A 284,327-nucleotide genomic window follows, 5' to 3' on the forward strand; every position below is an offset into this window, starting at 1 on the left:
ATCGAAATCATGTTGACATTGATGAACTGGTAGCAGAGTACTAAACAGTAATTTCTTCTTTTTATGCTGGAATAATAAGTATTGCTTGGTTCTTCATTTTTTAGCACCAAAATTTACAAAATATATTCATAAACAATACATTTTACAAAATCACTTATATAAGTTATTGGCTGGAAAACGTTTCTAACATGTACACAAGTTCTTTACATAAATGCACACAAAAAGCTAGTTTCACTTCTTTTAAAAAGTATTCCAGAACTACGAAATGAGGATTGTTTATTATTTATGTTTAAGTATTAATCAGTAGCAGTCAAACTAGAACAGAGATCTTTTCGCACACAATAAAATTTAAATGAAATTGAAGACAAAATATGAAGCAATATAATCTGTCGAGTTTTCAAATAACCACATAAATGAAATAATAATTTTACAAAATTTGTGTAAGTCTGTAAACATGGCAGCCTGGCTTGAGGTCTACACTTCATGTCATACTTATCTTAGCAATCATATATTTTACGTTACAACAACCACCCAGAGTACTGTAGATGAGAATTAGATAAGATACTCTGCTAAAATTAGACTTCAGTCAGTTGCCAGAAACACTGTACAAACAAATAATTCGCCACAAGTTACAATATAGCACAACACAAAGTTGATGACACAGTTCCATGAACATAAAGTGTAAATGTGAGTGTTTCAGATCAAATTATTGTGTAAAAACTGTGAGTACATGTGCAAAGCATAGCTTAGCAAAAAGATTCAAATTGGAAATCATCTAATTTTTTATGTCCATTTCCATATTATTTGAAAAAGAAATAATAAATTACATGAAATTATAAAATATATACTATCTTTAGTGCTAAACACTTGTCTCACTGCTTGAGAAGATCTCAGTCCATTTATGGTAACACCTCTTCTCAGTCTCTTCCTCTGGTACTCCCAGGCACACAGTCTGTACTCAATAATCTCTGCAAATACATACAATTGACTTTTAGTCACTTTCACCAGTCCAACATACACAAAATAGTGTACAAGGAACTAGAACCGGATTATAGACTGTTGATGCTCAAAGTGACACGGCAGAGTGTTTATTTTAATTATTCTCAAGTTCCATTATCATTGCACATCTGGTTTCACAGATGTCTAGCAAGACAAGCTTTTTCACTTCTACCAATATGGGTGCATAACTTTCCCCAAATGTCAGTTGTGGGTAACATGTACCTTCATACCACCTCCAGGACAGAGGACAAGCTAAAACATTGTTTAGATGGCATGAGAACTAATGTGTGTGTGTACACTGACAAAATATTTTCAGTTATTCATATGCCTGTCTATTCATTCTGATAAAAATTACACTTCCTCTCTCTGTAAAGTAGTGCACAAACTCATAAACTATCAAAATATTAAGTTATAAAAATTTTTTCTTCAGTGACAGGAATTACTGTGCATGCACATGCTCTTGTGCAAGTATCCCTCACACTTACGCATACTTTCAAATAATGACAAATCATTATGTTCAGTGTTCTAATTATACAATTAACAACCCAGCCAGATGTGATTCATCTCTACAAGTGATAATTTATATGCCAATTCTGTTGAACCAATTTACATTACAGATAGGCAACAAATATCATTCACCAATCTATCTCATCACTTACTGTCAGCAATTTCATAAATAACTTATCCAAAGTAAACCTCCTTTCAAATTCCTTCAAACATACTGTGTAAATAGCATCCAACGTGTCTGTCATACAATTAATCTTTTGGCATAACAATGCTGAAAGTGTACACATCATGGCTCAGTAGCAAACTTGCAATTCAACACCTCTGTGATCTACCATTAGTTATTTAGGTAAGTTTTACAATTACGCATCTATCAAAATAAAATAAAGTGAAATTGTGCATACAAATGCATCTCTCAATAAACAAATGAAGTTGACTATGAGTTTACTAGTGTGCCATTGAGGCTATGTGCCTTTACTGTAGTAAAATGTGAAATACAAGTGTAGTAAAAGGGCATAATAAAAAACAAAAGCTCTCCACTCATCCTGGTCCTTGATCATTGATCATTGATCTTACAAACATGAACAGTGAACAACTCATAAATACAAGAAAGTAGAAATGTGTTATCTGACAAGAGTATTGACTAAATGATTTCACAAATTGTTGCGACTTAAATCACTCAGACAATCTGTTCTGCATATTATTCAATATGCCTTTGCATAGGTTTTGTATTTGTACCACAAAACATAGATAATTTATGTCTTTTATTAAATAAGATATTTCCAGTAACGTAATAGGTTATGTACATACAGCTCAGTTAAAATCACTTTTAGTGTGTTTGTGAATTCATAAGGACCAAACTGCTGAGGTCATCGGTCCCTAGTCTTCACACTACTTAAATTAACTTATGCTAAGAACAATACACACACCCATGTCCAGCGAGAGGGGCCACGGAATCAGTGACATGGCGCCTGTAACCGCGTGGCTCACTGTTAATAATGTGTGTAACACAGACAATGTAGAGCTCATTCATGTAAGCATGTTTCACACATTATATTGATAAATCCCCCCAACGACTTCTTCCTAATCGTCTCCCAGACACTCAGCAGTTTTTTGGCAAAAAATAAGCTTTACACCTCGCCTGGGCCTGTCAGCACCGACATTGGACTGTTGATGACTGGAAACATGTTGCCTGGTCAGATTAGTCTTGTTTCAAATTGTATTGAGCAGACAGATGTGTACGGGCATGGAGACAACCTCACGAAACCATGGATCCTGCATACCAGTAGCAGACTGTTCAAGCTGATGGAGGCTCTGTAGTTGGAGTGATATGGGACTCCTGATACATCTAGATATGACTCTGAGAGGTTACACATATGTAAGCATCCTGACTGATCACCTGCATCCATTCATGCCCATTGTGCATTCCAACAGAGTTTGACAATTCCAGCCGGACAATGTGACACCCCACACAGCCAGAATAGCTATGGAGTGGCTCGAGGAACACTCTTCCGAGTTTAAACACTTCTGCTGGCCACCAAACTCCCCAGACATGGACATTATTGAGCATATCTGGGATGCCTTGCAACTTGATGTTCAGAAGAGATCTCCACCCCCTTTTACTCTTAAGGATTTATGGACAGCCCTGCAGGATTCATGGTGTCAATTCACTCCAGCACCTTAGTCAAGACCATGCCACATTGTGTTGTGGCACTTCTACGTGCTCAATGGGGCCCTACATGATATTAGGGAGGTGTACCAGTTTCTTTGGCTCTGTGGTGTAGTAGCTTCAAATGAAATATGTATGCATTGGTTCAAAACAGTATCCATCTCCTTTCTATTCATTACAACTGAACCACAAAATTATCCACAATATGTACATATAATATGTAACATGAATCCACAGCATGATGCAGTATATCTTAGTCTTAATAATGTAACTTCAGACTGCACCAAACCAGAATCTAAAACTGTGATTACTAGAGCAGTGAGCAGGGAGAGGATGGATAGGTTTAGACATGCCCTCACTTATTTCAGTTGGGACATATGTTTTATTAGGCTTCAACACTGTTCAGCTGATATTCTGTTCACAAAGTTTTTCTCCATCTTTTTAAATGTATTTGAAAATAGCATCCCTCTGAAAAAATGTACAGTGAATATTAGTAGTAATTACAAGAAAAGGAAAACGAAGGAATGGTATACTCCACAGTTAGGGCAACTGAAAAATACTGTTATGCTGTATTCTAGTCTGTACAAAACCAGTAAATCAGAACTGTATAAAGACCTGTATGCTAAAGCTAAATGCAAGTACAGGAAGGCAATAAATGAAGCAAAGAAACTGCATAACATTGAAAAATCTAACAATAAATGCAAGAAGGCCTGGAGTGTAATAAACTCCATTGCACACACTAAACACAAAGAGGAAATTGCCATTACCCCAGAAGAATTTAATAAATATTGCATTCAGTCCATTGAAGAAAACCACCTGAAAATGCACTTAGTATTATGGACAGCTGCTTTGAAAAGCTTCCCCCAAGCACCTTCACTTTCACAGAAGTGAGCCCAAATAATATCCTAAAAATAGTGAAAAATTTCAAACCTTCAGTTAGTGTTGATTACTATAATATGTCATGTAATTTGTTGAAAGATGTTATTGATTGTGTGATTTATCCTTTAACCTTTTGTGTTAACAAATGCCTAGTTGAAAGTAAGTTCCCCAACATACTAAAAATTTCTAGAGTTGTGCCCATATACAAAAAAGGGGAAAAGAACTGTCCCGCTAGCTACAGACCTATATCCATGACCCCAGTTTTTTCAAAAATTTTAGAAACGATTATGTATGAGCAAGTTAGTGCCTACTTGGGTAAACTAAATATAATTAGTGATAAACAGTTTGGATTTAGGAAAGGTAAATCCACAACAGATGCAATGGACTCCCTCGTAAAATTAGTCCTAGATGTGTTCGAGGCTAGGGACTATGCCCAGGCTACATTTTGTGACCTGAGCAGAGCCTTTGACTGTGTAGAGCATGACACTGTGCTGAATAAGCTAGTTTACTATGGTTTTGATGACAACAGTATAAATATGTTCAGGTCTTTTCTAGAGAACCGTCAACAAGTTGTGTGCATTGGTAGGGAGAAATCAAATTTGGTTAATGTTAGGTACAGAGTGCCTCAAGGGTCGGTGCTTGGACCTTTACTGTTTATACTAATGATTAATGACCTGCCCTTATTCATAAAATCTCATACAATATTGTATGCTGATGACACAACTTTTCTACATAAAAGCTCTGATCTAGGTACGCTGAAAACACTGACCGAAAATACCCTTGCTCAGTCCTCATTATGGTTCAAAGCTAATGGCTTCTTGCTAAATGAAAACAAAACCCAGACACTTTACTTTAGCCTCAGAGAGATTCCTAACTACCAGGAATTATAAACTGTTAAATTTTTAGGTGTTACTATTGACAATAAATTGACGTGGGAACCACACATTAAAAATATATTGGCTAGGCTTTCAAGAGTGATTTATCTAATTAGAAATTTAAAAAGACATGTTCCCAATGACTATGTGAGATCAGCATATTTTGCCTTCTTCCAAAGCATCATCTCTTATGGAATTTTACTGTGGGGTAGTAGCTGTCATGTAAATGACATTTTACTTTTACAGAAGAAAGTAATAAGAATAATAACGGATTCTGATAAAACAGAACATTGTAAACCTCTGTTTATTAAATTGCAGTGTCTTACAGTAGTAAACATATTCATCTACAATGTTTTAATGTACATTAGAAACAATGTGTCTAATTTTGTGTTGAGAAGTGATATTCATAGCCATAATACTAGAAACAGAACATCTGTAGACGTACCATATCATAGATTATCAAAATCGCATAACTCTTACCTAGTTCTTGGACTAAGGATGTTTAATAGACTAAGTGCTGACTTTAAAGAACTGCCTGTAAATATCTTTAAAGCTAAATTATACAAGCTACTAGTGAACAATCCGTTTTACTCCATTGATGAATTCTTTGAAGATGAAAATACTGTATTCTAACGTGTACCTATTTTATGTAAACCAATTCACTTCGATATAGTAGTTTATGTAGAAATATATGCTCTTGACTTTGTCTATTGCTGTAATCAGCTGAACGACAATAAAATTATTATTATTATTATTATTACAGCAATATTCTCATTATAATATGGTGTTCTGTATCAAAGTAATTCTCAGATAGTGATATTTAAACAAAGTATCTCCCTCTCAGCAACTCTTAATAACCTTAAGATTATAAACATTGCGTACAATCCACTTCTTCAACAAACTCTTCTAATACTAAGGAAAATGTGTCTTACATGTGTAACACTGCTTGTGACATAACTTTCAGTACATAGTTGTGTAGTTGTCAAACTCACAGAATACAATAAGATGACATAAATACAGAAAGAAATTGAAGTTGACTTAAAATGTTTTTTCCCAAATATGCAAAGCGACCATAACTCCACAGTATCAATTAAATGAAAATTGTCATTACATGTCAGACATCAGCAGCAAGGATAGAGCAAAAGAGTAGTCAGAGAATAACAGTGCCATCAGAAGAATAAATTACAGAAGTAAATGGTACAGGACTGGGGCCCTAGATGTTGCCACACTCTTAATGTGCAAATAAAATATGTTTCCCTGAGGGAATAATGACATTGCTGTATAATAAAAATCATATAGCACACTTTATATATGTAGGAAACAGATTTCTAACTTTTTCATTCCACATCACATAACAATTTACTTTCTCATTCCTTGCCTGTAAGCTTTTACGTTCAGGGTACTCTATTAGTTCATTGAAAATGAATGTTTTTGTTGTACCTAATTTCATAAGCAGAAAATCCTGTAGCAGAATGCTAACTATTTAAAATGTCTTCGAAATCCCTCACATAGTCTATCCACCCACATTGATTTTTACTGCAATATGTTCTAAACAACCTACCTATCTCTCTTACATACCTTTCTGTTGGATTACTAGCTGGAAAATATACATAAATTAAAATGTGTTTTTAGTTTTCATTGGTCAAAAAGTTTTTCAATGCTTTGGAAGTGAATTCTGCCTCATCACCTTACATTATGGCTTTGGATCTCCCTACATTCTGATAATAGTCTTTACATATTTTACCATAAAGCTCTTAATTCTAGCTTTCCTTAATAGGTAAAGTTTGATGAATGTTGAGAAACCAGCTTTAAATTTTGATAACTGCCCCAAAAAAATTCACCTCGACTAATTCCAATTCTGTTTTTGGCAGGAACATTTTGCATACAGCCTCATTACTAAATTTTATTTTCTGACATCTGTCACAAGTTTCTGAACGTTTTCTAACCCTTCTTGTCACATTATAAAAATATAAATTTTTCTGAATTTTCTGTAGGCTATACATTTCAGTGCTCCACAATGACCACATCTATTTGCTCTGGCATAGCTTAGATTTCCTGGTAAATGGCCTCTTTAAGTACCTCCAGTATGCATGGAGAAATTAGGCTAGCAATTCATCACAATGTTAGCTGTGTGAGCAGTTGCCTCATATTGCTGAAATTACATTTTGTGATCTGCGTTCTAACCCAAGAACACTGTAATTTATTGCTTGAACAGTATACACACATAGAAGACAAGGTACAATACAATTAGCAGTACACATGTGACTAGCAGAGCCTTATGCTCTGGCCTATGTAGACATTATGTCCTGCAGGGGGTGCAGTCATGCTATCATATTAGCATGCCAGGTGGCTTCTAGCACCCAAATCCAGCACAAACTTGACGTGTAAACTATGAAGTGGTCCACACAGGTCTGGTAGTTTTGTGTGTATTGCCTTACAAAGAAGTGAGCACTATGCTCACGTGCATTTTTTTTTGTGGCCGTCGTAGGTTGTTAAGTCACGCAATGCACTTCCACCGGTGCGTAGTATCAGAAGTGGGGCAAGTGCTGACAGGTGCAGCACCTAACTGTTGTGATAGACTATACAGTAGGGAAAGTGACGCTGGTGCAGCTTCCATTTCCATGCCTGAGTCCAACCCCAGGGAAGGAGATTGCCATGAAGTCAGTGGAACAGCCGGCACAGGTGGCGATGGAGGTGGAAGCAGCAGCAGAGGCATCGGCTGCAACAGCATAGGAGCTGGGGTCCCACCGTGACCCTTGGCATATGAGTGGGGCACCCACAGCAGAGGAAGCAGTTGTGAAAACATTGGCAGTGGCAGTGGAGAAAAAGAGAGCAGCAGCCACGATATAGGAGATGGCTGGTCAGACGTGGGGGTGTCGGAGGTGCACCCAGGGCACAGCCAACCAAGTGAGGTCACAGCTGGTCAATATGTCACGATGCCCTCCCCTCAGCCATGCAGCCAATGCAGATGCATCAGCCACGGTTACTCTTCACTACCACTGGCACCCATTTTGGCCAGCAGCCAAACCCAGGTGGTCAAACAGCTGTGCCAGGCTGGAAGTGTTGTGGCATCGTTGCTCGCAGATGGCCTGTCATAGGTCGAAGCAGATGTAGCAGAGTCCAGGGCTGACAATCATGCAGCAGCTTTGCCAACAGGGATGACCCTTTAAGAACTGAGGAACCTGTCAAGAACTATTTCCAATGACCTGTCTGAAACATTTTTTTCTGCATCTTAAATGTTGGTACTAACTGTTCTGCTGTTGGTACTAACTGTTCTGCTTCCCTGTTCAATTGAAGGTGGAAAGAAGGAGCCACTGACATGGCAAACAACACTCTTTTTTCTTTTTCTTTTAACAAACATCTTCAAATTCCTGAGGTATAAACTGGAAGCCATTGTCTGTATCCCAGAAGACACTCCATTGCAAAAATTTTTGACAAATCTGAAATTGTTGCCACCACAGAAGCAGACAGACAGTGCACTACATACGGAAACTTAGAATAAGCATGAATCACAACCAGCTAGTAGAAATTTGATAAATGTCCCACAAAATTTATACAAATTCATTCCCAAGGCTGCTTTGAATCTGGCCACGGTGACAAAAAAACATGGAGAGCTGACTGGTGGGTGGCACACTGTGTGCAGGCTGCAACAGCTCATGCTACTTCCCCATCAATGTCTGGCCAAAAAATGTCTCAGCATGCTAATGCTTTTGTATTTGACATACCCCAGTGGTTCACGTGTAATAAATGCATAACTTCATGTGAAAGAGCAGATGGAACTACGACTTGGTTCTGTAGCAGCAGTCAATCTCAAACAAACAGAAAGACTATTTTGTAAAGCAAAATAATTTCTCAAAGGATCAGAAGCACAGCCCAGAGGTCTGTCCAGCCAGATGTGTTGCACAAAAGAAACAACTTTACTTAAAACATGATCCCGCAATTTTAGTGCTCATAATAGGGAAACCATGAATAACATTTTGAGCTTCACATCTAAATGAAAACAAAGTAATATCTCTTTATCACACTCTGGATCTGGACCAATCAGCAAATGTGATAAGGTGTCAGCATTTTCATATTGCAGCATAGGTCAAAAATGTATTTCAGCATCCACATTTTTATGAGCAAGGACGGTGCTGCCTGAGACATGTCCGTCGCTAACAAAAGGTGCTGGCCAGGCTGGAAAGTGACCAAACAAGGGGATAATTGCTGGTTAGATTTCAACAACTTGAATGCCTGGTCACAAGCCATGAACCAGTAGAAAGGAACATCTTTACACAATAAAGCACGGAGCACTTGTGCTACAGCAGCAGCATACAATACAAATTTGTGGTATTACGCAATTTTGCCTAAAAATGCCTGTAATTCCTTGATGGATGTGGGGTGTGGTGATGTGGCAATAGCATCACTATGTTGTTGCAATGGTTTATTGCCAGCACACAACACTTCAAAACCCTAATAAATAACGGATGGCAGAAAAAGTGTGTGCTGTCCAAATTGCACTTTTGCACTTTTGTAAAACACAAAAAAAGAGCATATGACCCTGCAGATTGTAAAACAGAAAAAAGAGCACAAAGTTTCTGCAAATGTTCCTCTGTACGGGCACCAGACACTACTACGTTCTTTAAATAGGTGATGCAGCCTGGAACTGGTTCAATAATTTGCTTTTAGCTGCTGCACTTGCCACTCCAAAAGACAAACACTGGCATTTAAAAGCCGAAATATGATATTGATAACTAGAAGGTATTTGGATTCCTCTCGAGCAGCAGCTGTAAATATGCCTCAGCCAAGTCAATATTTGAAAAATAGTGCCCCCCCCCCCCCCCAATAATTTTTCCAAGATTTCATCAGGGCACGGCTCAGGATACGTATCAACGATTGACTGTATATTAAGAGATGCACCAGTCACGCTGACCATTCACTTGAAGAAAGAGGCCTACATCTACATCGATACTCTGCAATCCACATTACAGCAAGTGATGAAAGGTACCCCATACCACTACTAGTCATTTCCTTTTCTATTCCATTCCCAAACAGAACAATAGAAAAATGATTGTCTATATACCTCCGGATGAGCTCTAATTTCATGTGTCTTATCTTTGTGGTCCTTATGTGCATTTTATGGTGGACCCAACAGAATCATTCTGCACAGCTTCAAATGCCAGTTTTCTAAATTTTTTAACAGTGTTTCTTGAAAAGTATGTTGCCTTCCCACCAGATATCCCCTCTTGAGTTCCCGAAGCATCTCTGTTACACTTGCATCTTGTTCAAACCTACCAGTAACAAATCTAACAGCTCGCCTCTGAATTGCTTTGATGTCTTCCTTTAATCTGACTTGACACAGATCGCAAACACTCGAGCAGTACCTAAGAGTAGGTTGCACTAGCATCCTATATGTGGTCTCCTTTACAGATGAACCAATAAACCAAAGTCAATCTACCACAATCCCTCCATGCTCATTCCATTTCATATTGATTTGCAACATTATGCCTAGATATTTAAATGACGTAACTGTGTCAAGCAGATGCTACTAATGCTTTACCAGAACATTATGGGTTTGATTTTCTTACCCACCAGCATTAACTTACATTTTTATTCATTTACAGCTGTCATTCATCACACCAACTAAAAATTTTGTCAAGTCATCTTGTATCCCTCTACAGTCACTCAGCTTCACCACCTTACCGTACACCACAGCATGATCAGCAAACAACTGTAGATTGCTGTCAACCATATTCACCAAATGATTTATGTATATAGAGGATAATACTGATCCTACTACGCTTCCCTGGAGGGACTCCTGATGATACCTTTATTTCTGATGAACACACTGCATTGAGGGCAACGTATTCAGTATTCAGTATATTCACCATTGACCACTTACAGCGGAATAGGTCTGAACATTAAATATACAATTAACAATAACTTTACAGTAAAGTTTTTACAATTTAATTCCTTTTCTTTTAGGAATATTCTTATATACTGATGTCAATGATTATTTCAAAATATTCTGTTATCTTATAAAATGGGTGTTTGAGTAACCAGTCATAAACCTTACTCTTGAAAATATTACTGGTCAGTGACCGAGCAAATGCTGGAAGTTTATTGAAGAGTTTTAAATTCATTATTTTGTGTGAATTTGCAGTCTTTGTGAGCCTGTGTCTTGGTATGTCGAAGTCCAGTTTGCCTCTGGTGTTGTGGGGATGTATGTTCTCTCTGGTCTCAAACTCATTTAAGTTGCTTTCGACATAAAGCAGTGCTGTTTAGATGTATAGATTCACAACAGTTAATATCATGTGCTTGATAAAGAGGGGCCGGCAGTGTTCCTTGGGCTTAACTTTGCTCATTATTCTGATTACTTTTTTTTTTGAATTTTCAGAATTTCACTGACAAAGCAAGAATGTCCCCATAACAATATGCCGTAGGAAATGTGTGACTGAAAAGAGGCCAAATTATACCACCTTTAGATATTCATCAGTGACTACATCTGTCAGTCTCCAGAAGAGATAACACACTCTTGCTATTCTCTTGCAGATATGGCTAACGTGTTCCTCCCAGTTTAATTTTGAATCAATGTGGAATCCTAACAATTTTATTGATTTGCTTTCAACAGCTGTAGTTAAACCCAGAATTAGTTCTTGTGTTTTATCAGGATTACACAGGAGTTCATTAGAAGAAAGCCAATCCATTACTAGTTCTAGTTTTTCCTGTGTTTCCTGATGCAGTTCTGTTGTGTCATGGTGTGTATTGAGCAATGTTGTATCATCTGCATAACACACAATTGAATTTGCTCCTACATGGTAAGGTAACTCATTAATTGCAATGATGAACAGAAAAGGACCTAGGACCGAGCCCTGAGGCACTCCAGTCCGAACTTCCTTCAGTGAGGAGCAGCTATTTTTAATTGATACAAACTGTCTCCTGTTACTTAAGTATGATTCAATTACATTCAAAGATGGTTTGTGTATGCCATAAAATTCCAGTTTTGCAAGTAGGGTGTTAGATGGTATGCAGTCGAAGGCTTTGCTAGGATCACAAAGTACGACTGATGCTAGATCCTTATTTTCTAGTGCAGTTAACACCTGGTTAACAACTTCAGTGACAGCAGTAGTGGTATTTTTACCATGTTGATATGCAAACTGTCTGTTGGAGAGGAGATCATGCTTATCAAAATACTTATTTAGTTGACTATAAATTACATATTCAAAAACTTTAGAGAAAATTGCGACAATAGAAACTGGTCGATAGTTTTGGGGCAGATGCTTATCTCTCTTTTTAAAGACTGGTATCACTTTAGCAGTTTTGAGTGCATCTGGGAAAACTCCAGATTCTAAACACATATTAAAAATGAAAGAAAGAGGCTGACAGATAAGGTGTATTATTTTTTTCATTACATAGTTAGAAAACCAATAACAGTCCATACTTTTGGAGTTGGTGAACCTTGCCACAGCTTTTACAATATCCTCTGGGGTGACAACATTCCAGTGGAAAGTATACATCCTATGGGGCACAGCCCCAAGATGATCTAGTGCACAAGTGCCATTTTGCTTGATTTTGTTTTTCAGCTTGCTCACTGAGGTTAGGAAGTAATTATTTACCTCTTCTGGGACCAGCATTGCATCTTGTGTATGGGTTTGTGAATTATATTGGTTGATGATATCCCATGCTGCTTTACATTTGTTGGGAGCACTTTCAATGTAATGTTCACATGCTTGTTTTTTGACCAAGGACAGTTTGTCTTTGTAGATTTTTTTACATTTTAGATAAGCTCTATAAGAAGTATTATCTAGCTCAGGTCCTTGTTTACAAGAATTTTTATATATTCTGTACAGTCTGAGCATCTCCTCCCTAGTGAGAGCTAGCTCATCTGTATACCATTTTAGCTGTTTGTTTTTCTGTTTATGCTTAGGGCTACTTTTGATTAATGGTGAGCGGGAGTACCATAACTCTATGAGTATTTCCAGGAAGTTGTTAAACACCATTTCACCAGCACCCTTCTCAGGTTGTGTGTTGTATACAAAGTCCCAGTTAACATCAGGTATTCTGTCAATAAATAAATTAATATACTCATATTTCTGCCCTCTTACCCATGTGGCATTAGACTTGATTCTGACAGATTTGTTTGATTTAGGCAACTGATCACAGGAGAATGTTAAAATCAATGGTTCATGATCAGCTAGGGCTCCACTGGCAAGTCTGACATCATACATATCTCTAGAAAAATTTACTATAATATTATCTAAGCACGCCTTATCCCATGTTGGTCGGTGATTCGTACATTGTAAATTTAGTGATCTTAAGATATTAAAAAATGTTCTAGTAACAGGTTCATCACTATTGGCCATTTCAATGTTGAAATCGCCACAGATAATTAGTTTTATGTTAGATTTTAGTATTTTCCTCATAAGCAGCTCAAATCTTTCGAAAAATGTATTTACATCTCCTCCTGGTGATCTATATAAGCTAACAATTATAGTATTCAATATAACAGAAGGAAACATTCCACGTGGGAAAAATTATATATAAAAACAAAGATGAGGTGACTTACCGAACGAAAGCGCTGGCAGGTCGATAGACACACAAACAAACACAAACATACACACAAAATTCAAGCTTTCGCAACAAACTGTTGCCTCATCAGGAAAGAGGGATTTTTTGCGGAGGGAATGTAAATAAAACTTAATGGGGTCGTTGTGGGGGTGTTGTGAGGGTGACATGGTATTAGAAGGTGGAAAGTGTAACATGAGGTGAAATGAAAATGAAAATAAAAATATATGTGGAGAGATAAAGGTGAACCGGAAAGTAACTGGAGATCTGGAATGAAAAAAGGCGAAAAGGTGTTGGTTACAGCTGGGCTATGTTGGACTTAGGTTGGTAGACAACGATGTGCAAAAGGTTAGGTGGTTGTGTTGCCGCCAATACACGTTAAAGGACGGAGAAATTCAGGAAAATTTCGAAAAAACTGCGTGTAGTATATTAAAAGGAGTGGTATTGTGGTGTCAGATTATGAAAATGAGGCTAACAATTGTCTGACGAAGAAATAATGGCGTTAAAACCTGTGGGAAGCGGCTAAAAATGATCAGTGATGTGGGAAAAACGGAAATGGAAATAAGGCGAAAGTTATTAGAACTGGCCGAAATGGTTGTTTAAAAGGTGAAAGGAGCTGTTTGTGGACTAGAAACGGTGGAAATTATAGCGGCGGTAGTGCTGAAAGAGGCAAAAAAAAAAATTTTTGGTTATGGTTTGGAAGTGGGTTACGTGTTATTGAGTATATACATAGGCGGGATAAAATAGTATAGCAGATTACGGTAAAAAGGAGAAGGTGAATACAAAGTGAAACTACTGGCAACAACAGAAAGAGGAAAATAAGACGACAGAAAAGATTTCGAAATGCAACAGTGACAATAACAAACGTAATTGTTGGATTCAAATTAATGATATCAATATAATAGAAGGAAACATTCCACGTGGGAAAATTATATATAAAAACAAAGATGAGGTGACTTACCGAACGAAAGCGCTGGCAGGTCGATAGACACACACACAAACACAAACATACACACAAAATTCAAGCTTTCGCAACAAACTGTTGCCTCATCAGGAAAGAGTTTGTTGCGAAAGCTTGAATTTTGTGTGTATGTTTGTGTTTGTTTGTGTGTCTATCGACCTGCCAGCGCTTTTGGTTGGTAAGTCACCTCATCTTTGTTTTTATATACAATTATAGTATTCTCTACATTTAGTCTAATACAGCTAAATTCTCCATCTAGTTCTGCACAGTAAGAGGTAACATACTGGCTTCTGTTATCTAAGAAGTCTTCAAGCCACTCACATATTTGTGAACTTATTCCAAATGCTCATACCTTCTTTAACAGCCTGCATTACAGCACCATGTCAAATGATTTCTGGAAATCTAGAAATATGGAATCTGTCTGTTGCCCATCATCTGTAGTTTGCAGTATATCATGTGAGAAAAGGGGAGCTGAGTTTTGCACAAGTGACGCTTTCTAAAACCACCCTGATTTGTGGACATAAGCTTCTCAGTCTCAAGGTAATTTATTACATTCGAACTGAGAATATGTTCAAGGATTCTGTAGTAAACAAATTTTAGGGATATTGGCCTATAATTTTACAGGTCTGTTGGTCTGCACTTTTTATACACAGGAGTCACCCCCACTTTTTTCCAGTCACTTGGGACTATGTACTGGGGGAGAGAGTCATGATAAGTAAGGGGCCAATGCCATAAAGTACTATTTGAAAAACCAACCTGGGATTCCATCTGGACTAGATGACTTATCTGTCTTCAGCTCCATCAGCTCCTTCATTGTTTCTCTATGCCGGGGATGCTTATTACTATGTCATCCATATGGAAGTCTGTTTTATGGTCAAACAATGGTATGTTTGTACAATTCGTTACACACAAAATTTAAAACTTTGGCTTTCATTTTGATATTGTCAAGTGCCACACCTGACTGTTCAACAAGAGACTGTATGAGAAGTCTTAGACCCACTTAGCAATTTTAAATACGACCAGTATTTTCTCAGGTTCTCTGACAGATCTTTTGCTTATGTATGATTGTGGTAGTACTTTCATGCTTTGCACACAGATCTTTTCACAATGCACAAATGTCTACTATCCTTTGGTTGTCATCATCTGTGCATTCTCTTTTGAACCAAGCGTGCAACAGCCTCTGCTTCCTAAGCTTTCACATCTAGTTATTAAACCATGGTGGGTCTTTTTGATCCTTAATTCACTTATTAGGCACATAATTCTCCAGATCACGATTTACAATCTGCTTAAACTTTGCACATAATTCCCCTATGTCCATCTTAATGGAACTAAATGATGTCACTTCACTTTCCAAGTGAGATGCTTCAACTGCTTATCTGCTCTTTCTACCTAAAATACTCTCCTAACCTTCTTGACTGGATTATTAACTTTTGTAACCTGAGATGCTAATCCCCAGTCACTGATAAGATCCAGCGTATTTGTAGCTACAAGGTCTAAGATATTTTCATTCCATGTGGGTTGCTGAACTAGCTACTCAAGACAGTTTTCAGAAAGCATGTTCAAAAGTATTTTGCATGACTGTCTGTCTGTACCAGCTGCAACGAATCCATTGATATCCCATTCTATACTCTGTAGGTTAAAATCGCCTCTAACTAGCAATGCACGATCTGGGTATTTACGCGCTACTGACCATAGACATTCTTTGAATAACTCTTGAACTGTCACAGCAGAATCGGATGGCTGGTAAAAACACCCTACAATTAACTTGTTTTCACCTCAATCAGTTATATGTGACCAGACAACTTCACTTTGACACTCAACTTCGACCTCAATAGAAACAACATTTTAGTCAACTGCAATGAACACTCTTCCTGCTATCACCCCTAATCTGTCTTTCTGATATATGTTCCATGACTTGCTAAATATCTCACAGCTTTTCACTTTGGGTTTCAGCCAGCTCTCAGTCCCAAGAATAATCTGAGTGCGAAAACTTTCCTAGAGAGCAGTAAATTCTGGAATTTTATTATTAACACTTTAACAATTTACTAGTAAAATTTTTACAGTCAAAGTGTCTTTACTCTTAAAATGCTCTGACTTCTCTTGCTGTGTATCGATTGGCGAGTGTTCATCAGACTACCTGAAACTATCGCCTAATCTAAAAAACCCTCTTGCGCACTCCACAAGTACTCTGCTACCTGAGTAGCTGCTTCCTTTGTGCAGTGCACCACTGACCTATCAAAGGGAGTCTTACAGGTCCCCAATCAATAATACAAGTCTAGAAACCTACAGCCAAGACCATCACAGAGTTGACGAATCCTTTTGCTGAGACACTCCACTTGGCTCCAAACCAAAGGACCCCGATCAACTCTGGGAACAGTGTTGCCAATTGTGAGCTCTGCTTGTACCCCACGTGCGAGGCCAGCAACCGTCACTTCTTCCACCAGCTGCCTGTATGAACTGAGGATGGCCTAAGAGCCATATGACAGGCATCATCAATGCTGATGTGAGCAACAACTTGCAGATGACTGCACCTCGTATGCTCAACAGATGCAGGCAAAGCCACTTCCATATCTCAGATGGGGCCACCCAGGAGACGTGCCGAGTATACATTGGCTTTCTTTCCAGCCCTGAACACTATCTGCCTAAGGGGCTTAATAAAGTGCCTAACATTGGACCTCCCAATAACTAGGAAACCCTTTCCCATGTGTGCCTTCTCAGACCCTGCTGAAGCATCAGCCACCCGTCCACTCACAGGATGAATGGCTGAGGCCAGACGACCAATCTCCACATTGGTCTTCTGCCTTGAGTGATGCAAACGTTCTACCACCCGCCACTCACTCTGTTGTGAGGGTGGATCCACTGTGTCGGGTACACAAGGAGGTGCCTCAGTAGCAGAGCCCGTATGTGAAACAAGCGACACTTGAGGTGCCCCAAGCAATGAGCCTGATTCTCTGCAACCATTACACCTTGAAGCAGCAGCCTGAAAATGACTGACTGGAGCCAAAAGTGCATGCACCTGCCCACAGAAAGCAGCCTGTTCCTCCTGCATCCACATGCAGCATGGCCACATCCTACCCATCCTAGCAAGACCAACTGAAAAAGTAAACTATAAAAGCAGACAAATCCTAGATATGTTACGTGCTATCCACCTGATGCATCACCAATGGACGTTAGTAGCTCAATGAGCTATGTAGCTGGCTGTTCAGAAGAAATGAAAACTACCCTACAGATTGCCCAGATTTACAGTTACAGAATGCGAGCTTCCCCCTCTTAAATGGATATATGCATGAAATTTTAGAAATATAGTATCAGGAAAAGGAGGGAAAAGATAACACTTAACTTGCCGCTTTGTAAATGTGTATCAGCTGAGAGCTGGAACTTCACTCAAATAACATCAAGGGATTGAAGACGATCTAGTCCTGCTTTTAATTGATCCCAGAAAAAACAAGGATGGGTGGACTGTTTCATTGTAATATGAGTCTGAAATTTTGTTGCACGACAAAGTCTATTACAAAATAAGATGGGAAAATTGAACACAGAAAGCATCTAACTTTTGATATGGAATTTGATCAGAAAACAAATGCACTTCATCATTGATGGAGAATCCAAACAGTTTAAAAGTGTTCAAACCAAACAGATTTTCCGTATAAGCATTGTCCATAACTACGAATGTTAGTGTGTGAACCACAGTCTTGTAAGTCACAGGTGCAGAAAACTGCCCAAGAATCTATTGTTTGTTATAACTCACCAGCTTCCGTGATACTAGAGCCAGAGAGGGAGAACCCAAATCCATGCAAGTCTGAGAATTCACCACCACTGCTGCTCCTGCATCCTTGTTCACCTGCATTTCCAATGACTTGTTAAACAACCGAACTTCAACATATAACTTTCTTTGGGACACCATCACTGCTGTGACACACTGTTCACATCCATGTTCATTGCATCCTCACTCACATTTGGAAAGGAGTTACATACAAAACCAATGTGTTCTTTCTTATTGCACCTACTACACATTGCACAGTGCTTTGAACATGAGCAGTCTGTTCATGTTGAATGAAGCAGTAGGGGCACGAAAGCAGCAGAGCACTAGACTGTTGCTGTTGTGATGCGGACTGATGTTGCTCTGAATGCTGATTACCTATATGACACTGAGACATCTGCTGGACTGCTGCAATAGCATCTACATTCCATTGCACAGTGATTGATGGCTGGGAGGGGTGAGACAAACTGATTTCTGAAATTTCGGACCAGGCTACTATTTGACTACCTGCAATCCATGAAATTTCAAATGACCGAGCTATGTTCAATATTTTTGTAAGTGTAGGATTTTCAAACTATAGAGCTCGATCTTGAAGTTACCTATCAGGAGCAAAAAGTATGATTGCATCAAAAACCACCTGACTGGCATAGGATTCTTTATGAACTTTTGTCACAAAATGATGATGACGGCTAAGTCCATGTCGTTCTACAGCCCAGGCCCTGTATGACTGTTCTGTCCACTTTTGGAAACAGTAAAACTCCACATAAGCAGAAATAATGTATGTTTACAGCGATAGGTAGAAAGTAACCCACACATCTGACTGAAAGAATGACTTGAAAGTTCTTGTAAGGGGGTGAGCTGACACAATAACTGAGATCCACAAGAAAAATCCCATGACAAAAAAAGAGCCTTGCACAGGTTTATAACTGTTACCCCAGATGCCTGAAAATGTTGCCAAAGGTGGCATCCCGGGATTCTGCTGCATCGTTATACACAGCGACCAGCAGCAGATATGTTGTCGGGAGGGCAGCAGGTTGTGTCAGTGTCATCGTTACGCTGGAAATAGCAACTGCCAGCACCTGCTGTTGCTTGAGAAGAGATTTAAGCACTGCCTCCATGGAAATTAAACTCAAAGGATTAATGACTGAAGCGGAACATGTGGAGCAGAATACTGTACTCATTGATAAAAAGTGTTTTATCACAAGAAAGCTGTAGTTTATTGCTCCAACAGTACACACACATGTCAGTCAAGATACATTACAATTAGCAGTACATAAATAGCCAGCAGAGCCTTGTGCTCTGGCCTATATAGACATTAATTGCAACAGTGGGTACAGACGGCAGGCTGCGCACTCAACTGCTGTCATATTAGCAGACCCGGTGCTCTCTAATGGCCGAATCCAGCACAAACTTCATGCAAGAACTATGAAGCAGAGTGCACGCAAAATTGGTAGTTACAGCAATTTCAGTGTCTCCTTCTTAGTTTGAGTACCAATAAATTTTCAAATATTAACAAGTAAAGCTCTGCAGTCACTATCACTATTTTTCTGCCATTTCCCTTAAAAAAAGAGAACTATGGCCCAATTACATAATTCTTCACAAATCCACAATACACTGTCATTTTGTTGCTGTAAGGAGGATGTTCTTGCATATCTTTAGGGTTTTTGTCTGAACTACAATGGAAGGTCTGGCTGTTAACAGAATCAGAAAAATGAAATCAGTTTCATTGCTGACTGTGAGAACCAATTCATCGGTCATCTCTTCAAGCATTTATTCTGAAAAATGTTATGCATCTTGCATCATCTTCAGCTTTTGGTTGCAGAACGATGGCCATCTTGCAAGGGTGAAAACGTATGTTATAACGGATTCTGCACATACCTGTGATCAGAGAGCAGCATAGCAGAAGGATGTTTATGAGCCGGCCGCTAAGGATCAGTCTACACTGCTCGTATTATTCTCTCAATTTTTCCTGGTAATCTGGCAGGCAATTCAAAATCTATTGATTTTGGTTTTGGAACTGAATCTGGTTCTCTGAAGTTTTTCATCCATAAAAAATTGTGTTATTGGATGAAAGCACATTCTCTGTGACACAATCTGAAAGGGTAGAGCAAGGGTTTCCACAAACTGGCATCGTTTCATAAAAATAATAATTTGGTTTATTTACATTCTGAGTAAAGGAATAATGTGTGTACTAGTAGTGATGTCCACTGGGCAGGCAGGTAAGTATTTCTACTATAGCAGCATGATAGATGATAGGCGAATCGTACAATATTTTTAATATTAGTTTCGTCAAATGTAGACCATTTTTGTTTGTTTGTCTTCTATGATTTGTATTTATCCATTACAATTGACAAATTTTTAAATTAAACTACAAAATGGGATATTTCAAATGTTTTATGCTGTTCTAAAGACTTGTGTCTTAGAAGAAAGCACAGGAAGTGTTATGACAGTTATTTGAATTTCGCAATACTGGAAATGAAGAATGATCACAGTACATCATTTGTTTCAAAGTCCTAGCTACTTTCACTAAGGCTACAAAGTCTCTCCTTTCATCTTATAAAGATGCCTGCCAAGTAAACCTCACACCATAGAGGAAGAAATTTTACCAGCTGCTCTAGGTGTGGTATCTACTATGATAGGCGAGTCAGTTGCCAAGCAACTGGCAAGTGTGCCTTGGTCAAATATCACTATTAATTGCCAAATACGTGATATGGCAGATAACATTAATGATCAGTTGGTTGAAAAACTTAGAAATAATGACTATTTCACTATTAAGTGGGATGAAGCTTCAGAAAACCACAATGGTGCGGATCTAATTTGTTACGTACAGTTTATAAAGATCAACAAATTTCATCTTTTCTGCACTAAAATGGCTCTCAAAACAAAAGCAACAGTTCCCTTTGAAATACTATATCCTTTTATGAAAGAAACCAATATTAACTGCAGAAATCATATAGGCATGTATATAGACTGGGATCACAGTATAGCTGGCAGTTACACAGAATTCATAGCTCTGATCCATAAAGAGGTCCCTGATGCTCTTTGAACATACTGTTTTATTCACACTGAGCACTGGCATCAAAAAACATGAGCTCTATCCTTCATGAGGTTCTTCAATCAGTGGCGAAAGTGGTAAACTCCATAAAAAATCTGCCACTTAAGTTGAGATGTTTTCAATTAATATGCACTGATATGGCGGATGAGCACATTTCTCTAATTTATTATGGTAGCTCTCACTGGTTTTGATAAGGGAATGTCTTGAAAAGAATGTATGACTTCAGGAGTTGACCTTACTCTTACCTTGTTCAAGAGAAACATTTGAGTTCCACTAAGTTCGTAGACAGTGACTTTGCTTTGAAGCTGGCATATCCTTGTGACATTTCTGAAACATTTTGGAAGAATAAGTTGGACAGTAACAATATACATTATGTTTTTCCTGCTCTTCAAAGGGTTTTAGAAGACAATGACTTCGACTAAGTGAAGAATTGAAGTTTGCATTTCTGGATCATTTAACTGAATTCCGTGATAACTTTCTGAAGTACTTTCCACAAGAAATTGACCAACACAACTGCATCAAGGAGCCTTTCAGTGAAGAACTTCTATCAATACTGACCACTGAAATACAACAGCAATTTATTGGTATTTCTCCACATACCACACTGAAATCCATGTTCATTTCCTCATCACTGTGAGTTTTGGAGCTTGGCAAAGCAGGATTATCCACAAGCAGGTAACAAGACCCTGTGAGTTTTGATACCATTTGCAACATCCAGCTTATGCAAAGTAGGCTTTTCAGCATTGGCAGCAATCAATACAGAATATAGATTACAAGTGAATGTGGAAAAAGAGATGTGAGTTGCAATTTACAGTCTTCTGCCAGTATTTGAAGAGCTGATAATGTAGAAAAAAGTGCATCCTTCCCACTGGTTTTGTTGCAAGAACAAGATGTAATAACATTAAAAGTTGATTAAAATGTGGTTATGTCAGCAGTTAATAAAGAAATAACTATTCTTATTCATTTTTTTGAACTTAAGTTTATTAACCTCACACTTCGAGTTGAATGTTTCACAAAAGTTTGAAACCCACTGGGCTAAAGAAACTGAAACAGTGTTGCAATGCAAGAATCACCACTTCAAAAATAATATTTGCATCAGAAATGCATGGTGCTTGTGCAAGCACAGCTCCATAGATACTAAATTTGCAACACACAGGCAATGTAAAAATAAAAATGTTGTGTAATATGCAGTGCTATTAACTAAAAACTGACAGCTCTTCTTGTCGCACCCTGTAAAACAGAGGTAAAAGGTACTTTTCATGTCAAATACCATAGCATCCAGACTGAATTATACATACAAATGCTTTCTAGCATGCAATGATTCACAAACTAAGAAAATTTTGTGTGTGTCTATTCCAGCCAATAGAAGCAGTTTAATGCAATGCCAAATGTTAAAGAAAAGAAAAGAAACTTCCAAAAGTGATGAGGTGGTAGGAGAACAACTTCCCCCTTCCCCTGGACTGTAGAGTGGTTATGTGTAGACACTTTGGCTTGCTGATCTTGTTCAAGTCTGAATATTAATTAACCAAGCAGTTTGACCTCTGCAGATGTCTCCAGCAATTGGAAACGAAATGTTAAGTTCAGAAATATGTCTAATTCCCATCTTACAAAAATCACCAAGAATATAAAAAGATTGGAGTTTGTGAATTTTCTAAGGCTAAGCTGTTCATATATGTTATTTAGTTCTACTTTTTGAGACAACTTGTATAACCGACACAAGTGGAGTAAAATAAATGAAAACACTAGAGAAGAACAAGAAGGGAGTTGGCCAGTCACTGGGAAAGTTTGTAATATAACTGAATCAAATAAGGGCTTCAAACAATGGAAAATCCAGGATGGAATAACAACAATATGAAAACAGATTGCTACTCACCACATAGAGGAGGCATTGAGTGACACACAGGTATAAAGAAAAAAGGCCACTAGATATTATTAGCTATACGAGTGAGTCCTCCATCAGATATAAGCCAAACAACTCTTTCTCTCTCTCTTTATATGCTGAGTAGCATCTATCCTTTTCATACCATTGTTTATCAAATAAGCACATGATATACAACAGGTTTACTGTTATTGATCCCAATAAATACTTGAATCACAATTAGAAATCATCTTTAGACTGTTTTAACTGTAACATGTATTACATTTCTTCTGCGAGGTGGCGAGATGGTTTTCTTCTTTTTCACCAGCAAAATAAATTTTAAAAATATTGTGTCATACTGTCGAAGCAATGAGCAATGTTGAGGTGTTACTGATAAGCAAGGCTCCTCACATGATTTTCATCTGGGTGTTTTGACAGTCTGACTTCCAATAAAGAAGATGATACTTCAGAACAAACAGTCAGCTCACACTGTATCTGGAAATGAATAGAAAGAAAGACTAACACTATACATTAAAACAGTGTCATTGCAAATGAAACACATGAAAAACAAAGCAATAAATGTAAATATAGCACATTTTGCAATTTGTCAAATGTAAAATACTACTAATAGTCCCTCACTTAATACAATTTTGTCATATGATGACATGTTGGAGACCGTGGCTATTGTTTGAAGACAAATGTTGATGGCCTTAGTTGGGCATGTGTAGAGAAACACTTTGAAATTACTGGGATCATATGTGATATAATGAAACTTATCATAATATGTATCTACCTTTCCCCTGACTCAGATGATAAAACTTTTTTTAGATAATTTAGACAGTGTACTCTGCTACATAACGAAATGGAAACAGTATGTAACTGTAATTGGGGGAGACTTTAATTCAAGCTTTTATGTAACATGTAACAAACCCAGTGTAAATAAGTTACTGAATATGCTAAGGCAGCACAACTTCCATCATGTAAATTCAGAACCAACAAGACTACAAGCGTGCTTGGATAATGCTTTTGTCAACTTTGTTTGTGATATGTACTCCACCAAGGTAAAGGAATTTGTTTTCTCAGACCACTCCATGTTAACAGTAGAGCAAGGCTGCACAAAAGTTAACAAAATCTAATACCTTAATATTAACAAAACACACTCTCATAAAACTAGCACACCAGCTGAGCATAACAAACTGGGACAAATTATTTCAAAACTGTGATTCCAGTGCCCAAACAGTTTATGAAACATTCCACAATTACTTAACAGGTATTTTAAAAGCCCATCTTGTTCAAAAGAAATACCATAAAACAAGAAAGGGTAAATTTTGGTACACCAAAGAACTGGAGAATCTAAAAAATAAGCTACTGCTGCTGAAGTGCCTTGCCAAAGTAAACAATTCTAATGAAATTAAGGATCTCGAAAAAATCACTAAGAAACTGTATAAGAAAGAGTTGCAATTGGCGAAACAAAGATACAACACAAATTTCATAAAAAATAGTAAAAACCAATGCAAAACGGTCTGGACAGTAATTAATACTGTTAAAGGTGAAGTCAGAAACTTCAACAAGACAGTCCCAATACCAGCAGATACATTCAATAAATATTTTGTAAGCTGTGCTGATGATATCAAAAAGCTGATCAGTAAACCCAATGTAACATGTATAGATTATCTTAAGAGAGCAAACCTAAATCATAATAGGGCCAGATCATCATTGAAACACTTCAAAGAGGTACGCCAACATGAAGTTCTTAAAATAGTCAAAGAAATGAAAAATTCATACAGTACAGATATTTTTAATATGTCAAACAATCTATTGAAAGAAATCATACATTACATTGCAGCATCATTAACATATTCTATAAACTTGTGTCTCGTAGAAGGGTTTTTTCCTGATCCTCTCAAACTATCCAAGGTAACTCCAGTCTTTAAGAAGGGTTTCAAATCAGATCCTGCAAACTACAGACCAATTTCACTAATTCCAGTACTAGGAAAAGTCTTTGAAGGCATAATACGTAAGCAGATGTATGAGTACCTAGAACTAAATGGTATGTTAAGTGCATCACAATTTGGTTACAGAAAAGGAAGGTCAGCTATACATGCCATAGAGCTCTTAGCCAGAGACATTCTAGCAGCATTTGAGGACCATGCGCACACACAGGTAACCTTATGTGATCTGAGCAATGCTTTTGACTGTGCTGACCACTCATTTCTGCTCTGTAAACTTGAGTACTATGGAATATGGGATAAAAGTTTAAAACTCATCAAATCATACCTCAATAAAAGGAAATAGGTGGTGAGTTCAGGAGGCCATCTGTCAAACATACTCGAGGTTCAACACGGAGTGCCACAGGGGTCTAAATTGGGACCACTTCTTTTCCTTGTACACATAAATGACTTACCAGGAAATATAGATGTAAAGACATATATGTATGCAGATGACACAACTTTTCTATCTGTAAACCATGTACTTGATAAACTTGTAAGTGATATGAAATTGGCAAAAGAAAATGCAACATCATGGTTTAATGCCAATGGTCTGCTATTAAATGAGGAAAAGACCCAGAATATGTGGTTCAGTCTATCAAAAACTACAAAAATAGAAAAACAAAAGTCAAAGTTTTTAGGAATTGTACTTGACAACAGTCTAACATGGAACTCTCATGTTGATCACATAGTGGTTAGGTTGTCAAGAGTTATATATTTGTTGAAGAGACTTGTGTGTTGTGTGACATTTGAGTATGTAAGGACAGCGTACTTTGCCTTTTTTCAATCTGTTTTAAGGTAGGGGTTAATACTCTGGGGAAACAGCAGAAAAATAAATGAAATTATGGTGATCCAAAAGAAAGCAATCAGAGTAATGGCTAAGGTAGATAACAGAACACATTGTAAACCATTGTTCATTAAATATAGAATTTTAACAGTTATTAATTTATATATTCTTGACAGTGTTAACCACATACTTGCTGAACTACCTAATTTAAGTGTAACAAATGAAAGGCATGACTACTATACAAGAACGTGTACTTCTCTGCTGTTGCCACAAAATAGATTAGCTAAAACTAACAATAGTCATAAGCATATGGCAATTAAAATATATAACAAATTGTCTAAAAATGGGTCAATCAAGCCTGGCAAATTATTTAAAGACAATGTTCATAACTTCTTGTTAGCTAATCCATTCTATTCATTAGAAGAATTTTTAGAAATGCCCAATATCAACTTAAATATGTATACATTTATTTTGTAAAATTAATAGGTTAAGTGAACTGATTAAGTCTATTGCATGTAATAATGCTGAATGACCAGTAGAGAATCTGAATCTGAATCTGGTGTTAGGACAGCAACCAGCCACAAATTTACTTTGAGTTCCTTTATTCAAAGGAAACCGTTACCAGTTTCGAATCGTTGTGATTCGTCATCAGACTGTTTACACGCTTTCTTTCTGACATTTGGTGTGTTTTTATATCTATCTATTTATTTTATATCTATAAAAACACACCAAATGTCAGAAAGAAAGTGTGTAAACCGTCCGATGATGAATCACAACAATTCAAAACCGGTAACGGCTTCCTTTGAATAAAAGAACTCAAAGTAAATTTGTGGCTGGTTGCTGTCCTAACATCATCAACATTTGTCCTCACTTAATACTTTAAATTCCCTAAAACATTCCTCAGAACTCTCTATCATCTCATTACTTTTTGAGAGCATTACTTAAAACTGAAAAACACTTCCAAAAATATTTACTCAAATACTTATATCTGAATGGAAACATTAATATTACTTTATTTACTTTTAATTCTATAATATTATTCTAATCAAACAAAAATTTAAAAGCCTTAACACTGTTCTACCACTTCATTATAGCTACTATTACATCCAGTGAACAGTATTAGTAGATTACAGATTTAGCAGGATAACACATAGTCACCACATAAAATCAAAGCTATACCGCCATGAGTTCAGTGTGCAATGCCATCTGAAATGGAGAAATGGGAGGTTCTATGAAATGTGAGAAATATCAGACTTAAGAGCAGCAAGAGTTTCAGAATCAGCAGTAATGAACTGTTTAGTTTTGGCTAACAAATTGAGGTCACACAAAACTTCAAGTTGTAAGTGGCACTCACTCTTTTGTCACTATTTTCTTTTGCATCACTATACTCATTGTACGTTCTTCTTTCTCTTCTTTCCTATGTTTCTCTTGTCACTTTACAAACCGCATTGCACCCTCTACTTATGAGCCACACTGCATCAACCATCTCGGCCACGTACAACAGATGGCTAGAAGACCACGCTGATTGTTGATGCAGTATCTTACGTCCCACATTACTCCCGCCGATATACTTAATCCTTTACTTTCAAACTGATCACTCTTCCTGCGTCATTTCCCTTATTTTTGCATGTTAGCTCCTGCAACTTTCTGGTGCCGCACGATCTTGTATCTCATACTACGAACCTCTCCCCAAACCACCACACTTTCTCCATTCTATCCCAGTTCGCACCCACTAATTCCAGCATCCAGTCACATCTGCCATCCCCCTTCTTCACACTTATTCATCCTCAGACCTGATACCCATTGTAATATATACAATTTTACTAGTTATTCTTTACTTAGATCCTTGTGACTTCTTGCCACTTTTAGTGAGTTTTTGCCTTTGGCTATCATCGGCTCCCTCAGATTTCAACTTGTTTCCACCTTTTGCATCCATTCAATCCTTTTTGCGAATTTTCACATGTATTTGGGTGTATTTTTGTGAAATTTTTTGGACATAATTCTACATTATTTATGCAATTTTTCGCATCTTTCCACCACCATGGATCCTTGCTTCTTCCATCTGCATCAATACAGAAAAGTTTCCCTATCCTTAGCCAGATCCCAGTCCCACATACTGTCCCTGTGTTGTTGCTTGGCCCATGGAATCCCCCCCTAATGGCCTTACCATCATATTACCCAACTCTGGCTGTCACCTTCCTTCCACAATCACCTCCACCTGTTCAGACTCTGCCAATCCTTAGCACTCACCAACATAGTGCTGCAAAACCACATCAACCAAGCCCAAACCTCTTTGTAGTACCTTCTCTCCATCCCCAAAATTCTCCTGCTATGCCATCCCAAATTCCTGGAACCCATAACACACATTGAAACTCTTGCCCTGCAGGAACTTGAGCAACACGCACAATGCCACCTCAAAAAGCTCTCCATCCTGCTCACTTCCTACTCCCGCCTTGGAGTACCACTGTCCACCACCTCTACAACAACCTCCAAACCTCCCCCACATCCTCTCATAGCTGACAAACCCTGTCTTACAGACCTACTACACTTACCCCACCCTCAAAAACTCCTTCCCACCACCACACAGAATCCAGAACCTAAACAGGCCTACAAAAAACAGTCATGAACCTTTCCTCCAGAAGCCTTAGCCTCACAGAAATACCAGTCCTTTCCAAAGGTCTCACCTTTTGCTGCACTCCCAAATTCAATCATGCCGGACTTGTGGAAGACCTCTCCTTCTCCCGGTCCCTACAGTGTAAACACTTTTTCACCACCAACTCTACCAATCAGACTCAACCACAGACCAATACTGAACCTTGACTAACTCAGTTCACTCCTCCATCCAAACGTGACCCACACCCACTGCCCTCAAACCACACCATGTTAACTTTCCAGAATTTCTTAACCTCAAACCTTGCCTCACCACCATTCCCCAAAACCCTCAACATGCAAATTAACCTTAGATCTGCAGAAATAACTGCAGTTCACCATCTAAAAACTGATTCTGACCTTATAGTCCTACCTGCGGACAAAGGCTCAACCACTGTTGTTTTGAATCACAAGGATTACCTGGCGGAAGAACTCCACCAGCTGTCAGATACTTCCACCTACAAACCTGGCCACAGTCACTCCATTCAAGTAATCCAGCAGGATCTCCAGTCACTACTCAAATCCTTACGCCCATCCCAGAACCTCTCCCCACAGTCCATCTATCTGCTCACCCCTACCACCCGCATTCCTACTGTCTACATGCTTCCTAAAGTCCATAAACCTAATGATCCAGGACGCCTCATGGTGGCCAGTTACTGTGACCCCACTGATAGAATTTCTGCTCTCATAGAGGGCAGCGTGGAAAGTAAAAATCATAGAGGGAGACCAAGAGATGACTACACTAAGCAGATTCAGAAGGATGTAGGTTGCAGTAGGTACTGGGAGATGAAGAAGCTTGCACAGGATAGAGTAGCGTGGAGAGCTGCACCAAACCAGTCTCAGGACTGAAGACCACAACAACAGACCAACACCTTCAACCTATTACCCGGAACCTACGCCCCTATATAAAAGATACCAATCATTTCCTCCACCGACTCTCCACAGTTCCTGTCCCTTTACCACACTGTGCCCTGCTCATCACTATTAATGCCACCACCCTGTACACTAACATCCATAATGCCCATGGATTTACCACTATTGAACACTACCTTCCCCAATGCCTGACAGATTCCAAACCAACAACCTCCTTCCTAGTCGCCACGATCAACTATATCCTCACCCACAATTACTTTTCCTTTGAAGGCATTACCTACAAACAAATCCGCAGTATAGCTATGGGCACCTGCACTGTACCATCCTATGCCAACCTATTCATGGGGCACCTAGAGGAATCCTTCCTAAAAACTCAGAATTCTAAACCCCTCACCTGGTTCAGATTCATTGACGACATCTTTGTTATGTGGATCAAAGGTGAGGACACCCCACCCACATTCCTCCAGAACCTCAACAGCTTCACCCCCATTTGCTTCACCTGGTCACACTCAACCCAAAAAGCCACCTTCCTAGATGCTGACCTCCCTCTCAAAGATGGCTACATGAGTACCTCTGTTCATATCAAACCTACTAACCATCAGCAATACCTCACTTCAACAGCTGCCACCTGTTCCATACCAAGAAATCCCTTCCATACAGCCTAGCCACCCATGGCCGTCACATCTGCAGTGATGAGCAGTCCCTATAGAAATATACCAAGGGTCTCACTGAAGCCTACACTGGCCATAATTATCCTCCCAACTATGTACAAAAACAAATCTACTGTGCCTTATCTTTCCAGTCTCCCAAACTCCCACCATCTGGCCACAGAGGAGCATTCCTCCGTAAGTCAGTACCACCCATGACTGGAGCAACTGAATTACATTCTCCGCCAGGGTTTCGATTACCTCTCGCCATGCCCTGAAATGAGAAATGTCCTGTCCACTATCTTTCCGAACTCTCCCAAAGTGGTGTCCCACCATCCAACGAACCTACACAATATACTCACCCATCCTTACACAAACCCTGCTTCCAATCCCTTACCTCATGGCTCATACCACTGTAACAGACATAGACATAAGACCTGTCCCATACATCCTCCCACCACCACCTACTCCAGTCCAGTCACTAACATCACCTATCTTATCAAAGACAGAGCTACCTGTGAAAGTAGTCATATGGTCAACCAGCTAAGCTGCAACTACTGTGCTGCATTCTACGTAGGCATAACAACCAACAAGCTCTCTGTCTGCATGAATGGCCACCGACAAACTGTGGCCAAGAAACAAGTGGAACACACTGTTGCTGAACATGCTGCCAAATATGATATCCTTCATTTCAATGACTGCTTCACAGGCTGTGCCATATGGATCTTTCACACCAACACCTGCTTTTCTGAATTGCACAGGTGGGAACTTTCCCTGCAATAGATCCTATTTTTCCATAACCCTCCTGGCTTCAACCTTCATTAGTCATTGTCCTCACCCATCCAGCCCCTTCCCTGTCACCATTCCAGCACTACACACCCATCATTCCACTACCACACCCAGTGTTTTTATTTCTCTCCTTTTCCATTCTCCCCCCCCCCCCCCCCCCAATCTCTCCCCTACCATCAGTCTAACCTGCTGAACTTTACTGTCTGCCACCCCCACCCTACCATCCCTCCCCTCCCCGCTCCATTCTTCTCTTTACCCCCACCCAGTCACCACTCCCATCACGCATTGGTGCTGCTACTCGCAGTGTGGTTTCAGTTGCCTGAGACTGCAGTCATGTGTGTGAGTTGCATTTGCGTGCGTGCGTGCATGTGTGTGTGCGTGCATGTGTGTGTGTGTGTGTGTGTGTGTGTGTGTGTGTGTGTGTGTGTGTGTATTGGTCTATTGTTGACAAAGGCCTTAAGAGCTGAAAGCCATAATTGTGAGAGTCTTTATGTTGTGCCTATCTGTGACTCAGCATCTCTGCTATATGGTGAGTAGCAACTTTCCTTCTCATAATATTGTTACATTCCATCCTGGATTTTCCATTGTTTAGTTTTTCCCCAAGCACGATGAAGTTATCCTCTAGATATTTTGTCACTACATTTCATACAAAACAATTTCTTTTGATCTTATTTAAAGTAATTCATTTCTTATGAACACACCATCTTCAGAGCTGTATAATAACTTTCAATCTCTTTCTTGATCCGTGTCACTGTTTGGTGCCTTCAGTTCATTTCATTTGCCTGAAGATGCTCCAATTAACCTTGCTGCTCTTAAACAATACATCAATATTGCCACAAAGTATTCCAAAATGAGAAAACATAGCCACCCACCTGTAGACAAATGAAGGTCACACAAAGCACTCTTTGAGACTGTATTAGGTCACTAACATTTAAGTTCCTGTTCATCTTCTAATTTTAGTGCAGAAATTATCTAGTTCCACTACAAACATTGTCGAGGTGAGCATATAGGCACATCTGTATGTAATTCTGTACACCACACTAAAAGAAGTGTGATAGCTGTAAAGTTAATCAGCTTATACATTCTTCAAGTCTGTTGATCTGGAACCCACTGTTCTTTTGGAAGTCCTTGGTTGCCTACCCTAATTATTGCATAATGTATCCAACCTGGAATTTCACTTGTAATAATACTGGAATGAAGTATGTTCTGTACAGCGTGAGCTTGGAGGGTAAGGGAAATCATTTTTAACAGTGAATATGAATCTGATAATAGTGTGACAGATCCTGAAAGCCACTTCTATTATATGTATTCCATTCATGGTATGCACCAAATAAACAAAGCTTTCTAAATGAAGAATGAAGCTTTGTAAGAGAGGACCACAATAATGACATTACATCAGATGAAGCCAATGAAATAAATATGTGAAATAAATAAGTGAAATCTTATGAACTAACATTTTGTTGAGATATAAAGTGAATTTATTTTTAAGTACTGGAATCATCTACACTTAAACTATAGGTGGCTATAGAATTGTTTTGTGGCACAAAATTGAGGTCTTTAGTGTCCATAAGGAAGGTGGATGAGATGAATGTGGTTAAAGGTCTTACAGTGTTAGCATTTACAGAGCTAAAACAAGAAAGTATTAAAATTACAGTAGATGCATATGACTGGTTGATTGCTACACTAAAAATTGATGAATCTACCACTCTACAACACACTGAAACTATCAGTATAAGAGTTTGTAGTCTGGACAATTCACTAAATTTTGAAATGCATATCATACTCATCTCATCACCAGCTAAAATAGAGCATAGGTCACCACTTAAATTTATTGCTGCCCTTTCGTCAGAATACTAAATGCTCTCAGTTAGGAAGCGATGTATTGAAATACACACATAAAAAAAAGTTTTGCATCATCCCGGTTCCCAGAACTCCTGACTGTGGATATTTTATCACAGACACAGTCCCTCTGACTGTTCAGAGATGTTACTAGACCCACCTAAAGATGTAAACAACCATGCATGAGCAGCACCTATTAGATGGAGGGGGTCCGACAGTTGATCAGTTCCAATCATTCCAGCAGGAAGGACGGCTCGTGTTGTCCGTAGTGCGACCATGCCTAGACGGTCAATACCACAGTTCGACCACATCTGCATTGTTACTTTGTGCCAGGAAGGGTTCTCAACAAGGGAAGTATCCAGGCATCTTAGAGGGAACCAAAGCGATGTTGTTGGAAACGTAGGAGATACAGAGAGACAGAAACTGCCGATGACATGCCTCGCTCAGGCCGCGCAAGAGGCACTACTGCAGTGGATGACCACTACCTACGGATTATGGTAAAGAGGAACCCTAAAAGCAACGCCACCATGTTGAATAATGCTTTTTATGCAGCCACAGCACGTCATGTTATGACTCAAACTTTGTGCAACAGGCTGCATGATGTGCTACTTCACTCCCGACATCCATGGTGAGGTCGATCTTTGTAACCATGACACCATGTAGCGCGGTACAGATGGTCCCAAAAACATGCCAAATGGACCGCTCAGGATTGACATCATGTTCTCTTCACCGATGAGTGCCGCATATGCCTTCACAGACAATCGTCGGAGACGTGTTTGGAGGCAACCCGGTCAGGCTGAACGTCTTAGACACGCTGTCCAGCAATTGCAACAAGGTGGAGGTTCTCTGCTGTTTTGGGGTGGCATTATGTGGGGTCGACGTACGCCACTGGTGGTCATGGAAGGCATCATAACGGCTGTACGATATGTGAATGCCATCCTCCAACTGATAGTGCAACCATATTGGCAGCGTATTCGCAAGGCATTCATCTTCATGGGCGACAATTCGCGCCCCCATCATGCACATCTTGTGAATGACTTCCTTCGGGATAACAACCTTGCCCGACTAGAGTGGCTGGTATGTTCTCCAGACATGAACCCTATCGATGTGCCTGGGATAGATTGAAAAGGGCTGTTTATGGACGATGTTTCTCCCCAACCACTCTGAGGGATCTATGCTGAATTGCTGTTGAGGAGTGGAACAATCTGGACCAACAGTGCCTTGATGAACTTCTGGATAGTGTGCCATGACAAATACAGGCATGCATCAATGCAAGGGGACGTGCAACTAAGTATTAGAGGTACCGGTGTGTACAGTGACATGGGCCACCACCTCTGAAGGTCTCACTGTACAGTGGTACAACCTGCAATGTGTGGTTTTCATGAGTGATAAAAAGGGCAGAAATGATGTTTATGTTGCTCTCTATTCCAATTTTCTGTTCAGGTTTCAGAACTCTCGGAACCAAGGTGATGGAAAACTTTTTTTTTATGTGTACATGATCAGCAGAGTTCCACAAACTGATGCACCCTCTCACTATAATAGAAAGCTATGGGACAGAGGAAAACAGCTTTGAGGGTGATGGGTCAATGTCACTTTACCCTGTATTCGTGATCAGGCAGAGGAGCAACACAGCCGGACAGTAGGTTTCACAGAACACAGAACACTACTGGTCATTGCCTCACAATGGCTTCTGACTTTCTGGTTCAACAGCAAGGGAAGCATGCACAGAGATGTGGTGTTCCAGGTGTAGGTATTGCTTGAGATGGAGCACCACATGTTCATGTGAAGGACTGCAGCCAGTTGACCAAAGTGAAAGGGAGGCTTGAATTGATCAGACGAAAATCTCTGTGGTATATAGTCAGGATTGGAGGCTAATGGGGAAAATTTATAATCAACTGTGAAGATACAATTGGCTTCATTGTTTAATCTACAAGTTTCAACTACAGGAATGGTTGTCGTAACTGAGTTGTGTCCACAAGAGTGGCCAATAATTTATCCTGAAATTCCATTACAAATCCCAAGGCTAGCAGAAATACAGCAGCTAAACTGACTGTGACCTCATCAGAATAATGAGGCATCAATTCCAGATCTCTGTTGCAATGACTGGCTAGACTGAGCTGGATGACTGTCTGTCTAACTCATTCTCCTGGATGTACTATCGTCTAGCTTTGAGTTCTTTCCCATCTTTGACCCTTCTGCTACTACAGTGCGGTAATGTACACGGATGCTCTCTTCCTCATAGCTTTACATACAGTAATGCAACCTTCTCCAGTTTTAGCATGAGTTTTGTTAAGTTTGTAGGCCACTGAAGTCATACTAAAACTCAAGTTTTCACTGGCAATCCATGATGAGAGGGACTCCCTACCATGAGCCCTTCCGATCTCCCCCATCTGTCTCCCTCCCGCCCCTCAAAGCAAAGCATGCAATTGGACTTTGAAGGGAAGTGAAGTACTATAATAGTGAAGGTTCCAAATTGTGTATATACAATCACACAAATAGAGAAAATTTGCTATAGGCCTTCTGGGACATGAACTAGCCATAGTTGTTCAACAATATATGGCACCTGAGTTTTTTGTTTTATTTTTACACCTTAATATTATCAGAACAATTTCCTAACTAATTCTGTCTTTAAACTGCCCAAATGCAAATGTTCTTAAGAACATCTTTCTTTAACAAAAGTTTTATTGTTAGGGCTTGAATAAAATATGCAACTTGTCTGCAGAGGATTGTTTAGATATACTACCTTAACTTCTTAAGTCTGTGCCTTCTTCTGCCCTTGCTGTGCAGTAATTTCCTTATTGAGAGGCCACTATGTGATGTACAAATAAATCTACCAAAAACCTATTCTGAAAATACGTTTGTTAGTTTGGCACTTTTTTCCCCAGTATCTGCTTTTATTTCATAATTTGTGAAGCCCATGAAAATTTCTAAACACTCCTGTATTATCTCTATGCACCCCAGAAATTCTTCCCTTTGTGCTGTCAATGATCCTTCACACACTGTATCGGGACAATATATTACATGAACCATCATCTCCCAAAGTTAGTTTATATTTGTATATATAAAGGCATATTTACTTCTTAGTTTTAAAGCAACATATCTTGCTAAACAACAGCACCTTTTATTACCAATTTCATCTTAGATACTGTGCTGGCTTATTTCATCAAATTCAAGGGCTTCTTCAGAAGCTCAGATCCTGTGTATGCTCTTGTCTGCCTGTAATTTGTCCCATAACATTCCTGAATGTTTTGAAATATTTTTCAGTTGCTGCATGGAAATTACAACACCGACTTGAAAGAATAGTTTACACCTGGAATCATGTACATTCATTTTCATCATAAATTAAGTAATTTCATTAATATCTTGTCTTGATAATTGAAGTTCCACCCGAAAACATTCTTCTTGCTTTCTGACATACATGGTCTACTTGAACTAAAAACATGAACTTAATTATGGAGCCAACTGAATGAAACAAAAATCACTTCTTTCTGTGTTAGCATTTCTGCTGAGGTTTCACAACATGCTGCAATGAATGCTGTCATGACCTGGTTACATATTTCATATCACAGAGAATGCCAATATATACACCCACACTGCTAAATGGTAGTTTTAAATTTAATGGTTGGTAAAACTGAAGTCAACACTCTCTCTTAGAAGTCAATTGATATTGATGAAATGGTGGGAATGATAATGTGAGCAAAAGACTCACCATAGTCTGTACAATGTCTCATTTGGTGGTCTGTGCAATACCACTCTTCATTACAGCACTGACTGGGCACCTAGCATCTTTCTCGGAAGTACTCCTGATGATCTACCATACAATCAACAGCTTAACGGAACAGTTTATAGATTCAGGAATGCCTGCATCAGTGTCTTTTTGTTCTCTTTTACTGCACAATTGCATTTTGCTCTCACAACCTGAAATGATAGTTTTCACTTTAACCTCTATGAGGAATCACGCCTATGTCTGATTTTGGAACAGCATTCTTCACTCCACCAGGAATGGACTGTCTTCTCAGTTGTCCTGAAGACTTGGGAACAGATCATGCTGGTGACAGTCCACATGTTCCTTGCCATTCTTATTTTCAAATACAGCATCTAGTTTGCCTTGTGGCATACCCATCTTGACAGCTGTCTTTCAGGGTATGTTCTTCTGGAAGATGTACAAAAACTCGACATTGCACACAGAGCCAAATAACACATTATGCATTAAAACTGCCACAGAAGAGAAAACAATGAGTAAACTGTGCAAGGTAATAGAAAAGACATTAACTGTGGAAGCTCTGTGACAGCACAGAGCTACAGTTAAGAGAGTATGTGATGGTCCAACAATGTTAGAATGACTAGTGCGTTAGCTTCTTGGCAGGAGTAGTTGTCCATGTGCTGCGAATGTGTAGGCAATCATCATGTGCTATAGGTTGCCATCCAAGGTGCCCTTCCCCAAATGACCCACAATACTTGCAAAATTTTGACAAAAAGAAAAAGATGAGTCAAACTACAAAGTGAGGACTAGACTTTAATTTGCTGAAAGGGCAAATGAAGAAAGCAAAGGGAGCAATCTGATTCAGAAAGAATAGCTAGGTCTATAATTAACAATTTAACATTGTGTTGAACATAGTCTCAGATGAGAGTGGGCAGTGGGACACTACTTTGGGGGCTTTGAATAGGATCTTGGGTAGGATATCCCTCACCATGAGGAGAGGTAGTTGAAGTTCTATCGAAGGATATATCTGAGCTTTTCAATGCCAGGGTGATGCTGGGAAATCAGAGGAGTGCTAGTCAGTGGATGGTTAACAGTTTTGTTGATGTCAGAGGAGGAAATGGCACAAGAGATCTGTTTATGGATGGGCTGGATAAGATATTGTCTCTCAATAAAGGCTCTGGCAAACTTATCAGTATATTTTGACAATTTCTGCTTTCCATTGCAGATGTGGGATCCACAGGAGGTGAGCTTGCAAGGAAGAGACTTTTTAACATGGAATGGGTGACAGCTGTCAAAGTGGAGATGCTGCTGATGGCTGGTGCCCTTGATACAAACAGATATCTTTATGGAGCCATCTGAAAAGAGTAGATCAATATCTAGGAAGGTGGTTCACTGAATTGAGAAGGACCAGATGAAGTGGATTTGGATGTAGGTGTTATTATTATGGAAGAAAGAGCAAAGATTGTTCTTGCCATGAGTCCAGATCATGAAAATGTCATCAATGAAGGGTGTAGGGGTTTACGTGTTAACTGAACAGGAAGGCTTCCTCCACATGCCATGCAAGTAGCCATGGCAATACCACAGATCTGTTTACAGATTTGGTCTTCGAAAATGAAGTAATTGTGGATCAGGATGTGATTGGCTGAAATATTAGGACAGAGATGGTGGGTTTGGTGTCAAGAGGACATAGCCATGGTGACAAAGCCTTGGGCATGGGGGATGTTGGTGTGGACAGGAGCATAATGACCAACAATGTGATAATGGTATATGAACTGTGGAAAGGCAGTGAATGAAATGAGAGGTGTCTTGAATGTAGAATGGGATGTTATGAACAATAGTTTGATGAACAAAGGCAAAGATTCATTCCACGGGAGCATTGTACACAGCCACAATGGGATGATAAGTGGGGAGACTTGTGGGTTGGGTTTGTGGAGTAGGTGAAAGACAGGAGTGTGGGAGGGGCGGGTGGGGGGGGGGGATTCTAGCACGGGGAGGGAGATGGATTTAGGTGTCAGATTTTGGGATGGACCTAACCTTGGGGAGTTGCTGGAGATCACAGACTTGTGCAAGGGATCATGGTCATAAGGTTTGGATGCAAAGGTGTCAGGAAGTTGGCAGAGACCATCAGTCACATAGTTACTATGGTTTATGACCACTAGTGCAGCCTTTATCTGTGAGAAGGATGATAAGGTCTGGATTGGTTTTGAGGTTATGGATGGCTGTGTTTCATAGGAGCGATGTTGGACTCACTGGAGAGGGATTTAGGAAAGGAAGGTGAGGTCAGGTTAGAAGTATGGAATTTCTTAAAAGCCTTCCAGGGGATGCGTGGGTGGAAAGGGAGGAGGATCATGGTTGGAACTATTTTAAGCAAGGTTCCGTGTGTGGTTTCAGTTGGCTGTTGTCAGTTGGGTGCTTGGTAAAAAAATGTTTCCACTATAAAGAATAAGTAAAGGAAAGAAGGTCTTTTACATATCCAGCATGACTGAACTCAGGTTTTCAGCTAAAGATGAGGCCTTTATAAAGTACTGAGTCTTCAGCAGGGGTCAGTGTTTTGACAGGAAGGTTAGCAACAGTGTTATGGGATGGATGTTCAGGAGCAGTGCGTTTCATGGAGGGTGGAAGAAGTTTTGAGGGATGTGGAAGGCATAGTAAGTCAGCAGGGCATGGTCCGGGAGGTATGACGGGTTGCTCTATCCTCTGAATTCCTTTCTTTTTATTGTCCATCCACTGAGGCATCTGTTGACAGACTACCTCGCACTATACCACTACGCCCACCTCTCACCACCTCCATTTCCCCAAGAACTGCAATCAATAACCAATAATCAGTTTCACCACAGCTGTGGGAGTATGTGTTTGGTGTCTTCTGTGTGAGCTCCAGTACTTTTGCTAGAAAAAGAACAAGAGCCTGAAAGCTAGTGTGATTACCATTTTCTGTTACATGTGTCTGTGCACTGCCCATCAGTTCACTATAGGTCAGTGGTTGCCTTTCCCTTGTTTGATGAGCTGTGTGCTAATTTTGTGAAGAGGCTCATTCTATAGAGCGAACTGGTGTACAGGTGGAGAATACTTGAGAATGGTATTTGCCTTTGGCCCTCTACTCACATACTTGTCCTATAATTATCAAGAGCAGGGACATTATTATATTTAAGATGAATCTTCTGGAGACACATACATGGCTCTCACCTATGCCTCCAAATGAATTCTTAATCCACTAATATTCCACTGGAGTATGGGAGTCATTTACTGCTGAGGTTTGTCTTCTTCTATCCCTCTATCTTCCTGCCAAGGCTGTAAGTGTACAGTATTCACAGTATTTAAGGTCGGACTGGATGGTTCCCTCTGGCAGACATAATTCACTGCTTTTGCAGATGAGCCCCCCTCACATTTGCCTGACAGCCCTAGCAGAGTATGTTTAGAGGGTATGAGAGTCCCCTCCTTTATGTTTCTAGGTACTGGTTTGCCATTATTCTTTCTGTAGTGACAGTGGTGGCACAGAACACTTTGGTACACTAACTGTTAGAAGTTTCACAAGTTGTTATTGGATTGTTTAGGGTGCTGTCAGAGCTTGCCACAGCTAACCTGGTGGCCAATGGAGTAGAAACAATGACAATACAGTGCAAAGGTAAGAACATGCCTCTGTGTTTGTGATACTATCTCATGTATATGGCTGCAACAGCTTATGTTACAGCCACAAAGGCACAAACTTTCACCAGAGGGATTGCAAAGTTCACAGAGCATTAGGAAAATGCTCAATTGTTGATTGAAATTACAACAGTGCAAGCCTCATTGTCACTGAATAACAGATAGCCACCTCCTCCCCCCACTCCCACCCTTCCTTGACCACTCATATATATAAATTTTCAACAGCTCTTGTACTAAGGTAGTACAAGGGCTGTTAAAAATTTACATTTTATTAGCGTATTTTTAACGGGGCTCTTAGTTCAGAAAATCCTCTTCATATTGCAACAGTTTGGAACATTGCATCAGAAAAACTCTTCAAGGAGAACACTGCTCCTGTTCATTTTCTTGTATCTCAGAACAGCAGATGTTCTATGGATTTTACTTACGCGGTTGTCATCAGTGGTGAACCGTGTGAGACCTCTGCAGCTCTGCACCAGCTGAATGCCTGGCATGAGCCATCATGGATTCCACACGGTTGGCTGTTTCACGCAAAGCATCAGAAATTTCTGGCAGATCAGGCAGGTCAAGAGTAATGTGTGCCGATAAGCGTTTGTATACAGATGAGGGCTCTTTTTTGTTTCTGTTAAAAAGAAGTAAGACAGTGAATATAAATTCCTTTTCAATTAGAGAGAGAGAGATATCAGAGTGTAGTTGCCAATGTCTTGTTAGTCAAGATTAACAAAGTAACAACAACCAAATCAGACATTTCAACAATTTCACATGAACAAACAAATGGGTTGCAATGGCACAGAACATTAATACACTTCCACATATTTCACTTTACAAAGAATATATGTTAATATGAATGCATATTTTCAGCACACACACACACACACACACACACACACACACACTACTATCTCCTAAGAAATACAGGCATCATTTATATCATGGTGTGGCTTACTGAGAACACATTTTAAAACTGTTCACATGTTGGCACTTTTAATAACTCATTGTTATATGAGCAGTCAATTTCAATACTAACAAAGATCCTAAATGTGTCTGCAGAGCAGAGATGCAACTGGGTGGCACTTTGTCCATATACCTCACCAGCTTACCTGACTCCTTAATAGTGGACTGTATCCAGAGAATGCCATGCTGAACCATGCAGTCCAATAATGACTCATCTCTTCTGCAGTCCAACTGTCACACAGAAGACTTTACTTTGATCTCTGCAATTATCACACATTTTTTCTAGGCAGGAAGCCTTATGTGGAGTCCACAGGAACTGGAGATATAGTTTGAGGAGAATTAATGGCTATAGTGTTAAAATCTGATACTGACAGTTATAGCAAGGCTGTCCAAGGATGCAATGAAGCAACAGTTGGTTGACATATTGATATCCTGTTTCTGATTGTGGAATTAGTAGTCACCGTCATCATCTTCAGTCCAAAGACTTGTCTGACGCAGTTCTCCATGCTACTCTATCCTGTGCAAGCCTCTACATCTCTGAGTAACTACTGCAGGAATAGATTAGTACAAATAGTCTAATTACAATCAAATCTCCATTCCCTAAGATAGACGCTAACTATCCTGCAAATGCAGGTTTTAGCCTGTTTGTGAAAATATTTAATGAAGAATCAAAGATTGTACCACAGTCCATGAGTACCACTCCTGTATGGACTGCAAACCGAGGTAAGACTGATTAAAGTGCACATATAGAGATTCAAACATTCTACCTGCACAGGAACAGGAAGAAACTGTAGGACAGTGTGAGGTAGTCAAACAGGAAGATTTTAGGACTGGCTGGCACCCATGGTAGAGGATTATGGGAGTAAGGAACTTGACCCTGGGAGTGTAGACAGTTCGAAGTTTTAGCAGGCATGGAGCATCGGTAAAGTGTGCAACTTGTATTTGCTGTAAAGCCATATTACAAAATATCAGATGGTTTTTTTGGAGCTCAGCATGGTTTCTGTTGAGAATTTTGTTTACCCCCATGGGCTCCCATGCCATCTTCCAATGCTATCTGTTTTTAGTTGTGAAACTTTGAAGTCACGGGTAGTAGTACAAAAACAAGCCAGTCCTAGAGAATAATGATCATGTATACGAAGGTTTATGATGAAGTTCACAAAAATCAGCAAGACAGCACAACACAGAACTTGGTCTCAGCAACCTATCAGTGAGATGGATTACAAAGAATGCTCTTCACTACCATCCATGAAAGATGAAGGTTGTGCAAGTACTCCTATTTCAAGACTACAATAACAGCATACATTTTTGGCAAGTAATGTTAAATGTCGACAAAGAAAAGGAACAGAGAGTTCACAACTTATGGATGAGTGATGAAGCTCATTTCCACTTTAGTTGTTTTGACAACTAGCAGAACTTTCAAATACTGGTGTGAGGAAAACCTGCACCATTCTCTTGAAACCCCCCTCCAGTCATGAAAAGTAACAATAAGGAACAGTTTTGCATACAGCACCCTACTTTTTTTGAAGACGGACATGTTAATATGGTTACGTTGAACTCTACCCATTACGTTGACATGCTAGTTACATTTTCTCTGCCTAAACTCAGTGCTTACGATTCAGGTGAAGTTCCTTTCAACAGGATGGTGCACCAAGCTATACCACTGCAGTGTCAGTAGATTTTCTTAGACTCACATGTACTGGAATCTCATAAGCAGATGTGATGATGTTCCTGGGCCTCATCATTCACCAGATTTATAATCTATTTGGTGTTACCCCAATTCCAAAGTTTTTCCAGTTTTTCAGGAAAAACATCCAAGAATCAGAGAAGATTTGAAGGAGTGAATTCAAAATATACAACTGTCTGCTGGATGTGCTAGGCCAATGTCATACGTGGATTCACACTCAGATTCCGACAGTATGTGGGAAACCAAGGACATCATCTGAGTGATACCACATTCAAGATACAACTTTCTAGGTACACTATTAATTTACACTGTTGTACCAGCATACCAAATACATGTCAAACAAATAAAAGATTTAAATTTCCAGCTTGAGAGACTTTTTTTTAAAGTCTTCCCCCTTTGTTGCCACACCCTGTGCATGTGATACAATTTTAAGCTCTACTGCCACGCACTTCACAGTTGTGAATGTGGATGGCAGATGTAAATGAGGATAATATAATAGAAGCAGAAAAAAGTTATTGCCTAATGACATAATATTAAACATTACACATAAATGTTGACACTGTAGTCTTTTCTTGTAAGATTCAACAACTATTTATTGCATTTGATTGAAGTAATCACATTATGGAATCAGTAAAACTGTGTCCTTTGATAAGTTCTATCCTTTATTGCCTTTATGGGATCAGGAAACTTAATGTACAACCTAATACTCAACATGTTCACAACGTTCTTGTGTGATGGTCTTATTTACTCTTAGTACGTGTAAGGTACTGCATATTCTTGTGCAGTATGGGTACAAAATGTAAAGCGACAACCATTTTACAAATTAATGACCTCTGAATGGGATTGTGTGGTGACCGTTTCAGTGCACACACATCACTCTCTGAACACTGGGAGGTTATTTGATACTGTGGATTGCTTGTAGCTGGTTAGCACAGCTTGTTTTGGTGTGAAGCATTCCATATGTATTTGCTTAACACATTCATTTGTCAGGGTAGCAACTACATAGTTGATAGGCTTCTCAAAACAGATAAAGCAGATGTTAGCTGAGTAGGATAAACAACTGTAAAGATTGAGGAGAGGAAGGGGCAGGGGACAAAGAATGAACTATGGTACAGAAGAAGAAAAGACCTATTTCCATAGATTTCAAGGCAGAAACAAGAACATATAATGCAAAAAGAACGTGCTTTTCTGCTTTAATATAGAGGAGGAGCTGGCTAATGAAGCCAGCAGGAAGGTAAACAGTTTGAGGAAATCTTAGAATCGAAATTCAATATCTGGCACAATAAGGAGATCTGGACAGTCATTCAGTTGGCATTCACATCTCTGAAGAAAGAAAGCAAGACACACAGACTGAAGTGTATCTGGCACAATAAGGAGATCTGGACAGTCATTCAGTTGGCATTCACATCTCTGAAGAAAGAAAGCAAGACACACAGACTGAAGTGTTATAAATATTGCTGGTAGCACAGTTGTTACCCTTTCCACCTGAGCAACTACAGGAAAAAAATTGTATTTTAACATTTAAATATATTTATGATAATTACAATTCAATATATCCATTGGACACGTGAAGTAATGTGTCTTTCATTTGAGGCAAACCTCTGCAGTGTCACACAACTCCACCATTTAGCCAACAACTAGTGACTGTGAAAAGATGGCAGTTATATTATCAAGATTTTCTTAACTATTATGGTACAAATAATGTTTTTATAGTCATTAACTCTGCAATATGATATAAAGCAGAAAATTAGTATTTGCTTGCCTGTTGAAAGATGTAAGAAGATCCCTGTGTCAATTGTTGAAGAGCCATTTCAAATAATGCACATGACAGACAACCAAAAACAAGAAACCAAACTTTAGGCACGAAAATATTCCAAGTGACTTCATTAGTTGCTTATGTGAGCCCAAGCATGGCTGCAAAATTAGACCAAATAATACATCATGGATACAGAAGCTTGCAAGTGTCAGTCATAATACATGTGGAGGAGAAGGAGATTTGTGTTTAACGTCCTGTTGACAACAAGGTCATTAGAGACAGAGCACAAGCTCGGATTGGGGAAGGAAATCGGCCGTGCCCTTTCAAAGGATCCATCCTGGCATTTGTCTGAAACGATTTAGGGAAATTACAGAAAACCTAAATCAGGATGGCCGGAGATGGGTTTGAACTGTCATCCTCCCGAATGTGAGTCCAGTGAGCTAACCACTGCGGCACCTTGCTCGACAACATGTGTTAGAAACTTTCTCTAAAATATGCACTGCCACTGAACCAAATCTAAAATGTGTGAAAATTATTATTCGTATGTTTTGGTACTGTCCAACATTTCGTTTTGGTGCCAATGCATAAAATTATACAGCAGCTAATGATTTCAGTGACTCTCAGAAAATTCCCAGAAAACCAGCATTTAGTCAAACTGTAGCCTGTGATGACAGGAACCAATTAAAATTTTGCAATATTTAAGACATTTTCCACAATCATAGTATTATTGATCATCATTGTCATTGTCATCACCACCACCACCACCACCACCGCTACCACCACCAGAATTTTCTGTAGTTCATGCCAGAATATGACAATATCAAATAGGAAACATTTTCCTGGTGTTCCGTAAATTATCAATTCGATCATGGACCAGCTTTTCGTTTTGTAGGTCATCAGCAGGTGATAACATCACAATGGTAAATGGCATGTGACTCACATAGATATTATTGATACAGGTGATACATAAAATGAGATACAGAGCATTTACCAAGGAAAGTATTACATTTCACATTACACAGAAATTATTACATTTTACAAAGATGGAAAAACGAAGTTTTCTTTGGGACTTCTTAGATTTAACATCAGATGAAAACAAAGTTAAATTTACAGTTGTAATCTGACATTTGCTAAATGAAACCAAATTTAATGGGTGGAGGTGAAGATTCTGTTAGGTCCATTTAAAACTAAGCTGCCATTCTGTGTCAAATGTTTAACAACTTCAAGTATTTATGGTAGTGCCATCATTCTGTTTTTCTTAATAGTAGGTAAAATTTCACAACCCGCATCATATGGACCATTTTGTGTAAAAAGAGCTTCCACTGAAGTTGAATCCATTTTTTCCAAATTTTCTCTCTCTCTCATGTTCTGCTACCTTAACTGCTACAGCTCTGCCTAACTGACCGACATGTACTTTTGCGGTGTTTGCAAGTGATTTTACTCTATGCTAAAAGTATAATTATGTCTTTACTACTGAATAATAAAAACAAAGATGAGGTGACTTACCGAACAAAAACGCTGGCAGGTCGATAGACACACAAACAAACACAAACATACACACAAAATTCAAGCTTTCGCAACAAATTGTTGCCTCATCAGGAAAGAGGGAAGGAGAGGGGAAGACGAAAGGAAGTGGGTTTTAAAGGAGAGGGTAAGGAGTCATTCCAATCCCGGGAGCGGAAAGACTTACCTTAGGGGGAAAAAAGGACAGACATATGTCTGCTTGTGTCTGTATGTGTGGATGGATATGTGTGTGTGTGCGAGTGTATACCTGTCCTTTTTTCCCCCTAAGGTAAGTCTTTCCGCTCCCGGGATTGGAATGACTCCTTACCCTCTCCTTTAAAACCCACTTCCTTTCGTCTTCCCCTCTCCTTCCCTCTTTCCTGATGAGGCAACAATTTGTTGCGAAAGCTTGAATTTTGTGTGTATGTTTGTGTTTGTTTGTGTGTCTATCGACCTGCCAGCGTTTTTGTTCGGTAAGTCACCTCATCTTTGTTTTTATATATAATTTTTCCCACGTGGAATGTTTCCTTCCATTATATTCTACTGAATAATAATTTAGATATGCTGCTGCCATTATAAAATGCATGTATGCAATAGTGGGACTAACTCTTTAGGGCTGTTATCTAACATTTTGCCAACATACAGAATGGTGCACCAGGTCTTTTAACTACTGACTGGCTCCTGTTGGCCAGTATACAAAAGTAGTGTGCTCTTACATATTTTATTTTCCAGAATATTATCAATCACATCAGAGCTAGAATCATTAGTGAAAGTAATAAACTTGACAGTCTGTAATTCTGTTTGAAAGGAAGGTTTAGGTAATGTAACTGATATGCACCATACAATGGAAAACTGCTGCACGTTTATGGCAGGAGTGGTGGGAGCTTCCAGGAATTACAGTACATGTTTTTCTTTAAATGCTAAATAAGTGTTTCTTTGAGCTAACAACAACATGGAAAGGATAGATTTCTATTCGCCACATGGGAGAGGCACAATGAAAAGAATGCTAGCAATATTTAAGCTTTCGGACAAAGTTCTTCCACAGAAATTGAATCCTCACACATTCACACAACAAAAACTCACATACACAAAGATGCTGTCTGCAGCTGCTACACCCTGACTGTGACTGCTTCTAAGCTAATACCTATAGACACAGCCCATAATTTGGAGTAAAAGGTCACGAAGTAAAATTATCATTTGCACAATATTGAGACTCCTATGGGCTGTAATTGTGACTAGGATATCTACAAGTTTGTTACAAGACAGCAGCATCACTGACTGGGCAGAAGGTGACATTTTGATTTGTATAGATCTGCTTCTCATTTTATCTACTGAGGAGCCTCTGCTATAGTTGTCTTTGAATTGTCTTATGAAGAATAATGGTTTAATGTTAAGGAAGTGGTCTCTTCTGGTTCAGATCAAGTAATGTGGTTGGTACATATCTCCTTGTTTGTTCAACTGTTTTCCTCCCGTGATTTACCTAAGGCACCAAATACCTTGGTATTATACCTCTGAATTTTATCAAACTGATAAGTCAGGTGATACTGATGGGGTGTATGACCACCCATTTCAGGCAGTTTGAGTCTCTTCACTGGGCACGGTTCAGCTCAGTACCATGTATTACAACTGGAGTCAGCCCGTGGACACCACACTGCCACAGCAAAGGATGTCTCACAGGATAACCCTTGCAAGGAGTACCTATATTTAAAATATTATGAGCACATACTGCTATGAGTTATGTGTAGCTGACAGTTCTGATCATTGTTTGGTTTGGGGGATAAAGATGCAATTTACCTAAATCGCTCCAAACAAATTCTGGAATGGTCCGTTTGAAAGGGCATGGCTGATTTCCTTCCCAACCTTAACACAATCCGAGCTTATACTCTGTCTCTAATAACCTCAATGTGAACAGGACATTGCACCCAGTGTTCCTTCCTTCTTCCTTTTTACTACAGACGTAAAGGTCTTTGACAACTCTCCCCTCTTCCCAAAATTGGCCAACCGCTGTGTTCGGTTTTGGACATGTGAGCATATCTCACAAACAAAGGGAATAAGGAGATAGTGAGTAATTGGTGGCATGTGTGCCACAACAGGTGACCTTCCCCAAGCAGCCTACACTACTGACAACAAAAGTTTGGAAAGTGAAAGGTCAAATCTACTAACATGAGCAGATGTGATTAGTCAAAAGTGGTTATAAGCTGAGTGCTAAGGGAGTAGAAAAGTGTCAAAAATCTTAATTCTTGCATAGACTCAGTCCACATTAAAATACCCATTCTGGTATAAGAGATTGGAGATGAAAGTTATGAGAAAAGAGAGGATAAGGAGGGGACGGGGGAGAGAATTGCGGCACAAGGGAAGATAAAATTCCTCAATGACTCAGGGCCCATCCACACGCTCATGGAAGAAAAATGACCTTTCTGGCATGTTTATTCAAAAATTGCAGGTCCACAGTTGCTTACTGAAACAAAGCCACTTTATTGTATTTCTAATACCAAAGAAGAAGAACGGCCGTTCCTTTTACGAAAGGTATTTACTGAGTTTCTAAAAGCAAAATATCTTTTTCTTTTGCAAACATTTGTATCCATGCACAATTTACTTTCTGTCATTCAGATTTTTAAGATGCAATCACATACATAGTTTTCATATGATACATACTAAATTCAGTATAACTTGGTTGCATATAAATGAAAACCTGCCAATTTTAAATTTTCAATCATGTGTTTTAATTTCAGACAACCTATGGTCAATTCAACAGATGCTCCAAATCACCTCCTCTGGCTGCTGTACTCTGAAAACACAATAGTTCCTGCAATATTAGGATGCCACAAGCATTACTAGGTCATAATCAAATACATGTACCTAGAAAACCTACAACAATCACCATTTTATTTATACAGGGTGCATTCCCTAAAGCTTGCACTGCAAATATTATGGAAATGGAAAGTGCTATTGACATACGGTTTTCACATAATGGACTGGTAGTCAGAGGTTCATACTGTTAGCCAGTCAACAGAGTGTAATAATTCTTAGAAAGCGTATTTTTTGTGCAAACATACACTTTTTTTAAATGGAACAATGTCTGTTGACATTAACAAACTAAAAGCAGGTAAATCAGAATGTCAGTGGTGTTTGTTGCAGGAGTCTAGTGTGAGTCATTTACTAGATATTGTATTTTGAGAAGTTCCCACACCGACACTTGTACACTACCTGTAGTAGTGCACACTAAAGAACAATACAAGTGTATACACTAATTATATGTTCTGACCAGTAATAAGACAACTGACCATCGCAGGATGAGTTCAAAATTACCAATGGCAGTGGCAATACATGCTTCCACTGCTGCACACATTCTAGCATTTCAGCAGAGATGTCCAAGCAGGCTGCAGTAATACATCATTGCATATCATCAGGTGTAGTTGGTATGTCCTAGTAGACACATCTTTCAGCTTTCCCCACAGAAAAAAGGCTACAGGCGTCAAATCAGGGGAACAGGCCAGCCAACGTATAGTTCCTCTGCATCAAATCAAATGATTTGGAAACAATTTGTGAAGATATGCAATAGTACTTTGCGCACTATGGGCTGGACAGGCATCATGTTAGTACCACAGGTTCCTCCCAGTCTGGAGAGGAATGTCCTCTAGCATCTGTGCAAGATGGTCTGTTAGGAGACTGCAATACTTGTGCATGTTCAGTGTTCTTTCTATGAAAAATGGGCTTATGAGTGATGGTTGACTATCTCACACCACATTTTTACATTCCAGGGATGCTGACGTTCCACCTGATGAAGCCTTAAGAGACCGTCAACAGACCAACAGGGCATGTTTTGGCAGTTTACTTGGGCATGAGTGATAAATGTGGCTTTGTCTATAAACAAAATATATGATACATCTGGAGTATCCTGTCTTAATGCCCATGTACAGAAGTTAATATGATTCTCATAATCATTTCCATGCAGCTTTTGATGGAGAGGATGTGACAGGGATGGAACCTATGTTGATTGAATATGCTTTGGTCACTTGCCTTACGCGTGCCACTTCGTCGTTCAATTGTGTGAGAGCTAATGTGCGGATCAACTGCAACAGCAGCAAAAACACTTGTTTCCTTCTGTTACATTGTCTAGGTGTTACATTACCACTTTCACGTAACTGGTTGGAGAGGTTGATAAATAAGTGCTGAAATGGTCGATGTCTATTGGGGTATCTTGCCACAAACACCATATGAGAACGAACTGTATTCTTCCTACAGTCTCGATACACCATGTACACATCAGCTTTTTCTGCATTGGAAAATTCCATCGTCGACTCACAACATACTGTTTGGACTGTCACAAACTGACTGATTAGCAAGCTACAGTGCACTCAAGGAACACACAAGCACACTGTAAGCAAAAATAACAACACTGTACCTAGCAACTATGCAGACTGAATGGCACAAGAAAGCATCCACGCGGAAATTTCTCAAAATCCAATATCTTGTAAATGACTTGCGCTAGAATCCTGCAACCACCACCCCTGACATTCTAATTTACACTACTTTTTGTTTGTTGATGTGAAAAGGCACTGCTTCATCAATAGATGTATTGGGAAAATTCTTAAAATCTTTTGTCCAACTGTTATATCCAGTGAAGACATCAAGAATCAAACAATAGACAAAACTATCACCATGCAAAGACAGGATGTTTGCATAAAAAATACACTTCATGAGTATTATTACAGTCTGTTTATTGGCTAACAGCCTGACTAACAATCCGTTCTGTGAAAACCACATATCAATAGTACTTTCCACTTCCACAATATTTGTAGTGCAGGGTTAAGGTGCTTCACCCTGTATACACCACACACTATAGTCTACAAACTCTGCATTTCACTCACAGCTCAAGGTTTTCCAACACTGATGCATTCTGCTCCTAACTCCTCTATAAATAGCAATTCATAATTGATAACATTTGAAGGTAAAATTCTGTGCATTACTAAAAGCTGCTGTGGCATTGGCATCCTCAGAAGTCAAGAATATCTGCACTATTGGTATGTCTCATTAGATTCTGTGATAAGGCTGCTGTTAAATGGAGGTAAAAAACGAGCAAGCTGGTTCTATATGTAACCATTCTTGTACAGATAAAGTAAATATCCTTTGAGTCATTATTGATCAATCAAAAGAACTCATCACTAGTCTTTAGATTCTCTTTATAGACTTTGAAATGGCTTTTGACTACATTAAAGGAAGTCATATGTGGAAACATTTGAGAAAGTATGTGATATCAGAGAAACTTTTATAAGTTACCTTAGAGATTTACAACCATACATACTGAGTCATTCACAAGGGTAAAGTTACAGAACCCTTTCCAGTTAACCCTGAATTTCGCATAGGACGTGTTTTATTTCCAACTATATTTTTACCAGTGCTGGATGAAGTAAAAATGAAAAGTGGTGGAGAAGAAGAAAGGGATACAAGCGGAACTGGCTGAGCAGTTCAAAGATCTTGATTTTGCTGGCGACATCTGCATCTTCTCACAGAACCACGGTAACTAAAAGGAAAGCTGCAGGACCTTGAACACGAAGCCAAGGTTGTTGGTCTGAAAGTTAATGATGTCAAATGAAGATTATGAAAATCAGAACATGACATATGGGAAAGCTGAGACTGAACCAGGATGTTGGAAAGGTAAATGAGTTCCCATATCTTGTGAGCGTAGTTACTGAAGGTGGGCGGGGGGAGGGAGGGGGCCAGTTGCCGATGCCAGATCAAAAATCCAAAAGGCGAATGGGACTTCCATCCAGCTGTATCCACGCTGGAGGGCACTAGATGTTTCCATAACAACTAAATTCCTAATAATTAGAACAAACATGAAAGCAGTGCTTCTGTATGGATGTGAAACTTTGAAGATTACCCCTACAATCACCAAGAGTCTGCAAGTCTTCCTCAATAGATGTCTTGAGATAACTCTTAAAATCTTTTGGTCAAATGTGGTATCTGATGAAGACATTTGGAACTGAACAAGAGACAAATTTATCACCATCCAAAACCAGGATGTTCTGTAGAGACCAGCTCTCCGCTGGAACCTACAGGGTAAAAGGAAACAAGGAAGACCAAGGACATCATGGAAGAGGACACTGGAGGATGAGGCCAAAACGGAGAGGAAAGCTTTTACAGAGTCATTGAATCAATAGAAAATTCACTTGAGAAAATTATAAAATTAGGATACTTACCAGCTAGCTAGCACTCATCTTCAAGAAAAAAAATTGTAATTCAGCTGATAGACAATGCATATTAAAGGTCAGGGAAGTATTCTAATTTTCATAACTACTATTTCCTGCCTCTGAGAGGAAAGAGGAACCCACCTGTTGTGAGGATAAGATTGGACAAACCATCCACTCTCTTGATGCCTGGCCCTTCATCTTTGTGCCCAATCCTCACAACAGATGGTATCTTCTCATCCTGGTGTTTGAGAGATGTTCCTTTCTAAACTTCCCCAACCTATCCCCCTCTTTACTCTATTTATCATTAATATAAAGTGGAACAATCTTCATCAGTATTACAGTACAAGGAATGGCTTTGTTTACGATAAGTCTGCAATGAAACAAACAAGTGGTCAGATCATGTTGTTGAAGATGGTATATCAATGCCTGTATGCCCTACTTCTTCACACATGCTTATGTTCTTTGAACTGTCTCCAAAATCTGGATGCACTACAGCACACCACCCAAGTAGTCACGAAGCTAAGCGTGAAACAATGCAGATAAGGTCACATGCAACACTTTATTTTTACAACATTACAAAAATATAATCCACAATCAATTGTGTACCAATTCATATCTTTGTATTTAATAAGGGTATGTTAGACTGAGCAAATAATTTGAAGTGCACTTTTCTCATCCCGCAGGACAATTATGCAAAACTCAAGAGTTTTGTATGGTATTTTCTTCCGAATACTACTATATAAGTTAACTAATGACAATCTACATGCCAATAATTGCTATTTCTGCAGACTTCAGAAGTCAGACACACTGTGCGACAACCATCACAGATTGGTGATGCAGAGTGGCCAAGGGTTCCAAGGATGTCATCTGGTTTGTGAACTGTCCACAAGATTGGACCCTCTGATATCTAATTTTAACAGTTATATCTATTGTGGGATATTAACTGCACACTCTTAACTGAAGCATTCATGTGATGTTATACAATGAAAACTCCAGTAATCATAACAGACACCAAACTGTCAAAATCAACAGAATGGGTTCAGTGGGGAAAAGATTCTACTAATCAGCCTTAGGACAAACCTGCATGGAAAATGTAGACATTTAGCATAGAGCTGTATAGAACGCTAATGACAAATGATACATGAAGATAACCTTAAAGGAAGAATGCTTGAACTGAAGGCACTCATTCAGGCATATATTAATTCAGGTAACAACCTCACTAAATCTGTTTCTCAAGCAGTCATTTGTAAGTTTCATTTAATTCAGCTACTCGGGGTTTTTCATAATACCACAAAAAATTAGCATACAATGTGTATCTGATATTCAGTACAAACATTTGCAAATGTCTATTATAAACTACAAGGAAAATTAATCATCAGAAAATCTGTTCAAATGATGTTCCTACACAACGTGTGCCGTTTTTTGTAAAAGCACCAACTGTATCGTTTTGATACACTCTGCAGAACAAGTAGACAGCCTACTCATAGTTCTCAGAATGGCCGCTAGGTGTCAGGAGCAGTCAGTAACAAGCGTGTTTTGGAAGAGTAAGCATGGCTTCAAGAGAGAAAGGTTAGTATTTTTAATTCATCATTTATTTACTTCTAAAGCAGTACTAAAATATTGTTAACAGTTCCCTGACTAAACTTCTACCAAAGAAAGTGATGTGAAAGACAAATTTACTTCTGAAAAATCATATTTTAGTACATGTATCATGCCTGTGAGCAAATAGCGGTCAGCTACATTTTATATTGTTCATTCATTGTTTCAAGATTATTTTATTATTTTTAGTGCGCATTTCACAACCTTAGTAATGGGATAGGCATTTCCAACACTTTCTATACAAATGAAACTTTGCAAATGTGATTTAAAAATGAAAATCCAAATATTATTGACAGGTCTATCTATTCAGAAATAGCTCAGCTTCTGGATGAAATCTTTGACGCTAACTGTTCTGACATTGAAATTGATGACAATGGTGATGATAATGATGGTAATGATGCTGAAGTTCACATTCAGGGATCGCAACTGACAACATCTAAGAAAATGATGAAGTTTCAGACAGTGAAAGTTCAGTAGTGCCAACACAAGCTCATGAAACTCCATCACCTAAAGATACAACAAAATGCTGGTGCCACACAACAGAGTACACAATGATTTTAGTAGTTTTAATAGGTATGAAAGTTAATTATTGCAAAACAATCGTTTTTAAGCAGTACTTTTTTTTTTTTATTTTAGATTTTCACCCAGTATCTCAACAGCCACGATGTCAACATCATCAAGTTCTAATGTAGAATCTGTCAGTACAAGCATTAGGAAACCATCTGAATATTTTAATACGTATTTAAATGAAGATTTCTTCAGTAATATGGTAGAAAAAAACAAACATGAAGCATGTTTCATCACATGGAAAATCTCCCAACACCACCCTGGATGAGATCAAGAAATACTGGGCTGCAAGTATTGTGATTTCACTTCTTGGTTTTTCTAAGCTTAGGATGTGTTGGGAACAACATACTAGATATCCAATGGTTGCAGAAAATGTCAGCAGAGATTGTTTCTGCTGCCTTAGAGCATCTCTCTAGGTTGTTGATGACAAGGCTGTCAGAGACAGTGAAAAAACAACTGACAGACACTGGAAAGTAAGACCAATGTTGTCAATGATTAGAAAAGCATGTATGCGATATCCTCATCCAAAAATGGTTTTTTTTTTTTTACGAACAAATGGTGCCGTTCCATGGGCAAGTCCGCATGAAACAACATGTTAGAAGAAAACCTCAACCTGTGGACCTGAAAAATGTTGTAATGGATTCACCAAGTGGACTAACCTTAGATTTTTTTTTATGTATGAGGGTGGACAGAGACCAATTAATTCAGAGATGACACCTATGCCTGAAAAATTAGATACTGGAGGGAAAGTTGTATTGAAGTTGTTTGATAAATTGTCAGCAGGAACGACGGTCTTCATGGACTGATATTTCACTTCTTTGCCTCTTCTGAGTTCTCTCATCCATCACAGAGCAATTCGAGCATGTGGAACAATGATTACCTCAAGGATACCAAAAAGCATTGGCTGGAAAAAAGATGGGACTTCTCAAACGTGAGTGAAGAGAAAGTTTCGACCAAGTGGTGAGAGGTTATGATGCAATTGTAATTATAAAATGGCACGATAATCGTGCCATTCATTTCGCTTCCATCTACTGTGGGGTAAATCCTGTGGAAACCTGTTGAAGGTGGAACAATCAGCAAGGTCAGTACATACAGATACCTCACCCTTTTGCTGTAAAGATGTATGACTCTCACATGGGCAGTGTGGACCTTATGGACAGGGTCATTAGCAAATATGCCATGAGAGGTAGAACGAAGAAGTTGATAATGAGGGTACTGCACCATTTTTCTGATTTTGCTATTGCTGCATCATATATTGAATATAAGAATGCTGCACTTGAAGAGAAATGGCAAAGGAAACAAATATTATCGAATTTCTCCTTCAAGATGGTTATTGCTGAAAATCTTATGTTCAGCACCACCGAAGGAAACACAAACAACCTAGATAGATATGAAAAGTAAGGTGATGAAGAGGAAAGTGAAGAAAGAATGCTGCACTTGAAGAGAAATGGCAAAGAAAACAAATATTATCTTATTTCTCCTTCAAGATGATTATTGCTGAAAATCTTATGTTCAGCACCACTGAAAGAAACACAAACAACCTAGATAGATATGAAAAGTAAGGTGATGAAGAGGAAAGTGAAGAAAGGGGAGAGGACAATGAAATGAAGAGAAGATTAGTTCAGCCAATACCACCAATGGCCAAAAGATACAAATGTGCTTTGCACATGCCAGAAATGGGTACCAAAAAAAGAACACATCAAGATGCAGAGGAATTGGTTGTTCAAAGCTAATGAATGTGAGATGTTCTGAATGTATGGTGCTTTTGTGCTTTATTTCGGAAAGAAACTGTTTCAAAAAGTTTCATACTTCATAAGAATATCCTGGAACATTTTTAAAAATTTGTAAAAAGTTTTTGTATTTTTTTATTTATTATATTTTTAACAATTTATATTTCAACAAGAACAAATAATGAGACAATTGTAACAATTTTGTGCATTTTCTAGCATGAGGAGGACTGTATGTCATGCAAATAAGCAAAAATAAAGTAACATTTATTTCTTCACTGTGTGGCAGTTGTCTTGTTAGCAACCCAATGTATCGTATATGATACATGGCCTGCAACAATGTGTAAATATATAAAAAAAAGTTATTCATGAATATTTTACAATCAGTGGTGCCAACCAACACATTAAAGCTTGTTTTGTTCAGTTTAATGTATAACTCTGACTTCGGGTCTCTAAAGGTTAATTTAAGAGTACCGATACAAACAAAATTTCATTTTTGAAAATATTTTTTTTCATAATTTTGTTAAACACTGTTCACAATGGAGTCAAAGGAAATGGCCATTGCTAAAAACTCGTTACAAAATGCAATATACCAAGATGTCAGAAATCTGAGCTTGGCTACAGTTGAAAGTTGATGTGACAACTCATGACTGGCCGATGGCTACAAAAACAACCAGGTTGGTGTCCCACTATTAAAAAATAATTACACTGGTAATATAACTAATCATGATGTCACTTTTATGATGCTTGATAAGACAATTTCTCAGGTCTCACCAGGAAACATTTTTTCAAATAGTGAAACTAAAGGGTACAACAGCAAAAATTCCTTTGATTATTTGCTCACGACGTCGCAAACACAAGAACAGGAAAAAGTTCACAAAAGCAATGCAAATACTAGTGAGACACATACTTTGACACAGCTCATGCAACTAATAACACAACAGTTTGCACAGCAAAACCAGGCATTTAAAGATTTCGAGAATTGTATTAGTCAACAGTTCAATGAGGTGAGCAAAACTATACACACTGAATTATCTGGCGAATTATACAGTAAGTTAACAGAGCTCGGTAAACAACTAAAGCAAGAAATAATTACTGACATGTCCCAAAATATAAATACACTATCAGAAAAAGTAACATCTGTAGACTATAAACAAGAACAACTAGCAGGTGAGTTACAAAACATTAGTGAAGCATATTCTCAAATCCAGGAGACGCAATCCGAAGTGGATGTGTCGGTAAAAAATGTGACAAACGCAGTCAGTGAGATGCAAGACATATGCAAAAACCTATCTACAGAAATATACAAGTTGAGTCTAAGAGTAGATCAGTTAGGTTTAGAGTCAGAATTGACCAAAAAACAGAGAGATAAGTTATGTGCAGATGTAAAGGAAATAACTGAAAAATCTGAAGCCGGGATGCTGGATAAGGGCAGCATCCTTGCTGAAAAGGTAGTGTCAGAAAGCAATATTTATGTAGATACTGTAGAAGCAGCTCTAAAATAGAAAGAAAGTGAACTTCTAGCTAAAATTAATTCAGGTTTAAAGAAAGCAGAGGATAGGTTACTAGGCAGTGACGCTAAAACTACTGGCATTCCAAAACAACATAAGACAAAAAACAAACCTATGCTTTTAGAGAAGTTAGATACCTTCAATGGTTGCCCACAATATGGGGTTATCCCATTGAAGAAAAATAGCAATGGTTGCATAATGCAACAACACTTGCCAGCAATTGCACCTGTCGAGTAAGCGCAGTTGCCATGCGCTACGCCATGAGCGAGCATTAAAATGCCTGTCACTGACCGCGCGGCATGTTTGTCAACATTACTTGCAGATGAGGGATTATTTAGGCATCGACAATTTCCGATATTTACTTCTGAAGGGAAAAGAACACACCCTGTAGTCTTCATAGAGCAGTTCGAAATGTTTTACCTCGTACCTGGACCGAAGCCCAGAAAATTAGATTTGTTGTTGAATATACACAGGGTGACATTCTGCTATGGGCTATGGACATGGCAGAATGTTGCCACTATTATGAACAGTTTGAGACAGCATTTCTGGATAATTATTGGTCTGAGACCATACAAGAGAGGCTCAGATGCGAAGTATTCAACCTGGATCCTTTCAGTAGCAAGTATGGAAGCTTAAGGGGCTATTTTGAAAAATATTTGAATAAAACCAGATACTGGATGAACCCGGTAACTCAAGAAGTAATACTGAAAATTTAAAAGAGCTGTCTTCCTGCCCGCATTAAGGAAAAACTCATTACCATCCCGGAACATGACACTGAATACTTTCTATCTGTACTGGACTCAATAGATTTGATATACGAAGAGAGACTAGTACAACCCAAGCCTGTTAATATGCCGACAGCAACAGAGAGATTTTCAGCCTAACAAGTAAACAACAGATTCATAGTACAATGCAGATGGCAACCTTACCCCACACAGACCTATGGTAATGGTAATTGTAATCATAATGTCAATGGAGAAAACCCTAAATACAAAGGTGGATATAAAATAAATGGGCAAAGATTTAGCAAAAACAACTACAATGAGCGAGTAGTGTATGGCCAGCTTGTACAATATTTACAGACACAATCTACCGGCATTAATTAGCCGATCGCTTGGCAAATGCAAAACAATAACAGACTTTTGAATAACATATAGACATCATAATTAGGCCACCAAAGTAACACACATATGCCAAACAACATGCATAGGCAAAGAGAATTTCAGTCCAGTGCCTCTCCGGATACTAATTGGCGTAATCAAACACCAACAGTCCACATAGTGGAAGTTACGCCCAACCCAGAGATTGATGCCACCACGATGCCGGAAAACTTGAACCAGTCACGGTAGGCCCCCGTTCTGTGAACTTGGAGGGGAGTTGGGGCACGAGCTTGATCGTCACTGCTTTATCAGATACGATCATGGTAATGATGTGAGAGATGATCTGTATCAAAGTAATGACGGTACACAGAAAAACTTGACAGAGGGCAAGGTCAAATATTGTGCTTGACACAGGTGCTATAACTGATTTGATGTCACAGGGATTCTTTCAAGAATTGAAGACACGTGGATATATACCCACACTGTCAGTGCAAAATTGTGAAGTACAAACTATCACTGGTCAGAAATCGAAAGGAGTCAAAATACAAGCCTTAATTCCCACACAATTAGGTCAGTATTCTGTATGATGCAATTTTTTGATAGTAGAGAAATTAATAGTTGGTTGTTTAATTGGTATGGATACATTTAAGACATACCACGTACAAATTGATATAGGAAAAGGCCAATGTCATTTCACAGTAAATAACAAATTATTTTTAATACACCCAATCAGGGGAAGTACTACTAGATGTAAAACTGAAGTTATTCACACTTTGAAGTTGCATTGGTAAATCCCATAGTTATGTTTGTCAACACATACAATAATGAACAGTCATCAGTATAAGAAGTAAATGTCGATACAATAAGCACAAAGGTAAGTGAATCAAAGTGTTTGTCTCAAGAACAGAAAGTAGAACTTAGGGAAATGATACTTGCTTATATACATATATTTTAAAAAAACAGGTATTTTTAAGAATTTCGTGTACAAAATGGAAGTGTATCCTCATGAAACGTTTTGTTATACCTCATACCCTATACCATGGACAAAGAGGGAAGCAGTATGGAAAGAGATGAACAGGATGCTTGAATTGGATATAATACAACCATCATTTTCCCCTTATTGTAGTCCTATGTTGGCCATGAGTAAACCAGATGGCAAGGTGCACTTGGTCCTCTATGCACGTAACAGTGATGAGATTATTGTACCAGTCCGAACACGTCCAGACTATTTAGAGGAACAGCTTATGAAATTCCATAACACTAAATTTCTGACTATAATCAACCTCTGGTCTTCATATTGGCAAACAAAACTACACGAAGAAAGTCAGAAGTATACCGCCTTTGTATGTGGGGGCAGGAGCTTCGAATTTCAAGTATTACCATTTGGATTGAACATAAGTGCAGGTGTATTTATCTCTGCACTTGACAGGGTGCTAGGGCCTGAACTTCTGAGTAAGGTAACAATATATGTGGATGACCTTTTGGTCGCTACAACCACTTGGGTACAACACTTAAGATTAATTGAACAAGTACTGAGCCATTTTTCCGAATATGGAGTAACAGAACATCTCAAGAAATGTAATTTCGGACGAGGGAAGGTAAAATTTTTAGGACACACAATCTCTTTGATTGGCATACTGCCAGATCCTAAAATACTTGATGCCATCAGGAACTGCCCTGATCCTCAAAACAAGAGACAATTAAAGGCATACTTAGGCCTAGTGTAATTTTTCAGGAAATTCATCCCTAACCAACTTATGAACAGTGATGGTTTACTCAATCTTCTCTAGAAAAACAGACCTTGGTTATGGGACAAGCAATGTCAAACCAATTTTGAAAACATCAAAATACCGATAACAGAGTTATCACTGGATGATAAAATACAACAAACAGTAATCAACCTTGAAACCTGGGCTAAATATAGGAAAGGAATTTACGACAGAAAGCTGAAACGTACAACACAGTTTTACATAAGACAAAAGGTGTTACTTAGAATACATCCCAATCCACAAAAATTGGAAAACTGAACTGTAAGTGGCAATTACTATACACTGGACCATACATAATTACTAAAATCCCCTACCCGGTAGTATACAGATTGGCACACATGAACACAGGTAGAGACAGGGGCCTTTACCCACTCAAAGACTCGAAAACATTTATATATTGAAGAAGGGCTGTATACTCTCTAAGTTGTATATATGTATAATAAAATTACATTTAAGATGCTGGAAAATCACATTCCAGAATTTATGTTGTTAGTTGATAAGGGAAATTCTTGTTTGTATTTTTTCTTATATGTCAAATGTGTAAACGGTAAGGTGAGTGGATGTAACAAAGCAGAATTTTACTTTTATATGTCTAGATACGATGATACTTTAAAACATAAAGCTTCACCTTGTGCGTAGCCCAGTTGCAAATGATAAATGAACTTGTGAAACGCACGGTAGTGCACACTGCAATACACAACTCACCGCGACATTAGTGGTAACAGAGGAACGCAGCGCATGCACATTGGGGAGAAAGCTAGTCAACAAACCGCAAGCACATGCACGCCAGACAAACATAGCTTAAAGTGTTGGAGCACCCAAAACAATCAAACCCTATAAGCTACTGCCTGCACTAGCATCTTTAAAGCCTACTGCATAAATAGGGACATAGAAAATTAAGGGAGAGTTTATACTATAACTACGACTATCTACACAATACACATAAAGATAAGCTAAGGGATTATATACACAGAAAGGGATCCTAAACTATGAGATATTTACTGAAGCTACACTGCTATGTACATTATGGCTATATATTTCTAAGTATAGAAAGTATTATAATTGAGGGACCAGAAAACTCTTGCTGCAGGTAAACAAGTGAGTACAATGTAAGTGGCAAACTGAATAACAGGTCGCACCATGCTAATAATACACTTTATCTTTCAGATTTATAAGGTAAGTAGACACACACACACGACATTAAACGAGTTTGTGATAGCATGACTGCACACTAAAGTAAATGAATACGTGGTTAAATATATAAAAGAGGTATTATTCACCATCAAGCCACTGTACACGTATCTATGATAATTTCGTTTTAAGTTAGTATTAAGCTTTTTTTCTTCCGGGTAACGATGCATTGACACGTCCAAAAGTGAAGAAAGATTTGTCACATGTTAGGTACCATACAAACATAAGAAAGGACTGCACCGCAATTAAATATAGTTGTAAGTTTATGATATGTATGAATGTGATAGTGTGAAAATATGTGTAGAAGAATACAGTTGCAGTACGTCGCATATCACGATGCTGAACTAAGGTGGAGCACCTAACTATTGTGAGCATCAATTACCCATGAAAGTGTCAAACAGCTGATTTACATTGAAATTTTTATACACATTTGCTACTTATATAAACACTATTTTATGCTCATTGTACATAACACATAGTATTGATGATACAACTCTGTGTACCTCAGCATATGAAAAGGTTATCCTTTACACAATGAACATAACAATTAAATATTGAGCTACACTTTAAACACTGAATAAGTATTCGATATGATTGGTATTGTCAGGTTTACGTTGTGTCTATAAACAACAAACTATTTTGTTCTTGGGATCACAATTAAGACAAGTAATGAGACATAACTGAGCACATAAATGCCTTTCTGTGAAATTTCCTCAACCCTGTAGTGTGTAGATCCACCCTGGAGAATGCTACAGATGCGAGGCCACGCGTAGTTATTTGAGCAGTAAATAGAATCTGCTGTAGCAACTACTGTTTACTCCTTTAACTCTTTGAAACTGATAAATATGCTCCAACAAGAAGTCACTGTAAATTGAAATGAAATGTATGTCAGTTTATGCCATAAAAAAGAATATATTATTGTACGAACTGTTATGTAAAGAATGTGAAAACAAACAAGAGTAAAGAGTGTACTCATATAATTGGAACTGAACAATGTAATGAAATCATAATGTAACGAAATCATAATTTAACGAAATGTACTAAAACAAAATGACAATCATACCATGATCTATATAAGCAACAATAACAGCATGTCAGCAGATGAACAGGATATGCTTATTTTTGTAGTTTTATTTTTATTTTATTTTATTTATTTTTTGTTATGTGTGTAGTATGTGGAAAGGACACTACAGAAATTTTCTGTAATGTGCGGTATGTAAGACACTCAAAAACAAACCGCAAAAACATACAAAACCTGCCAACAAAGTGTTAAGTGTGAATGCGAGATATGTGGGTGTACGCGCGATGAACTAAAAATGATAATACTTCAAGTAACATGAATTTTCTGTGCTCAACAATCTCGTAAAAACATGAATTTTCTGTGCTCAACAATGTCATAAAAACATGAATTTTCTGTGCTCAATAATGTCGTAGAAGCGGCAAGAAACTTACCTTGTCGGCGGATGTCAGATGTACGGTTGGTGTCCCCACTGAATAAGTGCGAGTGAGGAGGTGAAATACATTCCTCGGGCTGCTGATATGGAAACCAGTTGCCACCACATCGAAGATTTCACAAAGGATCACGCCGCTGAACACAAGCTTCACAAATTTGTACAGTGAAAGGCTATGTGAATGCACGACACGGGCACTCTGACTTTATATTAAACATGTGAAAGTGAGATGGGATGGTAACGGATGTCAAGATGCACGCATGCTTCAGAAGCTAAACACTGGGCAGATACCGACTGACAATAATGGGACTATGCAGTTACAGCAAAGCACTTTGTTATGAAGGAAAACTTAAATATGTATGTGTTAATGGAGCTGACATGCTCATATAAATTGATAACCATATTCTGTAACTACAATGGCCGAAAAATAAAGGCTATGCCCATACTGACCAGTTGTCAACCCATAAAAACAGAAATAAGCTCAGACACTGTGCACCTCCATATGACGCCAGTGCACAGTGGGGGGGCAGTTGTAAAGATTCATATTATTTTTTCCCTCTCGTTCTTTTCTTTTTATACATATAAGGTAAATACATGTATAACATAACTATAACTTTGTACTATAGATTATATTGGCATACAAACAAAACAAGTAGTGATACATTCTTCAATTGATTAATCTTCACCTGTTTTGTCTCTATAAGTGGTAGTGGTCGGACACATGACGAGTTCTGCCTAGTTAATATTGTAAAGAAAAAAATGTGATTCCACCCGTACATTAAAGAAGTGTTATACAAAGTTATTAGGAAAGCAAAGTTTATTCGTACATTCATATTCTGTTCATGATTTGACCCACACCAAGAATCCTACATCAAGAGGAACGAAATAAACAAGAATTTGCGTGAGAAGAGGTGGTGTGATCTGGATCCAGTATTGTCATACCAATCGCTATGCACAATAGCAGTAACAGGAAAAGGATGTACGTAAATTTATGAAAGTTAATCTAATAACGTTTTGAATATTGAAGGTCTGTTGACCTTAATGCCAGCTAAAGTTCACTCAGGATATGAGTACTTTCAAATTTCTTTCAATTATTCTTTCAAAATTTCTTTTTTAATTATTTAAGCAGCAATTTTTAATCATTTTCCATTATATATTATATTTTATGCATGCCCCCTATATTCTCTCTCAGACACTATTCAAGTACTGTTTAAAAAAAATGAAATGCAATATAATGTCACTTGACAACACTATTTTCTTTTAAACTAGATTTTGAAACTACATCGGTGTTTGTTTGTTTATGTTTTTTTTTTCTGGATGGTGCTCCCACGTGAAGTCCCAGCTTCCCCTTGCATGTTTCACAGTGGGAAACTGTTTCTCTTCTTCCTCCTTTCTCCTTGCATTTGCTGCAAACCATGCAATCCTTCTCTATTTTTTTTTCGTTTTGCATTATAAAATGCATCTTCCCATTTAGTTTTCTTCATGTCAGATGGTGGTCTTCTTCTTTTCTTTGAATTTGCATTTCTCAACTGGTCAACTAGCTGTCTCATTAGATTTCTTCTCCAGGAAAGGTGAGGCTGCAATAGTTCTCCACATTTGTTTTTGTCTATTGAGTAAAAAATGTAACTTTTCACTAAATCAACTTCAATCAGTGAGCAGAATAATTTTTTCCACCACTTACACCACCTTGTAAAACCATAGCAACCACAGTACTGATCAACCCTTTCTACTCCTCCCATAAAATTCGTGTATTGCAAAATAACAGTGGGTTTCAGAAACTGGACAGGTTCCTTTTTCCTATAACCAATGATCAACTGGGTTTGAAGAGCAAAAATGTACTCCGTATAGTCACTATCCTCTTGTCACGAAATGAAAGGCATATAATTTTTATCTCACTTTGATAGGCACATAACTCATACACAGCAAGTTTTGTCTTGTTCAAATCACATGGAAAATCCCACCTAGAAGGCATGAATGTACTACCTGTTAGATGAAATTTCATTTTGCGCAATTGACAAGCGAGTTGAAAGCTTATGTAAAACCTGTCCATAAAGATATGATAGCCAGGACTGCCTGCATAGGCTAGCACTTTCTTTGAAAAATGAACCACTATTCAAGTTGTACAAGGTAGATCATGATAAATTAGACTTTCTGTAGTTTCTTTCTATAATATGGAATGTGAGAGAAACATAACCATTTTCTGAATCACACAGAAAGGAAACTCATGGGCATGTTTGGACTGTAACACTTGAATTCCTCCCTTGAAACATACTGTGTTCTTCTTCTACATTTCTTTTTGATACATAAAGTTCTTAGCATTTACTGTCAATGTACTAACTAATATTCTCCACCTTGCTCCCTCTCGTATGTTGACAACCCTGAGTGGTGACAGTTGGAACTAAATGCAGCATGCAAAATATTAGGGTGGGGTGGGGGGAGGGCAGAACCCAGAGGAAAAAAATTCCTTTAAAAATGGAGTTGTTCTAGCCAGTCTTCTGCAATACAGTCAACTAATTCTGTCTTCAAATTCAAGGCCATGCTCAAAACAATATTACACCAAGAAAAGCCTTCAATTCTTCTAATGAAACATTCCTCCATGAGTACCACATTGAGCATTTTGTAAGTGGAGTAACTTACTGTACCTTTTCTTTTGCATACATATTTGTAGCATTCCCAGTTTCACAAATAACATTGTCAGTGAAGAAGAGTTCGAAATATTCAAGCTCAGATTTTGGTCGAACACAGTAAGGAATTGTCAAACATTGTTGCACAACAGAAAAGGAAAATTTCATGAGATGACCACTGTCATTATGATTAACTTCCAGGTATTTGCTACAGGTTGTCTCTCTTCACCACTATCTGCTGCATCAGTACATTCTGATTCACTAGAACTTATATCACTGCACATAGCAGAAGTTTCTTCCCAATTACTTTCATCACTAAATTCACGTTCATCCTCAATGTCTTTGGGAAGCCATCTGGCAATGTCATCAACATCATCGGTATCATCTCAGTATTATCACTTACATGTTTTTTACTGGCCTTTATCATACTAGAAACATATGAATGCAACATGCTTCAAATTGTCTAGAGAATTCCAACAATGGAGCAGATAGTAAGAACAATAATGGAAACATGTTGGACATCGTCCGACTTTGGAGCTGTAGCAGAAAATTGTAATGATGGATGTAGTACGAATGTAGATTGGAAAGGTTTAAACCTGGCAATCGCGGTCCATGTGTGGTTGGACCAGAGCCTGGTAGATATGAAGGATAGTAGTGCATTTTGCACCACAAATGGTGTGGGGAAGGAAGCAGGTAGTGTCAAGCTTTTGTGAGCAGTCAGTCTGTAGCTGATGAATATGGGGCAGCCAAGTCACATTTTTATTACACAAGAGGCCCAATAAATTAGGACTGTGTGACAACATACAAGCACTGGGTACCCAAGCATAGTTCTTGGTTAAGAAGGACCACAGTAAGATGACAGAAATGCATGACCGACATTTCTGCACGAAAGAAATGGAAACCCTGGGAGGAGCTGTACCAAATGCAGAAGTCATCAACATGCAGTGCAGGAGTGACCTGTGGCCCAACAGAGGCCATTAGCCCATTAATGGTGATGAGGAACAGTGTGTGACAGCACAGAGCCCTGAGAGACGTCATTCTCTTGGACCCTTGGAGAGCTGAGTGAAGTACCAACTCTAATCTTGAACAATTGGTGGATAAAAACTGATGAGTAACAACTGGTAGGGAGCCTTGAAAGCCCCAGTCATAGAGGGTAAGTAAAATGTGATGACACCAGGTAGTGTTTTATGCCTTACGTGTGTCAAAAAGGACTGCAATCAGGCATTGCCATTCTGAAAAAGCTTGTCGGATTGCCATTTCCAACCTATCCAGATGGTTGGTTGTTGATCATCCCTCCTGGAAACAGGTAACTGTTGATCAATGCTGAGTGTTTGCCCAGTTTAAGGATTGGAATGATAATAATATCTCATTATTGTAAAGTAAAGACAATCAAGCCAAATATTGTTGAAGATCACAAGGAGATGGAGCCAATGAGTAACATTAAAATGTTGTATCATCTGAATGTAAATGAAGTCTGAGTCTGGGGCCATATCGTGAGATGAGGCAAGAGCCTCAAGCAATTTCCAGTCAATGGACTGTTAATTACATAATTTGGAATTCCACGAGGCAAAGGGAGAAGGATGTCTTCAATTTGTTGCTTACTTGTCCAGAAGGTAGCTGACACAAAGTGGGTCGCAAGGTGTTCAACAAGAGACAACATGTCAGTACAGAGACCATCCTGAAGAAAGACACCTCTTACTGTTACAGTTGTGGATATTTGGTGGCCCTGAAGATTACACAGCTTGGTCGACACTGGGGATGATGAGGCATAGCTCCCCGGGGAGCTGATGTAACACCCCCTGCATTTTTTCTTACTGCATTTAATTATATAGTGGTCCTTAGCACAACGCCACTTAAAACTGTCCCATGAGCAGCACTGAAGTGACGAGGAGTATCACCATTGTGGGAATACAGATCACAGTCAATTAGAAGACCGATACCAGATGAACTGGTACTCCCCACAGGGTTGGTCTGCAAAGGGTATCAACTGAAATGCTGCAGGGCTTTTCGGCAATCCTGAACAGCTACTGCAATGTCTTTGGTACAGCATGGCACTGGCCAGTGGTAGAGGGGAACTGCAGAAATGGGAACAGCAGTTCTAACGATATGGGTGCCACATCAGAAATATTTTGTACAGCCTCATCCATGCAATCTGATAGAGGGGTAAAGGCAACAGTAGAGGCATACAATTGGCACTTGCACTCAACATGGTAACTGGTTTGCATGGCAGCAACAAGGAAGAGACAAGGTCATCAGAAAGTGGTCACTGTCACATAGGTTGTCATGTGGTGACTAATGTAGCGAAGCCATGAGATCAGGAAATATGATCATTAGAGCAACAGCCAAAAAGGTGCTATGAGCAGCAGTCTGGGGAGTAGCACCATCAGTGTGGTTGGTATGAAGTTCGCCATGCCTGTGTGGTCAATTTGAGTGACAACCACCACCTCCAACTGTTCACTCTGCCATTGATGCATAAATCTTCTGTCAGATAATGACAGTATGCAAGAGGACAGCACATTAACATACAGCACCATCCCAATAAGGCTCAACTGCTTTGTCAGGTATGTGATTTCCCTTTATCCCAATGTGCCCATGTACCAAGCAAAAGACCACCACCTTGTCTCAGCATTGGAGCTGCTGTAAGGTGTCATGGATAGGATGAATCAACTGGTCTACTGAATACAATTGGGGGACCACTTCTAGCACATTGAGCAAGCCATAGCAGACAAGAAATCGTGTACTGTAATACCTTTAAAGCCATTCCAGGATCATCATAATGTTATATAATTCCACAACATAATTTGTAAATTGTTCTAGAAGGTGCACTTGGAAGAACCTGTCAGAGAAAACAGCTGGACAACTGAAAGCATTCCCTTGCTGGGACCCATCCTTATAAACAATGATAAAACTGTGATACATACTTAAAATTGTAGAAAGCAGAACTGCAAAATCTTAATTTGGAATACAAGTACAGGCATTAAACCACTTAGGGCCTGTGAAATGCACTCAAGCATCAACTTGAGCGACTTAACCACAGCCTCCAGCTATTTACTTTCCCATTGATGCATAAATCGTCCATCAGATAATGACAGCACATCAACACACGGCACAGATTTCTGATATATCCAGATCTTTGAGATAGTCAGCAGCATGTAACCTTAATGGCCTGGTGCATGGGGGTGATTATTGAACAGCTGCTCAAAGTTGGGTTGGACCACCACACTAAATGTCAATGAATAAGGTAATAACAAGATTTTCAGGACCTGTAGAGCCAGAAGGAGGCGTCACTGAATCCGGAGTGTTGGTTCACCTGCATCTGCACACAGGCTCTGAACTGAGCTGGTCTGAAAGGCTCCAGTTGATATCTGAATGCCCTCATGGTGGACAGCTTGTAACATCCTGAGGTAGGAAATATAAGCTGATTCATAAATCATGCAACCATAATCTGTGATCTGATAAATGTCCTATGAAAATTAAGGAGGTGGGACCTGTCAGCTCCCCATGCCTTCCACTGAGGCATTTCAAAATATTAAATGATTTGACACCCTTTGATCAGAAGGTCTTTCAGGTGCAGGCACCAGGTTAATTTTGAGTCAAACAGTGGGCTCAAAAAGCACACATGGTCCTCAAAATTTGGAATACTGGCCCTGGTGTAAGCTGTGGTGGGTGTAAACTGCATCAAGCACAGTTAAGGTTGACACCTAGTCTCCTCATGCAAGAACCCAAAACCAGTTTTTTTTTAGCCCAAGCTTCCAGCCTTGTTATGGTCAGCTGATTATGTCTCACTGTCATGGTAAATCGGAAGAAGAGGAGAAGATTGCAAAGTCATCCACTAACAAAGAACTTTTAACAAGGCTTCTGACTGCAGACGACATGCCATCCAAGCACTATGAACAGTTTGCCACTGACAACCACTGCCTTGGGGGGCCCCATTCTCCTGAATAAAATGGTCAGACAAGGAATCACCAACACAATAGCAAAAGTGCCTGCCCTCAAGGAAGGATTGCACAAGAAGCAGCAGACATCCACGTAGACCCCATTCACAAAATTGGTGAAGGATGTTATAGCTGCAGATGGTATCATATGATTTTTCAAGATTAAAAAAAAAAATGCATCAACTAAATGATTGTGGAGCAAGAAAGAATCCTGTCTTGCCATCTAAAGTAGAATTAAGTTGTCAAAGGCAGAACGGTAGCTCCTGAAGCTACATGAGGAGGCATAGCTGACTCCAGGATCTGAGGAGGCAGATGAGGCAGTGGTTGACCATGTGCTTGAGAATCTTATCCGTACAGCTCGTAAGGACTACACTCCAGTAACTATTAGGACTGACACAACATTTGTCTGATTCCCATAAGGGAATTAATATTGCTTCCTTCCAAGTGACAGGGTACTATCAGTCAAAGCAGGTCTGATTGAAACAAGAAAGGAGCTTGACTTTGGCTCCAGGGCACAGATGATGGAGCATGGCATAATGGATTTCTCTGATTCCAGAGCAGTGTCTCTAGCTGTAGAGAGACCTAATTCCAATTCTCAAATGGGCAATGGAAGATTTTAGACCTCCTCATATTATGAGAAAAAGCAGAGCCTCTTCATCTCCATAGGCCTATGCAACATCTGAAACTAAGGAGTTTGCCTGGATAATGCAGTAACAGTGAAAAAATGATTAGCTACAACCTAAGCCTAGGTTTTAGACCCCTCCAGCCACACTACATTTTTCAACAAGATTGTAAGGGTAGGTGTACTGCCTTTGTCTGAAATCCATCTTATTGAGTCCCAAACTCATGCAGTGAATGTAGACCGATTAACGGAAATCGCAAACTGCTTCCCTGAGTTCCTCTTCTTGTCACTTGCCTCACTTGTGCTCTCACGGACTTAAACGTGTGAAGATTTCCTGCAGTTGGATGGTTTTTGAACTGCTGAAAAGCTGCACATCTGGACATGAATGCTGAGTGACATTCTTTGTTTCACCAAGGAACAGGCTGTCATCTGAGGTGGTTACTAGACTGGGAAATGGAATTTGCGGCAGTTACTTGGATCACACAGGTGATATGGTCCACCGTCTCCTGGGCACATTTATTTTGCTTGAAGATGATCTGCTGGCTATTTCGCAACCAACTGCCCTTTGAAGCATCCCTCTTTGCGATCTCCTGTTGACCATTGTCCAAATCAGCAAGTGGATCCACAATGAAAAATGGTGACGAATGCAAATCTGTGGCCACTTCACACTGAACTGAGTCCACCAAGTACTAGGGATGAAAACTAAAAGTACTGAAGATGATTACATAGCTATCGAAGAGTGTATCATCTGACCTGAGTTCAAAAGGGAGATACTCTTTAAATGGATGAGCTGCTCGACAATTAGAATCCTGGGGCAAGTGGTAGCCAAAGTTGTTTAACACTTTTTCCAGCAATGTCCTCTAACACCTTGTGAAAATAGAAAGGGGAGACCTGCTCAAATGTTTCCTCTGCTCTCTCAATTACGATCAAAGTGTTATGGCAGACTACCGACATGTTACTATAACTTGGAGACATTGCCCATGGACCGAGCAACGAGCTCTCATTGTAGGGTGGGTGGGTGTTAGTACTTCCTGACAGTACAATAGGGATCTCATGAGCCACTAGGAAAACAAATGTTGAATCAGGCTGAGCCCCATGTGCCAAAGCAAGCCCTATACAACTAGGGGACAGCAGGTACCCTACAGATTGCCTGTCAGAGGTCAATGTACAGACCCTTCCAGATGCCCTCTCAGGGTTGTTCATGCTTGTTCCAGGTAAATTATTATCTACTGTACACAATATTATTACTGGTTACTTTTTCTAAACAAATACTTTATTTACTATAAGTTAATTACCCCAGAAAATTACTCCGTTAGACAACAAAGAGTGAAAATGTACAAAATAAGCCAATGACCTTGTCTTTAGGACAAAGCCGTTAGACACTTTTAAAGACAAAACATGCTGAACTGAGCTTCTTGATTTGCTTAGCTGTCTTGATGCCATTTTAATGTGTTATCCAGCTGGACCCCAAATAATTTTGCTTTATTCATGGAGAACCCATTACGAAAGCTAAACTGGGAGTCGGTTAACAAGCTGAGCTCAGATAAATGAGTAATTAGACTATTTTTAGGAAATGATTTATTAGTGTATTAAGTTGGTACACGTGCAATGACACACTTACCAATATGTTCTAGAATGATTCACATAAAAATGGGATTTGCCAGGGCTCACCTACCTCAAATGGAAAATTTTTTCCATGTTAAGTGACAATATACTTTTGCTTGGAGCTGTAAAACCCATCAATACTTTGAATGGTAAAGGTTTTATACACCAGTATAGAACTTCCCAGCACTTTACAAAACAAAATCCATAAAAAACACACTTTTGGGAAGATCTTTGATGTATGGTAACATGCACATTGCATATTTTCATATTATGAAAGACTATGGAAACTCCAGGTTGGAATATCAACAACATAAAGAGAAGACAGATTGCTACTCACTGTAAAGATGACATATTGAGTTGCATACAGGTACAATGAAAAGACACAAACATATTAGCTTTCAGCCAAAGCGTTCTTCAGAAAAGCAGAATTCACACAAGCAAGCACACATCACACAAACATGACTGTTATCTTCAGCAGCTGGAACTGTCTGAGCTGGTGAAGATGGTGGTCATCTGTGCCTGAAGTGAGCTTGCTTGTGCGAATGAATATGCCTGTGTGCTTCATTTCTGAAGAACGCTTTAGCCGAAAGATAGTGTGTCGTCGTCTTTTTGCTGTCCCAGTCTGCAACTCAATGTGGAATCTTTACAGTGAGTAGCAATCTATCTTTTCCTTATGTTGTTGGACACATAAATAGGAATTCCACCAAATACAGCATGGTAGCTTCTGAAGCACTGCAATCAAGATTGCACTGTGTGATGCACTTTTGTCAATCAACATAACTCATGTCATGTGATCCCACCAGCCAATGACCGCAGATATTCAGAGCATAGGACATATGATATGCTCAGCCAATAGCAAAATCACTTTTAAGCAGTGCAAACACACAAATTAGAAAAGTTAATGATTTAAATTAGTATGTGTACAGTTACAAGAAAAGCTAAGCTTTCATGTACAATATTGGTCATTAAAAATGTCTTGCTGTTTTTTCCAAGGGTGTTGTTAGGCAGGATCCTAAGAGCACAGCTTAAATTGCAGCAGATGGATATTTCTGACAAGCACAATTATAAATTTCAATGCTGTGCACCCATTTTGTGACTTACCTAGCTGAATACCTGTACTATTGAGGGCTCAACATTTCTACAGAAAAGACAATTGTGCGTGAAATTGCATATATCAAATATAAATGTGCCAGTGAAATTTTAAATAATGGCATAAATAGCTTGCCTTTTGGCCCTGAAATTGTTCTAAGTGGCTGTCCCTAAAAATGTCAAGTTTTGAATAAGAGTCAAATGCTCCATGATTTGAGAAATTCATCGCACTTTCTCACACATAGCATAATTCACCTTGCTTAAAAGGACATTTACTTTGAAAATAACACTTCTCAAATAAACATTCAAAATACTGTCTCAAAACTGTTACAAATGTTTAAACAGTTGTGATATCACACTCATCAAAAGCAGTTTCCTGTCATAGTCTTTGTCCTAAAGCCTTCGACACATTTTGCTGTCGGCAGATGCTTGTGAGTGCACCGTGTTTTGTTGAAAATGATGCTTTTTCTTTTCAACTAAAGTTTTATTCTGGTGACATTCACTTGTTTATATTTTACTGCTGATGTATTACTCTGCAGTACCAGGCTAAAGTCCTTACCACTCAAAATTACAAAATTTAACTGAAAATTAAAACACTAAAACATTTCTGGAATTTTAAAAAATTCCCAGGTTTTTCTCCGATGAAATTCATGCATTTTTTCCTGATTACCTAATTGTCTTGAGGCATATACACTCTGTTTACTGAGCCATAAAGTTCTTTTCAAAAGAGTGACATGCCATGCTCTAGCAGGGAAATGCAGGGAGTCACCTGAAAAATGCTCTTATCAGAGCACAAAAAGGGTGAACATTCTAACATATTTGCACTTTTTTATGCTGAGAGGGAAGAAGACAGTGGCAGTGACAAAGAGATGAAAAATAATAAATACTGGAACATGGTTGTTTGGTTGGTTGATTTGGTGGAGGAGACCAAACAGCAAGATCAGTTTGGATTCCGTAGAAATAATGGAATACGAGAGGCAATACTGACCCTACGGCTTATCTTAGAAGCTAGATTAAGGAAAGGCAAACCCACGTTTCTAGCATTTGTAGACTTAGAGAAAGCTTTTGAAAATTTTGACTGGAATACTCTCTTTCAAATTCAGAAAGTGGCAGGGGGAAAATACAAGGAGCAAAAGGATATTTACAATTTGTACAGAAACCAGATGGCAGTTATAAGAGTCGAGGGGGCATGAAAGGGAAGCAGTGGTTGGGAAGGGAGTGAGACAGGGTTGTAGCCTCTCCCCAATGTTATTCAATCTGTATATTGAGCAAGCAGTAAAGGAAACAAAAGAAAAATTCAGAGTAGGTATTAAAATCCATGGAGAAGAAATAAAAACTTTCAGGTTCGCCGATGACGTTGTAATTCTGTCAGAGACAGCAAAGGACTTGGAAGAGCAGTTGAACGGAATGGACAATGTCTTGAAAGGAGGGTATAAGATGAACATAAAAAAAAAGCAAAACGAGGATAATGGAATGTAGTCGAATTAAGTCGGGTGATGCTGAGGGAATTAGATTAGGAAATGAGACACTTAAAGTAGTAAAGGAGTTTTGCTATTTGGGGAGCAAAATAACTGATGATGGTCGAAGTAGAGAAGATATAAAATGTAGACTGGCAATGGGAAGGAAAGCATTTCTGAAGAAGAGAAATTTGTTAACATCGAGTATAGATTTAAGTGTCAGGAAGTCGTTTCTGAAAGTATTTGTATGGAGTGTAGCCATGTATGGAAGTGAAACATGGACGATAAATAGTTTGGACAAGAAGAGAATAGAAGCTTTCGAAATGTGGTGCTACAGAAGAATGCTGAAGGTTACATGGGTAGATCACATAACTAATGAGAAGGTGTTGAATAGAATTGGGGAGAAGAGAAGTTGGTGGCACAACTTGACTAGAAGAAGGGATCGGTTGGTAGGACATGTTCTGAGGCATCAAGGGATCACCAATTTAGTATTGGAGGGCAGTGTGGAGGGTAAAAATCATAGAGGGAGACCAAGAGATGAATACACCAAGCAGATTCAGAAGGATGTAGGTTGCAGTAGGTACTGGGAGATGAAGCAGCTTGCACAGGATAGAGTAGCATGGAGAGCTGCATCAAACCAGTCTCAGGACTGAAGACCACAACAACAACAACATCTGAATGATGCGAAAATTGGCAGTTGATCCTAAATAATGAAAAGTGTGAGGTCATTCACATGAGAACTAAAAGGAATCCATTAAACTTTGGTTTCACCACAAAACAATGAAATCTAAAGGCTGTAAATTCAACTAAATACCTAGGAATTACAATTATGAACAATTTAAATTGGAAATAACAAATACAAAATGTTGTGGGGAGGGAAGCCAAAGACTGTGTTTTATTGGCATAAAATCTAACAGATCTACTAAAGAAACTGCCTACACAACGCTTGTCCATCCTCTTTAGGAGTATTGCCGTGTGGTCTATGATCCTTACCAAATAGGCTTAATGGAGTAAATTCAAAGAAGAGCAGTATGTTTTGTATTATCCCAAAATGGGGGACACGGCATCACAGACATGATACAGGACATCATTAAAACAAAGGCATTTCTTGTTGCAGTGGGATTTTCTCATGAAATTTCAATCACCAAATTTCTCCCTCCCCAAATGCAAAAATATTTTGTTTATGCTGACCTACATAGGGAGAAACAATCACCATAGTAAAATAAGGGAAATCAGAGCACACACGGAAAGACACAGAGTTTGTTTTTCCCACGAACTGTTCAAGATTGGAATAATACAGAATTATTGTGAAAGTTGTTTGATGAACCCTCTGCCAGGCACATAAGTGTGATTTGCAGATTATCCATGTAGATGTAGATTTAGATTTCATGTTCCATGCACTTTGTTTTGTGAAAGGCACGGCTGGTAAGAAAAACATAAACTTCATCTTTAAGCTCATACAGTCTGGAAACATTCTACCTTGAGACCGCCACCTAACTTCAGTGAGAGACAATAAACACATTTCCTCACAAAGCAATGCAAAGATGGGGGAATTTGTAGGGCAAGTCTTAATTAATATTAATTATTTTCACTGCAGTGTCCATCACAGATTTCAAACCATCAGACAAGCACTTAGAAACAAGAGCATGTCTGTGAAAGCAACAATGAGTCTAAAAAGCATTCGGTGCTACCAATTTCACTTTGTCAGCACACACAGCACAGAACCCTGTCACAGATTTTGCACCACCGGAACAAATGCCAACACAGCAAGTCCAGTCTATTGAATTTTCATGGAAGTATGTGTCGATTAACTTAAATATATCTCCTCCTGTAGCTCTTTCTTTTAAGGGTCTGCAGAATCGTAGCTTCTCTTCTACAAACTCCCCATTAATATAAAAGACAAAAAGTAATAAAATGGCTAAACTGGCAACATCAGTGGTGAACTGAAAAGAAGGACTGGCACATGGTACCACACTGACCTTTTTTGTGAAAGATTCCCCAAGCGTGCACTGTACTAAATCATTTATACATGGCCCCACTAAATCTTCAGCTTCTGAATGAGGTTTTGCAGTTTTAGCAATTCTGTAGCTGATGTGACACAACACTTCAAGAGCTTTCTCATTGTCACTCTTTGCAGTGGATACAAAATTGGATAAATTATTTTTCCAAAAATGGTTCAAATGGCTCTGAGTACTATGGGACTTAACATCTAAGGTCATCAGTCCCCTAGAACTTCGAACTACTTAAACCTAACTAACCTAAGGACATCACACACATCCATGCCTGAGGCAGGATTCGAACCTGCGACTGTAGCAGTCGCGCGGTTCCAGACTGTAGTGTCTAGAACCGCTCAGCCACTCTGGCCGGCTCATTCTTCCACTCGTTAGCTTTCCATGTATAAAATCAGCAGATTTGTTTATGTGGGTGGGGTGTTAAGTTGTAAATGGCATTCAAGTAGATAAGGTATCAGACTACTGTTAGCAAGAATGTTGCCACAAACAACTCACTGTGGTCTTGACAGCCATTGTCACTTTATATGAAAATTCAAAACTATTGTAATTATGAACATACCCTCTTTGTGTTACACATGCTTCACTTTCATTGGATTGACACACATCACTAGAAGCTAAATGACCAGTTGACACAACACGTTCTTGTAATTTTGTTAAACCCTGTTTCCCTTCCAAACTTCCACTTTTCAACTAGTTATTCATTTTAATGCGAATAGAAATGATTCTGATACACAACAGACAACTTACTGCAATTGCCACGCGGAAAGAAGAAGCAGACTATTGTTGAAAGTTAAAGGCCTGACAGCCATGTAACCACTCCTTAGAGGGGTTGGGGTACTGTTGCTAGTATTGTTAGAACACAAAGAATCTGGCAGACTAAACTGCCACTGTAGTGACATCAAATGTATTTCCAGTGTTGTTACATAACTGTAAATCAAGCATTCGTGATAAATATTAATTTACTTTGAAAATAATGTAGACATATTTCACAAGGGGTATTATAGGTTTATTTAATTTTAAAATAATGATAATAATAACAATAATAGTAATAACTATTATTATTATAGCACCAAACACTTTTTAGACTCATTGTAGCTTTCACAGACATGACAATGCCGCACAAACTAAGGAAACAGTAATGGGCCTAACATCGAAACCCACAATCACGGAAAAAAGTTTTGGCGAACCCCTTGAAATGTTTTGCAAACCCTACGCTCTGCAGCGACTGTACATGGCAGAGGGTAGGTCCTATTTACCAGTTAGGGCTTCTTCCCATTGCATTGACATATGGAGCACAGAAAGTGTTGTAATTAGTCTAAATCTTATCTTTGTGGTCCCTATGGTGATATGTAGGGGGTTGTAACACATTCCTACACTCATCACTTAAAATTTGTTCTAGAAGATTTCTAAGTAGGTTTTCGCAGGATAGTTTGTGTCTAGCTTGAGACATCTGCCAGTTCAGTTCTTTCATTACCTTCATGACAATCTCCCAGGGGTCAAACAAACGCGTAACTATTTGCACCGATCTTCGTTGTATCTATACAGTCTCCTCTGTTAGTCCGATATGGTACAAGTCCCACATACTTCAGAAATATTGTAGGACGGGTCAGACAAGTGTTTTGTATGCAGTCTCCATGACAGACTGATCGCATTTCCCTAGTATTCTACCAATGAACCACTGTCTGCCATCTGTTTCACCCATGACTGAACCTATGTGATCATTCCATTCCAAATCCCTCGAAAGTAATTATATCCAGGTAACTGTATGAGTTGAATGATTCCTTCTGTGACTCTTTAATATTATAGTAATGGGATACTACTTTTTTTTATTTTGTGAGATGCACAGTTTTACATTTCAGAACATTTACAGCAATGCGCTAATCTTTGCACCACTTTGAAATCTTATCAACATCTGACTGAATATTTGTACAGCTGCTTTCAGACAGTATTTCATTATAGATAACTGCATCATCTGCAAAGAGTCTGAGGTTACTAGTAATATTGTCCACAAAGTCGTTAATATACAACACAAACAGCAAGGCCTCGTATACACTTCCCTGGGGCACACCTGAAGTTACTTCTATGTCTGTCGATGGGTCTCCATCCAAGATAATTTGCTGCCTTCTCCCTACCAAAAAAATTTCAATCCAGTCACAAATTTCACTTGATGCCCCTTTTGATTTTACTTTTGATAATAAGCATAGAGATTATACTGAGTAAAACTTTTCAGAAATCAAGAAATACTGCATCTATCTGTTTGCCTTGATGAATGGCTTTCAGTATGTCAAGTCAGAAAATAATGAGCTGGGTTTCCCCTGACTGATGTTTTTGGAGTCCATGCTGGCTGGCTTGGAGTAGGTCATTCTGTTTGAGATACCTCATTACGATTTGTTCTAAGATTCTATGACAAGTGGATGCCACGGATACTGGATGGTAGTTTTGTGAATCACTTCTGCCACCATTCTTGCAGATGAGTGTCACCTATTCTCTTTTCCAATTACTGGGCATAGGCTATTTTTTCTTTTTTGAGGAATCTAATAATTAAAAAGATATGGTTACTCAGCTGCAAATTCAGTACAGAATATGACAGGAATTCCATCGGGCCCTGGAGCTTTGCTCAATTTTAGTGATTTCATTCATTTCGCAATGCCACTGACACCAAAATCTATAAGTTCCTTTAATTTACTTCTATGGTCACAAACTTTTTGTTAACATATTACTGGGTTTGGTCTATAATGACCATCATCAGATTAGATTAATTATTCATTCCATAGACTCATAAAAGAGGGAACCCTCCTGGGTGTGGAACACGTCAGTTAAACACATTACAAAAATGTAATTAGAAAAACTTGAGTTTCATTCATTTTAATGATCCTCAGTCAATAAACAGTAAAATTATGTACATGAATTAAATTTAAACTTCTAATATTTACAGGTTTAATACTTACATCTGCTTTCATTAAATCCAGCATTCAGACATTTGCTAGTTTCTTGGCTATTACAACCAAATGTTGTCAAAAATTAAAGTAAATTATTCATTTCAGTGATCCTCAGTTAAGAACAGTCAGATTATGTACAAGATTTAAAATTAAACTTCCACTATTTACAGACTTGAGACTTACATCTGCTTTCCATACATCTGTCATTCACACATGAGGTAGTTACTTGGCAGTTACAACAATTAGATCTGTTTTATAAAAACAAAGTCCTAATGTACGAGGGTGTGTCAAATGAAAACCTTAAATATTTTTTAAAATATTACTTATTGTGCAGAAGTGGTACAAAGCTGTATCACTTTTCAACATAATCTCCCCCATGCTTAATGCAAGTCCTCCAGCACTTATAAAGTGCATAACTTCCTTTAGCAAAAAATTTTTGGTAGTCCGCGCAACCACTCATGCACCACGTGGCATACCTCTTCATCAGAATGGAACTTCTTTCCTCCCATTGCATCTTTGAGTGGTCCAAACATATGGAAATCACTTGGGGCAAGGTCTGGTGAGTATGGTGGATGAGGAAGACACTGAAAATGCAGGTCTGTGATTGTTGCAACTGTTTTACGGGCAGTGTGGGGCCTTGCATTGTCATGTTGCAAAAGGACACCTGCTGACAGCAATCCATGTTGCTTTGATTTGATTGCAGGCCGCAGACGATTTTTTAAGAGATCCGTGCATGATGCACTGGTGACAGTGGTCCCTCTAGGCAAGTAATGCTCCAAAATGATGCCTTCTTTGTCCCAAAAGAGAGTCAGCATAACCTTCCCTGCTGATGGTTCTGTTCAAAACTTCTTTGGTTTTGGTGATGAGGAATGGCACCATTCCTTGCTGGCTCTCTTCGTTTCCGGTTGGTGGAAGTGAACCCAGGTTTCGTCACCAGTAAAGATTCTTGCAAGGAAGCCATCACCTTCTCATTCAAAGTACCGAATAAGTTCTTCACAAGCACCAACAAGTCGTTCCCTCATTTCAGGAGTCAGCTACCATGGCACCCGTCTTGCAGACACTTTGTGAAACTGGAGCACATCATGCACAATGCAGTGTGCTGACCCATGACTAATTTGTAAACATGCTGCAATGTCATTCAGTGGCACTCGGCGGTTTTCCTTCACTATGGCTTCAACTGCTGCAATGTTCTGTGGAGTCACAACTTGTTGCGCCTGACCTGGACGAGGAGCATCTTCCACTGAAGTCACACCATTTGCGAACTTCCTACTCCATTTGTAGACTTGCTGCTGTGACAAACATGCATCACCATACTGAACCTCCATTCACTGATGAATTTCAATAGGTTTCACACCTTCACTACGCAAAAACCGAATAACAGTACGCTGTTCTTCCCTGGTGCAAGTCGCAAGTGGGGCGGCCATCTTTATACTGATACTGCGACGGTATGTGTGCATCTGCACTACGCTGCCACCTACAGGCCAGTCTCCACGCTGTTTGAAGCACACTTACCAACTTACAGGATAACGGTGCGAAATTTCGATTTGTTGTTATAAATTTAAGGTTTTCATTTGACTCACCCTCGTACTTTGTTTTTATAAAACAGATCTGATGATGGTCATTATACACCAAAACCGGTAATCTGTTAACAAAAAGTTTGTGACCATAAATGTAAATTAAATGAAACTTATTGTATATATGGGTCACTGTTTTATTCATGACAATGTCTCAGCTTGTGAAACCAATATCTATTTCAATCTTCTTTTCAGTGATACAATACTTAAAATTGCAGTAGTAATCCTGGGTTTTCCTTTGTAAAGGAACATCTGAAAATAAGAGTTGAGCATTATTGGTGATATTTGTTATAATTCTTAGCCTAATGTTTTGTCTTCCAATGCTGGAGATGTCATTTGAGGCTTTAATGACTCAGAAAGCAGTTAAAGACTCAAATTAAGCAACAGTTGGTTCATAACATCATCAGGCCATTGCCTAAGATCACAGAGTCATGCCAATGAATGCTACGGAGCTTGTAGTGGGGAAGAGTTTGTGCTGTTTGCTTTATTTAACACTGAAGCCCACACCTTGCCCAACTTCTACCTTACTACTTTACTATTAAATTGTTTTTGTGCTTCTGAATTTCTATGGCTTCACTGTACATCCTAAAAAAAGTAATGATTACACCCTGATAAAACTACAGTATCACAGAAACAAATCTGGCGTTCCCCATTCTCAGTGCATAATCTGCTACTGCTGATTTATCCACATTTCCCAGGTGGCAATTGCTCTTGAGTTCCTTAAGGTAAGTGATAATGCTTATTTTTGTTGTTCCTATGTACACTTGACCACAAGTGCAGGGTTTTTCTATACATCTGCTGTGGCAAGTGGCTGGCATAGGTCCTTTACATTGTTCCACAACTGCTCACCTTTCTTGTTGGTTTTGTACAGGTTGCCTACTCCAGGGCTGGAAACCATGTTTGTCAGGCTGAAGGCTGATAAACCTGTATTAAATATAATTTCTTTTATTTCTCTGAATACATCTTGTCACTGTATCTTTGGCACAGGCTGGTGGCTTAGCAAGCTGACAAAAAATGTGCTGAATACAGCAGCTGGGTCAGGCTGGCATAATTCACTGCATCAGCTCTGTGCCCATTCCAGTGATTTCTAGTAAGCAGGTTGCCACCAGTGGTGTGAAAGGCATGCCCCATCAGAAACTCTGCATTGTGATGGTGGTGGCCATGGCCATGTCTCTCGCGTGTCGTTCTGTTAATACTCTGCCCTCCTAGGTCGCTGTCCGTGTTGCTTCATCAGACGGACCATGATGTCAGATACCATGATGTCAGATGCCATGAGCTCATGCTAAATGCTGATCCTGACAACCGGTTTGGCAGGCTTTCTGTCCCAAGTGATGTGAAATGCTGGTACATTAATAACCAGCGTAATTGCCAGAATGTTGAATGCAAGCATGCATATGTGTATGCATTGTGTTGTACAGGTCTCGGATGTCAGTTTGTGGGATGAAGTTCCATGCCTGTTGCACTTGGGTCAGTCAGTAGAGGGACGGTTAATGCTGTTTGTGGATGATGCCAGAATTTTTGTCCCACATCCGCTCGACTGGAGACAGTTCTGGGATCTGGCAGGCCAAGGCAACATGTTGACACCCTGTAGAGCTTACTGGATTACAATAGTGGTACATGGGTTAGCATTATGCTGTTGGAAAACACTCACTGGAAGGCTGTTCATGAATGGCAGCACATGTTGAATCATCAAACTGAAATACAATTTAGCAATCAGAGTGCGTGGGATAACCATGAGAGTGCTTCTACTGTCATACTAAATAGCACTCCAGACCATAACTCCAGCTGTAGGCCCAGTGCGTCTAGCATGCAAACAGGTTGGTTGCAGGCCCTCAACTCAACACACACCATCAATGGCACCAAGGCAGAATGAGCTTCCATCAGGAAACACAACATACCTTCACCCTCCCCTCCAATAAGCTCTCGCTCAGCACCACTGAAGTCGCAAATGGTGGTGGTTTGGAGTCAGTGGAATACACACATCACGTCTCATTTGGCTTGTCATGTTTGTAAACACAGAGCAATAAGCGGTTGCGTAACGACCAAGGTCAGCGCTCACACAGTGTATCTCACATGTGGCTGATGGAATATTATAATTATAATCAAAATATCCACGGGTGTGCTGCCGGTCTATAGTGTCCAACGGGCACAATATTTCGGCGAACATACATGTCGCCATCATCAGGTGAACTGACGGGCTGAGCTCCTGTGAAAGTGCCGGCACGGAGATCCGTACGCTATGGCTGCTCAGAGGGAACTGGGATTGGTCGCGGCGGCGGCCGATTTAAGCACCCTCCACCCGCGGCGCGCTCCCTCCGTCGTCCGCACCCCGTGCCACAGTCGCGCGGTGGAACAGATTGCGACGGCATCTGAGATGACGTCAATGTGATGGCTCTGTCCGCCATGGTCGTCACAACTATATGTTTGCTCGATTTACTCTTGATTAACCCAATCGCTGGTTCCCAAGCCTTGCTAAGATTATAGCCACAGTCACGATTTATGAGGTCGTCATTGGTGCGAATATCGATGGCCTCTCTAACAACGCTGTCCCAGTATCTCGACGTCTGTACCAGAATCCTCGTGCGGTCATACGCCATGGCGTGATTTTCCGACAAACAATGTTCAGCGACCGCCGACTTGCTCGGATACATCAGTCGAGTGTGCCTCTGGTGTTCACGGCATCGATCCTCGATGGTACGCATCGTCTGACCAATATACGACTTGCCACATTGACACGGAATCTGGTACACGCCGGCCTTCCTCAAACCGAGGTCATCTTTGGCGCTCCCCACCAGTGCACGTGTTTTATTTGGAGGACAAAACAGTTCCGACCCGGTGTTTCTTCAGAATGCGGGCGATTTTCCCCGAGAGTGCACCTGTGTATGGAATAAATGCAGTGCCTACCTCCTCCCTCATGACTTCATCCACCTCAACAGGTTGTGCTGCAGTGGTTGGGCGGAGAGCACGTTGAATCTGCCACTCTGAGTACCAATTTTTTCGAAATACAGTTCTCAGATGTTCCAATTCCTGGGGTAGACTCTCTGCGTCAGAGATAGTGCGCGCCCTATGTACTAGAGTTTTAAGTACCCCATTCCTCTGTGAAGGGTGGTGGCAGCTGTCTGCGTGCACATACAGATCAGTGTGCGTTGTCTTCCGATACACCCCATGAGTTAGGGTGCCGTCAGCCCTTCTCTTGACCAAGACGTCAAGGAAAGGTAATTTACCCTCCATTTCAGTCTCCATAGTGAATTTGATGTTTGGGTGTATGGAGTTTAGATGTGTAAGGAAGTCAAGGAGTTTATCCATACCATGTGGCCAGATGACGAACGTGTCGTCCACGTAACGGAAAAAGCAAGTAGGTTTCCATACGGATGATGACAGGGCTTCCTCCTCGAAGTTCTCCATTTACAAATTCGCTACCACCGGTGAGAGTGGGCTACCCATGGCGACTCCCTCCTTTTGTTCGTAGTATTCTCCATTAAAAAGAAAATACGTGGAAGTCAAGACATGCCTAAAAAGGTCAGTGGTCTTCTTGTCAAACTTCTGACTAATCAATTCTAGTGACTCTCGCAGGGGTACCCTCGTAAACAAGGAAACGACGTCAAAACTCACCATGATATCTGACTCACCCAACCTGAAGCTATCAAGGCGTTTAACAAAATCCACGGAATTACGGATGTGATGAGGGCATTTACCCACATAAGGACTTAATATTCCCGTCAGGTATTTGGCCAACAAATATGTAGGTGCCCTGATGTTGCTGACAATGGGGCGTAATGGTACCCCCTCTTTGTGAACCTTCGGGAGTCCATATAGTCTAGGCGGTACCGGACCTTGGGGTAACAATTTCTTAGCGTCACCCTCGGGTAAATATGTGTCCTTGAGAAGCGCCCTCGTCTTGTTCTCCACCTTCTTTGTAGGGTCAACGCTGATCTTCCGGTAGGAATCGTCATTTAGCAGGCTCTGCATCTTATCAGTGTAGTCCTTATGGGAGACAACAACTGTAGCATTGCCTTTGTCAGCCGGTAAGACAACAATTTCAGAGCACTCCCTCAGATCACAAATGGCCGCCCTCTCTTTACTGCTGATATTTGACTTCATCGGCTTGGATTTCGTCAATGCACGACAAGTTTCACGACGTATTTCCCCGGCTGATTCTGGCGGAAGTTGAGCTGCAACCTGTTCAACAGCAGTAACAATTTCTGCGACCGGAGTGAACTTGGGGGTGGTAGCAAAGTTGAGACCTTTCTGCAAAACCGAGACCGCATCATCACTCAACACCATGCCACTCAAATTGATGACAGTCTTTCACGGAACCTGCAGAGATGGTTTGTCAAGGAGACGTGAGAACTTAGCTGTTTGACGTCCCGTAGCCTTCTTATGGGCGGAATCAGCTGACACCCGGGTGACACCATCAATCCAATCCCAGGAACAAGAAGTGAACTTACTAGCCAGTTGCAAATGAAGTTTGAGTACTTCCTGTGAGATAAACTCAAGGCTCTGGCGGGTGAATTGCACTCTCTCACGTACCAATGCGAGGCTGGCTCGTTTCTTGATTCTCTTAGCTGCTGCAGAATCAATGTGATGCATAACCTTAGCAAAATTTGGAACAACATTCTCGGAATGACATATCTTTAGAAAGGCAAGAGTACTTAGCAAACGACATCTACGGTGGCGCAACTTTTCAAATTTCTTCATGCTGCGATACATCTCTTCCCCGAAAAGGGGTATGATGTGATTCTTGAGTTTCTCCCGGCGTATTTGATAATCAAAATATCCACGGGTGTGCTGCTGGTCTATAGTGTCCAATGGGCACAATATTTCGGCGAACATACATGTCGCCATCATCAGGTGAACTGACGGACTGAGCTCCTGTGAACGTGCCGGCACGGAGATCCATACGCTATGGCTGCTCAGAGGGAACTGGGTTCGGTCGCGGAGACGGCCGATTTAAATACCCTCCACCCGCGGCGCGCTCCCTCTTCCCTCTGCCATCCACACCCTGCGCCACGGTCGCGCGGTGGAACAGATTGCCACGGCGTCTGAGATGACGTCAGTGTGATGGCTCTGTCCGCTGTGGTCGTCACAACTATACGTTTGCTTGATTTACTCTTGATTAATCCAATCGCTGGTTCCCAAGCCTTGCTAAGATTATAGCCACAGTCACGGTTTATGAGATCATCATTGGCGCGAATTTCGATGGCCTCTCTAACAACGCTGTCCCAGTATCTTGACGTCTGTACAAGAAACCTCGTGCGGTCATACTCCATGGCGTGATTTTCCGACAAACAATGTTCAGCGACAGCCCACTTGCTCGGATACATCAGTCGAGTGTGCCTCTGGTGTTCACGGCATTGATCCTCGATGGTACAAATCGTCTGACCAATATACGACTTGCCATATTGACACGGAATCTGGTACACGCCGGCCTTCCTCAAACCGAGGTCATCTCTGGCGCTCCCCACCAGTGCACGAGTTTTATTTGGAGGACAAAACACAGTGTTTCTTCAGAAAGCAGGCAATTTTCCCCGAGAGTGTGCCTGTGTATGGAATAAATGCAGTGCCTACCTCCTCCCTCGTGACTTCATCCATATCAACAGGTTGTGCTGCAGTGGTTGTGTGGAGAGCACGTTGAATCTGCCACTCTGAGTACCCATTTTTTCGAAATACAGTTCTCAGATGGCCACATGGTATGGATAAACTCCTTGACTTCCTTACACATCTAAACTCCATACACCCAAACATCAAATTCACTATGGAGACTGAAATGGAGGGTAAATTACCTTTCCTTGACGTCTTGGTCAAGAGAAGGGCTGACGGCACCCTAGGTCATGGGGTGTATTGGAAGACAACGCACACTGATCTGTATTTGCACACAGACAGCTGCCACCACCCTTCACAGAGGAATGGGGTACTTAAAACTCTAGTTCATTGGGCGCGCACTATCTCTGACGCAGAGAGTTTACCCCAGGAATTGGAACATCTGAGAACTGTATTTCGAAAAAATGGGTACTCAGAGTGGCAGATTCAACGTGCTCTCCGCCCAACCACTGCAGCACAACCTGTTGAGATGGATGAAGTCACGAGGGAGGAGGTAGGCACTGCATTTATTCCATACACAGGCGCACTCTCGGGGAAAATCACCCGCATTCTGAAGAAACACCGGGTCGGAACTGTGTTTTGTCCTCCAAATAAAACTCGTGCACTGGTGGGGAGCGCCAAAGATGACCTCGGTTTGAGGAAGGCCGGCGTGTACCAGATTCCGTGTCAATGTGGCAAGTCGTATATTGGTGAGACGATGCGTACCATCGAGGATCGATGCAGTGAACACCAGAGGCACACTCGACTGATGTATCCGAGCAAGTCGGTGGTCGCTGAACATTGTTTGTCGGAAAATCACGCCATGGAGTATGACCGCACGAGGATTCTGGTACAGACGTCGAGATACTGGGACAGCGTTGTTAGAGAGGCCATCGAAATTCGCACCAATGACGACCTCATAAATCGTGACTGTGGCTATAATCTTAGCAAGGCTTGGGAACCAGCAATTGGGTTAATCAAGAGTAAATCGAGCAAACGTATAGTTGTGATGACCACGGCGGACAGAGCCATCACACCGACGTCATCTCAGACGCCTTCACAATCTGTTCCACCGCGCGACCGTGGCGCGGGGCGCGGACGGTGGAGGGAGCGCGTCGGGGGCGGAGGGTATTTAAATCGGCCGCCGCCGCGACCGAACCCAGTTCCCTCTGAGCAGCCATAGCGTACGGATCTCCGTGCCGGCACGTTCACAGGAGCTCAGTCCGTCAGTTCACCTGATGATGGCGACATGTATGTTCGCCGAAATATTGTGCCCGTTGGACATTATAGACCGGCAGCACACCCGTGGATATTTTGATTATCAAATACGCCAGGAGAAACTCAAGAATCACAATATTATAATTAATAATTTTTTATGGTAAGGAATAGGGAAGAGAAAGATTTTATTTAATTTCTATAATAATGGGCAAGGTCACTGACGAGTTTAATTTTTTTACAATTGTCAGCACCTTTAACCCACACTGACACAGATTCGGATTCATTTATTTTACTATGATTCCTGGTCCTCAGAATGAACAGCCTTGATGGCAAGTAATATGATTTACCCATGTCTCTATTGTAGGCCTCTGCGACAAGAAATGTCCGGTATGCGATGACGTCACGGCTGTTAAGATTTTCAAGGCCTGCAACTTTGTCGACTTTAGGTCCACGGACGAGGGCCAAGGTTACCCATCCGTTACCTTGCTGCAGGGTATGATTATTGGTAATGGTAAAGTTAAGAACTCCACCGCAGAACACTGATGGACCATGCAGGGTGACTTGCGCACCTATGTAGTTAGAGGTATTAATAGCAATATTGTCTATTGCTTTATACACTGTCTCAATCAACAGAGTTGTCCTTGAAGTAACTAATTTATAACAGCTTGTTGTGTCACTGTAGTGTCAACTGTTGCTCAAATGGCTGCTGCTGACCCAGAACGATGTCCCAGAGCCATAAGCCAAACACAGTGGTTTCCCCTCTTAGCAGTGCCATGTGGCTACCTGGAGTCCAGTCTTCTTGTGATAGAACATTCTAGTAACCACCACTGCCAGTAATCATGTACAGCAGCTGCATTTCTGCCAAGTCTCTCTACAGTATCGCAGAAGGCACATCCACCTTCTCATATACCTATAACATGATCTCATTCAAACTCAATAAGTGTTGATAATATCATGTTTGTCACCTTAAGGGCATTCTTGACTAACATCAGCTCGCCACGTCCAGTCTCAAAGGTAACTAATGCTCAAGATGTTTATGGCATGTATTTAAAGCAAACCCGATTTGCATCCTTTTAGAGATGCTACTAACACCATGAATACACTAACACCGTGAATACCTGCTGGATTCATCATCCTTTTGTTCCATTCCTCTCTCATATGCACTTTAAATGGATTATTTATTGAGAGATCAAGAGGTTGCAATTGTGATGTAAGTCCTCCCAGAATAACAGCATGTATTTCTCTGTGTCAATTTCTCTCTCACGAAATTTTTCAAATTACTATTAAACTGATCTATGACAAGAAGAGAACTCTTCTTCAATAAAGCACCTTTCCTTCTCTTCCACAAAGAGTTAGTCTATAATTTCATACCAGGCTCGTCCATCCAGCCTTTGTCATGTACATGAACAACAACACCTGGTCGTATTTCAGAAGGTTCTGGCATTGTTTCACGCTTGAAGATGATCACTAAATTAAGTACAGTATCGTCAGCACAATATGAAAAGACAACAGTGTAGTAGCTTTTTCATGCCCACTAGTTTTTACATAATAGTTATAGAACATTTCACAGCAACAGTTCTGTTACCTGGCACATAAAATGTCAGAGGAATTTTGTCCACATGCGCTATTTGGTTTGGTTCCACATTGGTTTTCTTTCAATGTTGAAAAATAAAGTGGTGAAAAGATATTCTTTTCTCTCAATAGTCTTATGGCATTTTCTGAGATATTCTGCTTTCGGTTTGCATGCTAAGTCCATGACATTTCATAAACCTGTAACACCAACAAACTCCACCATTAAAGTCTGTTAAGTTCCACCATTAAAGTCTGTTAAGTTCCACTGTAGAACTAGCTTACAAGTGTGTAAATGAATCATTTTTGTATTAATTCCAATGGCATTTTGACAGTGTGCTCGAATCCATTTCAATACATCTTCTTCTAGTTTTTGGCCATTTTCCATTCAGTCCTCTATTTGCACATTTAGTCTTCCTCATGTTTTTCAGTTCTTCATTAGACTGCCAACCCCGAATATCTTTTTTTTTCTTAATCCCCCATACCCCCTTCTGTTGGTGGAGGGCCAAACGAAATGCCGCTCAGCTGCCCTGTTTCCATGTCTTCTTCCATACGTTATTACTTTCAATTTACAGCCTGCATCATGTGAATACTTTTCTTTCTTCAATATAAAACTAGCTACCAACAAAAATATTATATTCTTAGCAATAACACAAATCACTTTCAATTCAAGTTCACTGGCACCGTAGACTGCAATGATGCATCACAGGCTGGACAGCATTCTGGGTTCGTGATGGCGATGCGGGAAGGAGAAAGTGTTAGCAAGCTTACGAATCCCTACAAATCATGTCTGTCGATCAGTGCACTGCTGCTGCCAGTTTACACCAATGTTGCCAGATAGATACACGCTTCATGTGGCGTTTTTTTATTGGCCATTGTTAAGACTGGCGGGAATTTTAAAAACACTTGACATTTTCATATTAAAAATTCCAGTATAAAACACAGCTGAATTTTGGAGGCAATTTTTTGAAGAAAAAAGTATTTCTTATAGTCCATAAAATATGGTATATAACAATTTGGAAGGGAACATAATGTGATATGTATATCTTTACGTTTTCATTTGTAATATCAGTGATGTATTGGACCCACTTCCTAGGAATGTATATTCATGCACAGGGTTCATACTGTATTTACAAAATAAAAATTAAAGACTTTTAAGCACCTGTTCTTTACTGGCAATAGTTACACTTAATGCTGTAGTGAGGCCAAGAAGAAAATAACCATGCACAAATAGATGACAATTTCAATGTTGTGTCACAGCAATAACATTCAACAGTATCAACTTAATAGAAACAAATTCTTTAACAACGTATGAACAATATTCTTCACTGCACATCTGCTTGATCTTCATTAAATGTTTTCCTTATTAAAGCAGTTTAAGTAAGACTGTCACATTTTATAGCTGCTCTGCAGTTTCTATCACACAATAAGTAATTCCAAATTTGTGAATTTTAATGAAATTAAGAATGAATTGTCAATCAGAAAAATTTATAAGCACTAAAAAAAAAATTAATTAAAAAGCCACAGTATAGACAAAAAACAGTAAATCATAACATGATTTTAAATACAGCAGTTTTTTCCTTAATCTGGCTGCCTAATGCTTGAAGCTCTTCTTTCTTTTTGTGAGCCTTTTTCCTTAGTGCATCAGATTGTGAGCGGTAAGAAATGATCCTTGTCTTTTCCACAATCAGTGCATCAGATTATGAGCGGCAAGAAATGATCCCTGTCTTTTCCACAATCTCTGAAAGTTCATCAGCTGATTTGGGCAATCAAGAAATGTTAGAATCAAGGTGCATTCTTTTCTGTTTTAAACCTTCCAGTTCCTCTTGCAATTTGCACTTTCTCTCTGATAGAGTGTTGACCTTCTCCACTTGTTTTTGTTGCTCAAGAAAAGCCATGTATTTTTTTCTTGCAGAAAATGCAGATGCCAACATACCCTCAGTAATCTGTACATTTTGCACTACCTAGCAAAATTTAAGGTGGTCTTCAACTTGCCACATAGCAACTTTCTTTCAAATTCTCTACCTCTAGAGCCTTGTCAATTGAGAATTCACTATCTACTGTTGTCTGATGATGTGAACAGATTAAAATAATCCCAAAAGCTTTCCAGATTTCTTTGGAACTTCTTGAAAACATATTCTTAACTCATCCAATCTTGAAATTTTAATTTCAAAATCCCTACATTCTTGACATGGAATTTGCTGAATGAAATCGCCAAACTCCAATAGGAGAGAATCACAATATTCTGTGGAAATATGTCACTTTTAACCAGACTTTTCAGTATTAACTTGATCTTTTTGTTGCAACCACCTTTATTTGCAAGAATAGCTTTTGGATCAAGACAATCGGAATTATGTACAAAGGATTACTACAATAGAGATCTTTCAAAAATGCTTTTAATCATTTTCATAATAAATGACTGTGCTTCATGTTTTAAGGTTAAAACATCTTTCTTGGTAATCTCTTCATCCTTAACCACGCTAGATAAAATTTTGTCTTCAATGAACCCTAAACCTACTTTACTTAATTCATTGAGTGAAGGTGTCTCCACTTCAAAGTCATAAGCTTATCTGAGGAATCAATCTTCATGACATCATCTTTCTTCAGTATATGAATCATGTCACTAGGCCACAGCTATTTGCGATTGGTTTGAAGAAAATTCTGGACAATTTGAGCAATTGATTTGCTCACCCAGATCATTCAACTGGAATGTCAGCTCATGCACAAAATCCTGTGCCGATAACACTTGAGAAATAGACAAGCTAGAAGAAAACTGGATATAACTTGGAGGGGAATGCAGTTACATCATACATACATCCCTACATACCTCGGAGTAAAGCTTGACCGAACACTCACTTTCAAAAATCACTGCAAGAAAACAAAGCTCAAAGTCTGCAGCCAAAATAATATAATATGCAAGCTCACTAATTGCTCATAGGGAGGTCAACAAAATGTCCTACACACACCTGCTCTAGCTTTATGTTTCTCCACAGCTGAATATGCAGCACCAGTCTGATGGAACTCTGCACACACCAAGCATGTTGATACCGCTCTCAACAAGACAGGCCGCATCATAACAGATTGCCTACGACCAACTCCAGTCAACAAAATCTACCAGCTGGCAGGCATAGCACCCCCAGAGATAAGACAAAGATCAGCAGTAGAAGTTGAAAAGAAAAAAACAGGAAAACGATCCCCAGCACCCCATGTTTGGAAGTGAAGCACCGTGTTCAAGGCTGAAGTCCAGAAAGAGTTTCCTGCAATTACATCTTCACCTTCCACTCGTCAAATTGAGCTGTGGCAGGACAAAATAATTGGAAATATTAGCCAAAACCTAAAGGAAGAGCTTGCTACTGGTTTCAAACTACCCTATCAGATGTGGAAGACTCTGAACAGACTGCGGGCTGGAGTGAGGCGACACAAAAAAAAAAAAAAACTTGAAACTATGTGGTTACATTTCTGGAGATGCAGCCTGCGAATGCAAAGAATCTAAAGATAATGCACACCTCTTGGTCTGCCCAATGTTTCCTGAATCCTGCACACTTGATAACCTGGTCGCAGCAAATTTTTCAGCAATCAAGACTGCCAATTTCTGGGCCTCAAAACCTATTTGACTTGTATAAAATCCTGTGTATATGTTGCAGACATGTTTGATTTTGTAAATAACTTTATTGTACTGTCCTGGATATGAAAATCTTCCGCTACTATGGATGGCTATAGAGACACCGTGGTTCAATATCTCTGCAGGAGTCTTCCGGGACAGCAGGTCCAACACAATATTAGGTTTCCCATATCCATTTTTACATTTACATTGCATTTCACTTCATTTAGATTTAACACATGTATATCATAAGTAATACTTCTTGTGCTTATATGAATATAGTGCACGATCCCAAACTTTGAACTGTTAATTGTGGCTTTTGTCCCTTACCCACCACAAGCTGTGTCTTTGGTTGGTAATTATTTCACATGAGTGTGCCTATATGATCTCTCTTTTAAAAATGTTATTTCTTGCAGTCATCTATGTAACTGGGTCACAACAGCCATATAATCTTATTTCTGTGTGAACCAGCAGGAAATAAGAAACACTTAACACTTTGGCTGCCGGCCATGTAAACTGTGCCATTTCTTAGAATGCCAGCATTTTTTGCTAATATTGTACATTTGTTTTACAGAAAACATTTTGTTGTGGTACTAACTTTTTATGAAAGCCGGCATCATCTTCTTCCAGAAAATGTATATACAGCTCCTTTGAGCATTTAGTTTTTTTTCCTTATATTTTTAATGATTGTAAGCTTTTACAAAATATACAAAAGTTTACAGAAACGAAAAACATGTTTTACTGACATTTAATTCCTCATAATCTGCAGTTTTACATCAATTAATGGAAAACTGGTATCCTAAGTCCATAATTATTATAAATTGTTACATAAAAGATTCACAAAGTATAATGTTTTTTCGTGTAATATATTCTGAAACATGGTTCTTTGCACATTGTGATTCTGCACTCGCTGCACTGGTATGTCGTGTCTCTTCTTGTAGACTTTCCTGTTTCCTTTTTTCCTTTCACTGAGCATACTTTGCACATTCTCTGGATTCTTCCTTTACCTGGTGGAGGTGGTATTTTTTCCAGGAAATGCTTTCCTGTAGATAGTCTACTTAGGTGTCCACCAACAGATCGTCGTTTGGGAGTGTCTTCACATATTGTTAGTTCTGCATCTAATACCTTCACAAACTTAGACAAAGATATCTTCTTACTTTTTACCTTATTGTGGAGAATGCACGCATTCACCAAACACATAAGGAAACAATGAAATGCAAGTTTTCTCCACCATTTCACTGTTCTGTGTTCAAAACCCCCATACGACATCCTCTGATCAGATAGATCAACCCCAATCTTTTTGTTATTGTACTCCACAACACAGGTAGGTTTAATTTTTTCCTTGCCCCTTCTGTCTTCATAACATATCATTTCAGCTTGATGTCTGGTGTTTAGCATGTATACATTTCTTTTATCTTTCCAACATACAGCTAAAACATTCCCTTTCCTACAGAAAATCTGCTCACCTCTTTGTATGTTAGATGATTTCAGTGGCTGAGGCATTCCCCTCCTGTTCTTCAAACAGCTCCAACAAGGCCTGTCTTCTACTTTTCTAATTCTCTTGCACGAATAGGGCTTGTATAAAAACGATCAGTAAATAATGTATGCCCCTTACCCACTAGGGTGCCAAGTAGATTTTTCACAATGTCAACCACAACATTGCTTTGGCCACAGAAAATCTGTAAATTCCAAATATAACCAGAGTTAGACTCTGAGAGCATACATAATTTCATGCCATATTTGCTAGGTTTTTGTAGCAGATACTGCTTGAAATAAATTCTGCCTCTATATTTACACATGCCTTCATCAACCATTATGTCATGGTCAGGCAGGTACGCCTGCTGAAACTGTAAACAGATGGTTTCAACTAGAGGGTGGACCTCGTGTAATGGGTCGTACCCAGGTTCACCTCTCTTGATTTCCAATGAATTATCATTCAAATGGAAGTTTGACATAATCTGTAGGAATCTGTTTCTGGTCAACAGATTTGGGCAGTAGTTACAAGACAGACAAGGATCTTGGCTCCAATGATCTCCTATAAAGGGCTTTTGGCTGATGCTCATGTGGAAAATTATAGCCAGGAATTTTTTTACTTCCACTAAAGTGACGCCTGTCCAACCAAACATCCTGCATGCAGGAGTGAGCTGACCTCCACTTGTCAGTTGCCTTAGCTTCTGTCTAGCATAAAGATTTGTCTGCTCTTTGTAATGAGCAAGAAGGTCCCTGTCCACAAAATATGAAAAGAAATCCAGAACTGAAGAGTCGGCATCTAATCCACATAAATTTGTTACACCATGGTCCCCACTAAAAATGTCAATACTTGGAAAACAGTCTATATCAGCCCACTCCTCTGTAGACCCAGTATGATATCTTGCTGGGCTGCCCCTTTGTCTTGGCCTCCTTTCACTGTTGTCAGGACGGATATTTTGTGGTTCTACATCCATAATAGGATCACTTTCTTCATTCTCTGAACCTAAAAAGAAGAAAATCATTTTTCAGTGTTCAGAAAATGAAGAAAAAATGTAAACAATTGGTTCAGCAGTGGTATAACACAAAATCATAATTTGAAATACTCACTTGAAATTTGATGCAATTCTTCTTGGACAACGTCAGGATCATCATCTGAATTGTCGATGTTGTCATCCCCACTCTCATTATCAACAAATTCTTTCTCCAATTCACACAAAACTTCATCATCTGCAAGAGAGTGTGAAGCCATGTCCATTTACTTACGTACTCAACGAGCAGATGCCACTTTCCAACTGCGTGGGTTCATACAGCGAATGCGATCTATTGGCCATTTGAGGAACTAAATGTAGATGATCTGTCGGCTGTTTTAGACATTACATGTAGTAAGTACGGCAATGAAGGCCGATCGAGCCCGTCAATAAACGTGATTTCGTATTTAAAAGCAGGAAAAAGCAGATCACGTCAAATAACGTGATCAGCACTCTACAGAAATTCCCGCATCCCGTCAATTGACATGATTGGCACTCAAAGTGTCAAATAATTTTTATTCTATGTATTGGTTTTATCTAAGTATTTATCAGAATATATCTCTGTTTACTCACATCTGTACTAGACAAGCCTCTAAAACATAACCTAATTTTACCTAGCTATAGTATCTTTATCCTTTTAAGACCATATGTCATTTTACGTTTGTAATTGAACATTACATACGAAAGTGGGTGTCTATTCTTCTTCTCCATGTTGTATTATCCATTTCTTTTGCTTATGTTAAGTTTTGTCACAAATACTTCCACAAGTGACATGTTGTTCAAAGTGCACTGGTTTATGTTATTTACCACATTGTATTGGATACACTTCATGCTGTGTCCCCCCTCAGGAGACACCGCCTTAACAAAACACTGTCCGTGTGGGCGAGGGGGTTTGTGTGATCCAATGAAATGGAGGGCTATGCCGGCGGTTGTGTAACTACCAGCAGGGCCTCCCAAGCCGGACAGGCCTCCATAGAGGATCCAGACAAAGTGTGTCTCACAATGTCCTGTCTAGTGTCCTGTCCTGTCCTGTCCTGTCCTGTCGTATCCTATACACTCCCTTCCTTTCCTTTTCCTTCTTGTGATTGTGTGGCAGCAGACACAGTCCTCTAATGTGGACAGTGGAAGATCCTTGGAAACCAGGACAACATTGATGCACATAGACCTTACTGCGAAGGGATGGATAGCGTTCTGTAGTTGTGGTGAAGACAAGGGGTAAGGCCCTGAAATAAAACCTTGGTTGGTGTCCAGGCCATGAGGTGGCAGCCCCGCCAGGACACTCGGAGGCTGTGGGCTGATAACCTGCACCACCAAAAAAACACATATCACAGAAACTAAAAGGAGAAACAGCCGGATGGGTCTTAAGGATATGACCCTTGGCCTGAAAAGGAAAACCCATATTGGTTTTTGGAATGTAAAGACTTTGAGAGAGGCAGGGAGGCTAAGACAGGTCGAAAAAGAGATGGAGAACTATCGACTAGATATATTAGGACTAAGTGAAATAAGGTGGCCAGAATCTGGGGAATTCCAAACACAAAATGACGGAGTGTTGCTGTATGCGGGTCAGACAGGTGAAGACGTGATGCATAGGAATGGTGTAGGACTCTTACTAACCAAAAAGCAGCAAGAAGAGCTTACTGGAGTGGAAACCAGTCTCAGAACGGATAATAACCGCATGCTTTAAAACAAATGTGCGATATGTCACTGTAATTCAATGCTATGCACCTACTGAAATGGCTAAAGGAGAATTAAAACAAATTCTAGGGATATAAAAATTTTAATGGGTGACTTCAACACAAAAGTTGGTTCAGAAAATGAAGGGCTTGAACATATCATGGGCGTGCATGGCATGGGGATCAGGAATGTAAATGGTGAACTGTTGATAGACACGTGCGCTGAACATGACCTAGTCATTGGAGGCACGTTTCCACATTGTAACTGCCATGAGATAACACATTACTGAAAATCAAAGAGACCACATAGTCATAAGCTGCAAGTTCCGACACTCTCTGTTAGATGTCAGAAATAGAAGAGGAGCAGACTTTGGAAGTGACCACCACCTAGTTTTGGCGGAATTCAGACTGAAGATAGTGGCAAATAGAACCAAGCTCAATCACAGGGGCAAGATAATATATGTGGCAAGGTTAAAAGACCAACAGAACAAAGAAACATTTGCCCTTGAACTACAAAACTGATACCAGGTCCGCTCTGAAGAAAACTTTATGGAATAGGGAATTGAAACAGGTTGGCAAAAAATCAAAGACAGTTATTTAGACGTGGGAGAAAAAATCAAAGGAAGGAATGGATCTCCGATGCTACATGGAATGAAATCAGCCACAGAAAAGAACTAAAACTGAAGTTAAATTTTTGTAAGACAAGAGCGAAGAAGAGTGAAGCACAATAAAGACTACACAGAGGCAAACAAAAAAGTGAAAATATGGCTACATCGAGATAAAAGGAAATGGATAGATGAGCAAGCAAGATTAGCAGAAGAGGCAGCAAGAGAAGGAAATATGAAACAGCTCTACAATATTACCAAATGGTTGTCAATGAAGAACTTCAGACATGAAGGACCAGTTAAGAGCAAGGATGGGGTGATGCTTACAACCCAACAGGCACAGCTACAGAGATGGGAGGAGCACTTCAAGGAACTGTTAAATTGTGAAGACAACCAAGAGGAACAGGTAAGAGATGTTCCAGACAAAGTCGAAGAAGATCAAGATATAAATTTGCAGTGCCCCGCAATGGACAAAATTAGGATGGCCTTGAAAACACTAAAAAATGCAAAGGCTCCAAGCCTAGATAACATAGCACCGGAGCTCTTAAAAGCCGATACTGAAAGTACTGTTAAAATGCTACATCCTTTGCTGAAGCATATTTGGCTTGAAGAGAAATCTCCAAAGGAGTGGAAAAATGGTTTGGTGGTAAAGCTCCCAAAAAAGGGAAATCTGTCAGACTGTAACAACTGGTGTGGTATTACATTGTTGTCAGTGCCCAATAAGGTCCTCACCAGAATTATTTTAAACAGAATTAAAAAATCCCTTGAAAAGCAACTGCATAAAGAACAGGCAGGTTTTAGGGCACAACACAGTTGTGTTGATCTTATTAACACTCTTTATCATTTTAGAGCAAAGCAAAGAATTCCAAGCAACCATGTACCTGGCATTCATTGATTTTCAAAAGGCCTTCGATTCCATGAAACAAAGTGCTCTGGGAGGTGTTGCGGAAGTATGGCATACCACAGAAGATCTTAAACATCATAAAAGATGGCTACAAATGTTGCGTACTCCACAAGGGAAATATGACAGAGCCCATAAAAGTAACAACTGGAGTCCGGCAGGGTTGCATTTTTATCACCAACACTTTTTCTACTTGTTCTAGACTCTGTTATGAGAAGAGTCACAGTAGGCAGGAGACAAGGAATCCAGTGGGGGATCCATGAACGTCCGGAGGATTTGAATTTTGCAGACGACATAGTTTTATTAGCTCAAAGGCTGAGTGATATGCAAGCTAAATTAAACTTGCTGAAAGTAGAAGCAGAGACTGATGGCCTCAAGATAAATACAGGCAAAACAAAGGAAATGAGAGTAAATTCATGGAACATATGTAATGAGGAGCTCTGGCGAATAACAAACCAGATACCTATAAAAGACCATATACGAGAGAGAAAGTGGGGTTGGTTGGGGCACACCTTGAGAAAACCAGGTGGAGCCATCAAGAAAAAAGCATTGGAATGGAATCCCCAGGGAACAAGGAAGAGAGGAAGGCCAAGGGGCACATGGAAGAGGACAGTGGAAGGGGAAGCAAAAAGAGTTGGCAAGACCTGGGCAGAATTGAGGCAAATGGCCAAAGACAGAGACGGATGGCGGGTTCTCCTGGATGTCCTATGCCCCCAAAGGGGCCAAAGGAATTAAGTCAAGTCATGCTGTGTCCATTTCCTTGCCTTCTACGTTACCACACGGTTTACACTTGTGTTCGTGGTACTTTACTTCTTGATAACTTACTTGTGTGATTCTCATTTTAGCATGAAGTTAACCTTTATTTGTATTTCAGTTGAATAAGTACTTACCATAGCTTCCTACCGATAGATAAGTTTATATCCTTGTTGTCGTATTACTACACCTTTCCGACTTTGTTACAGCTATAAAAATTTTTTGTTCACATATATGTACATGAGCTGTGGCATCATGTTATATTATGCTCCACTACCTTGTGTTCTATAATATTGTTATATGTATTGTTATATTACAATTACCCCACATATTTCCCAGTGTAAAGATTTGCTGAGACATTTATCTTAATTGATTGCATTTTTACATTTTCAATTGTTGATACTTTTGTGCTCTTAAATGATAGCATTTGTATGTTGGACACCTATCAAAGTTTAGATCTGTCCAAGGAAATGGTAGAATTATGCTTGTCATGTTAATTGCACTTATTTTAGTTTCACCTGGGTCACTATATAATTTATTCATTTTATGCCATAGGGAATAATTATATCACAATGCTTTAATATTCTATAATGGATGATTTATACATACTTAGTTGTTTGATGGTATCTACTGAATCTACACACTGTACATTCCAGTTTGTCAGTGTCCATGGTACCTGCAGCCAACCCCTCCTCCCTCCCCTGCCATCCGTACTTCAATGTTCCATTATTTCTAAAACTGTATTGTGTGTAAATATTCTATAGCTACTGTAATTTGAACCTGCACCCTCAGCCCACCTCCCTTATCTTGCCTGCTGTGTCTATACAATATATTTTCCAGTTGCCTGTGCTCCTGTCATGTTTGCGCCATACCCAACTCCTTTTTTTTTTTTTTTTTTTAGATGCACGTCACATTTGGTGCTTTGCAAAGCAACATGTGTTAGGTATCGGGTATCTTGCATGGCATTTTTGCTGTTTTGGCATGCATACACCATGACAAAACAGAAATAAAGAGTACCAGAGTAAATACAAAAACTTACCTATCATACATATAGTAATAAGAATGTATGAAGGATACTGATAGAAAGCTTAATTCAGTTTTCAAATGTTCCTTTGCAAAAGAAAACCTAGGAGAATTGTCCCACTTCAGTCCTTATAGCACTGAAAAGATGAGTGAAATTAAAAAACAGCTGAAATCAGTATAATTCAACAAAGCTCCAGTGACCAATGGAATCCCTATCAGACTGTATACTGAATTTGTGGCTGAGTTAGACTCTCTTCTAAATATAATCTGTCATACAACAAACAATGTTATCTACAAAACTACCATCCAATATCCTTCACATTCATTTGTTGTAGAATATTAGAACATACTCTGAGCTCAAACATAATGAAGTATCTGGAACAGAATGACCACCTCCACGCCACCACGCATGGATTCCGAAAACACAATCATGTGCAACCCAACTCACACTTTTCTCACATGACATACTGAAAGCCTTGGATCAAGGCAGTCGGGTAGATGTGTCATTTCTTGATTTCTGAAAAGCATTTGACTCAGTAGCACACCTAAAAGTACAATGATATGGGGTGTCAAATGAAATTTGTGACTAGACTGAGGACTTTTTGGTGGGGAGGACACAGCACGTTATCTTAGACGGAGAGTCATGATCAGATGTGGAAGTAACTTTGAGTGTGCCTCAGGAAAATGTGTGGGGACACTTGCTGTTCACGTCATATATTAATGGCCTTGCAGGCAATATTAATAGTAACCTCAGACTTTTTGCAGATGATGCAATCATCTATAATGAATGTCTGAAAGAAGCTGCATAAATATTCAGTCATATCTCAAAAAGATTTCAAAGTGATGCAAAGATTGGCAAGTTTTCCTATGACTAATATACCAATGAGTCGTGTAACATTTTGTGGGATTATGAAATGGAATGACAACATAGGCTCAGTCATGGGTAAAGCAAGTGGCAGACTTCAGTTCATTGGTAGAATATTGGAGAAGTGCCATCAGTCTACAAAAGAGATTGCTTACAAATCACTCATGTGACCAGTTCTAGAATATTGCTCAAGTGTGTGGGACCTGTACCAAATAGGACTAACGGGGAATATTAAACAGATCTGCAAAAGTGGTTGTTTGATTGTAATGTGCTACATTTTATCCACCTAAAAGACAACTTGGTATGAGGTTCTAACTCACAATGAACAAATTTTGTAACAAAAATTTTTGAAGGAATGTAAAAGTACAGTTTCCATTTCTTGTAAAAAAAAAAAAAAAAATTAAAAAAATAAAAAACCACCCTCTGTTTTTTTCTCAAATATTACAATATGAACCATGACAGCAGATATTTTCCATGTACATGCACTATGTTACAGACCAGACGATCACAGTAAAGTCTGTTGAAACCAGTTGTCAACAATATAGAGGTATTTATGTGATCTTGGCTATAGAAAATTTGTTACCAGCAAACAAGTATTACAGGATACTTGGGTGGGGACTCAAATTGGAATCCCTGGAGAGAAGGTAATTTTCTTTTTGAGAAACACTACTGAAAAAATTTAGGGAACTGGCATTTGAAGCTGACTAAGAGAATGATTTACAGCCACCAATATACATTTCATGTAGGGACCACAAAGATAAAACACGAGGAATCAGGTTCATACAGAGATATAAGGACAGACATTTAGTCATTTTTCTGTCACTCTATTTGTGAGTCAAAGTAGGGATGAAAAAGACTAGTAGCAGTACACAATACCTTCCACCATGCACCTATGGTGGCCTGCTGAGTACATTACGTCATGCAGATATAGATGCAGTCTTGGTAACAATGTTTATGATTTGATGAGATCCTTCTTGTCAATGGGAGAAATCGAAGAAGCCTTTATTAGTTTAATTGTTGCCCTAAGAATAGAAGGCATTTAATCTCCCGCTATGCATCTTCCTGGTTCTAGTAAGTCCTGTTTTTTTTTTTCCCATTAACACTGTAGCATTTCCTTTATCTGTCAGAAGAATTAGAATGTCTTTATCACAATTTAAATCTCTGAGAGTTCTCATTTCGCCTTTTGTTAAGTTAGTGCTCGGTGTTTTCTCCTAAGCAAGCTGATGCTATACATATTTCACCTGTAGCTGATGCAGGAAAAAAACTGATTCCAGCTTCAATAGCAGCAACAATGTCTTCCATTGGTATTCTAGAAGGTGAAACTGCATAGTTTCCTCTTTGGGAAGCATGTCACATCTATTTCCATCTTAGACAGAAAGACAGAACACTGTCAATGTATTAATAACAGTATGACTTACATCTCAAGCTAGGGAAGCTACACTCTTTTCTGTAGTCTGTTGAAATTCCCCTCCTGTCCATTAACTGACACTATAGAATCTACTTCTTTGGTTCAGTACATTAAACAATTGACCTTGTCCTGAATTTCGCAACACAACTTATTACAGAGGAAAGTGTGTAGCTCCATTAACTTACAGTTCACAGGTCACATCGTGTGCGATGGATGCCCTCTGGCAGCAGTGATGACTGTATGCGATCACAGATCCAATGTGCAGCTGCTGAAATGAAGTTTCTCTTCACCCTCACAAAATGTGGTATTGTCAAGATGCACCTGCATTGCAGCAAAAAGATTATAGGACTAAGTAAATGAGATCTCTTCTTCCACATGCCTTCCAAAAGTTTAACTTCTCTTAATAGATCCTTCCCATAAAGGTGTTTGATCATGGAATGCAGGCTTTTGCTTCAGTTTTGATTCCTGTCTCATCCATCAGTGACTGGACATCAGTGACTGGACATCACTGACAGCCTTTACATGTCATTAACCTTTTGTTGGGTTATGTGAAAGATCCTTCAATAATATTCTGCTATGCTAGTCACTGAAGTCTTCACACATTGCTCTCTTGACAGTCAAACGCATTTCACTCAGCGTCTATCTATAGCTCTCTGCTTTGTTTTACACTGATTATGTGGTGGTCTTATTTCTTTACAAGTTTTTTACAATGACCGTTATACCATGGAGGGTTCTTCTCATCATGAACTGTTCTACTAGGTACATCAAGTGCTTGGTCAAGTATTCTTTTAAACTTGAGTCACAATTCTTCTACATGCTTCTCTCCAGAGCTAAATGTTTCAAATTCCATGTACATGTATTATGTTACATAGGTTGTTGAGCATATAAACCCTTCTACTTGTACCTTAGTAACCATTGTTGCTACAACTGCCTTATGGTCACTGTTACTAATTTCAATGTAGACATCCTCAAAGATGTCAGATCTGTTTTTTGCCATTACAGCAACTATATTTCCAACATCAGCGGTAGTTTGCATAGAAGGTATTTGGTAATGTTTCACAGGATGTCTTGTCCCTTCAACCACTAAAAAAACTGCAATTATCCCAATTTTCTGTTGTACGGCAAAAGACTTCTCTGATGATTAAATAATGAAGGAAAATTATTTGCTAGCAAACTGAGGTTTTCTCTAAAAATTTTGATTACATCAGAAGGTGAGTCTGATGGTGAATAGAAGGATCCAATTGCATTCTGTAACTTCAGTGATATATGCTTGGGAGGGGAAGAAAGGAGACAGGGGAGGGGACGGGGGACGGGGGGTCTGATCTGAATCCTAACCAAAAATAGATTCAGTTGTAAGTTTATGCCCACCACTGATACTGAATGTTTCCCCAAATAATCTTGCCTGCAGCTTCAATTTCTATCTCAAAGGGTTTGTGTTTCTTATCTACTGCAACAAATACACCACCTCCATTTCCCATTATAGCCTATGCTTCCAATACATGCTTAAAAATTTCCCGAAAGTTTTACTTCTGTCAACATCAAGTTTTAACCAGTTTTCTGTACCAAGTACTGTGTGAGCTTCACTGCTTTTTATGAGTGCTCCAAGCTCTGGCACTTTGTTGTGAATGCTTTAGCAGTTAACTCCTAGGATTTTAATGCTCTCATCAGTAAGGGATACTTTTTAAAATCCTACACTGATACTTCTGGGTCTCCTACAGTTATCATTAACTGGGCAGGATGGAGAGTCATCTAACTTTAAAAAAAATCTTTGTGTGCAACCCAGACACAGTCAGCTACCTGGTTAGCAAGCTCTGATGTGTAGTGCACACCCGACCCATCAAGGGGTACCTTACATTCGCAAACCTATGGTCTAAAGTCTAGGAAGTCACGACATAGCTTGTCACAACCAGGAACAATGCTGCCGATTGTGAGCATCATTGAAACTCCATGAGTAAGGCTGGTATTCTCAACTTCCCTGTCAGTCACAGGAATGATCCAAATATTATCTCACATCCCAGATGGCACGCACCATCGTCCCAACAGGTGCTACAATCTGCAGTTGGTTACACCCTGTTCCCTCAATGAGTTCTTCAGCACGTTGAATGCATATAAATTGAATACATATGGTGCTCCTTCCCAACCCTTGCTGCCGTTTCCCTATGGTGTACCATTATTCACCTTATGTTTGGACCACCTGTGATTAACAGACTCCAACCCTTTTGTGTTTGCCTCTCCTTGACACATGACTCAGCATGTTTCCCAATACATTAAGTGGGTCTCACTGGCTCAGTTTAAGTTTCGGTGAAAGACAGCATTTCAAACTTACTAGTTAGGGGGACGTTTGTAATATCAGGAATTGCCCCTAGTCCTTGCCTCACCTGTACAGGATACCTAGACCTACCACTGACATGCCACTCAGCCATTCATGTTCAAGAGGACATGTAGTGATAGACCCTGTATTTCCTGCAGAAGAGACAGTATCCACAAGAGAGGACAGTTGTTGAGACACCTTTGGTACCTCTGATACATGACTCTTTGGTGGCCTCCCAACACACCTATTCACAGCAGCTCTCAATCACTTGACAGTAGTCAGTGTAATTTCCAGGTGCTTATGAACTGAAACTAACTCATCCTGTGCCTGAGTTGGCCTGCATTATGCCTGGCACAATATTTTACAGAACAAGAAAAAAAACTATCTTTAAATTAAGCTTTCTGATCATCTTTTAATTAAAGAGTCCAATCTGCTGCAATTATTACCACTAGTCTATCAGAACTGAAGTCATTAACAGCCAAAATGAGACATCCATTACAACAGAAAAAATTGGTACAAAATTTACTATTACTCTGAAAGTCTTTTACAGCATAAACAAAAGAATGACAGAATATAAAATTTAAATCACACTTATCAGGCACATGCAGTCCACCACAATGGAAAACCCTGAAGTCAGTTTACATATGTAAAAGTATGTGCAAAACTGCATGGATTTCTTACTTTGCTGATTTTGACACACACCCTACACTTGCATGCCAAAGATAAACACGGCGGTGTCACTTTACCACAGTCAAAAATGCAAAAATTGTGGAGCAACAATGGGGCACATCTTCCACATGTGGCAGCTATCAAACCTTGATGAGATTTCAGAGTCATGCAAGGATTGGCAACTTGCTTTAATGCTCAGAAATTTAAAACTGTGTACATCACAAATTGAAAAAAAACATAGTATCCTATGATTCCAGTATCAATGATTCATACTGGAATCAATCAATTCACACAAGTATCTGGGTATAACGAATTATTGTGTACCCAGGACAGCAGCTGGTCAAATATTTATCATGGAAGATCACCAAACAGCTGTACATATTTGAGATGTTGTTTTATTTTATTTTGACTACCAGTTTCAGCGTTTCAGTATGCCATCTTCAAGCCCCATATGTATTTCATAGATAGACATTCAGATGTATCGATATTAGCATAGTGGAGCCATCAGTGTCTGGATATTGTGAATTCACTTTTTGAGTGTTTCCTTTGAAGACTTGACAACAACTAGAAGGGAGTACTCGAAAACAAAGTCATGATGTCCAGACACTGATGGCGCCGGCACGCCAATATCGATACATCTGGATGGGGCTTGAAGATGGCATACTGAAATGCTGAAACTGGTAGTCAAAATAAAATAACATCTCAAATATTTAGGGCTGTTTGGTGATCTTCCTTGATAAATAGAGCACATGGCAGCACTTGGTTCACTGGCTAAACATTGGTAAAATGCAATCAATCTACAAAGGAGACCATTTACGATACACTTTTGTGTCCCATCTTAAAATATTTCTCAAGTGTGTGGGAACCATACTGAATACAACTAACAGGGAGTACTGAACGCATGCAAAGAAGGGCAATGTGAATGGTCAGAGGATTGTTTCACCCATGAGAGAGTGTCACTGAGATGTTGAAAAACATGAACTGGCAGGCACTTTAAGATAGATGCCAATTATCCCACAAAAGCCTATTACAAAGTTTAAAGGTTCAGCACTAAGTGATGATTCCAGGAATAGATTAGTACATCCTATGTATCACTATCATAGGGACCACAAAGACAAGATTAGACTAATTACAGTACACACTGATTCATTTAACACACCATTTTCCCCATGGCACATATGCAAATGGAACACAAAAAAGCCCTAATAAGTAATAAAATAGGAAATATCCCCTGTCATGCATTCAACAAGATTTGCAGAGTGTATATGTAGCTGCAGATGCAGAAAGAGAATCATTGTAGAAGACCCAAAATTACTTCTCTACTTTGGTTATGATTGTTGGGCAGTGACTTAAACCTCCTCCAATTTATGAGCAATATGTGCAACTTAAGGAAAAGACAGATTACTACTTACCATAAAGATGACAAGTTAAGCTGCATATAGGCACAGTTAAAAAACATTTATGCATTGATTTTTGGCCACAAGCTTCATCAGAAAAAGAAAGAAAGACACACACACACACACACACACACACACACACACACACACACACACACACATTCATTCACACAAGCAAGCACACCTAACACAGAATTCTGGTCAAGCTGCCTGAGATGGTTGTCATGTGTGCATAACATATGTGTTTTTGTTTGGGGTTGTTTTGGGGGAGGAGACCGGACAGCGAGGTCATTGATCCCATCAGATTAGGGAAGGATGGGGAATGAAGTCGGCCATGCTCTTTAAAAGGAACCATCCCGGCATTTGCTTGGAGCGATTTGGGAAAATCATGGAAAACCTAAATCAGGATGACCAGACATGAGATTGAACCATCGTCCTCCCGAATGCGAGTCCAGTGTGCTAACTACTGTGTCAGTGTCACCTTGCTCAGTGTGTTTTTGTGAGAGAGGAAAATTGGACGGAGGGGGCGGGGGGGGGGGGGGGGGGGGGGGTGGCAGCGGCAGCTTATGAGACATCTTGATTACCATATGATTTTTGAAGACTGGAATGAAAAATGAAGCTGTTCTGTTTAACTTTACCAATGGCTTAAATTATGGCTCAAGATTGATTCAACCTGGACATCAAAGAATGGAATGCAGTATCTAAACATTTCAGAGTGCATTTCGGTTATCAGCATTCACACAGACTATCAAAAGAATGGACCACCACCACCACTGAGGAGTCTCGGCAAGAAAGTTGCAACACTGATGGTGTACTGGGTGGTTATCTGTTAACATCAGAAGTTTCTTGCTACACTCACTTGCATTATAGTAATGGACTTTGTGCTCAGTATTATTTCATGGCTTCCTTTATTATCTGATAACTGTGAGGGTTGGATGCAGACTTATTAATGTTGAATGCATACCTTCACTTCCCATTTACTTCAGCCATGGCCAATAATGAGTGATACATGTTTCACTGTGGGTCACAGGGTTGCAAAAAACAGTTCAGTTTGCTTGTTGAAGCCCACATTATGATATGTGTTAAATCCCATCTTGTGATTGCTGTTGTGTGACACATTTCAATAAAGTAAGCAAGTATAATGTTAGGAGTACACAAAAATTGTTAAGTTACTAAGGTAAAATGAAAGTGCTTGATAACATCCATTCTGGTGTTCCTGCCCACAGTGTTATGGCAGTAGTGCTAAATTGCAATAAAACTTTGTGTTTTTTTGCTAAAATCGGATGATTTACCTGGAAAACAGAGACAGATCACTACACTAAAACTGACCACCATTGAGATGGCACAATATGTGTAACAGAAAAGTGTGTGGTGAAAGCTTCAGTGCAGACATCTCAGTTTGTAAAGAAGACTGTTTTAGAAGAGGGAAATTTGTCATCAGACTTCTCAACTTTACTGACATTAAGCTGGATTATCAAAAGCATTGCTTTACACTAAATGAGATATGATGACAAGCAATGAAAGAATAATGTATGAGAGAGTCTCAAATACAAATATGTACTCCTTCCAAGCCATTATCAACAAATTTTGACAATGAAAATATTGGCTTGTCATCAACATCAGGTAGTAGCACCTCTCTTGCTGCTTTGGACCTTAACTTTGTAGATCAAGACAACAGCATAAAATAATGGGTAAAATAGGTTGTATCCTACAATAAATGTCACATTTAAATTTCCAGTACAGTGCAAACTTTTATTTTGAATAAGCGCATAAACATTTTTGTGCATTAGTGTATATATCAAGCTTTTGTTGTGTTAATCTTTGAACATGTACTGCAACTTTAGTATGGTTAATCCCATTGTTTACTACTGGCTTACTTTTAAATTACACTGTACATCATTTCGCATAATATTACAGTTTGTCTAGTTTTTCTCTAATCACTACATGCACTGTATGCTAATTCCTAATTACAGCATCAAATAACTATTTTAGAAATCATTACAACAAGAGTGACTTCCATTAATTCAGACTGGGATTTCCCAGTTAGTCACAATTAGTGAGTTCATTGTTTAAATTTCACGTGAGGGAGGAGGGGAGGGGGGGGGGGGGGGAGGTTAAATGAAAAATAACTGCAGCATGTATGAAAAAGCACACTTATAAATGAAAAAGTCATTGGAATGAAAAGTGCTTCATAACTGAAAAAGTCAGTTCTTTTGAGGGGAAAAATATACCTTTAAATTAGACAGCAGTTTAAAGTAGAAAAATGTACTGTGCTATACCTTTAAATTAGACAGCAGAATAAAGTAGAAAAATGTACTGTGCATGTTTGGCATTTATGGGTGCTCAATAGTGAGGTTGTCAGCATCCTGACACACACACACACACACACACACACACACACACACACATACATTTACTTTAAACGACACAATCACTCCATTTCACACACCATAAGACAACGGACAAAGGGTGAAATGTGCTATACCTGGGATTAAAACATAAAGAAAATGTCAGAGGAGCAAAATAACACCATAGGGAAATGTGATTAGCTGACTACTCACAAAAACATGTGTGAGCCTGTCACCTTGTTAATACTTTACAAACATCTCGCTACAATTTTAGGAAACATGTCAGACATATCATGAAAACCTTAAAACTCTAACCACATTTGTTTGAGTGTCACTTAAAACAGAGAGCAGATCTGTCAGTAATTCCACAACTGCCCTCTAATGTGAAAATAGAACACAGTCTGGTGAAATGTGTCGCAAACCACAAGCACCATACATAGGAGGGTCCTCTCACCAGAGCAAGAAGCCAGGCACCATAAGACCATAGCCTATTCAAAGACGAGTAAGGAAGACCTCTTTCTGTCTGTGTAACTGGAAGGAGGTAGACCACAGCTGAGTTATGGACTTTACTAGATGCAGCTTACTGTCTGTCACTTGCAGCCCATCGGCACATAACTGTGCACCTCAAAAGTGAGGTGATAGCATGCAGGTGGATGGAACACTAAACCAATGAGTGTAACATGTAACATGCCTCCTTGGCTGCTGCATCTGCCCTTTCATTCCCCGCAATACCCACATGCCCTGGCAACCAGCAGAATGGCACCTCATTCTCAAGCCTTTGTAGCTGGAGGAGGGCATCCTGTATAATGGACCACTTTATCTGCTGGGTCAAGCACCGTAGAGAGTGAAGGGCACTCATGGAATCAGAACAGATAAGAATTTAGCATTCATCTGCATCTGCTCCAGTGCCTACATGATCACATATAATTTCACGTCAAAGAAAGTAAAGACTTGAGGCAGTCAGATCTTGATAGCACAATCAAGGAAAACAACAACAGAGCAACCAATGGCATCTCCCTGTTTAGACCTATCCATAAACACAGCTACTCAGTTGGGGTGCACAGTTAACATATCATAAAACAAAATATTAAAAACATATGAAGGAGTGTAACATCTCCATTACTGCACTAAATCTAAAATTACTCTGGCCTCTGCAGGTGATTAAAACCCTTCGTTTGGGGTTTAACATGGCCCTCACCAAGTGACTCCAATACATGCTGCATGCAAATACCAAGCGGCCTTGTTGCTTGTGTATGACGGGAGAATAGGCATTCTGGAAATGGACAAGCAACAGTATTATACAAAGGTGAATTTGGAGCAATGAGGAACTTACATTCTTGATGTACCATCAAGAGCTGCCACCGGATGATGGGTCACAGTTCCCCAGACGAGCAGAGAGATTGGGTATGGGGCAAATACTTGTACAGAATGATAAAACCCACCGTCACGTATAAAACGTAAAACTAAATTAGCCGATGAGGTGTCAGCCAAAGAAGGACAGCTCACCAAGATATGGGCCACTGTCAGATGGGCGCCCCACCAACACTGAGGTGGGTCTTCACGGCGCAGGAGGTAGCCATATGTCACCTAAGCATGGCCAGTGTGGAGCCGGCACAGAACCACAGAGTCCCTGCGAGAGGCCCGCATGAAGGACTGCCACACATTCGTAGTCTCCTTAATAGCACGCAGTTTGTTGAGAGTGCTGAGGTTATTCCATTTCGTCTCCCAAAGCTGCAAAACCTTGCAGTGTAGTACTGAATGCAGGTCAGTTGCAGAGAAGCCGATCTCCATAAGCAGTTTCTGCGTAGCCTGTTTGACCAGCCTGTCGGCAAGTTCGTTGCCTGGGATTCTGACGTATCCTGGGGTCCAAACACCACTGAACAACCACACCATTCCAGGGCACAGACGGACTCCTGGATGGTCACTGTCAAAGGATGACAAGGGTGGCACTGGTCAATAGCTTGTAGGCTGCTCAAGGAGACAGCACACAGAAGAAATGACTTCCAGGGTATGAACATATGTGCTCAAGAGCACGAGAGATAGCCACCAGCTCAGCAGTGAAAACACTGCAGCCATAGGGCAAGGAATGGTGTTCAATATGTCCTCCATGGACATACGCGAAGCTGACGTAACCATCAGCCATCGAGCCATCAGTGTAAACCACTTCATGGCCTCGGTACATGTCAAGAATCGAGAGGAAGTGGCAGCAGAGAGCCGCGGGGTTAACTGAGTCCTTAGGGCCATGTGAAAGGTCCAGGCGAAGCCGCAGCTGAGGTGTGCACCATGGAGCTGTACGTGAATGGACCTCAAGTATAGGTGATAAAAACAAGGACTCCAGTTTGGCAAGAAGGGATTGGACACAAACTGCAATTGGAAGCCCTGACCTGGGTCGCCAATGTGGGAGATGAACAGCCATGAGTGGGAAAAGGAGACGGTGATTCGGATGCACAGGAGAACTACAAACTCCCTGGGAAGGGAGTGATCCAAGGGACCCCTTCCTAGCGAGAGGAACCAAAAACACTTACGTTACTCCGGCGCAGAAGTGGGGACTGATATCCCCGGTGGTTGGGGTGAGGCTAGAAATGTTGTAGCAGTGGCATAAGATGATGTCATTGGTACAGGATGTAGGCCTCAGTGTAGCCTACATCCTCAGCCTCAGTGTAGGTCAGTCAGTCCAGGGTCTTGTACTCCATCATTTTCCTTTCTTTCTGGAGAATTCGGCAGTCAGTTGAGCAAGGCGAATGGTGCTCTCCGCAGTTGACACAGGAGTATTGGGATGTGATAGGTGTCCGCAATCCTGACATGTGATGCTGGAAGAACAGTGAGAAGACATATGGCTGAGCTTCCAGCATTTAAAGCAGCGCCCTGGGGGAGGGATATAGGGCTCTACATCACAGTGGTAGACCACTGCCTTGACCTTCTTGGGTAATGTATCACCCTCAAAGGCCAAGATTAAGGCACTGGCACCTGATTATCCCTCGGACCCCGGTGGACACACCAAACGAAATGTACACCTCGCCGCTCTAAATTGGCGCGCAGTTCACTGTCAGACTGAAAAAGAAGGTCCCTTTGAAATATGACACCCTGGACCATATTTAAGCTCTTATGGGGCGTCACGGTTACAGAAACAACCCCCAACTTGTCACAGGCAAGTAATGCACGTGACTGGACAGAGGATGCTGTTTTGATCAAGACCGACCCAGATCTCATTTTGGACAAGCCCTCCATGTCCCCAAACTTGCTGTCTAAATGCTCAACAAAAAACTGAGGCTTCATCATCATGAAAGATTCCTCATCAGCTCTCGAACATACAAGGTACTAGGGAGAATAAGAGCTGCTGCCATCCTTGGCCTAACGTTCCTCCCATGATGTGGCCAGGGAGGGGATTGATTTGGGGTCAAACTGCTATTGAATTGAGCCTGTGAATGCTTAGAGACTGCTGGTGTTTGACCACCAGCAAGAGATGATGTACTATGCTTCATCACGTGTCATCCACCCCGATGCCACCCACTCTGACCAGGGGCCCTTCCCACAGACGCCATCCAGCTGCAGCAAAGACCACTTGGCAGGATGGCCATTGCCGGGGGTCCCGATGCATCTACTCCTCAGTATATGTGGGGAGTTAACGGTGCAGGCATTAGCAGAATGATCCCTGTGTCGTCAGGGGGCTACAACCAACAGGGTACATGACGGCCCTTCCAGAAGAGACTGGCTTCCATACTGGATTTCAGGTGCAACAAAGCAAACAAGTCTATTATCATCATCACCGTACAAAACGATACTGCACAGTTGGAAAAATATGTACCCAGGAGGGTGACCTTGTCCAACAGTTGGAGAATGAGCAGAAGTGCAGATCCACATCGACGAAGGATGCGATAGGTCTCAGTGCATGATGGACACGATGCACCATGTAAGGCGCCCTTACCCAATTGGCTCACCCTTTGGGAAAACTTTAAAAAATGGAGGTAAAACCCTACAGGGGACCATCACATGAAGGTCACAATGTGTGAGACTCCTTTTAGTCACCTCTTACGACAGGCAGGAATACCTTGGGCCTGTTCTAACCCCCGGACCCACAGGAGGCGTTGCAACACTGGAGGAGGAATATAAAACTGCAAAATCATCCACAAACAAGGAGCATTGTACAGCAAAGAGGCTAACACTTTAAACACTGTCCTGAGGAACACCAACCCCTTGCTAAAAACGATCCAACAGCACATCACCAACTTAGGATTATTTTCCTTTAAAAAAAAGGAAAGGAAGAAAGGGGACACTTCATACTGCCTTCTAAATATTATATTATATGTATATGTATGTATTTTCTTTAGTAAATAAATAATATTCTGAAATATCTGAATGACACTTTTCCTATTCTTTTCATTTGCAAACTTTACCATATGAACTTGTGATGTTACCTAATGGTTAATGTTAGAATAGTTGCTCTTCTAAACAGCATCCCATATGATCAAACCAGCTGCGCCTTTACTTGTGATTACTCATACTTTAGGCACCTGGATTATGCACGGCTTTATTTAAAAAAGGATAGCTCAATGTGGTAATAGGTTCGAACTGCACATGTCTGCTTTCATGCCACACAGCTAATTCACTGCAAATGTAGCTGTAGCTGTGATCCTGCAGTCACTGGCTAGAACTGTGAGTTAATAAAATACACAGAAATACAAAATAAAAGCTAAATGAATAATTTGATAACAAATTTTCCATTCTAATGTCTATAACTGATGTAGATGACAGAGAACTATGTTGAGTAATGTTTATTCAAGAAAGGACATCTCAAATACATGGGAAGTGGTACTACAATATTCAATTAAAATAGAGACAGAAAATATCATTATCAAATGCAGCAAAGTTACGTTGGGAGCATTATGAGAATGGTAGCAAAATCTCCAAAACTTTTGTAATCGAAGATACTTGAAAACTAAGTCCATTTTGTAATCACAATACATGAAATATACACCACCTCAAAACAGTTCAGGATTCAGCTTGATGATTTACAAACCATCACATGTGATACAAGAATGCTAACTCATAGTGTGTCCATCCTCAGTTCCATAATGCAGAGTCCTACTCTGGAGAACTTTCAGACCTCTCAAATCATAAAATCCCTTCAGAAGTTAAAATCTGGTGGCAGCCATTCACTGCACAGAACCCAACACGTCCGTGATAGAATACCACTTGTTACCACAAGCAGGTCCGCCTCTTACCAGAATTCACATAAAAGTGCCCAGAATCTCTCCCTTGAGCTCTTCACTCGAAAAGCCCCAGTCTCCACTTGACTCCCATAGCGTTCTGCTAATGTCTGCTTTTCCACTGGCTCAAGGCCATATCCACCAAATACATTGTTCTAAAGTTCTACAGACATCATGTGACTCAAGCTGACCACTTCCCAGTCTAAAGTATATATCACACCAGCATTCAAACAAAGAAATGTTATAAACATTTGGTCACACTCGGATCATTCACAATAAATATAAATAAAGGTTCGTCCATAAATAAATAATCCAATATTCTAGCACAATTACACTCACAATAAATGACAAAAGATTGTTGTTAATATTGTTTAAACAATTATTGAGGCCTGCTTGTTAGAAGCATATTTCGGCACTCTTTTATGAAGGTCTTAAATTATCATGATTTTATATTATCAGTTGTAATTAATATTTAAATAAAGTTACTGGCAAAGTAGTACACTGTTCAGAGGTACTCAAGCTGTATTCATTTGCTGTGTAATTGTGGAGGATATGATGTTCTGACAAACATTTGCATAATGAAAAGATGTAAAAAATGTAATAAATCAAGAACTAAAATAGATACAGATACGTAGCTTTCAGAGATGATTGCTATCTTGCCATACTGTCATCTGAGATATTGTATGTTGAAATCGCATGAAGCATTTAAACGTTGATGGTTCAGAAATTCATTGCGAAAATGTTTGTTTGCTGTGAAATATTAACTTCTGTAGTTTTAAAGATATTGGAATATTGGTGTGCCAGTGGATGCTACTAATTTTTCTGAGATTGCAAATGTATTCAGGTTTGTCCTCTTAAGCAATTTGTCCATCATCAGAATTCCCCATATTGGCTTTTATCCACATCCGACCCTTTGCTGATGCCCCTGCATCTGGCTTGCCTGCAGCAGCCACTGCAGCCCACCCGACCGTGACACACTCTTGGCCCTGGGGCCATATAGCTTCACAAACAAATTCACCTCACCTCATATCAAATCTAGGTGGCTGATCAGCAAGCTTGCTTATGCATAACATTACAAACTTTGTATATTCACACTTTTTGTAAGACGGGTGGTCCCTCGCAACTATACTTTCCTCATCTGATACTGGGTTGTGTGATGTAACTGTATGTTATTTTGAAATTCTGACTGATGTGCACACAGCACCACTTGGTGGTCCAGCCTATTTCATCCTTTACTTGTGGCACTTTAAATCATTGAAAGGCTGGAGTGTAACCATGTATGCAAGTGAAACAAGGATGACAAACAGTTTAGATACGAAGAGAGTAGAGGCTTTTGAATTATGATTTTATAGAAGAATGCTGAAGATTAAAATAACTAATGAGGAGGCACTGAACAGGATTGGGGAAATAAAAAAAGGGGTTGGTTGATAGGACGCATTCTAAGACATAAAGCTATCAACAGTTTAGTAATGGATGGAAGTGTGGGGATAAAAATTGTAGAGGGGGAGCAACAAGCAGATTCAGAACAATTTAGGCTGCAGTAGTTATTTGGAGATGAAGTCACTTCCACAGGATAGAGTAGAATGGACAGTAGCATCAAACCTGTCTTCGGACTGAAGACCACAACAACAACTACATTAACTTCTGCAACAAAGGCAATGTTTCTGAATATGTGCATACAACTGAAGGTTCAATTATTTTATTTATTCAAATACTACACTGTTCTATGCCCAACAAAACAACCAAAAGACTTCTGGTTAGCACAAGGTTACTAAAAATATTCATCTTTCTCTGGATAATTCTGATTTTTTTTTCAGTAACAAGCAAACACATTTTTAAAAAAATATGTTATCTCAAAACAGTCAATTAAGCACACAAAACATCATGCACAATTTTTAAAAAAATTGATAAATTAAATAAAAACTACTTCAAACCAAACAAGTGATTTAAGAACTAAGTGAAAGCTGCAGACTACATTAATGTTTGTAAAAATTGCAACATCTAGGATGAACAGTTAAAATTCTGAAAATGTGAGGGACAGTGGCTGCCTATAGCTGTGTCCCATCCTTTTCTTGAGAGACGAGGAATGTTTCTTACAGTTTTGTTCATATAGGACATGCTCATACAAGAGTGTCACTTGTGTGGAACTGGTGAACAAGAGTGGGTCATACTCAGTGAAAAGCACATATCATGTGACGCAATATCATTACAGAATGAGATGAAAGCCACATCATTTATGTGGCGATACCTGAGCATATCGCTCTGACCTGAGGGGTCAGCTCGGCACCATAGCATCACAACAAGTAATGACTCATCCACATCTACAGTTCAGTGCATATGCCATGAGCCGGACTCATGGTACACTTGTCATTCCTTTGTTCATAAATCAAAAATGCTTCAAACTCCAACTGGCACATGAATGCCACTGTGTGAACTGAGAGACAAAATGTAGTGTTTTAAACAAATCCTGGTTCAAACTCCCTATATTGATGACCAAGTCTTCCTTAACACTTCAAAATTGGGCAAAATATAGCAGTCCACACAACTGAACAATATCATTTACAAGCCCCACAGATGACAGGAGGCATAGAATACAATGTGTGTTGTCATATACTGTGTATCAGGTGCTGTCTGACAAAGTGATGTCTGGCCACCAGACCGACATCGAGGATGTTTAGAGGCCAAAATGGTCTTCCTCTACACACTGAATTTCAGCAGCACAGTGCCTGTCCACATGTAATGAGAAATGTGGAAGTTGCCTACTAAGAATAGCAGATACCACTGTCACCATTTACTACATGGATTGCTTATTAAATATGTCTGGGATACAGTTGGTCAGCAACTTTTTTTAAGCATTGCTATTGCTTTGGAGAAACATTCCCCAAGCCCTATGATTCTCTGCTATGATATCCTGAGTTGCAGTCACACCATTATACTATCTTTAGTGCAGCATAATGCTTATATCAATCATGTGTATCCTCTGTGTTGCAAATTTCACAAGCATTGGTGTATATAATAATTGGACAAGTGCAATTTTAAAGACATTAGTGATTTCAGTTACACATTACATGGTGTAAAAACAACAACACTTTTAATCACAGTGCTTAACACAAATCCCATGGCAATCATTACCTTATCAAGTACAGCTGTACGTGGTTCAAGGCTGGTAAAGAGGCATTAGTGAAGTGAAGGGAGCCTACAGAAACAAAACATGCAACAAAATATCAATAATATACAGAACAATCACTAAACATGCAATATTTTATGCACTAAGGAAAAAATTTTAAAGGAAAATATCACTCAGCAGTCTACTTAAACAGGACACAAACCACTATTAGCTGCAAACTTTTCAAATAAAACAAGAAGTAAAAAGTGTTTTAACTAACTTGACTTAAACCAACACGACAGACTTTTGAAATGGCACACACTTCACAGTCCAGATGTATACCTATGATACTGTAAAGTATAGTGCCACAGACTCAAAAATAATGTCTCCAGTGCTCAAACAGGTGGAATCATTGAAGCAACAAGTGTGGGAATGTACACAAAACCTAACAATTACAGACTTTTTTAGATCTGGATCACTTTTCATCATCTTGCTTGTTCACTCAATCCCCACTTGCCATTTCCTTGTTGTTTTTATATATATATATTTTCAAAGCAAACTGAATATGTATTTTACTTTTACATAATATCTTGCCAATGGGTACATAACAATCAGAAACCACACTATTTGTAGACAATCGCCAGAGTCTAATTGTTCTAGAAAACAGCTACTAAGGAGCATACAACACCTGTTTGAAGTAACATCCATAAAGACTAACAAACAGCAGTAACAAATTCAAATAAGTACAGCTTTACCTGTCATTTTTCATTTCTTTCTTTCAACAAAATTGGTAAAATGTATCAGACTACTGCTACAAATATGTTCTGGTATTTCAAACACTATATGCTGCATGCTATTAATCGCCATGCCCCCATCTATCATTAACGTGCTAAAAACTTTACAATAAGATTAAAAGCATTAAATGGAAAAAATGGAAAAATTACAGGGAACATATTTACTACCTTCCAAGTCTGGAGATGATACATGACCACTTTATAAATTTTCCATCTGTCATCTTTGAAGTTATTACACAAGATTTGCTTAAAAGTGTGACTACAATGAAGCATAATTATGTTCATAAAGATACTTGGATCTTTGCAGTATGGGATGTCAACAACCATTCAGCATTCATTGGAGATATTATGATTTACAATAGTCATATTTTTCAATGGCAATCAGGCCATACAAGAATGTCCGATCTATACTGGAATAATACAGACTGCACATACGATTAAGATTTGTGTTACTTAAAAGCAATAAGTTAACAAAAGAAAAACTACACCATCCCATGTGTGTATCAACTAAAATAAAATCTTACCTTCTGGCTTCTTCATATTTTATTTGCTGCTTGAGGAAAACTGCATTTTTTAACAATTCCTGTATGTTGTCAAAACTTTCCTCAGCACCTTCCATAGATTTTATAGCCCTACAAATAATCAGCACACTATTAGTGGGTTAACAAATGTGAATAACAAAAAACAATACATGGACCATTACAACCACAAAAAATGAAAGATGACAAAAACACCGTGAGGCTGACACTAATATACAAAAGCTAACACACTTATCACCTTCTGGAAAAGAGAGGGATATAGTATTGTGAAAGAACTTACAAAAGAAAAATAAGTTAATATAAGCAGGAGAAATCAATGGTGTCAGACAAGATTTACCATACATTCAAAGATATACAAGAGAGAGCAGTGTAACAAGACAAGCATCCAAATCAATACTGTAACAAAACCGAATTTTTCAAAAAGGCTGAAAAATGATTCCAATGATGGGGCTTAGAGTGATTAAATGACATGAGAGTTATTCAGTCATTACTAATGTTCATGAAGTGATGCCAGTCTCCCTTTCACAATATGAAATTATCATTCCTTTACAAATGTTCCAAGATTATATATTGTTTGCAAGAAGTTTATTATTTGTTTGCTTCCTGGTAGTTTCCATTCCATGATCTGTTATGGCAATCTTTCCTCTGACATCTTTTTCATATGCCCATATCATATGAACTGTTTTTCTTCCACAAAATCAAAACCCAAGCTTGTGACACTCATTTTCTTCCTAATGACTTCATTTCTGACCATTTCCCCATCTGTATATCTTTGCAGCTGTTCTCCAAAAGCCCATCACAGTTGCTATCAATCTTTTAATCGAACGGTATCTAACTGTCCGTACTCCTGAGCCGTATGCCACAATGCTTCTAACAACTGTTTTCACAATTTTTTGTTAGTTTCCTTTCAACTCTGTTGATTCCATAAAATACTGTTTAATGTTCCAATAGTGAAATTTCCATAATTTGTTCTTGAAATAATTTCCTTATCTTGTTTAACATCTTGTGTGATATTTCTCCCAGGTACAGGGGTTGGACAAAAATATGGAAACACCATGAGAAATGCATGCTTGAATATAAATGCGGATGCAATCCATACCTGCAGGTGGCACTGTTGTATATGACCACAAATGAGACCTATGCAATGTCTTCAATAGTTGATAAGTGTCAGCCATGGTCAGAACAGTGTTCTGTGTAGTTGTCAATGCATTATGAAGGAGCTAAGTGAATTCAAAGATGGGCAAATTATTGGTGCTTGTATGGTGGTTGCTTCTGTAACCAAAACTAGCCAAGGTGTTAGGTGTTTCAAAGAGCCACAGTATCAAAGACTTGTACTGCATACAGGGAAAGCAGAAAAAATATTATCCGTTAAGTCACAACATGGACAAAACTGTTGTTGAGTGATGGTGACAGCTGGTTATTGAAAAGGACTGTAATGAAAAATAAGAGGACAACTGCTACAAAGTAATTTCAGAACTGAAGTTGTACTTGTGAACCCTGTCAACATAAAAACAACACAAAAAAGAGGAGCTTCACAAGCAGGGACTTGCAGGGTGAGCAAGAATTCCTAAACCATTCATCATTTGCTGCCTGTAACACAAAAACGTAATGCTGATGCCTTTCAACACGGACTATGGAGCAATGCAATAATGTCATTTGGCCAGACGAATCTCATTTCACACGGCTTCCATTTTCTAGCTGAGTTTACATCCCAAGAGTGAGACATGGGGGAGGGGAAGAGGGTGGTTTGGTCATGATTTGGGCAGCTGTACCTTACTCTGCAAGGCCGTTTCACCGTCACAGATTATGTGACTATTTTGGCTGACCATGTCCATCCCATGGCATAAAGTTTGTTCCTAAATGGTGATGCTGTGCTTCAAGATGAGAGGGCCTTTGTCCACATGGCAGCTTTGTCCTGAACTAGTTTTGTGAGCAGAAAGATTCACCAGATTTCATTATTATTAAGCCTTCAAGGTCTACTTTGGAGAGAGGGGTACATAATGAGTATCTACCTTCACCATCATTACCTCAATTTGTTACTATTTTGCAGGAAGAATGGTATAAGATTCTCTTGAAAACTATGCAGGAGCTGTATTTATCCATTTTAAGATGACTGGAAGCTCTTTTGAATGCTTTCCTTCACAGCATTAGACATGGTAATTTGTTGTTTTTGTGGTGTTTCCACAATTTTGTTCACCCCTGTATTTGTACTCTTCCCATGTCAAACTGTGATATGCTCCTCCCATTACCATGTGTTTTGTTTCCTTCATGTCAACCTGAAGGCCCCATTTTTTAAATATTTTTGTATTTATTTCCTGGTAATATATTCAACGTCTTCATCATCTTGTGCCGAGATGAGCTGCTCATCAGCAAATCATCATGAATATATAGTACCACAATTTATTATTAGTCCCATGTTCTTACATGTTTACTTTTTTTTTCAAACAGATCCTGAATTGCTTTAAATTATGATAGGATTAATAACATACAAATCTAAAGCCTTCCACAAAATTGCAAGAAGTATAGTTTGAAAATGGTGTCACTAAAAATGATGGTAATTACAGAAAAATTAATTTTAGGCATAAATGAACGTATGACCTAGGACACCAGCACCAGCACTGAAGATGGCTCAGTTCTGAAAAGTTGAATTTTATAAACATATTTGACTGGTGAAGACACAATATGTTTTAGACATACTGTATAAGTACCAATTTGAAATACTGTCTGGGGAGCAGGAACTGAAAGTGAGAGACTGCTGTCAGTCATTAACATAAAAACAGAATAGGTGGTGTCCTAAGTCATTGACCTAGAGAACACCCACTGTAAGTGATTGTATGTTCAATGTGAATTTAATTCTCAGATTCTGATTGTTAGTCAGAGTTATGTCCACTGACTGATTCCTATTTTATAGTTAAGATTGTAAACAAAGATTTTTAACTATCTTTGTTATACTGTTATCTTCTGATTGTACCAATAAGATATTGTGTCGCATTGTAACTAATGACTTCATAAATCAGAATTTATCCCTCCCACAAATTTAACCATGGCTATTGTCGTAATACCACTTCCAAAGAAACCGTGCTGAAGTGTAGAGAGGAGGTTCGAATTTTCCAAGACAGCCTGAGAAGGCTGGCAGTAATGATATAGTCCTATAGTTACCCCACTTCTACAGTATCTCCTGTTTTGTATAGGGGTTTTATTTTGGTAACCTAATTTGTTTTGGAACACGTCTTCTAAAGATGATGTATTTATAATGTGTGATACACATCTGTAAATTACACTAGCACTACATATAGAAACTGATCCTAATCCAAGAAAAATTACATTATATTTTATTAATGTTAGAACTATTAGCATGGCTGTAAACTTCATCATCACTGATCTTCCTTCAAGTCAATTTGTTGACTTTTTGCATGCAATGTCTGCTTACATAATCAGCTAATTTCTGATCTCTAATTAAACTTCCTTGATTTTCCCTTCAGGTTATATCACATGGATTTTGGTATGTTTCATTGCTAATGATATTCCACATGGCTTTAGATTTGTTTTGTGCACTTTCATTTTGTCTTTGTGCATTTACTTAGCTTTCGGAGTTGCACTGTAACTGTTTATACATGTAGTGACTTGAGGGTCTCTCTTTATTTTTTTGTGCTAATTTAGACATTTCAGAGTTTGGCTCAAGACATATGCCCTGAGTTATCAACTATTTGTAGTCTCCTGTTAAAGTAATTTTCGTCAGTTATCTGTGGGGAAACCTTTCAGAAAGATATAGAAATGTCACTGAGTAACTGATGAATGCTTTATTGGTTGTTGAGTGTAAGTATATTGGTTTCCATGTCTATTTTAATTAGTAAGTCTAACATGTGTTCTTTTATATTCAGTGCTGTAATGTTTTTCATAGTGCCAACAGTTCCTAGTTGTCCGAGATAACAAAGAATATAGTCTCTCTCTCTCTCTCTCTCTCTCTCTCTCTCTCTCTCTCTCACACACACACACACACACACACACACACACACACACACACACACACACACACACACACACACACATATTAGGTTTCGTTTGCGAGTGTGGCATCGTGTGTGAATTTTGGTAAATTGCTTTTTTATGTCTTTGGTAGGTGTGGATATGACTGACAAAGGTCAACAGTTTTTAGTTGTCAGCTATAATGGGGGACAGTGCGTTGTCTCTAATAAAATTTCTTCAACTATTCAGATTTTTGGATGAAGTCGTGAAGTGTTCAGTATGTCGTGAAGAAATGTGGCTTCCTTAAAGTTCTGGTGTCTCGGACCAGGGACGGCTGTATGTGGAGATGTCGTAAGGATAACAAGTCAAGGGAAGTGTTCGATCCCAAAGTGTGGCTGTGAATGTTGGTATCGGTATCGGGAGATGTTTTTGAGCTATACAGGGTGTTACAAAAAGGTACGGCCAACTTTCAGGAAACATTCCTCACACACAAATAAAGAAAAGATGTTATGTGGACATGTGTTCGGAAACGCTTAATTTCCATGTCAGAGCTCATTTTAGTTTCGTCAGTATGTTCTTCCACCTACACTCAATGGAGCACATTATCATGATTTCATGCAGGATACTCTACCTGTGCTGCTAGAACATGTGCCTTTACAAGTACGACACAACATGTGGTTCATGCACGATGGAGCTCCTGCACATTTCAGTCGAACTGTTGCACATTTCAGTCGAAGTGTTCGTACGCTTCTCAACAACAGATTCGGTGACCGATGGATTGGTAGAGGTGGACCAATTCCGTGGCCTCCATGCTCTCCTGACCTCAACCCTCTTGACTTTCATTTATGGGGGCATTTGAAAGCTCTTGTCTACGCAACCCCGGTACCAAATGTAGAGACTCTTTGTGCTCGTATTGTGGATGGCTGTGATACAATAAGCCATTTTCCAGGGCTGCATCAGCGATTCCATGCGACAGAGGGTGGATGCATGTATCCTCGCTAACGGAGGACATTTTGAACATTTCCTGTAACAAAGTGTTTGAAGTCACGCTGGTACGTTCTGTTGCTGTGTGTTTTCATTCCATGATTAATGTGATTTGAAGAGAAGTAATAAATGAGCTCTACCATGGAAAGTAAGCGTTTCCGGACACATGTCCACATCACATATTTTCTTTCTTTGTGTGTGAGGAATGTTTCCTGAAAATTTGACCGTACCTTTTTGTAACACCCTGTATAGGTCAAGGGAACTGTTAGGTCCTAATTTATGGGATCGGGAGCTGCTGTTGAGCTATATAGGTCAAGGGAAGTGTCCGATTCCAGATGATATTGTGTTTGGTGGTATTTGGGGAGTTTTGTGATGTACGCTTTTTCGTCGTTTTGCGTGGTTTTGTATGGGGGTGGGAATGTCAATTTGTTTATACACTCCTGGAAATGGAAAAAAGAACACATCGACACCGGTGTGTCAGACCCACCATACTTGCTCCGGACACTGCGAGAGGGCTGTACAAGCAATGATCACACGCACGGCACAGCGGACACACCAGGAACCGCGGTGTTGGCCGTCGAATGGCGCTAGCTGCGCACCATTTGTGCACCGCCGCCGTCAGTGTCAGCCAGTTTGCCGTGGCATACGGAGCTCCATCGCAGTCTTTAACACTGGTAGCATGCCGCGACAGCGTGGACGTGAACCGTATGTGCAGTTGACGGACTTTGAGCGAGGGCGTATAGTGGGCATGCGGGAGGCCGGGTGGACGTACCGCCGAATTGCTCAACATGTGGGGCGTAAGGTCTCCACAGTACATCGATGTTGTCGCCAGTGGTCGGCGGAAGGTGCACGTGCCCGTCGACCTGGGACCGGACCGCAGTGACGCACGGATGCACGCCAAGACCGTAGGATCCTACGCAGTGCCGTAGGGGACCGCACCGCCACTGCCCAGCAAATTAGGGACACTGTTGCTCCTGGGGTATCGGCGAGGACCATTCGCAACCGTCTCCATGAAGCTGGGCTACGGTCCCGCACACCGTTAGGCCGTCTTCCGCTCACGCCCCAACATCGTGCAGCCCGCCTCCAGTGGTGTCGCGACAGACGTGAATGGAGGGACGAATGGAGACGTGTCATCTTCAGCGATGAGAGTCGCTTCTGCCTTGGTGCCAATGATGGTCGTATGCGTGTTTGGCGCCGTGCAGGTGAGCGCCACAATCAGGACTGCATACGACCGAGGCACACAGGGCCAACACCCGGCATCATGGTGTGGGGAGCGATCTCCTACACTGGCTGTACACCACTGGTGATCGTCGAGGGGACACTGAATAGTGCACGGTACATCCAAACCGTCATCGAACCCATCGTTCTACCATTCCTAGACCGGCAAGGGAACTTGCTGTTCCAGCAGGACAATGCACGTCCGCATGTATCCCGTGCCACCCAACGTGCTCTAGAAGGTGTAAGTCAACTACCCTGGCCATCAAGATCTCCAGATCTGTCCCCCATTGAGCATGTTTGGGACTGGATGAAGCGTCGTCTCACGCGGTCTGCACGTCCAGCACGAACGCTGGTCCAACTGAGGCGCCAGGTGGAAATGGCATGGCAAGTCGTTCCACAGGACTACATCCAGCATCTCTACGATCGTCTCCATGGGAGAATAGCAGCCTGCATTGCTGCGAAAGGTGGATATACACTGTACTAGTGCCGACATTGTGCATGCTCTGTTGCCTGTGTCTATGTGCCTGTGGTTCTGTCAGTGTGATCATGTGATGTATCTGACCCCAGGAATGTGTCAATAAAGTTTCCCCTTCCTGGGACAATGAATTCACGGTGTTCTTATTTCAATTTCCAGGAGTGTATTTAGTTTGTCCCCACCCAAAAACCCCGTATTTCCCGCACTTGTCCTGTTAGTGTCATTGGGATTTTTGCGGAATGTGTGTGTTTTTTTAAATGTATTTTCGTCCTCATAATGTGTACGTAGCAATTTTATATGCACCATATTGGAATCGTGGTTTATGGTCATTTCCGCCATATTTGTCACGTCATGGGTCAAAGCAGACAGGCAGGCAGGCAGGGAGGCAGACAGACAGACAGACACACACACGCACGCACACACGCGTGTGTGTGTGTGTGTGTGTGTGTGTGTGTGTGTGTGTGTGTGTGTGTGTGTGTGCACTGGTGTGGAGGGAATGGAGATATGGAGGGAGGGTTGAAGAATTGTGGCTGATGGTCCAGAGGGAGAGTCAGCGAGCACAGGGAATAGGTATGTGAAATCGGAAAACCTCATACTGGCACAGTCATGGTAGTTTTGCCTAGCATCCTATGACATGGAGAAGTAGATTATGAGGGGAGATACAATTAAGAAAGAGGGAGACTGCAGAGAGAACAGTGTGAGTGCAGAAAGAGTTAAGTGTGAATCATGGAGAAAGTTGGTAGTGATGGGTGTGGGATGGGGCTAGCAGAGATTAAAGCCAAGAAGGTTACAAGACTGAAGGAAGTGTTATAAGGATAGTTATCAAGAAGCAGGTGTTGGGTGGAAAGACGCAGATGGCCCAGGTTGTGAAGCACTTACTGAAGTCTAGAATGTTGTGCTTGGCAGTATATTCTGCCACTGGCTGGTTCACTCTGCTCTCAGGTGGACAGCTGGCTAGTGGTCTGGCTCACATAAAATGGTGAGCAGAAGTTATGGAAGAGTTGGTATATGGTATGGCTGCTTTTTCAGGTAGTCCTGCTTCTGGCAGGACAAGATATGCTTGTGGCAGGACTGGAGAGGCACGTGTGGGTGGATGTATCAGTGAGTTGTCACTTTTATTTCTTCCGTCATTTTCACTACATTAATATTAATTACGATATTAATTACACTCTTCTAATATAGATGAACCAGGGCAGCCTTCAGATTTTTAAGAAACATATTTTAAACTCATGAGGATGATCTATTTATTGCCAGTATTATTGCATCTTCCTAATATCAGTTCTTAGGTCTAAAGTAGATTACTCAAAATACTGTTAAACATTGAAATAAGAAAGTTATTTTTGTGATTTTATAATTTACATACAAATTACATCGTTTCAGAAGACTTTACAGAAACAGTAATAGGCTACATTAAAATAATTCATACATGTGTGTTCCGATTCATCACTGCGGCACCAGCTTTCAATAAAATATATGTGAAATCTTTCTAAAAGTCCTTAATGGAACTTCTCTCGCACTTTCCACCTAAGGCACTATTTTTTACTGAAAACATTTTGCCGATCAACAATTTTTGGCTCCACTTCTTTACTTTGTGTAATCATAACAACAAAAATCATTCCTGCTGACATACCAGTTTCCTTAACCCTGTTGAGGACCACAGTTGCTATTATTCCTGATTCCTCACTTGCTACTGCATGATCATTATGCAGCACTGGCTTCCCAATCCTCATAGATCCCTATCAGATTGTGACTTATGAAGTACAGACAGATAACGATGAAGGTGATGATGCTACTGCTAGTGATGCGTGGTCTTATGGTCGCATAAAAGTTCTCAGCATTCTTTATGAAGAGGCTGTAGCCACTTCAGAAGGTTTTCCTCTTCGTGTGCCTTGTCTGTGTCTGCTGTAGGCGCTTTCTTGTCTCCTGTCTTGCTGTAACAGCCTGCAATGCATTTCTTACATTCACTGATTTACTGTGCTGCATCTGCTAAGTGTTCTGGCGCTATCTTTTACTGTGGCTGCATTTCTATTACACATATTTCAGTCCATTGCATGGAGAAAATACGTTTGCAGCAGTATGTGATCTCTTGAGTCTTTTGTTTTAGTTTTTCTATTTAAATGTGGGCCGTGTCTCGTGTAGTCACCTCTGCTTACACAAATGTAATACCCAAAACTCATGTTTATGAATGATACAAAATTGTTTTTACATAGTTAATTAATTTTGCTAATTGATTCTCAGTTTACAAGGCCAGCATCACACTAAACATCAATTAAATTAAGATTGTCAGAAAGTACTATAATGCAATGAATGAAGTTGAGATGACTTACTTCTGACAGCAGCTCATCAACACCATTAGTAACCCCTACAACAACAACTCATTATTGCAACTTTTACCACCAATATTTTCTGTCACTTTATCCGGTTGAGCACTCAGAGCACTTGCTCATGTCTGTGGCATATTCATGTTGAACAGGGTAGTCAACTTCTGAATGCATCTGTTCAAGAAAAAAAATTGTTATCTTTCACTATTTCTGTTGCTGGTTCCTTGTTCTGATTTAATTATCATTTCTGTTTCTTTTGTGCATTCAGATTCCTCCTGATTCAGTACTTTGAAACTGTTCCTAATGACATCATTGAAGAATAATTTGGAATGCAATTTGGTCTATAGTTTATTGACCTTATAATTTATTTCTTACACTTTTGTTCATTTGATGGAGTGTCCGTTGCTATGATTTTCAACAGTTCTACCTCTAGAGTCATCCTCTATATAGCTGCATTTAGGCCAAAACACCCCATTGCATGTAATACCTAATTTACGAAATAGTATCTACAAATTGAGGCTAAAAATCCATAGACATGATAAATTTCATTATAATGTTGGATAGCTTCTGCTTAAAGAGCTTGAAGAAGACTCAATTAAAGCACAGTACAGCATCAGACTAAATGTCAGAGAAAGCAGGCGTTGAGATTAGTCGCATTAAAGTGTTCGTTAACGTAAGGTCAACTAATATAGAAGATTGAAATGTGAATCAATGTTTCACACGATTTTTTTCGCCAGAATTTATTTCGGCTTGCGAGTTCGAAAGTACTTTCGCGGTCTGAGAGACTACACCTCGGAGTTACGTGCTAAATTGAAGTCTGAATGTGCAACAACTTACCCAACGCCATATTCAACATCGTAGCATCGGCCTTGCAGTTCATGATGAAGTTTTGTGACTTCCACTCGTTTTTCGACCATTGGTGGTAACGCTTTCCTAACATGTTCTTGGAGGCGATAAAAGGCCAAGGAAGGCTCATTGGCAACAATGTGCATATTTTCTGATATTCTCTCCGTTGCTGCGTCAATAATGAAATATATTTCGCAAAATGTCAGATCTTAAAATAATTTTCTGTATTTATTAAAAAGCATATTGAAGTTTAATTATACTTATCGGTACATTAGCCTACACCTAGACATCGATACGCCACAATGTGCAAAAATTCTACACTGTAAAATCAACCACTTTACAATTCACACCTTTCTTGACTTTAATATCCAATTCAGGATCAGAAATATTGTGAGCAGACATTATTGTCTCAGCAGATTTCGAAGAATTACAGAGTACAAATACTCTATAAAGTCAACGGCCTGAGTGTAAACTTAAACCACCCTCTAAATAAAATCCGCAGAGGACGCAGAAACATAAACAAATCACCCCGAATTCCGTCTGCTCTCAATGACAGCAGACAACACATTGCTAATATCAAAGATTTTAATAATACAAATTACTACAGTGCTATTTTATTACTCTTACTTGATATCTTTGCCCAGTATTCAATGTATACATTTGCTGAGAAATGTTAACGGAGTAACAGTAAATGAATTTTAATGAGCATTATAGTTTTCACTTAAGATATGTGATTCAATTTGATTTATTTATTCATCTAGGGATCATCTCACAACGGTACAGGATTTGGCATCATAATACAATGAAAATAAATAGTTACAGATATAGGCGTACACACATATAAAATATAAAGGATGATTTTATGAAGATAAGAGGTAGATCTACTCTTAACTGCAGGCGTTTCACAAAACCTGAAGGTTGGTATCTGTTTCCAAGACATATACTAAGGAGCTTGCACCTCACAACTGATCAAGAATATGTAAAGGCTATATATTGTCAGCGTTTTCTTGACTCATAAACATCTACTTTTGTCATCGCTAGTCAGCATAGTCGGATGTGCAAGCCTTTGACTGTATTTGCTGTCACCAAGAATCTTCATTGCTCATTTGCTTTTTCTTTTTTTACATAGTAATAGTAAGCCAAGTTTGTATTCACTGCTCAGAGCACTGAGGTTATAAACTACGGCACTGCCGATACGAATTGTAGACTCGCCCACAAATTAATACACGACGTGAATTGAGAACCTAACGGATGCCGTGGATGAAGCGAAAGTCGTTGTAACAAACAAAAAAGGAAAACCTAAAAAATGCAGTAGAATAGGGTTAAAAGTAGTTGTGCAGATAGAGCCTGAGAAGATAATACAGATCAGAAGTTAGGTGAATAAAATGTGGGGCAAACTAATGACTTCATTTATATCAATACGCTGAAAATCACTGTGATGTACATGACAGAAGATACATCCCATTGTATCAATCGTTAGGCTTTCTTCCCGTTGCTTCGACGCATGAAGCGTGAGAGGAATGATTATTTTAATGCCCCTGTGCGTGCTGTAATTATTCTAATCATGTCCTTACTATCCGTACGTGAGCGATACATAGTACGTTGTAGTATATTCCTAGAGTTTGTTAGTAGTTTACGTCTATCTGTAAGAGTTTGACGGTTCAGTTTCTTTAGCATCTCTGTAACACACTCCCTCAATCAAACAAATCTGTGATCACTCATGCTGCGCTTCTCTGTATATGTTCAATATCCCTTGTTAGTTCTGTTTAATACTAGTCCCACACACTTGAGCAATATTCGTGAATGAGTCACATGCATGATTCGAAAGCAATTCCCTTTGTAGACCGATTGTATTTCTCCAGTATTCTACCAATGAACTGAAACCTACCACCTGCTTTACTAAGAACTGAGCCTACATGCTCATTCCATTTCATATCCCTATAAAGAGTTACACTCATTTATTTGCATGAGTTGGTGAATCCCGACTGTGACTCACTGATCTTATAGTCATAGGATACCACAAAACAGTGGAAACGTTAATAATAAATCTAACACTTCTTACAGTATCATTAATCTGGAACGCTGTGGAAGAAATGCCAACCATCTACTGCAACTCACTATTCGCTTGTGGCTCACTCAGATGTTTCCTGGCCTCTGGATTGGAAAACTATGCACAAGTTCTGACGACGTGACAGAATTTAAAGCATCGTATTGTTGCAGCATGTGCAACAATGTCGAAGGGATCTAGTCAGTCTGTCCAGAAATTCTTGCATCTGCGACTGTGCAGAGCTGGAACCTATCGTGCTGTTAGACACATCTATGCATATCAAGTGGTACTAACCCCAGGAGTGCTGGTAGCACTTCAGTACCCTTTACCCACTAAAGTTTCTTCAGTGAAGTAAGGACCTATTACATAGTCTTCAGTAATCCACATTACCACTGATTTTCAATGTACCCCAGCCAGTGCAGATTCTCAGCAGCCTAGTAATACTTATTTCTTACATTCAGGTTTCTATGGTCTGGAAAGGTAGCCTCATTGGTAAAGAAAATTGCATGAAGAAACGACCTATTGTCCTGAATTCACATCATGATTCCTTGCATTTTCACCAATCACATTGGTTAATCACTTGGAGAAGTGGCAGGAAGGCCATAACTACAGTAACAGGGACCCTAAGACAAGTATCCAATGTGAGTCACCCACCCCCTCTTCCATTGCATCCCCTACCCCTTCTTCTACTCCTAACCCTTCCCTCCTTCCCTCCATCATACCATACAATCTCTTAGGCTGCTCTCCTCTCATTTGCGCCAGAAAAACTTTTCCTACAAACGGACTAGTTTATGACCTTAGCAATATTTACCCTGATATATCAAGAAGTGAACCAGCTTCTCACAAACTAAGTTGTTCAAGCCACAGAGGGTGGTCAATGGTTGTTGACAAAGGGTTCTCATACAGAATTGTAGGAAATAGTGTAGGAGACGTAGGAGAAGATTCACCACAAGAACCTTTCAACTTGCCCTTCAAATGCACTCTTTGAAGAATACAAAAAGTTTCTAGAAATCTTTATTTAATTCGCACAAAGCCCTTCTTATTGCCAGGTAATATATTAAATCATTATTAATTACAGCACAGGACAATATCTGAGACAATGAAGTAATATCTAACACAATATTACAAGATAAAACAGAATGAAAAGTCTGTTTGGAAGAAGTGTGTAGAAAATAATATCCATCTTAAAATATAAACTGCTAATGAAAAAATTAATTTTGTCTTATTTAAATTATTTTTCCTCATTTTTGTCTCTTCGAAATGGTCAAGAATATTTTAAAAAAATAAATTTCGTGCTCTTTCATTTTCTGTCAATAGCAGGCCCTACTGCCTAACCAGTTAACGCTTCCTGACTCATTTCAGAACATAAGTAGTTTTTCCATCAGTCAAAGGTACTTCGGATAATAAGGACAGCTGACTTAATGACAGGATAGCTGGATGCCAACGAGCTATGTTTTACTAATAAAAGCTCTGCTAAGTCTTGCCCACCAGATAGTTTCAGTATTTGTATTCTGACTGAAATTCTTATCAATAATACCCGTTGTACCAGAAACAGGTGAAATGTCATCTTCAATTATAATTGTAAAGCTAGTGCTTCAATTTTTAAAAAAAATTACATCACAGCTGATCGCTGTTAACAAAGGTTGTATTATTCCGTATGTGTCCATAACTTCCTTCATTTTGTGGAACACTTATTTAGTTGGAATAACTTATGTCAATCACTGGGTAAAAATGTAGCATCAAGTCAAGTTATTAGCTCTGCCAGCTTCATGTCATTTCATAGCTCGCTGAAGCACTTCTTTATTCTTTTAATCCATTTGTTAAGAAATTTACACTTGATGCCTCATATTTCAAGGATATTGAAAGCATTTTTTCAAATACTCTTTGGTGTTTCTGATGCTTGATATTTCTGATAGTGTCGTTCCTAAGAGTTCTTATGCAGCAGCAACGTCCTATGTGCTATAATGAACTTTTTATTACTTTGCACTGAGTTAAAAAGAGGTTAACAAAGGTATGATATCCTGTTTTATTGTAGTGCCTAATACGCATTTCACTCTTCACATCTTATTCATAAGAATTTTGTTTTTCAGAGCCATAAGAGGAGGAGGAGGATATTGGTGTTTAACGTCCCGTCGACAAGGAGGTCATTAGAGACAGAGCACAAGCTCGGATTAGGGAAGGATGGGGAAGGAAGTCGGCCACGCCTTTTCAAAGGAACCATCCCGGCATTTGCCTGGAGTGATATAGGGAAATCACGGAAAACCTAAATCAGGATGGCCGGACGCGGGATTGAACCGTCGTCCTCCCGAATGCTCAGAGCCATAAGAATATCAAAGAATATCTCTTCAGATGGCATCATATCCCTAAGTCAAATGTGTGGGATTTGAAGTGAAGCATTAAGTGAAGTGTAGTGTTATGCACGTAAGTGATTACTCCACTCAGTGATAACCTTTGACACAACATTTCTTTGCTTTATATTTGATCTCTGTTTTGTAATTATTCTGTTGTCAGATTGCCTTCGTAAAAAACGCCTAATGAGTTAAACGATGTTTCAAAAGTTGCAATAAAGTGAAATTATTTAACCTACAACAGTTGTTGACACATGATATGCAACAGCCACTGATGCCTCACATCATGTCACATCACGCTAAGGGAGGAACATCCACATTAACCACTTTGTGCATCTTTCATGTTCTCGTCACCATAACACTGTGATATCGGAATCGCCACCAACTGCAGCGATTCCTGTAGCCATAGTAATCAATTGCGTGATGGTAAAACAGCCACTGTTTTGGCAAAAGAATTCTGTTCTGAAGTTCATGCAGTTATAAATCCAGTGTGCCTAACACACGTAACAGCAAATGGTATAAAGTATAGTTACATTGTCGCAGCACTCAACAAACATATCGCCACGGATGTGCAAGACATTCTGCCAAGTACTGATCGCTACACAACTATCAAAAACGTCCTGATTACCCACGTCTCGCAGTCAGAGGTGAAGAGCTTGGAGAAGCTACTAAGCACTGAAGAGCTCAGGGATCGAATCCATCAAGGCTACTGTGCCACTTGCACATGTTAGCGAGCAACACTGTTAACGAAGACATCCTGCAGAATATTTGGTTATCATACCTGCCACCTGATGCACGTAGGAGATTAACAGTGTGTGCTGGTGATCTTGATGCAAGGATGGCATAGTGGAGATGTATCAATCCATATGCGTTGCCACAATCTGCCCACAGTCCCAGGCAGATAACACTCTCAGCACATTACAAGCGCAGATCGCCGAACTCATTTCGAAATTTGCTACAAACTCAGAGTACCAATCACCAAATACGTCGCCACTACCCACCAGAAAAGCACAGCTGCTCACCTTCATCAGCAAGAGTCTACTGGCACCACTGATGGTTTGGCTCCAATGTTTGGAAGTGCAGTCCACCATGCAAGAAGGGAAATGCAACACAAAGTCAGTGATGACAGACACTGTTCATAACAGAGTATAATATAAAGCTACAGTAGCTGTAGACACAGGTGCTGACATGTCCGTTTTTTCATCCACCTGTTAGCCACGCCACAACTGTGATGACTGCCACTTTTCTGCCGCCAGTGGTTCCACAATCTCAACATATGGTCAAGTCACGTTAATGTTGGATTTAGGCCTGTGACGTATATTCGTGTGACAATTCGTCATAGTAGATATAATGCACCTCTTCCTATCATTCAATGGACCCCTGCCTGACCTCTGTCATTGGTGCCTCCTTGACACCACTCACTACAGCCTGGTAAGCCAAGGGTTGGTACGTCATGTGGATGAGACTGTGATGTGGATGGTAACTGGTGACTCTCCGTTCATAGAGCTCCTCAAGCAGTTCCCAGAGATCACACGCCAGGCACCCATACTAGCATCTGTGCAGCACTCGACGTTACACTATATATTAACCATAACAGAACCATCACTTCACACTCGACTGTACCACCTGATACTGGGGAAACGGAATGCAGCAAAGCATGAATTCTTGTTCGTGTTTGAGGGAATCTGCCGCCCATTGAGCAGTAGCTAATTATTTCATTTGCGTGTGGTCACAAAGAAGAGATGGCGCCCATACGGAGATTACAGATAGGGAAAGCGTACCACGTCATCTGTGCCATCTAGAATATATCAACAGTTCACCACCCAAATAGTGCATGTCAAGGGAAACATGAACGCACCAGCACATGCTCTCTCTTGGATCACTGACATGGTGGTTTTGAAGTTCTTACTGCAGCACAACAGACAGCGGGCTGCTAGACTTGTGATGCAACCATCAGGGCTACTGTTCCATCGTGTTACACTGCCAGCATCAAATACACCTGCTGTATTATTATGTTGCAGCTACCAAACTGCGACCATTTGTGACTGTTGACTTTTGGCAGAAGGCAATCACCTCCTGACATGACGTGTCGCACCCTGGAGTAAGGAGCATTACGAACATGATGATGTGAGCTATTGTGTCGCCAAACATGACAAATATTTCCAGAATGAGATTTCACTCTGCAGCGGAGTGTGCGCTGATATGAAACTTCCTGGCAGATTAAAACTGTGTGCCCGACCGAGAATCGAACTTGGGACCTTTGCCTTTCGCGGGCAAGTGCTCTACCATCTGGGCTACCGAAGCACGACTCACGCCCGGTACTCACAGCTTTACTTCTGCCAGTATCTTGTCTCCTACCTTCCAAACTTTACAGAAGTTCTCCTGCGAACCATGCAGAACTAGCACTCCTGAAATATGACAAATATTGCTAGAAACACATGTTCCAATGTGTAACCTTCCAACGGAACAAAGTTAGTCGGCATGTCAACGCATCTCTTGGTATGTTAATTCCACTGTACCAAAGGTTTGAGCATATCCATCTTTACATTGTCAGGCCACTTCCACCACTTTAAGGGTTTACCTATTGTCTTACTGCCACTGATTGTTTGACACGCTGGACAGAGGTGTTCCCTATGGTCGACATAGGCCGAGGAAACAATTGCGATCAAATGCTCCCAGTGATGGATCGCCCATTTCCGTGTATCACTACGAATTACAACAGACTAAGGAAGGCAATGTGAGTCATACCTGTTCAAATCACTCTCTGTCCTACTGAGTATGAAACGTATTAGAACCATAACTTACAACCCAGCAGCGAATGGCTTTGTGGAGTGAATGCACTGGCAATTGAAAGTGTCTCTTCAGGGTCATAAATCACAGAGTTGGACAGAGAAGTTCACCATCGCTCTCCCGGAACTCTGTGCATCAGTGAACGAAGATTTGTAAGCCACGACCACGGAACTTATATATATGGCCAGCCAATACAACTGTCCAGTGAGTTCTTTAGTAACATGTTAGATGACCACACTGAACAGTCAGACTTCATACACAAGCTACATGCACAAATGTGGCAGCTACATCCTGTAGCTCTGAGGGACCAAAAGACCGATCACCTCTTTGTTTTCTATTAGCTCTGGAGATGTGATAATGTTTTTGTATGGGATGACACAGTGTGCAAGCCACTGCAGCCACTTTACGACAGACCTTATCCATTATGAATGGACAGGCAAAGACGTTCAAGGTCGACGTGATAGGTACACAAACCACCATCACTGTCAACAAGCTCAAATCAGCTTCTAGCACCCCCTACTCTGATTCAGATTCAACCACAGATACACCCACCATGAACACAACAAATGCAATAGCTGCTCCGCCACACAACTCAGATAAGCAGCCAAGGGTTTGGAGGCTACTTCTGTTGACACAGCAGCAGCTTGTATAAGACCCATTGTGACACAGTCTGGGTGACATCCAGTTCAACACAAGATATCGTTGAGACCAAGAGAGAAGTGGTGAAGAGCAGCATTAATTGAAGTTTAGTGTTTCACAAGTAGATGATTACTCCATGCTGTGATTATCTCTTTGATTTATGTTAGCTCCCTATTTTGTAATTATTCTGTTCTAATGAGTTACACTATAGTTTCAAATGTTGCAATGAAATGAACTTATTAAACCCACAACAGATTTAGTGGGTTTCATGTTACCTTGTAAATACTCACAGAATATTTTTTTAAATCATACCATTGTAAGGTGGGGTTGGCCAGAAAATTTGGAGATATTCTCAACTGTTTTGACAAATGAAACTGGCATGATTAGCTTTTACAGAGTCTTTAAGTATGGCACTAAATTTAAACCATGGCTTTTACAGTGGTCATGTGCTAAAATTCTATTCTATATGGCACCTAGAACCATTCAAACGCAATATCTCAGATTCCTTTAGCATTAACTATTTAAAAGTCTACAAATATTACCAACAAACCCAGAAACAGACTTTATACTACGTTAAATCCATCGACAGCTTATACTAAAAATGCAACATTGAAAAACATCCCCAATACAGAGGACAATAACAAGATTGGAAAAAGGTATTGAAGGACTATACAAGATTATTTGAAAGTAGACTATTAACAGACATGAAAATAATTGTACAGTAAAGACAGGATGGTCAGATGAAAGGGAGAATGGAGGGAAAAGGAAACACATTTATTTATGCAGCCGGACACAAAGCAATGATAAAGAGACACAATCAAATTAAACTCCAGGGATAGGATGAAAATTACTGAAAACTGGGTGCAGACACATGCATAGTACGAATATAAACACTGTATTTTATAAAACTTGTGTTTAATGAATTAGATTGTCATCGCTGAAAGACATGTTCAGTGATACTGTGAATGTTTCCTCTTAAGGAACTCACAGATGAAGAAATTGAGTAAAAACTTTAATGTGGTGAAAAAAGAGGAAACCATATCATCTAATTAGTAAATATTAACGAACCAGCAATGCTTTGCAATTGTTAAATACGTATAGGAATTAGATAATGTTCTGACTTCCTTTTCCCCTTCTTTTTGTACATTTCCTCCTCTGTCCTCTCGTTGTTTGTCTCCTCCTCCTCCCCTCTATGCATCGCCTCCTTCCCCTTCTCTCTGTCCATCACCTTCTCCCCCCTATCTGTCTCCCTTCTCTCACTGTCCATCTCTTCCTTCCCCATCCCATTGTGGCGTGTGGCAGATGCTCATTTCATTGACAATATAATCGAAAAAAGTAATCTCAGGTTGTCAGAGTTGGCTTTTTTCATCATTAATTATGGTACCATTTGCAGTTAGTACATCAAAAGCTTCTTTGAAGTGAGAATCATGCATATCATTATCCTGGGAAAAGTGAGGAATCAACAAGGTAAGCATAATAGAAGCATACCTTCAACAGGCTACCATCTAAAAACTATTGCACGTTTGGGTTGCGTTTTTGAGGCCTTATGACATAAAGAAGGACTTGAACAGGCTGAAAGGTGTGACAATTGCTGTCTTTCACCTATCTTCAACGCTCACTGGTACCTGGTGATAAACTTGTTTTCAATCTAAGAAGCAGAAGACAGACACACCTGTACAGCAGTGAATAAAGTCCTGGATATTCAGCATTGGGTAACTGTCAATTATGGTACATGCACTAACCAGCCTGTAGTCACCACATAAATGTAATGTACCCTTTTTCTTTGATATTAGTTTAATGAGTCGAACCCATGAAACTATCCGAAGGTCTGACTATTTCAGTTTTCAAAAGTTGATTGACTGCTACCATGGCTGTGCAAAACCTGTCTGGCAGGAGCCAGCAATGTCTATGTCAGTCTGCTGAGCTGGCAATGGCTATGTCAGTCTGCAGAGCCAGCATGGTGGGGACCTTGCACACCATTCCATTTGATATGGTGCACTGAGTAAAAAAGACTCACAGACAATCTGTGGGGAGATAGGAGTGTGGGGAGACAGAGGAGATTAGTTGTGCAAGAGGTGTATAACCTCATTACTCTATGAGGTTTGTGTGGGCAGAAGCACTTCCTTGGAGGCCAGTGTAGATGCAGCAGAAGAGTTTTGCACTGGCACAATGGGTGAAGTCAGTCGAGAGTTCTGTAGGTGGTGTTGTGCTGTGATGAGCTCCTCAGACGTTTGCTGAGTTGCTAGTCATATTGTTTCCTTCTCCTGTTTCAGGCATAGAGATTCCAGTCAGGTCTCAAAGGTAAGAAACTGCTTTTGTTGGGTTTTAACGAGTGAGTTGATGCAGTCAAGTATATGATGATAATGGTCATCAGTTGGGATGTGCCGCTGATTCTCAGTTGGAGAAGATTTAGTACGCACAAACTCCAGGAGGGTGTGGTCAGTGACGCTGGTGACTTCACGACCCATGTTGCATTGAGTCACCGTGCCAATGGAAAGGTCCAGTAGAAACCGGGAATGGAGGAGGAAATAGGCACCAGGTACCAGTTTGCTGATATCTGAGAGCAGTAAGTTCTGTATAATCATTATTCTGAACCCCAGGTCCAATGTGTTAGGTTTGTAGTCATAAATGGTGACTGATAAATCGTTCGCTACACAGAGCTGTATAATATTGTTGCTGTGTACTGTGGCAAGAAAGGTCAGAGGTGCCGCACCTATGTCAGAGCTGGAATCAGTTAAATAGTCTTGACATCCGAGATGATCCAGGATATAGAGAATGCTGTTATTGGTGAAACGTGGGGCAGTCCTTTGCTACATGAGATGAAGCAGCTTGAATGATGATTGCAGTCTGTTGTGCCTACTGTGGTCTGCACATCACTTGTATAGTCGCAAGGAAAGTGGCAGTCAGGCGCAATGACACTGGTTTGTTTTGAAACCAACTGTCCGTTTAGTAAGACAATCAGACTCCAGCTCTCAGCTGATACACAACTACAGAGCGGCAAGTTAAATGTTTATCTTTTTCTGTGTTTCTCTAGTAGTATATTTATTAAATTTCATGAGTATTTTTCTGTTTGAGAAGTTTAATTCCGCGTTTTTGTAAGTGTAAGGTCATTCAGTCTGTAGCTCAGTAGTTGCTCACTGAGCAGCCAGCTATATAACTCATTAACACATCAGCGCCGTTGGTGACACATTACGAGGGTAGGAAGTTGCATATCTGGAATTCTGACTAATTTTATAGTTTATTTCATCAGTTAGTCTTGCTGGGATGGCTATGATGTGTCCATGCTGTGTGCAGACGCAGGAGTAACTGATCGCCGTTCACAAACAGCTGAATGTGCTTTTGGCTACAGTCAATTTCCTTCAGGCTGCTGCCTCAGAGTATAGCAGTGGCAGAGAATCTGGTGCATTCCATGGGTCACCTCAGACGTCACTTGTTTTGCCAGTGGGCTCTGCTTCTGAGGCACCTCCTAGTGTACCCACGTGATGGATTCGCCCTCGCTGCTGTGTGAGTGATGGGTGGTAATGCGTTCGCGTCACTCGAGACAGAGGGCCAATGTGGACGCTGGCCAACGTGGCCTCGCCCAACCTCCCTGAGAGTGAACAGGTAGCCATTCCTTCAGCAGGGTCTGAGCAGGCACACTGGGGGAGGGGTTTACTAGTTGTTGGGAGCTCCAATGTTACGCCCATTATGGAGCCCCTTAGGCAGATAGCATTCAGGGCTGGAAAGAAAGCCAATGTGCAATCGGTATGTCTGCAAAGGGACCTCATCCGATATGTGGAGGCGGCCTTGCCTGTGGCTATTGAGGGTACAGGGTGCAGTCTTCTGCAAGTTCTGGCTCATGTGGGTACCAATAACGCCAGTCACATGTGTTCCGAGGCGATCCTCATTTCGTACAGGTTGGCTGGCAGAGGCGGTTAAGATTGCTGACCTTGCGCATCAGATGCGAGCAGAGCTCGCCATTTGTAGCATTTTTCCCAGAGTTGACTGGAGTCCTTTGGTTTGGAACTGAATGGAGGGTCTCAACCAAACGCTTCATCGACTGTGTAATGGTCTTGGCCGCAGATTTCTAGACCTGCGATATTGTGTGGGGATATGTAGGACTCCTCTCGATAGGTCAGGGGTGCTCTACACAAAGGAAGCAGCTACTCAGGTAGCAGAGTACTTGTGGAGCGTACATGAGGATTTTTTAGGCTAGAGAGTAGTTTGAGGTGCTCTGATGACCACTAGTCAGTCGATATGCAGCGAGGGAAATAAAATGGCGTTCAGAATAAAGGCACATCGACTGTCATAATTTTATCAGTAAACTCCCGAATTATTTGTAATAAAGTTCCAGAATTTGCTGCCCTCCAGGAAAGTTCTTGTGTTCAGATTATTGTTGGGACCGAGAACTGGCTGAAACGTGAAATGGAAAGGTCCGAGATATTTAGTGATATTCTCGACAAACTTTGCGTCGAATAGCACATTCTGGCGTCTAATTCATGTGGATCTGGTACAAAACTTCAAAAACGTTTGGCTCGTGTCAATAAGGGCATCAACCTGCTTGACAAAGCATGTCTGGAACAGGATATTGCATGCACAAAACATAAAGATCTCACAGGACGTCATGCTGCAGATCGAATTTTAGCTGGTAAAGCCAAGGCAATACGTGCGAGAAAGTATACTGGTGTAGGATTTGTAGTTGATAAAACCATGTGTGGTAAAATTCACTCTCACTTGGGTGTGAATTTCAAGCAAATTATGAACGCTACACGTCATGCACTGAAGAAGAAGAAGAAGACAACGATGAAGAGGAAGAAGGGTTGTTTAAACAACAGCGATGTATGCTGCTAAAAGTGACCTGAAGCATAAAGGACTGCTTACAGCCCAGGGTTCTGCCGATACCCAAGACATCGGGTAGATTTATCCCCTTCCTCATCCCAGCCCTCGCAGGTCTCTCAGCGAAAGGTGCGCTAGCTGGCTATTGCCAGAACAGTCAAGAACGCTTATAATTCCCAGGAGCAGCTAGCAAGAAGACATAACCTGATGATGGGAGCAGCAGGCATCGGAAAAGGATTATACCCGGAGACATATGAGAAAGGACTAAACCTCTTCATAAATAAAAAAAAGCCTGTTAGCCATTCTACCTGAGGGACTGCTTACTAATACAGGTGTGCTCAAGTTTGTCAGGAAAATATTCAGTGTTCGAAGTTTCCGTGGTGTGTTTATGCGGGATACATTACAGAAGACTATGTGGAAATTCGGAGAATGTGGAATTGTCTATTTAAATGTTGCTGGGTGACCAGGAAACCACTGAGTGGAGCATATTAAGAAAAATACAAATTTAGTCTACTATTTCGGCGCATTTGGAGACTTACAGCCGCCAGAATAGTTACAACGATGCTTCACCGACAGAGGACGTATGTTCTACAATTTTCATTGCTATCAAGACTTTTGTACCTACTTATGTCGACACCTTTGATCATGTTCCACCTAACGTTTACGAAGAAACATATTTATAAGAAGGTGCATTGAGATGCGTTAGTTGAGGTTCAGATGCAATGTCGTAGACTCTGACTTTAAAAGAGCGATTGTCAGTGTTACGCGCGAATTACTTCCGACCGATTGATTCAAGCAACAGGCAGTGGAATATTGCGCTGATTGGACTGGAGACTGACGACAGCATTCCGAATATCACAGAGGCTAACAATGAACTTCATCTGGAAATTAATAGTGGAAAAGAAATTTTGGAAATAGAACTGGCGCATACAATATTGACGATTTAAAAGAAGTGTTAAAAAGGTCTGGAAAAGAGATTGCGTTATGTGCAAATATCGATACATTTAAATCTGAAATAAAGACAACGAGTGCAACGATTGACTTTAACCAAATCATTAGAATGGCTACTGGGTTTCACAAATGGGCATGTTCCGAAGAAGGGTTCTAATAAATTCTACAGATCCCACCAGTCAGTGGATATGCTTCCTGTCAGTACAATCCTTGTCGAGTGTAACACACCAACAAAACTTTATCTCATCAACAGATTGATTCATACAATTTACGGACTCTTCCTATTAGTGGGAACAGGTTATAAGGTCGTGGAGACCCCTGCCAATACTATTTACCTCAGAGTAATAGTTCAGGCTTTCGACTGTCAGGAGCTGCGTATTGTAAACCAGTATAATCAACTTTCGTGGAGAGAAAATCATTGTACGGCTACATCTAAAGCAGCACCAGCAGTGACATTGAACATGCAGAGACCCAGAAGCAATGTCAGCCTTCAACCAGCCGGGGCCTGTTGGAGGCGGCAGCAACGACCTTTAACTTGCCGGACAGGAAGCATCTGTGGCGAGCTTCAACAAGTCAGGGATCCCAACATATCTGTATTGTCAGCAAAGAGAGAATGGGCATAAGGTATAAAACTAAAATGCACAATGCACAGTGCAGTACTTCACAACAGAACAGCAATGCAGGCTGATAATGCAGGCTGACTATGAGTTTATTAAATCAGAAGGCCTGAAGCTGTATAATGACATTGTTCAATATAAGTAGCCTGGTGGAATATGACGAGTATGTTATATGCTAGGAATACTTCTCACATAAACATTTTGCATCAACCACATTTAACGAGAACGATGAAACTAAGATTGTCATCCAACACCTAGACGCTTTAACCCTCCCATGTAAGAGTTTCATAGATCTTTATGGATGATTTACGAAAAGGGATGGTACTGCTACAGTGGCATCAAACCTTACACATAATGCTTCAATGTTCCTGGTTCATGAGATACAATATGAGCTTAGCGGGATCGAGACTGACCATACACGCAATGCATGCATAACATCAACTCTTAAAATATATGTCTTTGCTTCTCCCTCGGATTTGAAAGATTTAGAAAATACCAGATGTTGATAGACGAGCCTGTGGATGGAACAGTGGAAGAGTACAGGACATTTACTGCATGTATACCTTTAAAATTTGTTCTGGGATACCTTGAGGACAGGTGGCGAATTATTCTGAATGCTAAACAGGAATTTATTCTGATATGGAGTGCAGGAGTGCAACGGATAACAACTCATACATTCAAGGAGCTCAAGAGGAGAACGAGATCACCATCAATAAAATAATATGTAAAATGCCATACATCACTGCACTTGGATGAGCAGTGTTTGAAGCTTTTAAAAGTTATGAATTCTATTGTATTTCCACCGTTATCTTTCCATTCATGCCGGCTGGTGTGGCCGAGCGGTTCTAGGCGCTTCAGCCTGGAACCGGGCGACCGCTACGGTCGCAGGTTCGAATCCTGCCTCGGACATGGATGTGTGTGATGTCCTTAGGTTAGTTAGGTTTAAGTAGTTCTAGGGGACTGATGACCTCAGATGTTAAGTTCCATAGTGCTCAGAGCCATTTTCCATTCATGGGAGGTTTTCGAGTACCCATTGCTACAGGCTGCAAGCAGATAAACGTGGTCTATTAAAACCTCTACTCAACTGGAGACGTCCAGGTTCATCACACTTGCAATTCAGACTAATAGAAGAGGGAATATAGCAAATGATTACACCAAATTTTATAATTGCAAGTTGACATATACCAGCGTCTACCTGAACTCCGAATTCTACTCATATGATAATTTACACCTGCAGTGGAATGAAAATGTATATAGTCTAGCGTATGACATGTATGCAAGGTTCCATGTTTCATACTGTGAAGAGGATGTCTTACTCAGTCCACAGAAATTCACATAGCTTGCGCCAGTCATTGTAATAGACTGCTCAAAACAGAACGAGATAGTTAAATCTGGACCTATAGATGTACGAACTGAATTTGAATCTTCAGCAGATTTCCTGGAATACACTATAATGCGTGCTCTAGTTCTACATGACTGCGTAAATAACTACTGCCTGCTCACTGATATTGTGCAACGAACTGTACAAATGAACAGGTGCTGCACAATACCCAGTGCATTCCACAACTGTATCTCAGGATGTGAACATCATTGCAGATGCTCAGGGGTTCTATGACGATGAGCGTAGTTACCAGAAAATAGAGATATTTTCAGAAAACATTACATCACCAAGGTGTTTCAAAGCCTTGAAATGTGCTAAAACATGGAGTGCAAAGTGGTTAACACATTTCTACCGTGGAATTTACTGGGATGATTTTGGCATAACCTATAAAGATATAGTGACGTCACTTCGCTTATTTGACCACACAGATTCCGTCATCTATGTGAAGGGGAAGGAGAAGATAACATGGATGTGACGAATCTTCAAGTTTGCTGCCATTAAAGACTTGGAATTCTATGGGTGTCCTGCTCTCCATTGACTCAGACAGATGTGTGAAAATAGTGTTGTGTCTGTTATGAAAAAGTAAAATTACTTTTAAGTTGGATGAGAAATAAATGAATATTTACCTCATAATATTTGTATACTTTTTTTACTGTTTTCAACCTGATCCCACTTTGATAGTTATATAGAATGCAATGTTCCCCAGATACTATGTCTGTGGTTTTCTTTAAGCACAGGGGATATAATCACAGACATGTTTGCTACATGTCTTTGGAAGCAGACATGGTCACGTGCCTCCTGCTCCCATAAGCCAATTTGTGCTATATAGTAGGCATAATCCCATGCAAACCATTCTATATACTTTGTTATCTTTCATGTTAAACTTCACCTTCATGTTCAAAATCAATGTCGTTTGTTTCCTGTACATCCTTCATATATACAATTGGGTAGGCTTTTTTTGTAAATAACAATGAAAATGTACAGTATCGAATTTTATCATTTCTTCAGTTCTTAAGAGACAATTCAATTCCTGAAATTACAATTTGAATCTTTTTCACATAATACTTTTTTAACAATAACAAACAAAAACTCACTGGTTGAAATATTTACAACTTTCATATATATAAAAATCTATTCTGTTTACAAATGTACTTAGCACACGATGTGCTAGGTACAATATTTGTATTTTTTGTCATCTTACGTGCACTTGTATAGATTTTTCTTTCGTTGGTGCAGATGGTGCACATCTATATATGTATACAGTTTTTTAGCATACATGGTATGCATATACATTTTCGAATGTGTACACAGTACACAAACTACCCAAACACATATTGTGTACATAAATAAATATTTACACCACACACACACACACACACACACACACACACACACACACACACACACACACACAATTACTTAAAATATGATGAAAGTGGCATACTATTTGGTCACATTCACACCCAGTCTCATTCCTTCCCTCTCAGTCCATGAGTCTTCCACCTGTCTCTCTCAACAAGTGAATAGTATGTGAATGAGAGAGTTACAAACCCGTCATCACAAATTACCCTTTTCTCATCATGATGGGAGAAGACGAATTTAGATTGCAGCATGGTGTGCACCTCGTGTCCTCTCGTCGAATATTAGTTTGCTGCACCATGTGCTGTGTCTGCAGCAGAGTTCTGAGAACACCATTGTACAGACACTGTGAATAGTCTTAGATAGAGACGGCTCTCAATGCCACACAACGCACACCCTTAGCCCACCTCTGGGTGGCACCTTCCAAAGTGTGATAGGCATACATTTTTAATCACAGATCTACAAACTCCACAACTGGCAATCCATTCGCCTCATCATTCATAAGCCTGATAACCTTCTTGTTCTGTAGAATAGTACTGTAAGGATTATCAGCCCTGTATGAGGACATGTCGAATTTATTACACTGGTACCTCATTTCATTATATGGATCTCAGTTCCTCATCGTCTGCAGCTCGTGGTCGTGTGGTAGCGTTCTCGCTTCCCGCGCCTGGGTTCCCGGGTTCGATTCCCGACGGGGTCAGAGATTTTCTCTGCCTCGTGATGACTGGGTGTTCTGTAATGTCCTTAGGTTAGTTAGGTTTCAGTAGTTCTAAGTTCTAGGGGACTGATGACCATAGATGTTAAGTCCCATAGTGCTCAGAGCCATTTTTTCAGTTCCTCATCGAATAGATGAAGCCACATCTATCCATATAAAGTAATTTAGGATCAACGAAATGGGATTTCGCAAACTCATAATGAAAGTGGTACATGTGGAGTTTGGATAGGTCTTGTATGCACATCACCGCACAGACAGGTTTCGTGAACTCTGCTGCAACCTTCGCCATCTGCTCAGCAACAATATTGTTACTGAATATTTTGACTCATTTCAAAGTAGGTCTGGTGCCACATTTTCTTACGCCAAAACATCCATCCCATTCGACACTAAATTCTTCGATGTTACCTCAAATTTCCCATTGATTTACCAAAAAATCAATTATTCATTAATTAAAAACAATATTTTGCCAAAGTCACATGTCATGGAACCTCTCATTGTCGTATTCAGAACAAAATACTCCTTCAGCTAGGGGGATTTGCAACGGTACTTTCGAGTTCTCGTCAGTGCGGTACCAGAAGGTTTAAGTTCTACCACTGTAAAGACGGAAGATCCGCTATTCGGAATGTCAGAACTGCGCAGTAAGTAGCGGAAGGAACACCACCACAAAACCATGCAGCACTAACACTCCAAACCATCGACTCTCGGAGAGAGAATTTAACCGTGTTCAACTCAATGGTAAAGTATCGACCGATTTTTCTCCGAATCACATAGTTTGGGGGAAAAGTAGTGAGAATAATTACTTTTGGAAACCTTATATCAGACAAAGCATGTTATAACAATGATCTATTTCGCTTAATAAAACGGCCGCCAGCCCAAATCGAGCACAGTGTCTACACAAAAAGGTGAACTCAATTTTCGACACTGAATAAATAACTACTTTCACTTACTACGGTCACTTAGCAGTAAGTACTATTAATCCCACTTTCTGTTACTTTTGGAATTTATCACTATACTTCAGTAATTATTTAAAGAAGACACACACATGTGTTTCAACAAGGATACAAAAAATATTAAACTTATAGTTATCATTCATATGACCAAAACTATTATTTAACATGACTATATTTCATTTCTTTAGGACTGTTATTTGTTAACGTTTTACTAACACCAATATTTGTCTGGCTTTCTTTGACATGGAGAAGCAACACGAATAATTACTGTTTAGATTGCAGCAGTTAAACAATTATGTTACTTTACTTTCAGAAATGCTATTGAAAACTTATTCTCATAGTCACGCAAAGTGGTGGCCCTTAAACTGATACGTGCAAACTTTAGTATTTAGTAATGATTTTCAAAATTTACTACCAAAACAATACTATTGCCAGTAATTTACTATTATTCAAGCTACAATAAACATCAGGATACTCGGAATAAATTCGTTAAGGTAAGGACCCTACTGAGGTAAATGACACAGGAAAATCACGGTTAAACACAAAGGTACATTTAGCATTTATATTCCACTGATTGAAGATGGATGGTTCATACTGTGATACACTTCTAAAGAAAGTACTTTGCCTGTTACTGATGTCGAAGGTGGCGTGAGGTGATCCTGTGTAGTAAGACTGCACAGGTACGGCTTTTGATGTACATTGCTGTGTCTTCCTCTTGGTGGCGACGATAAAATTGCAAATTTCTGAGCTATTAATTTATTGCCGTACTGCGCCAATCATGTAGAACACGACCAAGGCCGAAAACCAGTCTTGCAGGTAAATTCGGGGCCTCTAGTGCTTGACAAATGTAATGCGTGCTCACCACTTGCATTGCAGCTACCGACTGTGAGCCACTTGCGCGCCAATTCTCACTCGCGCGCGCCCACCACCTTTTCCGTTCCACCACAGAACGGAGTTCCATTCTACCTATGATCCCCCTCAATTTACACTTCTACTTACAAAAACCCTACGTATGAACCATCTACAGTTGCATGACAGCATATACATACAAAACTGACATAATTAATTACAGTTGTACTTGACATATTACCTAATTATTTAGAAAATATGTTTTAATACATTTATTCCACCTATGTCAAAGAGGTTATTTTAAACAGATGAACTACACTTAACAAAAGCTTACTCTCTTTATAGTATTTTCTTAATTTTTCAAAATTATTATGGAACAAAAAATTTTAAAATATACAGATTAATGGCAGTTTTATATTTACAATATCATTACGTATGCCCCTGTTTTGGTAATGATTTCTCTCAAGATAATCTTTGTAAAACATCCAAATGCTATTGACTATAAAGGGACCACTTCTTTAAAACTTATTACATAACATTTTATACATAAATATCTCAAAGCAATAGTGGAAAAAATTATTTTCCTTCAGTTGCAATAAACTTTTTTTACATTATAAATTTTGGTGTTCAACAGTAATGTTATAGAAAAATAATATTTACATGTTTACCAAGAAATCCTAAACCTGTACAAATTATTATACATACATTCCAATATAACAACTTCAAATGGAGTTTCAAAACATAACTTTACCATTATATACACAAATTTTTACCTACAGTAACTCATCAGGTAATAATTTTCCAAGAAATTTACTAACCTACTGTTTTTCTCGTAACTTTCAGTTATATGCCAGATCTTAATGTATACCTTTGTTTCAACTGTATTTCAGTAATCTTATTATATTTCATAAGAAAATTTGGCTGCAACATGAAAAAATTAAAGCAGTCCATTTACTAATCTCTTCATAAACAAATAACTACTTTATAAAATTTTCAACTTTATGCTGCACAGTGCAGTCCTTTTCAATTACACATACACAAGAAAAGCAAAACAATTTACTTCCAAATCCAATTACATTATACTGTGCAGTGCAGTCCACTTCCCATTACAAAGACACTTGGTAACACCTTTTTCGCCACTATGTGCAGTATTTGGTACTACACCATATGCATTTAACTGCATTTAGTTACTTTGTGCCTCTGGCAATCTTTGGCAGTCCATTCGTATTTTACAATTCTGTACTGTTTGTTTCACGTCATTAGGTCCAATTAGTAATGACTAATTCGTTTCATTTTTAGCATTCAACCTGAAACTTATATACATGTATCAGAAATTTTAACATAATTAATTTTCTACAATAATATTTACAAAATCTAGATTTCATATACTAGTCATAGTAAGGATTACAGTCACATTAGGTTCTAATCACATAGGGCTTAAGGTCTACAACGTTTCTTAACCCTAATTGTCTTTTAGTTTCTGGGTACACCAGATAATAAGCATTGTTATGGCAAACATTTTCCACCAGAAGGGGACCATGGTAAATGAATTTAAATTTAGCAATATCATGATTAATTTCGCTGGATTTTTCATGTGTTTTAACTAAGATCAGGTCGCCTTTGTCAAATTTCACCAATTTAGCTTTTGCATTGTCCCTTTTGTTTCTGGCGTCCGCTTTCTTCCTCATTCTTTCTCTCACTAATTCTTTCTTTTCGTCTATACTTAATTCATTACTGGGAGGGTATTCTAACATCTCTTCTACCACAGACATAATGACTAGCCCTGGTTGGTCTTTGATATATTCGAAAAATGATTTCGATATGGCACTTATTTGAGAACCAGTGTCTAGCAAAATCTGTACTTTACAGTTGTAAATATCGACAGGTATAACAGTTTGTTTAATGCTCTTGTTATCGGAGCCTTCCTGCTCCTCCCACAAAAAATCCTGTTCAACGATTAGGTCTTCCCAAGAAATGTTGCTTATTCATTTTTGGTCAATATCGGGTGGTTTCTTCTCTGTGGGATTCGCAATGATTTTTGCGACATGCCCCTGCACCTGTACTATATCAGGTGGTTCCTTGCTTTTACCGATCGTAAATTCCTTTGCAACCTGTTCATCATCTAATCTATCATCATTGAAATTGTCCTCCAATTCTTCTGTTTCGAAACCTGTTTCATTTTCAACATCTTTGTCTGACAATGTAGTATCTGATTTACTTGTTTCAGCCAGGCTAGTTTCTTTCAAAGCTGTTTCTCTTACGTCATCCTCTGAATTACACGACCTATGAACCTCTGGTTTCACTTCAAACTTTGCATAATCTTTCGCTATTTCGATGATCCGTATGTTCTCATTTTCTCCTGTTACATTATATGCATGAATTTCCCTTACTTTCCGATCGTGAGGATATTGGGTGGCTTCCATATAGAGTTTAGTCACACTTAGCAAATTGTCATCTTCATCAAAAACATATTCAATTATCTCGTTTACCTTTTCCTCCTTATTTCTTTCCCTATCATTTATGTCGTCTGCTCGCGATCTTTGCGCGGCGTCTATTATTTCCTCATTTATAACGTTAGCAAGTATCGTCTCCTTTTGGACGAACTGATTTTCGTCTTCCTTCTCTTCAACCTTCATTAACTCTTCCTTTGTCGCCTCTTCCCATCCATATTGCTATAAGCCTGTGTCTAAATTACTCATTTCTTCACGCCATTCCCGTACCTGCTGATCTTGGAAACTATTCTGCGTATCTTTTGTTTCATATTTATTTGCTGTGCTGATATGAGCACGATTTACTTGATTGCAATTCTGTGTTGTTTTCACGCGTACCGGATCATCCCTGCTGGTTACCACTTCGCCGAACTCTCCTGTGTCGCCACGTGCAGCTGTTACCTGCTCCGCCTCGTGACGCGGTATTGCGGTAGGTCGTTCTGCGACCAATCTCTGTACTGTTTCTCACCCGGTCCCTGTTGACAAGTGTCGGCTTGCTGTCTTGTGAGCGTTACATTGCATCGCTCTGCTCACCTGGCTACGCTCTCCATTACTTTGCGTACGCAGCCTACCTAGCGGCTGAAACTTTTCTCTATCGCGTCTATATTGTCTTTCGCGCGGCGACGACCCTCCACCCACGCGGTCCTTAGTTTTCTTGTTTATTGAATTCTTGTGTTCTAGGGCCATAATTTCTCCCGCGATCACTTTGTCCACCCCGACCGCGACCACTCCGCCCCCCCGCCCCCCCCCCCCCCCCCCCCCCGCAGTATGGCGTTGACGCTGTACCGACCGTCGTGATCGTCCTTGTTATCATCCTCTACATTCCGGTAATTCCTATTCGAATTATTCGGTCGATTGTCACGGTTATTTCTCCAGTGGTCTTCGTCTTCAATGCGCTCTAGGAAGACAGTGAAATTGCGATGGTTGCTTGTTACGCATCTATTCGGGTCTTCTGGAAGCTTCTTCCAAAGCTAAAAGATAATTTCGGAGTCGGATCTGCGACCCCTTAAATGCATCAATTTCTTGTATCTTTCATAGACATACTGCCCCTGTTGTCATACATATTAGCCATTATAAACTCATGCCACAAGTAATCCTGCTTCTGTGTGCTTCGTTGATGAATTGCTGTTTGAATTCATCAAAAGACATACGTTCAGTTTGTAGATTGAGACTCCATCTTTTGGCGTTTCCTGTCATAGCACTAATTACCAAATTTATTTTCTCCTGGTCACTCAGGTTTCTGGGTAAAACTCTTTCACAATTTTTCGGAAAGTCTAATGGATGCTTCTTGGAAGGATCGAATTTTTCCTCCCCTTCCAGTAACTTATGATACTCCAGTTACGATATGACTAGGTGTCACCTGTATTTTCTTTTCCAGCTCATTAATATGACCGAGAATATTGGAAGTGTTGCTATTACACTTCTTTTTACAATCGTCTACTTTCTCTGCTAACAGCTTTTCAGACTTCCAAACAGTTTCTCTCAAATTTGAGGCTTCTGTTTGGCATTTGATATGTACTTCAGATTTAATTTCTTCAAACAGCTAGGTTATAATCCCATTAATGAGGGGTTTGACATTCTCTTGAATCTGTTCAATTTCGGAGTCGAATCTTTGATTAATTCCCTTGACCTGACTTTCTACAGTTGTTACTCTATCCTTGCCACTTGCGCGCCAATTCTCGCTCGCGCGCCCCACCACCTTTTCCATTCCACCACAGAACAGAGTTCCGTTCTACCTATGATCCCTACACCTTTTCAATTTACACTTCTGCTTACAAAAACCCCAAGTATGAACCATCTACAATTGCATGACAGCATATAATACAAAATTGACATAATTAATTACAGTTGTACTTGACATATTACCTAATTATTTAGAAAATATGTTTTAATACATTTATTCCACCTATGTCAAAGAGGTTATTTTAAACAGATGAACTACACTTAACAAAAGCTTACTCTCTTTATAGTATTTTCTTAATTTTTCAAAATTATTATGGAACAAAAAATTTTAAAATATACACATTATTGGCAGTATTATATTTACAATAGCATTACAGATTGCTTGAAGGGGATACCTCAGGTGGTTGCAACCAACTCAATCCCTAACCTGAGACACTGCGTGAGATTATGATAGTGAATAACGCATCTTCACTTGTCCTCCAGCTTGTCCACAGTTTTGAGGTGTAGCCTCCTCACAGTACTAGTTGCTCCAGGCAGCAGCAAATCGCTGTACGCATCTAGCAAACTAATAGGGTATGTGACTTCTGCCTGAACTACATACTCTGCATCAGACTCAGCCGCCATATCCTCGTTTTTTCCACCTAACACCTTGCATTCATCTTTCGGCACCCATCCAAACTAGCATAGCGTGCCCATATAAGCTATTGACACCGAAGTACATGATGGAACTCGAATTATACGTGGGTCATTTGCCTTGGCGTGTCTATGGACACATTGGCAAAGTCGCCCACAGATCCCTCGCTCAAACAAAAGAAGCACGTCAGCAGCAGTCAATAGTTCGATGCTGTGCTGTGTTTTCTTGAGCATAGTGTTCCAAGACAACCTAGGTGCCATGTAATAAAATGCAGGTTCCAGAGAATATGTGGTCATGCATAGACTCCAAAATTTCTCGAAAACATCCACAAGCAAGAATACGTCTGTGTCCATTTAAAGCTGTATGTACTCGTCTAAGGTGGAGATGTTGAATTCCCTTCAGACATTCACAGCACGCTCATACTCTGCATGCGTTATGGCATCACTTGTAAGGTTGCTGGACCACACAGCTATGTTGGGTAGTCTGGTTTCGTTGAGTCTGGCATACTATCCACATACTTGTATGGAAAACCTCCTTTCCTCGTCAGGGACAGTAGCTAGAGTGATATGCATTCCTCCCTAGATAGAGTTTCAACCCTAGATAGAGTTTCAACGAGTTAAAGGAGTGCTGCCTGCATAAAAAGTAGCAAGTCGTGGAAGTGGAGGGTATTCTTGGCGTCATTCGTTTGGGGAATGAAAGATTTTTTAAATGCTATCATGCAGGACACTGACATGATTTTTCTCCCAGCCGAAACAGCCAAGTTCTCAACAAGACAGTTTGCGTCATACCCATTTAAATTATAGAAGGAAATAGGTACTTGCCTCGGTAACTGATACTTCAAGTTGCATGTATTCTGAGCTGCGCCACGGAAATTTCCTGTAAGACGACAGTGGTCTCTATGAGGAGATTTCGCTTTTCTGTCTAATGGCAACCCACAAATATGACAGTCAACCGCGTTATGGTACAAATCTTCATTCTCCGTCGATTTGTTCATGGGAACGTTGTTGCAGTAAGGCTTATCAACCTTCCATGAAAGTTTTTCAAGCTCAGTGAGAAGCCAAACCGCAGGATTATCCTCAACATAAGATTTATAGTGGTGAGGACTTGAAAACAATTTGGAATGCAGCCACATATGGTACACGCCTTTTTGTGAGGTTTTGGGGTCACCTTTTCAGCTGGTCACAGGATTGAGGAGGCAATCAATGTCTGCGTACACCAAAAATGGGCATCGCTCCCGATGGTGAGCATTCTTAAACTCTATAAACTGGTTTTCCTCAGCAGTCATAATAAGGCATACCGGATCCTTGGAAGCCCAATTTTCTCGATGCTTTGCTAAAAACTGGTTTGTCGAAAACACACTGAGGGACTTTAAGCAAAAATGCTTTTCATGTTCATGTTTACTCAGTTGAGAGAGTAGGAGTCAGGACATGTCTTTGATCCAAACATAATGATAATTGCCTTTCTCTTTATTTTTCTCATCTGAGAATGACAGCAAGTTTGTGTGCTTCTTAAGCTCACTGGCAAATTTTGAGAAATCGAGGGGTCTGACTGCTGTGAGCTCGTTCTGCTCATCTGAATTGCGTTTCTACAGTCCATAAACTTTAAACAATATTCCGCTATTCTGGGCATCAAATTTAGGTATGACCTGGATCTCTTGATGGGGGGAAACTCAACACCATCAAAGTTATAACATCCACGAATGTCAAGGTATCTAACGTATTGAGATGTACACTGCGGATTTTTCTCCGAATTTCTCTCGCAAACCAGGATTAACCATGCAAAACAAGCCTAATGCGTTTTATTTTCGACATTAATACATACCTTCTTGTCAGCTATATCCTTAGGAAGCCTGACCCTCCATTTATTGGATAACAGACATGCATATAAATGTTAAGGCTGTAGTATTCAGATGATGAGTGCTTTAGCTGACCCTGTAACTCCCACCTCAGAACACTGATCCAGTATAGCACGCAAGGTGGACTAGCAAAACCACGCAGTGTTTGATGTGCCCCACGTTATCACCTTATCCTCCCCCCAACCCAACCCCAAATATAGTTAAGGCTTGTCTCTTCAATGCCAGAGGCCTGTTTCGGGGGGGGGGGGGGGGGGGGGGAGGGTGCAAAACTTTGATGCGGAGCGCAGCGCTGTTTTTAATGGTTGGATGCCGAAAATCATTAACAACCTTGAACCTTGAGAAGCTCTGTTCACAGAACAGGAAAGCATGATGGCAGGGTAATGGTACCCTGGAATCTCGATTTTAATGAACGATATTCGCTCCTCAAAGGCGTCTGCAACCATCGAGTATTCCAGTTGCTGTATGGTGTTACTATTCTGATGTCCTTCACTAAAGGGACAGGAGAGGTAACTGCCACTAGCCACAAGATTACTACTACCATTACTATAACTACAGCTGGTTGATGGCGATGCTGCTGCTGATGACTGTTGTGCAGAGAAGCAATAATGTCTCTGTCTACAAAACTTTCAAGGCCACCAACAGACGGAACTCCACTACCACCTCGTACAATGGCTACAGTAAGCCAACCATTACCATGGGTAAAAGAATCGTTAATGTCAATACTAAAATTAAGTCTACAACCACAAAAAACACATGGTCCATCGACAAGTGCAGTGGCAGCAGTTTTCTTCACTGTATTTCTTGGAGAGATCCAACCCCTGTGAATTGAAATTTGCAAATAAAAAGTATGCCCTTTGCCATGTAAGAGTCATTGATTTGAATTTCCTGTTATGAGATCCTTTCTCTCCAGTGCAGACTGAGTCTTATTCCGGCCAATTTCCAGGTGGGGAGGGGATGAGGAATGAGGGAGAGGAGGTTACAGGAGGATTTCCCAGAGGGGTAGGGGATAATTAATTTGTCAATTTTATTAATTAGTCAATTAATTTTATATAAAAATGTGTTTTTATCGGCGAGGGGGAGGGTTTTGTACATCAGAGAGAGGTGAGGGAGGTAGAGGTGGAGGAGGGGATGTTGGGGGACTTCTCAGAAATATGAATTATCCCCAGGGGCCATACATCAATTAATATAACAACAGGTTAAGGGAAGGGGATCATAAATCAAACAAGTTTGCCCCTTAATGTGTGCAACCTGCATTAACAAATTGCACCAGAACCTCCATTGCCTTACTACTAAACATCAGTGCTAGGAAGTGCATCTGTGCAACAATTGGTGGTGGCATTCTCGATTAACTATCAGTTGAACTTCCTCTCCATGAATACAATTTCTGAGGACCTGGAACAAAAGAGAAAAAACATATAGTTTATGGTGATAAATGGGTTAATCCACCTGATGAGGTGTGCAAGGAGCATGAGTTAGTGTGTACTGCTAATCAAGGTCTGCCAGAATGTCAAGCTTTAAATCCATTTTTAGCAGATAAAGTGAAGCAAATAGGTCGAAAGAGTCTCTAGAATGAAATTTTCACTCTACAGCGGAGTGTGCACTGATATGAAACTTCCTGACAGATTAAAACTGTGACCGAGACTCGAACTCGGGATCTTTGCCTTTTGCGGGCAAGTGCTCTACCAACTGAGCTACCCAAGCATGATTCACGCCCCGTCCTCACACCTTTACTTCTGCCAGTACCTCGTCTCCTACTTTCCAAACTTTAAAGAAGCTCTCCTGTGGTGTAGAGTGAAAATTTAATTCTAGAAACATCCCCCAGGCTGTGGCTAAGCCATGTCTCCACAATATCCTTTCTTTCAGGAGTGCTAATTTTGCAAGGTTCGCAGGAGAGCTTCTGTAAAGTTTGGCAGGTAGGAGACGAGGTACAGGTAGAAGTAAAGGTGTGAGGACGGGGCGTTAGTCGTGCTTGGGTAGATCAGTTGGTAGAGTACTTTCCCACAAAAGGCAAAGGTCCCAAGTTCGAGTCTCGGTCCGGCACACAGTTTTAGTCTGCCAGGAAGTTTCAGATCGAAAGAGGGTTATAGGCATAGTACAAGGTACTGCGGCATTTGTCGTTGGTAAAGCAATGCCTACTAGACTTGAATTGAGTACTGGAATAAATTTTGAACACATAATGAACACGACCCTCACAAACTGAAGAAGAAGAAGGAGAGAGCTACTGGGTGTTTAGAAAATTGTATGCAATCAGCAGTGGTAGTGGCAAAGAGCATCATGAAAAAAACGAATAAGAAGATGTAAGGGGTTCACCACCCTGCTGGAGCAAATGTAGTCTCGATGTATTGCTCACTTGCTAGAACGACAGCTCACAGGCACTGCCTGAGACATAAAATATCTTTGGCCCTGTTAAAAGAGAGCTGCAGTAGAGCGGCAGGTCAGAGCAGTCTCTGCCGCATTTGCAGTCACTCGCTATTACATAGTAGTTGTAGTCTGTCACTGGTACAGTGCAGTTTATAGTTAGTAGTAGTTAATGTCACACTGCAGAAGAAATTGTAAAATTTTATTATATGGAACTGAATGATAATTGTGATCAGCCACAGAGCTAAATGATACCATGGAATGAGATGATGATGAACAAATGAATAAATTTTAATATAATGAAAAATCAACAGGTAATTAAGTCAACCATCTATTGTAAGGTAAATATTATTATTTTTATTGGCATGTGCTAGTTTACTCACTTGTCTGAGATGTTAATATGAATTTGTTTCGATCTTTTCTTTTGTGATTCATCAGCACCAGTTGACCCTGATTTGTAATATATTCAATTTTCCAATGTAATATATTGTAGATCTTCATTAATAATGTAAAAAATCTTTCAGAATATAATTGTTTTTATCAGTCAATTATTAAAGTAGCTATTAAGTTATTACCAGTCCCAATCCAGTCATTTATCTAAATTAAAATATTCTAGATTTTTTGTCAGATCATAGTGATGTGTTCTTTAGTAATTAGACGACCAGCTGTACAGCTGTGTCACTGAGTACAGTCAGCTTTTCTAGTAATTCAGATCTCAGACAAATGTTATCTAGTATTGATAGAACAACATTGCACTAAGCTGTGCCATTTACGAGCAGATATATAGACAGTGTTATCTGGCGACACCATCATGAGGTAAGAATTCTTTTTTAAGTTTTTTTCTCACAGACAGATTCAGATTGATTTCACAGGGCCATGGCGTAGCGCTGCTTACGTCAAAATTTATCATATTTCAGAATTTAACTATCCAAATTTCATTATTTTATTTTTATTTTCTGTTTGGGAAGGTTACACATCATTATTTTATAATTTTTTATGTATACAGTAACGTTACAAAGATGCTGTGTCAAAACAGCTAGGGTTCTGCCAATGCCTAAGATATCTGCCTGAGTTATAGCGCTTCTAATTACAGTATTAGCGGGGATATCGGCAACTGTGTCCTTAGTGGTGGCGCTGCTGCTGTAGCCCAAACAGCAAACAATATGAACACTGATCAGGTGCAGCTACAGGAATCTAAATGGCCTAAAAGGATGATAGAGGCCATCACTACGATGACTGTATCTGAAATCATAAAAGAAAGGTAATGAGTTGTTTATTAACTCAAAATGTACCCTAACTATACCACCTGACAGACCACTTACCAATACTGATCACCTAAGTTAATCAGGAAACTTAAAATCCCAAGAGTTCATGCCATGTTTATGTAGAATATTTTTCTGAAGACGATTTTGAAATACAAGGAATGTAAGATCGCAAATCTACAGGTTGCAGGAAGAATTGGAATGCACTAGGTTGTACATGTTAAGACAAAACAGAATAATGTACTGACTCATACAGGGATTTATGGCCGCCAACTGCTTATAATTTTCAGTGTCATGAAGACTTTGCTTCATACCTGGGTGGACATTTCTGTCTTATGTTTCTCCTGACAAGTGCATAAAAACAAGAAACATGCACACCACCACATCTATCAAACCTCATGTGTCATGTCATACACACTATCTTTTAAGGTGCACTCTTCTTTGTTAAGTACCTACTACTTCCCCCAAAAAGATCTAAGCAAGGATGTATGGAGTGTGTCACTGATTGTTCTGTAAACTTATAACAGGATTCCAACCATCATCATGGAAGTGGTAAGGTGGTGAAGATTCATTTTGGCTCATACAAAACTGACGATCTGTAAAAGTATTTTACTTATGCTCAAAAGTTAATTCATTTAAAACAGAGACAAAACGAAAAAACAGAAATACGCTTTAGCCAAGAACACTCAGTACAATCAGTACTCGGTTTTTCGGGGAGCCAAGTTTTGGCTGATAATACTGAGAAAATTTACGAGTCGGATCAACCAGTGGATAGATAGTCTTCCTGTTTGTACGATCTGTGTTGAGTGTAATATCACTATGATTCTATGATAGGTTTCGTTCCTGTTGATGGTATTGTTAGGTGGGACTTCACAATACATGGCCTGTATCTCAATAGAAAAAGGAAGGGTAAATGGCTGGGATTGTAGCAAAATCTATAGGGTGGGTGGGGGGGCACTCATGGGAGTACTTTTTACGCTAAGATGAGTGTCCAATCATTCTACATTGATTGAAATTATTCTTAATGAGAAGTCCAGACAGGTAGGCCCTAGAGAAGTTAAAATATCACAAGATTCTCATAACAGTACAGTGAAAAATAATGTTAGAATATTGCACCAGAATATCTGGGGATTATAAATCAAAGTAGATAAGCTTCTTGTTTGCTTAGAAGATTTAGAAACTGAGGGTGGAATACATGTACTATGCCTGTCTGAACATAATATAGTCACAGCTATGGAAATGGTAAATGTAGGTGTATATAAGCTTTCAGCACATCTAAGCAGAGACACTATGTAGAGAGGAGGAGTTGCTATATATGTTAAAATCTGTCATAGTGTGAAAAATTTGGAACTAAAAAATTTTGTGTAGAGCGACATATAGAAACATGTGCATGTGAGCTTAAACTAAATAATGGCACTTTTATAATTGTCGCTGTGTATAGGTGCCCATTGGGAAATTTACAACTATTTTTGAAAAACTTGGATTCTTTGTTGTGCTGTCAGACAGAGGAAACCAAATTATTGTTTGTGGGGATTTCAATGTAGATTTCCTGAAAGAGTCCGATAGAAAGCTTAACTTTGAAGTATTACTTGGTTCTTTAAATTTGACATCAGTTATTGATTTTCCTACTCAGGTGGTACCGGAAAGCAGCGTAGTGATAGAAAATGTTTTCATAGACCAAGATAAATTTAATCAGATCATAACTTTCCATGTTGGGAAAGGTCTGTCTGATCGTGATGCACAGCTAGTTACAGTATATGATATAGCTACATACAGTAATGCAAAACACTCCTCCAAAATAGTGCATTCAATTAACGATTTAACAAATCAAAATTTTAGGGAAAGCTTCCAAAAGTTAGACTGGGATGGGTTGCACAGGGAACATGATGCTAAATAAAAATTAAACCAATTTTGGGATACCTTTGTGAGTATATTTGAAAACAGTTTCCCTAAGAAAATAGGGAAAATAATTTTAAGAAATCATGTAAAAAGCCATGGCTTACCAAAGGGATAAAAATTTCTTGTAAACAGAAAAGGAAAATGTGTCTTATAGCCAGGAGAAGTAATGATCCCAAAACATTGACACATTATAAAAACTACTACACTGTATCAAGAAAAGTTACTAAAAAGACCAGACATATGTGCATTATATCTGAGATTAGTACATCTGATAATAAAATTAAAACAATTTGGAATATTGTGAAAAGGGAAACAGGGCAACCAAGAGCACAGGAAGACTGTATTTCTATCAAACACAATGATGCATTGATGAGAAATTGATATGGGAGAAACACATAGATGAACTGCTGAAACAGGTTCAGCTAGTTGTGCTATTAGGTTTATTGCAAATTTTGGTGATAAACATCTCAGTAAATTAACCTATTATGACTATTTTCATTCACTGCTTTCATATGGCATGATATTTTGGGGCAATTCGTCATTAAGAGAGAAAGTATTCATTGCACAAAAGCATGTAATCAGAATAATAGCTGAAGCCCACCCAAGATCACCTTGCAGACATTTATTTAAAGAACTCAGGATATTCACAGTCCCTTCGCAATACATATATTCACTTATGAAATTTGTTATTAATAACCCATCCCAATTCAAAAATAACAGTGAAGTGCATAGCTGCAACACTATAAGAGAGGATGATCTTCACTACTCTGGATTAAATCTCAGTTTGGCACAGGAAGGGGTAAATTATGATGCCACAAAAATCTTTGGTCATTTGCCAAGTAGTATTAAAAGTCTGACAGATAGCCAACCAACATTTAAAAGCAAATTAAGACATTTTCTGAATGCCAACTCCTCCTACTCATTAGATGAATCTTAGATATGAAGTAATAACTGTAAAAAAAAAAAATGAAGAAAAATTTGATTAATTATTTTGTCTAAAGGAAACTTCTGTTAAAGTGAGACATTCCACATCGATGCGAAATGTCGTATTCATGATCTATGGAACAAGGATTAATATATGTATGTATGTATGTACATCAACAACCGATATATACCATTTATGGGTCCTTACATACAGTGCGCCTGGGATACCTCTACATCCACAAGACTACACTGCAATGCACAGTTAAGTGCGTGGCATAGGGTCCATCGAACCACCTCGAAGCTATTCCTGTTCCATCACGAACAGTCTGCAAGAAAAACAAACACTTAAATCTTTCCGTGTGAGCTCTGATTTTTCTTATTTAGTTACGATGATCATTCCTCCCTCTATAAATTGGCGGGAACAAATTATTTTGACTCTCTGAGGACAAAGTTGATTGAAATTTCGTGAGAAGATCCTACTGCAACGAAAATAGCGTTCATGATTGCCACCTCAATTCGTGTATCATATCTGTGGCACTGTCTCCCCTAATTCGTTATAGGTCAACATAAGCTGTCCTTCTTTGGACTTTTTTGGTGTCCTCTGTCAATCCTATGTGATGTGGATCCCCTGCAACAAAGCAAGAGCCTAGAAGAAGGTAGACAAGCGTAGTGTAAGGAGTTTCATTAGTGGGTCTGTTCTGCCAATAAATCGCAGTCTTTGGTTTGCTTTCGCCACAATATTACCTATGAGATCATTCTAGTTTAAGTTATTTTTATTTGTAATCCCTCATTATTTAGTTGCATTTACAGCCTTCACTTTTGTGAGTTTTATCCTGTAACCGAAATTTAACGGATTCCTTTTAGTACTCATGTAGATGACTTCTCACTTCTCATTATTTAAAGTCATATAGATCTCGTTTCCAAATCGTTTTGCAATTTGCTTTGATCATCTGATGGCTTTATCGACGGAACTGACTGTATTATCTGCAAAAAATCTGAGATGACTGCTGAGATTGTCTCCTAAATCGTTTATGTAGATTAGGAGAGCAGAGGGCCTATTTACTTTTTTTTACTCGAATACTTTCCATCATTTACTACGAACTGTAACCTTTCCGACGGGAAATCGTAAGTCTAGTTGCACAACTGAGACCCTACTCCATAGGCACGCAATTTGATAGGAAACCAGTTGCTAGGAACGACGTCAAAAGTCTTCAAAAATGGTTCAAATGGCTCTGAGCAATATGGGACTTAACTTCTGAGGTCATCAGTCCCCTAGAACTTAGAACTACTTAAACCTAACTAGCCTAAGGACATCACACACATCCATGCCCGAGGCAGGATTCGAACCTGCGACCGAAGCGGTCGCGCGGTTCCAGACTTTAGCGCCTAGAACCGCTCGGTCACCCAAGCCATCGTCAAAAGTCTTCTGGAAATCTAAAAACATGGAATTAATTTGACATCCGCTGTTGATAACACTCATTATTTCGTGACAATAAAGTGCTAGCTGAGTTTCACAAGAACGATGTTTTCGGTATCTTTCTTGGCTGTTTCTCAATAAATCGTTTTATGCGAGGTAAATCATAATGTTCGAACTCAGTATATACACTCCTGGAAATTGAAATAAGAACACCGTGAATTCATTGTCCCAGGAAGGGGAAACTTTATTGACACATTCCTGGGGTCAGATACATCACATGATCACACTGACAGAACCACAGGCACATAGACACAGCCAACAGAGCATGCACAATGTCGGCACTAGTACAGTGTATATCCACCTTTCGCAGCAATGCAGGCTGCTATTCTCCCATGGAGACGATCGTAGAGATGCTGGATGTAGTCCTGTGGAACGGCTTGCCATGCCATTTCCACCTGGCGCCTCAGTTGGACCAGCGTTCGTGCTGGACGTGCAGACCGCGTGAGACGACGCTTCATCCAGTCCCAAACATGCTCAATGGGGGACAGATCCGGAGATCTTGCTGGCCAGGGTAGTTGACTTACACCTTCTAGAGCACGTTGGGTGGCACGGGATACATGCGGACGTGCATTGTCCTGTTGGAACAGCAAGTTCCCTTGCCGGTCTAGGAATGGTAGAACAATGGGTTCGATGACGGTTTGGATGTACCGTGCACTATTCAGTGTCCCCTCGACGATCACCAGTGGTGTACGGCCAGTGTAGGAGATCGCTCCCCACACCATGATGCCGGGTGTTGGCCCTGTGTGCCTCGGTCGTATGCAGTCCTGATTGTGGCGCTCACCTGCACGGCGCCAAACACGCATACGACCATCATTGGCACCAAGGCAGAAGCGACTCTCATCGCTGAAGACGACACGTCTCCATTCGTCCCTCCATTCACGCCTGTCGCGACACCACTGGAAGCGGGCTGCACGATGTTGGGGCGTGAGCGGAAGACGGCCTAACGGTGTGCGGGACCGTAGCCCGGCTTCATGGAGACGGTTGCGAATGGTCCTCGCCGATACCCCAGGAGCAACAGTGTCCCTAATTTGCTGGGAAGTGGCGGTGCGGTCCCCTACGGGACTGCGTAGGATCCTACGGTCTTGGCGTGCATCCGTGCGTCGCTGCGGTCCGGTCCCAGGTCGACGGGCACGTGCACCTTCCGCCGACCACTGGCGACAACATCGATGTACTGTGGAGACCTCACGCCCCACGTGTTGAGCAATTCGGCGGTACGTCCACCCGGCCTCCCGCATGCCCACTATACGCCCTCGCTCAAAGTCCGTCAACTGCACCTACGGTTCACGTCCACGCTGACGCGGCATGCTACCAGTGTTAAAGACTGCGATGGAGCTCCGTATGCCACGGCAAACTGGCTGACACTGACGGCGGCGGTGCACAAATGCTGCGCAGCTAGCGCCATTCGACGGCCAACACCGCGGTTCCTGGTGTGTCCGCTGTGCTGTGCGTGTGATCATTGCTTGTACAGCCCTCTCGCAGTGTCCGGAGCAAGTATGGTGGGTCTGACACACCGGTGTCAATGTGTTCTTTTTTCCATTTCCAGGAGTGTATTTCAAATCGACGTCAGCGCTACGCATCTGTAATTTGGTGGGTTACTCTTATTTCTTTTCTTGGGTGCTGGTGTGACTTCTGCAACTTTACAGTCTTTAGGTACGGATCTTGCAAAAAGAGAGTGCTTGTACAGTGATCAACTGAACATTATGACCGTCTACCTAACAGCCGGTGTGTCTGCCTTTGGCATGGATAACAGCGGCGATGCATCGTGGCATCGAAGCAACGACGCCTTGGTAGGTCGCTGGAGATAGTTGGCACAACATCTGCACACACAATTCTCCCAATTCCCGTGTATTCCGGGGGAGGGGGCTATGAGCTTTCAATCACACCCCAGATGTGTTTGATTGGGTTCAGATCTGGCGAGCTGGAGGGCCAGCACATCAACTGAAACTCGCCACCATGACGGGGTATACGTTGTCTGCAGCCACTGTACAGTACTCCTTGGTTGTCATCTGCCTACCACAAGCTTCACTGGACCCATGGATTCCCACGTGAATATATACCAGAGCATAACGGAGTCGACGCCAGCATGTCTCCATCCCGCAGTACTGGTGTCAAGGAGTTGCTCTCCTGCAAGACGATGGATTCGCGTCCTCCCATCGGGGTGATGAAGAAGGTATCGGGATTTATCAGACCATGCAATGCTCTACCACTGTGCCAATGTCCAGTGCCGATGGGCACATCCCCACCTCAGTCAAAGTTGCGTATGTCGTGATGTTAACATTGGTGTGTGCATGGGTCTTCAGCTACAGAGGCCCATCATTTGTAGCATTCCGTGCACTGTGTGTTCAGACACACTTGGACTCTACATTAAAGTCTGATATTAGTTCCACAACAGTTCGCTGCCTGTCACTTTTTACCAGTCTTCCCAGCCTACGACGTCCGACATCTGTGTAATGAGGGGTGGCCACCCAGCCCCACGACATCTGGACGTGGTTTCACCTTTGGTTTTCCCACGTCTTGAAGGCACTCATCACTGCACTCCTCGAACACCTGACAAGTTGTGCAGTTTTCGAAACGCTGAAGCCATACCTCCAGGCAAGCTGCCCTCGATCAAACTCAGATAGATCATGAACCTTTTCCATTCTGCACACAGACAGTAAGATAACTGATACTACATGCACCTTGCCTGTGTCTGACCAGCAGTCATTCATCGCCAGGTGACACTGCTGTCGCCTGGTTTGGTTTATATCGATAGTAGGTCAGTTGTCATAACGTTCTGGCTGATCAGTGTGTCGGGTTCAGCTAAACTGGTGGCTGTCCGACCTTTGCTTAACGTGATTCAGAAGAATGAAGACCTTCAGTTGAGAAACAATATCTTTATTGCGGGCGCGTACCTGACGACGCCCGGCATGCATGGACAGATCGGAGCTATAAAATTTGCTTCCGACCTATACAGAGGATCCTTAATCCTCGGAAACTTCCGTAGTTAGGAGAGGAAACAGTACTCGTCCACACAAGTCAGGAGGCACGGAACTACTCACTAACTCAAAAAACAAGGAATAATAACAATAAACAGAACGTATATAAAAGCTAGAAAACACAGCGCCTCTAGAGGCTGAGCGCGGAACTACACTGACGTCGTGTACAGTAATTACGACCGCACAGCACTGCACTGACACACGCGCACAGCACACAAACACACACACACACACCGGCGAGCTTGAATTAGGGCGCGGGAGCGTCGCTACATCAGCCCCCCGGGCGGAAGCGGAGCGTCGGCGTCGAGATACCGCGCCGGAAAGTGCACCCGACGTCCAGAACGGGTCGTCCTCGTCAGAGGAGCAGGAACAACGGCAGGAGGCGGATGTTGTGCTACGTTGGGCGGCGGATGTTGAAGAGCCGGCGCCGGAGATGTGGCGTCAGTGTCTGGAACAGCTGTAGGTGGACGCCTACGACGAGGTGCCGCTAGTGGGGTGTCAGGAAAAACATACGCAGGTTTAACCCGATTCAACGCGACAGTCGTGGTTTTGCCATTCACTAGGATATCCATGGTGTGGGCACTGCGCCGTAGCACTTCATATGGACCAGAATAAGGAGCTTGTAGAGGCGGTTTAACGCCCTCAGTGCGGAGCATGACGTGACGACATTGTTCCAGGTCCTGGTGCACGAAAGTGGGCGGCTTGCCATGACGTGTGGCTTTCGGAGGGCGAATCTTTGATACATGGTCCCTCAATCGTCGCAAGAAATCCGGCTGGCCAGTAGCAACTGTCTCTGTGGCATCAGCGTCTACAAAGTCACCAGGAAGGCGCAGTGTTTCTCCATAAACCAGTTCTGCCGCTGACGACCCCAGGTCTGGTTTGAAAGTCGTCCGTAAGCCTAACAAGACCACTGGTAGTGCGGTTGTCCAGGTTTCTTCGTGGCACATCAGCGCGGCCTTCAAACAACGGTGCCAGCGTTCGATCATTCCGTTGCTTGCTGGGTGATAACTTGTGGTCTTATGGTGGGTGTAACCACAAAACTTGGCCAGCTGTGAGAACAGGTCTGATTCAAATTGCCGTCCGCGGTCAGTGGTAATATGTAGTGGGCATCCAAATCTTGCCAACCAAGTCATTGCAAAAGCGGAAGCTAATGTGTCTGCTGTGATATTATCCACCGGCACTGCCTCCGGCCAACGCGTAAAACGGTCGATCATTGTAAACAGATATCTTTGCCCGTTCGAAGGTGGAAGTGGTCCGACTACATCTAAATGAACGTGGGCAAAGCGGGCGATGGTATCCGGAAAATCGCCGATCGGTGCGTGTACGTGGCGGTTAATCTTGCAGCGTTGGCACTGAAGATAAGATTGGACCCACTCGCGGCAGTCTTTTTGCATGCCTGGCCACACGAAACGTTGCCATACTAGGCGGAAAGTCGGGCGTACCCCGGGATGGCACAATCCATGTACTATATCAAAGGCTTGTCTTCTAAAAGCCGGCGTCAGAAAGGGACGAGGTCGGCCGCGAGAAACGTCACAATATAGCTGTGTATCTTCCCCCGGAACATCAACGAGTTTCAGTTGCAATGCGGAAGCCGTGTCTTTAACATAGGCAATGAGTTCTTCGTCGTCTCTCTGTGCCTGTGCCAGTGCACTTACGACTGCTAAGTAGGGAGCTATTGTATCAGGTTACTCTGAAACGAACCTGAGTGGCATACAATCTGGACCAGATTCCTTCCCTTTATTAAGTAATTGAAGCTGATTTGCTACACCGAGGATATCTACTTGTAAGTTTCGAATTTAAGAACATTTCTTTCGTACCCTATGGTGAAGGAATCTCGGAAAACTGTGTTTAGTAACTCTGCTTTAGTGGCACTGTCGCCCCTAACATCAACAGTCTTATCGCGCAGTGAGGGTATTTATTGTGTCATCCCACTGGTGTATTTTATATACGACCAGAATTGGATTTTCTACCAGATTTCCAGTCAGAGTTTCTTTGTGGAAACTATTAAAAGCATCTTGCATTGAAGTTCACACTAAGTTTCGAGTTCCTGTAAAACGTTGCCAGTCTCAGGTGTTTTGCGTTCTTTGAAAGTTGACTGCCTTTTTCGTTGATTCTGCAACAGTGTTCTGATCTGTTTTGAGCATCATGGTGGATCAGCAGCACCTCTTGTTAGTTTATTTGGCATATATCTCTCAATTGCCGCCTATTCTATTTTCTGAATTTAAACCATATCTGGTCTATACTTACAGCGACAGATTGGAAAGAGTGGGGACTGTCTCTTAGGAAGGTATCAGGCGAACTTAATATCTTCTTTTTTGAACTGATGTATCTTGCGTTTATTTCTTGTAGGTTTTGATGTTACAGCATTTAGTCTGGCTACAATGACCTTATGGTCACTAATCCCTTTATCAGCCTGATGCTCCCTATTTTCACAGGATTGTATGTTGGAAAGAGGTCAAGTATGTTTTCGCGACAAACTCACTGAGGTTCATAGCTGTCCAATATATCTTTCAGTGACTGTTCAGACATTAGAGAATCTTGAGCTGAGCATCGTTAACCAGGATGCGAAATTAGTTGCTTTTTGAGGAGATGATATAGCGGTTCATCTTCATTTGAAGCAGCAACACTATGGGAATAAAGTATAAAATAAACCACATCCCATTCAGTACACTACTCTGCAGCAACAGGACAAGGCGATAACACATCAGAATTACGAGTTAAGTCTATAGGATTCGAATCTCACAATGGCGTCACTCTAAATAACTCCAGTTCAATACGATGAACGAATCACTCATCGGGAATACATATCTCACAGACCTTTCGCTTTGACAACATTCAATAATATCGTCAAGATACGAATACTGATTCTGCACCAAGATAATTTAACAATTCCGAGCAACAGTTTCCTGTACTCGAAAGGCACATTCATGAAGATTGATGGAGGCGTTCCAGCAACAAACATCGCGTCTTAGTGTAATGCGTTCGCCTTCTGTTTCAAGTGTTACGACGGTATTTTTAAGGCAACAGAGGAGACTGGACAAGTAAAATCTGAAAAACATCAATACATCAAATGCGGACCTGAATATTCTACAAAACGCAGGATGGTCCATTGATGGATCGAAAAGTAATCATTTTAGTACCTGCATACCTCTCAAAATGCTTATGAGGTTGTTTGAGGACAATAAGTGGGCCATCATGGAAACTTTTACGTGTCTTAAACTCTGGAGCTCAACTACCATTAAGTTTCCATTCGTGGGAACTTTACAAGTATTCAGCTCTGCCGACGACTTCAAGAGATTAAGTCGTCGATTAAGATAGTGATTAAGATATCTGTTCAACTATAAATGCTTCGATTCATTATTCTGGGGTTTCAGACTGACAGGTGAGAGAATGTAACTAAGGATTCCAGCGTGTTAGACAAATGCAACATAACCAATGGAAAAGTGTTCCTGAATTCAGCATATTACCCATACAATAATCTACAAGTTGACTGGAACAGTGACAATATCAGCATACTGTATCATATTTACTCTATATTTCGGCCTTCTTACTATGAGGGCGATGAATTTGGATGCATGCTCAGTACACGTAAGCTTAAGGAATTTGCCCCAGCTGCTGTGACTGATTACTGGAAGTAAAACGGATGTATCAAGGCACGTCCTACAGGTATCCACCCTGAATTTGTATGAATGATCAGATAATTTCTCACTAAACACAGGTGTACACATCGTTGTTGCATGACCTTATGATTAGTCATTCACCTCTCACAGGAAATGTGGAGCGAACAGTTTAAGTGTGGTGGTATTGCTTAACACCAGAGGCATTCCAAGATGGCACCTCAACGTGTGAGCATCATCACAGATGTGCAAAGTTTTTACAACGAATGTGGACAATTAGTGTTCAAAGATGTTGCATTTCTTGCATTCGAAAACAGTTGATGAATATATGAAATGTTCTCAACAATCGTTGCTTCACGCAAGCCGCTTAAAGCAGTGCGGAGTGTCAAGGCTCACCTGTCAACAATCTGCTTAATGCACAAAGTGGTAGGACAATGATGGACTGCAGCATGAAGAGGTGAAGTCAACATTATTTACTCTGAAGGTCGTGAAAAAGTTGGGAAAGTGCTTCAATATGGAACCTTGAAGATTATAAATGTCCAGCTATTCAGACAATCAGGAAAAAATATGGACACATAAATGATTATATCTGTACTTCAGAAAATGTAGAAATACTTTTATGATGGGTTATCAGTAAATGATAGTGTCTTCTTTTGAAACTGTGTTTTATTCACTCACATCCTCCTCCTCCTCTACTTACTGTGTTCTAGTAAGTACTCACTATATGTTACCTGAGCAGTCCACTGAGTACCAGAAATATAATTCTTGGAGCCTCCTCAGTACGTTTCTGGAACTGACAGCTGTTCAAAACCATCTGCATCCAATAATACACACTAGGCTCTCTGTATATGGAAATTGTCCAAGCGTCTAATACATGAACTGAGGTATACATCTCTTCCAGAACATTTAATTCCTTCTAGCTATCACTGCGTCCGCTATGTCTAGTGTGATTGATCCAAAGTTGTCGAGGCTGTGGGAAGATCCAGGTCATTTACCAGCAGCATATCTGCAATGGTCACCAGTGTAGCTCGGTCGTATGGGTGGTAGTCAGCAATAATAGTCAGATCTCGGATGGGCAAGACTCAACAAACTGATGATATCACACTAGAATGGGCACAAGCCTATATGCAGCCAGCTCTCATCCTCTAGCCATTGTCTGCTCGAGCTGCTTGATGCTAGTACATTAGTGGGTGGCCATTAATAGGAAACTCCTATGTACCATTGGAAGAATATTTGCCACCAGGTGCGCTCCATGTCTTCAAAGTATTTTGCTGGGCTAGAGAAGTCAGACTGTTCAAAGTTCTGTAACATTATAATGTTTGGTTTTATCTGATCCTGTGTGGCCTGCAAATCAGTAGGTTGACAAAAATGCTTGGTAGAAATCATTTACGCTTTGGTGGCCTCTCACTGTTGAGGGCACTCTTGCTGCAGATTCATTTTCTAAGTGAACACAGATAAATTCTAATTCGTATTCAAATGTCCAATTTTGTGGTAAAGAATATAGGAACTGATCATTCCAAGCTTAGGAGTCAATTTAGTTACTGTAAGTGCTGAAAACTTTGAATTTACCGACAGTCAGAAAGTGTTTGTAAAAGAAATTTCCATTTTCGTGTGAACCAGATTATTCTCTACAGCATCACGTCAGTTATTCATTGTCATATCTGGATGTGTGGTACTATTCTGGTGGAAAATTATTTAAACGCCATAAATTTGTATTGTCACCAAAGTTTTCTGAATATGAATTGTAAACATTCAAATTCATCCGTTTGGTTTTCACAGTTAAGCTTTCTTTCAATACTTTCCACATTTTCATTCATAGCGTACCTGTAGTGCTAGTTTTCCCCATTGATTTTCTCCGTGTTATATTTAAAATTTATTAATGACTGATATTCTGCTGTGTCTATAAATGGTAATGGCGTCATGTCATTTGAATTTCTATCTGCACTGGTTGACAAATTTGCCATTTTCATTGTCAGGTCACCAACTTTTTCTTTAATTGTGCTTAACTGTTCTTTTGTTCTTTAGAATTTAATGTCACAGTTTCCACTTGTTCGCCAATTTCTATTACCATTGTGTTAAGCTGTCCACTCCCTACTTTTATCTGCTGCTATTGCACTTGGAACTAGTGTTCGTTTTTGCTACAATTCTCCTTGTTATTATGCTAGTTTGTTTTCGTGTTCTGTTTCAAGGTCACATACTCTAGTTGCTGAACTGTTGATTATGGGTTGAAGATCATTTTTAATTTCTTCCAAGAGTAATTTAGTATTTTCTTCCTGTGATTTTTTATTTCTTCCTTAAGTGATATTTTATTTTCTTCCTGTGATTTGCTGATATCTTCCAGTGATTTTTCGTTTTTCTTACTCATTTCATCTTACGTTTAACCATTTGTAGAATCGACTCTAGAAAATTTGTAGGATTCATGCAGTGTGGTTCCATATAATTGTTCAATGAAGGTGATGTGTGTTGTGTTGACACAAAACCTGATTCTCATATCACATCAAACACCTTCAGCCCATCTAATATCCAAACTGTTATTTTATTTGGCTACCATTTTGGCTACTTACTACGCCATGTGCAGGCCCCCTGACGGACGTGTAGGAAGATTCCAACCTCAGTTCCGTTCACAATAGGGATCAGCAGTCCAAGACTGGTATCTGTAGATTCCTGCTAGATATAGCAATCATTTCAATCATCCTCACGATCTGATATGGTTAAGTGACCTGAAGATGGCATAGTAAATCTCCGAAACTAGTATCTTAATAATACAACAGTTTGGAAGTTACACAGCTGAAAGATGTTTGATTTGACCTGAGCTTCTGTACTGAACAGCTGAGTCACGCAACGCTCTCTGGAAAGATGGACTTACAGAGACTTGATTCTTATGTGTCTGTTACCAGTTATAAAATTTCGCACGACTGAGGCTACTTTAATAAGCTTTCTCTGAACTGTGGCGACTTATAGCCGACGGATTCAGTTTCAGAATTTGCCGTCTCATAATTGTTCTCTAAATTGCTTAATAATTGTGGATCCACGCTATTTCGTGCAGTGACATGTAAACTATTGGTAGTTGCTAATTGCTCAGTGTGGTTTATTTCACTCTGTACCAAGTTACTATTCTGCAGCACCCGCTGTCGTCTTGCGCTATGGGAAAAAACGAAAGTGCTACAGTAACCAAACAAACAAAAGAAGACGTGCACTATAATGCAAGGAAATACTTAACAACGCACTAAATCCACATAGAATCATTACTATTATGCCAATTGTTTATGTAATAAAAAAACTATAATCATCACACAATACAAAATTTCACAAACTCAACACAAAATTTTAAATGAATTGCCTGAAAAAGAAGTACAACATTAGTAAAAGTAGCGAATCGGTATTTATTGCTTTCATGAAATCCAACCCTATCTCACTATATATTACCAAAATAAAAAACGAACTATCCTGGCAGAGAGGCCGACATATGGAAGCTTCCCATTATGTGTTTCTGTATAAAATTCTTCCCAGATTTACCTCTCACAAATTGCCCACAAATTTATATCCATCTTTGAGTAAACTAGAGTGATAACCTTTGACTAAACAGAACCTAATTTGAATCGAATTGTAACTGGTCAGCATACAACGTGTCTTTATAATAAATTCGCAACTGAAGTAAATCTATTATCTGAGTCTAATAAAAATTTTCGCTTTTTTGGGTCTTAACAACATTGTTGCAGATTTTCCGAAAGCACAACAGCAAAGAGCAAGCAGATTTCTATTTCTAAATGAATATTCGGAGTGTTGCGTAGGTACCATATGATGCAATATGGTAACGCATAATGGTAAACCTTCTTTAAACAGCGGCGATTTTAGAATCAATTGGTACAGCATTGACAGAGAATTTCTACACAAATCAAACAACTTAATCAGTTGAGATTTTAATACATGACTCAGGGAAATGTGGTGGTCTTTCACTCATCTCTGAGCAAGTTAACTAGCTGACAATAAGTATACTAACAGATTAGGTGCGCAGTGCTGCAGTCTTACCTCATACTTCTTTGCTTAAAAAATTGTATTTGCAATAAATGTCTTTCATCCAACAGATATGATCACTAGTCAACACAGCACTACTGAATGCGTCCATCACATACCACACCGAGCGAGGTGGCGCAGTGGTTAGCACACTGGACTCGCATTCGGTAGGACGACAGTTCAATCCCGTCTCCGGCCATCCTGATTTAGGTTTTCCGTGATTTCCCTAAATCGCTTCAGGCAAATGCCGGGATGGTTCCTTTGAAAGGGCACGGCCAATTTCCTTCCCCATCCTTCCCTCACCCGAGCTTGCGCTCCGTCTCTAATGACCTCGTTGTCGACGGGACGTTAAACACTAATATCCTCCTCCACATACCACACTTAAGACAAGAGTGTATCAGACTGCAGCGAGAACAGAAACGACACAGGTTTTGAACTATCCCCACCACGTCGTCCCAGCTGTAACCAAGCGACCAATGAAAAATCAGAACTGGAAGGCCAATCGAAAAGCGCTACGTTTTTATTGAAGAGAAGAAGTTTGAGGTAAGACTGCAGTACTGTGCACCTGATCTGTTAGAATACTTATTGTCAGCTAGTTAACTTGCTCAGAGGAGAGAGAAAGACCACCACACTTCCCTGAGTCACACATTGAGATATCAATTGACTAAGCTGTTTCGTTAAGCATAGTATTTTTCATACCAATGTTGGGTCTGAAGATCACATGAAATTTTACTATGTCTTTTTGAATACATACTTCATTCTGAAATCGTTCTCTTGGATTATCATTTCGTAGGAATAGTTACTCTCCCAATCCCAATGTTTAAAGAAGGTTTACAATTATGCGCACCACACTGCACCATATGGTATGCAACAGTTTGACTGTTTATTTAGAAATAGAAATCTAGTTTAGCCGCACCTTGCTTGCTGTTTGCTGTTGTACTTTCGAGAAATCTGCAACAATGTTACCAAGAAAATTTGGTGGGGCCCAGATAACTGTTTTACTTCAGTTGCGTTGTGTGCAGGCCAGTTACAGTTCGATTCAAATTAGGTTCTGTTTGTTGAAAGGTTATCATAACAGTTTACTCAGATGATGGAAAAATGTTTTTGGGTACATAGTTTTGGTAATACTCTGATTTTGTATAGAGTGAGAGGTAAATTTGGGCTAAATTTAATACACAGACAAATAGTGGAGGGATTACATATGTCGACCTTTTCTGCAGGATACTCAGTGAGCTGCCAGCGCTCACTGGGCAATCCAGTGCAGTCACAGGACTTACTTGGTAATCTGAAACAGCGTGATCGCTGCTGCTCCTATACCCAGCCTGATGTTGTGGTGTGCTTCGACGACGCTTGCATGATGACTCAGGGCACAGAGCGTTGCCACACCATAGGAAAAGAGATGTATTCATACTGCCATGCCACAGATGGGCCTGCGACGTCGACGGCCTGGACAGCACTGGAGATATCGATGGACCTGGCTGCTGCTGCGGCTTCTTCACAGCTGCCTGTGGGTACACATAGGCAGCAGCGACTTGGGCTGCTGCATGTACAGCTGTTGATGCATAGAAGAGCGACCAGCAGCGGCAAATCTGCGAAACAGGTTGCTGCGTAGCCAGAAAATGGTACATCATCTAAGTAGCCAAGATAGATATGAAGCTCACACCTACTACAGTAGTACAAGTTTGTACGCCAACTAGCTCTGCAGATGACGAAGAAATTGAAGAAGTGTATGATGAAATAAAAGAAATTATTCAGATAGTGAAGGGTGACGAAAATTTAATAGTCATAGGTGACTGGAATTCGGTAGCAGGAAAAGGGAGAGAAGGAAACGTAGTAGGTGAATATGGATTGGGGCTAAGAAATGAAAGAGGAAGCCGCCTGGTAAAATTTTGCACAGAACACAACATAATCATAGCTAACACTTGGTTTAAGAATCATAAAAGAAGGTTGTATACATGGAAGAAGCCTGGAGATACTAAAAGGTATCAGATAGATTATATAATGGTAAGACAGAGATTTAGGAACCAGGTTTTAAATTATAAGACATTTCCAGGGGCGGATGTGGACTCTGACCACAATCTATTGGTTTGACCTGTAGATTAAAACTGAAGAAACTGCTAAAAGGTGGGAATTTAAGGAGATGGGACCTGGATAAACTGAAAGAACCAGAGGTTGTACGGAGTTTCAGGGAGAGCACAAGGGAACAATTGACGGGAATGGGGGAAAGAAATGCAGTAGAAGAAGAATGGGTAGCTTTTAGGGATGAAGCAGTGAAGGCAGCAGAGGATGAAGTAGGTAAAAAGACGAGGGCCAGTAGAAATCCTTGGGTAACAGAAGAAATATTGAATGTAATTGATGAAAGGAGAAAATATAAAAATGTAGTAAATGAAGCAGGCAAAAAGGAATACAAACGTCTCAAAAATGAGATCGACAGGAAGTGCAAAATGGCTAAGCAGGGACGTCTAGAGTACAAATGTAAGGATGTAGAGGCTTATCTCACTAGGGATAAGATAGAAACTGCCTACAGGAAAATTAAAGAGACCTTTGGAGATAAGAGAACCACACGTATGAACATCAAGAGCTCAGATGGAAACCCAGTTCTAACCAAAGAAGGGAAAGCAGAAAGGTGGAAGGAGTATATAGAGGGTCTATACAAGGGCGGTGTACTTGAGGACAATACTATGGAAATGGAAGAGGATGTAGATGAAGATGAAATGGGAGATACGATACTGCGTGAAGAGTTTGACAGAGCACTGAAAGACCTGAGTCGAAACAAGGCCCCGGGAGTAGACAACATTCCATTGGAACCACTGACGGCCTTGGGAGAGCCAGTCCTGACAAAACTCTACCATCTGGTGAGCAAGATGTATGAAACAGGCGAAATACCCTCAGACTTCAAGAAGAATATAATAATTCCAATCCCAAAGAAAGCAGGTGTTGACAGATGTGAAAATTACCGAACAATCAGTTTAATAAGCCACAGCTGCAAAATACTAACACGAATTCTTTACAGACGAATGGAAAAACTAGTAGAAGCCGACCTCGGGGAAGATCAATTTGGATTCAGTAGAAATACTGGAACACGTGAGGCAATACTGACCTTACGACTTATCTTAGAAGAAAGATTAAGGAAATGCAAACCTACGTTTCTAGCATTTGTAGACTTAGAGAAAGCTTTTGACAATGTTGACTGGAATACTCTCTTTCAAATTTTAAAGGTGGTAGGGGTAAAACACAGGGAGCGAAAGGCTGTTTACAATTTGTATAAAAAACCAAATGGCAGTTAGAGGAACCGAGGGACATGAAAGGGAAGCAGTGGTTGGGAAGGGAGTGAGACAGGGTTGTAGCCTGTCCCCAATGTTATTCAATCTGTATATTGAGCAAGCAGTAAAGGAAACAAAAGAAAAATTCAGAGTAGGTATTAAAATCCATGGAGAAGATATAAAAACTTTGAGGTTCGCCGATGACATTGTAGGTCTGTCAGAGACAGCAAAAGACTTGGAAGAACAGTTGAACGGAATGGACAGTGTCTTGAAAGGAGGATATAAGATGAACATCAACAAAAGCAAAACGAGGATAATGGAATGTAGTCGAATTAAGTCGGGTGATGCTGAGGGTATTAGATTAGGAAATGAGACACTTAAAGTAGTAAAGGAGTTTTGCTATTTGGGGAGCAAAATAACTGATGATGGTCGAAGTAGAGAGGATATCAAATGTAGACTGGCAATGGCAAGGAAAGCGTTTCTGAAGAAGAGAAATTTGTTAACATCGAGTATAGATTTAAGCGTCAGGAAGTCATTTCTGAAAGTATTTGTATGGAGTGTAGCCATGTATGGAAGTGAAACATGGACGGTAAATATTTTGGACAAGAAGAGAATAGAAGCTTTCAAAATGTGGTGCTACAGAAGAATGCTGAAGATTAGATCGGTAGATCACATAACTAATGAGGAGGTGTTGAATAGGATTGGGGAGAAGAGATGTTTGTGGCACAACTTGACTAGAAGAAGGGATCGGTTGGTAGGACATGTCCTGAGACATCGAGGGATCACCAATTTAGTATTGGAGGGCAGCGTGGAGGGTAAAAATTGAAGAGGGAGACCAAGAAATGAATACACCAAGCAGATTCAGAAGGATGTAAGTTGCAGTAAGTACTGGGAGATGAAGAAGCTTGCACAGGATAGAATAGCGTGGAGAGCTGCATCAAACCAGTCTCAGGACTGAAGACCACAACAGCAACAACAACTTCATTAGTTACGTGATCTACCCATTTAAGCTTCTGCATTTCTCTTCTTCAGAAAGGCTTCCTTAGCATCACCAGTACACATTTTAAATCCTCTCTACTTCGAACATCATCGGTTATTTTGCTCCCGAAATAGCAAACCTCATCTACTACTTTAAATGTCTCATATCCTAATCTAATTCCCCCAGCATTACATGATTTAATTCGAGCACATTCCGTGATCCTCGTTTTGCTTTCGTTGATGTACATCTTATATCCTCCTTACAAGACACTTCCGTTCCATTCAACTGCTCTGCTGTCTCTGACAGAATTACAATGTTATCATCAAACCTCTAGGTTTTTCTTTCTTGTCCTTGGATTATATTTCTCACTTTTAATTTTTCTTTTTTTCCTTCACTGCTTGCTGAATATACAGATTGAATAACATCAGGGATAGACTACAACCCTGTCTGAGTCCCTGCTCAACTACTGCTTCCCTTTCGTGCCCCTCGACTCTTATAATTGCCATCTGTTTTTGTACATCTTTTAAATAGACTTTTGCTCCCTGTATTTTATCTCTGCCACCTTCAGAATTTGAGAATATTCCAGTTAACATTGTCAAAAGCTTTCTCTAAGTCTCAAATGCTATAAACGTTGGTTTCCCTTTCCTTAACCTATCTTCTAAGATAAGTCGTATGGTCAGTAATGCCTCACGTGTTGCTACATTTCTATGGAATCCAAACTGGTTTTCCTGAGGTCGGCTCCTACCAGTTTTTCCATTCGGTTGTAACGATTCGTGTTAGTATTTTGTAACCGAGACTTATTAAGCTGATGGTTCGGTAATTTTCACACTTATCAGCACTGGCTTTCTTTGAAATTTTAATTATTATATTCTTCTTGAAGTCAAAATGCATTTCACCTGTCTCACACATCTTGCTCACCGGATGGAAGAGTTTCGTAATAGCTAGCTCTCCTAAGGCTATCAGTAGTTCTAACGTAATTTGTCTATTCACATGGTTTTGTTTCGACTTAGATCTTTCAGTGTTCTGTCAGATTCTTCATGCAGTATCATATATGCCATCTCATCTTCATCTACGTCTTCTTTTGTTTCCATAATATTGCATTCAAGTGCATCGCCCGTGTTTATACCTTCTAAATACTACCACTTTTCGCGTATCAAACCATATATAGACTAATTACATTTGCTGAAGTTGTGCCCAAATGATAGAAATACATGTCACCTCTTTTTAAAATATTTCTTGCATTACGGTGCGCAGCGTCAGTTACCGATAAACAATGTTAATACACCTTGTGCCAAAGCGACTCCCGTCGCGCGACAGGCAACTTTTGACTAGAATCGGAAGACTTTCGTTGCGCAACAAACTTAATTTATCACGTAACAGAAAGAGCGATTTGCTGCCACGACGCGTACGCTAAACAAAACCTGATACGAACTTCGAAATTTCACCTAGAATCCGAATAAGAACAAATAATTTCTAATAGAACGAATACTGACAGTATTTTTAAACCAGTCTGACAGGATACACACGTTATCAGCAATGTGTTGTTCACTTGAGGAATATCTTTGGCTATACACAGTGAGATAATGAAGAGGTATATAATTTTTCTACCAATTTTGATGAAATATACAGACTGTTAGGATAGTAATAGTGTTGTTGTCTTGAACGAAGAGTAATAGGTATTTCTGATGTAGAAAGTTTTTCAGACACTATCGTGAGGTAGTGAAATATTAACAATTATAGCTGCGAGATGTTGTTTATATGGAAATAAGTGAACGGAAACAGACCAGAGAACTGTTATTTGAAGTGTATATTGAGACAAAGACATTGAATATGATTAACGTTATATTAGGAGACTGAGATTTATATTGGTTGAAATACGTGGGATGATAATCATGAGATTCTCGATGCATAGGCCCTGTAATAGAATGAAGCAATAATTATGATTATTAATGTAGGGAAAGAGTGAGTCAGTGATGGCTCTTTATTGTTATAGTCAACTTTTATGCCACATGGATTTTTTCTGTGTTTACAAACATAAAATTTAAGTTTCTGGAACGATCTGGCTACCTGAAAATAGTGAATGTAGGTAACATGACTTGAGACAACACTGTTATTTCTTTAATGTGGAGTTTATAATTATCTCATGCAAATTATTGAACCTTTTTACTAACCATATACTGTCTTTTTTTCGTCAGAACAACACAACATGTAACTGTTATGCAAACTTTACAGTAATTCGAGAAGTGTACGTTTTTGTCATCTTTTGCGTAGGGAAAATGTTTTGCAAAGATTTGGCTCAGCATTGATTGCTACTCTGTACTGCACTGCAATCTTTTACCAAATGGTACCTCACTGAATTTTTGTGACTTGTCTTTGTGGAAGTGTCTATTTTCTTGTTTGTATTAATGAATGATCTTTTTCTGATTTTTATATAGCTACATGCACACAAAATTTAACTTCTACTGAATTCTATAAAATTAATCTTTGTCTAACAGATAAACTTTACATATGTATGAAACAATGTCATGACAACACTGTCAATCAGTCTAGGTGTTCAGAAAATTTTGGAGGCGAAAATGACATGGATAGATAAGGAAAAGGGTCATGCAGGTAGTATGTTACTATATTGTGTGGCGTCATTAGTATAATAATTGTGTTAGGTATAGTACTGTAGTGAGCTCTCATAGGTCATGAAAGATATGTAAGGGGGAAGCATAGAGAGAAAGGTAAGAAAGGAACATATACAAGAGGAAAGAAATTGGTTACAAAGATGAATCTGAGATGAAATGATTAGATAGGGTATATATCTGATAAAATATGGCTAGGTAGGGCAAATATGAGAAACGGTTAGGTAGAGCAATGGAGCTAAATAATATGAACTTATAAAAATATGTGTGATATGTGATAGAAACGAGAAATGAGGTGATGTAAATGGCTGTATTTATTGAAAGTTTGATTAAATCATGGCTAAAATGATTAAGAGGTGCACAAACTAAAGGATAAATCAGAATTCACAACATCTTAATACTACCCATGCTAGGTATAATAATAGGCTGATATTTGACTGACTGTATGAACTATTATTTGATGTGAACCGAATTCATGTATTTCCTAGTTATATGTTTATGTCCTCCTTATCTGTGTGTGTGACCAATATCCTCATGTGTTACTGATTTCATGCATACACATTTATTTCGATTGATTTAGGATTTTTCTGTAGGTCATTCTGTACACATATAATAATTGTTTCTTATCATTCCTATTACTGTGCTCTGTTTCACATGATTTACTTGTCTAATGTTTCTGTAATTCGTTATTGTGAAACCACATCATTTTTTCTCATTTTTTATGGACATAGAAATCTGTTGTTACCATTGCACTACATGTGCAGTCTATATGTATAACAATGTAAAATCTTATTACTCCTGTCTTAATATTGGTAACTGTATATTGTAAATGTAACAAATTGTAATTAATCCACCATTCACCACGTACTTCACTGGCACAAGCTGCAAATGACTTGCAAGGAAGTCTTCGATACTACAAGATGGCTTTGCAGTTATTGACAGATCCAAAGTCGTCTTCAGGGAGATACTACTAGGTATTTTACAGTTTGAACATGTGTGGGGTTCTCAGCCGAGAACTGTGCTATGTTTTACTGAGTCTGGTTCCATACAACTTCTCACAACAGTGGCATAATTCCAATGAACTAAAGAAGGTTTAGTCGTTTGTGCCCACTTTCATCATGCAAATTACTACCGCCGCATGTAACTGTGCTTCGGAAATGTAGGCTTTGTGTGATATAGACACTATAATCTACTTCCTTTGTGCTACAAAAATAGTGTAGGTCACCAATACTACTTAATACGATATAAAACGTGACATATAAACTTTCAAAATAGTCCTGAGCAGAATGTTCTCAATGACATCATGAAACATGATAAGCTTGCTGTGGTGAATTCTATTGAGTACTTCATTCTCGTGTTCTTGATTTTGTAAATATTTTTTACTTGTAGTTTCTTTATTCATATTCTTGTAAAGCAATATTTATCTTTGTATGTCTAACATGTTTTGTTTGTTCCTATCCATAATGTTTAAAATTTTGTCCTGTCCTCGTCCCATTCCTATCTGAAATGACCCTTGTGCAAAATCCTACTTAGGGAAGATGGAGGATATGTAAGGTGAGCATGTCATTTTGTTTTTTTTTAATGTAAGTTATCGATCCGCACACCAGAGACAGAGAGAATGTTCTGTTTTTGTTAAACTATCTTTGTTATTGTTGTGGCACCGTCGTTGTCTCTGTGCAGTGTGATTCATTCTTAATTGAAGTGTGCTAGATGATAGACATGTTGAGTAGTGCTGTGTTGACTTGTGATCATATCTGTGAGATGAAGGAATATTTATTGTAAAGGACAGCAAGGGTGAATATGATGCACATATGGAAAGGCGAAAGGAATATAATTTTTTAATAGAGTTATTATTTTTTTCTGAGAGAAAAGGTTTGCAGTAAGACTGTAGCATTTTGCGCCTAATTTGTTAGAATAATTATTTTCAGCTTGTTAAGTTGCTCAGAGCTGAGAGAAAGAACACCACATTTCCCTGAGTCATGCATTGTGATATCAACTGATTAAGTTCCTTGATTCTTTTAGAAATTCTCTGTTAACATTGAGCCCTTTTCAAATCATTGTTCACTTTTTTAAGCATGGTATTGTTGACACCAATGTCATGTGTGAAGATAGCGCAAAGTTTTACTCTGCCTTTTGAATACATACTTCATTCTAAAATCGTCATCTTGGAATATCGTTTTGTAGGAACAGTTACTCTCCCCATACCACTGTTTAAGGAAGGTTTATCACTACATGTTGCCACATTGCACCATCTGGTTTGCAACAGATCGGCTGTTTATTTAGAATTAGAAATCTAGCTTAGCTACTGCCTGCCTCCTGTTTCCTGTTGTGCTTTCGAGAAATCTGGCACAATGCTGTCCAGACACGAGAAAAGTGGAAATCTCTATTAGAGCCAGATAATTGTTTTACTTCATTTGCTAATAATATAAAGACAAGTTTAATTCAGACCAGTTACAGTTCCATATGTATTACTTTCTGTTTGCTCCAAAATTATTGTACAAGTTTACTCACAACATGGAAACAGTTTGTAGGTGTATATGTTTGGTAAATATGTGGAGTTTTTATAGAGTGGGAGGTAAATTTGGGTTAAATTTAATACAGAAACAAACATTGAGGAGGTTACAATAGCATCAGTACTAGGAATAAGAACAATCTACATGAAGACCTAAAATCACTTACGTCAGTCCAAAAAAGGTCCAATATTCATGAACACACATTTTCTAAAAATTCCTAGCACCCATTAAAAAGTTGGTTTCTGATAAAGCACAGTTTAAAGAGTATGAAAGGGTTTTTGATAGGCATCTCCTTTTCCTCTATAGACGAATATCTTAACAGCTCAAGTAAAAATGTCTGTTAGATTTCAGTTTTGACAGCATTGGTCACAGCAGTCAAGGTTATGTATTTTGTGTATGGTAAATTTATTAGAAGTGCATAACTATGGTTCATTCTGACAATGTACTAATTCAGTAAATATTAGCCGTTCCAGTTTCCTGTAATTTATTCACATCTTTTGACAGTATCCTGACAATTTATCAGGGAAGTTGATGTTATATTTAAATGTTTTCTGTTTTTTGTGTTATACTTTCTGACTTATTCTGCACCCAGGAGACTCATCTTATTTTTGGGTCTATGGGAGAAAAACTGAATCTAAGCTAATCTTATGGAAAGGACTGGGATATAGATGACAGTGGTCTGTACATGGAGTTTCCACTTTTCTATCAAGCAGCAGCCCTCAGATATGATGGCCAACTGGCTGCTCATATAAAGGCATTATCGCTCTGCAAGTTGGTTATGGGAATGTTTTTGCATAAATAGTGTGGTGTCACCGCCAGACACCACACTTGCATGGTGGTAGCCCTTAAATTGGCTGCGGTCCAGTGGTATACATCGGACCCGCGTGTCGCCACTATCAGTGATTGCAGACCGAGCGCCACCACACGGCAGGTCTAGAGAGACGTCCTAGCACTCGCCTTAGTTGTACAGCCGACTTTGCTAGCGATGGTTCACTGACAAATTACGCTCTCATTTGCCGAGACGATAGTTAGCATAGCTTTCAGCTACGTCATTTGCTATGACCTAGCAAGGCGCCATTATCAATTGCTATTTATCTTGTGATGCATGTACCGTCAGACCAATGTCCACCAATTATGGATTAAAGTTAAGTATTCCAGCAGCTATGTACCTTTTTTGCTAGTCTCAATTCCTTGTCATTTTCCAGACCTCATGCCATCCTGCGTGAGCTTAAACGCGTGCCCTTCAGCCTCCCGTCCTCGTGGATTGGCTGTCTTGCCAGTCCACAAAAAATAGAATCTATATAGACTCAACTTCTTCGAGCTCAAAGAGCAGTCATCTTGTATGTTTATCCCCAACGTGTGAATCAAAATGATTGAAATTAGAGTCACAAGAGTACATAAATTTATATGCCACCTATATGGTACATGCCATTGTGTGATGGTAGTTGACAGGCATTGGAGTCACCCACACAATGTTATGTGACCTATGAGGCACTTGAAACTGTGTAAACTACGAAGGGGCAGCGCGTTTCGTGGTGAGCATTTTCAGACTTCAAGTATGTGTTTGCCATGGTATGCATTTCCACACGTAAAAGATCCTGGCTAGAGCAATCACTTAGGTGCTATTCTAGAACCTCACTCACAGTAAAAGAGTTGATGCTTCTACAACAAAGACTTCAGTGTCACTTTTTGTGCTCAGTTGCATATGACGCTCAGAGAATAGCAACAAATCTCCATGTTTGGAGTGATCGGCTATTTTGGAAAAGTTTCCTCGCAAACTACTCTTCATCATATTCTGTATTGCTTTAATCTACCCTTAGCCCCTAAAAGTTAACTGAATATTTCAAATTCTGCCTCTTAAGAGGAGACGGAAGGGAAGTGGGCTTCCAAATTTCGGTTTTTAAATTTTAGCATATTTGAAATACCTGGTCTTTCCTGTGTGAAAAAGTTTTTGTTTCATATAAATACTACAATTTGTTCGAGAGCGCTCTGTGCAATCTGCCATTTAAATGCCACCCCTTCCTTTTTGCGCCATGCAGAGATAATGCACAGTATTCTTTTACTCCTTGTATATTATTTCATGCTTCTATTGTTTTATCGCTGCAGTGTTTTCTACCCTGTATCTACTATCGATATTAGTTTTTCCGATCGTTTTTGTTATTGTTTTCGAGCGTTAATGGTTGTACTCAGGGGGGCGCAGAAAGCTATGTGCAGAAAGCAACGTGTTTTCTCAGTTGTGCGCATGACGTCATGGTGGAAGCAGCTGTGCCAAACAGTACACAGTTCGAATTGTGTGAGATTGTTTTTCTTGTGTTGTTTTGTGTTTGAAGGAGTATTTTGATTGAGTTCTTTCTTCTGAGGTACTCAGTCAACAGCGGAAACATTCGGAATTCGGGAGTGTTAACGGTTTTTGCTGTAATTGATATTTGATTCGGAACTGAAATACACTCCTGGAAATTGAAATAAGAACACCGTGAATTCATTGTCCCAGGAAGGGGAAACTTTATTGACACATTCCTGGGGTCAGATACATCACATGATCACACTGACAGAACCACAGGCACATAGACACAGCCAACAGAGCATGCACAATGTCGGCACTAGTACAGTGTATATCCACCTTTCGCAGCAATGCAGGCTGCTATTCTCCCATGGAGACGATCGTAGAGATGCTGGATGTAGTCCTGTGGAACGGCTTGCCATGCCATTTCCACCTGGCGCCTCAGTTGGATCAGCGTTCGTACTGGACGTGCAGACCACGTGAGACGACGCTTCATCCAGTCCCAAACATGCTCAATGGGGGACAGATCCGGAGATCTTGCTGACCAGGGTAGTTGACTTACACCTTCTAGAGCACGTTGGGTGGCACGGGATACATGCGGACGTGCATTGTCCTGTTGGAACAGCAAGTTCCCTTGCCGGTCTAGGAATGGTAGAACGATGGGTTCGATGACGGTTTGGATGTACCGTGCACTATTCAGTGTCCCCTCGACGATCACCAGTGGTGTACGGCCAGTGTAGGAGATCGCTCCCCACACCATGATGCCGGGTGTTGGCCCTGTGTGCCTCGGTAATATGCAGTCCTGATTGTGGCGCTCACCTGCACGGCACCAAACACGCATACGACCATCATTGGTACCAAGGCAGAAGCGACTCTCATCGCTGAAGACGACACGTCTCCATTCGTCCCTCCATTCACGCCTGTCGCGACACCACTGGAGGCGGGCTGCACGATGTTGGGGCGTGAGCAGAAGACGGCCTAACGGTGTGCGGGACCGTAGCCCAGCTTCATGGAGACGGTTGCGAATGGTCCTTGCCGATACCCCAGGAGCAACAGTGTCCCTAATTTGCTGGGAAGTGGCGGTGCGGTCCCCTACGGCACTGCGTAGGATCCTACGGTCTTGGCGTGCATCCGTGCGTCGCTGCGGTCCGGTCCCAGGTCGACGGGCACGTGCACCTTCCGCCGACCACTGGCGACAACATCGATGTACTGTGGAGACCTCACGCCCCACGTGTTGAGCAATTCGGCGGTACGTACACTCGGCCTCCCGCATGCCCACTATATGCCCTCGCTCAAAGTCCGTCAACTGCACATACGGTTCACGTCCACGCTGTCGCGGCATGCTACCGGTGTTAAAGACTGCGATGGAGCTGCGTATGCCACGGCAAACTGGCTGACACTGACGGCAGCGGTGCACAAATGCTGCGCAGCTAGCGCCATTCGACGGCCAACACCGCGGTTCCTGGTGTGTCCGCTGTGCCGTGCATGTGATCATTGCTTGTACAGCCCTCTCGCAGTGTCCGGAGCAAGTATGGTGGGTCTGACACACCGGTGTCAATGTGTTCTTTTTTCCATTTCCAGGAGTGTAGTTAGCGATAGTGGACAGGTGGAATCAACATTGTGTTCGCCAGCTCTATAGTTTATGGTTCGTCCTGTGAAATTCTTATTGGAGAATCTACAAGTGAGTGATAAAAATAATTTTTACAATGCCAGGCTGTGCTGTAACAGGCTGTTTTTCCTACAACTGGAGCACAAAGGGAACTGACATAATGTATCACAGTTTCCCGCGTAATGAAACATTACAAAAACTATGGTTGTCGAAATGTTGAGGGAAAGACAGTGTGGTCGTGATTTATGAGGCCTTGATTTCTCATGCTGTTCATTACGGATGAGTCAGTTGTTTTTACTGCGAAAATTCTGGTTCAGAAAATGAGTAACCGTAAATTATCTACAAAATTTTTGTAATCATTGGGTGTCATTGCTGAATTTTGCAAGTGCAGTGTCTGTGGAAATTATGTGGTTTTGACGAATGTTGCATGCAAGAATATGTTCTCGCCATTTTGCAGAAACAGATTACTTAAGGGATTTACAGTCTGAATTGCTTAATTTGCCCCGAAAAAGAATGCTCAAGCCAGATGCAGTTCCTTCGCGCAATTTGCCGTGCAGTAGTGCGACTGTCAATGTGTCACCCACAACGGAAGACAGAACCAAACGGTATAAGAAACGAGAACTACATATGAAATCTCTGGAAACTCTGGAAAAGCTGTCACCAAATAAGAAACATCATAATAAGAGCACATGTACAGATGACAGTTTTTTTTTTTTTTTTTTTTTTTTTTTGAGACACAGATAAAGTTACTGTGATGAATACTATAGCGACTTTAGAAAGAAGGAATGTTGTTCTTACAAACAAATGTGTGCAACTTCGAGCTCTTAAGTAAATTCATTTCAGTGCTATTAAATGAATAGTTTCCGATTTATTTGAGCCGAGGTTTCGAATTTCAAGTGTGTGTCAGTGTGGTTGTGATCTGACATTTTACCGATGTGTGAGGCATAAGCTGCGAAAGAATATAACTCATCAGTTTTAACTGTAATATTTTAGCAGCAGAAAAGCAGTTTAGACATCTCATTTCTGGTATAAACATAATCTTCCGCCAAAAACTTGACGTAAACGCGCATGCCGTGTCGTCTGCTTGTGAGCGCTTGCTTCCATGCTGACGTCACTAGGCCAGCCAATGGCAGAGCAGAGCCCTTACTGCCCAACCTTATTATTTAGTAACCTTGGTTGTACTTAGTGAAGTACGTTGTGAGTGAAGTACGTGTTGATTTGAATTTTCTTTGGTTCCGCGTGTTTTCATAAAAATGCCGCATATAAAGAAATTCTCGCCTAAATTAAAATTCAGAGTAAATAAATACGTAAAGGTAAATGAGGTTAGTGGGTCAAAGGACCCAAGAATGTTAGACATAAAGAAAATCAGCACATCAAGAAAGAAACTGCAGTGTCTTCAAGGCATTTCCTCCCAGTCAGCTTGTGGACTTGAACATTCGTTTGGAAATAATATGGTGAACCTTAGTATTAGATATTGACTCTAATTAGAACCTTTGTGTGACTATAAAGTTGAACTTTTAATCAAATACGCAATACGCCATATTGCCAGGACCACACATTTTAGAGACCAATTATTCAGCGATGTACATAACGAAGATCAAGGAGAAAACATAAACTACCATACATATAAAACATCAAAGAGTAAGATATGAATGTTCCCAACACCCCCAGAAGTTCTCGAGATGTCGATTCGTGAAGTCTGAAAGTCCCACAGCTTGGCAGCACCACTGATGTTTACTTTCAGGGGGTCAATTCTAGTGTCCGATACCACCCATCGGCTTTGACCAATGACGTAATGTGTGATGTTATTTTGTTTGTGCCACAGATTGCTGTCAATGAACGTTAAATGATTTCTCTGAATTTCCTTGTTATGCACGTACATTAAAAATTCGATGTAGATTGTTTTGTTTCCATCTCGTAATTTGTTTCCGGTATCTTTTGTTAATGAAAGTAGTCGTGATTTGTAAGTGGTCGTGATTTATGAGGCCTTAATTTCTCATGCTGTTCATTATGGATGAGTCAGTTGTTTTTACTGCGAAAATTCTGGTTCAGAAAATGAGTAACCGTAAATTATCTACAAAATTTTTGTAATCATTGGGTGTCATTGCTGAATTTTGCAAGTGCAGTGTCTGTGGAAATTATGTGGTTTTGACGAATGTTGCGTTATCACGTACTTCCGACGAATACATGTGGAGGTATTCCAAAAAATAACATGTGGAGATCCATATGCAGGGGGACGTGGTTCGAATGATCGAGGCTGAATTTAGAAGTAATATTCTTGCAGATCTGTCATGCACGAAGCAGGGGTTTCGTGTGGCACTGTAGTCGACTGGTTCTCGTTTTGTAGAGAAGTCTGCGGGGATTTTATAAAGTATAGGGGTCATTTGGGGGGCCAGGGGCTATAGTTGAAGTAAATGAGTCACACTTTGGAAAGACAAAGTACGAAAGGGGGCATGAGGTTGATGGGCTTTGGGTGTTTGGAGTTGTAATTTCTGGAGGAGATTGTGTTGATGTTGTATTTAGGGCTGTACCAAATCGGACAAAGGAAGTCTTGACAACTTTAGTAGAATATGAGGAAGAAGGTTCTGTAGTCATGTCGAATGGGTAAGCTTCATATGAGGGGTTGGGTGAAAGGGGTTATCATCAACTGGTTGTGAATCTCAATATTGAGTTCAAAGATTATAAGATGGAGGCATGTACTAATTATCAGGGGGTATTGAGGGGGTGTAAAATCTGTTGTCAGGAGGGGAAAGAGAAGGATTTCAGTGTTGCAAGGCCATTTAGATGAAAACTGTTGGAGGAAGAGTATTCCTAAAGGTTATTGTTTATTTTTTGTATTTATGAAAGTAGTCAGCAAAATGTACAAGCCTCATTTGGTTAGTTAGGTGTTGATGGGTCTGATACTTTTTTCTTGTGTTATTTTACGTTTTTTATGTTACTGTATTGTTGATTTATTGATTTATTGATCCATTTTCATCTACAGCTGCACAATGTGCAAGAGGTATTTGGATGTTTTTGTTAATATTAACAGTTTTATATATAATATACCTTTGTACATAATAACACACATTAATATATCAATTAATGATGAATACTTAAATAAATGTTGTTATGCTATATACAGAGGGATAAAATACAAATGTTCTTCTGAATGAGACTACATTGGGTAAACACACAAAAATTTAGTTTTGTAGGTATTCATTTACTGTGTAAAAGCAGTGATCAACCATGTATGACTTCAGTTTAGATTTGAAGTGATCAATGTTTTGTATGTGTTTAAAGGTATCTGGTAAGGCATTGTATAGTTTGATACTAGGATGGATAAGGCTGTTTTGAACTAACTTTGTGTTGGCGCATTGAACATGTACATCCAATTTTTGTCTTGTATCATAGCTGTGTATTGTGTGATTTTGAGTAATGAGTGGTCTTTTTGTATGTAAGTTTTGCTTTAAGTACATTATATTTTCAAGTATATATATGCAAGGAAGTGGCATGATCATTTTTTTTTTTGAAACAATGGTCTACATGATTTGCGATTATCTACCCCTTCCATTATTCTCATAATTTTTTTTTAAATTTTGAATGTTTTGATGGCATCTCCAGAATTTCCCCAGAACATAATCCCATACCGGAGGTGTGAGTGTACAACTGCATAATATACACACTGAAGGGTGTTGTAGCTGGTACAATTTTGTAATGTACGCAGCACAAAACAAGAAATACTTAATTTTTTGTTCATTTGCTCAATATGTGCTCTCCATTTCAAGTTATGTTGTAGATGAAGTCCAAGAAATTTAGTACAGGCTGTTTTGGCAATTGTCTATCAGTATAGCTCTAGATTGGACGATATCAGATTTTTTGTTTGTGCTGTGTGTATATCCATAGCTACAGTTTTTTCAGTGTCTATTATTAAGTCATTGTCATCAAAGTAACATGTTAGCCTGTCAGTGGTTTCTTTTATGTTTTTTACAAGAGTTTCTTCTGAGTTTCCTGTAATTAGACCACTCGTATCATCAGCAAATTGAAGTATTTTACTGCTGTCATTTCTTATGTTTAGGTCATTTACATAGAGTAAGAACAGAACAGGTCCCATTACTGATCCTTGTGGCACTCCATATTTAACAGTCAGTAGCTTGGAATTATATTTCCTAATGCCAGTGTCCCTTTCTTGATCTATTTCCACATACTGTTCCCTGTTTTTAAGATAAGAGCTGAGCCAGTTGTTAGTTGTTCCCCTAATGCCAAGATTTTCTAGCTTATGTAGCAATCTGTCATGATTTATGGTGTGAAATGCCTTTGACAAATCTAAATATATGCCTATGGTAAGTTTTTTGTTGTCTAATGCTATCAGTGCCTCTAATAGAAAGGAGTGAACTGCAGATTCGGTTGAGTGGTTGGCTCTAAACCCATGTTGAGATTTTGACAGAATGCCATTTACCTCTAATAAGTCTGTTAGCCTCTTATTGAAAAGTCGTTCTAATATTTTTGAGAAAACAGAAAGAAGTGCCAGTGGTCTGTAGTTGGAAACATCATCTTTGTTTCCTTTGTTGTATAATGGCTTTACTTTTGCTATTTTCAAACATGAAGGAAAAGTTCCTGTAGCAAAAGATGGGTTACATAGGTGGGTTAAGGGCTTGTAACGTCGGAAATGCATATCCTCGTATTTCCATCTATTGCACTGCAAATTTTTTTCCTTATTTTGTTACCTGAAGATATAACATTTCTGTGTCTTTGTATATTGTAATTGTTTTACTATTTGTGTATATATATATATATATATATATATATATATGCATTTATGTCGATTTATAATTGATTTGTTTTGTGAATATTATTTGTATTTATATGCTGGGTCTGGCCTAGGGAAAACTATGCTATCGAACGAATACATCGATAGGTCGTGTGGAGAACCAAAGTGTTTAGAATCTTTGGTAGTGTGAACTCTGTCGCGTGGAGCGCGGGCAGAGAGGAGTCTGGCTGGGATGGTGCAGTGGAGCAGGTGTGTTGTGTGACACTCCTGCGAGTTGCCGCGCTTTCGGGGTTGGGCAGCATGTAACTGCGCTCGACTTGCTATGATAGTTTCTGACACGGTGTCGGGGACGGGAAGCATTAGCTGGCGCACATCAAGAGCCTGTTTCGCCTGGTGACCGTGTCGAGAAGAAGGCGCGCCAACATCCAGCTTCTGCAACAGCGATGGCCGACAATGAGTGACTGTCGCCACCTCCTCGATCGACGGCTTCAAACCGTCAATCAACCAACATGGAAGACTGGAAGCACGTAAAGTTCTAGAACTGTATGGCAGACCTCAGCTTTCCAAGCTGTTCCATTTTCATAACTAAATTACAGCAACGTAGCATGAACCTTTGTTGCTCATCGTCCCAATTGAATTACCAAGCAGGGTCCCTTCCTTTTCTGGAATGAACCCGAGTGTTGTTGAAATTCAAACGCCAGCATCATTCGATTTCACTGCTTTAATTTCAAAGTTCAGTTAAGGTATTCATACCTGGCTCCAATATTTAGATTACACAAGCACAAATTAAGAGTGCGGTTTTTGTTACCATATTTTAGCTTACCTGTGACTGCAGCTCAGCTTGGTATGTACTAAATTTTACTATTGTTAACTGCTCAGAATCATTTAATTCAAGTTCAAAGTCAAATCTCTTATTTCTAAATTGCGTAGATTCAAGTAGCTTTTGAAATGATGGTTGAGGTAGCCCAAGACTAACCGTATTTTACTGAATTTCGATGTGCTTCAGAAACAAAGCTCACTATTAATTTCAGTCACTAAATTAACTTTCAATTTTCCGGTTTTATTAATTCTTTTGCTAAATTAAGTCAGAGTGTAGCGAAATTTATTACTTCTGACAAACTTTCAGTTTTCACACTACATGTGTCAACCTTCAGTTGCCACGCTTCTAGTGCTAATTATATGTGTAATAACCCTTCTTTTTCAGTTACTATAGTAATTGTCCTTAGGACTGGCGACCGTAATTTCCCCAAATCTCAAATATCTAATTACCGCTAGTTAATTGTTAACGTAACGGCCGCACATTTACTTTCTTTATTAACTTACCCATTTTCAAAATTAATTTCCACCAGTTTCATTTGCATTTTTCCTTTCATTTAGATGTAACCCTTTCCTCCCTCTTTACCGACAGATTAACTTCGGTGACGATTGCTTTTCCCAAATTTCCATTAGGTACACACGGTTTAATTTTTCACTATCATTAAGGTCGATAAGTGAGGGAGAGGTTACAGGCTCAGTAATCAAGTCCCCACAGTTCTTTATAATTAAATCAGGTATATCATCTACTCCTGTAGAGTGTTTCATTTTGAGACTTTTTATTGTAACCTGAACTTCTTCTACATTTGTTGGGTACAGAAACATTGATCTGCTTGAGACTTTTTTCCCTGTTTCTGTATGCTGTTTTCTATTAGAAGTCTGTTGTACTAGTTTCTCTGTTACATTTATAAAATAGTTATTGCACATATTAGCTACTTCCTGTGGGTTATTAATGTTTTCCAAGCTAGCCTTTAATACTATATTATTAACTCTACTTTTGTAAGATTTGGTTTCTTTTCTTACAACTTGCCAGATTGCTTTGGTTCTGTTTGAAGCATCTTCTATGTACATGGCATTGTCTCGTTTCTTTGCCTTCTTTATTATTTTGTTTAAGATGGATTTATATTTTTTAAAGTAACTATCAAACTCCTGAGTTGTGTTGTAGCTTCTTGCAATATTGTGAAGGTACCGTTTTCTAGGAGAAGATTTCCTTATACCACTAGTAATCCACTTGTTGCTTTTAGTGGTTTGCGTTGTTTTGGCTTTCAATGGAAAAGAAAGATCAAAATAATATTTTAAAAATTCATGAATGTCTGAAACTTATCAGAAATGTTTTCTGTACTATACACTATCTCCCATGATTCTTGTTGGAGATAATTCTGGAATGTTTGTACTGCAGTATTACTGAAAGTTCTGCCCATGTGTGTAGTCTTCCTCATATAATTATAGGATGGATTAGTGTTTACACAAAAGCTTATAGCCTGTGCATGATGGTCTGTCAGTCCAGCTTTTATTACAACTGATTTATATTTTGTTTTGGAGCCTATTATTATTTGGTCTATGGCAGTGCTAGAATGATTCGTTTCACGTGCAGGGGAGTGGATTGTAATCTCCAAATTATTGGCTGTTAATATGTTCATCAGCTCAAATTTTGAATTGATTCACTTATTAAAGACTACATTTAGGTCTCCACATATAAGAACTGTTTTTTCGATTTGTTACTACTTTATTTAGTAAAGTATCAAGCCGAGTATTGAATTTTTTTAGGTGGTTATCTGGAGATCTATATAAACATATTACAATTAACTTGAATGCTGGAATTTCTATGCCTGATATTTCAAAATCTTTCTCAGTGTTTAAGGATTCAACCTTGTCTAAGTTATTGAATTCGATATCTTTCTTTATGTATATGCAGTTCCCTCCACGTGTAAACTTATTTCTACAAATTTGTGCTGCTAACACATAATCCGTTATTTTCACTGTCTTTAGCTCATTTGCTTTCAGCCAGTGTTCAGTTAAGCACAGTACATTAACGTATCTGAGTTCACTTGGTAGCAAGATTTCAAGCTCTCTTACTTTATTCCTAAGTGACTGTATATTCTGATGAAGAAGAGTGACCTGATGAGATTTTAGGTTTGTTCTGATGGTACTTGGTTGACCACTTACCTTTATTCCTGAATTTAAATTGTGTGAGATTTCTTCGTTCTCACCTAGAAGCGTGAGTTGGTTTTCTCCATTGGTCATAAGAAAATGTCCTGATGGTGAAAAGGGGCAGTTCTTCATCTCTCTGGTCATTTTACTTGATTGGTCGATGTTGAGGTGGTTTCTGTTTTTGCTGCAGGGACTGCTACTGGAGGTGGTGTTGATAGGTGCACTAGTTATCCTAATTTGGTCTTGAAGCTTTTTGGGAATAAAAAATCTTGTAGATGACATGGTCGCCTTACATGTCTTCTCACTAGAATTGCTGAACTTCCTCCTGTTGCTGGGGTGGTAGTAGTTGATTGTTGGTGTTCACTGATACATGTAAAATTAGATGTCCTTGGTGATACTTTTGAGACTGGATCTATTTTATGTCCTTAGTGGGTCTCCTGTAGGTACTGCTTCTGGTTTCCAGTGCCCAGTTCTTCTTGTTCTATCTTGAATATCTTCGGGTGTGGAACTTGGTTCTGCTGCTTTTTTTGGGTTAGATGCTTTTGCCAGTGTCACAGCCTGGTTCAGTCGATGGTAGTTTTGTTTTGCTGTGTCTTCTTTGAGTGATGAAGGTGTAGTACAGTTCTTTTTTGCGCCTGCTTGTTTATCTTTCATAACTATCGAGTTGGATAAGTCCATTTCTGTTGCTGATTTTTCTTGTGTTTTCGCTGTCATATTTGCTGAAAGGTCTTCACATTGTATGTATGTTAGAGCCGGTATTTGCAAATTGGCACTTACTGCTAGTTGCAATGTCAACATAATTTCTCTTTGCTTTCCATTCGCAAGTGAAGTCCATGCTTTGTATAATCGCTTCTACTGAGGAATGTATTGACATCCACTACCATTACATGCTCATAATTTTTTGCTGTCCTCATTGAGAATTCGTTTGTAGCATAGATTCTGTTGTTCAGTTTTGGTACATCGTATCTGTAGGGAATCGTGCACAAGATAACTTTTGTGGGGATTGTCTTATGAAGAGAATCTGTTAAGGCACATTTGAAATCCTGAAATTTCTTTAGGATGTCGTTTGTTCCACCTAGAATGATGACACTGTCATTTTTTGTATAGATTAGATTAGATTAGATTAGATTAATACTAGTTCCATGGATCATGAATACGATATTTCGTAATGATGTGGAACGAGTCGAATTTTCCAATACATGACATAATTAGGTTAATTTAACAACATACTTAAGTTAATATAACAACTTTATTTTTTTGTGTTTTTTTGTTTTTCTTTATTTTTTATTTTTATTTTTATTTTTTTTATTTTTTTAATATTTTTGTTTTGTTTTTTTTCTTTTTTTTTCTTAATTTATACCTAAAAGTTCCTCTACGGAGTAGAAGGAGTTGTCATTCAGAAATTCTTTTAATTTCTTCTTAAATACTTGTTGGTTATCTGTCAGACTTTTGATACTATTTGGTAAGTGACCAAAGACTTTAGTGCCAGTATAATTCACCCCTTTCTGTGCCAAAGTTAGATTTAATCTTGAATAGTGAAGATCGTCCTTTCTCCTAGTATTGTAGTTATGCACACTGCTATTACTTTTGAATTGGGTTTGGTTGTTAATAACAAATTTCATAAGAGAGTATATATACTGAGAAGCTACTGTGAATATCCCTAGATCCTTAAATAATTGTCTGCAGGATGATCTTGGGTGGACTCCTGCTATTATTCTGATTACACGCTTTTGTGCAATAAATACTTAATTCCTCAGTGATGATTTACCCCAAAATATGATGCCATATGAAAGCAATGAGTGAAAATAGGCGTAGTAAGCTAATTTACTAAGATGTTTATCACCAAAATTTGCAATGACCCTTATTGCATAAGTAGCTGAACTCAAACGTTTCAGCATATCATCAATGTGTTTCTTCCAATTTAATCTCTCATCAATGGACATACCTAAAAATTTGGAATATTCTACCTTAGCTATATGCTTCTGATTAAGGTCTATATTTATTAATGGCGTCATACCATTCACTGTACGGAACTGTATGTACTGTGTCTTATCAAAATTCAGTGAGAGTCCGTTTACAAGGAACCACTTCGTAATTTTCTGAAAGACAGTATTGACAATTTCATCAGTTAATTCTTGTTTCTCAGGTGTGATTACTATACTTGTATCATCAGCAAAGAGAACTAACTTAGCCTCTTCATGAATATAGAATGGCAAGTCATTAATATATAATAAGAACAACAAAGGACCCAAGACTGACCCTTGTGGAACCCCATTCTTGATAGTTCCCCAGTTTGAGGAATGTACTGATCTTCGCATGTTACGAGAACTACTTATTTCAACTTTCTGCACTCTTCCAGTTAGGTACGAATTAAACCATTTGTGTACTGTCCCACTCATGCCACAATACTTGAGCTTGTCTAGCAGAATTTCATGATTTACACAATCAAAAGCCTTTGAGAGATCACAAAAAATCCCAATGGGTGGTGTTCAGTTATTCAGATCATTCAAAATTTGACTGGTGAAAGCATATATGGCATTTTCTGTTGAAAAACCTTTCTGGAAACCAAACTGACATTTTGTTAGTACTTCATTTTTACAGATATGTGAAGCTACTCTTGAATACATTACTTTCTCAAAAATTTTGGATAAAGCTGTTAGAAGGGAGATTGGACGGTAATTGTTGACATCAGACCTATCCCCCTTTTTATGCAAAGGTATAACAATAGCATATTTCGGTCTATCAGGGAAAATGCCCTGTTCCAGAGAGCTATTACACAGGTGGCTGAGAATCTTACTTATCTGTTGAGAACAAGCTTTTAGTATTTTGCTGGAAATGCCATCAATTCCATGTGAGTTTTTGCCTTTAAGCAAGTTTATTATTTTCCTAATTTCAGAGGGAGAGGTGGGTGAGATTTCAATTGTATCAAATTGCATAGGTATGGCCTCTTCCATTAACAGCCTAGCATCTTCTAATGAACACCTGGATCCTACTATATCCACAACATTTAAAAAATGATTATTAAAAATATTTTCAACTTCTGACTTTTTGTTCGTAAAGCTTTCATTCAATTTGATGGTAATACTGTCTTCCTCTGCTCTTGGTTGACCTGTTTCTCTTTTAATAATATTCCAAATTGTTTTAATTTTATTATCAGAGTTGCTGATTTCAGACATGATACAAATACTCCTGGATTTTTTAATAACTTTTCTTAATATAACGCAGTAGTTTTTATAATTTTTGATAGTTTCTGGGTCACTACTCTTTCTTTCTGTCAGATACATTTCCCTTTTCCGGTTACAAGATATTTTTATACCCTTAGTAAGCCATGGTTTGTTACAAGGTTTCTTACGAGTATATTTAACTATTTTCTTGGGGAAGCAGTTTTCAAATGCATTTACAAAAATGTCATGAAATAAATTATATTTTAAATTGGCATCAGGTTCACGGTACACCTCATCCCAGTCTAACTGCTGTAGGCTTTCCCTGAAATTTGCAATTGTTAAATCGTTGACTGAACGTACTACTTTGGAGGACTGTTTAGTATTGCTGAATGGAGCTATGTCATATATTGTAACTAGCTGTGCACCATGATCAGAAAGACCATTCTCAACAGGCTGAGCATTTATCTGGTTAAACTTATCTTGGTCTATAAAGAAGTTATCTAACAGTGAGCTGCTATCCTTTACCACCCGAGTAGGAAAATCAATAACGGGTGTCAAATTGAAAGAACCGAGTAATACTTCAAGGTCATTTTTCCTATTACCCTCTGTCAGAGAATCTACAATGAAGTCCCCACAAATAATAATTTGCCTCCCTCTGACTGACAGATAGCACAACAAGGAGTCCAAATTTTTCAGAAATAGATGAAAATTTCCTGATGGGGACCTATATACAGTTACAATTATAAATGTGCCTTTATTTAATTTAAGCTCACAGGCACATGCTTCTATATGTTTCTCTACACAAAACTTTTTTGTTTCTATGCTTTTTGCACAATGATAACTTTTGACATATATGGCAACTCCTCCTTTCTCCATATTTTCTCTCATTACATGTGCAGAGAGCTTATATCCACTTACATTTACCTTATCCATATCAGTAACAATGTGATGCTCAGACAGGCATAGTATATCTATTTCATTCTCAGCTTCTAAATCTTCTAAACAAACCAGAAGCTCATCTACTTTATTCTTTAAACTCCCAATATTTTGATGAAATATACTTACCTTATTTTTAATTATAGTTTTATGAGAACCTTTCCTTATTCTAACATTTGCAGTACTCTCCTGTCTGAGTTTCTCATTGTGCTTAGGCATAGTTCCTATACCAGTGGTCACATGGTGTTCAGAGAGGCAGATTATGTCAACTGGGTTGGGTGACTTTAATTCATCAATGCAATTACCTAGGACTGAGATACAACTTGGTGGAGATAAAATTTCTGGTGATTGGTGAAAATTTATAATTGGTAGCTGTGATTGGTGATCCAATGTGCTAGAATTGTGCTGTTTAATTTCTTTCCTAAACTGAAGATTTGTTTCAATCCTGACCTCTCGTAGAACTTGACATCTTTCTGTCTTACCTATCATAAAAAAGGTGCTGCTCCAACACCTGTAACCACTGGTATTTTACCATTCATGGCAGTGCCTCCCCCCCTTAAATTTCCTGCTATTACCCCAGCCAGTTTCCCCTTCCCTTTTACTGTTGAGATGTAGGCCGTGCCTGGTATAGTCCCACCTACTGAGATAATCAACAGGAACCACACCAATATGAGCCCCCGCACCCGACCCAAGCAGCCGTTCCAACTCCAAATTAACTCTCCCAACAGAAGAGTTCAAATGAGGCCGGTCATGGCGTCTCAGGACAGATACAAATTCAACATTGGTGTGTCTCGATGCCGACGCAATCTTTACCAGGTCACACTCTATACTGTACCCAGGATCTCTGTCGATGCTGTTCCCTGGCCCTCCCACAATAACCACGGTGTCTTCCCTGGTAAATCCTTTACAGAGTGAACCTAAATCCTCTGTCACCTGATCCAGACTAGCACTTGGTTTGAAAAAATTTGTGACCTGGTATTCTGGTCCTAATTCCTCCTGCAGAAGTTGGCCTACACCTCTGGCATGAGAACTGCCTAACAACAAAACTTTCTTCCTTTTCGATGACTTTCCTACATTCTTTTTCAATTTCCTACTGAAAGTTTATTGTGTCCTGTCTACACCTACCTCTGCTTGAGGCTCATCAGTTTCTAACTGAAGCAACGGGTCAAACTTATTTTTGACATTCGCCACAAAACTGTCAGACTTAGTTCTAGGCCTGTTCCTTCTGCTACCTGTTGCCACTTCCCACCTCTCTTTGCCCTTCTCCCTCCTTAACCTGTCCAGATCTTCCCTAGCCTGATCTAGCTCAGCCTGAAGGGCAGCAATTTTCCCCTCCTGTTCCACTATCTTACTATCTCTGCTGCAAATCCTACATAACCACTGATGAGCCTGATCCACTTTCCCAACACCCACGCCACTGCAGTCCCCCCAGTGAAAAAAACTACTGCATCCATCACACCAAACCCCGGAACTAACAATTCTACGGCAAGTCAGGCACTTCTCACTCATGGCAAAAATAATACTTTAGCTAGAATAAATCAATTAAATTACCGAAAATCAAAAAAGACGTTACAAGAATTAAGCCTATTCGCAAATGTATATAAGCAAGTTTCTGATTTAAAATTCCGCTGTTTTTCTGCATTAAAACAATGAAGGTATACGCTATTTATTATATACTTCACTCGATGGAATGAAAAAAAGGACAATTAAACGAGATACTTTAACTTTGATTCTCCAAGAACGTTACGAGAATTAGGCCTATAAACAAATGTATATAAGAAAGTTTCTGTAATAAGTTTACGCTGTTTTTCTGAAATCTGTATTAAAACAATGAAGTTATACGCTATTTACGGTAGTTTACTTCCCGTCTATGTTACAAACCACGTCCTTTAACTGTGCGTTTGGTTTTATTACAGAAGAGATGTAGTGTTTTTGATTTTGAGAACTGTTCATAATTTTTGCACAGTGACGACCATGACTGTCAGAAAGAATGAATACGTTCCGTCTCTTGTTATCACTGTGTATCATCTTTTGGGGCACTGGTCGATTGCTTTTTTTACAGTTTTCATTTGTATTAACGCTGTTGGTTTTGTCAGGGGACTTCATAACACAAACACTTTAGTCCTTCGCTGTAGTATTTTTGCTTCTGGTCGATTCATGCTGCTTTTCTTTCTCACTATTTAGAGTTTTTGTCATTTTGTTTTGATTGGTGCACTCGATTTCAGATAAACTAACAGTTCGTTATTTTCATTTCGAAGTTTCGTTAAATCATTCTTCAAAGTGTTAATCGCTGTTTGCATGCTTATGATACACTCTTTTAAATGTTCAATATCTGTTACACATTTGTTAAATGGAATATTTTCACTTTCAATGGCTGTATTTCCGCGTGGTAGAACATTGCGCACATCACACTCGTGAGCCATTTTATTTGACTTCATATACGTACCAGTAGTTCACTATTTCTAGACCGAATTTCTGGACACTTGAGTTATAATATCACGCACAATGCATTTACGACTGCAGTATTCACAGATTTTTACGTATGTCGTACATTTTTCGTTCAATTTACGTTTATATTTGTCGAGCTAACTCACTTGCAGTTTACACTTTCCTCCATCATGTTTGCAGATTGTGCGAGTGCTACTTTTTGGTTTTCATGGAGGGAGGTTTTTTGTCGTTTTAATATTTTCTGGTTACAATGCAGGGCCAAGGGGTATTACTGTGTCTTTGCCGAAGGGTTTGTGTGATTGACTCGTGGTTTATTTTCTTTATTATTCGAAAATTTTGCGTTTGATTGAGGGCGGGTGGTAGGGAAGAACTGATTTGGGTAGTACCTTATTCGTGCCTGGCAATTTGTGTTTCTTATTATTTTTTTCATTAGTTATTCTGGATTTTGCTTCTTTCGTTACAGTTTGACCTTCTAACTTTATTATTTCTTCTTATGTCCTTGTTTCGTTATTGTCAGCCTCGTTCTTTGACTCCTTTGAAGTTCATATCCGTTAAGTTTCTTTTTATGTAGCTACTTTTATGTTTTCCTTTTCCATGTTTCTACTACACCTCTCTTATTTTTACTGTCACTCCTGGTGTATCGATTTTACTCAGTGTTATTTGGGGCTACTGTAGCTGGTGTAACTTTCGTGTAGTATAGTTATCGATTGCAATATTTGGTCATTTTTTCGTTTTATTTCTTTGTGTTGCAATAATGTGTCAAGATTTTCATTTTTTGAAAGTCTAGTCGTATTCTGTAGTTCACTAACAAGATCATTTTTAAGCAAGTTTCTGATATAAGATTTTTGCGCAACAAACAGTAATATTGCAATCGGTAACTAGAAATGACCTCCTACATAGGTTGCTTCTAGTTACCGATTCCAATTATTCGACGGTACATTATCTAGATCGTTTTTACAGTACGTGTGGAAAATGTAATATAATATATGCAATCGTAATTGCTCTCGTGTTCTTATTTATTTCAGTCATCTTCAACTCGTTTAAATGAAATTCGTCAGTAAATAATTGTCGCGTTAAATGTATTATTTTATGGCATGCAACATGCGTTTGTTAACGAGTATGATCTGTTCCATTTATAGATTGTCTATTGCAGCATCTTTGCCTTACGTTGACGTCTTGGTCAAAGCCGACAGTTGGCATCGGACACTAGAATTTATCCCCTTTAGGCAGTGCCTTTGTCAAAAAATCAGCTTGCTGCTTATCGGTATTTACAGGTTTCACACTGAATTTTCCTGTTTTAATTAAATCACGAATATAGTGGTGCCCAACATCAATGTGTTTTGTTCGAGTCTGATGCACACCATTGTGACTCAGTGCAATGGCACCTCTATTATCACAGCTTACACTTACTGGTTTTTCACTATGCGTAACTCACTCATTGATAGCCGCTGATGGAGGTCTGATGCATAATTAGCATCACAGAAACCTTCAATTGCAGTTGTTCCATTTTTTCGGAAAGTTAGTCCTACACTGACTGTGCCTTTAATGTATCGCATAATTCATTTGACCTCTTCCCATTGGATTTTCCGAAAATTAGAATTGATTATGCTTAGAACCCCCACAGCGTATGCACTGTCTGGTCTTGTGCTTTGAACTAAATACAGTAGTGATCCTACGGCTTGCTGATAAGGAATGCGATGTAACACAAGGTTTTCCTCATATGTCAATTTATTTTCACATTTTTGCAGCTTTGAACCAGGTTTAAATGGATATGCAACCGGATTACAATGTTCCATACCAAATTTCTTGAGTATGTTTGCTGCATATTTGCTCTGTTTAATACTAATCGTCGTTTGTTTCCTGTTTCGTTTTATTCTCATGCCAAGACACCAAATAAGTACACCAACATCTCTCAGCTTAAACTGGTTTATTAATCCTTTCTTCAATTCTTTCTTCCACCTATTATTTCTATTAGAGGAAATGATCAAGTCGTCTACATGAACAGCTATAATGAGTATATTTTGCTACTGAATTCTGAAGTAAATGCAAGAATCATATTCTGGCTTCTTTAGGTTCATTTTATGTAATGTCACATCTAATTTCATATTCCAAACGCGTGACGCCTGTTTTAGACCACAAATTGCCTTCTTCAGCTTGCAAACCTTCACCTCCTCCCCCTTCTTCACGTAGCCTTCAGGTTGATGAATGTAAACTTCTTCATCGAGATCACCATATAGGAATGCAGTTTGAACATCCATACATTCAAGGTCAAGATCAAATTCAGCTGATAAAGCTAACAGGGTTTGAAGTGAAGAATGACGAACAACAGGCGAGCACGTTTCATCAGAGTCTATTCCTGGTATTTGGGAATAACCTTTCGCTACAAAACGAGCCTTATAACGTTCAATTTCACCATTTGACTTTTTTTCACCTTGAAAACCCATTTCGAATTAATTACCTTCTTGCCAGGTTGTAAAGCAGTCAAAATCCATGTTTCATTTTCAAGTAAAGATTTATATTCAGTATCTATGGCTTCCTTCTATTTTTCACAGTCATCACAGTTCATTGCTTCTTCATACGAATTTGGTTCAGAAATACAAGCAAGGCAAGCAAAATCATCATTAAAATATTTAATAATTAGTTTTCTTTCACATTATGATTTTCTAATTTCTGGTTGCATTGCTGGCTGCGCAACGTCTGTGTGACTATGTACATTGCTATTTACTGTTTTCTTAGTGTCACTTTCTGCTAACTTCTGTCAACTTCAGTAGGTTGTGTCAGTTCAGTTGTCTCTTCAATGATGTTAGGTGCTGGCGCTAAATGACGACTGTCTATACGATTATCGTCAATTGGGCTACTGTTTGGAATACTGTTTCTCCAAGTGCACTTTGAGTTTTCGATGACTTGCACATCACGGGCTTTCAAAATTGTCTTTGGTGAATTTGGATCAATCAGACGATATGCTTTAGAATCTTCGCAATATCCAACGAAGATAAGTTCCTTAGATTTGTCTTCTAATTTCGTCCTTTTCTCTTTTGGTATATGTACTGCACTGAAAAGGTGTTTGAATGTTGTGCAGGTGTGGTTAAATTTAGTGGAGCTAAACTTCTTACTGTTGTTATTTATAGATCCCCAGACTCCGATTTCACAACATTTTTGCTAAAGCTAGAGGAGGTTCTTGGTTCACTTTATTGGAAATACAAAAAGTTAGTTATATGTGGTCACTTCAATATTAATTGTATAAGTGATTGTGCAAGGAAAAGGATGCTGGTAGACCTCCTTAATTCATATAATCTTATGCAAACCGTATTCTTTCCAACGAGAGTGCAGGGGAACAGTAGAACAACAATAGACAATATTTTTGTTCATTCGTCATTATTAGAAGGGCATTCTGTTAGCAAAAAGGTGAATGGCCTTTCAGATCATGATGCACAAATTTTAAGTCTAAAAGATTTTTGTGCTTCAACACATGTTAAATATAGTTACCAACTTTTTAGGAAAGCTGATCCAGTTGCTGTACAGACTTTTGTAAACCTTATCAAGGAACAAGATTGGCAAGATGTTTATAGTGCTGATACAGTAGACGATAAATATAATGCTTTCCTCAAGACTTTTCTCGTGCTCTTTGAAAGTTGCTTTCCGTTAGAACGTTTAAAACAGGGTACTAGCACAAACAGGCAGCCTGGGTGGCTGACTAAAGGGATAAGAATATCTTGTAGAACAAAGTGGCAATTATATCAAAACGTTAGAAACAGTCAAAATCTAAATGCAGCAGCCCATTACAAACAGTATTGTAAGGTGCTTAAAAAAGTTATTAGGAAGGCAAAAAGTATGTGGTATGCAGATAGAATAGCTAAGTCTCAGGATAAAATTAAAACCATATGGTCACTCGTAAAGGAAGTGGCTGGTCTGCAGAGACAGGTCGAGGATATAGAATCAGTGCGTAGTGGGGATGTCCGTGTTGCTGATAAGTCGCATATATGTACAGTACTTAATAATCACTTTCTGAATATAGCAGGTGAACTAAATAGAAACCTAGTCCCAACAGGAAATCATATAGCGCTCTTAGAAAAAAGTGTTCCGAGACTGTTACCTGAAATGCTCCTCCATGATACTGACAAGAGGGAGATTGAGTTAATAATTAAATCACTAAAGACCAAGAACTCTCATGGATATGACGGGGTATCTAGCAGAATACTGAAGTATTGTTCCACGTATATTAGCTCAGTACTTAGCCATATCTGTAACTTTTCCTTTAGCAGTGGTCGGTTTCCTGACCGATTAAAGTACTCGGTAGTGAAGCCACTTTATAAAAAGGGAGACAGGGATAATGTTGACAATTATAGACCTATTTCTATGCCATCGTGTTTGCTAAGGTTATTGAGAGGCTTGTATATACAAGGTTACTGCAGCATTTAAATTCACATAATTTGCTGTCAAATGTACAGTTTGGTTTTAGAAATGGCTTAACAACTGAAAATGCTATATTCTCTTTTCTCTGTGAGGTTTTGGACGGATTAAATAAAAGGTTGAGAACGTTAGGTGTTTTCTTTGATTTAACAAAGGCTTTTGACTGTGTTGACCACAAAATATTACTGCAGAAGTTGGACCATTATGGAGTAAGGGGAGTAGCTTACAATTGGTTCGCCTCCTACTTTAAGAACAGAAAGCAGAAGGTAATCCTCCGCAATATTGAGAGTGGTAATGATGTTCAGTCCCAATGGGGCACTGTTAAATGGGGCGTTCCCCAAGGGTCGGTGCTGGGGCCACTGCTGTTCCTTATTTATGTAAATGATATGCCTTCTAGTATTACAGGTGATTCAAAAATATTTCTGTTTGCTGATGACACCACCTTGGTAGTGAAGGGTCTTGTGTGTAATATTGAAACATTATCAAATAATGTAGTTCATGAAGTAAGTTCATGGCTTGTGGAAAATAATTTGATGCTAAATCACAGTAAGACTCAGTTTTTACAGTTTCTAACCCACAATTCAACAAGAACTGACATTTTAATCAGACAGAATGGGCATGTTATAAGCGAGACGGAACAGTTCAAGTTCCTAGGCGTACGGATAGATAGTAAGCTGTTGTGGAAAGCCCATGTTCAGGATCTTGTTCGGAAACTAAATGCCGCTTTATTTACCATTAGAACAGTATCTGAAATAAGTGACATTTCAACACGAAAAGTAGTATACTTCGCATATTTTCATACGCTTATGTCATATGGTATTATTTTTTGGGGTAATTCTTCTGATTCAAAAAGGGTATTTTTGGCTCAAAAACGGGCTGTTCGAGCTATGTATGGTGTAAGTTCGAAAACCTCTTGTCGACCCCTATTCAATAGTCTGGGAATTTTGACATTGCCCTCACAGTATGTATTTTCTTTAATGTCGTTTGTTGTTAGCAATATTAGCTTATTCCCAAGAGTTAGCAGCTTTCACTCAGTTAATACTAGGCAGAAATCAAATCTGCATGTGGAATGCACTTCCTTGACTCTTGTGCAGAAAGGAGTGCAGTGTTCTGCTGCATCCATTTTCAATAAGCTACCACAAGAACTCAAAAATCTTAGCAGTAGCCCAAACACTTTTAAGTCTAAACTGAAGAGTTTCCTCATGGCTCACTCCTTCTATTCTGTCGAGGAGCTCCTGGAAGAGATAAAAAATTAAGCAAATTCCAGTGTTACATTCTTGATTTTCTTTATTTAAACTAACGACTTGTTTCATTTTATCTGTTTCTACAATCGTGTTATAATTTCATGTATTGACTCGTTCCATGACCATGGAGACTTCTCCTAAATGTGGTCCCACGGAACAATAAATAAATAAATAAATAAATAAAAAATACAAATGCTCGACATCCAAAGATTCGTAAATGACTCAGACTTACCTGACGATCACTTCATAATTCCTCAGGAGTGACATTCTTAACAGCTTTTGTTGGAGATCGATTCTTCAAATAAATTGCTGTGTTTACAGCTTCAGCCCAAAATTATCTACTTAGACCTGCATCTATTAACATTGATCTTGCTTTTTCAATGATTGTCCGATTTAAGCGTTCTGCAATACCATTCTGTTCTGGCGTGTAAGAAGCTGTTGTTTCATGTTGAATTCCATTCGTCTTTAAAAATAACTTCATGCGCCGATTCTTCCATTGTCTGTTCGGAGTATTTTGATTTTTCGACCAGTTTCATTTTCTACTCGTGCACTGAATTCGATGAATGTGTCACAGACTTCTGTTGTTGATTTTAGAATATTACCAAAAGATTTTCTTGTCAGATCATCCATAAAAGTGAGAAGGTATTGTGGTCCACCCCACGAAGCTATGCTGATTGGTCCACAAACATCAGAATGTACAATGTCAAGTAGATCTTTTGCTCTTCTATTTGATGTTTTAGGAAAAAGTTGTCGAGACTGTTCACGTTTTATGCAGGGAATACACGGATCTAAATTGACGTTTGTCCAGTTCAGTCCATCACCCATTTTTTCTTTTAATAAATGCATGCTTACTCGATTCATATGTCCCAATCTTCGATGCCACAATTCATAACTGTCAATTTCTACAACATTTGCGTAATGATGCGCTTCATCTAATCGATACATACCATTTATTTGAGTTGCAGTTGCTACTGGTGTTCCAGAAACAATTACATCTCTTTTATTGTATACACCACACTGCACATTGTCAAACAGTAAACACAATCCACGTCTTGTCATCTGACTAACCGACAGTGGGTTGTAAGCAAAGCTTGGAACATACGCAACATCATTAGTAGTTATCTGTTTATACGTGTCGTCACAAGTAACTCGAAAATGAACATCGCCCTCTCCAATAGCCTGAAGATTGCTATTATCTGCTACTGTCGCTCTGTGGGCGATTGGAAAGTGTCGAAAGAGTCTCTTTGATTCGTCATGTGTTGTGAACACCCGGAATCCACACACCAGCCATCACTATGATGCGAAGATTCAGTTAGAGTCATTAACACAGTTTCGTTTTCAGTTCTCAGTGCAATCGCAGAATTTGAAAATTTATTTGGTTTCTTCTTTGTTCTACACTCATTCGCCTTGTGGCAGGCTTCTGACATTTATAACACTTAAAAGGCTTGATATTTCGCACATCACGTTGGATATTCGTCTTCTGGTGTTTACTGTCCTGCTTACTAGCTGCCAACGCCGAATCTGTGATCTCATTTGTGGATGCAAACTGACGTTTCTTCGATTCTTGAATTAATCGCTGACTTACTAAATCACTAGTAATCTTGACACCCGAATTCTCAATTGCCATAATCAATGGTTGGAAATCTGCTGGAAGTCCACTTAGCATAATTGCAGCTACAAAATCATCGTCCATTTCCTTACCAATGCCTCGAATTTGTTGAGCAAGTGACATAATTTTCGACAAATACGCCTCCATACTTTTTTCAGAAGCCAATCGTACATTCATTAAGCATTGTAACAGCCCAATATAACTAGATAAACTCTTATCTTCAAATGCAGATTGTAAATTTTGCAATGTTTCTTTAGCAGTCAATGCTCCACGAACTTTGGATACACAGATGAATTTACATATAACATACTTTAGATAACGCTTTCTGTACATTCTTCTCATCTTCACCAGTGACAGCAATTGTATCCCATAATCCCTCATGTTTCAGGTACATTTCCATCGTGAATTTTCTGACGTTGTAGTTTGTCACACAGGTCAACTTTTCAAAATTAAACAATGATTGTCCACACAAAGCCATCTTGAATACGTTTAGATAGTTAAACAAATAAATCTTGAAAGTTTCTCTGCAAAAAAAAATAAAATAAAATAAACGATAGCAACACGTTGAGCACACGCGAAAATTATGTAACCTTGATTTGTCAGTTTATTTCTTTGGTATGGAAAGTTCACTAATCTCTCCTGGGCCCATAACCTATTAGCTATTGACTCTAATTAGTCCTCTGTGAGACTATAAAGTTGACCTTTTAATCAAATACGCAATACACCATATTGTCAGGAACACGCATTTTAGAGATCATTTATTCAGCGATGTACATAACGAAGATCAAGGAGAAAACAAACTATCATACATAGAACATGTCAAAGAGTAAAATATATATGTTACCAGCACTTAGCATGTTCTGTGATTTCATTTCCAAAAATACTGTGTGCAGAATGTGTGGTGGTGACGTATCTTTGGGTGAGATCAGCATCTTTGAAAAGGGATTGTGTCAAACCCGACATTGAGTTGTACAAAATGTGGTGAAGTTGCTACAACAATGACATCAAAAATGGCAAATAATAATTTATATGAGAACAACATAAGGCTAGTTTATGGTCTCAGATCTATAGGTAAAGGGATGGAGGCAGGCAAACTCTTATGTGCATTACTTGACATTCCAAATCCTCCTGCAAAATTATGACTTACAATAATGTTATTGGTACTGCTGTTGCTGAGTTTGTAACATCTTAAAAAGGAAGCAGCTGAAGAAGCACTCAAGGAAAGTGATGACAGTGAAAGTGGTGATATTTGTGCATGTTTTGATGGCAGCTGGCAGAAACGTGGACACACTTCACTAAATGATGTCATGACAGCTACATCATTTGATACCGGCAAGGTAATTGATGTAGAGATCCTTAGAAAGTTCTGTAAAACTTGTGGCAGTGGAATTGAGAAAGAGCATGAACATAACTGTCAGATGAATTATACTGGTCCAAGTGGTGGGATGGAAGTAGCAGGAGTTCTCAAGATTTTCAATCGTCCAGTGGCAAACAGAGGTGTTAGATACACTCAGAATTTAGAGGACGGTGACAACAAGGCTTATGACCAGGTATGTGCAGAACAACCCTATGGTCCTAATGTCACAATTTCTAAATTAGAGTGCATTGGGCATGTCCAGAAGAGAATGGAGTCCAGGTTGAGAAGATTATTGAAAGAAAAGTAAAGAACAGTATTGGAAGGTGGTAAGAAGATAGATGGTAAAGGTTGGCTGACAAATGTTGAAATAGATAGATTACAGAATTAGTATGGCTTGGCCATAAGAAGAAAGTTTGGGAATTTAGAAGATATGAAAAAAGCTATATGGGCTATCTTTTTCCATATGCTTTCCACGAATGAAAATCTAGTGCATGGTCTTTACCCAAATGATCCTGATCCTTGGTGCAAGTACAGGAGAAGTGCCAGATATGACCACAAACATTCTTTACCCATATTTAGAGACCTTTCTAAAGATATCTTGTTGAAGAAATGGCTTGATTGGAAAACCCAAAATTTAAATGAATGTATGAGTTATGTCATTTGGAACCAGTTACTGAAAAACGTATTTTTCAGCTTACAACCCTCATATTTGATGTTTAAAATGCTATTTTATGCTCCAATGATGATGTAATTACAAAACTTGTAAGTAGGCTGTTTAGGTTTTTATGTTCGTAACACCACATAGTGCTATCTATGAAAACCGCTGAGTTTGCTGTATGCAGTCTGTGGCTGGTTGGACTCATTGTTGGAATATTCGCTAGTGTAGTGTTGGGTAGTTGGATGTGAACAGTGCATAGCATTGAGCAGTTGGAGGTGAGCTGCCAGCAGTGGTTGATGTGGAGAGAGAAATGCCAGAGGTTTGGGAGGTTGCTATAAGCATACGATCTGGACGTGTGTCCGCCAAAAAAAGGGAATTTGTAAAGATGGATGTCATGAATTGATAGATATATATATGATGACTTTTGAACTTTATTAAGGTAAATACATTGTTTGTTCTCTATCAAAAATTTTTCATTTGCTAACTATGCCTATCAGTAGTTAATGCCTTCAGTAGTTAGAATCTTTTATTTAGCTCGCAGTATTGGCGCTCGCTATATTGTAGTAATGTGAGTAACGAAGATTTTTCTGAGGTAATTAATTCATGAAAGGTATGGGTTATTGTTATTTAGGGCCATTCTTTTGTAGGGATTATTGAAAGTCAGATTGCGTTGCACTAAAATTTTGTGTGTCAGTTTAGTGATGATCAGAATAAGTAAAGAGAGAAATTCCTCAGTACGTTCAGTTTTGCTCAGCTGTATGAAACGTAGAAGTTTTCCAGCACTGCCATTATTAATCTTCAAAGGGGACGTTTCAAACTGGATGTTTTGGAATTGTTGGGCATAAAATCTAGTGGAAATACGGCAAAATCCTTATTGCAAACAGATAAAGAGAGAATCTGCAAAGCAGATACTGCTAATTTAAAATGCAAGAAAGAAGCCAGACAGAAAAGAAGAGGGACCAAGAGAAGAAAAGATCAGTATGAATCAGATGATGCTCAGTATGGTGCAGGAAAATATTAGTAGTAAGTAATTCTCATCAATAGCTATACTAGAATTCCAATATTAATCTTTAAATTTATTTTTCTAAAAACTACATTTTTTTACCTTCAGGTACCATTATTTGATAAACTAATGGAGTTGTTGTTGTGGTGGTCTTCAGTCCCGAGACTGGTTTGATGCAGCTCTCCATGCTATTCTATCCTGTGCCAGCTTCTTCATCTCCCAGTACTTACTGCAACCTACATCCTCCTGAATATGCTTAGTGCAGTCATCTCTTGGTCTCCAACTACGATTTTTACCCTCCATGCTGCCCTCCAATAGTAAATTGGTGATCCCTTGATGCCTCAGAACATGTCCTACCAACTGATCCCTTCTTCTAGTCAAGTTGTGCCACAAAATACTCTTCTCCCCAATTCTATTCAGTACCTCATCATTAGTTATGTCACCTACCCATCTAGTCTTCAGCATTCTTCTGTAGCACAATATTTCGAAAGCTTCTATTCTCTTCTTGTCCAAACTATTTATCGTCCATGTTTCACTTCCATACATGGCTACACTCCACGCAAATACTTTGAGAAACGACTTCCTGACACTTAAATCTATACTCAATGTTAACAAATTTCTCTTCTTCAGAAACGCTTTCCTTGCCATTGCCAGTCTACATTTTATATCCTCTCTACTTTGACCATCATCAGTTATTTTGCTCGGCAAATAGCAAAACTCCTTTACTACTTTAAGTGTCTCATTTCCTAATCTAATCCCCTCAGCATCACCCGATTTAATTTGACTACATTCCATTATCCTCGTTTTGCTTTTGTTGATGTTCATCTTATATCCTCCTTCAAGACACTGTCCATTCCATTCAACTGTTCTTCCAAGTCTTTTGCTGTCTCTGACAGACTTACAATGTCATCGGCGAACCTCAAAGTTTTTATTTCTTCTAAATGGATTTTAAAACCTACTCCGAATTTTTCCTTTGTTTCCTTTGCTGCTTGCTCAATATACAGATTGAATAACATTGGGGAGAGGCTACGACCCTGTCTCACTCCCTTCCCAACCACTGCTTCCCTTTCATGTCCCTCAGTTCTTCTAACTGCCATCTGGTTTCTGTACAAATTGTAAATATACTTTCACTCCCTGTTTTTACTCCTGCCACCTTCAGAATTTGAAAGAGTATTCCAGTCAACGTTGTCAAAAGCTTTCTCTAAGTCTACAAATGCTAGAAACGCAGGTTTGCCTTTCCTTAATCTTTCTTCTAAAATAAGTCGTAAGGTCAGTATTGTCTCACGTTTTCCAATATTTCTACAGAATCCAAACTTACTTCCCTGAGGTCGGCTTCTACCAGTTTTTCCATTTGGCTGTAAAGAATTCGTGTTAGTATGTTGCAGCGGTGACTTATTAAACTGATAGTTCGGTAATTTTCACATCTGTCAACACCTGCTTTCTTTGGGATTGGAATTATTATATTCTTCTTGAAGTCTGAGGGTATTTCGCCTGTCTCATACATCTTGCTCACCAGATGGCGGAGTTTTGTCAGGACTGGCTCTCCCAAGGCTGTCAGTAGTTCTAATGGAATGGAATTTCCATAATATTGTCCTCAAGTTCATCGCCCTTGTATAGACCCTCTATATACTCCTTCCACCTTTCTGCTTTCCCTTCTTTGCTTAGAACTGGGTTTCCATCTGAGCTCTTGATATTCATACAAGTGGTTCTCTTTTCTCAAAATATCTCTTTAATTTTCCTGAAGGCAGTGTCTGTCCTACCCATAGTGAGATAAGCCTCTACATCCTTACATTTGTCCTCCAGCCATCCCTGCTTAGACATTTTGCACTTCCTGTCGGTCTCATTTTTTAGACGTTTGTATTCCTTTTTCCTTGCTTCATTTACTGCATTTTTATATTTTCTCCTTTCAGCAATTAAATTCAATATCTCTTCTGTTAGCCAAGAATTTCTATTAGCCCCCGTCTTTTTACCTACTTGATCATCTGATGCCTTCAGTATTTCATCCCTCAAAGCTACCCATTCGTCTTCTGTTGTATTTCTTTCCCCCATTCTTGTCAGTCATTACCAAATGCTCTCCCTGAAACTCTCTACATCCTCTGGTTCTGTCAGTATATCCATTTCCCATCTCCTTAAATTCACACTTTTTTGCAGTTTCTTTAGTTTTAACCTACAGTTCATAACCAATAGATTGTGGTCAGAGTCCACAGCTGCCCCTGGAAATGTCTTACAAATTTAAAACCTGGTTCCTATATCGCTGTCTTACCATTATATAATCTATCTGATACCTTCTAGTATCTCCAGGGTTCTTCCATGTACACAACCTTCTTTCATGATTCTTGAACCAAGTGTTAGCTATGATTAAGTTATGCTCTGTGCAAAATTCTACCTGTTGGCTTCCACTTTCATTTCTTACCCCCAATCTATATTCACCTACCTCGTTTCCTTCCCTCCCCTTTTTTACTATCGAATTCCAGTCACTCATGGCTATTAAATTTTCGTCTCCCTTCACTATCTGAATAATTTCTTTTATCTCATCATACATTTCATCAATTTCTTCGTCATCTGCGATGCTAGTTGGCTTATAAACTTGTACTACTGTGGTAGGCATGGGCTTCGTATATATCTTGGCCACAATAATGCATTCACTGTGCTGTTTGTAGTAGCTTACCCGTACACCTAATTTTTTTATCCATTATTAAACCTACTCCTGCATTACCCCTATTTGATTTTGTATAAAAGTCTTGTTCCTCCTGCCACAAAATTTCACTAATTCCCACTATATTAAACTTTAACCTATCCATTTCCCTTTTTAAAGTTTCTAACCTACCTGCCCGATTAAGGGATTTGACATTCCACGCTCCAGTCCATAGAATGCCAGTTTTTTTCTCCTAATAACGACGTCCTCTTGAGTAGTCCCCGCCCAGAGATCCGAATGGGGGACTATTTTACCCTCCAGAATATTTTACCCAAGAGGACGCCATCATCATTTAACCATACAGTAAAGCTGCATGACCTCGGGAAAAATTATGGCTCCAGTTTCCCCTTGCTTTCAGCTGGTTGCAGTACCAGCACAGCAAGGCCGTTTTGGTTAGTGTTACAAGGCCAGATCAGTCAATCATCCACTGTTGTCCCTGAAACTACTGAAAAGGCAGCTGCCCTCCTCAGGAACCACATGTTAGTCTGGCCTGTCAACAGTTACCTCTCTGTTGTGGTTGCAACTATGGTATGGCTATCTGTATCACTGAAGCACGCAAGTTTGCCCACCAATGGCAAGGTGCATGGTTCATCTGAAACAGTTTTACAATAATTAATGCACAAAAAAGGTAAATTTTACTAGTGAAAGAATAAATTTTTTTCTTCGAAACCATAAGAGGTATTAAGTTCATTTTACTTGTAAATTGGGGCATATATATTATATATATATGCAGTAAAAATTTCATTGCTTTATCTTTTGAAAGGGGTACCTATTGGAAGGGTAAAATAGCATTGGCAGAACTGGGATAAAAATTGTCTTCTGTCTCCCCTTAGGTTTTTGTAGATCCTGTAGTTTAATCGGAAATGAAATGTCAATCTAGTTATAATAATCACAATCGTTAGATGTCTGTTACATATTAGTATAATTTGCATTTGTCTGTTAATTTCTACTGCAAGTCAGAAGCAACTATGCGAAGCGAAATTCGTCTCCCTTATCTGTATTCTGGACATTAATGCAGGCACATTTAGCGACAATGTCTTTCAGAAGATAAATGAAACTGAAAGCTCCATTTACTGGATCATAACATGCAAGTACACACTGAGGAAGAGTACATGGCAGAGCTACTTGCCAGATCCCCTTCCTACATTTTGGGAAAATGACCCAGTATTTGACACCTATGGTAAACGTTCTGAACGAATCTGCAGTTCACTCAACCCGCAGTATCACACCACTAGTCATTCAGATGTAGACAATGCGTTTTCCACTGAATCAGTACCTCCTTCTGGGAGCCATCGAGCTGTTCGGACAAGGCCACCTCCGCACTCTTACAACGGGAGAAAGAGTGAGATTCGTAAAATTTGTGTGTGTAGGAGATATATGCAGTTGTCTGTAATAATAAACTGCAGTCTGTTAGTAGAAAATCAGTGGTGTCTTAATTATTCCAACAGAATTTCAGCACCTCATCATCATCATTGGCAATTATATTTGCTAATATTTCATCTATTTCTGTGCAGGGATCTACATCCATCTCACACATTGCAATGTTATTATCGAGTGCACCCATAAGCAAACAAACAAAATCTCATAAGCAATGGGTCCAAGCGTAAAATTGGTGGTGTAACACAAGAGAGGAGATATGAAAAACTCACGTATTTTCCCTTCAATGATTGGTGTCATCCCCCACAAGGTAACATTAGACAATGCAGTCATGGGTTGGATGCATCATTCAATTGCATCCCCACAACTGTGAGATCAATCCATTCCCACACTGTCTTTGAGTGCACCTAGAAACAAGAACACAAGTAATCCATGCAAGTGTGAAATTGTTAGTGAAGAAGAGAGAAACAGTGAATGGCTTATGAATTTAACCTTCAAGAATTGATGCCATTCCCATGAACTAACACTGGAGAATGAAGTCTTGAGTTCAGATGGGTTATTCAATTGTATCTCAGTATCTTCAGCGTCAAACCATCCCCCATGGCCACAGCCTCATTGAGTGTATCTACAAAGGAACAAGAATGTCCAGTGAATAACGCACGCAAGTATGTGGAAAAATTATTATTATTGTAGCAGAGAAAATGAACTACGTATTACTCATGAATCTGATCCACACGGAGTGGCATCATTCCCTATGAGCTCATGCCAGAGAAAGTTACTAGCTCTATTAGTTGTATCTCTGATGTAGATGGAGTAGGTGTTGTGTCAGTTTCAATCTCAGATTGCGGGGTAGATATAGTATGAAAATGTACAGTTATATAAATGGACTGGATGTCACTCATTCACGTTGCTGCACACTTGTTGGAAAAGTCTAAAAGAAGCAGGAACAGCGTTACATTAGATAACTATATTATTCACACATACAAATTCAGAGGGAGAGAGAGGCGGGAGAAACATAAAAAAAACGATCACTTACAAATAAACAATTGCTAAGTTCGCCTGATACAGCTTCTGATCGATCAGGACCAAATCATCTGCCATCCCCTGAAACGCCAGTTAGTCCCTTCAGATCCTCTAGTGAAATATCTTACATTAAATGAGACAGCACAGTCCCATCTGCAACAAAAGAAAGATTTCACCCTCAGAGTGCAGTTATATATGCAACAAACAAACACATACACATACACACAAGTATGAAAAAATCATCTTAATTTCTTAACTGCAGTATCACCAGAATCTAATTGAGGCCACTTATTAGCCCCTGATGGACCACCATCATTACTTCCCGTTATGATGCTTCATATCTGTTGCTACTGGCACTGCTGATGCTGCTCCATACAGCTCTCTGACTGAAGTGACTTTTCGTGGAAAAACACCTCCTATTTGCAGATGAAGACCAGTTGCATCTAGATTCTATGATGGATTTCAATCACTAGGAAACAAGTATGGTTCATACCCATTATATGAGCATTGTCAAGTCCATACCTGCAGACTTTTGCTGCAAGGCGGCTCATAGACATTGGCCATTGGCGCTATATAACCCAGCTCCACCACTGCTGGCTCTATTCAAAGAATATGGTATTATGTATCATAACAAATCAATGCAGGTGGTTCTACATCTACATCTACATTGATACTCCGCAAGCCACCCAACGGTGTGTGGCGGAGGGCACTTTACGTGCCACTGTCATTACTTCCCTTTCCTGTTCCAGTCGCGTATGGTTCGCGGGAAGAACGACTGTCTGAAAGCCTCTGTGCGCGCTCTAATCTCTCTAATTTTACATTCGTGATCTCCTCGGGAGGTATAAGTAGGGGGAAGCAATATATTCGATACCTCATCCAGAAACGCACCCTCTCGAAACCTGGCGAGCAAGTTACACCGCGATGCAGAGCGCCTCTCTTGCAGAGTCTGCCACTTGCGTTTATTAAACATCTCCGTAACGCTATCACGGTTACCAAATAACCCGGTAACGAAACGCGCCGCTCTTCTTTGGATCTTCTCTATCTCTTCCGTCAACCCGACCTGGTACGGATCCCACACTGATGAGCAATACTCAAGTATAGGTCGAACGAGTGTTTTGTAAGCCACCTCCTTTGTTGATGGGCTACATTTTCTAAGCACTCTCCCAATGAATCTCAACCTGGTACCCGCCTTACCAACAATTAATTTTATATGATCATTCCACTTCAAATCGTTCCGCACGCATACTCCCAGATATTTTACAGACGTAACTGCTACCAGTGTTTGTTCCGCTATCATATAATCATACAATAAAGGATCCTTCTTTCTATGTATTCGCAATACATTACATTTGTCTATGTTAAGGGTCAGTTGCCACTCCCTGCACCAAGTGCCTATCCGCTGCAGATCTTCCTGCATTTCGCTACAATTTTCTAATGCAGCAACTTCTCTGTATACTACAGCATCATCCGCGAAAAGCCGCATGGAACTTCCGACACTATCTACTAAGTCATTTATATATATTGTGAAAAGTTATCTTATTCGATTGTCAGGGCACACTTAGGCAATGAAATGCAGTTATCAGGCTGAGCTTCTGCTTATCAAAGAATATAGTATTATTTATTTAGCAACGTGTAGAGGCCTGGACTGGCATATTGCTTTACTTTTCAGTTGTCAGCAACCTGTGAGTCTGCTACTGGAGGAAAGTCTCTGCCTCAGCCACCAAGGAAGACCTGGTCACAGATGCAGCTACCAAAGTAGATAAAGTCAGTGCTGGCCTGTCATCTGTCAGTGCACACTGCAGGGAACTGGCATGTCTCTGTTAGCATAAAAAAATGCTAGGACATACGTGTCAGGTAGTTTTTTTGTTGAACATAAAAACTGTGATGGAGGAGGAGAAGAGAAATTAAACTTTCCAGTTAAGGCATGTACCTCGTTTACATATTAAATGATTGGGATTTTTCTGTATACGTAGAGGATTGGATAGGCCTATTGCAGCTGGTGGCTATAGAGCACTGTCGTTTTCAGTCCTATATGGAACAGAGTTCTAAAATTATATCTCCAGTCCTCAATGAACTGCATAGACAACATGTAATAAATACTCGCCTGCAAAGATTGTAGGAGGGGGTCAAAAAGTTTCTAGCCTCAGAAATAAAGAATGACAGAAATTTCACAATACCTCTTTATTTTTCAATATAATATCCATGTACACTAATACACTAGTGAGCATGCTCAGATAACTTCTGCAAACTATTCAAATAACATGTCTTCGATTTCGGCTCCAACCAAGCGTTCACAGCAACAATCACTGCATCATCATTGTCAAATCGTCGTCCTTTAAGGCCTAATTTTAGGTTTGGGAAAAGAGAAAAGTCTGATAGAGCCAAATCTGGAGAATATGGTGGATGGCGTAACAATTCTAACCCGTAGTCACAAAGAGTTTCCAGTGTTGGGAGGGCTTTGTGCGCCAGTGCATTGTCGTGATGCAAAAGAACCCCATGTGCCAACTGTCTGCATCTTCTTCTCTTTATCTCTTCTCTCAAACGGCTTAGATGGGTGCAATAGTATGATGCATTGATAGTTACGCCCCTTTGCAAGTAATCCACCATGATATCCCTCTGCATCCCAGAACTGGCTGATTTTTGCACCTGGAATTTTTTTTGGGGTAGGGGATGAAGGATGTTTCCATAGTTGTGGCTGTTACTTTGTCTCAGGATCAAAGTTGTGAACCCAAATTTCGTCCTTTGTCACATACCTTGCAAGAAAGACGTCTTCATCCGCTCCAAGTTGGCGGACAGTTTCTTCACAACACTGCACATGCCCCTGCCTTTGAACTGCATTCAAGTCTTTCGTGACCCACCGAGATGAAACTTTCTGCATTCCCAAAATATCTACAACAATCTCATGAGCACACCCATGGGAAATTCCAAATTTGGTTTCAATGTGCTGCAACGGTTTTCGACGATCCTGCAAAATCGTATCATGAATTGCGGTCCCTATTTCATCAGTGGCAATGGTAACAGGCATTCTGGTCTATGGCGCATCTTCCACGTTTGAAGTTGGCCACTGTTGCATAAGACGGAGCACTGTCACTAAGTGTATTCCGCGTGTCCTCCGCAATTTCCTTGGGCATCACTCCCTTCAAATTCCTTTCAAATCAAGATATTCAGTCACAATACAGTTCTTGATTCTAGCGACAAAACTAATAAGTTGGAGCAGCAAAATTTGACTTGCATCACCACAAGGGGTCATTGTAAAACTAGGTGGTGTTGTTTGCGCGAGACATTATGGTAACTGTATCGGGCTGGAAACTATTCGACCGCCCCTCATAAGAGGTATGCAATGAGGAAGAGTGGAATAAAATGCAAAGATTTTTTTATACAAGACAGTATCATTTATTGATAACACACCATAAAAGTATTTGTACATCATCTAAAGTACACATAAAACCAATTTTCTCTTGACCTTACATTTTCCTGAGTCCTCAAGTATATGGTCAGTTGTAGGCTACAAGATTCTGAACACATGCGATCTTGAAGACTTGACGCGGCTATGACACCTTTCCACTGTCTTTGATCTAAACTAAGTTGTCTGTGACGTCATAGTTTCAGAGTGATATCTCCATATCTTTGTATGTCATTCCATGATTATCCTAGCATTTTCCATGATGGCAGCACACTAACCACATCACTAACATGCAATATCCTTAAATAAAGACTATCTGCAATCCACTATGATGTTTGCATTTTCAGATGTCACTGTGGACTGTCTCAGGTGCGATAGAGCATTTCTAAATTTATAAAGTCATTGTATAATCCCAGTGAGAGGCGAATAATTAATTAAGCGGTCATGGAACAATAATGTGTATGCAGTGGTGCTTGGGGAGAAATTCTCTGATGAATGAAATTTAGTATGGATATCTGTAGATTCTGACTGAATACTTTCATTTTCCTGCAAGCAATCTATCACAACAACTAGCACTAGTTCTCCAAACTGCTGTGGGCTTAGTGTGCATCCAAATTCATAACCAACATTGTAAGAAGAGCGAAACCTCTATAAACGTTGTAGAGTAGCCCAATTTTGTTAGTGTCACAGACAAACTGTAGATTATCGTATGGGTAAACTCTCGCATTCGTTACATTACAAGTATCGAATATGCTGGAATAATTCTTTTATGGATTTCCCTTTCTATTTGTTTGCAGTGCCAGGAGAGTCAATTTAGGCATTTGAGTAGAACTGATACTTCATGTCTGTCTGGATGTCGTCGGTAGGATATGATATTCATAATGCTCCCATCAATGGAAACTTAGTGGTAGTTGAACACCTGCACTCAGCACATGTAAAAGTTTCAGGTGCTCGTTCTCTGATACAGATATATGGGGCATTTTCCACACCAGTTCATTCAACACAGTTTTCTTTGCTTCTTACTTTCCATGATTGTATGAATTATTATCCATAACTCCTGTTTAGCATTCATGACAATGTGCCTCTTACTGTCAAAGAACCCATAAACATTTGGAGTGAAATACACACACTAAAGAAGTTACTCATCGATCTACCTACGAACCGCACTGCATTTTGTAAGGCATTCAGGTTCGATGATGATGTGGAAACATTTGCTTTGTAGGTTGATGACATTCCAACATTTTGTGTGCAGTCGATCTCCATGCAATTAAGTTCGTATTTTATTTCTTGAACGAGAAAGACAAATGCATTACATTTAAGCTACAATATTGCTGCAGAGCTTTTGTTGTTCTTCATAAATGTGCCTTCCAACCATAGGAAACTGTTGCATGTAACTGTTAAATCATTTTGGAGCCAATGAGAGACGACATCTCATCATTATTATTGAATGCCACCAAAGTAAAAGATTTGTAGGGGAAATATTCCTGACAAATGATTCCTGATCATACTGAACTGAGGTTGTTATATCAAGTGATGGCATTTCACACTTTCAGTCTCGTCAATTTAAGGAACTTGTAATTCTCATGTGTTATTATGTTGTGCTTCCAGTGTGAAGTGGTGTATTGATCGCTGTGTTCATCGTTTTTACAGTTTATCTCCATACTGCTGTTTCAAGTGCAGTTGTATTACGTTTTCCTCTCCTCAAAAATCTACTAGATTTCCATCCTGGTCCACAGTGTTGAACTCAAGATGGTGTAATATCTGAACAGTCACTGGGTGATATACTGGGCTGCTTCAGCATCTCAACAGCTTTGTATACTGGTCTCACTGTAGGGAAGAATCCGTAGATTGTGTGAATTAATCTATCCTTCAGATTTGAATCCATTGCGTTATTACTCTCGCAATGGACTGTGCTAACTGGCAGAAAATTCACTGGTTAATCCAACTTTCATCAGTATCATTGTCCAAAACTTGGCTCTCAGTAGTGTCGCTACTAACAATTCCTAGCTAAAGACTATTGGCTGTTTTGTCGTTTTCATTTTTGTCTTAAATGTGTTGATGTTTTCACAGAACTCAAACCCTTTTACAGATCATTTTATAATCCCTTTCGATTCACCAGTATTGCATGTGCCTGGAGTTTTTTTCCACAACTTTTGGCGTTTCCTAGATGTAGGTTATTGTTTCACTTCATGATATTAGGAATGCTGTTATATGTTTCCAGACTGATCAATGGAATGTTTCAATCGCCCTTGCTTGGATCTGTTGGTGGAAATAAATTCGCACTTAATACTGACGATCGTTCTTTTAGCATTAGAGAGTACAAAATCCCATTTAAATCTCAAATGACATAGTGATGTACATGCTGCTTGTTTCTATACAACCACCAGGAAGGTCATTTTATGGGTAGGTCCTCAGAGATATGAACCGAAGTCTTGGTGGCATCGGAAATTGTAGAAAACGTGGCTGTTGGCAAAGTAATGGCGGAATTCTTTAGGGAGGCTTGAATACCCTCACGAATTAAAGCAGAACTCATTATTTCAGTTTTTCTTAACATACGAAACACAATGGGTTCCAGAGCCTTCTGCAGAAGCTGAACTTACAATCCCACATTAATGGATATCCACATCGTCTTTGACAAAGTGTTAGCGTAATTACTCCACGATATCTTGGGATTTTGAATTTTTTGACGATTTTAAGCAGGTATGTATTTGTAACCAGGTTGTAAGAGAGTAAGCTATAGTTAGGAAACCTTTTATTTATATATATAAACGGACCAAGTACTATCTCACGTGGTTTTAAGTATAGTCCTTAACCGACAGCGATGGCCTCAGTCATCCAATTATGCCTGGTAGCATCCCGCACTTGCTCCTCTGAGAATCGTCCATTCTTTACCACACGGGTTATGGCCGCCACTTCTCCTGCTAATGAGCCAACTGCTGATATTCCTGTGAGTGCTTGAACTAGAACTGGAATAGTTCCACCAGATGTCTTAGCTATTGGTAGAACTGTAGGTGATTTAACATGTCATCATCATCTTCTTCTTCTCACTTCCTTCTTCTACAAGGCACTTTTTGCCACCGACACCACAGATTGGATGCATTTTTCAAACGTCCTACGCGTTTTCTCTTCTACTTCTTTAGTGTGTGGCTTCCTAGATAATTTGTCAGAAATTTATCCCAGCACTCGATTTAAATTTGACTCCGTGAATGCCACAATATGTTGCCCTATGCCTATGTCCTTTTCTTGGCATTTTTAGCTTTGTCAGCTAAGATTCGGTCAGCAGGGTGTCGTTCTGTCAAACCTTGATTTACGATCTATGATAAATCGTATTCCTTGCAGGCCTCCTTAATAGACCAATCACCTTATCACTGCAAACTAGATTTTTTTTTTAAATTTTCGGTTGAGGATCACAGTAGTTGTATAGTTATGTTCAGGAATATGCAATTCTGCTGATAACTTATCAAGAATACCACCACCACCTCTCGTGCGCTTCCTACCATTCATATTATGCTACTACGCCATCTGAGGGTCACGCACCCTGTTGTATACCTAATCAGTAGGATTCACCGAACTGTTGCACTATGATGGAAATCGAAACATTTTAACTTTAGTTTTGTTCCCTTGTTGTCTTACGAACGCTCTGTGAGAAGTATGTCTGGTTCAGAGCTTTTCTCTAATTCTTCTGGATAAAAACTCCCAGAAATTTCTTCACCTTCGCTGCCCCTTAAGAAGCAAGTTCTAAGGTTTGTTCGTTGTACGTTGAAACTGCAACCTTCTCTACTGTCCAGTTCAGCATGCAGTGTGTTTCAAACGCAGTTTTTTTTAATTTTTAATTGTGCACTAAATCACCTACACTGAATTTCTGTTTGTATAGAGCAACCATTGTAGTACGATTGTAAACGGTATTCAGAAGCTCGTTATCACTAACATCGACAGGCCTCATCTTAGTCATTTGACGTTCAGCTTGGCTGTACGCTGCTATAATTTGTGAGTGAATGGCTAGCTTTTTATATGAATTACAAAGGTTAAATCGCATCTACATATAGCTCTCTATTGTTCTGTTTAAATGTTCCATTATACTCGCTTTCATGTGAGAGAATGTTGAGTAGTGGTTTATCCTGTATCGTTTCATTACCAACTTGAAATTGTACAATTCGCTCACATTGTCGATATGAAAATTATCAGGCCAACAATTTGTCCCCATCTGCAGCAATTGGTTAAAAACCTACACATCTTCTTCCTCAGTCTTTGCTTCCACAGGTAGAGCCCAGGAAAATTTGGAATACATATCTATAGCCATTAAAATATATTGGAAACAATTATTCATTCTTGAGTATTGTTCCATACCTATAAGATTAACCTGCTACGAATCATCCAAACTGGGTATCATGACACATCTAAGCATGACTGTTTTGTGGGCTGGCTTGTGGAGTTCTCAGATCACAGTCTAAACATATTATTTTTCAATAATGTGCCTTTCTTGCAGCTCCAAAGTGACTGATATTATTTCATTCATGTGAGCTGCATTCCCTGTGACAGCTGATGCTGTGAGCAGTCATAGTCATTTTTTTTATTTTTGTCAGGTCATTGCAGTCACTCCAGTGATAAATTGTACGATTTTTTATGCTGAATGTCAGTGCCTTTGACTGTGCTACATGCACCAGCTAATGAAGATCTAAGAATATTAATATATTACCTAATCTTTTTGTGTTTTATCCGTCCATATGGGCAGTTGCAGTTATAAGAGCCAAGGACACGAAAGGAGAGCACTTATTGGAAAGGAGGTGTGACAGGGTTGTAGCCGATCCACGATGTTATTCAATCTGTATATTGAGCAAGCAGTAAAGGAAACAAAAGGAGAAATTTTGAATAAGAATTAAAATCCATAGTGAAGAAATAAAAGCTTTGAGGTTTGCCGATGACATTCCAATTCTGTCAGAGACAGCAAAGGACCTGGAAAAGCAGTCGAACAGAATGGACAGCGTCTTGAAAGGAGGATATAAGATGAACATCAATAAAAGCAAAACAAGGATAATGGAATGCAGTTTAATTAAGGCGGGTGATGCTGAGGGAATTAGATTAGGAAATGAGACACTTAAAGTAGTAGATGAGCTTTGCTATTTGGGGAGCAAAATAACTGACGATGGTCGAGGTAGAGAGGATATAAAATGTAGACTGGCAATGGCAAGAAAAGTGTTTGTGAAGAAGAAAATTTGTTAATATCGAGTATAGATTTAAGTCTCAGGAAATATTTTCTGAAAGTTTTTGTATGGAGTGTAGCCATGTACATAAGTGGAACATGGACGATAAATAGTTTAGACTAGAAGAGAATAGAAGCTTTCGAAATGTGGTGCTACAAAACAATGTTGAAGATTAAATAGGTAGATCACATAGCTAATGTAGAGCTGCTGAATGGAATTGGGGAGAAGAGGAATTTGTGGCACAACTTCACTAGGAGAAAGAATAGGTTGATCCCAGCTGACCCCATTGGTTGCATCTATTTCACTGTGATGGTTAACGAACTTGGTAACAGTTTATCCTTCTCCTTCTGCTGTCGCTCCTCTTCTTCTGCAGGCATTCGCCATGTATGAGACCTGTGTAATACTTTCTGTTGTGGCTTAAAACCTTTCTGAGAGACTGTTCTCACTCCAGCTGCCCTAACTTTAGCAGTGGTAATTTCTGATGAATAGTGTTCCATTTCTATATGAATTTGATTTGGTTGCGTGTTGCTGCATGCAAAACCAATTTGGAGATAGCACACATTTTCTATAGTCTTATACAGAGTCGTCTCTTCGTACGTTTTCTCTTTGAATCTCATCACTCTTTGCTTTTATTTCATTAACTCACCACAGAAAGTTTTCATTGGCTTCTTCCTGAGCTTTTCTTTCTGCGATATTTACATGATGAGGTTTTTTTGTGTATTCTCTAGTGTTTTTCCAGTTTCATGGCAGGTCACAGTTACCACTTACACAGCATCTCCCAAGATCTGGGGTTCTGAAGCATGAAAATTAAGACTCTCGTTGATATTTTCAATCTCTGTAGTAAATCTTTTAAAACCTGTATTTATTACTTCAATTTTTTATATCGACTAATAAACACATGTTTGGCCTGTGCTTCACTTTCTCAGAATGAATGCATGACATGCATACTAATTAATAAGTAAGCTAAAACATTATAACACAGGTATATACTGGTATATTATCTTTTAAGCAGCAACTGCTGAAGGTTTCGTCTATACTGACAGTCATTCCATTTCCTCATTTTATCAATAACCAGAAATCCATACAGCAAGTGATTCCAGCGATCACCACATACATCAATAAATTCATTGAATGTCATGTTAGTTCCTACATGTGATTGGTAAATATGTTTTAAATTCATATTGTGATACTTGGAAGTGGTAATAAAGTTCACATTATCTAGTATCTACTGCTTTGGTATCCTGGAATATGTTAGGCTCAAATAATAAACATCAGTCATCATGTGGTGGAAAAAAGCAAAATATTTCCGTCGTCAAATACGAACGTGCTGTTAGGCTTTGCTTTTTCAAGTGGTGGGATATGACTGCTTTCGCTGAATGTCTGGTAAGTTACTCCGTTGGTGCCATGCAAAACCTCCTGTAATAGCTGGTATTTGGGCTGAAATAATGTTTGCGAAAATATGTATAAACACTCGAAGTGGATCCTTTCAGAATGTGTTAAGAATGTGTTTCGTCCACTAAGCATGGTAGTGACTTAAGCCCAGAGTTCTAAGCAAAATGCACAATTTTTCCACTCTTTTGGGGATAAGCAGAAAGATTAGATTTTGTAAGACACAGCCAGGTAAGCAGTTATAACTATGTCATCTCGTTGAGATAAATTGTTCTGTCAGTGGGCCATGTCTTTCCAGAATATTCGATGCCGTAACTTGACGTCTTCATCAGGTGTTCTCTGAGAATGGCTGCATGACTGACTGGGTCCTATATGTCTGGGCAGTGCCTAGAGTTCCATCTGCTGTCCACTCCAGATTGGTGTTTGCTCTTCAGTTCACACTCGCGAGGCACGCTTCCATGCTACTGCAGGAGTTCCTCATTCCATCTGCATCTGTTGTAGAATCTCCCATGGCGGTGGCCACATCATGGTATTCTGTATTCAGTCCGCACCCATAAGGTAAGTTCTTTGCAGTCTCGCACCACTATAGGCATTCTCTGTGCTGTCCATGCCCCTTATAGTTGTGTCTTGCGGCAGTATCTATGTCCTGGTGTCCCATATTCAGTCCAAGCCTGCGAGATGCACTGCTGCACAGCTCCAGGGGTTCCCTATTCCGTCTGCGCTCGCTGTGGCTGACTCCTTTAGTGACAGTCGTCTCCTGGTATTCTGTACTCAGTCCGCACCTGTGAGACATGTTTCCTGCAGTGTCACGCTGTTGTAGGTGCATTCTGCTGTTGAACTCGCATCGTTTCTGTAACTCTCCTCGACGCCTATGCACCCGAACGTGTCTGGACGTGGAAAGGAGGGCGAAGCCAAGAGGAAGACGTCCCACTTACTTGCCACCATCATGGAGCACCTGGCAGGCGAGATAATCGAGTTGGTTGGCACTGCAGACTGTGACAAAAAGAAGAAGAAGGAGCAGTGCTACCAGTACCAGAGGCTTGGCCACGTTACCAAGTACAGCAAAGATGATGTAATGTCTATGAAGTGCACAACACACATGCCTGTATGAGGACATGCGACTCCACGGCGTTCTATGTAACTGTGACTGCAGATATATTGTGAGCTGGAGCTGCAATAAGAATAGAAAACAAAGAAGAAGACCGGCACACAAGGTTGCCAGTCAGCATTAGGTGGCTGCCAACAGCACTGAGCAGGAAGAGGTGGCAGCTGCCGGCTCCACCACTCAAGAGGGGGAAGCAGTCTGTGCTGCTGCAAAGATGTGGCAGCTGACACAGCTGACATGTTACATACTGCCACCAATGATCCAGTGACCACACACAAAGTCACCAAGATGGCAGAGAGAGCTGTTCATAAATTTGGACAACATAGTCCAAGGGAGTAACAGCGATCTGGTGATACAACTGGGGTAAAACAACAGTCTAAATCGACATGTTGTTGTTGTGGTCTTCAGTCCTGAGACTGGTTTGATGCAGCTCTCCATGCTACTCTATCCTGTGCAAGCTTCTTCATCTCCCAGTACCTATTGCAACCTACAACCTTCTGAATCTGCTTAATGTATTCATCTCTTGGTCTCCCTCTATGATTTTTACCCTCCACGCTGTCCTGCAATACTAAATTGGTGATCCCTTGATGCCTCAGAACATGTCCTGCCAACCGCTCCCTTCTTCTAGTCACGTTGTGCCACAAAGTCCGCTTCTCCCCAATTCTATTTATTAACTCCTCATTAGTTCCATGATCTACCCATCTAATCTTCAGCATTCTTCTGTAGCACCACATTTCGAAAGCTTCTATTCTCTTCTTGTCCAAACTATTTATCGTCCATGTTTCACTTCCATACATGGCTACACTCCATACAAATACTGTCAGAAATGACTTCCTGAAACTTAAATCTATACTCGATGTTAACAAATTTCTCTTCTTCAGAAACGCTTTCCTTGCCATTGCCAGTATACATTTTATATCCTCTCTACTTCGACCATCATCAGTTGTTTTGCTTTCCAAATAGCAAAACTCCTTTACTGCTTTAAGTGTCTCATTTCCTAATCTAATTCCCTCAGCATCACCCGACTTAATCCGACTACATTCCATTATACTCGATTTGCTTTTGTTGATGTTCATCTTGTATCCTCCTTTCAAGACACTGTCCATTCCATTCAACTGCTCTTCCAAGTCCTTTGCTGTCTCTGACAGAATTACAATGTCATCGGCGAACCTCAAAGTTTTTATTTCTTCTCCATGGATTTTAATACCTACTCCGAATTTTTCGTTTGTTTCTTTTACCGCTTGCTCAATATACAGATTGAATAACATCAGGGAGAGGCTACAACCCTGTCTTACTCCCTTCCCAACCACTGCTTCCCTTTCATGTCTCTCGACTCTTATAACTGCCATCTGGTTTCTGTACAAATTGTAAATATACTTTCGCTCCCTGTATTTTACCCCTGCCACCTTTAGAATTTGAAAGAGAGTATTCCAGTCAACATTGTCAAAAGCTTTCTCTAAGTCTACAAATGCTAGAAACGTAGGTTTGCCTTTCCTTAATCTTTCTTCTAAGATAAGTCGTAGGGTCAGTATTGCCTCACGTGTTCCAGTATTTTTACGGAATCCAAACTGATCTTCCCCGAGGTCGGCTTCTACTAGTTTTTCCATTCGTCTGTAAAGAATTCGTATTAATATTTTACAGCTGTGGCTTATTAAACTGATTGTTCCGTAATTTTCACACCTGTCAACACCTGCTTTCTTTGGGATTGGAATTATTATATTCTTCTTGAAGTCTGAGGGTATTTCGCCTGTGTCATACATCTTGCTCACCAGATGGTAGAGTTTTGTCAGGACTGGCTCTCTCAAGGCCGTCAGTAGTTCCAATGGAATGTTGTTACTCCCGGGGCCTTGTTTCGACTCAGGTCTTTCAGTGCTCTGTCAAACTCTTCACGCAGTATCGTATCTCCCATTTCGTCTTCATCTACATCCTCTCCCACTTCCATAATATTGTCCTCAAGTACATCGCCCTTGTATAGACCCTCTATATACTCCTTCCACCTTTCTGCTTACCCTTCTTTGCTTAGAACTGGGTTTCCATCTGAGCTCTTGATGTTCATACAACAGTCTAAATCTGCATGTAATTGTTCTCTTATCTCCAAAGGTCTCTTTAATTTTCCTGTAGGCAGTATCTATCTTACCCCTAGTGAGATAAGCCTCTACATCCTTACATTTGTCCTCCAGCCATCCCTGCTTAGCCATTTTGCACTTCCTGTCGATCTCATTTTTGAGATGTTTGTGTTCCTTTTTGCCTGCTTCATTTACTGCATTTTTATATTTTCTCCTTTCATCAATTAAATTCAATATTTCTTCTGTTACCCAAGGATTTCTTCTAGCTCTCGTCTTTTTACCTACTTGATCCTCTGCTGCCTTCACTACTTCATCCCTCAGAGCTACCCATTCTTCTTCTACTGTATTTCTTTCCCCCCATTCCTGTCAATTGTTCCCTTATGCTCTCCCTGAAACTCCGTACAACCTCTGGTTCTGTCAGTATATCCAGTTCCCATCTCCTTAAATTCCCACCTTTTTGCAGTTTCTTCAATTTTAATCTACAGGCCATAACCAATAGATTGTGGTCAGAGTCCACATCTGCCCCTGGAAATGTCTTACAATTTCAAACCTGGTTCCTAAATCTCTATCTTACCATTATATAATCTATCTGATACCTTTTAGTATCTCCAGGGTTCTTCCATGTATACAAATTTCTTTCATGATTCTTAAACCAAGTGTTAGTTATGATTAAGTTGTGTTCTGTGCAAAATTTTACCAGGCGGCTTCCTCTTTCATTTCTTATCCCCAATCCATATTCACCTACTACGTTTCCTTCTCTGCCTTTTCCTACTACCGAATTCCAGTCACCCATGACCATTAAATTTTCGTCACCCTTCACTATTTGAATAATTTCTTCTATTTCATCATACATTTCTTCAATTTATTCGTCATCTGCAGAGCTAGTTGGCATATAAACTTGTACTACTGCATAATATTTTTTAATGACCAGTTATGTAGAAGTTATCTTCTGAAAATGAGCACTTTAAGAACAAGAATAGTAGAATCACAGAAAGTTTTATGAGTATGGCATCGGAGAAAAGTATAATGAATTGGCAATGTAACATTTACCCATATGGCTGTGCTGGTGACTCCTCAGATGCTCATGCTGCAGCATGGTCATAAATTGCTGATTGATGACTCCAGAGGCATAGGTTAAATAGTACGCAAATTTCCCGCTGAACAAGGTTCTGTCAGCCCCATGATAACGCCGTCATGTGCTAACGATGGTTTTCAGTTTTAATCAGATGGGAACCCATGTGATCCCATTGTATGCAGTGGTTGCTGAATATAGATAATAGAGAAAAGAACAGCAATCGATCACGAAATCCGTCGTTTTGCTATAGCAGATATAGATTCCACCTATTACATAATCATCTTCAGTGCATGTAGCAACAAGTGAAATCAGTCCAAAGCGCCACAGAGTAGACAACATCGGTGTTGAGCTTACAGATGTCTAACATGAACTTTTCAGTTTTCCAGCCTCATGGGTCATCCACACAAAGTTCTTCGAAGATATCGACTTTTGCCATTACCATGACTATAGTCGGCGTTTCTATGTGTACTTCTCTGACTTCTTAGCTGCCATCTTGGTCTCTGCATTACCTTGACAACAGTGCCACCTCTAGTACACACTAGAGGGCATTTCTTAGCAGTTACACGGTGACATCTATACGTTTCAGTATTTTCATGATTTAATGCGATTAACTGCTAGTTGTATATCACACTATGCTAGCACATATATAAAAAGTAAAATATTTTTCTGTTATTTTTCATATCGGCTGTAAACGATGAGAACGACGTGTTTGTAACTTGTTCCATTGCCACTAGGTGGCACTCCATCTTCCCTCAACCTGTAAGCTCACTTATCTTAGCATAGGAAAGACTACTTCTCTGAGGATCTGTAACTATTTACCCATTTACACATTTCTATTTAGTTTGCGATAACATATTTCATTAATTCCATATAACATCAATACCTCGTATTTTGTGAAACGTTTGACATTAGTTGAAGCTGACATGATGCATTTTCAGCAAAACATTCTTACATTATTTGGCCTGTGGCTCTATAGCCATCAGTCAGTAGTTTATTATTGTGTTGCCCCGTGAGCATCTAAGGAGCTACCAGCAGCAGCCAGACGGGTGAATGCTACACTACTTCATTATACTTTCTTCTGACTCTATACTCATCAAACTTTCTGTAAATCTGCTATTTTTGTTCTTTTGGTGCTCATTTTCTGAAGATGACTTCTACATGAGATTGAAACTGGTCATTAATAAATTTTTATCTCTACTGTTGTTTTAACCCAGAGAGGGCTGCCTTGGTGGCAGAAGCTAAAAAAAGTTCACCACTAGCAGCAGCAGCTGCAGAAGGAGCTGATGGCCATCAAAGAAGAGACTGTTTCTAAAAGATATTGAACACTGTTCATTCTCCTTTAAAAACAAACTTCAAGAACGAATGAAAATGCATATGAACACACACTAAATCACAATAAATAACTGAATATACTATTACAGTATTGTTAGAAAATCACTCCATCACAGTAAAGACCCAAATGCTTCAGTTGTGGGCGGCAGCCTTTCAGTTCAGGTCAATTTGTGCATTTCCATCAGAGTCCAAATAAGCATTTGAGTTGGTTCTTCCACCAGTGAAATATATGTATCAGTAACAAAGTTTCCTGTCGCCTCTCCCTGCTGAAGGAACGTCCGTGATCTTACTCACAGAGGTTCAGGAGAGAAATTGAACCTCAGCAGTGAATGGGTAATGCTCTGGCAAGTTTGTGTACTATCTAAACGAATGAAAAGTTTTCTGTTCTATGACAATACTTTTAAAATGCAGATAACATTATCTAATACAAGGAAGAAATGAATAATGATTGTTTGAATGCATAAATTTATAATTTGCACAGTCTCATTTTTGTGTGGGTTTACTGAACCACTGAACATATAGGCGCCATCACTGAACATCAAAACACCACTGTACACTGGCTAGGAACCAGGTATTAAAGTCCACGAAAATTTCATTAACCAATTTCCTGAATTTATAGTTGATTTGCTATTTATTGCAATGTTTACATCAACTGCAAACAAAACGAACTTGGCATCTGATAATGTTTGTGATGAAAAGTCGTGAGTATATTGTGCCTCAAAATAGAACTTTGTGGGACACTACTTGGAGCTCGTATAACGTATCCCCCTTTTATGTCAAAGTGCGCCCTTTATTGGTTTGTAGTTAGCTTGCGAAAAGATTTATTTTCACATATAAATTAATTTCACAGAAGTAGAAGGTTTGCATGGCAATCAGTGTCAATGAGACAAAACAAGGAATAACTACACTCCTGGAAATTGAAATAAGAACACCATGAATTCATTGTCCCAGGAAGGGGAAACTTTATTGACACATTCCTGGGGTCAGATACATCACATGATCACACTGACAGAACCACAGGTACATAGACACAGGCAACAGAGCATGCACAATGTCAGCACTAGTACAGTGTATATCCACCTTTCGCAGCAATGCAGGCTGCTATTCTCCCATGGAGACGATCGTAGAGATGCTGGATGTAGTCCTGTGGAACGGCTTGCCATGCCATTTCCACCTGGCGCCTCAGTTGGACCAGCGTTCGTGCTGGACGTGCAGACCGCGTGAGACGACGCTTCATCCAGTCCCAAACATGCTCAATGGGGGACAGATCCGGAGATCTTGCTGGCCAGAGTAGTTGACTTACACCTTCTAGAGCACGTTGGGTGGCACGGGATACATGCGGACGTGCATTGTCCTGTTGGAACAGCAAGTTCCCTTGCCGGTCTAGGAATGGTAGAACGATGGGTTCGATGACGGTTTGGATGTACCGTGCACTATTCAGTGTCCCCTCGACGATCACCAGTGGTGTACGGCCAGTGTAGGAGATAGCTCCCCACACCATGATGCTGGGTGTTGGCCCTGTGTGCCTCGGTCGTATGCAGTCCTGATTGTGGCGCTCACCTGCACGGCGCCAAACACGCATACGACCATCATTGGCACCAAGGCAGAAGCGACTCTCATCGCTGAAGACGACACGTCTCCATTCGTCCCTCCATTCACGCCTGTCGCGACACCACTGGAGGCGGGCTGCACGATGTTGGGGTGTGAGCGGAAGACGGCCTAACGGTGTGCGGGACCGTAGCCCAGCTTCATGGAGACGGTTGTGAATGGTCCTCGCCGATACCCCAGGAGCAACAGTGTCCCTAATTTGCTGGGAAGTGGCGGTGCGGTCCCCTACGGCACTGCGTAGGATCCTACGGTCTTGGCGTGCATCCGTGCGTCGCTGCAGTCCGGTCCCAGGTCGACGGGCACGTGCACCTTCCGCCGACCACTGGCGACAACATCGATGTACTGTGGAGACCTCACGCCCCACGTGTTGAGCAATTCGGCGGTACGTCCACCCGGCCTCCCGCATGCCCACTATACGCCCTCGCTCAAAGTCCGTCAACTGCACATACGGTTCACGTCCACGCTGTCGCGGCATGCTACCAGTGTTAAAGACTGCGATGGAGCTCCGTATGCCACGGCAAACTGGCTGACACTGACGGCGGCGGTGCACAAATGCTGCGCAGCTAGCGCCAATCGACGGCCAACACCGCGGTTCCTGGTGTGTCCGCTGTGCCGTGCGTGTGATCATTGCTTGTACAGCCCTCTCGCAGTGTCCGGAGCAAGTGTGGTGGGTCTGACACACCGGTGTCAATGTGTTCTTTTTTCCATTTGCAGGAGTGTATATAATCAAAAACAAAGAATAAACAGTATGGCACAGAATCTTGGAACTCTCGTACAATCTGCACCTCTGTACTGTGGAACGTATGCAGCGGGTGTCGCTACACAATTCCCCCCTCCCCCCCCTTAATGTCAGCGATACTTCTCGTTACATTTGACATGCCACCCAGATGGCGACATCACGCCTTTCTTGAAATCCGGGGGCTTCTCCTTAGGACTTGTGTGTTCTTCTAGCAGCGGGATGGTAGCACCTGCTGATGTTTTCTGCATGGTAACATCCAATGTTCATCAAGGATTCTCTATAGCTTGCTATGTGGGAGCATCTTCAGTTGCTGCCCCTCCCTTCTTCAAGTTTCTCCATGCTAGGTCTTTTTCTGTTAACTGTGAACCTTGAAATGCCAGTTTGATAGAGTCAAGTGCAACTGTGGCAGGTACACCCTGGATGTTGACCTCGAAATTGCTGTCGCCTCGACTAATTACTGTACGAGGACCTTTGTACGAAGGTTGCAGTGGTCTGTGCACTGCATCATTACGTAATAACACATGTGAACAGGTGACTAAATCTGCAAAGACAAGCGTGCGGTGTCTGGTTCGTTCCCAAGGCTGTGCTGGAGGCTGAAACTGATGTATGTGGGACTTAACAGTGAAGTGTGATGCTGCGATGGTTTCATCTCCCATATCATTGATGAATTCTCCAGGCAGACATAATGACTGGCCATGCACAAACTCTCCCACTATTTCTTGGAAGTCAGGCTTGAAAGCTGTTCACAATCCTAGTAAAACAATAGATAGAGTTTCTGTCCGCTAGTCTGTTGCATGACATCAAAGGGCTGATTTCGACTGTCACTGCAGGTGTTCCACCATGCCATTCACTGAGGGATGATAAGCAGTGGTCCTTATTCGCTTGATACATAACAATGTGGCAAGGGCCTTAAAGAGGTATGCCTCAAACTGACGTCCTTGATCTGTCGTTATTCTAAACAGTACCCCAAAACTCGCAATCCATTCTCTGAAAACCGTTTTCGCCACAGTCTTTGTAGTGATGTCTTCCATAGGTAATGCTTCTGGCCATCTCTAGTGTCTGTCTGTGATCGTAAGGCAGTAGCTGCAGCCTTCAGACGTTGATAGTGGGCCTACAGTATACATGTGGGCATGGTCAGATCGCTGGTTATGTGGTATAAATGTACCTAGTGATGCCTTGACCTGTTGTGTGATTTTGTTCTGTCAGACATACAATTTACAGTCGACGTTCATGCAAAGCCAAATGAAACATTGTTTAACCTGCTTCATGATTCCTCAGACTCAGGCATTGCCTGGGCTCGAAATTTCTGTAGAACAAACGGCTGAGGCTTTAGCTTGGTGACATCAAAGTATAATTCCATGTTTGTGCACAGTAGTGTCACTGATTGTTACACAAGTGGTGTATGCAGCTCCTCATTGTCTTGTTGCACCCACCTCATGACATCAAAACCAATAGCTGCAGCTATGGCCTTTACGTGCAGTGACGTATGCTCGATCTCATCCATTGACTCAATCTGAAAGAATGTGTTAGTAGGTATATTAAGTTTGCCTTGAACGTGTATGATATTTGTTGTAAATTGGCCGATCTAGACAATATGCCTCTGGTGTCTTGGCGATGCCTTGCTTGACTTCACTTTGAAGGAGCAAGTTAACTGTTTGTGGTCCCTAAAGATACTGAAATGGTGGTCTTCCAAAAAATACTGGAACTTTTTTACTGCAGCATGGGCTGTATACAGCTCGCGATCGTATGTCACCCACTTCTGTTGTAAGGGTGAAAGCTTTTGGGTACAGAAACCAAGCAGTTGCCAGCACTGGTTTATCCTCTGCTGCATCAACGCTCCAAATGCATTAGTATATCCAGTGACTATTAATGCTAGTGGTGCATCTGGTACTTGCTGTGCTAGTAGTGCTGCATCCGCTATTGCTGTTTTGATAGCATTGAAACCAGAGTCTGTCTCGCGTGTCCTTTGCAGTCTATCTATTGGCCTGTGTGCATCCTTCAAGAGTTCATTCACTGGTGGTGTTATAGATGGATGATATGACACAAACCACTGAAAGAAATATATTACACCAAGATATCGCCACAACTGCCAAGTTGTAATTGGGTGTGGGTGCACACAAATGGCTTCCACCTTGCCTTGCGGTGTTTGGATGCCACAGGCATCCACTATGTAGCCAAGAAACTGGACTTCCTCGACGCCAAAAATACATTTTGATGGGTTCATTATTGGTCCTTGTGCACACAAACGTCCAAACAAATTAGTGAAATGGTGCATATTTTCCTCTACAGGTGCAGACATAACGAGTACATCGTCTGTACATACATAACAAATGACAAATGTCTAGATCGTGCATCATCTCGTCCATGAGTCGCTGAATAGTCTGCACTGCATTACAGAGCCTGAATGGCATTCACATAAACTCGAATTAACCAAACGGCGTGGTGACTGCTGTCTTTGGAACGTCTTCAGCAGCAGCCAGAATTTTATAGCATTCTCTGCACAAATCTATTGTTGAAAAATCTGTTTGGCTTTATATCCTGGTAGAGAAGTCTTCTATATGTGGCACAGGATATCGGTCCAGAATGGTTCTCGCATACAATTGCTGATAATCACTGCAGGGGCGCCAACCGTTCTTCTTTTTAGATATCACATGAAGAGGGGCTGCTCAACTGCTGCTTCAAGAGCTAACATGCTACCAAACTCTCGTTCGATAATTTGTAATTTATCTGGTGCTCAACTTCGAGAGCTTCCATAAGTTGATGGGCCTGGGATAGTGAGGATATGATGAACCGTCGAGTGTTTGACAGGTGTTGATGTTATTGACTGTCTCATGATCTATGGGAAATTGTTTAGTAGTCGTGTATATTGCATGTTTCCAGTGGTCACTCTGACTGTCGTTGTAGCAGTATAGTTCACCTTACATTGTGCGGTCATATTCGTTGTTGTGTCGCGTAATTGTTGACGACTTAGGTTCGGTATCAGATCGTAGAACGCCAGGAAGTCTGCTCCTAGTAAGGGATGTGATACACCTGCAAAGTAAACAGCTACTACTCAAAGGTATGTCGCAGTCCGAGGCTGAGTGGTAAAATGGCATGTTCGAATGTTGTAATCTTTGTATCATTTGCAGCATATAGGCAAGCATTGCGACGGCTGCGACATTTTAACTTGGTCGCGGGATACACTGATATTTCCGCTCCAGTGTCTATCAGGTACTGCATTTCTGCATTGCGATTCGTAATAAACAAATGTGTGTTGTCGGTGGATTGTGGTTGTAGCCACTACTGTAACTGCATCATAAATTGCTTCAAATGGTGGTATACACTTCCGTGCTTCTTCACCAAATTTTCTGTAGTACCAACAAATGTTGTGTGTCGCTGGCAGCTGGTTTTGACTCCTTGATCGCCGACGTGTGCGTTGCTTTTGTGTGATTTTTGTAGCGCAGCCACTTGTAAGCTCCGCTGGTCGAGACTGTAGTTACAACATAGTCACTGAGCTTTTGTTATCTTGTGCAGTATACATCGTTGCGACGCTTGTCGTTTTGATACATTTCCGCAGTCCAGTAAGCTGTTTGCGCTAATGTGTTGGAATTCCTGGGACATACAGTTAAAATCTTCTGTGCATCTGCCGGTAGTCGTGTAGCCATATATTGCGTAACACATTGTCACTGACAGTGTTACTTGCAAGGATACGCAGACGAAAAAACAGTTGCGACGAACTTCTGTCACCTAATTCCTCTGCTTGTAGAAGCTTTTCCAGACATTCAGCTTCAGGCTGGGGCAATTGCACAATAAAAGTATTCTTTATGACAGCATATTGTCAGGTTTCTGGAGGCGTAGCGAGAATGTCTTAGACTTCTGCGGCAAGATCTTCTGTTAACACAGCTACCATGTAACTATGTTTCGTATCATCTGCCGTAATATGTGCTTAGATGAATTGGCTCTCTAACTGCATGAACCAAAGCAATGGGTTACATTGCCAAAAGACGGTGGTTTGGTCATAACCCTACTGATAACTCCATTACCTGAGGCTGGCTCAGTAGGCACTGGTGAGAAATTCAACTTCGTGATGAATTCAGAACCGACGCAGATGGCGCTGGAGTAACAGTCGTAGCTTTGACGTGGCGCAGGATGTGGAAGCTGGCACGGAAGTACTGTTATGCATGTCCAAATTGGGCAGCACCAATTACACGTGGTTAACTCGTGAAAAGATTTATTTCCAGAAATAAATTGATTGCACGAAAGTATGTTATTTGCTTGACATTCAGTGTCATAAACACAATGTGGTATGCAACAATGGATCTCTTGTATGGTCTTCACCACTGTGCCGCAGAATGTGTTTAGTGTGAGTCACTACAGGTTAAGTGTTTGAAAGTCGAAATTCTGACAAAGGAGGGACACATCATACAGCCAATAAGAGAAGGAAAATGTTTTGCTGCTAAATTCAGTGATATGGCGCAAGTTCATCTTTAGTGCAATAAGGTACCTTGTCTAGTCAGAAATTTTAGCATTATTGTAGCCAGAAGTCGTAGTTGGAAAACAGTAAGCATGGTGATACCAGACTGTCTAGTTGTCAGAGTTATTGCAAAAAGACAGCTTTGCATGAAAACAGTATTGATGATCGGTCTTCTTTAAAATTATAATGCTTAAGGCACGCGATCATTGTGTCAGCAAACCCACCACTTCCAAAACTAGTTTAATGGGCTGAAAAATACATAACAGATTTTTGTTTAGTGAAATATGATACTAAATATACCTCTACTAAAGAAACATATTGCATTTTAGGCATCTCATTATTATTTCATCATAAAGCCACGCTAACTAAATATACAGATACTTCTAGGATATAAGTTCGAAGCGGAAGAAGAACAAGAGTCAATTGTACATGGTTTTCACATTTTTCAGAACGTTAGAAAAACGAAATTGGCAGACACGGTAGAATATGCACAAGAGGCAATACAGTTAAGATTTTGATGTTGAGTCATAATCATTTGCTAGAATAGTTCTCAGTTGGATGATCACTGGTAGCTTAATACAGCTTCTTTCCTACTGATGGTCTTTATTTTCTGTCTCTCTTCCTGTTTATACAGGGCTCTCAAAACCAGATTTCGTAAACCGGTTTGCCAACACCGCTTCTGGATGATCGTGTAAACACTTCAAAATCGATTTAGGAAATCCACTTCTAGTTGCCAGTTTTCCAATTCCGCAATTGATTTTCGCTCTAACGTAAATGCAACTGGTTCTGAAACGTCCTTGGCTGTCAGGTTTCGTTTTGTTTTTAAAAATTGTCTGCTAATGTGGACAGAGTAGCTTTTTGTACAGTAAAGGATAAGTAAAAATACACTGGTGTCCAAAACTAAAGCAACAAACGGAAATTTTGGAAGGTTGCGTTTATTTTGCCACAAAACAGTGCAAACAGGTGACAGTAAAGTAGGAGCGACGTAAAGAACACAGAATGTAAACAGCTGCAACACGCATAATGGAAGACAAAAATGTTCTTCTTTTTTTCCAACTTAACAGATTTGCACACACATTCTGACAATTGGTTTATGTGTTCAGCATGGAGTGTTACCACCTCTGGCACCTGACAAAGATGGGGCATGCTGTGATTGATGTCATCAGTCTCATGTTGAGGCAATAACGCCCATTCTTTTTGCAGAGCTGCTCACATGTCTTAGAAAGTGGTTTGTGGTTGCTGACTTGATGCAACCTGTCTCCCAAGCGCATCTCATACATGCTCTGTGGGATTCAAATCAGGAGAGCGAGCAAGCCATGCTATGCATGCAGTATCTTCGATTTCCAAGAAAACATCAACCACCCATGCTCTATGAGATCGAGCACTGCTGTCCATCAGTACAAAGTCTAGGCCCACACCACCTCACAACAACCGCACATGACGTCCCTAGATCTCATCATGATACCTGACAGCAATTAAACCTTGCCAATTCATCCGTACAATTTCATGAAAAGGTGTTTGAACGGTCAACATAAATCCTGCCCACACCATTAGGGATGGATCTTCCTCGATATTGGTCTCTTTCGACAATGTTTGGATTCCAAAATCGTGTTCCATGTTCTCTCCAATTACGAACGCCTCCCGAATCACTCTTCAGACCAAACTGGGACTCACCTATGAAAAGAACATTAGCCCACTGTTCGAACGTCCAGGTGGCATGTTGACGATTCCACACTATACGTTCCCTTCTGTGAAGACGCATCAGAGGTACACATACAGAAGGTCTCCAACAATAAAGGCTACTCTGCCGAAGCCTTCTGTACACCATTTGTCTCGACATCACACGTCCAGTGGATGCTGCAAGGTCAGATGCCAGTTGACATGCCCTTATGGTCAAATAATGGTCCTCTCTTTTTCATATCACACATGGTCGGCCCTGCCCTGGCCTGCGGGATACTGTTTCGGTCTGTATAAATTGTGGCTACATCCGAGAAAATTCAGAATGATTCACATTAAGCCTTCAGGTCACATAATTTGTGACTGTCCTGGTTCCATCCTTCTTATGGCCGTCCACCGCAGAGTCTTCTGGGCGTCTTCTTTGTACCATACTGCTCCGTCTGTAGTTGTACACACAACGTTTGTGGATGTGTGACTACCTGGCAAACGCTACTCCGTTTGATAGGTGCCCCGACATCGTTGTTGACGTGGTTTTCCATTGACCGGAATGTCATCTTCTGTAAAGAACACGGTTGTACGGACATCTGTTGACATTTTGTTTGATTACATTGTGAATTAGACACAAACGGGGAAATAGTGGTTTGTTGTTTTAATTTTGGACACCAGTGTATTAGACTGAAACTGGTTACGCCTTTCTAATTGAAGAGAAAAAGCGATTGTGCTGACTAAATCAAAAACTGTAACAGCTGTTTTCCAGGCGCCGTACTTAGCTGGGCTAGTAAATTCACTTCAGACCTTAAAATGTAAACACGACAGTGAAAAAGGTCTTCGAAATTCGGTTTTCGTCTTTCGGAAGATATGTCGCATGTAAACGTAGTGATGTAAACACTTGAAAATTGGTTCTGGAAATCCGCTTCTGGTTGCCGGTTTTCCGCCATCGATTTTCTCTCCCATGTAAACGCAAACGGTTTTAAAATATGCTTGGGGTATCAGGTTTGTTTTGTTTTTAAGAATATTCAGCTAGTATGGACTGAGCGGATTTTTGAACGGTGAAGGATAAAGAGAAATATTAGGCCGAAGCTGTTTCCACCTCGTGTAACTGAAGAGAAATAGCGATTGTGCTGACAGAATCAGAAACTGTAACAACTGTTTTCCAGGAGCCGTATTTAACTGGGCTATAGCACAGCCCTTTACATGTAAACACTACAAATGAGACATTGATCTTCTATCACAAATTCTACACTTTTTCCGACAATTTTTAATTCTAGCCACAAAACTACGCCACTATAAAATTTGCAATGAGCTGGATTACGTTTTCAATGTTAAAAGAAAAAGTTGTTATATTTTTGTGAAAGCAGAGTTTACTACGACACCAAAGTATGCAAGCACCAAGTCGCAGTGGAGTAAAGTCGGCTGCGACCACGTAAGTACTTTCGTAGACGTCATCACACGTGGCCAATGAACTGAACGCGTGGTCAACAGATGTGAATGGTAGTAGGCTGCATGTAACTGTTGATGGTGTGTGTATGGGTGTAGTTTGTGCGAGTGCAAGTTGCGTTGTGAGCTGGAGACAAGAAGAATAGTTGCATTTGATTGAGACCTTAGATCACAGTTGACTTTAAAATGAGATTTGTAATATTATTATCGATTTTAACAGCAGTTGTCTGCAATGATGAGGAAGAAACGGGAGCACGATTACTCATATCAAAACAGATTCTTAATAAGTATTTGGTAGAAGACATGGATATCGTAGTGAAGGTAATTATATTGCGAAACTGTATTGCTTCGCGTCTACTCACATCGCTAAAGGTGTCTGTGAAACCAGATAACTGAATCGGCCTTTACTGTTTCGTGTTGCATAGTAAAGTCTGTGTAAAATTGCGAACTAAATTTTTCGTATTAGCATCACCCTTCGTTGAGAGGAGACAGTAATTCTTATCCTCTGACATAATGTACTGGCTATAGCAGTATTTATAACCTGAGAAATTGGCCAGTGTTTTAAAAAGTACTATCGTAATTGCAGGCTGACTGAGCATAAATAATACTAAGAAATTTAGCTCTCATTGATGTTAAGTACAGAGAATTGTTTGTTTAGCATTCTTGTTATACACCTTTCCTCAGTCCACTTTCGTGAAGAGTCTACTTGGTAAAATCTGTGGAATATGAAAGGCTGTGATGCAGTGTTCATTACTGACATTCAAGCATACCGAATAAACTGCCTGCTGCGAGATGTCAAAGAAGCGAATCGAAGTTTTTAGAATGTTTCCTATCAATGAGGCATTCAACTGATACTGTGGCATATGTATGACTACTGTGAAACTTTGTAGTCTGTGATTTGAAGCTTATGCAGCAGTTGCCGAAGGTTATTTATTCATGAGTAATTGCGTCATGTTTACCTCATAAGTATTGTTATTCAAGACATAATTTTGGCTGACACCATAACTGTAGCTCTGCCACTATGTCAGAAAACTGTTTGAAATACACTATTTTAATGTTAGGGATGGTTAAGTGGTAAACAGCTGCTCTCATTTAGTGTGTCTACACTCCCTGTGATGATCATTTCATTTTCTAGTAAATTGTTACATCCCAAGTTTATTATACAGTATAAACAGGAAGTATCCCAACAAATTTCTCTGTGGCATACCTGAAGTTAGTTCTACATCTGTGAAATCTCAAAGATAATGTGCTGCTTCCTCCATACCAACTAATTATTAGCCACAAATTTCATTTGATACCTCATAAATTTGTGTATTCTGTTAATGTTGGTGTGCTGTTGAGTAAAACAGTCTGTTGCTCAATAAATACTGCGTCCACCTTACTGCATTGAACTTTGGGTTTTAGGATGCCATGAGGAGAAAAAGTGGAGTTGGAGTTTAGATGATGATCCCAGAATTCCTGCTTGTCGGAAAGTTAATTCTTTTCCATTTTGAAGTTTTACCATTGGTAGTATTATAATTTTATATGTATTGCCGAACACGTATCAGCAGTCTGTATCACAGTGCCTCACATCATTTCTTGGAATGACTTTAGATGCCATAGGAAGTTAAATCACAACAGCCTAAATGGCATATCAACATAATTGCTCGGGTGTACACGAGTTTTATCATGAGAGCTACCTCTCATAGGTCTAACAATGTAGTATGGTGTTATTCAGCAACATGTAGTACTTCAGATTTCAGTGGTGAATGTGTTAGATTCCAGATTCATCTTTTACATTATTAGAATGCACACTTTCCTTTAACAGATGATTACATTCAGCTGTGTGAAGACTCTGGTGGTTGGTTTTGGTGTCACTGAAATCTTCAAGAACCGTCCTTTCATATGGATAGCTCCTTTTTTAATTGTTGCATTAATTTGCTTCCAAAAAATGCCCATACAGACACTTGGGACATGAATGGTGTATTACAGGTAATTTTGACAAATCAGAGTATACATTGGTTTGTCATACCCTTAAATGAAGTTACATAGGTTTAACAAATGACAGTCCCTGACATTAATGCAAAAGATGAGAAAATTATTGACAAAGTGCGGATTACAGAAGTGTCCAATTCCACCTGTCTGCTTTGAGACAGACATTACCAATATGGCAGAAACAACCATTGTCAACGTCTCCAATATGGCGCGTATGACGTCATTACATAAGCAAGAAAACAAACACATCTCCCTCTCCAAAAATATAATCAAACTAACAGGACTAGTGCGGGAAATTGGGGGTTTTGGGGTGGGGACAAACTAAATATAAACATGTACACACACACACCATGATTCCAAACCACATGAAACATTACATAAAACACCACAAAATTCTGCTACACTTACAATATCGACAGGAATTGATGACTTCCCTTCACCTACATAGCTCAACCGCAATTGTCGATACCACAAAATAAAATTCAACTACTCCAAAAATTATAATTACACCACAACTATGGATACCACATAACCAACACCTAAAACAACAAAAATTTGAATCGGACGCTTCCCTTGACATATGTAGGTCAACAGCAGCTCACGATACCAAACACATGCAATAAATAACACCAACCCAACAACACCCCACCGAACATCATAACACGGGAACAATAGACCCAAAAAAATGGCTACTTACCACAAAAAAGTTCCGGTGCTACACACTAGGTCAGCCACACACACACAAAACTCGCATATTCTGCTTGCGTACACTGCATTTCACTATCTCAGCCACAAACCCAAAAAGTTGCAGAAACTTAATCACAGACAATATCCTGTCCCCCATTTCACCCCACAGACGCACTATATTAAACTTACCTAACAAAAGAAATGACAAATTGAATTAAACGACTTACTGTGTGACGTACAGCAAACTAATAACGTCAGACGACACCGCAATAACGTAAACACAACGGAAACTTAATTCTTAACTCACTGAAACTAATTTCTGTTCTATAACAGTCACGACTGATAAATGCTGGCATCAGCCTCCTGTGTGGCTACTGTCCTCCTCTGGAAACAGCTGAGTGAGGCTTCCCAGTTACGTTTTATCTATTGTGAAATGGAATCCTACAGTGGGAAATTCGGAAGTATCCGATCCCGCCTGTCTGCTTTGACCTATGACGTCACAAATATGGCAGAAACGACCATAAACCACGATTCCAATATGGCGCATATAAAGTCGTTATGTACACATTGTGAGGACGAAAATACATCAAAAAACAGACGCACACACTTTCCACAAGAAGCGTAATGACACTAACGGGACAAGCGCGGGAAGTGGGGTATTTTGGGTGGGGGCAAACATATAAACAAATTTAGACGCTTACCCCCATACAAAACCACACAAAAAGACAAAAAAAACTGACATCACAAAACTCCCCAAATACCACTAAACAATATCATCTGGAATCGGACACTTACCTTGACCTATATAGCTCAACAGCAGCTCCCGATCCCATAAATTAGGATCAAACAGGTCCCTTGGCCTATATAGCTCAAAAACATCTGATACACAGCCACACATCGGGATCGAACACTTCCCTTGACCTGCGCACTTAATTTTATCCGTCATATCCATTCCTGAACAAAAACAACCCATTAACTTTACTAAAATTACCACACGACATACAGCGAACACTAAATTAACTTTCACACAAAATTGTTAACTCACTGAAACGAATTCCACTACAAACACAGCTGACACTAACAATTCTGGATAATGAGCAAAAGCAAACTGAGCCCATTACACCACACGAACGAAAACCCTGAACATACCACCAGAGAGCACAACAAACCACAACACGACGACATCTACAAACACGCCACACTCGCAAACCAAACTTCGCGCCGTCATGACGTCACACACAACACCCTTACGTCACGGGTCAAAGCCGACGCGTGGGATCGGACGCTTCTGTCGACCCCTACAGTGAACCTTTCACTGAATGAAAACTACTTCTGGCCGTTTCCTCTTCTCATATTTCAGCCCCTGGCCTCAATTCCATCCACAACCCATTGCTTCAGCACCTCAATACTTACCTCCGCATTGGCCAGGTTTCCCCTACTTTTTCTGTATGTTTTGTCTGGACTCTTATACCATTTTGTTTCCCCTTTTCTTGCATCTTCTTCCCTTAGTGTCGTTCCCATTGTGTTGTGATGCGGGTATCCCTCCTTTCCATGTTTTTTCTCTGCCATGATGTTCCTTCTGCCTGACTGTTTGCATGTTTTCCTTTCCCATTGACTGGGCTATGCTGTTGGTGTTATTCCTCTTTAGTTTATGCCACTTTGAATCATGGCACCAATAGCGTCACTGTTTATCACTCCTCCCCTCCCCAAAATCCAACGGTGACCGTCTAAGTGTTCTGTCAATAAAACCCAGTCTGTGGTTCATCTTCCCCACAAGATAGTCTTCCTAATTGTTCAAAGTTCGTTCATAATTTTAATTCTTGGGTATTTAGTTGAATTGACAGCCTGTAGGTTTGTGTGATTTATCATGTAACCAAAATTTAATAGATTTAATTTCACACTCATGTGAATGACTTAACAATTTTTATTATTTTAGAGTCAATTTTTACTTTTCACACCATAAAGATATCTTGTCCAAATCATTTTGCACTTGGTTTTGATCTTCTGATGACTGTACTAGATGCTAAATTACAGCATCATCAGCAAACAATCTAAGAGGGCTGCTCAAACTGCTTCCTGAATAATTTACATAGATTAGAAGCAGCAGAGGGCCTATACCATTCCTTGGGAAACAACTTATACTTGACGACTTTCTGCCAGTTACTGCAAACTGTGACCTTTCTGATAGGGAATCACAAATCCAGTCTCACAATTGAGATGATGATCCATTGGCATGCAATTTGATTAGAAGCCATTTGTGAGGAGCACTGTCAAAAGCGTTCTGGAAATCCAGAAATAACGGCACATTACTTAAAGTGAAATAAAGATCTCCTTGATACCAGTTTAAAACCCCCCATGGGGCTCGCCACTCTTTGGCGGGTTCATGCTTTGCTACCATGGGGCCCCAGCCTTTGCAGCATTTTTTCCCTTCCGTGCTGCATGTCTATCCTCTTGTTATTCTTTTCCTCTTCCTTGGGCAACATGTCTGGGGTGTTATTAGGGGTGTTCTGCACTGTCTGTTGCTGACTTAAGAACAGTCTCACCATTGTTTTTGTGTCGCTTTTCCTTTCTTTGTTTCTCTTCTCTCGTTCGCATCGTCGTTTGAGGTTCCTCTTTTTCTTCTTCCTCCCTGTGCACTCCTGAAGGCCAACCCACGCATCTGACTCGTGTCAGGTGACTGGGTTACATGTAATCCCCAGTCCCGGGTTGGGTTTGCATGTATCTCCAGTTGGGGAAGGAGCACGCTGTCGGAGACACTGGCAATCATGGGGATTTCCTCGCAATGAGTCAATCATCTTTACAATTAACGTCTACAAAACGTAAACGTAAAGAGGCTAATGATTCAAAGATAGTTCCCACTGCACCATGGTTCCTCGTGGTCTCGTGTACTGAAGACGGTCAGTTCTTCGCCACGGTAAATCCATTTATTATTCAGAAAGGTGTTGTTGCAATTGCTGGCCCTGTGAAATCCTGCTCTCGTTTACGGAATGGCACTTTACTTTTGGAGACTACTTCTGATTCTCAAGTAGAAAAACTGCTTGCTGCCTCACTTCTCCAAGGCAACCCTGTTTGTGTCGAGACCCATAGAACTTTGAATTCTTTCTATGGTGTAATTTACACCAGGCAGTTCAACGGTCTAACCAAGCCCAAAATCCAATCTTACCTCTCTGATCAGGGTGTCATTGCGGCCCATCATGTAATGAAAAAGGTAGATTCCTCCTTAGTTCCCACCCACACTCTTCTGCTCACCTTTGATAGGATGGTGCTGCCGTCCAAGATCAAAGCAGGCTAAGAAATTATCACAGTCCGGGCATACATTCTGAACCCGATGCGCTGCTACCACTGTCTTCGTTTCAACCACACTAGAACATCTTGTTGACACCCAGGCAATCTGTAACCTGTAGTAGGGATGCGCCAGCCTCCTCCTCCCCACCGTATCAGCTTCAATGGCGGCCATGCCACCACCTCTCAGGATTGTTCCATGTATCTTGATGAGCGGGATGTCCAAGAGATCCAGATAAAGGAAAGAGTGCCTTACCCAGTCGCTTGCAAGTTACTGGATAGTTCTGTTCTTGCTACCCCTCGCTCCATGAAAGACATGGCCACGCAGACATGCGACCTCAAATTCCGCTGTGAGGTTGTGAAATAGCCCAGTGTCAAGGTAGCATTGCCATCCCCCTGCCCAGCTGTGCAATAAGCGTCAAACTCTCGCCTCAAGGGGCGAAACCACCAAGTACACAACCGGTAGGTCGGAAAGGACAGGAGGAATACTCCCGTGTAGTTTTCCTCCATCCCTCCAGCCAAACAACAACCGAGTCTTCCTCTAACTGGAATGGCTCGACGAAGTTGATAAAGGGCAAATGATCTTCTCCTTCGGAAACTCAAAGATCCTCATAGACGTTGTTGCCATGCGATACCTTAGCCCGGCCAGCCTCTGTATCGTCGATGCGCACCACCAACTGCTTTTCAGCGTTGGACTCCACAGACAGACCGCACAAGCAAGTCGATGCTTCTGTGGACCCCATGGAGCAGGATCCTCCTGCTTCTGTGCCCTGTAGTAGCAACTCTGCACCGGCTGTCACTCGGCAGCTGCCGAGTTGACACTCCATCTCTTCATCACGAGTGTCCTCCAATGGAACATAAGCGGCCTTTGGTTCCACAAAGAGGATTTACGGCTGCTCTTAGCATCACAGCATCCCCTTGTACTCTGCCTCCTATTGTTGCTCCAACATCTTGGGCCACCATTTTGCAGAAATTTCGAGCTCTTTCCTCTATCACCCTGCCTTCCTCCATCGGAAGTGAGTGGAGGAGGCACAGGCAACACCCTTGTCTTCTCAGAATTGAGTGCTACGATGCCGCCTTGACTATGAGGGAGCTAGATAATGCTTTCAGTTCATCTCGATCCTCCACCTCAGGGTCAGACACCATCCACATTCAGATGTTGCAACACCTTTCTCTTGCTGGTAAGCACTTCCTACTTACCACATATAACTGCATCTGGGCAGAGGGCACATTTCTTGGACCCCCCCCAAGGGGGTCCACAACTCTTTTGTGGATACGTGCGTAGCGAGCATGGGACCCCGAGCTAATGTGGCCCTCCATCCTTTCTGGGCTGCATACCCTCCCTTTCCGCATCCTTCCCCATCCCCCATCTTCACCCCCCCCCCCCTCACCTCTGGCTCTTTCCTTCCCTTTCTCCCCCTCTGGGAGTATGGTTTGTGCCTACGTCCAGAGACGGACGCTTGAAACTGTTACAAATTCCTTGCTTTCTATACTTGCAAGTCTTCGTCCTTCCTCTGTCCTTCTCTTTTCCTTCCCTCTTCTCTTTGCCCTTTTCTTCGCTGCGGCGTTTGAGACCCCTCTTCTTTCCTTTCCCTTTCTCTTTTTTCCTCCCTGTGCGTGTCTGAAGGCCGACCCACGCACTTCCATGCGTAGCCGGTGACGGGGTAACGCGTAATTCCCCGCCCCGGGTAGACAGGTAGGACATGTACGTACCCCCTGGTAACGGCCAGGCCCAGGGAGGGGTGATTACCCGAGCTGATACCTTCCGAAAGTGCCGATTGGTCCCTCCGTCCGTTTGTCGGGAGGTGTGACCTGAGGTGTGAACAATCACCTAAGGCAGGAGTGACCTCAGAGAGGGCCCCCACAAGGGAGGAGCGCGCCATCGGAGACGCCGGTAATCATGGGGGATTCTTCCGCAATGGTTTCCTCACCTTCCACTATGTCTGCTCACAAGCGTAAGTTCACTGAGTCTCAGCCACAGACAGTTCTTCCATCGTTGCCACAGTTCCTTGTTGTTTCTCGGTCGGACGAAGGTCACGACTTCTCCACGGTCAACCCATTCATTATTCAGAAAGGTGTCGACACAATTGCAGGTCCTGTAAAGTCTTGTTCCAGATTACGGAATGGCACCCTGTTGTTAGAAACAGTCAGTGCCCTCCAGGCACAAAAATTGCTGCGTACCTCACTACTACACACCTTCCCTGTCCGGGTGGAACCGCACCGTACTTTAAATTCCTCGCGTGGAGTCGTTTATACACGCTCCCTCGATGGATTGTCTGATGAAGAAATTCAGCACTACCTGTCTGACCAGGGCGTAACGGCTGTTCATAGGGTTATGAAAAGGTTTGACACGAACATCATTCCAACTCGCACTGTCTTCGTGACATTTGACAAAGTTCAACTCCCATCGAAAATCAAAGCAGGCTATGAGATAATTTCCGTTCGCCCTTACGTCCCAAACCCTACGCGTTGCTATCGGTGTCAGCGGTTCAATCACACCAGCCAGTCCTGTTCCAATCCGGCCAAATGTGTTACGTGTGGCAAGGATGCCCATGAGGGTGCTTGTCCACCTCCATCCCCTCGCTGCATCAACTGTATGGGTGACCACGCTGCTTCCTCTAGAGATTGCCCCGTTTTTAAGGATGAAAAGCTCATCCAGGAAATTAGAGTGAAGGAAAAGGTGTCGACCTTTGCTGCTCGAAAATTATTTGCCAGTTGACAGCCCACCGTGCCTCAGACAGGAAAATACAGCACTGTCCTTGCTTCTCCTCGGCCAACAAAGGAGGCGGCCACGCAGACTTGCGACCTCACCTTTAGTGCCACGGTCGTCAGATCAGCCAGCGCAAAGATCGCCTGTTCAACCTCACCACTTTTGCCTGCCCACTCTCTGGCTCACCCTTCGTCGGGTTCTACTAAATCTCGAGCCCAAAAGTCAGACACCAAGACTTCGAAAAAAGAGCATACTCGTGAAGAGTTTTTACGTACGGCAACTTCCCAACCATCGGTTCCTCCTTCCTCTAAACATCATACTTCCAAGAAGGCTACAAAGAAACCCAGTTCCTCTCCTTCTCCGCCAAGGCGTCTCCCATCTACAGCACCACCTGGCGGAAATCGCCCTCGGCCGTCTTCTGTGTTGCCGAGGCGCACTGTTGGCGGCCGATCAACCGGCCAATCGCTGGTGGCAGGAGCTGCTCCTGACCAACCTATGGATCAGGATCTTCTGCCTTTGGCTGAATGCCATTCCATGCTGTCGGTCGCAAGCTCTGAGCAGTCGTTGAGTTGACAGCGACCTTGGTCACATTCCTCCATTTTCTGTTCACCCTATGTCCATTATCCACTGGAATATTCGCGGTATTCGAGCCAATCAGGATGAATTGTCGATCCTCTTACGATCCTACTCGCGGGTCATCTTCTGTCTTCAGGAAACAAAGCTGCGTCCCCATGACCGCTTTGTTCTCCCTCATTTTCAGTCCGTCCGATATGATCTCCCCTCTGTTGAAGGCACTCCAGCCCATGGAGGACTCATGATTCTTCTCCATGATACTCTCCATTATCACCCAATCCACTTAAACACTTCCTTCCAAGCTGTCGCCATCCGTCTTTCCCTTTCTGGATACACATTCTCTCTTTGTACTGTACACATTCCATCATCCACACCAATGGCATGAGCTGATCTCCTTCATCTTCTTGGTCAGCTTCCACCCCCCTATTTGCTGGTTGGGGACTTCAATGCCCACCACCCGCATTTGGGGATCTCCACATCCTTGTCCATGTGGCTCACTATTGCTAGACGTCTTCCACCAAGGGGATCTAGTTTGCCTCAACACTGGGGTCCCTACATTTTTGTCCGCCTCCACGACAAATTTATCTCATTTGGACCTTGCGGTCGGTACTGTTCCGCTAGCTCGGCGCTTCAAATGGTCCGCCCTTGATGATACACACTCGAGTGACCACTTTCTATGTGTCCTTAGACTGCAGCCTCAACTGCCATACATGCGCCCGCGACGCTGGAAGTTTGCCCAAGCTGATTGGACACATTTTTCGTCTCTAGCGACATTCGATGACCGTCACTTTCCCAGCGTCGACGATGAGGTCACACATATTACCGATGTTATTCTTACAGCTGCGGAACATTCAATACCACGCACCTCCAAATTGCCCCAGCGCCCCCCAGTTCCTTGGTGGAACGAGGTGTGCCGTGACGCAATACGTGAGCGGCGACGTGCTCTTCGCGTTTTCTGCCACCATCCTACTTTGGCCAACTTGTATCCGCTATAAGCAGTTCCGTGCGCAATGCCGTCGTGTCATCCGCGATAGCAAGAAGGCAAGCTAGAAATTCTTTATTAGCTCATTTAACACCTTCACTCCCTCCTCGGAAGTTTGGAGTTGGCTTCAACGGTTCTCAGGCACGCCTAGTTTCTCCCCGGTCTCTGGGCTCACTGTCGCGCATGAGACATTAGTGGACCCCGTCGCAATTTCTAACTCGTTGGGTCAGCACTTTGCTGAGATTTCGAGCTCTTCAAATTACCTGCCAGCGTTTCTCCCGAAGAAACGTGCAGCGGAAGTGCGACCTCTTGCTTTCTCCTCTCAAAATTGTGAAAGCTACAATACTGTTTTCTCCATGCGGGAACTCCAACATGCACTCTCTTCTTCTCGCTTCTCCGCCCCAGGACCGGATGGTATCCACGTCCAAATGTTGCTGCATTTATCAACCCATAGTCTGCATTACCTCCTTCGCCTTTATAATCGAATTTGGACCGACAGTACTTTTCCCAGACGATGGCGGGAAGCTATCGTCATTCCTGTTCCGAAACCTGGAAAGGACAAACATCTCCCCTCTAGCTATCACCCCATTTCTCTCACGAGTAGTGTCTGTAAGGTTTTGGAGCATATGGTGAAATCCCGTTTAGCTTGGTGGCTGGAATCCCGCAGTCTTTTAACACCTGCCCAATGCATATTCCGAAAGCATAGTTCTGCAGTTGACCATCTTGTTGCTCTCTCCACTTATATCATGAACAATTTTCTCCATAAACGCCAAACAGTAGCAATATTTTTTGATCTGGAGAGAGCATACGATACCTGTTGGAGGACAGGCATCCTCCACACACTGTTCTCTTGGGGCTTTCGGGGTCGGCTGCCCCTTTTTCTTCGCGAATTTATGGCAGAGCGCACATTTAGGGTGCGGGTGAACACTACTCTCTCCCGTACTTTCTCCCAAGAAAACGGGGTACCCCAGGGCTCCGTGCTGAGTGTTGTACTGTTTGCCATTGCCATCAATCCAATTATGGATTGTCTCCTTCCTGATGTCTCGGGCTCCCTCTTTGTGGACGATTTTGCGATCTTCTACAGCTCTCAACGGACCAGCCTTCTTGAACGACGTCTTCAAGAATGTCTCAATCGCCTCCACTCTTGGAGCATCGAAACCGGCTTCCGTTTTTCTCCCAGTAAGACCGTTTGTGTTAATTTTTGCCGATGTAAGGAGTTTCTTCCGCCCTCCTTACATCTAGGTCCTGTCAACCTTCCGTTTTCAAATGTCGCTAAATTCTTGGGTCTTATGTTTGACAGAAAACTGTGCTGGTCCTCCCACGTTTCCTATCTTTCGGCTCGCTGTCTGCGATCCCTTAACACCCTCCGTGTCCTGAATGGTACCTCCTGGGGAGCGGACCGAGTGGTCCTTCTCCGCCTCTATCGCACCTTAGTGCGCTCGAAATTGGACTATGGAAGCATAGTCTACTCCTCTGCTCGGCTGTCTATTCTTCGACTCTATCCACCACCGTGGATTACGTTTAGTGTCTGGAGCTTTTTACACCAGCCCTGTGGAAAGCCTTTATGCTGAGACTGCTGAACCTCTGCTGTCCAATCGGCGAGCAGTCCTGAGTTGTTATGCTAGCCATCTGTCTTCCATGCCTGCTAATCCAACCCATTACATTTTTTTCGACGCCTCCTTTGATGTAGGGTATGCAGGCCGCCCCTCCTCCCTACTATCACCGGAAGTCCGCTTCCGTCAACTGCTCCATTCTCTTTCCTTCCGCTTTCCTAAAACCTTCTTGACAACTTGGGGTACAGCACCGCCTTGGCTCCGTCCCCGGATCTGCCTGCTCCGTGACCTTTGTCGATTTCCCAAGGATGGTACCCCTTCACTTGTTTATCGTCGGGCATTTGCTGCTCTATGTGCACAAATGACAGAAGCCACATTTATTTATACCGACGGCTCGAAAACATCGTTAGGTGTAGGGAGTGCCTATATTGTTGGCGACACCCCAAATCACTTTCGGCTTCCCGACCAGTGTTCGGTTTATACTGCGGAGCTTTACGCTGTTCTCCAGGCTGTCCACTACATCCGCCGCCATCAGCGGATACAGTACATTATCTGCTCAGATTCTCTCAGCTCTCTCCTCAGTCTCCAAGCTCTTTATCCTGTGCACCCTCTGGTCCACCGGATTCAGGACTGTCTGCGCTTGCTCCACCTGGGGGGCGTCTCGGTGGCGTTCCTCTGGCTCCCGGGACACGTTGGTATCTAAGGAAATGAGGCGGCCGATATTGCAGCCAAGGCTGCTGTCTCTCTTCTTCGGCCAGCTATTCAATCGATTCCCTTCGCCGATCTACGGAGCGTTTTATGTCGTTGTGTTGTTCATTTATGGCACGCGCATTGGTCGACACTTCCCCATAATAAATTGCGGGACGTGAAAGCTCTTCCTTGTGCTTGGACGTCTTCCTCCCGAACGCGTCGCGTCGTCGGGAGGAGGTAATTTTAACTAGACTCCGGATAGGGCACTGTCTTTTTAGCCATCGACATCTTTTAAGCGGCGATCCTCCCCCACTCTGTCCCCACTGCTCTCAGCTGTGGACGGTAAGACACCTTTTAATTGAGTGCCCCTATTTTAATCCGTTATGCTCCTGTCTACAGCTATCGCCTGATATATCGTCGATTTTAGCAGATGACACGCGTTCAGCCGACCGCGTTCTCAAGTTTATTAGTGCCAGTGAAATGACGTCAGTCATTTGAAGCTTTTTTTGGGGACAACCAACCCTTTTCTATAGTGGATTTTTAAGCCTTCCTTCTGCTTTTAGTTTCTCCAATTTTATGACTTTCGTTCCCATTGCTGCTGGTTTTCAATTTTGGTTTTTTACTGTTTCCTAAGTCACGGACCGGGCGCTAATGACCATAGCAGTTTTGCGCCCTACAACCAAAAAAAAAAAAAAAAAAAAAAAAAAAAAAATTCTTGGACGCTGGCATAAAGCCACTGTCGTACCCACACCTAAGCCTGGTAAGGACAAAAACCTTCCTGCTAGCTACCACCCTATCTCTCTTACCAGCTGTGTTTGCAAGGTGGTGAAACATATGATTCATGCCCAGCTGGTATGGTGGCTTGAGTCTCGCAATTTACTGACGTTTTGCAGTTGACCATCTCGTTACTTTGTCCACCTATGTCATGAATGGTCTTTTGCAGAAATCCCAGACTGTGGCCATGTTTTTCAATTTGGAGAAGGCATACACCACCTGCTGGAGAACTGGTATCCTCCATACTCTACATGTGGGGCTTCCGTGGCCACCTGCCTTGTTTCCTTCGGGCATTTTTAAAAGACAGAGTTTACAAGTTGCGTGTGGGTACTACCTTGTCGGACACCTTTATCCAGGAAAACGGTGTGCCTCATGGGTCCATCCTGAGCGTCGTCCTCTTTGCTATCGCCATTAACCCTATAATGGCCTGTCTCCTGCCGGCATCTCCGGCTCCTTCTTTGTTGATGATTTTGCCATCTATTGCAGTTCTCCACGGACCTGTCTCACTGAGCGATGTCTTCAGTGATGTCTTGATCGTCTTTACTGCTGGAGCATCAACAATGGCTTTCAATTTTCCACTGACAAAACTGTTCGTATGAATTTCTGGCGACCCAAGTGGTTTCTCTCACCAACTTTACATTTTGGGCCTCTTTCCCTTCTATCCGTTGAAAGTACAAAATTTCTGGGGCTCATGCTGAATAGGAAACACTCTTGGTCTTCCCATGTGTCTTAACTGGCAGCCCGCTGTACACAGTTCCTCAATGTTCTCAATTGTACTTTCTGGGGTGCTGATTGAACCACTCTCTTCAGTTTGTACTGGTCCCTTGTCCGTTCGAAACTTGACTGTGTGCTTTGTTTATGCTTCTGCATGCCCATCCCTCCTACGCTGTCTGAACACTATCCACCATCATGGCATCCATTTGGTCAAGGGCACCTTTTACACTATCCTGGTTGAGAGTCTGTATGCTGAAGCTGCTGAGCCACCACTGTCCTACTGCCGTGACTTTCTCCTCAGTAGGTATGCATATGTTGCCACCCATCCTGTGCCTTCGTTGGTGATTCCTTTGATCGTCAGTATGGGCTGCGTCCCTCTTCTCTGTTGCTGTGGCGGCTTAACTTCACACTACCTGCAACTTCCCTGGTGGGTATGAACCCTTCACCACCTTGGCTTCTTAACCTTGGCCTTCATTCACTTTCTGAGGACACTACTCCAGCCTCAGTCTACCACCTTCAGTTTCATGACCTTCACATGAACCGTCATGATAGTCCCCTTGTATACATTGATGGCTCTCGGACTGACTGTGGGGTTGGTTGTGCGTTCGTCATTGGCAACTGTATCCTTCGATGTCGGCTTCCAGCACCATACAGTATTTACAGCCGAGCTCTTCGCCATGTATGAGGCCACAGAGTACATCTGGCGAAACATTTTCAATTGCGTCCTCTGCTCAGACTCGCTCAGCACCCTTCAAAGTCTGTGTGCACTGTACACCTCTCGTCCCTTATTGCAGTGGGTCCAGGAAAACTGTCACTTGCTCACTCTTCGTGGAGCCAGTGTGATGTTTCTGTGGGTACCTGGTCATGTCGGTCTACCAGGAAATGAGGCTGCTGCTAAGGCTGCAGTCCTTGTACCTCAGCCTGCGAGTGCCTATATTCCCTTCGATCTATGTTGCTGTCTGTCAGACGGTGGTGTCCCTTTGGCATCGCCAATGGTCCTCCCTTCATGGGAATAAGCTCCAGCTTATTAAGCATCTCCCAGCAGCTTGGATGACCACCTCTCAGCCCTCCCACCCAGAGGTCATATTACCAGGCTGTGTATTGGGCTCTGCCCTTTTAGCCATTGCTAAGTGGTGCTACCCCATCACTTTGTACACATTGTGCTTAAGTTTTAACTGCCCACCACTTCCTGATGGAATGCCCATTTTTTTAACCGTTTGTTCCCTCTTGGGTTTGTCATCTGATTTATTGGCTGTTTTAGCAAATGACACGCAGGCCGAACCAATATGGCGAAGGCCATTTAATTTTTAGTTTTGGACCTCTGTTTCTGTATGCTGCCTTTTTAGCCCATTTTCTACATGCTTGTTTTTAGATGTCTTCTATTATGTCAATTGGGACTGACCTATAGTCATTTTTTAACTCCTCTTTGTCTTTGTGTTCTATAGTTTCGACTTGGGCGCGTATGACCCCAGTTCTTTTTTGCGCTCTAAAACAAAACAAAACCAAACCACCTTAAAACTGTTAACATCAGTAATTAGAGATAGATTGCAGAATGATATAGAAATAGCAGAGCAGTAGCAAGAATTTGTGAAAAAACTGGAGCACAGTAGATGCTTTGCTTTCACTTTGACAGATGTAGAGAAGTCTATAGAATTTAATAACAGCCTATCGCTGTTACATGGACTTGGCAAAAGCTTTTGATAGGATAGAAAAAACTGACGAGAGTACCAATGGCTTTGGTGAAAATCATGAAAGATATACAAGAGTTGGAACTTAAATAGTGGCAACTATTTATTCACAACCGATACAAAAAAGTTACATGTTTTCACCTGTTACTGTCCTTCAAAGTAGTCACCAGCGTTGTGTAGAACCCGTTGCCAGCGATGTGGAAGGCGTAGTATACTGTTAGCAGAGCCTGTTCTGTTGATGGTGTGAATGGATGGGTCTACTGCCTGCCGAATCTCTGGAACTGTTCTGAAGCGAATGCCACGAAGTGGTTCCTTCATCTTTGGAATCAAATCAAAGTCACAAGGACTTAAGTCTGGGGAGTGTGGTGGATGGTACAGTACTTCAGAGTCCCATTGACCGAACAGAGCAGCCACAGCTTGTGCTGTATGTTCCGCGCATTGTCGTGCAAAATCATGGGTGGGTTGCTGTCAATGCACAGTATTACTATTTGTTTTTGGAGCATCACCTGTGATCTGCTTTGTGAAAGAAGCGGCAACACTTGTGACATTGATTTGATTCCAAAGATGACGGGAGTACTTCGTGGCATGCACTTGAGTACTGTTCCAGAGATTCGACAGGCAGTAGACTGTTTCATTTGCACCATCAACAGAACAGGCTCTGCTAACTGTATACTATGCCTTCCACATTGCAGGCAATGAGCTCTACACATCATTGGTGACTACTTTGAAGGACAGTAACAGGTGCAAACATGTAACTCATATGCATTGGTTGTGAATAAATTGTTGCCACTACTTAAGTTCCAACTGTCGTATATAAAGGTAGTCAAACAATAATTAAAACACGTGGATTCACCAGTAAAGTTATACTAGATAGAGGAATTTGACAAGGACTCATTAAGCCTTGACTGCTGTTCAGCTTAATAATGGATCACATATTGATACTGTAAGAAAGGAACTGGGTTGTAAAATGGGAAATAAAGTTATAAATATATGATACTGCTGCTGCTGACGTACCAATAGCAAGTGAGGTTAATTTACAAAGGTTGCTTTACCAATTTAATAAAACAGCTAAGCTGTATACCATGGAAATCTCATCTTGTTAGATGTATGGTAATATCAAAAACACCTGTAAGATGTAAATTAGCAGTAGATGGTGTCAGTTGAACAAGTGATGAGCTTTAATTATCTAGGGCCTGTTATCACCGACTCTAAAGATTTAACCATGGAAGTAAAAAATGGTGACAGAAGTAACCAGATGCCTGCAAAATACTGTACGGAGAAACAAATTTGACAACTGGGAGAAAAATACAGAAAACAATGGTGCATCCTGTTAAGACAATAGCAGTTGAAGACAGATCCAAGAAGTAACAATGTTAGACAAAAGAGCAAATGTATCAATAAGGGAACAGCATGAAATAAAAGACATAAATAAATGGATGAAGACAAGAAAAAGAAATATAAATGACCATGTGGAAAAGATGGATTCCAGAAGACTAGTTAAAATTTGTAAATATGGATGCTAACCCAAGAGATGGGACAAAGTTTGTCAGATACATCTGTGGAATGAGGCAGACAAACAGGGGCAACCCGAGTCAGCAGAAAAAGAATAAAGAGCTAGTTGTATTTCAGAACAGTAATAGCTTCTGAATCCATGCTGTGTCATAGATTGTTGTCTTAGAGGTAACTCATAATGTTAGAGCACAGCATATGTTCCAAAATCCTAATGCACATCAAAATCAGTGACATGCATCTGTTGTTCAGTTGATGACTACTCTTTCTTTTCTTGGTTATTGATGAGCCCTGTGCAACATTTCTGTCTTTTGGTACGTATCGTTTGTTGAGTGAGCAGTTGTACACAATTGTGAGGTGTGGTGTTATTATACAAAGGTAGCTTGAATGGTTGTTGGACTGGAATAGAAACAAACAATTTACCTCATTGAAACTTTAGTGTAGTCTGTCTGTTTGCTAATGCACTAGTTCAGCAAATGTTCCAATGTGTTGATCCCATCTCAAAAACTAAATTCCTCTGTGACTGCAAAATAAACATCAACTTTGACTGCCAGTTATTCATTTGAATATAATCTCCATCTACCAAGGAAAGTTTTTAGTTCGGGTAAGAGATGGAAGTCTCATGGAGCCAAATCAGTGAATTAGGTGTGTGTGACAACACATTGTATGTACACTCCTGGAAATGGAAAAAAGAACACATTGACACCGGTGTGTCAGACCCACCATACTTGCTCCGGACACTGCGAGAGGGCTGTACAAGCAATGATCACACGCACGGCACAGCGGACACACCAGGAACCGCGGTGTTGGCCGTCGAATGGCGCTAGCTGCGCAGCATTTGTGCACCGCCGCCGTCAGTGTCAGCCAGTTTGCCGTGGCATACGGAGCTCCATCGCAGTCTTTAACACTGGTAGCATGCCGCGACAGCGTGGACGTGAACCGTATGTGCAGTTGACGGACTTTGAGCAAGGCCGTATAGTGGGCATGCGGAAGGCCGGGTGGACGTACCGCCGAATTGCTCAACACGTGGGGCGTGAGGTCTCCACAGTACATCGATGTTGTCGCCAGTGGTCGGCGGAAGGTGCACGTGCCCGTCGACCTGGGACCGGACCGCAGCGACGCACGGATGCACGCCAAGACCGTAGGATCCTACGCAGTGCCGTAGGGGACCGCACCGCCACTTCCCAGCAAATTAGGGACACTGTTGCTCCTGGGGTATCGGCGAGGACCATTCGCAACCGTCTCCATGAAGCTGGGCTACGGTCCCGCACACCGTTAGGCCGTCTTCCGCTCACACGCCAACATCGTGCAGCCCGCCTCCAGTGGTGTCGCGACAGGCGTGAACGGAGGGACGAATGGAGACGTGTCGTCTTCAGCGATGAGAATCGCTTCTGCCTTGGTGCCAATGATGGTCGTATGCGTGTTTGGCGCCGTGCAGATGAGCGCCACAATCAGGACTGCATACGACCGAGGCACACAGGGCCAACACCCGGCATCATGGTGTGGGAAGCGATCTCCTACACTGGCCGTACACCACTGGTGATCGTCGAGGGGACACTGAATAGTGCACGGTACATCCAAACTGTCATAGAACCATTCCTAGACCGGCAAGGGAACTTGCTGTTCCAACAGGACAATGCACGTCCGCATGTATCCCGTGCCACTCAACGTGCTCTAGAAGGTGTAAGTCAACTACCCTGGCCAGCAAGATCTCCGGATCTGTCCCCCATTGAGCATGTTTGGGACTGGATGAAGCGTCGTCTCACGCGGTCTGCACGTCCAGCACGAACGCTGGTCCAACTGAGGTGCCAGGTGGAAATGGCATGGCAAGCCGTTCCACAGGACTACATCCAGCATCTCTACGATCGTCTCTATGGGAGAATAGCAGCCTGCATTGCTGCGAAAGGTGGATATACACTGTACTAGTGCCGACATTGTGCATGCTCTGTTGCCTGTGTCTATGTGCCTGTGGTTCTGTCAGTGTGATCATGTGATGTATCTGACCCCAGGAATGTGTCAATAAAGTTTCCCCTTCCTGGGACAATGAATTCACGGTGTTCTTATTTCAATTTCCAGGAGTGTATATTAGTTCATCCAGCATCTCTACGATCGTCTCTATGGGAGAATAGCAGCCTGCATTGCTGCGAAAGGTGGATATACACTGTACTAGTGCCGACATTGTGCATGCTCTGTTGCCTGTGTCTATGTGCCTGTGGTTCTGTCAGTGTGATCATGTGATGTATCTGACCCCAGGAATGTGTCAATAAAGTTTCCCCTTCCTGGGACAATGAATTCACGGTGTTCTTATTTCAATTTCCAGGAGTGTATATTAGTTCATGTATTTTTCCCATGGCAATGACATTTGTGGTTGGGTGTGCAATGTCTTGATGGATGGTGATTTTCAACCTTGCCAAACCGGGCGTTTCTTCACATATCTATTTCTGTAGTTGATCGAGGAGGTTAGTTTAGTATTGCCTTGTAATTGTTTGACCAGTGGGCAGATTATCAGGAGAATCCATGTCGCATTCTGGTTGGCACCAAGCCCCTTCTGGCCCACCGTACTGCCTTTCTTTGCTGGTGGTGAATAAACATTTCCACTGCTGTGAACGTTGTTTGACTATGGGGTGTAGTAGTGGACCCAAGTTTCATCTGGGATCACAAACTGATGCAAAAAATCTTGTTGATTGCACTGAAAATGGGTCAAACACTGTTTAGACATTTCCCATCTGCTGCTTTCTGGTCCTACATTAAAATTTGTGTCGCTCACATAGCAGGTACTTTTCTCATATCCAATTCCAATATGATATACCCATTCTGATGACATCCTTACAGCTTCAGCAATTTCTCGCACTTTGTCGACAATCCTCAATGACCATTTTGTGCAGTTTTGCAATTATTTCTGCATCTCAAGTTTAAAGTCGTTTGCCCTCTTGGCAGCAGTTGACCATGAAGGAGCAGACTTCTCCTGTGTGTTCTGAAAATTGGCATGAACGTCCTTTTTCATAACTTTCTATACAAAGTATGGTACTTAATCACTGCTCAAATCTGAGTTTTTTCCCGTCTTCATTAATCACTACACAGGAGCAACAGACGTGTGCATCGCAGATATCTACCTGAAGCACAGATGTGTCACATGTTTACTTGTAAAGGACGGCCTATTATTACACTGGAAGCGTGTTGTGCTAGCGCTGAAATCTGGTGGTGATTGTGCAAACTTTTCAAACTGCCCTTCTGTCAGCACACTTTGAAAGGAACCTAGTTAGTATTCAGTCTGGAGTAGAAGAGTTGTCTTTATTAAGTGATTTAAGTTGCTTCATTATACCAATGATATTGACTAAGATACTGATTTTGCCAGTTGTTTCTAATTCAAATCCTGGAAAATTTACTCCATCTTCTTTAGTGAAAGAATTTTGGAAAACTCCATTTCAGTGGCATTGTCATTGTACCTGGGCTCCTGTGGCAATATGATGGTTTTGTGTAGGAATGTTGTCATTATAGACACCATAAAACGTTAAAAATCTGAATATTAGACCAAGGTGGGGAAAACAGAGGTTTTTATTTGGTATGTGAATATCACTATGGAATCCGCAACAAAGAAAATTTGTCATAGTGAATTTGTTTTCACCAACTTGCAACCAAAATACCTTATTCCTTGTGATCTAGATCTCCAATATCTGTCACAAACCTCTCACCCCACCCCACCACAGGGAAGGGGTGTTAGGCATAACAGCAGTGTCATGCTTGATACAGTTACATGATAGTTAAAGATTAATTTTTGTGGTGTTCTTATTCATTTGTGTTTGTGCATGCATGTGTTCATACTGTTAAAATAATTTACATATTTTTGCAGTACACCTTGTACAATGTTGGTACAAGTGCAGCACTGGGCATCCAGCTGACTGACAATAGCTTTCATCCGGACTCTTTTGCTGTCGTTGGTGGTCAGCTGAGTATCAAGCTGGACAGAATTGCACCAGGCACTAATGTGTCACATGTTGTGGTTGTGAGGCCAAAGAAATTTGGATACTTCAATTTTACAGCTGCTGAAGTTAATTACCTGCCATCGGAAGACGTCTCAGAAGTGAGCATATTGCACTTTCATTGGTACCACCCAGTAATTTTTAGTTACAGTGTTCCATTCTGAACTGGTAAACTCAGTTACTGAATCAGGCTCAGCTACTCTAACAGTTAACTGTGTTAGAAATTGTTCAGATTGTTGGTAAAAAATTTGGTTTGCTGAGTTTTTTGATTGAATTCATTGGTTGCTTTTCGTAAATGCAATATAGTCGAGAATTCTAATTTGTTCATGCATGTTTTAAGAGGCATTGGTTGCAATGTTAAATGCTTTGTTGTAATTTCATGTATAAACAAATAAGAAATGATTTTGCATGTTTGGCATTCTGAACTTGTCTGTTGTAACTGTTGTTGAAACTGTCATATCTGTAGTATTAATTGGTGATCTGTCATTAATTAGTTTACATTAACAGTTGCAGGTTGCTGCAACAAGTGAACCTGGTGAGGGACTGATAATCCCCTTCAAGGATTATGATAAGAAGTTCTCACCCCATGTTGTAAGTGTTTATAATATTTACTTACTAAAATACTGGTTGAATTGACTTCTCTCTCTCTCTCTCTCTCTCTCTCTCTCTCTCTCTCTCTCTCTCACACGCACAAATATAAATTTGAGAACTGCGTTTGTTGTTGCAGTTGGACTGGGGAGCATTTGCCGTTATGACCATGCCATCACTGGCTATTCCTTTCCTTCTGTGGTACTCGAGTAAGTCAAAATATGAGAAGCTGACCAAGACAAAGAAGGAGAAAGGAGTGAAGGAGTAACTGTTCAATCACAGTTGTTTGCAGTCAAACAGAATTTTGATAATAAAATTAATTTATAAGACTGAAAATGTTTTATTTTTTTTTTTTGAAAGGATAACCTATGTATTTACAGTAACAGCATTGAATTATATCTTTCCAGTGTAACTCCTATTAAAGCTTGTCAGTAACATCATAAGAAAGCCTCCAAAGATAGATCCTGGATGGACAGATACTTTAGATTTGGCCGGTCTATTGACACCATACTCACTGCCCCCAGTTGTCACAAAGCTTGAAAGAAACTCTTAGCTCTATTAATATGTTTCACAATCTTTGTCATCATCCAACAATTTATTGGGATGATTACAGTAAGTGGTATGCATGACAGAAGTCTATGAGAAAAGTACATTTAATCTAATGACTACAAATTGATGTGGCTGCGTATAGCATTTCCACATAGAATCTGGTATCTGTTGTAGGTACAATGATTACCAAAGTATGAAGGACAACTAAAACAAGTAGAAGAAACAGCAAACTAGATAGAGCCAATAGTAACACATTTCAAGGAGGAAACTAGAATTATGTAATTCATGGTCCTGCAGAGGACCTGTGGCTCAGTTTAATAAGAACAGTAGACAAAGCACAGGCTGGATACATAGTCTTTGAAATATAACCTAGCCACTGCATAGACTTAAATCTGAATCATTCACTTAAGGTACCAATAAATTTGCCTGCCCTCAGAAACCTTTATACGGCCAGTAACACTATATGTAAGTTTCTGGCACCATTAGCTGCTGCTTGAGCTGTTTTGGCTCTGTACCTACTCATGGTCAACTGGTAACTGCCATGCAGCATAATAGACAAGAGTTCAAGCCTACAAATTCCTTGATGTCTCACTCTGATGCAAGAACAAACATAATTTTGCACTTTCGGATGTGCCATTGATAGATGCCCTTCCCAAAACATTTGTGTGAAAGAGTTCATAGGTGGCTGTCCTGCTCAGAACATTTCTTACTTGAGAATCTGCTCTGCATGCAGCAGACACTGGCTGGATTACTCTGCTGAATCTCTGTATGTATGATCCACAGACATGTTGCTGCAATTACTTTGGCGAACATAAATTGTTTATTTTTTCTAGTGTGGGTTTCTGTTCAAAATATAATTGCTGTTACTGCAAGGAGCATAGTTGGTTTTACTGGTATGATCATTACTTGCACAGAATACAACATGAGTAATATTGATGCAAGCATTCTACCATTGCTACGAGTGTTTATCAGCTGTCCTTTTCTGGTTTAAGCTCTTGCTGTTACATATTAAATTTTTGCATGTTTGAAGTTCATGAGTGGTGTTTGGGCATCAGAAATTAGCATGACAAGAGCAAAAATTCTAACATATGCTGCATATTGTTTGTTGTTGCTAAAGTAATGGAGACAACTTGAAACACTTGTGCTGTGTGTAGGACAAGTGATAGTGGTTTTCTAATTTCAGAACTGTTTGAATGATTCTCCACATTCAGGACAACCTAGGGCTTTGAAGAAATTTTGAATGGTGTAATCCAAGATGGCTTGTCAGTGTATCCAGTAATTGACAGATGTGATCACCTGTGATCATTAAACCTCAACACAGCATTTGCATTTGGTGGACAAGGTTCAAAAGTCAGATTTAAGGATATTGCATGCTTTAGTTCAAATCAGTATCAGCATTTTTTGCTTGAACATTACCAACTGGCCGATAGAATATTCCCATTCAATATTGTTGCCAATGATGAACATGTGGCATCTTCTAGTTAATTTCCTAAAAAGAAATGAATAGCTGAGGCCTAATTAAAAACATCCCTTCAAGCAAAGACCGGTGTTCATATACAACTAGATTTCTCGGATGGCATTATTCTATACATGGAACTAATGTCAAGAGTTGCCTCTGCCACCTTCATACATCTGTTTTACTGAAAACAAACAAAATGTTGCAAATTTTAGAATGTTTCCTCTTGCCATTCAAGTTTCTAATACCCAAACAAACATGGCCTTCAGATTAGCAAAATTTAGTATGTAATGGAAGAACTGAAAATAGAAAAGAACTGACTAATACATTCATAGCTGCCTGTCGACAGACACCCAAAGCAAAAATGCTGTTAACTTATGTGCCAACCAGTTTTTTCGGTTATATTTTAAATGTGATAGTAGATAGCGTATTCGTGTTCGTAACATATTTTGCATGAGCAATGGTCACAGCACTGTCACTGCAGAGTATTTACAGAAGATATCTAGAATGGAAATTTGCTAAAAACACGTACAATTTTATGGAAATGGAGTCTTCCACTGCTGGTATTTATGATATTGCTCATATTTGATTTATGGGTATAATGCTGTGTTTCAGGGCACAATTCTCTGCCTAATCTTTCCCCTTCCAGTGCTGTAGACTTCATCAGAGACTTCAGATACTCGGAAAGCTCCATTCTGGAAACATCTCCCAGGCTGTGGCTAAGCCGTATCTCTGTAAATCCTTTCTTCGAAGAGTGCTAGTTCTGCAGGTTCGCATAAGAGCTGGTGTGAAGTTTGGGAGGTAGGAGACGAAGTACTGGCGGAATTGAAGCTGTGAGGATGGGTGGTGAGTCGTGCTTGGGTAGCTCAGTTGGTAGAGCTCTTGCCCGTGAAAGGCAAAGGTCCCGAGTTTGAGTCTCGGTCCGACACACAGTTTTAATCTGCCAGGAAGTTTCACTCGGAAAGCTCTTACAGGCTCAAAACAAGATCAGCGAGTTGAACTGCATATATGTATCCAGACAATGGTCAATTTGTGAGAAGACTCCTAAATAAGACCATGGAATCCTGCTGACGTATAGTATGGACCTGGTAGTGGGGAAGAGTTAGTGCTGGTTGTTTTATTTAGCACTATGACCCACAACCTGTCTGATTTGCCTTTCTTTTTTGTTGAAATTGTTTGTGCTTTTGAATTTCTGTGGCATCTCTGTACATGTATACAACTAAATTGTGCATGTGTGTGGCTCGGGAGAGACTAATCCTAGTTGTGCACGTGTACAGAAATGCTATAGAAATTCAAAAGCACAAAAATAATTTCAACGGAAAAGAACTGAGATTAGAAAGGTTGTGGGTCAGCACCAACTCTTCCCCACTAAAAAAAAACAAACACACACACACACACACACACACACACACACACACACACACACACACACACACACACACACACACAGAGTGTCTCTTTCCTAGGAGTCATCAGGCACACCTTATCTGGTGTTTGGGCAGTTGTAATTTTGTTATTGTAATGTGCAGCTGTAGTCAGGTCAAACAAATACTGTTTCATCGTGTCTTTCATGTGATGCCCAGTATCAACGCAAAGTGTCAGCTTGGTTCTTATTGCAAACAAAATAATTTTTAAAGTGGAATTTTACATGTCCATTCAATGGAGCAGTCCCAGATTAGTCTAATGCAATACTCACTTCATTGATATGTATTAACAGGGAGAACACAAAACGTAGAATAACTCAGTTTCTAGTGGTGACAGCACTACCCTGGCTTGGGCTGACTGCTACTGCCATGCAGCAGTGCTGCTGGAGTACTAGTTAGTCTTTGTAATACATATTGGTAAAACAGACGCTTTCCATGGATAATGGGCTTCACAGGAGATGTGGTGAATGATATTTGTTTGGCTGGACTCCAGCTCTCTGTTTCGAATCTACATTATTCTGTAACATTATATCTGTTAAATCATTGATCCATGTGTGCAGCTATATTTCTGAAATTGCAATAACAAGAATAGCCTAGTCAGCAACTATGGACAGGAATTCTCTCTTTGTTGCAGTCAAGTTACCAATACTGTGACCAGCTCTTATAGTTTTCATGCTGGTGGATTCAATATGCAGTTGTTTGAAGACATGAGTTCTCAGATATGCAGATTGTACAGTGTGGAGGTAATGTGTTGTAATTCAGTGCAGAGACTTAGAAAAACTAATTTCTCTTCCCTGTCGCTTGAAGATAAGCTCCATATCAAGAACCCAGGGTGATGTACACCGGATATAAAGTTAGTCAAGTAAACTAATAATAAAAGGAAAGAAATTGTAAGAATTCTCAGGCCAGACATTTATAGGAAAGTAGACTGGATATGTGGTTGATATTATGAATAAATTGTACTGTCTTAAAAGTTTGCAAAAGAAAATTCTTGGTGTGATGTGGCTTGGATGTTAACAGGCATTCACAGTGTAGGACATTTACTCACAGAAGATAAAGAAATTTGAGCTGTCTATATCACATATATCACACAGCTAGTGTGTGATTCTTAGGGAAACATGTTATTAAACAGCAGGTCAGTGCTTATAGTTAGTCACTTGAAAGACACTATGATCATATTAGTAAAAATAGTTACCTACTCTGTAAAATTGTGGATTGTATTAAAATTTTTGGTGCTTTTGAGCTTGCACTTCATGGACGTGACAAACACAGTGATTCATCAAATCCAGATTTTGAAGTTGTATAAATTTCACTGCTGAACTTGTTGTTGCGCTTAGTAGTCTCCATTTGATTTGCTTTATTTGCAAAGGCACTTCATATCATATTCAAACTATTCCAATTAATATTTAAAATGATTTACGGTATTTTGTGCTGGACGTTTAACATGACCGAATATAGAAAGGAAATTGTTGATGCTGTCATTGTAACCTATTGCAGATAAGACAACTGATATTTCAGCAATTTCACAATGTCGTGGTATTCGGATATGTTTTGTCTGAGGATAGACCTATGGAAAGGTTTTGAGCTTGCCTCATTCCTTATGAACACAATGCAAAAACATTAGCAGAACCACTTATAGAAACTTCTGGACATTATGGATAACTCAGATGAAGTTATGTCTCAGAGCTACTGTGGCACAGCTGCTAAGAATGGTTGTTTTTCAGATGTAAAGACTCTTCTGAAAGAGCATTTTAAACATGCATATTTTGCTCATTTTTTATGCCCATAAGTTGAATCTGATTTTAGCCAATGAAAGGACTCTGAATACAGATGTTACCATTTTTTTAACTTAGCTGAGATTCCTAGTTTTTCATTTCATCACAGTGATGTTAACTGACATAGTGAACAGAAAAGTCCCTCATGTTTCCAACACAAGATGGGATTTTAAATCAAGACTTGTGTATGTTGTGTACGAAAATAGTCGCATGTAGAATTCCTTGAGAAAATTGAGCTGACATCTCAGCAAACTATGAAAATTACTCAAGCCAGAGGACTGCACCTGAAATTAGAGTGACAAGCATTGCAATTTTAGTTGTCTGTATTCAGTCATATTGTGCCACACTTTGACAAGTTGTACAGTCTGTTACAAAATCTAGCAATTGATCCACTGACTAAGAGAAGGGATAGAATATTTCAAAAGAGCCATATAGGACATCCAAGGTAGCTTCATTGACATGTATCCTGTGAACAGACAGACAGGAAGATGAAATTTCAGAAACAGTCACTGCAAAAGTTGCTTTGACGTCACAGGGCATCTCGTCATTGCAACTTTATTTAGTTCTGAAAATTTTCTTTCATACACAAGTGAATTTCAGTAAAAGCTACTGCGAAGATCTTGTTAAATACACTAACGAAAAAAAAAAATTACAACACCAAAAAAATAAAGTACAGTAATTAAGTTTTGGGAATACATCTTGTAGGTAACATAGTTAAGTGATTAACATTGCAAGATCACAAGTTAATGTAAGTTGGAGATAAGCCTTGGAAATGATCCTTGAAAGGCTGTTTACGAATGGCAGCACAAAGGTTGAATTACCATATTGACATATAATTGTGCAGTGAGGGACCATGGGATAATCATGAGTGCACCTGCTGTCATACAAAATCGCACCTCAGACCACAACTCCAGCTGTAGATCCAGTTTGTCTAGCATGCCAACCGGCTGATTGCAGGCCTCAACTGGCCTTCTCCTGACCAACCCAAGTCCATCACTGGCACTGAAGCAGGACCAGCTTTCATCAGGAAACACAACAGACCTCCAGCAAGTCCTCCAGTGAGGTCTCGCTGGATACAGCTGAAGTCGCAAATGGCGGTTGTTTGAGGTCAGTAGAATGCACACTACAGGGCGTGTGGCTGAGCTGTCCATGAAGTAACAGATTTGTAAGAGATTGTTGTCACTCGTGCCAGGTGCTGCTCAAGTAGCTGCTGCAGATGCAGTACAGTGCACCAGACACATATACACCAAACATGATGGTCTACCCTCTCTGTAGTGCCCCTCGGTTTGCCGGAGCCTGGTCTTTGTGACCGTATGTTCTCATGACCACCTCCGCTAGCAATCGTGTACAGTGGCTACATTCCTACCAGGTCTGTCTGCATTATCACAGGATGAACATCCAGCTTCTCATAGCACTATTACGTGACCTCATAAAACTCAGTGAGGTGTTTATATTGGTGTCTTTATCACCTTAAAGGCATTCTTGACTAACAGCAACTCACCATGTCCAGTCTCAAAGGTAACTAACACTCACGAAGTCAAGTGTGTGTTTAAAGTAAACGTGATCTTTTTTTTCTGCCACAAATTGGGTCTTTTTTTGACGAACACTGTTGCGCAGTCTTCGTAAAACTTCCAAAGAAAAGGGTTGATTGACAGTCTGACCTGGGGGAACAAACTCAGAGTGAATTACACCCTTGGCATCAAGAAAGCAAATCAGCATTGTTTTGATGTTTGGTTTGACTTGACAGTGTTTTTTTGGACAGGGTAACAATGTGTCTTCCACTGGTTTGATTGTTGCTCTGTTTCTGTGTCGTAACAGTGCCACCGTGGCTCGCCACCAGTAATGACCTTTGACAGAAAATGTGGATCAGTTTCAAGCTATTGTTTCAAAGCATGACATCTTTCAACCCAACATTCCTTTTGACTGTTGGTCAGAACCCGAGGGCAAACTGGGCAGCAACCCTTTTCATTCCCCAATCTACCGTTAAAATTCACTTAACTGAGCTCCGATATAACCCACTAATCCCTGACGGTTGATCAACTACCTTTCAACAATATATGAGCATCAGCTCTCAATTTTTTTTTCAATATTTTCATCAATTTGGGCAGTTCAGGGAGTCTAGAATGAGGTTTGTCATCAGTCGACATGTCGCCATTTTTAATTTGAGCAAACCACTCGTATACTTGAGTTTTTCCGATTGAGTCATCTTGGTAAGCTGTTTTCAACATTAAAACACTTTCAGTAGTATATTTACTGAATAGAAAACAAAATACCACAGCTGCATGTTTTTCACTTAACTTTCCATCATAAAAAATGAAACAAGAATAAAACAGTGCTAGCAAATATATCACTGCAGGTGAACCAAACAAGCCAGGTCGACAAAAAAGGTGACACTGAACTGGCAATGAGTTGTGCTATACACCATGCCTAGCAGCAGAAATGCATACTATACAAACTCTGCCCACGGTCATGTTGTTCCTGTTTTTTCTTGGTACCACCTTGTATTCATGAGGAATGAGTTCAGGAATAACAGGTGTTGTTTCACTTTGGCAATTGCTGCTCGAAAATAATTTGCAGGAGTCTTTTAGTGCAACAGTGAAACTCCTGAAAGTCAGTGTTACTATACCAATGGCAACGTCTTTTTTAGACAGTGCGATCTCTCTCTACTGTGACAAGAATAAAAACTTTTTGGTGAAGTGTTAGGAGTCATGAGTGTTCTCCTTTCAGAAGAACTTTGTCTACAGCATCATAGACTTCTATGGCTACATCATTGAGAGACACACTGTTCTTAAGAAGAGGAAAAAGAATTTTCTTAAATTTGTCATAAGGTAAGCATCTTTTTGTATAGCAATTATTTTGTTATTCATTTTTAGCCTTTATATATTGTACAGAAATTTCTTGTTCATCTTTCTATGAACCCCCAAGAAAAGCTCCACGAACTGCCACTGCAGGCCATGCAATCAACTCTGGTGAGCCGTGTTCAAGCCAAATTAAATGAGATATTGTTTAACTGTATGTCATTATTGACAAGACCTTCCCCCTCCCCTCCCCTCCCCTCCCCTCCCCTCCCCTCCCCTCCCCTAGGGGACTTGCCGCTCTTTGGCAGGTTTGTGCTTGGCTACCATGGGGCCCCAGTCTTTGGAGCATAGTTTCCCTGCTGTGCTGCCTGTCTATCCTCTTGCTATTCTATTTTCCCCTCCCTTGGGGAACATTTCTGGGCTGTTTTTGGAAATGTATTCTGCATTTTTGGTAGTCAGTATCAGAATACTCTCCACTGTTTTTGGTTCCTTTTTTCTTTCTTTGTTCACCTTCTCCTATCCTTGCTCTGCTTTGGTATTTGAGGATCCTCTTTTTTTCTTCTTCCTCCCTGTGCACTCCTGAAGGCCGGCCTACACATCTGACACATAACAGGTGACTGGGTAATGTGTAAGTCCCAGCCCTGGGGTGACAGGTAGGATTTGCATGTAATCCCTGGTACAGGCCAGGCCCAGGGAGGGGTGATTACCTGAGCTGCTACCTTCCCAAATTGCCGATTGGTCCCTCTGTCAGGCATTTGTGAGGTGTGGCCTGAGGTGTGAACAACCAGCGAAGACTGGTGCGACCCCTTCTGAAGGGCCCCCCCCCCCCCCCCAGTTGTAATGAGCATGCCATTAGAGATCCTGGCAATCTTGAGGGATTTTCTTGCAATGAGCCAACCATCTTCACAGTCAACAGCTATGAAATGTAAACAGAATGAGGCTAACAATTCAAAGACTCTCCCAGGTTCCTCATGGTTTCACACCCTGAAGGTGGTCAGTCATTCACTAAGGTGAATCTGTTTCTTATTCAGGAAGGTGTGGATGCACTTGCTGGCCCTGTGAAATCCTGCTCTCGTCTATGCAATGGCACTTTGCTTTTGGAGACTACTTCTGATTCTCAGGCATAACACCTGCTTGCAGCTTCACTCCTCCATGGCCATCCTGTTCTTGTCAAGGCCCATCAAATGCTGAATTCTTCCCATGGTGTTATTTACACAAGGCTTCTCTATGGTCGGATCATGGCAGAAATCCAAACATACCTCTCTGATCAGGATGTCATTGCCGTCCATCAGGTGATGAAACAAGTAGATACCTCCTCAGTGTGCACACGCACTCTCTTTCTCACTATTGATAGACTGGTTCTTCTGTCAAAGATCAAAGCAGGTTATGAAGTTATCACAGTCAGACTTTATATTCCAAACCTGATGTGCTGCTGCCAGTGTTACCATTACAGCCACACACAAGATTCCTGTCGATGATGATGATGATGATGATGATGATGATTGATTTGTGGGGCATTCAACTGCATAGTTATCAGCACCCGTACAAATTCCCAACCTTGCTCAGTACAATCTCGCCACTTTCATGAATGATGATGAAATGATGAGGACACCACAAACACCCAGTCATCTTGACACAGGTGAAGTCCTGTCGACACCCAGCCAAATGTGTAACTTGTGGTAGGGATGCTCAAGAGGACGATTGTCCGCCTCCTCCTCCTTGCTGCATCAACTGTGATGACAACCATTCTGCCGCCTCCTGCAACTGTCCCGTGTCTCAATGAGCGGGGTGTCCAGGAGATCCAGGTGAAGGAAAAAGAAAAAATCTGCACCTGGTCGCTCACAAGTTGTTGGCTAGTCAGAAACCCTGCGTTCTTACATCTGGCACCTACAGTGCTGTTCTTGCTACATCTCGCTCCACGAAGGACATGGGCACGCAGACATGCGACCTCAAATATAGCACCGCAGTTGTGAAATTGCCCAGTGTCATGGTTGTGTCCCTGTCTCCTCCTACAACTGTACAACCCACCACCAAACTTTCGCCTCACAGGGCGAAGTCACCAGCTACACAACCGGCAGGCTGAGAAGGACAGAAGGAATACTCATGTGAAGGCTTCCTATTCCCTCTAGCCAACCAACATCTGAGTCTTCCTCTGCCAACCTGAAAGGTTCCAAGAAGTCAAACAAAGCAGTCAGTCTTCTTCTTCGCTGACTCAAAGATCCTCTCAGACAGTGTCGCCATGTGATACCCTCGCTTGACCAACCTCCATGTTGCCGGTGCACACCAACAGCTGTTTTTCTGCCTTGGACTCCGCAGGCCAATTGAGGGAGAGTGCAGACACTTCTGTAGATCTTGTGGAGCAAGATCTTCCTGCCTCTGCGCCATGTAGCAACGAGTCTTCGAAGGCTGACACTCAGCAGTCACTGAGGTGACACCCCTTCATTTTCCACTTGTTCTCTGCCTTCAGGAAACAAAATTATGTCCTCACAACCACTTTGAGCTCTCGCATTTCTTCCCGGTCCATTGTGACCTTCCCCCCCAAGGCTGGCATTCCATCTTATGTGAGTCATGCTGCTCAAATGGGATGACGTTCATAGTCAACCCACCTTCCTGGCTTCCCACCTTCAAGCTGTTGCAATTTGCTTTTTCCTTCCTCACTTGAACTTTTCCCTTTGAACCGTTTACATCTCTCCATCATTCAGTGTCACCAGGACAGACTTCTTTCAGCTTATTGGGCAGCTGCCTCATCCCTTTCTGCTGCTTGGAGACTTTAATGAGCACCATCCCCTTTGGGGTTCTCCCACAACCTGTCATCAGAGAGGTGCCCTTGTGGCTGGCCTTCTCAATCAATTCAACCTCCTCTGCCTTAACACAGGAGCACCCACATTCATTTCAGACTCCACACACACATCTGCCGATTTGGACTTGTCCTTCTGCACTGCCCACCTTGCTCGTCGTCTCGAGTGGTCCATTCTCTCTGCCTCTTAATCGAGTGACCATTTCCTGTGTGCTATCCATCTGCCGACTTCTACCCAACCTATGTGCACACCTAAATGGCAGTGTACTAAGGCCGAGTGGATGTTTTATTCCTTCCTAGCGACCTTCGACAAACATTTCCCCAATTCTGATGACCAGATGGAATATCTTACAAATGTTATACTTACCACCCCAGAATGTTCCGTTCCATTCCTAGCACTAGTTCTTTACCAGTCCTTGGTGGACTGAAGCGTGCCACGACGCAATTCGCGCGCAAAGATATGCTGTCCGCATTTTTAACCATCATCCTATGATGGCAAACTGCATTCATTATAAACAGTGTGGGCCAACCTCTGATGGCTCTCTGGGACCAAGATCGATTCCCCAATCTCTGGCCTGACTGTAGCAGACGATGTCATTGTGGATCCAGTTGCTATTTCTAACACCTTGGGCTGCCATTTTGTGGAGATTTCGAGCTCCCCCTCTATCACCCTGACTTCCTCCATCAGAAATGAGCAGAGGAGACTCGTATGATACCCTTCTCTTCTCCAAATTGTGAATGCTACAATGCTGCCTTTACTGTGACAGAGCTAGATCATTCTCTCACTTCATCCCGATCCTGTGCCCCAGAGCCAGATGCTGTTCGCATTCAGATGTCGCAGCACCTTTCTCTTGCGGGTAAGCACTTCCTGCTTGATCTGCACAAACACATCTGGACAGAGGGCACGTTTCCCAGATGCTGGCGTGTAGCCTCTGTCATACCCATACCTAAGCCCAGTAAGCACAAACACCTTTCTTCAGGTATCACCCCGTTTCTCTCACCAGCTTCATTTACAAGGTGATGGAATGTGCCATTCATGCCCGGTTGGTATGGTGGCTCGAATCAGTGTGGATTTTGAACACGCTGTTGTGCAGTTGTCCATCTCATCACTTTGTTCACCCACGTCATGAATGGTTTTCTGCAGAATTCCCAAACTGGCCGTGTTTTTTGATTTGGAGAAAGCCTACGACACCTGCTGGAGGGCTGGTATTCTCCATACTATCTACATGTGGGGCGTCCGTGAATGCCTGCCCTGTTCCATTGAGGAATTTTAAAAGACTAAGCTTTCAAGATATGTGTGGGTTCTGCCTTGTCAGACACCTTTATCAAGGAAAACTGTGTACCTCAGGGTTCAGTCCTGAGTGTTGTCCTCTTTGCTATTGCTGTTAACCCTATAATGGCCTGCCTCCCGCTGGGCATCTTCGGCTCCCTTTTCGTTGACAATTTTGCCATCTATTGCAGTTCTCCATGGACCTGTCTCACCAAGCGGCATCTTTAGCGATGTCTCAATCATCTTGACTCAGGGAACATTGACAATGGCTTTCATTTTTTCCACTGACAAAACCATTTGTATGAATTTCTGACAGCGTAATTGGTATTTTCCACTATATTTACATATTGGGCCTGTTGCTCAACCATTCGCTGTAACTATGAAATTCCTGGGTCTCTTGCTTGATAGGAAACTTTCTTGGTTCGCACGCGTGTCTTACCTGGCAGCCCGCTATACGCGATCCCGCAATGTTCCACGTGCCCTTAGTGGTTGTCCATACAAAAGTAGACTATGGGTGTTTTGCGTATGCATCTGCACATCCATCCCTCTTACACCATCTCTCCACCATTGTGGCATCCATTTAGCCACTGGTACCATTACGCTGGCCCCATTGAGAGTCTGTGTGCAGAATCTGCCAAACTACTGCTGTCCTACCGCCGTGACTTTCTTCTCAGCAGATATGCATGCCGTTTGTTGTCCATGCGTGGACACTCATCCTATGCCTCCTTCTTCAATGGCTCCTTTGATTGCCAGTTTGGAGTGCCTCCCTCTTCTCTGTTACCTCATGGAGTTCGCTTTTGGCTCTTGCTCCGGCAGCTTAACTTTACATTACCTGCAACTTTCTTTTTCACCATGTTGACTTTGAGTGGCAGCATGTGTTCACCTTGGCCTTCATTTGCTTGCTAAGGACACTACTCCTGCCTCGCTCTATCACTGTCAATTTCACAACCTTCGCAGGGAACTCCACGATAGTAAATTTGTGCATTCTTATGGTTCACAGACTGACCATGGTGTCGGGTGTACCTTTGTCACTGGCACTGACATTTTTCAGTGTCGGCTTCCCGAAAACTCGCAGAGCTCTTCACGCTGTATCAGGCCATGCAGTACATTCGGCGACTCAGGATTTCAATTGCATCATCTGCTCTGACTCGATCAGTGCCCTTCAAAGCCTCTGTGTGCTGTACACCATCCATCCAATAGTGAAACTGGTCCAGGAAAGCTGTCACTTGCTCACTCTTGATGGAGCCACTGTGATGTTTATGTGGGTTCCTGGTCACGTCGGTCTGACACGAAATGAGGCCACTGATGCTGCTGCCAAGGCTGCAGTCCTCATACCTCAGCCCACTAGTTCTTACATTCCTTCTGATGATCTCTGTGTTGCCGTCTGTCAGCAGGTGGTGTCACTTTGGCATCACCACTGGTCCTCCCTTCATGGGGACAAGCTCCAGGTTATTAAGTCTCTCCCAGTGGCTTGGATGATCACCTCTCATTGTGAGGAGATAATTTTAGTTAGGTTGCATATTGGGCACTGTCTTTCTAGCCATCGCCATTTGTTAAGTGCTGCTCCCCCACCGCTTTGTACTCATTGCACTCGACCTCTTAGAGTCCGCCATTTCCTGATGGAATGCCATTTTTTTACCACTTATGTTCTTGTTTGTGTTTGCTGTGTGCGTTATTGGCCATTTTAGCAACTGACGCTTGGGCTGTCGACTGCATTTTACTTTTTATCTGTTGTAGCAATATGGCAAAGGCCATTTAATTTTTAGTTCATGACCTCTGTTTCTCTATGGTGTATTTTATAGACCTTTCTGTACGTCCCTGTTTTTAGGTGTCTTCTCTTCAATCAATTGGGATTAACGTGTTCGCGGGCACGTATGACCCTAGTTGTTTTTGCACCCTAAAACAAAACAAAACTGACAAGACCCATAAAGGAATGAAACTTCCTGGCAGATTAAAACTGTGTGCCAGACCGAGACTCGAACTCGGGACCTTTGCCTTTCGCGGGCGAGTGCTCTACCATCTGAGCTACCCAACCATGATTCACGCTCCATCCTCACAGCTTCACTTCTGCCAGAACCTCGTCTCCTACCTTCCAAACTTTACAGAAGCTCTCCTGCGAACCTTGCAGAACTTGTAGAGCAGTTGCCCATGAAAGGCAAAGAAGCCGAGTTCGAGTCTCAGTCCAGCACACGGTTTTCATCTGCCAGGAAGCTTCATATCAGCACACACTCTGCTGCAAAGTGAAAATATCATTCTGGAACCGTAAAGGAATGTTTAAAAGATATGTTTAACCCTTATGCGGTTGCGTTGCTTTTCATAACGTTAAGTTGTGTGGGGAGTTGCTAACACCCAAATAAAAGTGGATATAATGACATTGTTGTGCAGCATATCACTGATATGACTACATTTATGTCACAAATGGCTATTTAGAATGTTATCTCCTGGTACATTATCGTTTTATTTAATATTACTTTAGTATTAAATTGGGTTATTTGAAACATATGCAATAATTCTCATTTTCTTACAATATTTTGTTTATTTATTTATTTCTGTTATTTTTCATAGTGTATTACAGGTACAAGGCATTATACATGTAATTACACATTTGTTCAGTCAACTCACACAAACATTTTATGTAATCAGTCACTATCACTGGCTGCAAGGGGTGCGTTATCGTAACACTTTTCACACACATTTCTCATGTGCTTTACACTCATAACTTCCAAACATCAAGCACAGTGCGATTTAACTTTTATATATTTAGTCTGAGGACAAATTGTGGAGCACCTGGGCTTAAGTATTCTTTGTTCAGAAGGTGGTGCATTGTTGCCGACTTCAATTAGCTGCTTTCTGTCTAACCTGTTTAGGCAGGGAGTGAGTGGCTGCTCTCTTGCACTCTAAGGGATTTACTAATGACCTTCTGACATCACATAAAAACATTCTTCGGCAAATCCTCTCATTGTTATTATTTGCATATACGATGAAGGGGTTAATGCAAGCAATGCCAGTCATTCGGAAAAATAGGGCAAGTGGCCAGTGTTTAGTTTTTCTTGAGGTTTCTAGTTTTTCTTGAGGTTTCTAGTTTTTCTTGAGGTTTCTAGTTTTTCTTGAGGTTGAATAAGTAGTACACATTTCATCTATTGTGTCCACACCTGTTTTGGTCTTATTGTACATTGTTATAATTTCTGGTTTCTTTTCCTCCAGAGTATTAGTGTCAATAGCACCTTCATGATGCAAAGATGAAAGGAGAATAACGATTTGCCCTTCTTTGGCACATTTGAAACTATGGTGATATCCTTTATGAATCCAAAAATGCTGCTTCTAAGTTCACAATCTCTCATACGAATCTCTCGAATATCATCGAGTCTCAAACAACCCAACAAGAAACAAAAGTGCTGTAAACTCATCATGATTGCATGAAATATTGCAATTCCAAAACCATTTGAGTCTCATAAGTTTTCCAAATTTTGGTGTCCTGCCCTGTGCTGCCAAGCCAATATCAATAGACCCAGAAGAGATTTGATTTCTTCGTCATTTGTCGGTTTGGCATCATGGTCTCTTGTGAAATTTGATGCAATGTGTTGTATGTAAATATTTATGCACAATGTAATCATTCTAATTATTATATCATTTATAAAAATTGAAAAACAGTCCACAGCAGTTTTCGCAGATTTTGCAATAGCTTTCACACAGGGAGATTAATAACGATGTCTACACCTCTATTTCTTACATTGTGACTAGGACAACTTTTCAACCATTTTGTAACCTTATCCTTTGCAATAAAAAAAAAAATCATGCTTGCTTTCATTATCTGCTGCACTTACTTGCGGTTCCAGTTCCAAGTTATCTTCATCCTCCGTTTCTGTGTCACTGTGATGAGAGAGAACTTCACAACTGTCTGTTTCCTCCTCTTCTCCTCCTCCAAAAGTTTTGTCTAAGACCTCTTCCAGAAGCTTCCACACTCTTTCTTGTTCTATTTTGTAACCATCCATAGTTGTTTTAACTGCACAGAGTGACAAAATACAAGCAGCTGTTACGGAACACAACTGTGCGCTTTCTCGCAGCACTGCAACATAGAGAGTTGCGCGGGGTGCCGACAACACCCCAAGGCACATTGTTGCGTGTTTTCTTGGAACTTGTGCTTCCATTGTAGATTCTGTTGTTACTGAAAGCTTTCATATTATGTCCTAGAAAGGTACCAAAGAACCTTATGTTATACTCCTATCCATTATGTAATAATCCATCAATAAGGATGACTGGGGTGTTCTGAGCACCCCGTGTGACCGCTTAAGGGTTAAAAGTCTTAGTGAAGAATTGAGGGCAGAGTTACAAGCAAATTTAATGATTCAAAGATATGAGTTAAAGACGCAATTAAAAATAGAATTAAATGCAGCTACAGATCCTTGGGATTTAAGGTTCAGTAAGCCATTGCTGAGACAAATAGGAAGTTAGAAGTAACAAATATGGTCGTTCTGTGTAAACTCTCAGATATTTTGGAGCATCCTAAGAGAATTCAGTTATATAAGGTATATGGATACCTACATGTCTTATCATAAAACTACCAAAAAGCACTGCCCTAACTCTAATCATTTTAGATAAATTAATGTTTGAAGGCTCAAGGACATGTACTCAGTCATTAGTCAGGCATCAGTTTCCTTAATTTCACACACCTACTACTCAGTAATGAGTTGACCTAGAGACCTCAATTTTTTATGCATCTGGTATGTAGACCATTAAGTTGATACAACATATAAAAAGTAGGATGCAGCATTCAGATTTGTATGAAAAATGTTGAAAAGCACATTTTTTCTGTGCTGTGCTTTAAATTTGTGATTTTTTTTAAAAAGTCATAACTTTGCACAGGGAAGCAGTACAGACCTCGACTTGTGCACTGCAGCTCTTTAGTCCTAGTATTAAGTACAAATAATAATGAAAAGCATTTGGCATTGCAATTAATATTTCTCTTACCTTCACTTAAAGACGACTCCATCACAAAAAACGTGAAATTTAATGAACTGACCTGAGGGGGGAGGGGGATGTGAGGTATGTAGACAGTTGAATGTCGACTTGATTGTTTGCTGTAATGTTTATATACCTGGTAGTAATCATAGGTGTAAAGAGAAATGTCCTAACTCACTTTATTCATTGGCAAAGAATAAAATAATAACAACACTTATACATACCACCCACATTCACCACCACAGGGAATTGGCAGATAAAAATGAAGTGTATTCCCCGAAAAACTGTTCCTAAAAAGTTTGTGGTTGACCTGTTGGTCAGAACTACTACCATAAGTAAGTGAGAGCTGAACACAGTTATCAATCGTTTTCGTAATGTATTTCACTGTTAAATGTCTTTTCTGTACAAAGAATTACAAGAGACTGCTTTAGTGTGCGAGTGTGGAGGTACATCCTTATTCCAGTACTGTGACAAAAAGACTTCAATGAAATAAAAGAATAGATGCAAGCAGTAATGTAATAAATTAATAACTTTGTATAAAACACCAGTGTACATAGATATAAAAATTCTGCAAAGCACACTTCCACTAACAAATTCAAATATAAAGCAGAAAATGTATTTTTAATACTCTTCCATATTACATATAACTCTGTCTTGATCTAAAAATTAACTAAGCTCAGTTAAAGGTAAGAGAGATGACTTTTTTTGTAATACTTATTGTCAAGTTCATCCAACCATGCACTGTGACTTTGTAATTATGAGACGCCCACTGTACGTATAACATTGGAGATGGGAACCAAAACAGCGCTTTTTCTACTGGACTGTATTCAGTCGTCCTCATTGCGAGCGACCCTTCTTTAGACAAATTCATTAGCATTACAGATCCACTTGGAGAACTGTTCATAGGATCATGAGATTGCAGCACTACAGTTAACACAAAGGACTAAGAAGAATTAGTAAATTTCATCTGTGTCTGTGAAGTTATCTCAAAATTCTCCAAAGAGAATTAGATTATGATACCTTCAAGTCTGAAGTACAGTTATGTGTATAATTTGAATACATGTATCTGACAGTGTAATGCGCAGATGTTAGCAATGCCGCTCAGGAAGAGGAGAAGATAGGAAGAGTGAGCTTAGACTATGTTTAATGACATACTAACATCAAGCTCAAAGACAAAAGGTAACAGGAACATCCATAGGAACAAGAGTTGCCACCAGTTTTGGTTAACTTAAAATAAGTTTCTGATCAGTAAATACATGTTAATAAATGTGAACAACAATAAGCCACTGACAAGCTAAATTACTAGCTACAATGCTGTATGGAGGAGCAGTTGGAAACAAAAAGAAAGAACACTAGACAATCAGGTATGGATTGCCAATAAGGTAAGAGTAAGTTCATATCAATATATATGAGTAGAGAGGAGAGGGGAGAGGTGTAAATTGATAAGCTGGACACTGTACACTTATATATGATGTACGGAATAAATAGTGTAGGTGTACCAAGGAAGGAGGACCTTTGCCTGGAGTGGGGAAATGGAGAAATACACATATATATTTAGTGAGTGTTCACTGTGTGGAAGATTGAGGTGTGTGAGAAGTCTTTTTGAGGAAGGAGGTGTTTACGATTATAGAGCCTACATGTGTAGATTATTAAAGATTTTTTTATTCTTATTCCAAACCAACCTACATTTTAGTGATCAAGTAGATATAATTGATCAGGTTGGGAAGTGATTAATATAGAGACAAGTCTTGTATACTGACAAAGAATCAAAGTTATAAGGATTACAAGAGTGAAGTACTCAAAACTAAAATGTTGTGAGGTGCACAAAATGTAACTGCATCTACTGGGTTGCAGTGGCCTAAAAGAATAAAGCTAGTTTAATTTATAATGTGTTTCGTATATTTGATTTGTTAAATGACAAAAACATGGTGAATGTTTATATAGTTTTCTACTGGGTGGTAACAATGACTGGTATGAATTTTCTTCAAAGGAATTTTGTACTATTTTCAATCTGTTGAATAATAAGGTTGGGTTTACACTGTCTGTAAAGTTGCCATGTTGAGTTACAGACAGGCACAACAAAAAGACACAAACATATTAGCTTTTGGGCAAAGCCTTCTTCAGAAAAAGAAACAAACTACACATGACTTCCACCTCCAGCAGCTTGCACTGGCATTCTGGTCCGAGCTACTGGAGACGGGGATTGTGTGTGTGAGATATGCTTGCTTGTTTGAATGAATGTGTGTGTGTGTTTGTTTCCTTTCTGAAGAATACCTTGGCGAAAAGCTAATGTGTGTCTTTTCATTGTGCCTGTCTGCAACTCAGTGTGTTATCTTTATGATGAGTAGTAGTCTATCTTTTCCTTATATCATTGATACTCCAAGCTGAAGTTTCCATTATTTGAAGCTTGGGTTTATATATTTTTAAAGGTAGGTTAGTGGAACTTAGTATAACTAGACAAGCTCATCGCTTATCTTAACTCAATAGTAGACTAAAATCAACCGTGAGGATGAACTGACTAATCCGTCATTGTACAATTATTGACTGACGTGTAGATGAATTGAAGCAACATACAAATAGTTTGTGATAGTTACTTTATGATTTTGTCACACTTAATGAATTTAAGAGTGGATTATACAAATCATTAGTTTGGAGCAATGCTCAAGTGAAATTTTGTAATGTTTACATTAAAAAGCTAATTAACATTTTCCCAGATTCTATTTGAAATGAATAATTGATGTAATGGTGTACGCAGAATGGAAGATGTAAATATATTGTAGTAACTGAAAGGCTAAGAGTTCAGATATAGGTACTACTGGCTATTCGTTTATTTTTGTGTGATTGTGGTAGCACTACTCATCTAAATGGAGGAATATGTGGTATAACATGTCTAATCATGTCTACCTAGTCAATGAGTAATGATTGCAATAGTTGAAACCATCTGTTTTGCATATGAAATTTCTGCAGATATTGTACATGTGGGGTGGCAGTGCAGTATCATCTCGAGCTGCAGTATCTGTGTAGTGATGGTGGTTATTACGGAATATCTGTGGTTATATCTTTTTAACTACTTTCTCTCTCTCCCCCCCTCCCCCCCTCCCTCCCTCTCCCTCCGCCTTTTCCTTCCATGTCACTTTAACCTGACCATTGAAAGCACTCAAAATAACAGATTTTTGGTTTTCTATTCCTATTATTTCCTATAATAAAATATAAATTGAACAAAGATTGAAAAAATTTAGATTCTCTCAGTTTCATGATACATTGAATTGAAATATTAAATAGGTAAATGAATGGAAACTTAGTCCATCCACCACTCATATCAAATTATTACCATCAGCTAGCTGCGTTGTTTAACTGTTGCTGCCAAAGGTGCTCATTAACAGTTAATAGGTGGCCGATTCATGTTTCAAAATGATTTGATATCTTTGATTCTGCTTAGCACATGTACAATGAATTAATTCCTTCAAAAGTTGTAGTGTTCATTTAACACAGTTTATTTGATATGATTCACTACGATGGATAGTCATACTTAGGTCTGATCATAAATGTCCAAACCGGGCCTATAATCGAAAGTCAATGAAATTTACTTTTAATAAGCTCAGCTTCCAATGAGGTTAACTCTTTCACACAGTTGTGCTTGAACTTAAGAGTTGTGAATATTCAGAACAACGCTACACACTTGGACACTAAAATCTTGAACACAAAGACTCACGGAAGCTAGAGACTAACAGACGTGAAAGACGTTTATGTTGGGTTTATAAGGAAACATTCCACGTGGGAAAAATTATATATAAAA

The 284,327-nt window shown here is 40.3% G+C and overlaps 3 protein-coding genes across 4 annotated transcripts; 1 reads left to right on the forward strand and 2 right to left on the reverse strand.

Annotated features, from left to right (window-relative positions):
- Positions 1-208: 208 nt before the first annotated feature.
- Positions 209-129,344, reverse strand: LOC126483705 (BLOC-1-related complex subunit 8 homolog). 2 transcript variants are annotated; one of them, XR_007587765.1, is made up of 6 exons: positions 129,107-129,344; positions 128,748-128,925; positions 118,932-119,039; positions 40,447-40,640; positions 23,388-23,599; positions 209-968 (listed from the first exon to the last, which is right to left on the reverse strand). XR_007587765.1 is itself a non-coding variant. In XM_050106794.1 (5 exons), exons 1-4 carry the CDS (start codon positions 129,156-129,158, stop codon positions 40,457-40,459), a joined length of 522 nt encoding a protein of 173 aa, XP_049962751.1. In that variant the 5' UTR covers positions 129,159-129,344; the 3' UTR covers positions 22,241-23,599; positions 40,447-40,456. The 2 variants fall into 2 exon arrangements, 1 of the variants encoding a protein (XP_049962751.1); XM_050106794.1 differs by lacking the exon at positions 209-968 and having other exon boundaries at positions 22,241-23,599.
- LOC126483704 (piggyBac transposable element-derived protein 4-like) lies at positions 93,582-117,694 on the reverse strand. Its single transcript, XM_050106793.1, has 3 exons — positions 117,640-117,694; positions 95,427-95,546; positions 93,582-95,322 (listed from the first exon to the last, which is right to left on the reverse strand). Exon 3 carries the CDS (start codon positions 95,291-95,293, stop codon positions 94,394-94,396), a length of 900 nt encoding a protein of 299 aa, XP_049962750.1. The 5' UTR covers positions 95,294-95,322; positions 95,427-95,546; positions 117,640-117,694; the 3' UTR covers positions 93,582-94,393.
- A 112,460-nt stretch (positions 129,345-241,804) lies between the features above and the next one.
- LOC126484492 (translocon-associated protein subunit beta) lies at positions 241,805-263,839 on the forward strand. The gene is made up of 4 exons (XM_050108027.1): positions 241,805-242,120; positions 262,786-263,016; positions 263,423-263,506; positions 263,643-263,839. The coding sequence occupies exons 1-4, from the start codon at positions 241,986-241,988 to the stop codon at positions 263,769-263,771; spliced, it is 579 nt and encodes a 192-aa protein (XP_049963984.1). The 5' UTR covers positions 241,805-241,985; the 3' UTR covers positions 263,772-263,839.
- The last annotated feature ends 20,488 nt before the right edge of the window (positions 263,840-284,327 follow it).

This window comes from Schistocerca serialis, chromosome 6, assembly GCF_023864345.2.
Source record: "Schistocerca serialis cubense isolate TAMUIC-IGC-003099 chromosome 6, iqSchSeri2.2, whole genome shotgun sequence".
In the NCBI taxonomy this organism is placed as follows: Eukaryota; Metazoa; Arthropoda; class Insecta; order Orthoptera; family Acrididae; genus Schistocerca; species Schistocerca serialis.

What these genes read in the sequence shown, in the direction of transcription:
- LOC126483704 (XM_050106793.1), bottom strand. Translation starts at nt 95,293, where the DNA reads ATGGATGTAGAACCACAAAATATCCGTCCTGACAACAGTGAAAGGAGG.
- LOC126484492 (XM_050108027.1), top strand. Translation starts at nt 241,986, where the DNA reads ATGAGATTTGTAATATTATTATCGATTTTAACAGCAGTTGTCTGCAAT. An exon ending in CATCGGAAGACGTCTCAGAA is followed by an intron (nt 263,017 to 263,422) that starts GTGAGCATATTG and finishes TTACATTAACAG; the next exon opens with TTGCAGGTTGCTGCAACAAG. An exon ending in AGAAGTTCTCACCCCATGTT is followed by an intron (nt 263,507 to 263,642) that starts GTAAGTGTTTAT and finishes TTGTTGTTGCAG; the next exon opens with TTGGACTGGGGAGCATTTGC.
- LOC126483705 (XM_050106794.1), bottom strand. Translation starts at nt 129,158, where the DNA reads ATGTCTGCTCACAATATTTCTGATCCTGAATTGGATATTAAAGTCAAG. An exon ending in GGATATTAAAGTCAAGAAAG is followed by an intron (nt 128,926 to 129,106) that starts GTGTGAATTGTA and finishes TTATTGACGCAG; the next exon opens with CAACGGAGAGAATATCAGAA. An exon ending in GATGTTGAATATGGCGTTGG is followed by an intron (nt 119,040 to 128,747) that starts GTAAGTTGTTGC and finishes GATTATTTGTAG; the next exon opens with GGCTATAAAATCTATGGAAG.